This window comes from Geotrypetes seraphini, chromosome 9 (assembly GCF_902459505.1).
Source record: "Geotrypetes seraphini chromosome 9, aGeoSer1.1, whole genome shotgun sequence".
Taxonomy (NCBI): domain Eukaryota; kingdom Metazoa; phylum Chordata; class Amphibia; order Gymnophiona; family Dermophiidae; genus Geotrypetes; species Geotrypetes seraphini.
Genome location: NC_047092.1, coordinates 119995188 through 120234906, shown reverse-complemented (window position 1 = coordinate 120234906; position 239719 = coordinate 119995188). Strand labels below are relative to the sequence as shown.

Genomic DNA, 239719 nt, shown 5'->3' with positions numbered 1-239719 from the left:
TTGATTTGAAAGGGGGCAAAACACAAAAGGAAGAAGCAGAATTTTATAACATAGAAGTCAAGGGAATAGAATTATCCAGAATTAGATATAAATGCAAAGAATACAGAAAAGATACTGATTGAAATCCTCACATTTATCCTTTAGCAGCATTAGAGACCATAATCCCTAGGCAATATTACCCAACTTTCTAAAACCCAACACAGTAACACTTAAGTCACACAAATGCTCATGAGTCACAGAGATCTTTACTCATTAAAGCTAACAATGAACATTGTGTCAACAGAATGATCTGCTGAATTTTAATCACACATAATTTGTTTCTTTTAATGATTTTTTTTTAGTACGCTTGCAATAATGTCCCTGCATATCATGTTTCTGCACCATAAGAGAAAACCATATTAACGAAACAGAGTTAAAAAAATGATTGAACTTTTAAATGACTATAAATATTTTCCTTATGAAACTGGACTGCAAGATAAGAACGTTTACAATATGCAGAAAAAGAATGTGAGAAACTAGGTGTGATAACAGTTAGGCTAACTATTCTGACTGTTGCTGCAGTATTTACTGCCAACTACTACAGGTACTGCTTATCATTTCTATAGCACTATTAGATGTAAGCAGTGCTGTACACATTGTATGCAGGCACTTTCTCTGTCCCTAGTGAGCTCACAATCTAAGTTTTATACCCAGGACAATGGATAATTAACCCCCACCCTCCTTTTACAAAACTGTGATAATGATTTTTAGCACAGGCCGGCACGCTGAATGCTCTGCACTGCTTCTGCCTCTCATAGGAGCGTCGGGAGCAGTGCAAAGCATTTAGTACGCCGGCCTGCGTTAAAAACAGCTATTGTGGTTTTGTAAAAAATAAAATTAAAAAAAGGGTCACAAGGAGCAGTGGTGGAAATTAAGCCTGGTTCCCAAGATTTCAACCCACTGCACTAACCATTAGGCTACTTCTAATCTAATCTATTTGTGCATCGCACATACCTATACAGGCTCAAGGTGACTTACAAAGGGAAGTAAGAGAGAGGGAGAGAGGTAGGGAGGAGGTTGGAAGGGAAGGGAGAGGAGAGGCTAGGAGGAGAGAGTGGGAAATGGAAGAGAAAGAGGAACATCGGGAGACTAGGTGTTGAAGAGGTGAATTTTCATTTTTTTCCGGAATATGGTGTAGTTGGGTTCCATTCTGGTCATTTCAGTGAGGTCATTCCAGGTTTTTACTCCTAGAAAAGAGAGTATAGAGTGGAAGACACATTTGTACTGTAGATTTTTTGTGGAAGGGAGGTTTAGTAGTATCCTGCTGAGGGTTCTGCGAGAGGTGGACCATGCCATCGAAGAGATCTGGATGAGAGGAGCTGCTGAGTTTGCATAGAGGATGCGGTGGATGATGCATATTTTGAATGTCATTCGCGATGGGATGTGTAGCCTGTGTAGTTTGAAGAAGACTGAGACTTATTTTCTTAGATTGAAGATTAGTCTTACAGCTGTGTTTTGGATGAGTTGGATCTTGTGGATTAAGGTGGAGTTGATTCCTATATAGGTGGAGTTGTAGTAGTCCAGTTGAGGTAGTATCATCAGTTCTACAATCAGGGCAACGTGGTGTTGGTGAAAGTACAGTCTAATTAGTCTTAGATGTCCCAAGGTGAAGAGGGATTTCTTTCGGAGGTTGGAGATTTGAGGTTCCATGGTGAGTGTGGAGTCTAGAGTGCAACCTAGGATTCTGGAGGATTCATCTATGGTGAGGGTATTGCCCGATCGAAGGGTGATGTGAGTTGGTGCCGTTTGTTGGGTGGTGTGGAAGTATAGGACTTTGGATTTTGCTGTGTTTAGTTTTAGATTGTTGCCCAGTTTTGAATTTTATCAATATTGATTGAAACTTTGTTAGTGATGTCTGTTTGGTTGTTGGTTGTAGGAATGAGGAGGAAAATGTCATCTGCATAGGACATTATGCTTTCATCTTCAAATTTGATGTTTCCAAGCACCAACCGACAAATCATCATCAGTGAATATAAATCTCTACTATTAGTTTGAGAGTTTGCCTGATCATTATGGTTTTCTGTCTTTCCCTTTAATTGGTTATTTGGATCAAATCTCTTGCCTGTATGGCATTATTAATATAGATATCATGAAAGTATGCAATCTTACTCATTTAAGCAATTTCAGTATTCATTTTTCCCTTTGGCTCCTCAGAGTAGAGCACAGTAATCCTACATGCTTTTTTTTAGAAGTACTGCTCAAAACAGCATCGATCTTTTTTTATGTTCATATACCTTTTTCATGTTTATATAAATACTTTATCCTTTTTATTTATATTATGCTTAAAAACTTTCACATTTTTAACCCAAAAGTTAGGCACTTATTTTTTTTTATGTTGAAGTTCTGTCAGCTCGGGACTTGCTTACCTGTTTTGCCTCCACGGCTGTGTCAAGGCTGTCCCTTTACGGTATTATGCTCCACCATCATGCCCAATCTTGTCCAGAGAAAATAGCAGGCTTGATGGTGGAGCATAATACTGTAAAGGGACAGCCTTGACACAGCCATAGAGGCAAAACATGTCGACAAGTCCGGAGCCGACAGAGCTTCAACATAAAAAAAGATAAGTGCCTAACTTTTGGACTAAAAATTTGAAAGTTTTAAAGCATAATATAAATAAAAATGATAAAGTATTTATATAAACATTATGAAAACAATATATGAACATAAAAAAGGATCAATGACGTTTTGAGCAGTACTTCTAAAAAAGCATGGATTACTGCGCTCGACTCCGAGGATCCAGAGGGAAAAATGACTACTGAAATTGCTTAAACTAAGTAAGATTACATACTTTCATGATATCTTTGTTTGATTATTAATGCAATCAGAGAATATATTGCCAAACTAATAGACTTACTATAAGAAAAGATAACAATATTAATATACATAAATCTACCAACTTGACCTTCATTTTTGCATTTCCTAATTCTGAGAAAATGATAAATAGGACTAACGGATTGAAGAGAAAATAGTACATGAGTGTGTGGAAAGTCATAAAGAGTGGAAAGCAATGTGCAGGGGGCTCAGGTTTGAATATATTTGGAAGGCAGAAAGTACACTGGAATTTTTGTCTAGAGGTTACAGGTGATTTGATGTATTAACCAACAGCTAAGAACACTGGTTTGTTTCCCTGTCACAGGTACTGTATATAGCACTACTAGTTAGTCTCCATTTTTATCCCTTATCCCAGGATATCAAGGACTAAGTAAATATATTGTTAAGTCTCAGGTGGATTATGCAAACGGCTGGAAATTCTATAAGTAATGCACAAAAATTAAAAAAATTTGACGCTGAGTGCTATTCTATAAAGATTGCATAGCACATAGTTCCAATTCCTACACCTAACCTGGGGTACCAGACTTATGCCTGCTGAAACCTGGAGTAAATGCTGTTGCCCAAGTATTCTATAACTATATGCATAACATTTCAGAACACTGCTGACATGCCCATGCCCCTCCCATGGCCATATCCAGTTTTGGAATATACACTACGGGAGCTAAGCACCTTGTTTTATAAAAAGTGGTGTAGTAAGGGTGAACGTCACCTGGGGCAGTGGCACCCCTTCCCTGCCCCCTTCCCTTCCCTCTTCCTTGCTATGCATACGCCCCCTTCCCTTTCTCTGCACTGAAGTGACGTCAGAGAATGTCAAAAAGGTATGAGGGAAGGCAAGGGGTGCACATGGCATGGAGAGGAGCACAGAGCAAGGGAGTGGATGGACAGGTGAGTGAGCGAGTTGGGGGGGGAGGGTGGCACAGAGGAAGAGGGGTGCCGCCGCACCCTTAGGAAGACTGTGACTGGGGTGGACCGCACCCCCATTACTATGCCACTGTTTATAGAATAGTGCAGTGGTTCATAATCCTGTCCTAGGGACCTCCAGTTAGTTGGGTTTCAAGATATCCCTAAGGAATATGCATGAGGCAGATTTGCATGCCTGTCATCTCTATTATATACAAATCTGCCTCATCTTGAAAACCTGACTGGCTGGGGGGTCCCCCAGGACAGGTTTAAGAACTACTGGAATAGTGCAAAACCAGATTTGAATGTAAATTTTAATGAATGCCAATTGACATCAATTATTGACTGTTGGCACCCAATTACACAGGCCAACAACAACAAAAATTTTCTTTGTGGCTAGGGCTTTTTTTTAAACCTGTTCCTGGGGTTATTTGGGGCGTTGATTCAGAAAATTGCATTGAAAAAACCGCATCAGCTCTAGTTTCTTGGATATGGTTGAATTTATGGCTCTATTCCAATTGGTCACTCCACCAGGATGAAAGAAGAGTACAAGGCCATCTCTTTAGTCTTGGAAATGATATATTACTAAGAACATCAATGGGTGATTTGTGTGGATTTGAAGATGGTTAATTTTCTTCTTGGTCACCAAATGGCTACACAAAGTATCCTTGCTTTTTATGCTTTTGGGATAGTAGAGCCAAACATGAATATTGAGCAAAAAAAGATTGGCCTCCGAGGGAATATATGTGGTTTGAGCACAAAATGTGATCAATGAACTTTTGGTAGCACGAGATAGAATCAAACATATAAAGCTTTTGGTAGCACGAGATAGAATCAAACATATAGAAACATAGAAATAGACGGCAGATAAGGGCCACGGCCCATCCAGTCTGCCCACCCTAATGACCCTCCCCTACCTTTACCTTGTGAATAGATCCCACGTGTCGATCCCATTTGGCCTTAAAATCAGGCACGCAGCTGGCCTCAATCACCTGAAGTGGAAGACTATTCCAGCGATCAACTACCCTTTCAGTAAAAAAGAACTTCCTGGTGTCACCTCGCAGTTTCCCGCCCCTGATTTTCCACGGATGCCCTCTTTTTGCCGAGGGACCCTTGAAAAAGAAGACATCTTCCTCTGCCTCGATGCGACCCGTGAGATATTTGAACGTCTCGATCATGTCTCCCCTCTCTCTGCACTCCTCGAGCGAGTATAGCTGTAATTTTTCTAACCGTTCCTCATACGGGAGATCCTTGAGTCCCGAGACCATCCGGGTGGCCATTCTCTGGACCAACTCCATCCTCAGCACATCCTTGCGATAATGCGGCCTCCAGCATTGCACACAGTATTCCAGGTGGGGCCTCACCATGGATGTATACAATGGCATAATGACCTCTGGATTACGGCTGACGAAACCCCTGCGTATGCAACCCATGATTTGTCTTGCCTTGGATGAAGCTTTCTCCACTTGATTGGCAACCTTCATGTCCTCACTGACGATCACCCCTAAGTCTCACTCTGCTACCGTTCTTGTTAGGATCTCACCATTAAGGGTATAAGTCCTGCATGGATTTTGGCTACCCAGGTGCATAACTTTGCATTTTTTGGCATTGAAACTGAGTTGCCAGCTCCTAGACCAGCGCTCCAGTAGGAGTAGATCGTGCATCATGTTGTCGGGCATTGAGTTTTTGTCCGTTGTATTTTTGCCCACTACATTGCTTAGCTTGGTGTCATCGGCGAATAATGTTATTTTACCTCGGAGCCCTTCTGCCAAGTCACTTATGAAGATATTGAATAGGATCGGGCCCAAGACTGAGCCTTGGGGCACTCCACTGATCACCTCCGTCATTTCAGAGGGGGTGCCGTTCACTATTACCCTTTGAAGCCTACCTCCAAGCCAGTTCCCAACCCATTTTGTCAATGTCTCGCCCAATCCTATAGAACTCATCTTGCTTAGCAACCTGCGGTGTGGTACGCTATCGAATGCTTTGCTAAAGTCCAGGTATACGATGTCCAGGGACTCCCCAACATCTAGCTTCCTGATGAAATAGGCCTGATGAAATAATTTATAAAGGCTTTGAATAAAGATGGTTCATGCATTGAATACATAGCACATATATTACCTGGACTTACCATGGAAAAACTGAAGGCAGGAATTTTTGATGAACCACAGATCAGACAACTTATAAATGATCCACATTTCATAGCATCAATGAATGAAATCGAATCATGTGCCTGGTCTTCATTTGTTCTTGTTGTGAAAAACTTTCTTGGCAACAAGAAGGCATGCAACTACACACAATTAGTAGAGGATATGCTCTTTCATTTCAACAGGCTTGGCTGTAACATGAGTGTTAAAGTCCATTATCTGCATAGTCACTTAGATTGCTTTCCAGAGAACCTTGGTAACTTAAGTGAAGAGCAAGGTGAAAGATTTCACCAAGACATAAAAATAATGGATGCCAGATACCAAGGAAGATGGGATGCACACATGATGGCAGACTATAGTTGAAATCTTATGCGGAATTGTCCTGGTAGATCCCACTCTCAGAGGTCTTACAAAAGGAGCTTCTTATGTGTCGAAACTTGTATTTTTTGTATGAAATAAGTAGATTTTCATGTTGTACACTTAATTTTTAATATGTTTCCTTCATGCTTAAAATATATTAATTTAAACACTATATTAAAATACCAAGGTTTTTTAATGGGCGAGCAGAGTGAAGAGTGGTATATGGCATATGTTCTGTATCTCAAAAACTAGAGCAGATCGGAGGAAACTGGTGCCATTTTTGGAATCAGCAGGTCAAATATACCCAGAAACAGGTCTAACATTTGAGGCACCAAAATGAGTGTTGGCCAGTGTTATTGATAGTAAAGAGCTTGTCAGTCAATCAATTTATACACACATATTGGTAGGGCACCCAAAGTCGGATGCCTTATATAGAATCTGGAAGAGAGTGTAAATCTTAGAGGGGTATCGGCGATAAAATTAATTGATGGTAGCAGTAGATGGTAACACTACCAAGGTTGGAGAAAGGAACAAAGTCAAATGAAAGAGTTTCTTCCCTCTCTTCTGCAAGAACACAAGGAGAGGGAAAGGGCTACAAAATGTGCTTCTAAAATGAGGAGACTACAAGGGGCCGCCGAAAAGTTCTCAGTGCATCCAACAAAGTAGTGACAATCTCCATTGAGGGCTATATATTTAGTCCAGTGATTTTCTACTTTTTCTTTCTGTCAGAAAAATATGGAACATAAAAAAGTGGAACATTGCTGGAGACTGCTCCTACCTTGTTGGTTGGGCTGAGAACCTTTCAGCGACCCCTCATAGATAAGCATATAGGTCTCTGAGTAAAGTTTCCTTACAGGGGACCAGAGATTTGAGACCAAGTGTAACTCCTGGAATTGCCTGCCTGGGGAAATTGTGGAGATCTCCTGTTGAGTGGTTACATTGTAATGGGCCCTTTATATAGGACTGAATCAGGGAGTGGAAAATTAATTGTAACTTCTGCACACTTGGAAGTAAGAGATCGAGGTAGAAGTCCTAGCCTTCTTTCTGAAGTCATGAGTAATTTAGCTGAGCTAGGAGAAAGAGAAGAACCTGGGAGGGTTGAGCTTTGCTGTAAATTCCATGCTAAATTATGTGCCACTTTCATAAAAGTGACCAAAGACCAAGCTAATGTGACTAATTATGTTTGTAATTAGTTGCTATGAATTTGCATGGAAGCAACTGCCTTCTAGGCATTGTGAACTGTTCAAAGGGATTGGGACTTGTATACCACCCTTTTGTAGTTTTACAACCACATTCAAAGTGGTTTACTTACAGGTACTTCAAGCATTTTCCCTATCTGTCCCAGGGGGTTCACAATCTATCTAATATACCTGGAGCAATGGAGGATTAAGTGACTCAACTTGAAGTAAAGGATACTGTTTTTTTCTGGAAATCACACCATAGTTCTGCCACTTGATTATTGGACTTTGGAAAAACACAGAACCACTGCAAGACTCAACAGAGATTTCTGTCCCCTGAGAGAAGAGCTCCTGCATGAAAAAGTGAGTCTGTGTGGTCTGGATAGCTAGGAGGCTACAGATGTCATTGCTTTTTCATGATGAATGTTGAGCAAGTGGGTGTTCACCCATGAAAAATGAGCAGAGGCAGATAGGGAGAGACAACACTGTAAAATTCAAGTGTTTGCTCATGAATAAAGAGAAAAGGGAGGATCAAAAAAGAATGTGTCAGGACCAGAAAGTGATTGCACTGTTCCCTCCCACTAAAACTGAACATCCAGACCTACACCTACAAATCAGATTAACTAAATAAACTGTTCTATTATTACTCATATATCTTATTTGTGGCTTTAACTTCCTTACTGGCATGTTCATTTGGAAGCCTTGTCTCGATTCATCTCTTTGTAATTATGGGTAATGAGGCAGGTCTGAACCCAGTGCAGATATAAGTTAAAAAAATTTTAAAGGGTCACAAGAGAACAATCACTGGAAAAATTGTGGTAGGGAACAATTCAACTCTGACCTGCCTTCATATTATCAGAAGCCTTCAATTAATGCTGCTCTTTTTTTAATATCACAGATTTCACAGTATGAGCAACTACAAAACTAGCATATTAGTAAAATAACAGTGTTAAGGTACCTTAGTGACACTAAAATGGCCTTTTCTATCTAAAATACTTTTGCATTTTTGTACTTAATTGCAAATGTGAAATGCAACTGTTAATAAGAATCCCTATTGCCCAGTAAGACTTATTTCGTCTTTCCCTACCTAACCACATCACTTCAATATGAAATGCATAGTATAATACATATAATCCTGTATATCCTTACTACATTTATAAACCTTACTACATTTATACCTTACTACATTTATAAACCTTACTACATTTATAAACCATCCTGCGTGAAATGATATAATAATGCTTGACACATAAATATAAGAAAAAGTATTTGTTATATGAAAATAGCCTTGCCGAGGTAGAAGAGTTAATAGAATGGAAAGGGTAACTGAGAGGAGCACATACACCTAAATGATAGACAAGTTCTGATTGTATAGGGAGATAGTCAGCATGGCGCCTTTAGGACAGAGACAGGGTCTGATGTTCCAGCAATTTGAGTCCTCACTGTGACAACATACTAAGCACACCATGCACACTTTATACAGAAATGAATTAGAAAGTAAGCTCTGTACTTTGCTTAACTTTGTCATCTGTTATCCTAGTACAGTTTAGAATTAGATCAGGGCCAGGAAAATCCTAGAAATTTTTCATAAAAAATTTAGATACATATTAAAGTCCATTTGGTATAAAATTGTGAGAATTTTTCTTTGGGTTGGAATCCTCATTATCATCTATTCAGCTTCAGAAAAGGTAGACAATTTGCAACCCAATAGAAATATATACATGAATCAAAATTCTTTAAGATGCAGAAAACCAAAAGGTAAGACATATTGAATATCTTGTTTTGTTTTTTTGTTATTGGGGGGTTGTGGAGGGGGAAGGTTATACTTTCCTCCTGATGATTTGTACTGTATTTCAGCTGAATTAGAAACAGGCTCCTTTGAACTACTGTATTTATTTTAACTGACTTTCTAATATAAACCAAGGGCAGCCTCAGTAAGAAAAACAAAAAGCACAGCAAAACTAAAACAGACACAGTAATCCTAATTACTCATAATAACCACAGGGCCCCTCACTAACATTTAGGGCTCCTTTTACAAAGGTGCGCTACGGGTTTTACCACACGCACCGGATTAGTGTGCGCTAGCCAAAAATCTACCGCCTATTCAAAAAGAGGCGGTAGCGGCTAGCGCATGCAGCATTTTAGCGCATGCTATTCCGCACGTTAAGGCCCTAGTGCGCCTTTGTAAAAAGAGCCCTTAGTGCCGGATAATGGCATTGGCGAACTAATTGGCATCAACTAAAATTTAAGTACACATTTTTAGGCACAGGGATTTGTTTGTGATGTGAAAAGGGATGTGGCCATGGGAGGATCGGGGCATTCATAAGAACATAAGAATAGCCTTACTGAGTCAAATCAACGGTCCATCAAACCTAGTAGCCCGTTCTCACGGTGGTCAATCCAGGTCCCAGGTACCTGGTCAAAACCCAAGGAGTAGCAACATTCCATGTTACTGATCTAGGGCAAGCAGTGGCTTCCCCTATGTCTTTCAGAATAACAGACTATGGACTTTTCCTCCAGGAAATTGTCCAAACCTTTCTTTAAAACCAGCTACGATATTTGCTCTTACTACAACCTCTGGCAATGCGTTCCAGAGCTTCACTATTCTCTGAGTGAAAAAATATTTCCTCCTACTGGTTTTACAAGTATTTCCCTGTAACTTCATCGAGTGTCCCCTTAGTTTTTGTAATTTTTGATGGAGTGAAAAATTGATTTACTTGTACCTGTACTACTCCACTCAGGATTTTACAGTTTTATAGAATAAGGAAGATCTGTGCATAATTTAGGTGAGAAAATTTGCTATAGGTTTTAATTGGTGTAAATCCTTGTGCTTAATATTGGGCCAAACTATTCTATAAACGGCACCCAACTTCGAGCACCATTTATAGAAAAGTGCTTAGTGCAAAATTTTACCGATGCAGATTTTTTTGTGCCATATACAGAATCTAGCCCATAAATGTTAATAAAAGGAGCTCATAATGCTATTAGGGTTTATTTTGGATAAGTCTCCAATTGTACATATATTCTTTCCCAAATCACTTTGTCTAGCCATTCCAACAGTCCTAGGCTAGGGGACACAGACTGCAGCTACCTTCAGAGTGCAGTACCACAAAGCCAGAATCTGGTCTCTAGGTTTCATAGTTGATAAATGGTTAGGGTTTCCCTCCTTCATAGAACCATGAACAGCTGCTCTTTAGTTGTTGTGATGTCTGCAGCAACATGGTACTTACTACAAGCTAACTGACTTTTCTCATCAAACCAGATTCTTATAAGCAGGTAAATAATCCAACCAGTACAGCTGAAAGAGGGGATTCAAAGTAAAGGAGCAGTCATTCTAATAGAGCAGACTAGTGACCAGATTTTACTGGAGGTGCTGCAGATTCACCCAAACCAGAAATATGGACATTACTTTTGCTTCATATTACTTTTACTACTATTGTGCTTTTATGCTATTATTTTAAAGCTTCAACAAATTGTCCGTTAAGTTGGGTGATTTATCCTATAAAAGACCCTTGTGCATTGTGTTATGTGGGACAAACTTCATTCAAATTAAAATTGAGACTGATTGAACATCACAGTTGTATGACCACTGCAAAATTAATGGCTCCTTCGGTGGCACACTGTATAGAGTTACTTTGGACATACGAACATAAGAAGAGCTTTACTGGGTCAAACAAAAGGTCCATCAAGCCCAGTAGCCCGTTCCCATGGGTCACTAGTACGTTTGTACATATCCATATTCGTTATGTTCCATTTAATCTTTTGTACGTTTTCATACATTTATTTTTTGTTTCCATTGATATGTATTTGCTCTTTACATCCGTTTATGCATCAGCACATTTAGGGGTCCTTTTACAAAGGTGCGCTAAGCGTTTTAGCGCGTGCTAATATTTAGCTAACACGTGCATGTTGGTCTATGGATGCGTTAGTGGTTAGAATGCGTGTATATTTAGCGCACGCTAAAACGTCTAACGCACCTTTGTAAAATAGGGGGTTAGTCTTTGTTCATTACACTTATGTCTTTTTCAACAAATTTTTTTTAGCATCTTTATTATTAATAGCCTTCATAATTCATCTAAGCACACCAAGGGCTCCTTTTACTAAGCTGCGCTAGTGGTTTTAGCGCACGCTACACGCTAACACCTCCATTGAGCTGGCATTAGTTTTTTCGCATAGCACGGGGTTAGCGCATGCTAATCTGCAGCAGACGCTAAAGGCTACCACAGCTTAGTAAAAGAAGCCCCAAGTTTTTTGCTTAAGTTTCCCCACATTACACACAGTTAGAAATGGTCTGCTTAGAAACAGAACGACCCAAGCGATTAGGATCGAAAGAGATGAACAGCTGGGGAGCAGTACGATGAGGAGTGATACGCTTCAAGTAGAAGGCCAGCGCACGCTTACAATCAAGAGAATGCAGAGCCACCTCTCCAGAGTGAGAGTGGGGCTTCGGAAAAAACACAGGGAGAACAATAGATTGGTTGATGTGAAACTCAGAAACAACCTTAGGCAAGAACTTAGGATGGGTACGGAGCACCACCTTATCATGATGGAAGACAGTGAAAGGAGGGTCTGCTACCAAGACTTGAAGCTCACTGACCCAACGGGCTGAAGTGAGAGCAATAAGAAACACCACCTTCCAAGTAAGATACTTTAAGTGAGCCCGTGCTAGCGGCTCAAACGGGGGTTTCATTAAGCGAGCAAGGACCACTTTAAGATCCCAAACCACAGGAGGAGGTTTAAGGGGCGGATGAACGTGGAAGAGGCCTTTCTTGAATCGGGAAACCACAGGATGAACAGAGATAGGTTTCCCGTCAATCGGCTGATGAAAAGCAGCAATGGCACTAAGGTGGACTTGAACCGAGAAAGACTTGAGTCCAGCGCCAGACAAGTGTAACAGATAGTCAAGGACAGCAGATAAGGAGGCAGACAACGGCTCCTGCTGCCGAGTAGCACGCCAGGAAGAGAAACGGGTCCATTTCTGATGATAACATTGGCGAGTGGACTCCTTCCGAGACGCCTCCAGGACGTCCAGCACAGACTGCGAGAACTGGAACAAGGGCATTAAGTCGAGGAACCAAGCCGTTAAGTACAGAGACTGAAGGTTGGGATGAAGCAGAGAACCTCAACTCTGCGTAAGCAGAGAAGGAAAAACAGGCAGAAGAAGAAGCTCCCTGGAACTGAGTTGCAACAGAAGGGAGAACCATGGCTGTCGGGGCCACCAAGGAGCTATCAGGATCATGGTGGCACTCGTGGACTTGAGCCTGATGAGAGTCTTCAGAATCAGAGGGAATGGAGGGAACGTATACAGAAACAGGTTTGTCCAATCCAGCAGGAAAGCATCCGCCTCGAGTCTGAGTGGGGTGTAGACCCTGGAGCAGAAGCGGGGAAACTTGTGGGGGGACGCGAACAGATCGACGTCCAGAGTCCCCCAACAAGCAAATACCTGGTGCAGGGTCAAGGAATGGATGGACCATTCGTGAGGCTGCAGAAGACGACTCAACTTGTCTGCCAGACAATTGTGTTGGCCCTGAATGTAGACCGCTCGAAGGAATATGTTGCGGCGAATGGCCCAATCCCAGAGCCGCATCGCCTCCTGGCATAGGGACTGGGACCCCGTTCCCCCCTGTTTGTTGATTTAATTCATGGCGACCTGGTTGTCCGTGTGGACCAGCACCACTTGGTCGTGAAGTAGGTGACAAAAAGCCTTCAGGGCGAGGAAGATCGCTCGAAGCTCCAGCCGGTTGATGTGACAAAGGCGGTCGGCACTGGACCAAAGACTGTAAGTGCGAAGACCGTCCAGATGAGTGCCCCAAGCGTAGGCTGACGAGTCTGTAGTCAGGACCTTCTGCGGAGGAGCATGAAACAGAAAACCTCTTGAAAGATTGGAAGAGAGCATCCACCAATGGAGAAACTGCCTCAACAAAGGAGTCACGACAATGAGACGAGAGACAGGGTCCCGATCCTGGTTCCATTGGGACGCTAGAGTCAATTGAGGAATACGGAGGTGAAGTCTGGCAAAAGGAGTCACGTGAACCGTGAAGGCCATGTGATCTAGGAGGACCATCATGAGCCGAGCTGGGGCCGAAGACAGATAGGCTACCCTCCGGCATAAGCGAACAAGGGCCTCCTGTCGAGGTCGAGGCAAGAGGAGAGGAAGCGAGCTGTGCCCAGGACCGCTCCAATGAATTCCAAAGACTGGGATGGACAGAGCTGAGACTTGGGGAAGTTCACCTTGAAGCCGAGGCTCTGAAGGAGCATGATGGTGTGATTCGTTGCTCGCAAGACTTTGTGGCGAGAGGACGCTTTGATCAACCAGTCGTCGAGGTAGGGAAACACCTGCAGGCTGCGGAGACGCAGGGCCGCAGCTACAACCACTAGACATTTCGTGAAGACCCTTGGAGAGGCCGCCAGGCCGAAGGGAAGAACACGATACTGGAAATGGAGATCCCCCACCTGGAATCTCAGATACCGGCGAGAGGCCGGGTGTATCGGAATGTGCATGTACGCCTCCTTGAGGTCCAGTGAGCAAAGCCAGCACCCCTTCGTCCAAGAGGGGGTACAAAGTAGGAAGTGTGAGCATTCTGAACCGTTCCCTGACCAGAAACTTGTTCAGAGCGCGGAGGTCCAGGATTGGATGCAGATCCCCCGCCTTCTTGGGTACCAGAAAGTACCGGGAATAAAATACGGTGTTCCATTGGTCCGGGGGAACCTCCTTGACCGCCCGAAGGCGAAGAAGGGCCTGAGTTTCCTGCAAAAGGAGAGGCAGCTGAGATTGAGCAGAAGGAAACTCTCTTGGAGGCATGTCCGGGGGTACGTGACTGAAGTGAAGGGAGTACCCCTCCCGGATGATGATGATGGTGGTAAGACCTTCCCACTGGGCATAGAAATGATGGAGACGACCCCCGATGGGGAGGGGGGAAGGCTCCATGAGGAAGGGAGCCCGAAGGCTCGGACCAGAATTGTCAAAAAGACGGTCCAATCTTCGCCGAAGCTGGGCCTTAGGTTGACATTGCTGTTGTTGTTGAGGCCGCTTCGGGGGAGGCCGGGAGAACGCAGGAGTAGATTTCTGCAGATACCTCCGGAGAGGAATTTTGTATTGCCGAGCCGGAAGGCCTTCAGTTTAAGTTTCACCAGAGAGGCAAAGGACTGTTCGTGGTCCAAGAGGCGCTTGGTGGCCGCCTTGATAAATGCATCGAAGAGCTCATGACCTACACATGGGAGATTGGCAAGATGATCCTGTAGATTCGGATCCATATCCACACGACGGAGCCAAGCAAGGTGACACATGGCGACCGCAAAGGCCGTGACCCTCGAGGACAACTCGAAAGCGTTGTAGGCTGCCTGGAACATATAGAGGTGGAGCTGGGAGAGGGTCTCCTCGAGGAGGCGAAACTCCCGACGCCGAGATTCTGAAACATCCTCCTGGAACGAGTGGAGGGTGTCCACACAGAACCGGAGGTAGCACGTGAAGAGAAAGTTATAGTTGAGGACACAATTTGCCATCATTGAGTTTTGGTAAAGACGGCGACCAAACTTGTCTATCGTACGGCTCTCTCGGCCCGGAGGAAAGGCAGCGTAAACCTTAGAGGGGTTGGACTTCTTCAAGGAAGACTCAACCACCAAGGATTGATGAGAAAGCTGAGAACTCTCAAACCCCTTAACCGGAATCGTCCGGTAACGGGACTCCAACTTGGAGGGAATGGCCGTGACCGCATAGGGGGTCTCCAGGTTCCAGAGAAAGGTTTGCCGGAGAACCTGGTGCCAAGGTAAGTGTAACGCCTTGCAGGGCAGATGATCAACACCCATCTCCTCCAGATATTCCTGGGTATAATGGGACTCAGACTGAAGATCCATTTTCAAGGCCCTATCCATGTCAGAGATGAAACAAGTAAAAGAGGAGTGTCGAGAAGAAGACTCATCCTCCTGAGGAGACCCCGAGCGAGATCTGTGGGCAGCCGAGAAAGAGGGAGAAATTTCCCTCGGATAGTAAGCTGGGCCTCGGAGTCCCGCGAATGGGAGACTGAAGAGGCCCTACTAAAGTGTCTGGGGGATGTCGAGGAACGATCCCGTGCTAGGTGGGCTGGGGAAGACCCCGGGGTCCGAGGAAGTAACTGGAGACGCCTCGGGGAAGATTGGGTAAAGGGGAAGTCCTCCACCGGTTTCGAAGAAGGCCCCTAGAGGCTGGTAGCTGCCTCGATGGGGAACACAACCCCGAGTCCAAGTCGAGGACAAGCGTGTGTCTAGAAGGTTTCGCAGGTGGAGACCTGCCCCGAAGGGCTGGAGAAGCCCAGGACTTCTTAGGAAGGGCAAACCTCGACAAAGTAGCAGGGGAAAAATGACCCCCTGGTCTGGAACAACGAAAAGTTACAGGTGACTCGGGGGATGAAGAAAAACTTGAGGGAATCCGGTGAATCTTGCGGGCAGGGCCTCGAGAAACGAGGGGACTCTCAGGCTGGTCAGACCGAGACTGGGTCGAGACCGAGGTCAGAGGCGTCGAAGTCGGGAAAGCTGCGTGGTAAGAATAGCCTTAAGTATGTCCTCGAACATAGGCACCGAGACCAAAGGTAGTTGGGTCTTAGGTATAGGCGTGCGCTCCTTCGGGGGCGACCTCGATGAAAAGTATTCCCTACGTGAGGAGGCATGCTTAGAGTGATGTCTCGAAGATGCCGATGAGGCGGCACTGGCATGAGACTCAAAGGTAGGCTTCTTTGCCGGCACACCTGAGGAGGAAAGAAGAGACTTACCTGAGGCCGGAATAACAGGAGGGGTCGAGGCCGGAGCCTTCGAGGCCGAGGACTTCGAGGCAGAAGCGCCCAATGAGGGCGCCAAGGCCGAGCTCGAGGCCTGTCCCACAGGATCCATGGGGCCAAAGAGTTGGAGAATCTTGGCCACCCTCCGACGAAGAGCCCGCGGTTGCAAAGTCAAACAATGGGGGCACGACTCAGCGCGGTGCACTGCACCCAGGCACTCCACACATTAACGATGAGGGTCGGTGATGGAGATAACCTGGTTGCACTTAGTAGTTTTTAAACCCGGAACGAGGCCGGGACATAAGAAAAATATGGCCGCGGCCCCACGAGGCCAGGCGGCCAAAGTAAGATGGGAACCCGGTCAAAAAGGTACGAACCAAAAAACAAAGAAAAAGAAGAAAAAACACAGACGCGAGCACAGCGACTCAAAAGAAACTAACCAAACAAGCTGCTGTGCAAGAGGGACAACGATATCATGCGAAGCAAGGGAGCACTGATTCTGGCTCCGCGGAAAACAGAGAACTGAGGACACGCTGAGGAGACGCATGCCCTAGACCGGGTGGGAGGGGCATGCGCGCATGCGTGGGCCAATCACAAGCTTTATGGTCTTCAAGCAAGTCTGCTTGCGAAAACGTCCGCTAGGGGGCTCCGTCGGTGACGTCACCCACATGTTGAGAATATGCTGCCTGCTTCTCCTGGGATAAACTACAATTGCAGCAGTTTAAAGTAGTTACAATCTTATAATAAAACCCTAAGCGCGCATGCGCACTGTTACCTGCGTGATTCCGTTTTCTGTGAGCTGTAGGGCCCCGCCGGCAAGAGTGCACATGCGCGCTTCTACTCCCTCCCTCCCTCCCTCACTGTAAGTTCGCCGCCTCCCCCCCTGTGCACCCTTTCTTGGCGCACAAGAAACCCCCATTGACTCTCCCACTGCGAGAAGCACAAACCTCCTGGCTCCAGCAGCAGCCGCATCACATTAAAGACGCTGCTTCGTGGCCTTCCCATGCTATGATTTCCTCTGCCGGGGTCCCTGATTATTGTCATCAGAGACGCGGCAGAAAAAAATCAGAGCATGGGAAGGCCGCGAAGCAGCATCTTTAGTGTGATGCGGCCACTGCTGGAGCCGGGAGGTTTGACAGTCGTCTCGCGGTGAGAGGGTCAGTGGAGTCAGCTGCACGGTGGCGATAGTGGTGGTGGGGGGGAGAAGGTTCTGCACAGGGGGATAGCTGGCAGGCAGGTTGGCTTCGGAGGATGCGGGAGGAACAAAATATGGAAGGCAGTGAAGGGGAGCAGGGAAGAGGTGCTGCTGGACTGGGGGAGCAGGGAAGAGGGACCAAGGGAGCAGGGAAGAGGTGCTGCTGGATAGGGGGAGCAGGGAAGAGGTGCTGCTGGGCCAGGGGAGCAGGGAAGAGGTGCTGCTGGACCAGGGGAGCAGGGAAGAGGTGCTGCTGGACCAGGGGAGCAGGGAAGAAGGACAAGGGAGCAGGGAAGAGGGGCAGAGGGAGTACAGAAGAGGTGCTGTTGGACAGGGGGAGCAGGGAAGAGGTGCTGCTAGACCGGGAGAGCAGAGAAGAGGGACAGGGGGAGCACGGAAGAGGTGCTGCTGCACAGAGAAGTGGGTTGGAGGAGGGAAATGCTGCTGCTGCTGCACAGGAAAATGGAGGGGGAGGGTATGCTTCTGCTGCTACTGCACAAGGAAATGGAGTGGGGAGGGAAATGCTGCTGGTGAGAAAAGGGGCTGAAAGGGAAAAGATGGGAGAAGGGGGCTGGGGGGTAAAAATGAGTTTGGAGCTGGAGCTGGGGCTGAAAATAGGGGACATGTGAGGGAAGGAGGCTTTACTAGCACCTGTTAATGTAACGGGCTTAAACACTAGTTAAGGATAATACCTTAATTCATAGGAAACTTGAATAGATAAAAAATTATAATCGGCGGTTAAATCTTCGCTTCCTGAATTTTCCTCTTGCTCCAGGTGTTTCTCCTACTGATTTTCTTAAGAGATACTTAACTGAGAATTAAAAAATACCTCTAAACAATATTCCTCCAATTAATAAAATTTACTATTTGTCAAACAAAAAGGCTTTACAAAAGGAATCAGGAAAAAAGAATGGTCAAGAGCCTCAGATTGACTTTGAAAATGTCTTTACTACTTGAACAAATTTTAACAGCTAACACGGAGAGAGCTAATCTGTTGGTGTCTTGTTTTTGAACAGGACACAAATATGATCTTGAAATTATATTTCAAGAATTCTCAGAAATTATTTGGCGGTCAAAAAATATGGTTATATCCTGATGTTTCTAAAACTACTCACGAGCGAAGAAAGGATTTTCTTTTACTATGTCAAGAGACAATTAAGTTAGGAGCTACATTTCTTCTTCTGTATCCCTGCAAGTGCCTGGTCAGGTACTTGGGTGTTAAATATACATTTTACTCTCCAGAACACTTGAAGCAGTTTCTAGATATCAAAAGGAGACTTTTTAAAATAATAGTCGTTGTTTCACGCTAAGCCTTTTCCCCAAATGATTATGTATTGAATTTCCCCTTATTATATACGTTGACTACCCCTATTATTATTGTGGTCAAAGAAAGGAGATTAGATTTGGACATACTATAAGAATTTTCATTCTCTGTGTTTCACTCAGCAAGATGTATTCTTGTGAATTTTATTTCAAAGTTATAAATAAATAAATAAATAAATAAAAAAAAGAGAAGTCAGGAAAGCAAAGATGCAAATGGAAGAAAAAATACCTGATATGGTAAAACGGGGAGAGAAGGCATTTTTTAGATATATTAGTGATAGGAAGAAGTGCAAAAGTGGCATTGGGAGACTCAAAGGTGAAGCTGATAAAGAAAAAACAAAATTGCTTAACAAATATTTTTGTTCTGTGTTCATGGCTGAAGCACCAGGAGCGGGACCACAGAAGACAAACATGAATAGGGATGGAGGAATGGTAGACCCTGATCGATTTTCAGAGGGTTGTGTTCATGAGAAGCTAGCTAAAATAAAAGTAGACAAAACAATGGGGCCGGATTGTGCTGAAGGAACTTAGGGAAGTTCTGGTGGCTCAGCTGACTGACCTTTTCCATGCTTCTTTAGAGTCAGGAGTTGTACTGGAGGCCTGGAGAAGGGCGGATGTGGTCCCTCTCCACAAAAGTGGAAGTAAGGAAAAAGTAGGGAATTACAGGCTGGTAAGTCTGACTTATGTGGTAAGCAAATTAATGGAAACACTTTTAAAACAGAGAATGGTGAAGTTTCTGGAATCCTGTGGATTACAGCAGTGTTTTTCAACCTTTTTTGGGCAAAGGCACACTTGTTTCATGAAAAAAATCACGAGGCACACCACCATTAGAAAATGTTAAAAAATTTAACTCTGTGCCTATATTGACTATATATAAAGTAATTCACTTGAGTGCCACCGCCGCCATCGGGAACAGGCCGGCGCCAAGTTCTCCCTGCTTCTCTTCCCCACGGGGCCGACCAACTCTCGCCACCCGTCGTCAATTCTAACGTCGGAGAGGATGTTCTAGGCCAGCCAGGCAGCGATTGGCTGGCCCAGAACGTCCTCTCCGACGTCAGAATTGACGCGAGTGGCGAGAGTTGGCCGGCCCCACAGGGAAAAGCAGGGAGAACTTGGCGCCGGCCTGTTCCCGATGGCGGCGGTGGCACTCAAGTGGCTAAAGAGCCGCAGTTTGCCAGCCTAGGGACAACACTGGAGGGTGGCCAGCTGTGCACCCCCCTTGGGACGTAAACCCGGGGTGGGGCAGACCGCCCCCCCCCCACCCTGTTACCTCACCTGTACCTCACTCCCTCCCTATGACCAAAAATTCTCCTTTCTTCTATTCCCCGTGTACACAACCATCTCTTTCCCTCCCTTCCTCTCTCCAAAGTCCATGCCTTCTGTGTCCAAAAACGCATTCCCTCCCCCACCTCAGCATCTCTTTCCCTCCCTTCCTCTCTCCCAAGTCCATGCCTTCTGTGTCCAAAAACCCATTCCCTCCCCCACCTCAGCATCTCTTTCCCTCCCTTCCTCTCTCCCAAGTTCATGCCTTGTGTCCAAAACGCACTACCTCCCCCCTTTTGTGTTCCGTGTTTGCCTCCCAGCCCATCTTTGCAACTTTCTCAGCAAAACGAAGCTCAAGCCGCGAGGCTTGTCTTATGCTTCCTGCCTGCCCTGCCGCGCACAAATAGCCGAACGGAAGTATTCTCCGACGTCAGCGCTGACATCGGGGAACGCTTGCGATCGGCTATATGTTAGCTGCAGGGCAGGCAGGAACAGAAGAAGAGCCTCGCGGCTCAAGATGTATTGAACTCCGCGGGTCCCCCGTCCAGCTCTCTCCTATCCACGTGCGGCGGACCGCCCCTCTCCCTAGACTGTGGCCTAGGACTCTGGGGGAGCCCGGGCCCCCTGTTAGCTCCGGGCCCCTGAATGCAGGACTGGTGGTACTGCCCTGATGGCGGCCCTGACCGTACGGCACACCAGGCAACATCTCGCGGCACACTAATGTGCCGCGGAACAGCGGTTGAAAAACACTGGATTACAGGACTGGAAGCAACATGGATTCACTAAAGGTAGGTCTTGTCAGATAAATCTGATCAGTTTCTTTGACCGGGTGACCACATAATTGGATGGAGAGAGTGCACTAGATGTGGTGTATTTAGATTTCAAAGCCTTTGACAATGTTCCACATAGACGTCTAATAAATTAACTGAGTGCTCTCGGGATGGGTCCCAAAGTGACGGGCTGAGTCAAGAACTGGTTGAGTGGAAGGCGATAGAGGGTAGTGATCAATCGAGATCGCTCTGAGGAAAGGGATATTACTAGTGGTGTGCCTCAAGATTCTGTTCTTTTTAACATTTTTATAATCAATATTGCTGCAGGGCTGCAGGATTTGCCTTTTTGTAGATGATACCAAAATCTGCAATAGAGTAGACACCCAGGATGGTGTGAATAATAATTATAAAGTCCTGGTGAAGCTTGAAGAACATAAGAATTGCCATCTCCGGATCAGACCCTGGATCCATCAAGTCTGGTGATCAGCACACGCGGAGGCCCCGCCAGGTGTACCCTGGCATAGTTTTAGTCCCCATATCACTGTATGCTTCTCAAGGGAGATGTGCATCTAATTTACCCTTACCCGTATCACTCTATGCCACTCTTAAGGAGATGTGCATCTAGTTTACCCTTAAATCCTAGAATGGTGGATTCTGCAATTATTTCCTTTGGGAGAGCATTCCAGGTGTCCATCACTCGCTGCATGAAACAGAACTTCCTGATATTCGTCCTGGACCTGTTTCCTCTCAGCTTCAGTCTATGTCCTCTTGTCCGTGTCACATTGGACATTGTAAATAACTGCTTTCCCTGCTCCATTTTGTCGAATCCTTTCAGTATTTTGAAAGTCTCGATCAGATCCCCTCGCAGTCTCCTCTTCTCAAGGGAGAACAACCACAGTCTCCTAGGTCGTTCCTCGTAGTCCAGATTCTTCGTACCTTTCACTAGCTTCGTTGCTCGTCTCTGCACCCTCTCTAGCAGTTTTATATCCTTCTTTAGGTATGGAGACCAATGCTGGACGCAGTATTCCAGGTGCGGTCTGACTATGGCTCTGTAGAGCGGTATAACTTTCTCTGATCTACTCGTAATTCCCTTCTTTATCATGCCTAGCATTCTATTTGCTCTCTTCGCCGCCGCTGCCACACATTGCGTCGACGGTTTCAGGGTCCTATCTATCAGTACACCCAGGTCCTTTTCCTGTTCGGTCTTTCCCAGAGTTACACCTAACATACTATACTTGTGATTTTTATTTTTTCTGCCTAAATGCATTTTTCCACATTAAAATTCATCTGCCCTTTATCTGCCCACTTCTCCAATTGATTCAAGTCGCTCTGGATTTCCTCACTGTCCTTCTGCGATCTGATTGCCCGGCATAGCTTTGTGTCATCTGCAAACTTGATGATTTCACTGGATGTTCCTTCTTCCAGGTCATTTATGAAAATATTAAATAAGATGTGTCCAAGTACTAACCCCTGGGGTACACCGCTAGTCACTTTTTCCCATTCTGAGAACTTCCCATTTATGCCGACTCTGTTTTCTGTTCTTTAGTCATTTGCCTATCCATCTTAGTATATCTCCCTCTGTTCCATGGCCTTGTAATTTCCTGAGAAGTCTTACATGTGGAACCTTGTCGAACGCTTTCTGAAAGTCCAAGTATACATTATCCACCGGTTCTCCATTATCAATTTGTCTGTTCACTGTCTCAAAAAATTGAAGTAGGTTCTTCAAACATGATTTCCCTTTCCTGAAGCCATGTTGACTGGCTCTCATCAGGTCGTGTGTGTCTAGGTGCCGGACTATGCTATCTTTGATCAGTGCCTCAACCATCTTTCCAGGGACAGACGTGAGACTCACAGGTCTGTAGTTGCCTGGCACTCCTCTCGATCCTTTTTAAAATATCGGCGTGATGTTCGCTATCTTCCAGTTGTCCAGTATCTGTCCTGTTTTGATTGACAGGTTGGCAAGTTTTTGCAATAGCTCTCCGATTTCAAATTTCAGTTCTTTTAGGAATCTCGGATGAATTCCGTCCGGTCCAGGAGATTTATCACTTTTAAGTTTGTCGATCTGGTGGTAAATCTGGTCCAAGTCCACTTCTACTGTGGTGAGGCTGTCCTGTACGCAGGGCAGGATTAACCAATAGGCCCAGTAGGCACGTGCCTAGGGCCCGAAATGGTCAGGGGCGGCCCGATGAAGGAGGGCATCAACATTGTTTTTTCCAAATTGCGATGGGCCCCTCCAGCATTGATCGGCAGCATGGGCCTCCCCCCGATTGGCAATGCGGGCCCCCCCCCGATCAGCAATGTGGCCCCACCCCCATCAACGGAAAGTAAGACAAGCAAGCAACGCGGTTAAGAAAGGCAACGGGAACGGTAATTTTGCAAGCGGTGCTGCTTGCCCAAAGCTTCCCTAAAGTGCAGCTTCCTGTTTCCGCCTGGGCACATGGTGGGGTAGGGCGGGGCAGGAGGCCCAGTGTACTTGTGGATAAGGGGCCCTCGACGAATTAATCCTGCCCTCCCTGTACGACTTCCTTGAACACTTTCACTGTGTCGGGTATTATTGCGGTGTCTTCCTTTGTAAAGACAGACGCAAAGAAGGAATTCAGTCTATCTGCAATTTGTTTGTCATCCTTGATGCACCCTTTTCCTCCCAGGTCATCCAGCGGTCCCAACGCATCATGTGCGGGTTTTTTCCCTTTTACGTATCTAAAAAAGGGCATGAAAGTTTTGGCCTCTCATGCTATTTTCTCCTCGTAGACCTTTTTGTCAACCCTCACTGCCTTGTGACATTTTTTCTGATCCTCTCTATGTTTATTCTAAGCTTCGGATGTTTTCGTGCGTCTGAAATTTGGCAGCTAAAATTTAATGCTAAGAAATTCAAAGTCATGCATTTGGGCTGCAAAAACCCGAAGGAACAGTACAGTTTAGGGGGTAAAGAACTAAGTGCATGGCAGAAGAGCGGGACTTGGGTGTGATTGCATGTGATGATCTTAAAGTGGCCAAAAGGTTGAAAAGGTGACGGCAAAAGCTAGAAGGATTCTAAAGTGCATAGGAAGAGGTATGGCTAGTAGGAAAAAGGAGGTAAAGATGCCCCTGTATAAGACTCTGGTGAGACCTCATTCAGAATATTGTGTAGAATTCTGGATACCGCATCTTTTTGAAGATGGGTATGGGGACAGACTTAAAGATCTCAATATGTATACTTTAGAGGAAAGGCTGGAGAGGGAAGATTTGATAAAGACGTTTAAATACCTACATAGCATAAATGTGCATGAGTCGAATCTCTTTCAACTGAAAGGAAGCACTGGAATGAGAGGTCATAGGATGAAGTTAAGAGGTGGTAGGCTCCAGAGTAATCTAAGAAAATACTTTTTTTTTACAGAAAGGTTGGTAGATGCATAGAACAGTCTCCTGGAAGAGGTAGTGCAGAGACTGTGTCTGAATTGAAGAAGGTGTGGGATAGGCACTTGGGATTTCTCTGTGAGAGAAAGAGAAAATGGTTACTGCGGATGGGCAGAGTAGATGGGCCATTTGGCATTTATCTGCCATCATTGTTTCTATGTGCCTTAAATACAACTAACATGAGTCTTGTTTTACAAATATGTTAACAGTAGATACTGACATTGTAATGTAGTTTTAACCTTAGTTTCTTAAGATTTTGTTAAAATCCTAGTGCAGAGTCTATGAGAACATAAGAACATAAGAACTGCCATCTCCGGATCAGACCCATGGTCCATCGAGTCCGGCGATCCGCACACGCGGAGGCCCAGTCAGGTATACACCTGATGTAGTTTTAGTCACCCATATCCCTCTATGCCTCTCATAAGGAGATGTGCATCTAATTTGCCTTTGAATCCCAGCACAGTGGATTCCTTAATAACCTCCTTTGGGAGAGCATTCCAGGCGTCTACCACTCGCTGCGTAAAACAGAACTTCCTGACATTTGTCCTGGACTTGTCCCCCCTTAGCTTCAAACCATGTCCTCTTATCCGTGTCGCGTTGGACAATGTAAATAATTTATTTTCCTGCTCTATTTTATCGATGCCTTTCAGCATTTTGAACGTCTCGATCATGTCCCCTCGCAGCCTCCTCTTCTCAAGGGAGAACAGTCCCAGTTTCTTGAGTCATTCCTCATATTCCAAGTTCTCCATACCTCTTATTAACTTCGTTGCTCGTCTCTGCACCCTCTCCAACAGTTTTATATCCTTCTTTAGGTTGGGAGACCAATGTTGGACACAGTATTCCAAGTGTGGTCTGACCATTGCTCTATAAAGCGGCATTATGACTTTCTCCGATCTACTCGTGATTCCTTTCTTTATCATGCCTAACATTCTGTTTGCCATGAGTTGAGGACAGTCCTTCTCTCACTCACTGGCCAAGACTGATAATCTGTACAAAAATGGAATGTGAAAGAGTTAATTTCCTGTCACTTGATGCCATTGGGTAGTGGGGTGGTAATATTTGTTTAACTCCTTAGTTTCACTTCCTTGAGCAGAAGAGGCTACTTCATTGATCCCGTGGTACTGTCAAGTTTAGGCTGTAGGAGAATTTGGGCATCTTACAAACATCAGGTGTTTTAGGTCTATGGTCAGACTCCAAATGTGCTCATCATTTGGACTACAAGCTAACAGTCAGCTACACATTCTGCCTATGGTAATCTTGTGCTGGGGAAATTGGGTGATCTTAACACAGCTCCTCTATCTATTGTTGTGCATATTTTCACCTTAATATGGTCACCTAAACCATCAAAGGATGCCATCATAAGTTGTTGATTTGCCTGCCTATTAGCCCCCCCCATATGATGTAAGTACTGTATATATTTAAATTGTCCTTCTGTGACACTATCTTGTGAAACATGGTGAGTATAAAAAAAAAATACATAACAAAGCACAACTTGCTGTACTTTACAGGTGGTGGCTACTATACAGATCAGTACCCTATCTGTGAATTTTCAGCAGCTATTCTTATAGATTACACTGACACTATTCTCTTTTTTGCTGTCCTACAACCGCTCAGGCATAGAGAGACAGCAGCTTAAAAGAGATTATGTACTTACCCTGTGATATCCACAATAAATATGCATGAGATAGATTTGCATTTCAAGGAGGCAGTGCATGTAAATCCATTTCATACATATTCATTGTGGATATCCTTAAAATCTGACCTGCCTGTGGCTCTCGAGGACCGGAATTTCCTACCCCTGTTCTAGACAATAGGGTTATTTCCTCATATTTGCATGCTGCAGAAGGAATCCACTCTGGATTTTTCACTCTGCCTCTAGTGTACTTCACAGACCAGTTTAACGCCCTCTACAGTCAGTACCCAAGCACCGAGAGGCACCCACATATGTAAAGGAGAGGCACCTGTAACAGGCTAAACCACTGTTCTGCTCAAATATAACAGTATCATTAACTGCCAACCCAGGCTTCAAAGGAGCTCAGAAACTACTCCCCAACAAGTTGAACATATGTACAAATTCTTCTCAACCCCAAAGGGCTAACCGGCCTCAAGAATCAGATTGGAGAAGCATAAATAGGCTGAAAATTGTAAGCAGGCACAGCAAAGATAAGATGGGGAGTCTAGAATGTCTCACCTATCTATTGGAAGAGAGCTTACCAGGGTACATACATAATCTTTTTCCAGTGCAATAGGTGAGACATTCTAGACAATAGGGACATACTAAAGCAGTCCCCCACATAGTCAGGGTGGGCTTGTTGCTCTAGCCCTTAAGATTGAGAACCCGAAGGCCGATTCCTGTCTTGTAGCAACATCCACTCTGTGTACCACGGTCTTCAAGGCTAATCTAGAGCCACCCGATCCCCCGAATGACACGGCTGATCATGGGCCAAGGAGGAAAGACATGCAGAAGTGCTCCCGGAAGCAATAGTTGCACCAGAGCCCTGAGCCCCTTGCTTCCTGGCTTGGATCTTCGACTGAAGCACTTTACCTTCTTGTTTCTTGCTGAGGCCATGAGTTCGAAGAAGGGATGCCACCAGCACCTCACAATTGCTTGGAACGCCTCTGGGGACAGGCCACACTCACCCGGATCCAGAGTCTATCTGCTGAGGAAGTCTGTTTGAACATAGTCCACTCCTGCCACATGTGCTGCCATCAGCGCCAGGAGATGCCATTCTGCTCAAATGAAAGAAGGTACCCAAAAGGAATCGGTCAGCTACAGACTGAAGTCTGTGAATTCTCGAGCAGGCAGAGCTCCAAATTTGCTTCAAACGCAAAGGGGACCAAACTACATCGAATTTAAAACAAAAAAATGAGGAAAGCAGAATGCACACACAGCTGCAGTCATGCGTGCAGAAATAAAAGACTGTAAAGGGTGCTAAACTGGTCTGTGAAGTACATTTGAGGCAGAGTGAAAAATCCAGAGTGGATTCCTTCTGCAGTATGCGAGTAAGGGGAAATAACCCTATTGTCTAGAATGTCTTACCTATTGAACTGGAAACATTGTTATTATCTGTTCAGTGGTACAGTTCACTACTGTACTTGTATATTGGACACAACCACTTCTGTTGGTAGCAGTGCTAAATGCATGTGGATGATTTAAATGTCACATCTGGTGTTTAAACATGGGGCTGTATAAGTTTTAAAGATGCCTACATATACTAATGCAGGGCTGCCCAAGTCCGGTCCTCGAGATCTACTGGCAGGCCAGGTTTTCAGGATAGAGACAATGAAAATGCATGAGAGAGATTTGCATACCAAGAAGGCAGTGCAGGCAAATCTCCCTCATGCATATTCATTGTGGATATTCTGAAAACCTGGCCTGCCAGTAGATCTCAAGGACCGGACTTGGGCAACCTTGTACTAATGTATTAGCAAAATATATAATAAGCCCAGTTACACAGAATCTAGACCAAGTGTTCATTCAAAAATAACCAAAACAGAAGCCATTTAATTTAAAAAAAGACAAATTTTATTTACAATCAAGAACACCTCATTGGAACTATGTAAACACAGACAGAGGACCTACATCAGGAATCTCATGCGGCCACCGACACTGTCTCTGTTACCTGTCTTCAATGCTCAATATGAACTACAAGCACAGTGATATTATCTGCTGAACCACGACGCACTGCCTCATTGGCCAGTCGGTTACAGGCAGCTTCATAGCGGGCATCGGTTGAAAGTTTTACTTCTCCTGTCTGTACCTTTTCATCCTGCTCGGAGTACAAATACACAGAAATCAGTCCTTAACTTTCTCAATTAACATCTCAAGAATAATTCTTCAGTGATACCAAACCTTCACCTCAATGAGTCTGACCCAATTCTAGCTTCAAGACCTCTGCCTTTTCACATATACACTAATGTCCCAACCTCATAACACTCTCCTGTGACCATTTATTCCTTCTCCTTGCCTCCATGCCATCTCCCAAATAAGATTTTGTGCGATGTTCTAAGTGCAGTCTTCTCTCTTTCTTTGGCTCCATACTCTCAGAAGAACAGTACCATCTGAGAAGAGTTAGTTTAAGCAGCTTTCCGCCTGTTCTACATTCACATAATTAACTGTGTCATTACACAACTTTCCTCATCTCATATCCAGGAACTTATTCTCCTGTTCAATAGCATTTTTAATTATTTCTCTCTTTTCTTACCTCCACACAGGAAACAATAAAGGTTACTGCTTCTTCTGGGGTAAAAGCTTTAAAAAGGCCATCACATGCAAGCAGGATGAATCTGGAACAGAAATGCGAGAACAACAAAAAGAGATTAGGTTCTTACCTTGTTAATATCTTTTCCAGTAAATAGATGTGTCATTCTGGATGGACAAGTAATAAATACCCTGTGCTTGTGAGCCATGCAGATGGAATCCACGTCAACTTTTGAATCCCTCCTCCTTCACTACAGGGCTCTGCTGCCCCCTTCATTTTGTACCAAAGCAGGTGATAGCCCCATATAAAAACACATGTGAAGGAAGGGTACTGGGAAACTCCCTAAACTACAACTCTGTTTTGTTCTGAAACCATAAACCATAAACATGTTAAAACATTGTCATTGAACAATCAAGACAGTGAAACAATCATGCCAAACATAAATATTTATGGAGCTCAAGTATACCCCAATGTGCTATAACAATAGATTTTTCTTTATACCCTTAACATCTGACTGATATCCAAATTTCAGTTTGGACTCGAGCTTTCTTATTGAGACAGTTGGCGTGTGCAGGAGATAACCGACAGGGAAGGGCTCCAGAATGATACACCTATCTACTAGAAAAGATATTAGCAAGGTAAGAACCTAATCTCTTTCTAGTGCATGTGTCCCAAAAAACTAGGATGCTTGTAACACTCCCTTACCGCTACATCCACTCCGTAAAACTTGGAAAATGTATGCAGAGTGGACCAGGTGCTGCCCTACAAATCAACTCGGGAGAGACTGCCCATGCTTCCATCCATGAAGAAGCCAAGCTTCTAGTTGAAAATGCCTCTGCAGACTGGTGATTTTTTCCTAAAGGCAATAGATGCTGATGAAATGGCCCTATGGATCCATCTAGAAATTGTGGCCTTGGAAGCCGGTGCATCGTGTCTAGCCTGACTAGTGAGCACAAAATGGTCAGTTATTCTGAACTCATAGGTGACCTCAAGATATCTTAGAAACACTCTTCTTACATCCAACATTTTCAGAACCTGGTCCTTTTTTCTTAGAACCTGTGGACTGGAATGCCAGCAGACTTCTTGATATGGAAAGCTGAAACAACATTCGGCAAAAAGGATGGAACAGTGCGCAAATAAAATTTGGCCTCTGTGAATTTGAGGAAAGGCTCTCTGCAAGAAAGAGCCTAAAACTCTGATTCTTCTTGCTGAGGTAATGACTACAAGAAAAACCTTTTCAAATCCATCCAGGACACTTCCTTCAAAGGTTCGAATGGAGCCCGATTGAGGCCTTGCAAAACCACATTAAGTTTCCATGAAGGGAAGGAGAAATTAGGTTCTTACCTGCTAATTTTCTTTCTGTTAGCCTGTAGACTAGTATAGTCCTTACGAATCGGTTATATACCTCACTGCTACCAGCAGGTGGAGACTGAAAACAAACTTGTACATCAGGATAGACTCTCCCCTAACAATCCAGTCTGCCGAATAGACAAGCAGAACCTAGGAAAGACTTCAACTGAAAACAGTAAAACATACTCCGAACAGGAGTGTAAAAACAACAAACATCTGTAAACAATTGTTGGAACATGTGTAGAACTTAATCCTGGTATAGAAAACATCCCCACAGCTTGCCAGCTGCTGTTCTTAATTCTCCCCAGCCCTAGAAAAATACTAGAACCCGCAGAAAAAACAAAATCTGCATGCGAGCAAAAGAAAAACCCGCAATCACCGCCCAAAGAAAGATAGGGTGGGGGACTATACCAGTCTACAGGCTAACAGAAAGAAAATTAGCAGGTAAGAACCTAATTTCTCCTTCTGTATCACCTGGTAGACTGGTAAAGTCCTTACGAATGGGACATACCAAAGCAGTACCCATCAAGGGTGGGACAACCGAAGGGTCGACACCAGAAAACATTCACCAAATATTGCGTCCCAACATGCATGAACATCCACATGGTAGTGTCTGACAAAGAAAAGCTGAGAAGACCAAACTGCAGCCTTGCAAATATCCACTGGAGGCACTCGGGAAGACTCAGCCCAAGAAGCTGCCTGACCCCCAGTGGAATGAGCCTTGAGAAATTCTGGAACAGACTTTTTCTTCAGAAGATAAGCGGAAACAATAGTCTCCTAGATCCAACGCGCAATAGTGACCTTAGAAGCACCATCCCCCTTACGAGGACTTGCTAGAAGGACAAAGAGATGATCTGATTTCCTGATGTCCTGGGTCCTCTGCACAGAAGAGCGAAGGACCTGATCAACATCCAACTTGTGCAATTATCTCTGCTCGAAAGAGCCCTCCCAGCTACCCAACACTAGGAGGACCACTGCCTGTTTAACATGGAAAGGAGAAACTACCTTTGGCAGAAAAGAAGGAACAGGCTGCAAGACAACCCGCTCCCTAGAAAACTCCAAGAGAAAGCTTGCAGCTCAGAAACACGTCTAGCAGAAGTAATGGCCACCACGAAGACTGCCTTAAGAGTAAGGTCCTTCAAAGAACAGTCACCCAGATTCAGATCCCAATATGGAACAGAGGGTTGTACGGGAGGCTTGAACAATTTGGCCGCCCGCAAAAAGCGAATCAGGAACGGTAGTCAAACGCTGACCTTTCAACAACCCAGGAAAGGCTGACAAGGCTGCAAGCTGAACTTGGAGAGAAGACCAAGCTAGTCCCCTATCTAGGCCATCCTGCAAGAACTCTGATGGTAGGCAAGGAAGCGCGAAAAAAGACCACTCCACGCACCGCACACCACTCCTCAAATATGAGCCAAACCCTCACATAAACCCGAGAGGTAGAAAGCCTCCGGGATGCCAAGAGAGTTGAGATCATTTTATCTCAATAACCCTTCTTACTTAGGCGATCCCTTTCAAGAGCCAACTCATAAGATAGAAGGGACCCGGATTGAACATTGGAATGGGACCCTGAGTCAGAAGGTTGTCCAAGAGAGGCAGAGGAAGAGGATCCACCATCAGATGCCTCACCAGATCCACATACCACGGCTGCCTGGGCCAATCCGGAGCCATCAGAACCACAAGGCCTGGATGTCGAATTATGCGGAGAACTCTGCCCACTAATGGCCAAGGAGGGAACACATACAACAGCCCCATTGGCCATGGTTGAACCAGAGCATTCAGGCCCTCGGCCTGACCGTCTCTGCGACGACTGAAGAAGTGGGATGTTTTGGCAATGACACTTGTGGCCATCAGATCCATGAGGGGCTGACCCCAAGACTGCAGTATAAACTAAAAGACCACGGAGCTTAGACACTACTCTCCGGGATCTAGCACGTGACGACTTAGGAAGTCCGCTTGAACATTCTCCACTCCAGCTGTGTGGGAGGTTGATATTTCCTGAAGATGCGACTCTGCCCAGACCATGAGCAGCGAAGCCTTCTGTGCCACCAAATGCTCCTGGTGCCCCCCTGATGATTGACATAGGCCACCGCCGTGGCATTGTCCGAATGAACCCGGACTGACTTGCCCATCAGAAAGGACTGGAAGGCTAACAGCGCCAGATGGATGGATTTGGTCTCCAAGACACTGATTGTCCAAGAAGCCTCCTCTGTGGACCAGGTGCCCTAAGCTGAGTGACCGAGACACTGAGCTCCCCAACCGAGAAGACTGGCATCTGTGAGCAGCACCGTCCACTGCGGCTGTTCCATACTTGCCCCTTATACAAGATGGGAGGTCTGGAGCCACCAAAGAAAACTGCACTGAGCCAAGTGCGGTAGCAGAACAGGATGACCCAGACTGTGCCTCTGAGGCAACCACCTCTGAAGAGCATACTGAAGAGGATGCATGTGGGCCTGCGACCACCTCACTACATCGAGGGAAGCCACCATCGACACCAAGACTTGGAGAAAATCCTGTGCCCAAGGACACCGGGATGCCACAAGCAGGCGAATCGGAGACTGCAATTTGCTTATCCAGGCCTCCGGAAGGAAGACCTTTCCCAAGGAGGTGTCGAACAGCACTCCTAGATACTCCAGACACTGAGATGGAGACAACAAGCTCTTGGAAATGTTGACTACCCATCCCAGTGACTACAGAAACTCCATCACTCGAGCAGTGATCTGGGTGCTCTCCTAGAATAACTTTGCTCGAATCAACCAGTCGTCCAGGTAGGGATGAACTAGAATGCCATCTTTTCGAAAAGCCGCTGCGACGACCACCATCACCTTGGTGAACGTCTATGGAGGCGTGGCCAGACCAAAGGGAAGTGCACAGAACTGATAGTGTTGCCCCAAGATTGCAAAGCACAGGAAGCGATGATGGGAGGCCCGAATAGGACTGTGCAAATAGGCCTGTGTCAGATCTAGAGAGGCCAGAAACTCCCCCGGCTGAACCGCCAGAATCACAGACCGCAGAGTTTCCATGTGGAAGGAAGGCACGTGAAGAGCCCTGTTGAACACCCCTTCAAATCTACGATGGGTCAAAAGGTCCCTTCTTTCTTTGGCACCACAAAGTAAATTGAGTACCAACCTGTGCCCCACTCCTGCGGGGGAACTGGAACCACGGAGTGGAAATCTAACAATCTTTGAAGGGTCTGGTGAAAGGCCACCTGTGAGGGAGAAACGAGAAAACGATCTGGCAAGGAACGGGTAAACACCAGAACATAACTGACCTGAATCACCTCCAGAACCCACTGATCGGATGTGATGTCTGCCCATTTTGGATAAAAATCCCTCAGCCGAGCGCCCACTGGAACCAAGATGGGAACCAGCAAGGAGTCATTGGGCAGGAAGGGAAGCAGGGGACCAGGTCGGGGGCGCGGTTCTTGCACTCTGGTGGGCCCCACGAAAGGACTGCATGCGCTGGAAGAACCTGCCTCAGAAGAGCCCAGGAGACTGAAAAGAGGCAGCCCCTCGACCAGGGCGGAAGCGGCAGAAATCACACCCACGAGCAGCACCACCTCAAGCCAGCAGCCTAGGCCTATCCTCAGGCAAATGAGGTACTTTACAATCAGTAAGAGTCTGAACCAACTTGTCCAGGTCCTCACCAAACAAGAAAGATCCTTTAAAGGGAAACTTTGTCAACTTAGCTTTGGATGCTGAATCCGCTGACCAAGCGTGAAGCCAAAAGGTACGGCAAGTTGCCACTGCAAAAGCCAACAACTTGGCAGAAGCTCGCAAGAGGTCATACATGGCATCTGAAAGATAAGAAGCACCCAATTCAATCTTAGCCACCTCGTGCTTTAGCAATTCCCAATTCTCAGATTTACTGTCAAGCATATGCTCGGCCTAGCGAAAACACGCCTGAGCCACCAGCCCACCACACATCATCGCCTGGACTGCCAGAGCTGTCACATCAAAACTCTTTTTAAGGAGGGACTCCAACTTATGCTCCTCAGGGTCCTTCAAGACCGCATCGCCCTCAACAGGCACAGAATGCCTCTTAGAGATGGCCTAGACCACCGCATCCACCACAGGCAACTTAAGAGTGTCCCTATCCCATTCAGGAATGGGATACAGGCGGGCCATGGAGCGCGCAAAATGAAAGGGAGCTTCCAGCACCTGTCAATGTGTGAGCATAATGTCCCGAATATCCTGATGCATAGGAAAAGAGCAGGAAGCAGAGCAGTTCCCCTTAAGAAAGGGGTCCACCGTATGCGGGTGTCCGACACGATGTCCTCAAAGTGCAAAATCGAAGAGCCTTGAAGAATTAGCTCATAAAGCTCTTCCCGCTGAAAAATGCGCACCACAGACGCACCTTCAACAGCAGGGAGGTGCTCGAACCCCTCGCTGGTGGAATACGACCCCCGATGATCCTGGAAATCTCCCCAAGGGTCCAGGTCCTCATCAATAACATCTTGCTCCTCTGGGCAAAATCCTCATCCCAAGAAATCCTTGGGTGCTTGGAGAGAGTAGAGGAGGGCAAAACCGCAGCTGCCTGGGGCCGCAACGGGGAAGACATCAAGGGCAATCTCCCTCCCCAAGACCCCTGGAGATGACACAGAACCTCCAGCAGTCAGAACATAAGCTTTACAAAGTGCTAACATAAATTCAGGGGGAAAACCCCTGGTGGCCCCAAAGGACTCCCTGCCCCAGCAGGAGACCCTGCCATACCTTGCTCCTGTATTTTCAGAACAGGGGGAATGTCACCTGAGGTAACAGAAATGAAGGAGGATGCTCCCACTGAAATTGGACCAGAAACTATCAAAATCGGAGCTCCTACGGCCTGCTGCGTCTGAAAAGCCTGGGACTTTCCTGACACTCAGGCTGATGACCCAACTGATGCGAAAAGGGAATCCCCAGCCGCTCTGACACTAAGGGAATCCTTTTCACCCTGACCGTCGGCAGCTGGGGAACCTCTGCGGAGACGTTGGGGAAAGCCTAGGCTTCCCCGCGATCCGAAGCCGACTCACGAGGTACATGCAGCGGGGTGCCCTTGCCGCCGGCAACCGCTGCCGACAAGACAGCCCCACTGCTCCGGCCTGCACAATGCTTGCACAGGCTGGCCACGAGTACCTCGCGTCTGGAGTACAATGAGCATTTTTTCCCTTTAAAAATGCTCATATTGTGCTGAAAACCGCCCTAGCTGAAAGAAAAGTGCTGGTTAGATGAGAAAATACAGTAAAAGGCAGTTTTAAAGGGAAATGAGCCCTTTAGACCAACACACTTCAGGATTTTTTTTTTTTTTTTTCTTAAGCAGAACAGACTCCATGGCTCTCTGAGCTGGAAGTCTGACCAACCAGGGGACCAGGCTGCCAGCTGAGGCACCTCTACAAAAATTTAGGGAGGTGAAGGAAGGGACCTAGCATGAGACCCGTTGGGTTTAACACCACCGAGGTCGGATGGAACCCCAAACAGGACCTGTCTAAGCTCTGTCGGGCAGAAAAAGGGAACCCAGGAGCCCAAAACAGAATTCCAACAGTACTAAGAGGGAAGCCAAATTAGTCTTACCACCTGCTATGGAGACTAAGATAGACTGGATTGCTAGGGGGGAGTCTATCCTGATTTACAAGTTCGTTCTCAGTCTCCACCTGCTGGTAGCAGTGAGGTATATAACCCATTAGTAAGGACTATACCAGTCTACCAGGCGATACAGAATGGGTGTTTTACCAGGAGCCTGAGTCGTAGTGCCCCCTTTAGGAATCTGGCTATGTCTGGATGAGATGCCAATGAAGCCTTTCAGTCTCAAGCCCTGAAACAAAACAATCCAGCCACTTGGACGCCATTGTAAGCTCCTTGTCAAGGCCAGCCTGGAGAAAGGCTAACATCACTGAGATCGGAGCAGAGAAAGATTCCACATTCTCAATACATCAGTGCTGGAAAGTGCCTTAGCATAAGCAGAGACAGTCATAGGCTTCTTGGCTCTGAGAAGAGTAGCAATGACTACTTCTGAGTATCACTTGTGTGCTAATACCGCATGCTGAAGAGCCATGCCTTAAGAGCAAAGCAATCTGGATCTTCTATGACTACTGGATGTGATTGTATGTGATGATCTTAAGGTGGCCAAACAGGTTGAAAAGGTGACGGCGAAAGCTAGAAGGATGCTAGGTTACATAGGGAGGTATGGCCAGTAGGAAAAAGGAGGTATTGATGCCCCTGTATAAGACTTTGGTGAGACCTCATTTAGAATATTGTGTACAATTCTGGAGACCGCACCTTCACAAAGATATAAAAAGGATGGAGTCGGTCCAGAGGAAGGCTACTATAATGGTGTGTGGTCTTCGTGATAAGGTGTATGAAGACAGACTTAAAGATCTCAATCTGTATACTTTGGAGAAAAAGCGGGAGAGGGGAGATTTGATAAGAGTCATTTAAATACCTACATAATATATATGTGCATGAGTCGAGTCTCTTTCATTTGAAAGGAAACTGTAATGAAAGGGCATAGGATGACGTTAAGAGGTGATAGGCTCTGGAGTAATGTGAGGAAATACTTTTTTACAGAAAGGGTAGTAGATGTGTGGAACAGTCTCCCGGAAGAGTTGGTGGAAACAGAGAATGTGTCTGAATTCAAGAGGGCCTGGGATAGGCACGTGGGATCTCTCAGAGAGAAAGAGATAATGGTTACTGTGGATTGGCAGGCTAGATGGGCCATTTGGCCTTTATCTGCCATCATGTTTCTATGTTTGTATGGTCCCCTTTAATATCACACTTAACTCACTTGGTAGGAATGTGCACTTGGTTACCTGAGCAACCAAGGAATCTACCTTGGGCTAAGCAAACAATTGCTGACATTCCTGTGCCATCGAATATAGCCGAACTATTGTCTACTTTAAGAGACCCTTCAGGAGCATCCCAATGCGCCGTGACCAACACATTGATATCAGGATGCCAGAGAAACGAAGAAAACTGGGTTCTCACTCCACTCATTATAGAGCAGGGAGCAGAAGGGTCCTGCTGGGAGTCTAAGTTTAACTCCCACAGAGAGTCGGCAATAAGCTCTAACAGAGATTGAGAGCGAGACCAGAAGGCTTTGAGCATGCGCAAATGCTCAAAGCCAGTCCAGCCCAGCCAAGACCAGAAGAAGGAGGATCTCAGACGCACCGCCCAGCCGCGCCAGAAGAGGGAGGATCTTCGGGCACCGGCACTGGTGCCAAATCGGGTAAAGGGTGTCATTGACTGCTCGGGAGGGGGGGGGGTTGGAACAGCGTCGGATTCCTCAAGGGGGGGGGGAATGGAGCAGCGCCGGTAGCCTCAGGGGGGGGGAGGAGGAAGTGGAACCAATCAAAGCAGTTTCCCTTACTTCCTATGGGGAAACTTGCTTTGATATATGAGCAATTTGGTTTACGAGCATGCTTCTGGAACGAATTATGCTCGTAAACCAAGGTTCCACTGTATAAGCAATCCAAGATGGTCACCACAGCAGAGTTTTAGCACTAAAAAAGGCTCCACAATGCTTTAACTAAAAAAAAAAACACAGCTATTTTTAGGATTTTGGAGGTGGGGAAACCTAAAAAAAATGTTTTAAAGACCCCTTGATATTCCTCATAGGCTTTAACAGCCTTACTTGCTTTGACCAGTGCTGGAAATGTGCTGCAGCCTGCCTCAGCATCCAAAATAGCTGGATCTAGGAGAAGAAATCACTACCTCAAATGGACCACTCCTTCAGCCCTGAATCTTTGGGCTGCCAGTCTGACCAGTGGCTGAACCTCAAACCCACACAGACAAGAAAGGGGAGAGGTGATACATAGCTGGCACCCTGCAGGACCCCAACTTAGCCCCCTAAAGTTGCCTGACAGCCTGAACTCAAGCCCTTGCAACACAGTAGGCGAGCAATGCTACAAGAGGAATGGCCCCAATCTCCAAAATGTTTCTGCCAACAGATACCACAGAGGGATTGGCCTGTCAGCAGCAGACCTCTGTCTGCTTCTCATTCAAACAGGCAGAGCTGGACCCTTGACTAGGGGAGCTCTGAGAACCAAATCTGTCAAAATACCACAAAAAGACTGAAATAGAACAAATCAGAAAAACTCATTCCAGCTCACATGCAAGGAGGTAACTGAGCCCTCTAGTGAAGGAGGAGGGAGTCAAAAGCTGGAGTGGATTCCTTATGCATGGCTTACAAGCATGGGGATATTAGCCATCTATCCAGAATGACACATCTACTGCACTAGAATAAGTGTTTAAAGTCAATAAGTATTGTCCCTATATGGTCATGCATCTACCATAACCCTGTAGTATTTCCCTTTATAGAGATGTGTGAGAATTTAATCCTGCTCCATCTTGCCCAACTATTACTTAATTTCTGAAATTTCATGGACTCAATCTCACAATGGCATATCTACAGGTTTAAAAAGTAATTGATCAAAAGTTTTGAAAGGGACAAAATTCATGGGAAATAAATAACTGAATACAACTCGGACTGCTTCTATTTCTGTTTGTATAGTGTCTCTTTCTATGTTTAACCAAAATCATTGGGACCAAGCATATTTTGGCTTTTAGAACTTTTCAGATTTTGGAATGGTGTACGGTCAAATCAGAGAAAGAAAGACCATAAGACCATAAAACTGCCACCAGAATTTTTAATTTCAAAATAAAGCAAACATTAAATACTTAAAAATGTCAAACACAAACATGTTTCAAACTATGGGACTGGGACAATACCTTCAAACATAAATGAAGTGCCAAATTTCAGTTTTTGGAGCTTTTTGGAATTTTGGATAAAGGATCTTGTATCTGTACTAATTTTCAAAGATAAAAACAATGCTTCATGTGCCCAGCATCTGGTAAAAGTTTTACCTATCATTATGTGTTAGCTGGCAGCGTTTAATATCTGGTGTACAGATGACACCACAGCGCTTGTACTGTCCATCACCAAAGGATCTGGAAACCTCCAATACACCAAGGACTCTGCCATCTCTTAGGGTAAGAAAGAAAAACTGTCAGCAAGTTCTCAGTATTGCATCATAAATCAAACTATTGCAAACAATTTTCAAATTGCCTACATATTTGCAAAATCCGTCATATATTTTACATATGGACTTTGCACTAAATTTTGAAGTGGAATTACATATATACTTTCACTTTGAAAACTGCCTAAGGGAAGAGTATGCACATACATCTGCAATTTTTTTTCTGTATGAACTTTTTCCAAGTGAAATAATGTGTAAACTGTTAAAATTCCTTAGGAATTATGGGGCTCATAATCGAAAGAGAAATGCATCTAAAAACCGGCCTAAGTTGGCACTTGGACGAACATTTCTCAAATACGTCCAAGTGCCGATACTAAAAATAGGTTTTGAACGTATTTCTGAACGACCTAGGCCTTCATAGTGCCGCTGCATGACCAAAGCTAAATGGGGCGTTTCGGGAAGAGTGTCGAGGGCGGGAGTTGGGTGGGACGTGGGCCGGCTTAGACTTAGTCGTACTGCATGTATAAGCGAAAGTTATATAGCTCACGATTGACGGAACTTGGACGTTGTGACTTAGACCATGTAAAACATGGTCTAAATCACAAAAAAAACACCTAAACTGACCAGATAAGCACTGAAAACACATAATACAGACCCCCACACACTACCCCAGTGATCACCGACTCCCCCTCCCACCCCCATAAAAATATTAATCACATCTTTAAATTTCAGCCTCCAGACCATCATCACCTGGCCGCCTGGCATAGGAAAGCCTAGTCGTCCAGCACAGAGGCAGCTTAAGTCATTTTGGGGGTGGGTTAGGGACCCAAAGAGGAGGACCCATGCCCATAAGCCCCTGTAATCACTGAATTGATACTTAAACATGTGCATTCCCCTATACACCCCCAAACCCCCTTTTTACTGGCATAAGGGCTATTGGGGTAGTAGATAAGTGGGTCTAGGGGATTCTGGAGGTGGTTTGGGGGGCTCACCGTAACCTATAAGGGAGCTATAGTGAGGAGAAGACATGTCACCCTTTTTGTGAAGTTCACTGCAGTGCCCTGTAAGATACCCCACTATTTAGGTGGCATGTCTGGGTGTACAGTCTATCATTTTGCAGACCCCTCCCACGTCCAACAGGGCTTGTTCTAGGAGTTTTGGACTTGGACAGAAAGTTGGATGAAAATGTGGTATAAAGATGGACAATTTAGCGGCTTGGGCGATCAGATCGGCAGGACGTATAATTAGACGATTTTCGAAATGAAAAAAAAGTTGGACGTATTTTTCAAAAATGTGTCTTAAGCTGTTTTTTACTTTGGACGACTTGCGAGATGGACGTAAACAGACTTAGACTTCCCTTTCGATTATGCCCCTCTATGTGCATATTTCCAAACCCTGCCCTAACACCACTCCTTAAAACGCCTTCCCTCTATTGCAAGGTATATATAGATAAATTAAACATGCAGTAATATACACGTAGAGGGGCATAATAAAAAAAAAATGTCTAAGTCCCTTTTTGGTCTAAAGCTTTAAGCACCCAAAGTAGGCAGCAGGGAAATGTCCATTCTTGAAGAAAAAGTCCAAAACATGTGGGGGTTTTTTTTCCCCAAGAATGGCATACCTATACATTCAGGCATTTAATCACCCAGACCAAGACTATGTCTATCTTTAAGCCCTATTCTCAAAAAAAAAAAAAAAAATATCAATCACTCAAGTTCCAAATGCTCAAAACAAGACCTTTTAGGCGTGGGAGGGATCAGTCCTTTGCCTAAAAGCACCATTCTCTAACCAGTGTCTGTCATAAGGGCCGGTTAGAGAATCGTGGAACCGTCTCCCCCCTCCCCAGCAACGATCGCGACACGACAGATGCCCAATCTTTCCTTCGACACTCACTGTGAAACCCCCCCATATAATTGCAGAAGAGATGTCCAATCTCTCCTACTGACACCCGCCGCGCCCTCCCCCGAATGATCGCCAGGTAGGGGGGGGTCGGGGGTATGGGCAGGAGAGATTGGGCATCCATTGTAGTTCTACCACCTCTTCCACTTGTCTCTGTTCGTTTGTTGTTCAAGCTTGTCCTATTCCATATTTTCATAACTCCCTTGCTTCCCCTTAATTTTATTATGTACACCGTTTAGAAATTTTTACAAGCATTTATATCAAAAATTTTAAATAAACTTGATAAACTCTTGCTGACGAAGGTTGCGGGGCTTTGTGGCGAATCGGGAAGGAGGGATTGGGCATCTCTCTTGCCAGCGATACTTGTGTGTGTGTGTATGTGGAGAGGGGGGTCATGGTGGGTTTGGGCAGGAGGGACTGGGCATCCCTCCTGCCGCGATCGTTGCTGGGGGGGGGGGTGGGGGTGGGTGGGGAGGAACGGGTTGCTTGTGCCGTTGAACTCATCGTGGCAGGCACGATCAGCTCAGCCACCCGATCTGCAATTTATATCTGTTTTGACTTGATCTAAGTTAAAACATATAATTTCCATCCAGGCAACCTGTTAAACTTTTCGATTATGGCTGCTGGACGACTAAGTCTAGGTTGGCCCACATCCCGCCCTACTCACTCCTCCAAAAATGCCCCTTTTCGCTCTAGGTGCACAGAGGCAGTGAAAAGGCCTAAGCTGTTCGATTATGAGTACTTGGACGACCTGTCTTTTTGAACGTCCAAGTGCCTATTTAGGCGGGTTTTTAAACATATTTTCTTTTTGATTATGTACCTCATACTGTATTTTACCTGCAGTAAGGGGGAAGCATTTTTAGGGCTTGTTTTAGGACAGGCTTTTAAAAATTCATGAGTGTGCATATTTCCAAGTACACACTTCCTGCTACTAAGGCACTATTTTACCCATAGAAACCTTTTGCCCTAACAGACAAATTAGACAAATTTTGGATTCTATAGTTTTTAACAGAAACTAATACAAGTTTCATGTAGCTGGCATACATTCAAATCAAAGAACCAAAAGGTGTTTTAAGGCTTAATTTAAGAAGAATTTGTAGTTTATAGTAACTTCTTTCCTGAAATAACATGGAGCTGTTGCCAAGTTTCTACATACGATGAAATTTCTTCAACCTGAGGCATTTCTGTCAGTGCCACCAGGGCTTTAGCAACTCTTCAAGACATGCATTTTATTGTTCAATGTTAAGAGAGAAAGGTGAGAAAGAAAAGAAGCAAATTAGAATACTAAGAGATGAGCATGAGACTATAGCCCGCAATGAAGAGGCAACAGAAGATCTACAGATTGAGAAGAGAGATGAGAGGACATATTCTCTATTTAAAGATATGGAGATGAAAGAAAACAAGCAAGATAAACTACAAGGTAGCATATCAGAACTCTACTTTTGTGTTTTAAATTTTTAAAAGTTAACTAAAATGCACTATACATTTTTATGGTAAACCATCAGAGAAATTCTATATACCCAATATGTCTATTTTCAGTGTGGGTACATTTATTAAAAAATGTCTAAACATTTAGCAAATCTTGTAACATTCATAGGGAAAAAAAAGTATTTTTTTCCTCCATTTTTGTCTTGCTGTCTTTTCTGTGATTAGTAAGCTCATTAGCCATTGTCTTTGCCCTCTTTGCTCACCCTTCAAGCCCTGGGCACACATTCACATTCTTCTCACCTCCTATGGAAATTGCAAGCCAATTACCTGATGCTCTGGCGCCAGAGGATTGTGCTGCTGAAATGCCTTCACTATGCCAGATGAAAGGTTTTGAATACGAGCCAAACACATTTCTAAGGTTTTAAGGATTTAAAAAGTAATGCAAATGTCAGGTACAATGAGGATATCACTGCACTGAGAGTTTCTAACAGCCCATCTATTATCACTTACAAACCTTAGTGTATGGGTGCCCTACATAAATAACAGTATAATTGTTTATACAGGAATGTGGAACAATACTATCCCACGTGTCTGCCTGCATATATAGACAGAAGATTCACTGATGAGGAGTAATTTTATTAATCAAGATTATAGTTACAAGATGATGTTAATTTGTACCTATTAATGGTAATGTGATGTGGCTCTCCACTGTCTGAACTAGTCCCAGATGCATTAAATCCACCTCTGTTCCTATATAGGAGGAGCTTTGCTCCAGAAAAGCATTTATGGACGAGGACAAGCAGTCAACTATAAGATCTATGTTCCCTCCTTTTTATGAAGAGATATCATAACACCATTTGATAAACAAGTGTGCTTCAAACTGTCAGACCTCACAATGCTCAACATCTTGTGGAATTAGATAAGTCAAGATGGTGCTTGTACGTAAAATAGATGCGGCTAAAGGGATTATGAGAAACTGGTTTGGGGTGGGCTAACAGTTAAAACTGATCCTAGCATTTTACTCAAGTTTTCTCCAGCTAATTAACTCTTACTGTACTAATAAAACACACTAACCTAAAATACAATTGAAGCCATCTTTAGACAGTTCTCTCTTCTCACATTAATGTATGCAGTTTAACTGTATAATCCACATTCCAGAAAAACATCCCATCTCATTTCAATAGCTTCAAAATCTCATTCTCATTTCAGAGGCACAATTTCTAAAGCTGGGATGGAAATGCAAACCAAAAGTGAGATGGTAGCAGCAGTAGAAAAGATTGTATAATTTTTCTTTTCACAAAAGAGGGAGAAGGTTTATTCATTTTGCTTACCATCTCCTTCTGCAGTCTCTTTCAAATTCTATGATTATGAGATCTCAGAACAGTATCATCACTTTAAATACTTACAGGTACAAATATGAAAAGCAATTTCAATTTAAATAACTGTGTTTCACGTCACATTCACAGGTTACATATGATTATAACCTGAATAGATAGCAGATCTCTTTTATAACGATTTGATGCAGTTTTAGTCTGATGTAAGAAAATGTTTTCCTTCAGCAGTTTATGTTGATATCATATATTTATTTAGTTTTATTTTGAAACAACTGTAGTGATGGCAAAACAGTCCCGTGTTGGAGACATGATTCATTTTTTTCCTGTTTTAAGATCCTGCAGGATTTCTCTAAATTGCTCGTCTTACCATTATTTACTATTACATAAAAACATTTGACAAAACATGCCCAAAATATTCATGCCACCACTAGCATGTAATAAATTAGGACATAAATTCAAACATTCAACATTCAGAGCTATCTAGAATGCTTTCTCCTTGAGTTTAAGTGCAAGATTTGCAGTATTTATACAAAAGATAAGTGTTCATCAAATGAGGTCTTGGGTATGAAAATATTAAGGAAATGATCACCCAACAACAAAAAAATTCAAAGAATGCTATAGATCAGTGTTCTTCAACCCCCGGTCCGTAGAAATTTTCTGCCGGTCCACAGAGCCGGCACGTCCATTGGGCAGAAGACAGTGTCCTTGCCACCAGTCCAAGGTGCGATCAACGCGGCATCTTCGGGCCGGCTCCCTGAGTGCTGCAGTGCACAAAGCCGTGGGAAAAGGCTCCTATGTGTGTCCTGCACCTGAACAGGAAGCCTTCTCTCTGACGTCAGAGGGAAGGCTTCCAGATGAGGTGTGGGATGCGCGCGAGGAGCCTTTTCCCACGGCTTCGTGCACTGCAGCAGAGAGCCAGCCCGAAGATGCCGCGTTGATCGCACTGTGGACCAGCCCGAAGATAAAACCGGAAGGCAGGCCAGAAAGCAAGGCACAGCATGGAGGAAGAGATTCAACAACAGTAGGGGGAATGCTTTTATTTTTTTATTTAGTGATCGATTTACATCTGCTGTATGTTCAGGAAGAAATGCATTTGTTTCTTTTCCTCTGGTGTTGTACTTCTTGCAGAGTCTTGCATCTTAGGGTTTGTTTGTAAATATTAGTACTTTTAGTTTTTGGTCCTGCATTTGCATGGGGTTATCTGTTTTCTGGTAGGAATGAATGTTGAAAAGCATATAGTGTGCTTTGTGTATTTTAATTTTGTGGTTAACCATTATGTGTTGTTAATACGATTATATTATGTGTGTGTGTATATATGAAAAATGAATGGAAAAAATGGTGTTACAATTAGTACTATTATGGGGGCGGGGTCTGGAGCAGAGATGGACACAACTTAGCCCAGTGTTCTTCAACTGCCGGTCCGTGAACCGGTGCAAGTCCACAAAATAATTATTTTATTTCCGCCGGTCCATAGGTGTCAAAAGGTTGAAGAACACTGCTATAGATGACAGATTTAAGTGTGTTTTTGAGATCCTGCTATAAATATACTGGTCAATATTGATAATAATAATAATAACTTTATTCTTATATACCGCCAACAATCTTGCGACTTCTAGGCGGTTTACAGTGAGGTGAAACTGTACAGTCGGTGAATTACAGAGTATAACAGTGACCATCTGATATTAACAACATTAATAATAACAACAGTTTATATACTGCCGGACCGGGAAGTTCCGTGCTATTTACAATGAGTTAGAAAAGTTTCATTAATTGATTGGGACATTCATAGTTTAGAGATTAGAGGTTAACAGTTTGCAAGATCTGATATGGGTGGAATTACGAAGGGGGCTATTGTCCTTGTTCGTTACCTATGTAATTCAAGAACAGGTATGTTTTTAGGTGTCTCCTAAATTCGCTATAGTTGTTTGAGTGTGTGATTAGTTTTCCTAGGTCTTTGCCCCATAAGGCTGCTTGGTACGATAAAAGTTGTTGATGATGTCTCTTATATCTGCATCCTCTAGCCGGTGGGGAAACAAATTTCAGGTGTGTGCTTCTCTCATGTCTGTTAGTTGGGAATGAGAAGAGGTCTATTATATATTTAGGGGCTAGACCTGATAATACCTTAAAGCAGAGACATCCTAGCTTGAACTATTGAGTCCACAGCTCTTTTCTTTCCTATCTTAAATTTGGATTTCCTTTCTACTTTTTAATTGATTTTATTGTAAGCTGCCATGATCTGTTCCTAGCAGTGATTTACAATCAAATACTGAATTCAGTAAAATTCTCACTGCGATGTAACAATATGTTTGCACTCAGTGGCTTGTTTTTATCAGATTGTGATTTCTTAAAATAGGACTGTTTTCTTCTTTATAAGTTCTCCTCCCTTTATTTCTTGGGTTTTTTTTTTTGTCTCTTGAATATGTATCTTAAAATAAAAAAAACCCAAAAAATCCTGGCTTTAGAACAAGGCTATATCCAGATAACTGTGCTGAATATCAAGTTCATTGGCAGTTGCCAACATTAACCAGTGCCAGTCTCCAGATAGCTGGCTGAGGAAATATTGACAGCCTTTTACCCAGCCCAATTTGGCTAACAGAGCACCAGCGCTGAATATGAATGATGCTCAGATAACTTCTGGCTCCACCTAGCTCATACATCACCACCCCCGCACCCCCGGCAACTGCCCTGGTATACTGGGAAAGTGTCAAGGTGATCTGATATTCAACAGTACTTTCTGGCTAAGTGTTGCTGAATATTAATCCAGGATACAATCAGAAAGAGTTATCAAGTAGGAAAAGGTTCTACCTGGTTAACTCATGCTGCTGTTGACCCCATGGTTGACATGTAAAATTCCTGTGCAGAATATGGTCTTCATTTAAGAAAAGATGTCTGCTTCTTTTCTGTGTAATTTAGCTGAAAGAGGTTATCAAACAGCCTTAGTCAACTTCATTTAATAAACTTTTGGTATATGTTCACTGGTCCTCAGCGGGCCACCACACACTCAAATACATTCATAGTGAATGGCTTTACGCTCCCACTCGTCATAGGAACCAGCCCGATTTTATATTAAATTTGACTTGCATTAATAACGGTAATATATAAATTAATACTAAAAGTACTTAGCTTCTAGTAGTTAGCTGTGCAGGGAGAATAAATTCTAAGTATCAACATGTTTCGCCCGTTAAACTCATTGGGCTTCATCAAGATGTATGCTCCCTTTAAATGAACTTGTAGCCACCATTGCATAAATGGTGCCATTGTTTTCTATTTACCTGCTTTCCAAGTAGAATCACCATCCAAAACCATATTCACACTTCTAACGTCAAAATGAAAACAGGGGTAATGGTAGTTTTACTATGATTTACTCATCTTTATTTCAGATGGATTTAATAAAAACGAGTACCAAAAACTGTGATTCAGCAATAATGAGAAAGGAAATGCAAAATCAGTCCCAGCAGAAGACAGTCAAAAGTGGGGGTAGTTTAGTGGTTAGAGCACCAATCTGAAAATTAGGGAAACCTGGATCAAATCCCACTGCTTTTCCTTGTGATCCTGAGAAAGTTACTTAAGCCACCATTGCCTCTGGTACAATTTAGATTGTTAAGCCCTCTGAGATAGGGAAATACCTAGTGTACTTGAATGCAACTCACCTTGAGCTACTACTGAAAAAGGTGTGAGCTAAAATAAAAAAGCAGCTTTGAGACATTTTAACTATAAGGTACTGCTAGGAACAGATAGAGCAGTAAAGAAACTATGGTAGTTGGATTCCTTCTCATCATCTTTATCTTTGACTCAAAACACAACTTAACAGGCTAAACCTAGGCTGCATGAAATAGAAGATATTGCTAGTAAACAGCAGATAAGGAATGCAGTTTTTCTGAAGTCTGTTCTCTCTCTCCTCCCTATACAACCAGGCAAAGTAAAGAACAACATGTGATGTCGTCTGATAGCAGGCTAGTATTTCCAGAGAAAATGCTGATGCGACAGAACATGGCCCACCCAGATACCACACCCCACCAAACCCTGACTGCACAATTACTCATAGGAGATAAAGTATTCCTGGGTATACACACCACTAAGATCTTCAGTTCAGTAGTTCTGTGCTTAACTAGATAGGATGTGCCAAAAAGAATTTTCTTTTTTATCAAGAACAGTTAAATCTATGATCTAATAGGCCAAGTTGGCCATCATAACTGTTCAAGTTTGAGAATTTCCTGCTTGACTAATTCTAATGGATTTTTCCCCTCAGAACCTGATCCACAAGCAGGCCTAGGCTACAGTACTCACTAGCAGTAGGGTTTTTACTTGATTTGACTTCCTTAGGAGTGGCTCATTTTGGACTGAACTCTAAATTATACAGTAGTTATAAAGTTATAGTACACAGGGGCTGTCAACATAGAAGGTATTTCAGCATTTTACCTGCATTAACCAGTTGTTTGAAAATGAAGCTAAAATCAGCACATGATCTATAACACATATGCTTTTAACCACATTGAGAAGAGCAAGTTCTCAGGATATTGTAAGGTTAGGGAAGAACAAGTGCATATACAGACTGCTTTTTCAAATCTTTGACTATCATTTCCATCTATGAAAGATATAAAATACAAAGAAATCTCACTGCAAATCTTTTTAACTATGAAATTGCAAAAGTTTGGAACTCACTTCCTGAGGAGATCCGTGTTACTATGTATACTATGTTCTGCAAAAATCTAAAAACATGGCCTTTCAAAAATCTCTGAGGGACTTAATGCAATATAAATTTCACACTGATGGTCTACTTGCTGTAACTATAATATCATCTGCAACCTACTAAATATGAAAATGTTATTTGTAAATCACCATTTCAGAATTATCTGTAAACGATGTAATCTGATTCTGCCATATATTGTGTGTACATTTCTCCCTCCGTATTCGCGGTGATAGTGGATTAACAGACCCGTGAATACAGAGAAACCGTGAATAACTTTTTCATATGTTATCCACTGTTTTCTATTAAAAACCATCGTAAATATGGTGAAACCGCAAATAACATGGTGGGAGACCTGGCCTATTCCTGAAGGAGAGGCAAAACACGGTGAAGAAAGTGCTGGGAATCAGCGATTTTCTCTGTAAACGCTTGGAATCAGCGATTTCTCTATGCAAACTGATGTAATTGGGGGGAGGAGCCAGCAAACTAAAAACCGCAAATATGGAGGGAGAAGTGTATATATATTCTATGTAATGTTTATGCTATTTGTAACTTGCCTAGAACTTCACTCTGCAAGGATTTAGCAGGATGTAAGACTGCAATTAATATGTTTCAATCCAAAATATTATCTTCAAGTGAACTTGCATAGTTTGTATTGCTGCAAATTTTAAATCGGATGTGCATATTTTCATATTGAAAACTAGTGCAAAACCTGCAAATAAAAAGTACATTTAATCCGTCTTCCAAATTGGACAGTTTAAAAATGGTTCCCAGTGAGACTCGGCAACAAAAACAGCAATGGATAAAGAAAGCTTGAATTCTCAAGGGTCCCTAACACTTATAGTGAACCAGATGCAAAACTTTGATTTGGCAGATGATTTATCTTCCTCTTTAAGGAACTATTATCAGTTTGTGTAGGTAGTAGGCAACTTTTGAAACTACACATTTTGGGGCAAAATCTGTAGGTACTTTTTATTTACCTGAAGATTTTGCTTTAATTTTCTAAAGTTAAGAAACATAAGACCTGACCTATACAAATGGCAGAAGCAAATTTTACATGTATGAATTGCATTGGTGGGGGGGAGGGGGGAGGGGGCATTGGGAGGGACTATGTGAACTCCCTATCCTCCTTTGAATGTTTGATTGTTAAAACCACGTGGTGTTGGAAGTTGTTGGAATTTGTTAAAACTACTTGGTGTTGGAGGTTGTTAGAATTTGTTAAAACCACTTGGTGTTGGAGGTTATTGGAATGAAGTCCTCAGATGAGGTTATCATGCAATAATGCATGTCCCACTAATGGAGTGAATGTCCCAAAATGCAGCACCTTAAATCTTTTAAATATATATATATATAATTTTCTATTGTAAGCAGCCTCGTCAGACAAGCCACCACCAGCCATATGCGATTTGGAAAGGATGTATACAGTGGTACCTCGGTTTACGAGTGCACCGGTTGTGAGTGTTTTGCAAGACGAGCAAAACATTCGCAAACTTGGTGCCTTGTAAACCGAGCTTGCCTCGCTGTACGAGTGCCCCCCCCCCGCGAACCGGCACCTTCCCCCCCCGTGATCCGGCACCCCCCCGCCGCCATCGGGCCCCCCCCACCGCCATCGGGCACCCCCCGCCGCAACCTGAGATCCCCCAACCCACCCGAACCCTCTTCTTACTTCCAGTGTAGCCTCCGCATCGGCACCGGCACCAGCATGTCCTGTGCGTTGGTGCCGGTGCCCGAAAATCTGCTTCCTGTGCCGGGCCTTGAGCATGCGTGCATGCTCAAGGCCCGGCACAGGAAGCAAATTTTCAGGCACCGGCACCAACGCATAGGACATGCTGGTGCCGATGCCGATGCGGAAGCTACACTGGAAGTAAGAAGAGGGTTTGGGTGGGTTGGGGGATCTCAGATTGCGGCGGGGGGGTGCCCGATGGTGGCGGGGGGTGCCGGATCGCGGGGGGGGAGGGTGCTGGTTCGCGGGGAGGGGGCTTTGGGGGGAGCAATGCTGGTTCTCGTAGGGGGGGGGAGCAGCGCTGCTGGCCTCGGCGGGTGGGAACATATCAAAGCAAGTTTCCCTTACTTCCTATGGGGAAACTTGTTTTGATATACGAGTATTTTGGATTACGAGCATGCTCCTGGAACGGATTATGCTCGTAATCCAAGGTACCACTGTATATCACTAGTGGCATATATTCATCATCCGTGCTGCTTTTATTTTCATTTAACTTAACATATTTTTTTATTTTTCAAACATATTTTAAAATTTAATTCTTCTCTAAAAAAAACCTACCATCTTGATTAGTATAAACAATTAAATTCATATATGAAGCCAAATACACTTAGCTTGACGTCATATCTTTAGTTAATGCTTCAATACATAACTCTTCTCAATGCCGGGAAGGGACTGGCCACCATGTTTTGCCACTAGGCTTTTTCAAGAACAGCCCCCTGTAATTTCAAAACAAACAGACAATGTAAAAAGCTTTTTATATTCTAGCTTAGTACATGAGTATTTTATTCTAGAATACCCTACCTAATAAGGTTATGCTCCTACCGCTTCATAATAACTGTGTACCATCTCATACCATAATAACCGCGTACCATCTCGACTGCAATGTTTTAGTTCAAAGACTGAACTAAAACATTGCAGTCGGGATGGTGCATGGTTATTATGAAAAGGTAGGCACATAACCTTATTAGAATAAAATACTCATGCACTAAGCTAGAATATAAAAAGCTTTTTGCATTGTCTGTCTGTTTTGAAATTACAGGGGGCTGTTCTTGAAAAAGCCTAGTGGCAAAACATGGTGGCCAGTCCCTTCCCGGCATTAAGATTTAAGGTGCTGCATTTTGGGACATTTGCTACTACTGGTTGCAGCATAAAGTGAATAGTTGGCTGATTTTGAATACATTGCCACTAATGGAGTGAGCATATAATCCAACTGGCTTTCATTATTTGGTGCATCAACAGATTCCCAATAGAATTTTGAGCTCACTATGTTACTGACACATTATGGAACCTGTCGCTTTTTCCTCTATAATAATATCAAAATCCAACCTCTTCTCTCCAAGCATACTACCAAAACCCTTATCCATGCTCTCATCACCTCACTATTGCAACTTATTTCTCTCAGGTCTTCTGCTCAACCATCTCTCTCCCCTTCAATCTGTTTAAAATGTTGCTGCACGATTCATATTCTGCGAGAGCCATCACACTCACATTACCCCTCTCCTAAAGTCACTTTATTACTACTGAATGCTGATGTAGCTATATCACAATGACGTCCAACTTTCTTACCATAAGTGGACAAGAAGTGACACATTGGAATGGAGATTCAGGAGGGGGAGGGAAGAAGCAAGGTGTTCATAAAAATAGAAAGGTTTCTCCTCAATGGCCTAAAAGATTTTCAAGACAGGAGGTCACATGATTGGGCAGCAGTATGCACTAGAAAAAACTGCAGGAACTTGGTCACAGCTCTGGACAGCAGCATGGACTAGAAAACACTGATGAGGGGACGGGAGATAGTGGCTTGCAGGAATTCCCAAGCATGCTCAGAAATACATTCTTGGTTCTTCTTAACCCAAGAGAGCTGGTCTAATCTGGCACTATCAAATGACTTCACCCACTTGTGTGACTATCTACCTTGCTTGTCAATAGGAAAAATAAAAATTGCTCTCAGTATGTGCAATATGTCATTGCATACGATATAGTTATAAAATTCCTAACCAGAAAAGTAAACAATTATAAAATATTAACATTTCTGTAAATACATGGCACAAATCAGGATATTTATGTGGTTTCAACAAGGGTTTGGGATAGGTGTAACTGCAAATTATACCCTTCAAACAGCTTCAGGTACCATGCCCTGAAATCTCAGGGGTGAGAGTCTGGATTAGAACCATTATTAGATGCATACTTTATAGTTACAGGCTCAGGATAATTTCTGTCTTCCCTCTTGTACCACCACTTACCTTACATTTCCTCCAGCCTTTTGAATTCTCATTCGTTCTTCATACTGGGTTGGATTGTGCTCTCTACTCAACATCAAAGCTGTTGGTTTCTGACTCTCTTCATTGTAACGACACAAAACAGCCTAGAAAGAGAGAAGAAATCCTCATGAAAAATACCAACAGGTCTATCTCATACTGTAATGCTGCACACTACTCACTACAAAGTAGTACAGAAAACTATCTTCTAACAGGTGTGAAAACAGACTAGGGTTAACTTTTATTCCAAACAGTAAGTAATCAATATTAGTTCTTCAAATCGAAGAATTTTCTTAGGAAAAGTCCACAAATTCATCTGATACTGTAGCACTATCAAGTGTAACAGTCAGAAAATAACTATAAACACAACTATTACCGTATATACTTGAATATAAACTGAGATTTTTGAGCTTCCCTTGGGGGAGGGATTGTGGAAGGAGGGTCAGTAGCATGTTGATGGTAATTGGGAACACTTGTGCCATGGACATCATAGGGTGGGGGGGGGGAAGAGGGAGTAGGACACTAGCACTGGTCATTGAGTGTGTTGGGGGAGGGCAGAGGAAGGGACACCAGCATGCCAATGGTCATTCAGGGGGAACACACTAGTGCCAGTTATGAGGGTGTGGTGGAGAACAGAAGCACCAGTCATCTTGATGGGTGGATGGAACAGCAGAACAGTGATGGTGGTGGGGAAAGGTAGCACAGATGGTCATCAGGAAGGATGGGAGTGGAGAACACTAGTGCTGGTCATCGTAGGGTGAAGGACCGAAGTGCCAGTCTTGGGGGAAGTAAAAGACAGTGGTATCAGTCATTGAGAGAGAAGAGGGATGGACAGCAGTTAATGTGTTAAAACTTAGCTCACCACAATGACCCAAATGTCTTACCTTGGTTAATATTCAAGTCAACTTTCCTGCCCCCTCCTTTTTTTTTGGGGGGGGGGGGAGAAAGTTACCTTGGTTTATATTCGAGTTGGTTTATATTCAAGTATATACAGTAGTCTGAATAGCTTAACGTTGGAGAGCACTTAGAAGTCATAAGAACATATGAATAGCCTTACTGGGTCAGACCAGTGGTCCATCACGCCCAGTAGCCCGTTCTCATGATGGCCAATCCAGATCATTAGTACCTGGTTAAAACCCAAGGAGTAGCAATATTCCATGCTATCGATCCAGGCCAAGCAGTGGCTTCCCCCATGTCTTTCTCGATAACAGACTATGGATTTTTCCTCCAGGAACTTGTCCAAACCTTTTAGAACCAGCTACGCTATAGAAACATAGAAACATAGAAAAAGACGGCAGATAAGGGCCGCGGCCCATCTAGTCTGCCCACCCCAATGACCCTCCCCTATTTATCTCTGTGCAGAGATCCCACGTGACGATCCCATTTCTTCTTAAAATCAGGCACGCTGCTTGCCTCGATCACCTGAAGTGGAAGTCTATTCCAGCGATCAACCACTCTTTCGGTGAAAAAGTATTTCCTGGTGTCGCCGTGCAATTTCCCGCCCCTGATTTTCCATGGATGTCCTCTTGTCGCCATCGGACCTTTGAAAAAGAAGATATCTTCTTCTACCTCGATACGGCCCGTGAGGTATTTGAACGTCTCGATCATGTCTCCCCTCTCTCTGCGTTCCTCGAGTGAGTATAGCCGTAATTTATCCAGCCGTTCTTCGTACGGGAGATCCTTGAGTCCCGAGACCATCCGGGTGGCCATTCGCTGGACTGACTCAAGCCTCAGTACATCCTTGCGGTAATGGGGCCTCCAGAATTGTACGCAGTATTCCAGATGAGGCCTCACCATGGATCTATACAATGGCATAATGACTTCAGGCTTGCGGCTGACGAAACTCCTACGTATACATCCTATGATCTGCCTAGCCTTAGATGAAGCCCGCTCCACTTGATTGGCAGTCTTCATGTCTTCACTGATGATTACCCCCAAGTCCCGTTCTGCAACAGTCCTTGCTAGGATCTCGCCATTTAGGGTGTAAGTCTCGCATGGATTTTGACTGCCAAGGTGCATGACTTTGCATTTCTTGGCATTGAAGCTCAGTTGCCAGGTCCTAGACCATTGCTCCAATAGGAGTAGGTCATGTTTCATATTGTCCGTTGTGTTCTTGCTTGTTATGTTACACAGTTTGGCGTCATCGGCGAATAATGTTATTTTACCGCGAAGCCCCTCAGCCAAGTCTCTTATAAAGATATTGAAAAGGATCGGGCCCAAGACCGAGCCCTGCGGCACTCCGCTGATCACTGCCGTCGTTACAGAGGGGGTGCCGTTTACCACCACCCTCTGAAGCCTACCACCAAGCCAGTCCCCAACCCATTTAGTCAAAGTGTCACCTAATCCTATAGAACTCATTTTGCACAATAACCTGTGGTGAGGGACACTATCAAATGCTTTGCTGAAGTCCAAGTAAACAATGTCCAAGGACTCTCCAACATCGAGCTTCCCCGTCACCCAGTCAAAGAAGCTGATCAAGTTGGATTGGCAGGATTTCCCCTTGGTAAATCCATGCTGACGGGGATCCCGCAGATTCTCCTCATCCAGGATCATATCTAATTGGTGTTTGATTAGAGTTTCCATTAGTTTGCTCTTACCACATCCTCTGGCAATGCGTTCCAGAGCTTAACTATTCTCTGAGTGAAAAAAAATTTCCTCCTATTAGTGTTAAAAGTATTTTCCTGTAACTTCATTGAGTGTCCCCTAGACTTGGTAATTTTTGACCGAGTGAAAAATTGATCCTCTTGTACAAGTTCTACTCCACTCAGGATTTTGTAGACTTCAATCATATCTCCCCTCAGCCGTCTCTTTTCCAAGCTGAAGAGCCCTAACTGTTTTAGTCTTTCCTCATATGAGGGAAGTTCCATCCCCTTTACCATCTTGGTTGCTCTTCTTTGAACCTTTTCTAGCACCACTATATCTTTCTTGAGATAAGGAAACCAGAACTGAACGCAATACTCCAGATGAGGTCACACCATGGCAGCGGCATTATAACATTCATAGTCTTGTCAACCATCCCTTTTTTAATAATTCCTAGCATCCGGTTTGCTTTTTTGGCTGCCACCACACATTGGGCGAAAGGTTTCATCGTATTGTCTACGATGACACCCAGATCCTTTTCTTAGGTGTTAATCCCCAAGGTGGACCCTAGCATCCGATAACTGTGATTCAGGTTATTCTTCCCAATGTGCATCACTTTGCATTTGTCCACAATAAATTTCATCTGCCATTTGGACGCCCAATCTTCTAATTTCCTAATGTCCACCTGCAGTTTTTCACAAACCGCATGCATTTTAACAACTTTGAACAGTTTAGTGTTATCTGCAAATTTAATCACCTCACTCGTCATTCCAATTTCCAGATCATTTATAAATAAGTTACCGTATTTTCACGCATATAACGCACGCGTTATACGCGTTTTTACCTACCGCGCATACCCCTCGCGCGTTATATGCGTGAGCGCGGTATACAAAAGTTTTAAAACATAGTTCCCACCCCGCCCGACGCCCGATTCACCCCCCCAGCAGGACCGCTCGCACCCCCACCCCGAACGACCGCTCGCACGCGCTCCCACCCGCACCCGCATCCACGATCGGAGCAAGAGGGAGCCCAAGCCCTCTTGCCCGGTCGACTCCCCGACGTCCGATACATCCCCCCCCCCCCGGCAGGACCGCCGACTTCCCGACAATATCGGGCCAGAAGGGAGCCCAAACCCTCCTGGCCAGGGCGACCCCCTAACCCCACCCCGCACTACATTACGGGCAGGAGGGATCCCAGGCCCTCCTGCCCTCGACGCAAACCCCCCTCCCCCCAACGACCGCCCCCCCCAAGAACCTCCGACCGCCCCCCAGCCGACCCGCGATCCCCCTGGCGACCCCCACGACCCCCCCACCCCCCTTCCCCGTACCTTTGGTAGTTGGCCGGACAGACGGGAGCCAAACCCGCCTGTCCGGCAGGCAGCCAACGAAGGAATGAGGCCGGATTGGCCCATCCATCCTAAAGCTCCGCCTACTGGTGGGGCCTAAGGCGCGTGGGCCAATCAGAATAGGCCCTGGAGCCTTAGGTCCCACCTGGGGGCGCGGCCTGAGGCACATGGTCGGGTTGGGCCCATGTGCCTCAGGCCGTGCCCCCAGGTGGGACCTAAGGCTCCAGGGCCTATTCTGATTGGCCCACGCGCCTTAGGCCCCACCAGTAGGCGGAGCTTTAGGATGGATGGGCCAATCCGGCCTCATTCCTTCGTTGGCTGCCTGCCGGACAGGCGGGTTTGGCTCCCGTCTGTCCGGCCAACTACCAAAGGTACGGGGAAGGGGGATGGGGGGGTCGTGGGGGTCGCCAGGGGGGTCGCGGGTCGGCTGGGGGGACGGTCGGAGGTTCTTGGGGGGGCGGTCGTTGGGGGGGAGGGGGGTTTGCGTCGAGGGCAGGAGGGCCTGGGATCCCTCCTGCCCGTAATGTAGTGCGGGGTGGGGTTAGGGGGTCGCCGTGGCCAGGAGGGTTTGGCTCCCTTCTGGCCCAACTACCAAAGGTACGGGGAAGGGGGGTGGGGGGGTCGTGGGGGTCGCCAGGGGGGTCGCGGGTCGGCTGGGGGGGCGGTCGGAGGTTCTTGGGGGGGGGGGCGGTCGTTGGGGGGAGGGGGGTTTGCGTCGAGGGCAGGAGGGCCTGGGATCCCTCCTGCCCGTAATGTAGTGCGGGGTGGGGTTAGGGGGTCGCCGTGGCCAGGAGGATTTGGGCTCCCTCCTGGCCCGATATTGTTGGGGAGTCGGCAGTCCTTCGGGGGGAGGGATGTATCGGACGTCGGGGGGGGCATCAGGCTTTCAGGATGGGGACAGACCTTCAAGGGGGGACAGTGCACGGAAGTCAGGGGGGGTGAACGGAGAGTCGGGACAGCGCACGGAAAGTCAGGGCGGGCGAAAGGAGCGTCGGGCAGCATGCGCGGTATACCCGTGAGCGCGGTATACCAAAGTTTTTGTACATATCATCGTGATTTCTGCGCGCTATACCCGTGTGCGCGTTTTATACGGGTGCGCGTTATTTGCGTGAAAATACGGTAAATAGCACCGGTCCCATTACCCCTGCGGCACTCTATTGTTTACTCTCCTCCATTGAGAAAAATGACCATTTAATCCTATCTTCTGTTTTCTAGCCGATAACCAATTTCTAATCCACAATTGAAATTTGCCACCTATCCCATGACACTTTAATTTTCTTAGGAGCCTCTGATGAGGAACTTTATCAAAAACTTTCGGAAAATCTAGATACACTATATCAACCGGCTCACATGTATTCACATATTTATTCACACCTTCAAAGAAGTCAAGCAAATTGGTGAGGCAAGATCTCCCTCGGCTGAACCCATCCTGACTCCGTCTCATTAAATCATGTTTGTCTATGTGTTCCACAATTTTATTTTTTATAATCGTTTCTACCATTTTGCCCGGCACTGAAGTAAGGCTTACCGGTCTGTAATTTCCTGGATCTCCCTTGTAGCCCTTTATTAAAGCTTAGTGCATGCTTATGGACGCGAGCATACACTAAGGGTTCTTTTTACGAAGGTGCGCTAGTGTTTTTAGCGTGCGCTACAATGCTGCGCGCGCTAACCCCTCTCTACATGGAAAATACTAACACCAGCTCTATGGAGGCATTAGCATCTAGCATGGGTGGCATTGTAGCGCGCGCTTAGTGCACCTTCGTAAAAGGAGCCCTAAGTGTCATGTGCCCCATAGGTATAAAATAGGATAGACAGCATTTAGTATGCATTGTGTTTTATTAAAAGGACCCCTTAGCTAATAACTAAACTCATTTTTTTTGCATATGTGGACAATAATGAAACATAGCAGACCCCAATCAACAAATCACTGTATGGTGTAAAACAAAGTTAATCCTCAGAGTTACATAGTAACATAGTAAATGATGACAGATAAAGACCCAAGTGGTCCATCCAGTCTGCTCCATAAATTAATTTAGTTTAAATGGTCCTTTTTCTTAGATATTTCTGGGCCAGAAACCCAGAGCCAGAAGCCCAGTAGTGTGCTTATGCACCAAAAATCTAATTTATGTGCTGAAAATGAATCAAATTCTGCAAAATTTATTGCCATAGATTTTTACTTTAACTCATATATGCAATGTAACAACATATCATTTTGGGACCAAATGTTTCAAGCTGCTTACACTGTTCACAAAATAAAGATTTTAGGTGTAACCTCTTTACTTGTAGTTTTTCTTTATTGCTCTGCAGCCATCCCTTTTCTCCTCTTCCTGCTGAAGCTCCTTCTTTGAGAGTCATACTATGGCACTCTCCCTCCCATCATACCACCCTAAGAACCTGACCTGCTGCTGCCTTTTCTGGTCCTTCTTTCATCTCCCCCCATCAGGCACCTCTCCTCCAACTCCCCCAAACAGCCTCTGCCCATTTGTTTTTCTCCTCTCTCCTTTCCTCTCTGCCTCACATAAGGCTCTTTCCCTCCCATTATTGAGCCATTAAACTTTGGTGACAATCCCTACACAAATGCTGGACAATTATTCCCTTTTTTTCATAACTTGGTACACCAAGTGTACCCATAAACTACAGAATACTAACATAAGTGATTGTTACACATATGAAAGGAGAAATTAGGTTCTTACCTGCTAATTTACTTTCTTTTAGCCTTTCCAGACCGGAAAGCACAGTTACTTACCATAACAGATGTTATCCAGGGACAGCAGGCAGCTATTCTCACATGTGGGTGACGTCATCCACGGAGCCTGGATGTGGACAGACTTGCAAGCAGCGTTGCTTGAAAAAACGCAGAAGTTTCGAGTCTGCCGCTCCGCACATGCGCGAATGCCTTCCTGCCCAGCACAGGGTGCGTCTCCTCAGTTCAGATAGCTAGCAGAAAACCCAACCAGGGAGGTGGATGGGTTGTGAGAATAGCTGACTGCTGTCCCGAGATAACACCTGTTACGGTAAGTAACTGTGCTTTATCCCAGGACAAGCAGGCAGCCTATTCTCACATGTGGGTGACCTCCAAGCTAACCAGAATGGGATGGTGGGAGTGTTGGCAACTTAGGAGAATAAATTTTGTAATATTCTCTGGCCAAAATGGCCATCCCATCTGGAGAAAACATCCAGACAATAATGAGAGGTGAAAGTATGAACCGAGGACCAGGCAGCTTTGCAAATGTCCTCAATAGGAGTGGATCTGAGGAAAGCTATTGAAGCCGCCATGGCTCTGACTTTGTGGGCTGTGACTCGACTCTGTAGATGCAGTCCAGCCTGAGCATAGCAGAAAGAGATACAAGCAGCCATCCTGTTGGAGATGGTATGCTTCGAGAGTGGATGTCCCAACTTGTTTGGATCAAAGGAAACAAAAAGTTGAGGAGTAGATCTGTGTGGTTTGGTACGTTCCAAGTAGAAGGCCAAAGGACGTTTACAGTCCAGGGTATGAAGAGCTGATTCTCCAGGATGAGAATGAGGTCTTGGAAAAAACACTGGAAGTACGATGGATTGATTGAGATGAAATTCTGAAATCACTTTAGGTAAGAATTTAGGATGAGTACGGAGGACCACCTTATCATGATGGAAAACTATGAAAAGTGGATCAGCAACTAAAGCTTGTAGCTCACTGACTCTTCGAGCAGATGTGAGGGCAATGAGATATTTCAGATGAGCCGTATGCATTGGTTCACAAGGAGACTTCATCAATTGAGCAAGAACAACACTGAGATCCCAAAACACTGGAAGCGGTTTGAGAGGAGGTTTGACATTGAAAAGTTCTTTCATGAATCTGGAAACCACGGGATGAGCAGAAAGGGATTTCCCTTCGATAGGCTGATGGAACGCAGCATTTGCACTAAGATGGATGCGAATGGATGTAGACTTGAGGCCAGAGGTAGATAAGTGCAGAAGATAATCCAAGACGGAAGACAAGGAGGTATCCCAAAGCTCCTTGTCATGAAAGATGCACCACGTAGAAAATCTAGTCCATTTTTGGTGGTAGCATTGTCTAGTGGCAGGCTTTCTGGTAGCCTCTAAAACATCCTGAACAGGTTGAGAAAACTGAAGAAGAGTTATGTTGAGAGGTACCAAGATGTCAGGTGTACAGACTGCATTTTTGGGATGAAGAAGAGATCCTTGACTCTGTGTAATCAGGAGATGGAAAAACCGGTAGAAGTATGGCTCCCTGACCTGAAGTAGAAGTTAGAATCAAGGTTGCCTGGGCCACAGAGGAGCTATTAGTATCATGGGGGCATGATCGTTCTTGAGTTTGACAAGAGTCTTGAGAATGAGAGGGAATGGAGGGAACGCATAAAGGAAGAAGAGAAGCATCTGCCTTGAGGCGATGAGGAGAGTATATCCTGGAGCAGAATTGAGGCAGTTTGTGGTTGTGGGGAGAAGCAAAGAGATCTATTTTAGAAGTTCCCCACTGAGAAAAAATGTGATGAAGAGGCGAGGAATTGAGTGTCCATTCGTGAGGTTGCAGAAGACGATTCAATTTGTCCGCCAGACAGTTTTTCTCTCCTTGAATGAAGACTGCTTTCAAGAAGGTGTTGTGATGGATTGCCCAGTCCCATACTTTTGAGCTTCTTGACAAAGAGGGAGAGATCCTGTTCCTCCCCGCTTGTTGACGCAGTACATGGCGACCTGATTGTCTGTCCGAATAAGGACTACCTGATCGTGAAGAAGATGCTGAAAAGCTATGATAGCATTGAAGATCACTCTGAGTTCCAACAGATTGATATGATTGATATGTGGATATCTAAAAGTTTGTAAGGAAAGAGGAAGTTCTGATGTTGGGAGATTTCAACCTGCCGGATGCGGACTGGAATGTTCCTTATGCGGAATCGGAAAGAAGTAGGGAGATTGTGGATGCCTTTCAAGAGGCTCTGCTCAGACAAATGGTGACGGAACCCACAAGGGAAACACAAGGGATATTGGATCTGGTCCTCACAAATGGAGAGAGTATCTCTAATGTTCAAGTGGGTGCTCACCTGGCAAGTAGTGATCATCAAACGGTTTGGTTTGATATAACGGCTAAAGTGGAGAGCGGCCACACGATACTTAAAGTCCTAGATTTCAAACATACGGACTTTAATGCAATGGGAGAGTACCTGAAGAAAGAGCTGTTAGGATGGGAGGACATAAGAGAAGTGGAAAGACAGTGGTCTAAGCTGAAAGGAGCGATAAAAATGGCTACGGACCTTTATGTGAAGAAAATCAATAAAAACAAGAGAAAAAGGAAGCCGATATGGTTCTCCAAACTAGTGGCTGCGAAAATAAAGGCGAAAGAGTTGGCGTTCATGAAATATAAAAAAAATCCAAGAAGAGGAGAGCAGAAAGAACTATAGGGTGAAACTTGAAAGAAGCCAAGAGAGAGATACATTTGGCGAAAGCACAGGTGGAAGAATAAATGGCTAAAAATGTAAAAAAGGGAGACACAAATTTTTTCAGATATATTAGTGAAAGGAGGAAGATGAAAAATGGAATTGCTAGGCTAAAAGATGCTGGAAACCATGTGTGGAGAGTGATGAGAAAGCAAATGTGCTAAACAAATACTTCTCTTCTGTGTTCACAGAAGAAAATCCTGGAGAAGGACCGAGATTGTCTGGCAAAGTTACACGAGAAAATGGAGTAGATTCTGCGCCGTTCACGGAGGAGGGTGTTTATGAGCAACTTGAAAAACTGAAGGTGGACAAAGCGATGGGACCAGACAGGATCCATCCCAGGATACTAAGGGAGCTCAGAGAGGTTCTGGCGAGTCCTATTAAAGACTTGTTCAACAAATCTCTGGAGACGGGAGTGATTCCTGGGGATTGGAGGAGAGCGGATGTGGTCCCTATTGATAAAAGTGGTCAAGGGATGAAGCAGGAAACTACAGACCGGTGAGCCTCACTTCAATTGTTGGAAAAATAATGGAAGTGTTGCTGAAAGAAAGGATAGTGTACTTCCTTAAATCTAATGGGTTACAGGATCCGAGGCAACATGGCTTTACAAAAGGTAAATCGTGCCAAATGAACCTGATTGAATTTTTTGATTGGGTGACCAGAAAGCTGGATCGAGGACATATGCTAGATGTAATTTACTTGGATTTCAGCAAAGCCTTTGATACAGTTCCTCACAGGAGGCTGTTGAACAAACTTGAAGGGCTGAAGTTAGGACCCAAAGTGTTAACTGGGTCAGAAACTGGCTGTCGGACAGACGCCAGAGGGTGGTGGTTAATGGAAGTCGCTCAAAGGAAGGAAAGGTGAGTAGTGGAGTCCCTCAGGGTTTGGTGCTGGGGCCAATCTTGTTCAATATGTTTGTGAGTGACATCGCTGAAGGGTTAGAAGGAAAAGTGTGCCTTTTTGCAGATGATACCAAGATTTGTAACAGAGTAGACACCGAAGAGGGAGTGGAAAATATGAAAAAGGATCTGTAAAAGTTAGAGGAATGGTCTAATGCCTGGCAACTAAAATTCAATGTAAAGAAATGCAGAGTAATGCATTTGGGGATTAATAATAGGAAGGAACCATATATGCTGGGAGGAGAGAAGCTGATATGCACGGATGGGGAGAGGGACCTTGGGGTGATAGTGTCTGAAGATCTAAAGGCAAAAAAACAGTGTGACAAGGCAGTGGCTGCTGCCAGAAGGATGCTGGGCTGTATAAAGAGAGGCGTAGTCAGTAGAAGGAAGAAGGTGTTGATGCCCCTGTACAGGTCATTGGTAAGGCCTCACTTGGAGTATTGTGTTCAGTTTTGGAGATCGTATCTGGCGAAGGACGTAAAAAGACTTGAGGTGGTCCAGAGGAGGGCGACGAAAATGATAGGAGGCTTGCGCCAGAAGACATATGAGGAGAGACTGGAAGCCCTGAATATGTATTCCCTATAGGAAAGGAGAGACAAGGGAGATATGATTCAGACGTTCAAATACTTGAAGGGTATTAATGTAGAACAAAATATTTTCCAGAGAAAGGAAAATGGTAAAACCAGAGGACATAATTTGAGGTTGAGGGGTGATAGATTCAGGGGCTATGTTAGGAAATTCAACTTTACGGAGAGGGTAGTGGATGCCTGGAATGTGCTCCCGAGAGAGGTGGTAGAGAGTAAAACTCTGACTGAGTTCAAAGAAGCATGGGATGAACACAGAGGATTTAGAATCAGAAAATAATATTAAATATTGAACTAAGGCCAGTACTGGGCAGACTTGCACGGTCTGTGTCTGTATATGGCCGTTTGGTGGAGGATGGCCTGGGGAGGGCTTCAATGGCTGGGAGGGTGTAGATGGGCTGGAGTAAGTCTTAACAGAGATTTCGGCAGTTGGAACCCAAGCACAGTACCGGGTAAAGCTTTGGATTCTTGCCAAGAAATAGCTAAGAAGAAAAAATTTAAATTGAATCAGGTTGGGCAGATTGGATGGACCATTCGGGTCTTTATCTCCCGTCATCTACTACGTTACTATGACACTGACGATCCATGTTGGACCAGTGGCCTTGAGTTCGGAGACCGTCGAGATGAGCCCCCCAAGCTTAGGTCGAGGAATCTGTCGTGAGGACCTTCTGATGAGGGGGTGTCTGAAACAGTAAACCTCTAGAGAGATTGGAAGAGAGCATCCACCAGTGAAGAGACTGTCTCAACGAAGGAATGACTGTAATGTGTTGAAAGAGTGGGTAGCAAGACTGTGCCCACTGAGATGCCAGGGTCCACTGAGGAATTCTGAGGTGAAGTCTGGCAAAAGGAGTCACGTGAACGGTCGAAGCCATATGACCGAGTAAGACCATCATGTGTGTCGCTGAGAGTGAAGAAAGGGAAGAAATGTTGTGGCAAAACTGAAGAAGAGCATCCAGACGTTGCTGAGGAAGTGTCCAGAACAGCTCCGACGAACTGCAGGTTCTGAGAGGGCTGAAGGTGGGATTTGGGAAAGTTGATTTTGAATCCCAAGCATAGTCCGTTGGGTCGCTACAATAACCTCCTGAGATGTAGAATCTTTGATGAGCCAGTCATCCAGGTAGGGGAACACCTGGAGGCCATGGTTCCACAGAGCTGCTGCAACCACCACTAGGCACTTGGTGAACACTCTTGGAGTTGATGCCAGGCCGAAGGGTAGCACTCTGTACTGAAAATGCAGATTCCCCACCCGAAATCTGACGTACTGATGGGAGGCTGGATGAATGGGAATGTAAGTGTAAGCGTCCTTGAGATCTAGAGAACATAACCAATTGTTCTGATCTAGAAGGGGATATAAGGATGCCAGGGACAACATGCAAAACTTTTCTTTGACCCAAAATTTGTTGAGGGCCCTGAGATCCAATATAGGCCGTAGATCGCCCGTCTTCTTTGGAACGAGGAAGTAACGGGAGTAAAATCCCCTGCTCTGCTGTTCCAAGGGAACTTCCTTAATTGCACGGAGACGAAGCAGAGCTTGAGCTTCCTGAAGAAAAAGGGCGGTCTGGGATGGATTGGAAGGATACTCTCTTGGAGGAAGCTCTGGTGGAATCTGAGTGAAATAGAGAGAGTATCCTTCCCTGATTGACAGCACCCAGAGGTAAGATGTAATGGTCTTCCATCGATGGTAAAAATGATGGAGACGACCTCTTATGGTTGGGAAGAGGGGAGGACAGAAGCACAACGATGGAGGTTATGCTCTGTTTGAGACAGTCAAAAAGGCTGAGAAGCCTTTGGTGTAGCCCACAAACCTGTACTCCTGCCCATTATTCCTTTTGTAGAAATCCTGAACAGAATCTCTTTAAGCCCCAGAGAATAAGTCTGGATACAAAATGGGTTAACAGAGGTGTTTCACAGAGAGCTGAGCCACATGCTGTGCAGCCAATCAGAGTGAAAGCTCACCAAGCAGGAAGAGAGTGGGTGGAAGGTAAATTACCCTGATTGTGGTATGCTGAGAGGAGCAGCTCAGAACGCTGGAGAAACTAGGTTACAGAGAACAGAACAGAGGCTCCTTGAGGAGAAAAGTCCCTGCTCCTTCATACCAAAGAAATTCTGCTTCCAGGAAGAACCAAGCTGGGAAAGTGCAGGTTCTTAAGCCTAAGTTAGCAGGGAGGGAAAGACTGGGGGAGAGGAGATATCCTGAGGCAGTCCCGGGCAACTGTTTATCCCCACAGTCAGAAGGCAGTGAGAAACTGGTGGAAGCTGATTACTCAATGGAGTTGGACGCCAGTAAGCCTGATTTCAATGACTCACAGCTGGGCATGGTGTGAATGCCTGCTGAGGAGGACAGCATATATGAAGATATGAATGATTAATAATAATCAATTTATGTATCGCAGGGCAGTAAAGTTCTATGTGGTTTACAAAAAATTAAAAAGATTACAATTACGAGACAAAATTAGATAACCAAATAATTAGAAAAAATACTATAATGATCTAGGTAGTTCATTACAATATCCATACCAATTAGTTGCCTAAATGTTTCAGGAACAAATATGTCTTTAAATATCTCCTAAATTCCACATAGGAATCAGATAGCATAATCAAATGTTCCAGGTCCTTACCCCATAATGCTGCTTGATATGACAGAAGATATTCATGATGTTTTTTAAATTTGCAGCCCCTAACAGGCGGAAAACCAAAATTCAAATGCAAATTTCTCCTGTGTTTGTTGGTTGCAAACGAGAAGAGCTCAATTATATATTTGGGAGATAGACCAAACAGAGCCTTAAAGCAGAAGCAACCAAACTTGAACTTCACCCATGCTTCCATTGGCAACCAATGCAGTATCCGATAGGAGGGTGTTATATGATCATATTTCTTCAATTCAAAAATCAAACTGACCGCCACATTTTGAACCATGCGCAGTCCTACATATTCCTCTGAGATATTGCCAAATAGGCAATATTACAGTAATCAAGCTAAGTATAAGGGACTGTACCAGAATTCTAAATGATGAAACATTGAAATATGCCCTAATGGATCAAAAAATCCACCTGGTTCTTCCTAGTCAAACCCTGATCTAGTATTTTACCCAAAATCTTAATGGTAGATTGGACAGGATAACTGAATTTATTTATGATCAAGGATGTTGTAGTATCGTATGGGCATGGAGAAGCTACGAAAAACTTCATTTTTCCTGAGTTAAGCTTTAATTTGAATTCAGTCATCCACTGTTCCATTATACCTAATACTTCTGTTGCTATAGGGATAACTTCTGAAAGAGAGTTAGCAAATGGAATGATAATCGTAAAATCATCTGCATAACTAAACAGTTTTATCCCCAATTGAGACAATTGTGTACCCAGTGATAACATATAAACATTAAAAAGCAGTGGGGACATTAGCAAACCCTGTGGAACACCAGATGAATTGTTCCAAATGCCTGAGCGATCATCATTAAAGCGAACATGATAGGTGTGAAACATAAGAAAACCCCGGAACCATTCCAACACCTCTCCTCTGATACCAATAGCATCCAGGCACTGCAACAGCCTTCCATGGTCCACTAAATCAAATGCGGAACTCATGTCAAATTGCATGATCAAAGCACTAAGACCTTTACTAAACAAAGTACGTATGTTGTCCAAAATAGCTGCAATTACTGTCTCGGTGCTAAATAAAGATCTGAAACCTCACTTAGATTCATGCAAAAGAGAGAAGTGATCAAGATATTCCATTAATTGAGAAAGGACCAATCCTTCCATGATTTTTACAAAAAAATGGTCTATAATTGATGATCAATGCCAATGATTCTTTATAATTTTTAGGGATTGGAGTGATTATAATGTAACCTTTGTTTATATGGAATTTCCCATTCTTTATATTATACGTCAGATAGTCCAACAATTTCAGTTTAAAGTCTATTGGGGTAACTTTCATGATTTCCAGTGGACAAGAGACAAAGCACAGTTACTTACCGTAACAGGTGTTATCCAGGGACAGCAGGCAGATATTCTCACATGTGGGTGACGTCATCCACATGTGAGAACTTGAAGATTTCAAGTTTGCTAATGCTGCACCACGCATGTGTGTGTGCCTTCCTGATCCACTAGAGGGCGCATACCCTCCACATGGTCCTCAGTTCAGATAGCTAGCAAAGAAACCAACCTCGGGGAGGCGGGCGGGTTGTGAGAATATCTGCCTGCTGTCCCTGGATAACACCTGTTACGGTAAGTAACTGTGCTTTATCCCAGGACAAGCAGGCAGCATATTCTCACATGTGGGTGACCTCCAAGCTAACCAAAAAAGGGATGGAGGGAAGTTGGCAATTCAAGAAAACAGATTACTCAAAACCGACTGGCCCAACCGGCCATCGCTCCTGGACAGAGTATCCAGGCAGTAGTGGGAGGTGAAAGTATGAACCGAAGACCAAGGGGCAGCCTTGCAAATCTCCTCGATAGGCGTCGACCTGAGGAAAGCTACAGAAGCCGCCATCGCTCGGACATATGTTCCGCAACTTGACCATGCAGCGCGAGACCAGCCTGAGCGTAGCAAAAGGAAATACAATCAGCCAACCAGGGACAAGTTGCGCTTGGAAACTGGGCGTCCCAACCGATTAGGGTCGAGGGACAAAAACAATTGAGGAACCGTCTGAGGAGACTGAGCGCGTTGAAGATAAAAAGTCAACGCCCTCTTACAGTCAAGTGTGTAAAGCGCCACCTCGCCCGGAGGCGAGTGGGGCTACAGGAAAGAGACCAGAAGAACAATGAAAAGAGGGAGAGGAAAGTCCGAAACCACCTTGGGCAAGAACTGGGGTTGAGTACACAGGACCACCGTGCATGAAAAGACGGGTCCGCAACCAAAGCTTGCAGCTCACTGACTCGCGAGCAGACGTGAGAGCAACCAGGAATACCACCTGCCAGGTGAAAAAATTCAAAGAGCTCTAGCAATGGAATCAATAGAGGTATCACCAATTGAGTCAGGACCACACAAAGATCCCAAACCACCGGAGGGGCTTTGAGCGGAGGATGTACATTGAAGAGATCCTTCATAAAGCGGGAAACCGTCGGATGGACGGAGAGCAGCGTCCCATCAAGCGGCCGATGACCGGCAGCAAAAGCACAGAGGTGGGCTCGAATAGATGTCGATTCGAGACCAGACCGAGACAAGTGAAACAGATAAACCAGCACTGAAGGCAAGGAGACAGAGAGCGGATCCATGCGGTGCTCAGCACACCACGCAGCAAATCAGGACCATTTCTGGGAATAGCATTGCCGAGTGGAGATCTTTCGAGAGGCCTCGAAAACACCCCCACCGACTTGAAACAGAAGGAGGGAGGCACGTTGCGAGGAACTAAGCTGATAAGTGTAGAGACTGCAGAATGGAATGCAATAGAAACCTCAACTCTGAGACAGCAGAGAAGGGAGCAGAGGTAGGAACAGAGGCTCCCTGACATGCTGGAGGAGCCGGGAGAACCGCAGCTGCCAGGGCCACCGAGGAGCCATCAAGATCATGGTCGCGCAGACCGACAGGAGGAGTAACAAAGACCTGAGAATCAGAGTAAGGGAAGGGAACACATAGAGGAACCTGCCCATCCAATCGAGAAGGAAAGCATCCACCTCGATGCGAACCCTGGGAGAATATCCTCGAGCAAGATCGAGGCAACCAGTGAGTGAGGGGCAAAGCGAACAGAACTACCTGTGGGGTTCCCCACCAGGCAACCACATGCCGCAGAGTCTGAGAATGGAGCGACCATTCATGCGGCTAAAAAGGGTGACGCAACGTGTCCACCAGACAATGCTGCACGCCCCGGAAACACACCGCCCAAAGAAAGAAGTAGCGGGGTAACGCCCCCTGCCAAAGACGAAGGGCTCGCCTGCAAAGTAACAGGGAACCTTGTCCACCCTGGCTAGGTCACAGAATACATCGCCCCCGGGATGACGGGACTCACCAGGACCCCGCAATCCATCGACCAATAACGAAAATCCGTCCCGGCATTGGAAATGGCCCGGAGCTGCAGCAGATTGATGCGGCTGCGACGGTCCGCACCCGACCAAAGAATCCGAGTCCGAAGGCCGTAGTGTCGCGCCCCTAAGTCGATGCCGAGGAGTCCATCGGCAGAACCTTCTGATGCAGGGATACGAAGAGGTGGCCCACCAACAAAACCAGCGCACCACCCAAGCGCTGGGAAGCGGGATCCCTATCCTGCCATCACTGAAATGCTCGGGTGCAGTGGGGAACACGAAGAGGAAACCAGGCGAACATCGGGACATGAACCGTGGAGACCCAAGATCCCAAAGCATCAGCTCGGCCGAGGTCGAAAACCGCTGAGTCACCAGCTGACTCAGGCGCAGACAGGCGGCCTGCCGAGGCAGTGACAGAAAAGACCGGAGGCGGACCGAGGACAGAGGGGCCATCGTCCGGTATAAACAGACAAGGCCCTCTCCCTGAGGTCGAGACAAGAAGGAGCGCAGACAAACTGGGTCCAGGTCCGCCCAGACGGACTCCCGAGACTGGGGTGGACAGAGACTGAAACGCTCCCAGATTAGAAACTAGTGCAGGTCCCGAAGGGCCCGGACCAGACGTAGCCCGGAGGATGGGAAAGCCCAACCGACAGAGGCGAGGCTAAACTCCCAGTGCGGAGACACGGTGACACCCCTCCCGAAGGGAGGGGAGGAATCCCCAGAAGAGAGCAGCCCGGAGGCTATGCGAGAATAGTCAAAAAGACGGCCAGGAGTCGCCGAAGCCGGCTGGACCCCAACCCGGAGCTGCTGCAGCTATAGCGACTGCTGCGAAGGAGGCCGAGATAACCCAAGAAAGGTATCCGGAGGGCCCCTCCGGAGAAGGAATCCAAACCACCAAGGCAGAAGGGATTCCGCTGAAGGCGTCCCGATAGGCGAAGGACCGGTCGCGGTCTGAAAGGTGGTTAGTGGCTTCCGCAAGAGAGGCCTCAAGCAACGCAGTACTCACGCAAGAAAAGGTGGTGAGACGAACCTGGAGGGTCGGGTCCACAGCCCCACTCTGCCCCAAGCGAGATGACGCATGGCGGGAGCAATAGAGCGGGAGCAGGGAGAGAGTCTCCTCCAGGAAACCAAACTCCGCACCACAACCAAATAGGAGCCGGAGATGCCGAGGCACAGAGCCACAGACGAAGTCGAGGCACGAAGCCCCCGTCGAAACCGGGGCGCAAACCCGCAGTCGACGCCGAGGCCCAAAACCCCAGCTGATGCCGAGGCCTAAAGCCCATAACGACACTGCGGCACCAAGCCCCAGTCGACTCCGAGGCACAAGGCCACAGTCAACCCAAGGGCACAAAGCCCCAAGCGACGCCCAGTCACAAAGCTCCAGTCAATGGCGAGGCACGAAGCCTCGGTCGACGCCGAGGCACAGAGCTCCAGCCGACGATGAGGCCCCCCAGCCTCAGTCGACGTCGAAGCACAAGCATCAGGCGACGCGGAGCACCCGGCTCAGCCGACGTCGAAGGTACAAAGCATCCATCGATGCCGAGACACCAAGCCCCGGTTGACGTCGAGGCAGCAAACCTCAGACGCCGGCGAGGCACAAAGCCGCAGTCGACGTCAAGGCACAAAGCCTCAGACGATGTCGAGGCACAAGTCTCAGGCGACGTCGAGGCGCACCAGCCTCAGACGCCGGCGCATAAGCCTCCGACGCCGCCGAGGCACAAAGCCTCAGACGACGTCGAGGCACAAAGCCTCAGACGACTTCGAGGCACAAAGCCTCAGTCGACGCCGAGGCACCCAGCCTCAGTCGACGTCGAGGCACACAGCCTCAGTCGACGGTGAGGCACAAAGCCTCAGGCGACGTCGAGGCAGAAAGCCTCAGTCGACGTCAAGGCACAAAGCCTCAGACGACGTCGAGGCACAAAGCCTCAGACGACGTCGAGGCACCAAGCCTCCGTCGACGTCCAGGCACAAAGCCTCCGTCGACGTCCAGGCACAAAGCCTCAGACGACGTCGAGGCACAAAGCCTCAGTTGACGTCTAGGCAGAAGACTCAGTCGACGTCGAGGCACAAAGCCTCAGTCGACGTCGAGGCACAAAGCCTCCGTCGACGTCGAGGCACAAAGCCCCAGTCGACGTCGAGGCACAAAACCCCAGTCGACGTCTAGGCACAAAGCCTCAGCCGACGTCGAGGCACAAAGCCTCAGTCGACGTCGAGGCCCAAAGCCTCCGTCGACGTCGAGGCCCAAAGTCTCCGTCGACGTCGAGGCACAAAGCCCCAGTCGACGTCTAGGCACAAAGCCTCCGTCGACGTCGAGGCACAAAGCCTCCGTCGACGTCGAGGCACAAAGCCTCCGTCGACGTCGAGGCACAAAGCCTCCCTCGACGTCGAGGCACAAAGCCTCCCTCGACGTCGAGGCACAAAGCCTCCCTCGACGTCGAGGCACAAAACCTCAGTCGACGTCGAGGCACAAAGCCTCAGTCGACGTCGAGGCACAAAGCCTCAGTCGACGTCGAGGCACAAAGCCTCCGTCGACGTACGCAGCCTCAGTCGACGTCGAGGCACGAAGCCCCAGTCGACGTCGAGGCACACCGAAGTCGAGGTTCAGAAGTCGGCACCGTACCAATGAAACTGGTAAGAAAGGTGCAGCAGTAAGCTCCATAAGGGCAACCTCGTGAAGAGTATTCCCATGAAAGGAGGCACGCATCGGAGGTCTCGTAGAGGCGGGCACGATCGCACTCGATGCCTGGAATGCCTGAGACTCAGCCGGTGGCGTTACCAAGGTAACGCACCTAGAAGAAAGAAAGAAAGAAAAACTTACCGGGAATCGAAGCTGCACAGTCCGATTCCAACGAAGGAAAGAGGGTCCCGCCCATTCTGCTCACACGAGGTGAGCCCAGAGAGAGGCCAGGGAAGAAGAAAATACAGCTGCAGGCAAATGAGGCCTAGCCGCATGGCTGAGGCCCAAGAAGGGCCTGCCGGAGAAAAAACACAATAAAAAGTCCTTTTTTTTTTTTTTTTGAAACAAAGAAATACACGATCAATTAACAAACGCACAGCGACTCCCTAACAAAATAAAGAAGCCGCGGTGCCAGAAAGGCACTTAGAAGAACGCAGAGAAGAGAGACAAGGTCTTTCTGGCTCAGCGGAAAACTAAGAACTGAGGACCATGTGGAGGGTATGCGCCCTCTAGTGGATCAGGAAGGCACACACACATGCGTGGTGCAGCATTAGCAAACTTGAAATCTTCAATCAAGTTTGCTTGAAAAGCTGTCCGCGTCGGGGCTCCGTGGATGACGTCACCCACATGTGAGAATATGCTGCCTGCTTGTCCTGGGATAAAATACAGTATGATTTGACATATTTGTTGTACAATTTAATATAAGTATCTCATTCTAAATCATGAAAGGAGCTCCAAAACAGGTCCACATAAATTACAGTTGGTTCTAGGTTATAGAGTGTGCTGTGAATATGAGTTAACAAAGTTCCCTGAGAAACCAAGGGATTTGGTGGTGGTTTGATGCTTAAAAGGAAAGCAGAACCACAGAAAAGGAAAGGGGAGTGTAAATCTGGGGAGCCTGCCTTTATCTGGTTTGGCCACTGTGAGAACAGGCTACTGGGCTTGTTGGACCATTGGTCTGACCCAGTAAGGCTATTCTCATGTTCTCATATCACATGTTACTCATTGCACTTGATAAGGGGATTCAGGAGGGGGTGGTGGGGTTAAGACCCAACTAATCAATTGGGAGGTATGTCCCCTGCACCCTGACCAGGTATTAAAGCAGGTCAAAAGTGCCATAGCCTGGAGAGGCTCAAGTGCTATTAGGACTGTGCTTATAGGACTGAGCAGTGAACAGTTTACGTAGGAAACACAGTGCTACAGTATATTAAACTAAGAAATGACCAGTTTAAACGACTATTTGAAGTGGTTCTAGTGCTGGGTGGCCTTACGGCCAGCCCAAAAGCCTGAGTGTGGAGTCCAGCCCAGAGTAGAAGTGCTGCCAGGACTGAGATAATTGGGCCAGGCTCACTATAGGCAGCTGCCTCATTCTGATTAATTTTGTGCTAAAGAGTTTATTTTTAGTTCTTGGGGCATGTGGCCCAAGTAGAGACAGTGCAAAAACTGTTTGAGCAATATCGCCTGGAATGTAAGACTGTGAAGCTCTTTTTCCTTTTACAATTTATGGTATTAAGAGGGTTACTAAACTTAACTGATAAGTCCACTACCACTGGCACTCCAGAAAGACGCAGGATCCAGCACCATTGGTGGAAGACAGGGAATGCCTAGTGGCCTCTTACAGCCCCGCCACAACACCCATGAAGTCTGTAAACAATACATACATTTGTTCATTGGCTGTGCGTCCCTGATGTCAGAGGTTGGCGGTGGTCATAATAATGTGACACGACCATGTATTACCATATTTTTCGCTCCATAAGACGCACTTTTTCCACCTCCAAAAAGGGAATAGAAAAGTAAGTGCGTTTTATGAAGCAAATATACCAACCCCCCCCCCCTCCGGCGGTACCTTTACACTGTGCTGGTCAGTGCTGTGCTGGTCTATCACTCAAGATTTTACCATTACAGCCCATTAAGTTAAACTGATCAGGCAGTATCACAGAATGCCATCAAATCTTTGTCTGTTATAGATTCTGGCAGTTCATTCATATGTTGTTCCTGCAATTTCTGTTCTTTTGGTCTTTCAAATTCCATCCCAGTCCCCGCCCCCCACAGTACCTTTACATTGTGCTGGTTGGTGGACGGCTGCTTGCTGATTATGTCGGGGCCAGTAACACACAAGCGCGGTAATGCATGGGCCCACATACCTTCCTAATTGTGTTGTTCGCTGATGCTTCGCTGGACTGCTGCCTGCTGATTGCCGGTATGTCGGGGCCAGCGACGCACAAGCGCACTGCTGCATGGGCGCGCCACTTCCTGAATGACTGCCGGCAGTCCCATGAGAACTGTCGGCAGCTATTCAGGAAGTGGCGCGCCCCCACGCAGCAGCACGCTTGTGTGCCGCTGGCTCCGACATACCGGCAATTAGCATGCAGCAGTCCAGCAAAGCACCAGCAAACACCACAATTAAGAAGGTACGCAGGCCCAGGCATTACTGTGCTTGTGTTTCACTGACCCCGACGTAATCAGCAGGCAGCCGTCCACCAACCAGCACAATGTAAAGGTACTGTGGAAGGCGGGGACTGGGATGGAATTTGAAAGACCAAAAGAACAGAAATTGCAGGAACAACATGTGAAAGAACTGCCAGAATCTATAACAGACAAAGATTTGAAGGCATTCTGTGATACTGCCTGATCAGTTTAACTTAGTGGGCTGTAATGGTAAAATCTTGAGTGATAGAGCAGATTACCCGGGCCCTGCACCAGCAGAGGAGGGAATGAGCCCGCACAGTTATTGTGTGGGCTCTGAATAAACGCCATTAAAAGTCAAATTTAGGAGAATCTATACAACACAAGAACTCATGGAAATTCATGGCCACAAATTGCTACTTTGAAGAATTCTCAACACAAATAACATAAATTTTTATTTATATACCGCAAAAGCCTTTCGGTTCTATGCAGTTTACAAAAGGTGCTGGGGGGTTGGGACAGAATTTAAAGGTACTGGGGGGTATGTAAAAATTATGAGTGATTGGGGGGGAGAGGGCTGGGACGAAATTTAAAGGTGCCGGGTATATATTAGTATAGAATTTGATTCAGAATGTTTTTTTTCTTGTTTTCCTCCTCTAAATCTGGGGTGTGTTTTATGGTGAGGTACATCTTATGGAGCGAAAAATACGGTACTTTCCAAGTGAGATGTTTGAGTAATAAAAACATATCAAGTTTATAAAAAAATTTGTTAAACAATTTGTTAAACCACCATATCAAAAGGAGGCTTCATTAGAGTAGAAAGTATAACATTTAGATCCCAAGCAACTAAAGAAGTTTGGTTTGGTATAGAAAAGGCCTTTCATAAATCTAGAATCCAGAAGATAATGGCTTTTTATCCAGAAGTGTATGGAAAGCACTTATAGCACTGAGATGAACTTTGACTGAAGTAGTTTTGAGCCCACAGTTAAAGAAGTGCAGAAGATAGTCTAGAACTGATGGTAGAAGACAAGTGGTCGGATGCAGTGAGTTGAGATTAAAACAGATTGAGAAATGAGTCCATTTGAAATGATAGCAGAACTGAGTAGAGTTTCCTAGTTGCCTCTTTGATGGCTGACACTGATGCAGATAGTGGAAACTAGAGAATGACACGGTGACGGTTTACCCGCGGCCACCGCATTTAAGCCGCGGGTCACCGCCGAAAACGGGGAAGAAAACTAGCAGTCGCTGCGGTGACGGGGACAAGGCCATTCACCGACCGCGGAAACGGTGAACAGGTTTGTCCCCGCAGGCCAATGTACCCCCTTCTAGGAACCGCTATTTACCTGTGTTTCACCGTGCTCCTCATTTGTCAGATCAACCCTTCCTGCCAATCGCAGCAGAAGGGTACCCAACCCCTCCTGCCGGTCCTCCCAATGGCCTCCCCTAAGATCGCCGGCAGGAGGGTACCCAACCCCTCCTGCTGGACCCCCCCCCCCAACGAACCCTCCCACCCCGGAACCCCCTTAGTCTTACTTTCCAAGTTGGACCGGACAGCTCCTCGCTCGTCTGGCCAGCAGGCCTGCCTCCGTCCAAATGAGGCGGGCCCGCCCCTCCCCTCCCCTGCCTAACCCACAGGATCCTAGGGCCTGATTGGCCCAAGCACCTAAGGCCCCTCCTATAGCGGGAGTGGCTTTAGGTGCCTAGACCAATCAGGCCCTAGGATCCTGTGGGTTGGGCAGGGTAGGGGCGGGCCCGCCTCATTTGGACGGAGGCAAGCCTGCTGGCCATACGTGTGAGGAGCCGTCCGGTCCAACTTGGAAAGTAAGACTAAGGGGGTTCCGGGGTGGGAGGGTTCGTTGGGGGGGGGGGTCCAGCAGGAGGGGTTGGGTACCCTCCTGCCGGCGATCTTAGGGGAGGCCATTGGGAGGACCGGCAGGAGGGGTTGGGTACCCTTCTGCTGCGATTGTCGGGAGGGCCGTTGGGGGGGTCTACAGGAGGGGTTGGGTGCCCTCCTGCCGTGATCGCTGGGGGGAGGGGAGACTTGCAGCCGTAGCCGCGGTCACTATGCTAATCACGGCAGGGAGATCTTTGCCGCGATTAGGTACAGCGGCCGCGTCTAATTACCATATAGACTAACATTGTAAGCATTTAAAGTACATGTCGTGTTTGTTTTTGCATTGCTAGCCCCAGGGGTGGTGGAAGATTAGTGATTGAAAAACTGTATGAAAAATAACTATTTTAAATTTAGTGATCAAAATGTGTCAGTTTTGAGAATTTATATTAATTAATTTTTTCTCTGCGTGTTTTGTTTTTGTATAGTTATTAACTAATATTTAACTAAGTTTTAAAGTTTTAAAGAATGTTTCCTTTATACGTAAATAAAGAAAAGTGAATGGGATTGCAGTGGCGGTGACGGGGCGGTGAATGGGGTGGCAGTGGCGGTGACGGGGCGGTGAAGAGGATGGTGAGACGGGGACGGGGCGGTGACGGGGATGGTGAGACGGGGACGGGGCGGTGACGGGGATGGTGAGACGGGGACGGGGCGGTGACGGGGACCAATTTTTTCACCGTGTCATTCTCTAGTGGAAACGTATCTAGTGGTACACAGAGAGGCACCATGCTGCGAGAGTTAATGAACTTAGATTGGGATGGAGAAGAGAGCCCTTGTTCTGTGGGAGCAATGTGGGGAAGACTTGAAGTGTGATGGGGTTCCCGTACACTGAATTCTAGGAGGAGAGGGAACCATGGTTGTTGAGACCACAGAGGTGCTAAGAGAATCATGGTGGCCTTTTCTTGCTAAAGTCTGAGTAGTTTTGGAAGGAAAGCATAAAGAAATCTGTCCCTCCAGTTGAGAAGGCAAGCAGCCCATTTCAGATGATTGGGTGTTTAGAGTCTAGAGAAGAGGACTGGAAGTTTGTGATTGTGAGGAGAAGCAAAGAGATCCACTTCTGAGGGTCCCCCAATTCACAAAGATCTGACACAAAATGGCGGTGTTGAGTGACCATTCGTGCAGTTGAAAGAGTCTGCTCAACTTTTTGCCTTTAAGTGTAATGAAGTTTGTTTTTCTTTCCCCAATTTATATTCATTGTAAACCACTTAGATTTTAACATTGGTTTTATATTTGCAGTATATTAAATAAATTGAATCCTGCGGTTCCGAATGGAAACAGTGAGGTCAGTGATAGCATCAGTCGCTCCAGGGAAATTTCTAGTCTCTCTAAATTTGACAGAGGCCTATCTACACATTCCCATATTTCCAGAGCACAAAAATTATCTGAGGTTCCATGTATTGGAACAGCATTTCCAATTCGTGGCTTTGCCATTTGGACTGGCTACGGCACCTTGGACCTTCATCAAGGTGATGGTGTTAGTTGCAGCACACCTCTGCAGACTCCATGTTCAGGTACATCCATAGCTGTTGGAGCAAGAGTCTGACTCCAGAACAGGCTCTATGGCTTTGCTATCCAGCAATCTCTGAACTGTTGTCCTGACCTTTGATGCCTTTTCTGGTTTCTCCGCTAGGAGTCCAGAAAGAGATCCGGAAGGGGATTAGTTTATAGCCCTTCCGAAGAATGTTCAGCACCCAGCAATCTGTGGTGATTTCCAACCATTCCCCTAAAAATGTTGAAAACCTCTCCCCAATGCATGGAGGCTTGGCCGCCAGCCTGGCGTCATAATGATTTCTTAGGGGCGGAGGTAGAGCAGGCTCCCGATGATTGTGGGTGCCTAGTTCTTCCAAATCTATGTCTAGTATTCTGAAATAGTCTTTGGTCAGAAGATCCTCCAGAATACTGGCAATATCGCCTGGAGGTATGAGAGGTACTGTGCCCCTATTGGATTTGTAGGTACTTGGAGGGCCTCAGAAAAAAATAGTTAATGTCTAATTAAAGAAATAACAACTTTGCATAAGGTAAAACTCTTTATAGTTTATAAATCTTTTCTTTAACAGTTAAAGGAAAGATTTATAAACTATAAAGAGTTTTACCTTATGCAAAATTGTCATTAACTATTTTTTCTGTGGCCCCCAAGTACCCTATTTTTTCTGTAGCCCTCACATTTAAAGTTTAATATCTTTCCTTTCTCAAAACTGACACATTTCAATCACTATTTTGAAAATAAAATCATTTTCCCTACCTTTGTTGGCTGGTGACTTTATTTTTCTGTGCTTTTAACTGTTTCCAGGGTCTTCTTGTCCTTTGATTGTTTTTCTCTCCGTCTTCACTTTCTGCCTTGTCTTTGGCATTAACTTAATATTCAATTTTTCTGCTTTCTTTTCAAAATCTACGTTTCCATGTCTTACCTTCCCTTCTATCTTTCTCTTCTTCCGTCCCTATTTCTGTGGTCCCTATTTCACCCTGCTCCCTTCTTTCTTTCTCTCTCTCTCCATGCCCCCTTTCTTTCTATATGTCTGTCTTTCTCTCTCTTTCCGTGCCCTTTCTTTCTTTCTCCATGCCCGCCCTTTCTTTCTGTCTTTCTCTCTCCATGCCCCTTTCTGTCTGTCTCCCTGCCCCCCCTTTCTTTCTTTCTCCCTGCCCTCCCCCAAACCACCACCATTGGGGAACAGGCCGCCACCACCGCAATCGGGGAACAGGCCAGCGCCGAGGTCTTAGCTCTCCCTGCTTAATTTTCCCAGCACGGGGCCGACCAATTTTCACCACCCGACGTCAATTCTAACGTCGGAGAGGAAGTTCCGGGCCAGCCAGGCAGCGATTGGCTGACCCGGAACTTCCTCCCCGACGTCAGAATTGACGTCGGGTGGCGAGAATTGGGTCGGCTCCGAGCTGGGGAAGATAAGCAGGGAGAGCTAAGACCTCGGTGCTGGCCTGTTCCCCGATTGCGGTGGCTTGAGGGAGGGCAGTGAGAAGGGAAGGGAAGCAGATTGAGGACCCCTGCTTTAGGCGAGCTGCAGTCACGGTCTGTACACGATTGTTTTCTTCACAATCAGAAAACTTGTGAAGTGGAGAGGACAGATCGCGGGCCGCAAAATAGTCCCTAGGAGGGCCGCATGCGGCCAGCAGGCCACGTGTTTGAGACCACTGCTCTACCTCAACAAGCCTGGAAACAGGACTGCCTGTTTCTTCTGACTGCCTCTCAGCCCAACGTCCCAGCCCGAGACCTCGTACCTCTGGAGCCTACATGGGCAGTTGGTCCCAATCCTGGATGACGTGCATGCGTGACATCATCACGTTGACATCCACACATGCACAGAAGCCTTCCAGATGGGCCCTGAGACGCCAGTAGGGGGTGCCAGCAGGGAAGAGGGCAGGAGAGAGACACTGGTGGTGGCTGATTGCCTACAGTGTTTCTCAACTACTTTAAGCTAAGTACCCCCAACCACAGACCTTCCAAGCCCCAACCTAAACCCAACCGAGCTCTGCCCCAGATCCTACCCCCTTTACTAATTGTAATGCAATTTTTTCCTTTCATTTTTCATATACACACAGCAGATATAAATTGTCAAAAATGACACATTTCAATCACTATATTGAAAATAAAATCATTTTCCCTACTTTTGTTGTCTGGTGACTTTATTTTTCTGTGCTTTTAACTATGTTTCCAGGGCCTTCTTATCCATTGTTTTTCTCTCCTTCACTTTCTGCCCTGAATCCATCTTTGACATTAACATTCAATTTTTTCTGCTTTCTTCTCAAAATCTACTTTTCCATGTCTTACCTTCCCTTTCTATCTCTCTCTTCTTCCCTCCCCATTTCCATGGTCTGACATCTCTCTCCTTCCCCCCTAGTAGTCTGACATCTCTCTCCTTCCTTTAACCCCTTCCCAATCTGGCATTCTCCTTCCTTTCCCCCTTCCCAGTCTAGCATCTCTCTCCTCTCCTTTTCATAATCTGGCCCCTCTCTCTATTATTATTTCTATAGCGCTACCAGACTCCCCTCCTTCCCCTCCATTCCTTGGTCTGGTATATCTCCCTTCCTTTAGTCATCTCTCCTCTCCTCCCCTTCCCCCCAGTATAACACTTCTCTCTCCCTTCCTCCTTACCACCCCCTGCAGTCCATCTCCCTTCCAACATTTCTTTCTCTCTTCTTCCTGCATGCTTCTCCTCCGGTCTTCCTTCTCTCCCCTCAACAACATGTTTCTTTCTCTCTCTCCTTGCACAGGTACCTCCTCTCCCTCTGGTCTGGCATTTGTCTCCTTAGTTTCCTTTCCCTCCCCCATGTTCTGGCATCTCTTTCCTCTCCTTCCAATTCCCCCTCCCCTCCATTATCTGGCATCTCCTCTCCTTCCTTTCTCTTCCTCCGTCCTTCCTTCTTTTCCCCTGGTCTGGCATCTGTCTCCTTCTCTCCCCCCCCCATGCCCTGGCATCTCACTCCCCTTCCATGGTCTGGTATCTCCTTTCCTGCTTTCCTTTCCCTCCCTCCCATTACCTTGGCATCTCTTGATCCTATCCTCTCCCTTGTTTTCGTTCTTCCTCCTTTTGTGCAAGAGATTTCACAAGAGGAGGCAGAGCCAAAATTAATGAAGAGACCTCTGAAGATCCTAAAAGAATCGGTATCAGCTTGCCAAAGATCGCACAACAGTGGGCACGAGCTGCCAGCAAGATGAATGAAGTTGAGCAAATAAAACGGAACAACTCTTGCCCCGACGCCGGCGACTTTAGATGCCAGAAGATAAGCGCGGGAGTCTGCGCCATTGGAACGAGGAACAAGCGGGAAGCGATCACTTTCTGGCCACCTACGGCCACTACTACCGAGAAAGAAGGGTCGGGCAGCAAGCAGAAATGTCCGCCGCCACCGATGGAGGAAGAAGGGGCTGTGCAGGAGCAGAGGGTTGGAAAGGCAGCAGAGGTGGTGGCGCTGTCTCCACAGCTGGTTGGCCAATGCGCGGACGTGGACCTGGGCAGCCTGCTGCGACAAGGGGCTGCGCAGGTGCACAGCGTTGGAAAGGTGGCGGAGGTGGTGGCGCCATCACTGTGGCTGATGCGGCCAGCGTGCGGACGTGGACCGTGGCAGTTTGCTGCGACCCGTGAACCTGTATGGCCGGTGGGCGCACGGCATGCACGTGCCACACACCATCACCCAGTTCCCTCATGCGCCAGATGTACCAGGACATGTAATGGCGCAAGGAGGAGGGTAGGGAGCGTGCCCCATCCTCCACAGTCGTCGAGTTGCAAGATGGGCGTCCTGCGCATGTGGTACGTCGGGGTGTCTGATGGCTGATGGTCAGAAACTAAACATTCGCCGGAGGGAGGCACAGAAGAGAGAGACCTATAACCTGGCGCGGGCCGCAGTGAGAGCCGTATCGGCCCGCATGCGGCCCACATGTTGTGCAGGGCTGCTATAAGTGATCTTGTGAAATGGGATTGACTACCCGAACGTTCAGGAATAGAGCGGGGTTGTACAAGAAGTAGAGATTTCTGAGGGACTCTATAATCCAACATCTCAGGTTAAGAAAACTGACCATTCTAAATAATACTTTGAGACTGATCTTCTGGGAATGAGGTAGCTACTTGACCATCTTCATTTCCAGGGCCCTGATAATCAGAACTCCAGTGCTAAAGTGAAAAGCACTCACCCCATAGTGCAGGAATGGCGCAAAAACTTAGCTCCTGAATGCTCAGTGCTAAACAGCATGCAAATCATCTGCTGTGAGACCAAAAGAGGGAGAAATGTGCCTAGCACATGCCCACAAAAGTTTAATGGTAATCAGTGGTGTGCGGTCAAAGCTTTCAGTGAATCCCCAGCTGTACAGCTCTGCTTTTTTGTTGTTGTTGTTGTTTACTATTTGCTTGATGCAGTTTGATTTGTTGAGCAGAAAGCCTGCTAAATCAGTGAAACTGCATCAAGCATAAAGTAAACAAAAAAAAATCCTCTAAAAGCAAACAGAGCTTAAGGGCTAGGGATTCAACCAACTCCCTGAAGGCCCTGATAGTACTAATCTGAATTTGACTTGGCAGTTTCTGCCTGCTCAACCAATCAAATTCAGAGCAGGGCCTTCAGGCGGTTGAGTGAATCCCTTGAACAATCTGGCCACATGCCACTGATGGCAATGGAACTTTTGTGCATATGCCCAGTTCAACCCAGAACTGAAGCACATGATCATCGCTATTCTTGTGTCTTTAAATAAAGCTTTTTAAATTTTCTCTCTATTGAAAGGCTTAATTTTAAGTAATGAAAACAGGGGTCAGTGTGTGCTTTCACTTTCAGGTTTCTTGGACTCACACAATTTGTTTATCAGCACTAGTGCTCATAGGAGGATAGCATGGGCTTCCTTCTGCTTCTGAAACAAATTAAAACCCAGCAGATTTTAAACAGAAAATCATAAGAAATCCTCTCTTCAAACCCCACCACCAGCTCCGAACTGGCAGCAGATTTCCAGAGTAGGGTTTGTTTGAACATTGGGAGGGCAAATGACCTCATTTACAACTGTTTTGACTACATTTAAATACAATTTGTGTCCATCTTTGGCACACACATTGTTTTCTATGCTAAAACTCTCTGAATATTCTGCAGATTAACATCGGAACTAGGCCAGCACTAATTGGCTCTAATGGCAGTATTGGGGCCCTGATTTGGCTTCTTCAGCCAGTATGAGAGCTCTCTCCATTCCCAGGTGTTCTTTCTCCAAGAGGATAAACATAATATTAAAAATTCAGAGCTCATGGATCTTTCCTAATCCCAAGATGGTGCTTACCCGGCTGTCTCCAAGGTTAGCAATGTAAAGTGTGTTGTCTACCACCAGAACACAGGTGGCTGTGGAGCCATCTTTCCATGCAGGTTTCCTGCAAGCACCAAAAACAGTTATAAAGGCAACTAGTTTGAAAGATGAGTAGTTAAAAGAACAACCTAACTTTCTTACAGAATAAAGTCAGAATCTAATGACCACCTTATTTATCTAGTCTAGCCATTTATACATGCCTACCCTGCTGCTACAGATCCCTTTTATTTTGACAAGCAATTTCCTCTTGCTTTTTGGGCTTTCAGTTCAAACCTGGAACAGGGCTGGGATCTAGTGCTGTGAGTTCTAGCCTAATAGGTACAATAGCAGGCTGGGTTTAAATTGCACTGCCACTCCTTGTGACCTTCAGCAAGATACTTAACCATCCAGTGCCTCAGCTACAAACTTATACTATAAGCCCACTAGGGACAGGAAAATACTATACCTTAATGTAACGCATTTTAAACTACTATTAAAAAAGGTGTGAGCTCAATCCAAATCTCTTACTTCAGTCCAGTCACTGTTGCAACAGTCCTAGGCTGAAGGCCATAAACAGGTATATCTATCAGATTTTTACAATCATGTATCCTAAACTCAGCCACGAGATGTTGTCATTGCAAAAAATATAACTCTCCCCCCAAGTGAGTAGTGGTAAATCCTGCCTCTGCAACATCTGTGACCCCAGTCCTGGCCCCAACCAACCTAAATCTCTCTACATGGCTTATGGAGTGCTTATCATTGAACCACTGGGTTAGACCCACTTACTGCATACTCTGCTTGATTTCTTGTCTCTTTCCTCTGTCAATAAAGTTCATTTATATCTTTCCCAGCCACACTTGAATTTTCTCTGTTTTTATTCCTATTATCCCTGCAGGAAGTATGGTTTCTATGTATTCAGAGATCTCTCACACAAAAGTGGCTCTGTATGGGGTACATTTCCCACTACTCTAACTGCAGCAACTGATCAGTTGGCCTCTTGTACTAGTAAAAAATGACCAGAAAGAGATCTGTTCCATGCTAGAATAGGGATTTCTATGAGCTTAAGTGCTTGGCTGGACATTTAAAGGATAATGCAGATTATTGTACAAAAGAATAGCCGATTCTGGAGCTGTAACCATTATTTTCTGTGATGAGACGGCTTCATTTATTGGATTTGTGTAATAAGAATGTTGCCTCTCTGCCCCTCCCAGAAAAAGCATTTGAGACTCTTTTGGAGAGGATGGCAGTGCATTATCCTCAGAGAAGAGAGATGACTTGTCTTAATGAGGAAATAAAACTTGCCCGTTTTTTTTTGTTTTTGTTTAAGTGCATTATCCTCAGCAGAGGTTTTGCCAGCTGAAGGTGACCAGATATCTATCACATAATTCCTGGAGCTCTTTTCTCTATTAGGTTCCACCCAAGTAGAGGACTATTGAAAGATGGATTCATGGACAACAACCTATTATATATATCTATGCCACTCACTGAATAATCCCTGCTGCAGGGAGAAGATTAACTGTAAAAATTAATTAATGCTTCTTTAAAATGAGAAATAGTTTCTTGATTCTTGAAAATAGGAATTGCAATAGAGGTTGACAGAATATATGATATTGATTTGAATAACATTACGGCAACAAAACAGAAGTCACGTCATTAACATATAGACTTAAGGTCAATATCTCACAGACCTCAGCGGTGCAGCTTGTATGATTAATAAACTTTCCATATACAGCATATCCACACCAAAATCATCATAGGTCTCATAAACTTTTTTATGCTTTAAATATACATTTCAATAAATTTATAGTAGAAAATACTAATCTTAGTCTACGCGGATGGGGGGGGGGGGGGTTCTGACACAGAACTATGTTTCACCTAAAAAGGCTGTATCAAGGAAATCCTCCTTTGCGGTCACCTTTCAAAATCATAGAGCAGAAGGGCAGTAAGAGGGGAGTATTTGATACCAAACATTAGCTGAATAAAGCCATTATGGTCAGTAGTAAAAACAAATCTCATTATAACATGGATTTCATAGCAACCCACTCTCATAAGAACATAAGAATAGCCATACTAGGTCAGATCAACAGTCCATTATCCTGTTTCCAACAGTGGCCAATACAGGTCACAAGTTCCTGGCAGAAACCCAAATAGTAGCAACATTCCATGCTACCAATTCCAGGGTAAGCAGTGGCTTCCCCCATGTTTATCTCAATTTCTTTGATATACATAAATTAAGGTGACATTTGTTCTTACCTACTAATTTCCTTGTCTTAAATCTAGCTAAATTATTGCAAACAAGGGGGTTATGCTTCCCAACCAGCAGACTGAGGCATCATCACCTTTATAAGGTGTGCAATTCGAGAACTTGCCAGTATACTACTGACAAAGCATATCTGTCTGCAGTATTATATAACTCATTACACCAAGATTATAGTTCTACCGCATAACTAAAGAGCATCGTATTTTTCGCTCCATAAGACGCACCTGACCATAAGACGCACCCTAAATTTAGAGGAGGAAAACAAGAAAAAAACCCATTCTAAACCAAATTCTCCCTGCCAGGCACTGTACCCAACCTCACACTCATTGCCAGGCTCTGCACCCTATCCCCCCCCTCTGATGTTCTAGTGGTAGGCTGGGACAGGGCACAGGGTGGGCAGGAACAAGGCACAGATGTCAAGGTAGATGACTTTTTAAAATATCCAATGTCACCTCAGTAACAACTACAGAAAAATAGACAAATATAGGGCAAAATATAGAAAGCAGATACTCTAAACTGACACATTTTGATCACTAAATTGAAAATAAAATCATTTTTCCTACCTTTGTTTGGTGATTTCTTTCTTTCCTCAGGCCCACCAATTGTCCCTTCTTTCTTCCCTCCTATGTTCCCCTCACTGCCTTTGTCATCTTCCTCCCACCCTAAACTCAGGCCCAATTGTTCCTTCCTCCCTCCCTTCTATGTTCCCCTCACTGCCTTTGTCATTTATTTATTTATTTCAATTTATATCCCGTTCACCCAGTAGCTCAGAACGGCCTACAAGCAAACATTCACAGTGGTGTATATTTGACAATACAAAGATTATACAGTAGTTCAAGTACGGGGATTATAGAGCAATTTAGGTATGGGTTAAGAATGGACTATACAGCAATTTAAGTACAGGTTAAGAGAGGACTATACAGTAATTTAAGTAGAGGTTCAGGATGGAGGGGGAAGAGGAGAAGGACAGGGGAATTTAAGGGGTAGATCGCAGTTGTCATTTTAGTTGAAGAGGAGGGTCTTTACTGCTTTCCAGAAGGTCAATGAGTTCTGTGATCTGATTTGCGGGGGGGAGTTGGTTCCAGAGTTGGGGGATCGTTTGCGGGCAGTTTCTGACAGGAGAGACCTTCCTGGGGGGATGCATAGGCGTCTCTCCATTTCCGAGCGGAGGGGGCGGGTGGGAGTGTACAGGGTTAGCTTGGATTCTATGTAGGCTGGAGTGGTGGCGTAAATTCTTTTATGTGCTATTACCAGGGCCTTGAATGTGCGTTGGTTAATCGGAAGCCAGTGCTCTTCGCGGAGGACTGGGGAGATGGGCTCGTGGTAGTTGAGGCTGTGCAGGAGGCGGTGCATTTTGTACCCGCTGAAGGGGCTTGAGATCTTTTTTGGCTACTCCATTAAATAGGGAGTTGTAGTAATCCATCCTGGAGAGGACATAGGTGTAGAGGAGTTGGACCAGGTCAGGTGTGGAGATGTAGGGTTTGATTCTTCTCAGTTGGTGGAGATAGAAGGAGGTGGAGACTACTTGCAAGATGTGGGCGGACAGGGACAGGTGGCCGTCTAGTGTTACTCCTAGGCTATGTACCTGATCTGCTGCTGTTAGTAAGGTGGAGTCCCATGATATGTTGGGCATGTGTATTTGGTGCTTTTTTTCCTGATTCATAAAAGTTCTTTCTTGGAGACGTTCAGTTGTAGTTTGTTGTTAGTCATCCAGGTTTTCATTTTGGAGAGACGGTGTTGGAGGTTGGCAATTCGGGATGATCAGTTTTCGCCTAGTGGGAGGAGCAGCTAGATGCCATCAGCGTAGGAGTGGATTTTAATGTTGTATTTCTGGGCTATATCAATGACAGGTCTGATGTAGAAGTTAAATAGGAGGGGGGATAGAAGGGCACCTTGGGGAACGCTGTATTTGATAGGCTTGGGGTTAGATTTGTGTGGCCCTAGTAGTACTGTTTGGGTTCTTTGGTGAAGGAAGGAGGTGAACCACTGGAGGGCAGAGTCCTTGATTCCAAGGTCATAGAGTCTGGATAGGAGGAGGTGGTGGTCAACAGTGTCAAAGGCAGCGCTAGGACTAGTAGGGCATCATCGCCTTTGTCGAGTATCGACCAGTTGTCATCAATGATATCCAGAAGTACCGACTCTGTGCTGTGGCTTATTCGAAAGCCAGATTGTGCAGGGGACAGGCCAGCTTGTTCTCCCCCCCAACTCAGGCCCAACAATTGTCCCTTCCCCCCTCCCTCCTTTGTTCCCCTTACTGCCTTTATCATCTCCCCCCCCCAACTCAGGCCCAACAATTGTCCCTTCCTCCCTCCCTCCTATGTTCCCCTCACTGTCTTCGAGCCTGTCCTCTTCTGCCCCCCCCAAGCCTGCCCATCCGCCTGCTGGTTTTAATTGCCTCCTGCTGCTGCCGCTGTGAGAACACATCCACAAAGCAGCAGGGAGGGGGGGACTCCCGTCTAAAGCACTGAGAGCACGGCACCAAGAGCGAGGCGCTTCACTCCTTACTGCGGCTTTTCACCCTCTACGAAGAAATAAATTGCTGGGAAGAGCCAGGCGGATGCAGCGATTGCACGCCGCCAGCCCAGAAGCCTTACCCCCGACATCAATTCTGAGTAGAGAAGGTCCGAGCCAGCCATTGGCCAGCCCGGACCTTCAGTCCGACATCAGAATTGACGTCAGAGGTAACACTTCTGGGCCGGTGGTGTGCAATCGCTGCACCCGCTTTGCCTTTCCCTTTCTCTATTTATAGTGGCCAGGAGCAGCGGCAGGAGCAGAGAGCATCCTTTCCTCTACTTGCAGGAGCCACAGTAGCAGCAGCGGTGGCAGCGGGAGAGCGCCAATCTAAATAAGGTAATGGGTGGTGAGGGGGGGGTTGGGTATTCGCTCCATAGGATGCACCCTTTTTTCCACCCACTTTTTTTGGGGAAAAAAGTGTGTCTTATGGAGCAAAAAATACGGTAACTTGAGACAGAACAACTGAGAACACAGCTGAAAGAAAGGAAACAAAGCACAGAACCAACACTAACAAACATGACACTTAGGTATGGTATTCTTATGGGAGAGGACCCTGAACCCCAAGAACTTCTGGACTATGTCAATCGAGACTCAGAAGACTAATCTAAGAGGTTTTAAGGACTGCAATTTTGTCACTGTCCATTGCAATCTTACCACTCATAGCTGCCTGTAGTCCTAAGTGAAAAAAACAGTCAAGGGTAGTCCCAAGAATCAGGGGAAACTCCAGAAGTTTCCCCCTAAACACTCACTGCATACAAGCTTCAAGGGAAAGTAATCTACTGGCCAGAGTGGGGCAAAGCTTACTCCTTGTTTTCCACCTGTTACCTATGGTAAGATTGGTCATGCAGCTTCTTCCCACCCTTCTTCTCAGCATATACATACCCTAACAGAAATGCAGAATAAGATTAGAATTTAATGATACGGGGACAAATTTTTCCCTGTCCCTGTAGGAACTCAATTTCCCTGTCCCGTCCCCGTGAGTTTTGGCACTGTCCCTGTTCCATTTCTGTAAATTCTGCCTTAACATCACAAGCCTTGAACACTTATGATTTTAAAGTGTTTGAGGCATGTGCAGATGAGGATGGAACTTGCAGGAATGGGGCAAGGACAAGAAAAGAACTTGAGGGGGACAGGACGAGCAAATGAGTTCCTGCGGGGATGGGAAAAAATTTGTCCCCATGTCAATCTCTAATTAGTATTATCCTAGAAGGGAAAACCCATACTGATATCCCACGAGGGGAGGAGATTCCTGAGCCCTGAGAGAAAAAAATCATATAGGAAAGAAAGCCAGAGAAAACGGGGAGTTGCAAAGAGCAAGTACCAATCCTCAGGCTTGTAAGGCAGTATAGTGGAACCTTGATTTACAAGTATAATTCATTCCAGAAGCATGCTTGTATATCAAAGCGAGTTTCCCCATAGGAAGGGAAATTCGCTTGATTAGTTCTGCCCCCCCCCCCGAGGCCACTCGCGCTGCTCCACCTCACCCCACCACATCCCCAAAAGATCCCCCCACCCCTGAGGCCACTGGCAAGCTTCCATCCAAGAACCGGCATCGCCCCCCCCCCCACGCGAACCGGTATCGCCCGCCTACCCACCCAAACACAAGCCCTTACCCGATCTGGCACCGGCACACATCACCAACTCACAGGACTTGCCGGTGCCTGAAGATCCTGCCTCTTGCCTGGGCTGGGCTTTGAGCATCGGGAGGCCATGAGCATGCGCAGATGCTCAAGGCCCAGCCCAGGCAAGAGGCAGGATCTTCAGGCACCGACAAAGGCACGTCCTGTGAGTTGGTGCTGCGTGCCGGTGCCAGATCGGGGTAAGGCTTGTGTCTGGGGGGGGGGGCGGGTGATGCCAGTTTTCGGAGGGGGGCGTTTGCAGGCGGCTGGGGAGGCGAAGCCGGTTCTCGGAGGGGGGCGCTCGCAAATCGAGTCAACGCTCGGTTTGTAAGGCACAATTTGCTCAAGTGTTTTCTTGCAAACATCGCAAACCAAGGTTTGACTGTATTTCCATGTAACTTCACTGAGTGTTCCTTAGTCTTTGCACTTTTTGAAAGAGTAAATTTTTTTTTTAATCTGTTCTACATCATTCATGATTTTGTAGATCTCAATCATATCACACTTTCCTCAGCCAACTCTTTTCTAAGCTGAACAGCCCTAACTTCTTTAGCCTTTCCTCATACGAGAGGAGTTCAATCCCCTTTATGATTTTGGTCACTCTTTTTTAACCTCTTCTAATGCTGCAATTTTTTTTTTGTTTGAGATACGGTAACCAGAACTGCACTATAGAACAATAAAGGCATTACAATAAACTCTCAGTTATCTGACACCCACAGGAATTGGTAGATGCCAGATAACCATCCATTTTCCCTCTCCTGCCCTCCCCCCTGCTGGAACTGGAACTGATGAAACCCCCCCCCAACCGGGTCTGCCCTCTCTCCCTCCCTCTGCACTGGTCTGGCCTCACTCACTCCTTCATTTACCCGCAGTCCTGACCTGCCAACCCCCATTACTCCCTCCCTCCCTTATCTGAAGCAGCAGCGGCAGCCAATCAGCAGAGGTAGTGCTGTAAATAGGCCAGCCCCAGCAGAGCCAGTAAGGAAGTCGCTCAGCGCCGAGCAGTGCCAAATTGCGCTGCTGCTCGTGCTGCTGAGATGGACTAAGTGGATCTGTACAGCCGGTTAGCAGCGGGACTGGAGTTCAGAAAGCTTGCTCTTGCCCGCTGCACCTCCACCAAAGATCGACAGAGGACCCGCTGCACCTCCACCATATCGGCAGAGGTAGGAAGATAGGGCAAGGAGGAGATGGGAGCAGAGCCTGGCCGCGGCGGCCTTAAAAAATTCTGGAAGGGGGCATTGACCGAATATAAACCGGGACCCCCATTTTTGGGCCCCAAAATCCCGGTTTATATTCGAATATATACGGTAATTTTGTGTCATCTGCAAATTTAATCACGTCACTTGTCACTCCAATTTGCAGATCTGTGGCACTCCATTATTCACCTTCTTCTATTGAGAAAAATGGCTATTTAACCTTATCTTTTTTCTGTCCATTAACCAATTCCTAATCCATACAGAACATTGCCTCCTATCACATGATTTTTTTAATTTTCTCAGGAGTCTCTCATAAGGAACTTTGTCAAAAGCTTTCTGAATATCTAGACAACACTACATCAACCAGCTCACCTTTATCTACCTTTATTTACTCCTTCAAAGAAATGAATCAAATTGGTGAGGTAAGATTTCTCTTGGCTGAACCCATGCTGACACTGTCCTATTAAACTATCGGCCTCTTTTACAAAGCCGCGCTAGAAGCTACGTTGCGCTAACAGCCCCAAAGCCCATAAAGATTTTAAAGGGCTTCGGGGCTATTGCCACGTGGCAGCCGCTAGTGCGGCTTTGTAAAAGAGGCCGTATGTTGTCTATGTGTTCTGTATTTTTATTCTTTATAATAGTTTCTACAGTTTTGCTCAGCACTGAAGTCAGGTTTACCAGTCTAATTTCCATATCTTAATGAAAAATATTACAAGAGTATCTAGATCAGTAGATTTGCAGAAACATCATTAGTTTTTGCTGCGACTGTATGCATCTTCTCATCAAGCTATTTTAGCAAATATTTCAGAATCAGCAGTGTCCTAAATGCCAGTTTATACCAACATACTCTCTCTTTCTAGTCCTGTGAGAGAATTCAGGATATTTGGAATTATATCTTTAAGAGCGGATATTTAATGGTTTTCAAATTCTGTGACATTGGGAACCAGGAAGGGCACAAATTCTCAATTACAGAAAGTGTTTCTATTAGCCAGAAAATGCATACCGAAGCGTTGGCACAAAACCAAAAAAGCAGATCAGTCCAGAATGAAGGCGGCTGATTTATTAATATCATGCTCCTTTCAGTTTTTTATTTGATTAGTATGAAAAAACCGTGAGATTTTAAAAATCAGTTTAATATTCTTTTTATGAATTTTAAACACAAGCTTTTGAGTGGCCATAGTCAATGAAATCTTCATTGATCCAACTGATATGATATTTTCGTGTTTGACCTCAAACTACAAGAGCTTGTTTGGTGTAACCACTGATCTTTGTAAAGATATTTAGGGGAGGATTCTCAAAAGTTACCGTGTCCTTAAAATGGTCACTAATCCAGTTCCAGCCAGTTTAGCGTGCCAGTAATTTTACCGGCTGATTATCAGAACAGCCTTTTCCAAGCTTCCTAGCAGTCTTTGACTCTGCCAAATAAAATGTAGTATAATGAGGTCAATAATATTAAAATGGTAGTAAAAGGAGTATTCGGGGCGATTCTCTATCCTCGTTGTGCCACATTTGTGGCCAAAATTTTCCTACAGAGTCTGATCTGTCATAGCCTTACTTTCAGGTCAGTGCCTGAGCACTTACTGCTCAGGCACTGACAGGAAAATAAGGCTTGACAGCTCAGACCCCCTCCCCTACTCCGCAAATGAAAAAAACCAAAACTTGAATTGAAGGACAGCAGATGCCCACTTCGTGCTGCCTCTACCACTGCTATTGGATCCACCAGTCCTCTCTCTGCCACCAAAACTCCCGGCAGAAGGGATGCCTACTCCTTTCTGCTGCCACAGACCCCAACACCCACCTCCACAACACTCCCTCCCACCATCAGTTCCCTGACACCCTCCCTCCTTGTAGCTTTTATATATGGCTGGCCAGAGGGATGCCTACTCCCTCCAGCCAGCAGGCCCACCTTTTCAAACTTGTGGGCCTTCCCCTTCCAAGGATGCACTGGGGAGAGGGCCTAAGGTGCTAATTGGTCCAGGTGCTTAAGGCATCCTATGGAAAGGGCCTTCGGCAATTCAGCCAATCAGGTACTTAGGTCCCTTCCTGGAGTGTGCCGGGGAGGGGCCTATGACTCTGATTGGCCCACACACCGGGAGTGTCGGGGGCAGCTATTGGAGCCCAATGGCAGTGGCAGAGACAGGAAGGAGTGAGTATCCCTCCTGCCGATTTGATGTAACACAGTTGCGTTGAGAGACAATTCGTGAGGTTGTAGAAATCTGCTCAGCTTGTTTGCTGGAGTGTTTTGTTTTCCTGCTAAGTAATCGGCTCTGAGGAATATGTTGTGGATAATTGCCCAGGACCAGATCTGCATTGCTTCTGGACAAAGGGGGTGAGATTCTGTCCCTCCTTGCTTGTTCACGTAATACATGGCACTTGGTTGTCTGTTAGGATAAATACTACTTGTTTGAGAAGACGATCTTGAAAGTTATGGAGAGCATAGCGGATTGCTCTCAGCTCAAGGAGATTGATGTGGAGAGACTTCTCTTGAAGATTCCAGCTGCCTTGGGTGTGGAGGCCATCGAGGTGGGTTCCCCAGGCGAATATAGAAGCATTTGTTGTTAATATGTTCTGATGAAGTAGAGTGTGGATGAGAAGGCCTCTTGAGAAATTGGTTGGTTGTAACCACCATTAAAGGAATTAATGAAGTGATGAGGTCACTTGTAGTGTCTTGGATAATGAGTGTGAGGCTTGAGACCATTGAGTCATCAAGGCCCATTGAGGTTCTCTGAGATACAGACGGGCAAATGGAGTTACATGAACCGTTGATGTCAAGTGACCCATTTTATGTGCTGTAATGTTTTGGAGAGTGGATACCTTGTGGCAAATTTGAACCAGAATGTTGAGTCTCTGTTGTGGTAGAAATGCACAAGCTTGTGTTATGTTAAGAAGGGCTCCAATAAACTCTAGAATTTGAGTTGGTTGGAGATGAGATTTCTGATAACTGATTGCAAGTCCTACTCCTAGCGGAATTCTGTGCAACTGCTCAGAATTTGTGCAGAATTCTTTCTCTTTTGCAACGTCAGTCATATGGCCCTTAGCTCCAGTCTATAGACCAGTTTATAGACCATTTCCTATGACTCAGTGTGCATCGCCCTTGAAGTGGACAACTGCTGCAATGGCCTCCCCAGCCATACAGGCTGGCATCTGTTGTCAGAATCTCCCACAAGTCCAGCAGAAGGGGTATGCACCCTTTGAGAGGGACTATGGTTGAAGCCACTAGCACATGCTGGTCCATGCCTCCTTTGTCCAAGGCAGTGGCATCTGGAGCAAATCCTTTTGCGGAGACAAATTCAAAAGAGAGTCCTGCAGTGGCCGCATGTTCGACTTCGCTAAGGGTACCACCTTTATGGCTGCTCTCATGGATCCTAGGACTTGCAGATAATGTCAGGCCTTATGTTTCAAGCAAGTAAACCGCAGACCTGCTTTGGTAATTACATTAGTGGAGCCAGGTTGACCTACGACGCTTTTCGGAAATAAATTAACTGTACTATTTGATAGATTTATTTCCTAAATAGAAACTACAAAATGTAATAATTCTTTAATAATTGTAATAATTCTACTCTGATTATCCTTAAGAAATATATTGTACTTTTGCTATTTGTATTTTGTACTTCGTTGATTGTCCAGCTCTCTTCAATGTAGGGGGTCCAGAGAAGAGCGACTAAACTGATAAAAGGTATGGAAAACTTTTCATACGCTGACAGGTTGAAAATGCTGGGGTTGTTCTCCCTGGAAAAGCGGAGACTTAGAGGAGACATGATAGAAACCTTCAAAATCCTGAAGGGCATAGAGAAGGTAGACAGGGACAGATTCTTCAGACTGTGGGGAACCACAGGTACTAGGGGTCACTCAGAGAAACTGAAAGGGGACAAGTTTAAAACAAATGCTAGGAAGTTCTTTTTTACCCAGAGGGTGGTGGACACATGGAACGCGCTTCCGGAGGTTGTGATAGGCCAGAGCACAGTACAGGGGTTCAAGGAAGGTTTAGATAGGTTCCTAAAGGTTAAGGGGATTGAGGGGTACAGATAGAAGTAGAGGTAGGTTATAGAAATGGTCAGGAACCACTTCACAGGTCATAGACCTAATGGGCTGCTGTGGGAGCGGACCGCTGGGCGCGATGGATCTCTGGTCTGACCCAGTGGAGGCAACTTCTTATGTTCTTATGTTCTTAAACTGCCGAGAAGTCGTCAGATTGTGGAGGTATAGAAGAATAAAGTTATTATTATTATGTCTAGGATGTCTGCTATTTTCTTGCAAATTTTCTGTTTGTGTACCTCTGGAAGATAGACATAGCCCTCTAATGTATTAAAAAGAACTTCCAAATACTCAAGAGATTAGGCTGGTTACCAGGCAGCTCTTTTGAAAATTCACGATCCAACCCTGGTTCTGTAAGACTTGAATCACTGCATTCTCTCCCTCTGCTTGGGAAGGGGCTCTGATTAGCCAGTGATATAGGTAAGAGTCTGTAGAAAAAGCCTGGTCCCTACTCAAGGGCAAGGTGCAAGAGGCACAGAACCTGTACATCCCCAGATTCAGGAAGGGGTGCAAAAAAAACGAACAAAAAACCCAGCGTGGATAACAACTGCAGTGAAAAAGGCGATAAGTGACAAGAAAGCATCATTCAAAAAATGGAAAAAGGACCAAACAAAGGACAACCAAAAGGAGCACAAAGAACACCAAAGGGAGTGTCACCATGTGGTTAGGAAAGCTAAAAGAGAATATGAGGAGAGACTGGTGGGGGAAGCAACAAACTTCAAATCGTTCTTCAGATATGTGAAGGGGAAGCGACCGGAAAGGGAAGAAGTGGGGCCATTGGATGATGGAGACAAAAAAGGAGTGGTAAAGGAGGAAAAAGAGATAGCTGACAGGTTAAATAAGTTCTTCACGTCAGTCTTCACGAGGGAGGACACATCCAATATTCTGGAACCGGAGGACATCGTAAATGGGGATCGGGATGAAAAGCTGGTCCAACTAGAGGTAAGCCAAGAGGATGTCCTCAGGCAGATAGACAGACTAAAGAGCGACAAATCGCCAGGTCCGGACGGCATTCACCCAAGGGTACTCAAGGAACTAAGGAACGAAATAGCAGAGTCACTTCGCCAAATATGTAACCTATCCTTAAAAACTGGAGAGATCCCGGAGGATTGGAAAATTGCAAATGTCACGCCCATCTTCAAGAAGGGTTCAAGGGGGGACCCGGGAAACTACAGGCCGGTGAGCTTGACCTCGGTCCCGGGAAAGATGATGGAAGCACTGATTAAGGACAGTATCTGTGAACACATAGAAAACAATGGACAGCTAAAGTCGAGTCAGCATGGCTTCTGCAAGGGCTTCTGCTTCACAAACTTATTGTACTTCTTTGAGGGGGTAAACAGCCAGGTGGATAAAGGGGAATCCATTGACATCATTTACCTTGACTTTCAAAAAGCCTTCGACAAGGTACCGCACGAAAGACTGCTTAAAAAGCTGTGGAAACACGGGGTGCGAGGGGAGGTCCACCGATGGATCAAAAACTGGCTGGCGGACAGGAAACAGAGGGTTGGAGTAAAGGGCCATTGCTCAGACTGGCAATGGGTCATGAGCGGAGTTCCACAGGGGTCGGTGCTGGGACCGCTCCTGTTCAATATATTTATTAATGACCTGGAGGCGGGAACAAATTGTGAAGTTATTAAATTTGCGGATGACACCAAACTCTACCGCAGGGTTGAAACCATGGAAGACTGCGAAGATCTGCAAAGGGACCTAACGACAGTAGAAGAATGGGCCATAAAGTGGCAAATGAACTTTAACGTAGGGAAATGCAAGGTCATGCATGTAGGGAAAAAGAACCCGATGTTCAGCTACAAAATGGAGGGATCACTGCTAGGGGTAAGTAACCTTGAAAGAGACCTGGGAGTGATGGTAGACACATCTTTGAAGGCGTCGGCACAATGCGCCACAGCCTCAAGAAAAGCAAACAAAATGTTGGGTATCATTAAGAAAGGTATCACGACCAGGACGAAGGAGGTCATCCTGCCACTGTATCGTGCAATGGTGCGACCGCATCTGGAGTACTGTGTCCAGTACTGGTCGCCGTACCTCAAGAAGGACATGGCGGTACTTGAGGGAGTCCAGAGAAGAGCAACTAAACTGATAAGTGGTATGGAAAACCTCTCATATACTGACAGACTGAAAAAGCTGGGGCTGTTCTCCCTGGAAAAGCGGAGACTTAGAGGAGACATGATAGAAACCTTCAAGATCCTGAAGGGTATAGAAAAGGTAGACAGGGACAGATTTTTCAGATTATGGGGAACCACAAGTACAAGGGGGCACTCGGAGAAATTAAAAGGGGACAGGTTTAGAACAAATGCCAGAAAGTTCTTTTTCACCCAGAGGGTGGTGGATACATGGAACGCGCTTCCGGAGGCTGTGATAGGCCGGAGCACGTTACAAGGCTTCAAGGAAGGTTTGGATAGGTTCCTAGAGGATAAAGGAATTGAGGGGTACAGACAGGAGTAGCGGTAGGTTATAGGGATAGTCTGAGACCACTGCTCAGGCAATGGGCCTGATGGGCCGCCGCAGGAGCGGACCGCTGGGCGAGATGGACCTCTGGTCTTGCCTCAGCGGAGGCAACGTCTTATGTTCTTATAAGAACATAAGAATAGCCCTACTGGGTCAGACCAATGGTCCATCAAGCCCAGTGGCCAATCCAGGTCCCTAGTACCTAGCCAAAACTCAAGGAGTAGTAACATTCCATGCTACTGATTCACGGTAAGTAGTAGTTTCTCCCATATCTTTCTCAATAAACGACTATGGACTTTTCCTCCAGGAAATTGTCCAAACCTTTCTTAAAATCAGCTACAATATCCGCTTTAACCACAACTTCTGACATTGCATTCCAGAGCTTAATTATTCTCGGAATGAAAAAAAACTTTCCTCCTATTGGTTTTAAAAGTATTTCCCTATAACTTCATTGAGTGTCCCCTAGTCTTTGTAATTTTTGACGGAGTGAAAAATTGATCCACATGTACCCATTCTACTCCACTCATTATTTTGTAGATTTCAATCATACCTCCCCTCAGCCGTCTCTATTCCAAGCTAAAGAGCACTAACCTTTACAGTCTTTCCACATACGAGGAACTTTATCAAAAACTTTCTGAAAATCTAGATACACTACATCAACTGGCTCACCTTTATCCACATGTTTATTCACACCTTCAAAGAAGTCAAGCAAGTTGGTGAGGCAAGATCTCCCTCGGCTGAATCCATGCTGATTAATTTGCGGTGGTGCATCGCTGCCACTACATCAATTTGGTAAAAGTGCAAGGTGCTGTTTCCAGTCCAAAGGGAAGCATTGAGAACTGATAATGCCTCTGCAGCACATGGTATTGTAAAAACTTTCTGTACTCTGGAGAAATGGGACTGTGCAAATCAAGAATTCCCCTGGCATTACAGTCGCTATGGCTATCCAGATGGTTTCTAAGTGGAATCATAGGATTTTCAGGGCCACATTTATGGCCTTAAGGTCCAGATAGGTCTCCATTTGTCCAAGCCTTTCTTGGGCATGACAAATTATATGTAGTATCTGCCTGAGCCCCATTCTTTGGGTGGTACTGACTCTATGGCTTGAATGTCAAACAGTCTCTGTACTGCAGAACAGTGTTTCTCAATTTCTTCAAGCCAAGTACTCCCTAGATCAAAAATTTTCAACCAAGTACCCCTAAACTTTGAGCAGGTGAGATTTTGAAGACACAGGGGGATTGCAAAGATTGCAACGTGATTGCAATGGGACATAATCAATCTCGAGGAATGGGAATCAACATGGCAGATGAAGTTCAACGTGGATAAGTGTAAAGTGATGCATGTAGGTTACAAAAATCTCATGCACGAATACAAGATGTCTGGGGTGGTACTTGGAGAGACCTCCCAGGAAAGAGACTTGGGAGTTATAATCGACAAGTCGATGAAGCTGTCCACGCAATGTGCGTTGGCGGCAAAAAGGGCGAACAGAATGCTAGGAATGATAAAGAAGTGGATCACGAATAGATCGGAGAAGGTTATCATGCCGCTGTACCAGGCCATGGTGCGCCCTCACCTGGAGTACTGCATCCAGCACTGGGCGCCGTACATGAAGAAGAACTCGGTACTACTCGAAAGGGTCCACAGAAGAGCGACTAAGATGGTTAAGGGGCTGGAGGAGTTGCAGTACAGTGAAAGATTAGAGAAACTGGGCCTTTTCTCCCTCGAACAGAGGAGATTGAGAGGGGACATGATCGAAACATTCAAGGTACTGAAGGGAAGAAACTTAGTAGGTTGTTCAGCCTCTCCAAGGTAGGGAGAACGAGAGGGCACTCTCTAAAATTGAAAGGGGATAGATTCTGTATGAACGTAAGGACGTTCTTCTTCACTCAAGAGAGTGGTAGAAAACTGGAACGCTCTTCCGGAATCTGTCGTAAGGGAAAACACCCACCAGGGATTCAAGACAAAGTTAGACAAGTTCCTGCTGAACCAGAACGTACGCAGGTAGGGCTAGTCTCAGTTAGGGCGCTGGTCTTTGACCAAGGGTCGCCGCGTGAGCAGACTGCTGGGCACGATGGACCACTGGTCTGACCCAACAGCGGCAATTCTTATGTTCTTAAATAGAAACTAACTAGGTAACATACTTAATAAATACAGGTCACTGAAACTAGCATACAGACTAGGGCATACTTGGCATGAGCTGTTATATTTCATTCTCATATAAACTGGCCCCTTGACAGGTGGTGTCATTCTTACAAACTGAGTGAAAATGAAGAATGATGTAATTCTCTATCCTCTTTTCTTAGAGAGGAAAAAAATTTAATTAAATTTAAAAGGGCTTTGAAATCTTCTCTTTTCAAAGATGCTTTTCATATCTAGTCTTCTTTCTGACATCTGTTATTACCTCTGAAATACTATTCCTTTTGAAGAAATTGATTAAAATCTTCTATCTTCTCGTTTTACCCTTTCCATGCTCACTTTCCTATAATTTTGTAGTTCTACCCTTTTCCTTCTGTATTTGTGAGTCTGTCCCCACCCATGTCATTTGATTTATATAAATATATATACACACACACACACACATACTAGTGTTTAAGCCCGTTACATTAATGAGTGCTAGAGTAGATGTCTGTCTGTCTGATTTTTTCTCTCTCTCTCTCCTTGGACACTGCCTGTCTGTCTGTCATTTTTTCTGTCTGTGTATCTCCCTATGTCCTTAGTGCCCCTTCCTATGTCCTTAGTGTCCCTAGTGCCTCCTTTCCATGTCCTTAGAACCCCTTCCTACGTCCTTAGTGCACCCAGTACCTCCTTCCTGTGCCCATAATGCCCCCATTGCCTCCTTCCCATGTCCTCAGTGCCCCCAGTGCCTCCGTACTGTCCTTAGTGCCCCCTTGCCTCCGTACTGCGTCCTTAGTGCCCCCAGTTCCTCCTTCCTATGTCCTTAGTGTCCCCAGTGCCTCCTTCCCGTGTCCTTAGAGCCCCCAGTGCCTGTCCTGCTTGGTGCCCTCAGTGCATCCTATGTCCTTAGTGCCCTCAGTGCCCCTTTCTATGTCCTTAGTGCTCCCAGTGCCTCCTTCCTATGTCCCCATCACTATCTTCCAGACTTTATCCCACCTCCACATGCCAGCCTGCCTGCCTGCCTCCCATCCCCCTGAGCAGCATGTTTTAATTTAACCCCCCCCCCGATGCCAGCCTGCCTCCCATCCCCCTGAGCAGAATGTTTCCATTTAAACCCTCCCCACCCTCCGAAGCCAGCCTGCTTGCCTCCTTCCAATCTCCCTGAGTAGCATGTTTCCATTTAACCCCCACCCCGGCGCCGCCCCTACCCAGCACACCCAAAACTCCTGTTGACCTTCCCAACTGAACCTCCCACCGTGAGACGAACACAAACCTCCCAGCTCCAGCAGCGTTTGAGGCACAGTAAACATGCTGCTTCGCGGTCTTCTACTGCCCTAATTTCCTCTGCCACATCTCTGATGATGTCATCAGGGACACGGCAGAGAAAATCAGGCCAGTAGAAGGATGCGAAGCAGGGTGATTACTGTGCCTCAGATGCTGCTGGAGCCGGCAGGTTTGTGTTTGTCTCGCGGTGGGAGGTTTGGCTGGGAGGGTCAACGGGGGTTTCGGGTGTACCGGGTAGGATCGGCTCAGGGGGATTGGAAGGAGACAGGCAGACTGGCTTCAGCGGGTGGTGTGTGTGGGGGGTTAAATGGAAACATGCTGCTAAGCGCACATGCGTACTCTTACCTGCCACAGACATACAGATCAGGGATCAGAGAACACGCAGGTAAGAATGCGCATGCGCGCTTAGCGTTTTATTATAGTAGATATATAACCCCCCTCTTATCATCCCCTCCCTAACCCCAGATCCTACTTTTCCCTCTCTTGGAAACCTTCCCTGATCTAACGTTGTAACCCTCATCCATAACTCTTTTTGTAATCCGCTTTGAACCGAAAGGTAATGGCGGAATAGAAATCTGTAATGTAATATATATATATATATATATATATATATATATATATATAAAAGTTTTGTTTTTAAATTACATTCTTTTTTATGTACAATGCTTAGAATTTGTGATAGGCGTTTTTATCAAAATTTTTAATAAACTTGAAACTAGACAGGGCCTATTTATAAAAACAGGAAACCTCAATAAAAGTTGACATTAGTGACCAATATAGTTTCATCTTTTCTCTGGGAGAATGAAATATGAAATCTGACTGGTCTCTGTGGGAAAGTTCTCACACATACATCCCACCTGCCCTCAGCCACTCTGCCCTTCTCTCTCTGAGAGTTTGTAGATTTTGATGTCTCAGGAGAATCTATGGGATCCCCGTCAACATGGATTTACTAAGGGGAGATCCTGCCAATCCAACCTGATCAGCTTCTTTGACTGGGTGACGAGGAAGCTGGATGTTGGGGAGTCCCTGGACATCGTATACCTGGACTTCAGTAAAGCATTCGATAGCATACCACACCGCAGGTTGCTGAGCAAGATGAGTTCTATAGGATTGGGCGACACATTGACGAAATGGGTTGGGAACTGGCTTGGAGGTAGGCTTCAGAGGGTAGTGTGAACGGCACCCCCTCCGAAATGACGGAGGTAATCAGTGGCGTGCCGCAGGGCTCGGTCCTGGGCTCGATCCTATTCAACATCTTTATAAGAGACTTGACAGAAGGGCTGCGAGGTAAAATAACATTATTCGCCGATGACAACAAACTAAGCAATGTAGTGGGCAAAAGCACAACAGACATAAATTCAATGTCCGACAACATGATGCACGACCTACTCCTACTGGAGCGCTGGTCTAGGTCCTGGCAACTCAGCTTCAATGCCAAAAAATGCAAAGTCATGCACCTGGGCAGCCAAAATCCATGCAAGACTTACACCCTTAATGGCGAGATCCTAACAAGAACTGAAGTAGAACGAGACTTAGGGGTGATCGTCAGTGAGAACATGAAGACTGCCAATCAAGTGGAGCAAGCTTCATCCAAGGCAAGGCAAATCATAGGTTGCATACGCAGGAGTTTCGTCAGCCGTAAGCCTGAAGTCATTATGCTATTGTATAGATCCATGGTGAGGCCCCATCTGGAATACTGTGTGCAATTCTGGAGGCCACATTACAGTAAGGATGTGCTGAGACTGGAGTCGGTCCAGAGAATGGCCACCTGGATTGTCTCGGGACTCAAGGATCTCCCGTAAGAGGAACAGCTGGATAAGTTGCAGCTAGAGAGAGGGGTGACATGATCGAGACATTCAAGTATCTCACGGCCACATCGCGGTGGAAGAAGATATCTTCTTTTTCAAGGGTCCCGCGGCAACAAGGGGGCATCCATGGAAAATCAGGGGCGGGAAACTGCAAGGGGACACCAGGAAATTCTTTTTCACTGAAAGGGTGGTTGATCGCTGGAATAGTCTTCCACTTCAGGTTATTGAGGCCAGCAGCGTGCCTGATTTTAAGGCCAAATGGGATAGACGTGTGGGATCTATTCACAGAGAAAGGTAGGAGAGGGTCATTGGGGTGGGCAGACTAGATGGGCCGTGGCCCTTATCTGCCGTCTATTTCTATGTTCTTCTTGCACCTCAACACATATCAGTTACTGCAAAAATTCTAAAGTCCTGTATGATGTTTACTTTCATACTTCAATCATGTCCATTTCCCCTCTTCTCCACTCTACCCTCCAAAGTCCATTTCTCCCTCTCTCCCTCTTCTCCATCCCCTATCTCCATTTCTCCTTTTCACCACTCCCATCCCTCCTGCAACAATTTTCCTTCCTTCCTCCCCAACCCCACTCACAGCTAACATGCATTGCTCTCTCTCACAACTAATATGCATTGGTCTCTCTTGCTTCAACGGGGTAGTGGAAGTGATTCATACACAATGCCTGCAGCTAACCCTCAAGCCTCTCCTCTGTCATGTCCCGACTAGGCAGAAACAGGAAGTTCTGACAGAGGGCAGGATAGAGGAAAGGCTTCTGGGTTAGTAGCAGGCAGCATGTATGAATCGCTGCCACTAACCTGTGGAAGCAAGAGAGAGAATAGTCAGGAGATGAGCTGCTCTGCCTACTCCCCAATGCAGGAGGAAAAATTAAATGCAAAGATGATGGCGATGTCAGTGGTAGCTCTAACAGGGGATTGAGGAGGAAAAAGGGCGGTAGACCTACATGGCACTGTATATCCCCACCCCCCACCAGTGGTTCACACATCCCAATGTTTCTCATGGTCAGTGAGCTTTTGTGTAGCGTTTTGAACAGAGTCACCAAAAAGCTCCTCTCCTAAGCAGGGAATGTTAGCTAATCTGTCCTGAAGATTGATATCAATATCTGACTCTTAGTCATGCGAGACATCTCATGGCCACAGACATAGCAGAGACTCTGGAAGATAATTCAAATGCATCATAAGCAGATCTTGCCATATACCTTCTAGCTAAGGTAAGAGTGCGAAATATATGATGAAATTCTTGCACATGTTGAGAAGGAATGTATCTATCAAAAGAAGGCAATTTCGGAACTAGATGCTTGATATACCAGGAGATATAGAAATTGTAATTTAGTACTCTGTTTGCCAACATGGAATTTTGATACAGATGACATCCAAATTTGTCCATAGTGTGCCTTTCACGCCCTGGTGGCACTGAGGCATAGAATCTTGATGGAGTAGATTTTTTCAAAGTGGACTCCACCACTAATGACTTGTGCTGAAGCTGTGGTTAGTCAAAACCCGGTGAATAAATTATTTTATACAGGGAGTCCAATTTTCTGGGAGCCACTGTAATGGTGAGGGGCATCTCCCAATTTTTGTGAAGAGTCTCTTTGAGAATACCATGTAACGGTAGTTTGAGAAGTTCTTTAGGAGGCTCATCATAATCTAAAGCCTCCAAGTATTCAGCACTGTATGCAGAATCAGCTTCTAGCTTGACTGGTAGCTCTTTTCCCAACTGCCTAATAAATATAGTGAAAGAAAGTATTTCAGTAGGAGATTTAGCCCCCGGTGGAGACTTCTGTGGAGACTTTTCTGAGGGGAGTGTCATAAGCCTCCGCTGTAGACTTAGACAAGTCCTCAGCTGAATCAGACTGTAAGTCAGAGTCATAAAAGGGCTTTGAAGGAGTGCATTGAGAAGATCAATGCTTATGTCGAGTCCAGTGCCAATCCAATGACTATGATAAGGTATGATGTGAAGCTCTTTTTCTCTTTGAAGAACATGAGAGCAATGTTTTATTTTCGAAGCACGTGAGGAGGAATGATGCTTACTAGACTTCGAGTATTGAGAGGAGGAGGTACAACGATGTCTCAATGAACTGGATCGATGCCTCAATGGAGAACTGGACCTGTGATAAAATGAACGTTGTCTAGGCATGGAGCATCGGTGCTGTTCCGGAAAGGCAGCTGCGGTACCCCTGGACCTGATGGTGTTATGCAGAGGCTGGGTCAGTACCAAGGGAGTTGATACTGGAATAAGCAATTTGAATGCATCACCCAACTCCGCTTGGAAAAGCGCATTGAGCTTTTCACGAAAAGAAAACACCAGTACCTCTGGCTTATCTGTCAGTATTATTGTTGCCGCGGCTTGCCTCAGAGAGGGTGATCTCGATGAGGATGCACACCTCGATATTGAGGCAAACCTTAAAAGCGGTCATCGCTTCTTGATCGGCATCAAGGGACTCGATGCAAGATTGACCTGCGACACCGGTTGGGAAGCTGGTGGCTTCGTAGCTGGCTTACTGGACAGAGCGAGGTCTCCTGACGCCGCTGTTGATGTCAAAGTCTTCGATGTTGAAGGTTGCGATGACTTCTTGGTGTCCATGCTTGTCCCGAACAACTTCTCCTGTTGAAGTTTCCAGCTCTTGATGGAACATTTCTGAAAAGTAGTACACCAAGTACAGGATTCCACCCAGTATACCGGCCCAAGGCACTGCAAGCACCAACTGTGTGGGTCAGTGACAGAAACTGGCCTTTTGACACCTGCAGCACTTTTTGAAGCCCGTTAACAGCCTGGACATGGACAGAAAGACCGCGTCAGCCAAGTCAAACTCAATGGCTGAGAGAATAAGCAAAGTCCACAAAGGCAAAAAGCCATGAGGAAAAAAGAAAAGAAAAAAAGACTCTTTTCTTCCTTTTTACTAATGAAGAAATATTAAAATGAAAAAATGCGTGAGCAGGAAGGCAACAGGAAAAAAATCTGAACAGCGTTCAGAAACATGACTTAGCTCAACGGAAAACTAAGAACTGAGGTACCGCAAGCTTACGTCAGGAGGGAAGGCACTCGTGCATGCGCGATGCAGTTAGTTCATGAACTTTCTCAAGTTCTTAAAGTGGCGATGCACTTTTAAAGCTGTCTGTACTGGGGCTCCGTGGATAACATCATCCACATGTGAGAATATGCTGCCTGCTTGTCCTGGGATAATATAGACTTATGTTCAGAGCAATGCTGGCAATTCCAGGGCTGCTCCACTTCTTATACAGGTGATGATGTCACTGAAATGCCAGTTTTTAAAATGATATCTCTCAACTAAATTAACAATCTAGCCAGGTCTCAGAAATAAATTTAATTTTGAAGATCAAACTTCTGTGAATTGCTTTCTTCATGGATAATATGGGGGCTTTTTCCCGCCACATTCAAACTTTCCTGCCAAAATTCAAATTCGTGACCAATGGACTTTCCTGCCTGAATCACTTCAAGCCCCAGCCAATGGAAGAATAGGCTCTTATCTTTGTTAATCTTCTTTCTATCCAAACCCGTGAACCGGGTCTTGCAGAAGGTTGATATTCACAGCTTTCAGCATCTCCCACACTGCTAGTGGGGTATAGTGCCCTCTTCAGTTTTGTCCCAAAGCAATTGATCAATCAACTCAGGAATAAAACACAAAGAAGACAGGGTACGGAGAACTTCCCCATTGACATTATACAGTTCTATTCTGCTTTGCAGCTTACAAAAGAACAAACAATTGGTAATAAACATGAAAACATGCAAAACATTGCAGCAATAATAACCAACCTGCTGTGTGCAACAAGCACTAACTCAATGGAATCAGAGGCTGAATAATGCACTTACATATACAGGACAATATTATGTGGCCCTCTGGCTAGCAAGAGAAGAATTTCAGGCCTAGAAGTGAGAAATATCCAAGGCAGAAAAGCAGGCGTAACTGAGGAAAACAGAGGGTGGGTCATACGGACTCCTGAGAAGATTAAGAAAGGTAAGAACCTAATATCTTCCATGCTGTTACATCTCCTCAGGAGTCCATACCTTAGGTGGTGTAGCAAAACAATGGTAACATCTAGGGTGAGACAGAAGAGCCTACCCACAACATCAAGGCCCCAAAAGCAATGTCCTCTTCAGCCACTACATGCACTCTGTAAAACCTCGTAAAGGTATGAAGGGAAGACCAAGTAGATGCCATACAAATTTCAGCTGAAGGGACGGACCCATGAAGAGACTCAGCCCAGCTGGAGAGACTCGGTCCATAAAGCTCCGACACTCTTGGTTGATGTGTCTTGAGAGAAACTGACAGTTGCTTTCCATAGACGAAGCATGTCGAGATGGCCATACAAATCCTTCTGGTAACAGAGGCCTTGGATGACAGCTTACCATGCCTGGACTGACTAGTGAGTACAGATGGTCAGAATATCGAAAATCATTGGTCCTTTCTAAGTAGTGAAGTAAAACTCTTTGCACATCCAGTTTTTGTAATATCCTAGCCTGCTTATTTGATCCAGTGGGTTGAATAGCAGGCGATGAAATCAGACATGGAATCAGACATGAAATCAGACATGGAAATCAGAAACTACTTTTGGAAGAAAGGAAGGAACAGCATGGAGGGATACACCTGCTTTTGTGATCCTAAGAAAAGGCTCCCTAAAAGATAGCAGCATGCTTTTCCAAAATATGTCTTGTGGACTACCAGGAACTCTATTTTGACTATAAGATCCAATAAGGATGAATCCTTCAATGGTTCATACAGAGCCTTATTAAGGACCTTCAAAACTGCGTTGAGGTGTCACGTCAGAAAGGGATGATGCAGTGGGGGTCTTAAACAGAGCGCACCTCTTAGAAATCTGGTTACGTCCAAATGAACTGTAAGCAAAAAAAAGTTGTGCACCCAAAAACATGAGAGACCTGCCACTTGAACCTTGTGGGAAGCCACCACAAGCTCTTTTTCTAGATCGGCCTGCAAATAGGCAAGGACCACTGAAATGTGAGCGTGAAGCAGCTCCACCTGGTCTCTTTCACACCACTGTTGAAGCCTTCCAAGCCTTGGCATAGGTCGCCATAATAGAGGGCTATTTAGCCCACAAGAGAGTGGCAATGACTACATCTGAATAGTCTCTTTGAACTAAAGCCTTGCATCCAAGAGCCATGCTTTAAGACCAAAGCGCTGAGGATTCTTCATGGAAATTGGTCTCTGAGTAAGAAGACCACAATGAAGAGGGAGCCTGAGGCACCTGTCCCGCTGAAGATGGTTGAGGTCTGCATACCACAGATGGCGAGGCCAGTCCGGGGGCCACTAAAATCATGAGACCTGGATGAGTCACGATCCTGCGAATGACTTGGCCCACCATGGGCTAAGGTTGGAAGACATAAAGGAGATTCTTGCTTGGCTAGGGCTAAACTGACACATCCAACACTAAACTTCCTAGGCTCTGCTCTGACTGAAGAAGCATGTGATTTTTCAGTTCTTGGCAGAAGCCATCAAGTCCATCACTGTCTGCCCCAATGACACACAATAAGCTGGAATGCCTCTTGAGAGAGGGACCAATCCCCTGGGTCTAGGATCTGTCAGCTGAAAAAGTCTGCTTGAACATTTTATACTCCGGCCATGTGAGCAGCAGAGAGAGCCTGACTGTGCACTTCCACCACCGGAAGAGCATCTGCGCTTCCAGATGCAAGGGAGCACTTCTGGTATCCTCTATCATGTTCACATATGCTACCGCTGTTGCATTGTCAGAAAACACTCTTACCGCTCTTCCCTTCAAGGGCATTTTCCAGAGTTCACAACCCTAGCCGAATGGCTCAAAGCTCTAGACCACAGTTCTTCAACCGCTGGTCCGCAGAAAATTCCTGCCGGTCCGCACAGGACCGGCAAGATTAACTTCTTCAATTTCCTGCCGGTCCGCACAGGACCGGCAAGATCGAGGAGCGCAGGGCCTGAGATATAATGGGGAGCCTCCGACTGTGCTTTCTTCCCTCCCAGCAGCTCTCCTTACAAGTGCAGCGATTCAGGAAGGAAGCCTTGGAGCTTTTGCTGAGTCGGGCCGCCTCTGATGATGCAACTTCCGCTTTCCTCAGAGGCGGTGCGACCCAACAAAGGACCCGAGGCTGCCTTTCTGAATCGCAGCGCTGGCAAGTAAGGAGAGTTGCTGGGAGGGAAGAAAGCTGCTGGCATGGTGAAAAAAAAAAATGGGACAGCTGCTACTGGACCTAGAGAGGGAGAAGGAGAGATGCTGCTGGGAGGGGAGGAGGGAAAGGAAAAGGAAGAGAGTTACTGCTGGACAGGGGAGGAGGGAATGGAGAAGAAAAAAGGAAGGAAACAGCTTGCAGGGAGATTAGAGGAGGGGAAGGGGAGAGATAGCAATGAGATGGGAAGGGGGGTCAGCAGAGAAATTGAGAGGGACAAAGATGCTAGATCTGGTGTAGGAGAGATAAAAATGAAGAGAGCTGTGAAGCTGGAGTGAATCGTGTAAAAAGGAGAGAGGGGCATAGGCTGGATGGAAAGGGGAGAGGGGCATAGAAAGAAGACAAATACCATATGGAAGGGGGAGAGGTCAGACAGTAGATGGAAGGGGCAGATGCTGGATTGAAGAGACAAGAGAGGGCAGACGCTGGAAGGAAGAGAGTGAAAAGAAGATGAAAGCAGAAACCAGAGACAACAAAAGGTAGAAACAAATAATTTTATTTCTATTTTGTGATTAGAATATATCAGATTTGAAATATATATCCTGCTAGAGACATAACTGGGGACTGCAGTATTCTGTTAGCATGATATTTCTATGAACTTGGCTTGTTCAGTTTTCTTGATAGTAGAGGGGATATATGTGAAGGGGAGGGGAGACAGGGGTTTTGTTGGTCCTTGCTCTGTATATTTGTATTTATAAAATCACAATTGTGAGGGGTCACGTGATGCAGCCTACCTAGGAGGACGTTTGTGCAGAGAGCTCCTGCCCCGTCCCCTCTCAAATCGGCATTTTTACCTGCTTTCCGGCTTTCCTCTGAGGCTTCTTCGGGTGGCTTGCAGAGCATAAGCTGCCGCTCCCCTCTGGGTGCATCGGATCTATTTGCACACCGGGCATGCCTATAAAATCGGCACGGGGGATCCGGGAAAAATCATTGTCTACCCCCTCCAAGATGGCGGCGGACCAGGCCACTTTCACAATTCCGGCCGGAGATTGGATAACTGACATAACACAGTCAGTTTCAGCTGCTCTGGCGGATCGATTGAATAAAATCCAATCGGCGGTAGAGGAAATGAACGAAAAACTCGACTCCCATACCCGGCGCCTGAACGAAGTGGAACAGCGCGTGTCCGACCAGGAAGACACGTGCGTGAGCATGGCGGCGCAGGTGTCAGCACTACAACGGCAAACCCAAGAGCTGGCTGCACAACTAGACGACCAGGAAAACCGCAGCAGAAGGAACAACTTGAGGTTGGTCGGGATCCCAGAATCTGTCCCTGAGGCTGCACTGTATGAAATCTTCAGCAAATGGCTGCCTTCTGCCCTGGGAATGGAAGGGCTGCCCCACAATTTGCTTGTGAACGGGCTCACCGCGTTGGAGCGCGGGTTGCTGGGGCCGGGAGACCGCGAGTGGCTATTGCCCGCTACACCAATTGGTGCGAGAAAGATTTGCTGCTCCGAGCGTTTCGGAAGGTAGGGGCCCTGGAATATGAGGGATCCAAAGTGCTAGCCTTCAATGACTACTCTATCCGGGTGGCAGCTCTGAGGAAGGCCATGTCGCCCTGCTGCACTGATCTACACAACAGGGGGATCAAATTTGCTTTGGTGTTTCCAGCCCGCCTGCGAGTCTGGCATGAAGGTCAGACCCTGTTTGACTTTACTGCATTTTGGTGTTTGGGGGACACAGTTGGGGGGGGGGGGGTCGGGGAGGGGGGTCTCCGGGTAGGCTGGGGATCTGTTTCTGGGAGTGCATGTTGGGGGGATGGGCATGCTGAAGAGGGAGGGGGGTGGTGGGAGGGGGGTAGTGTTGGGGGAAGTGAATAGGGTATGTATGTGGGGGTGGGTATGTGCTTGGCTGGTGTGTGTGTGTTGGGGAGGGGGGAGAGTAGTGGATTGCTGGATTCTATGGGAACTTTCACCAATGGGGGCAGGGCCCAGCTGGGGGGTCTGGTCTCTTTTTTCATTTTCTATGTCTACCTTGCGGCACTATCGGTGGCTCTGTATGCTGCATAGTTATGGTTAATTTGACAGTGATGACTCTTAATGTTGATGGTATCCACTCTCCTATTAAATGAAAGAAAATCCTTACGTGGCTTTGGCAGCGTCGGGTGGATATTGCTTTCCTTCAAGAAACGCACCTTTCGAGTGCTGAGCATGAGAAGCTGCGCAGGGAATGGGTCGGGGATGTGAGGTATTCAGCCTATAATGGCCGTCAGAGAGGGGTGGCTGTCCTGGTTCATAAAAACTTGCTGTTACACATTCACAAGACAATTCAGGATAAAAATGGCAGATATATAGTGGTCGCTGGGGACCTTTGGGGTTTTCAGTTTCTTTTTTGCAATCTGTACGCCCCGAATGTTTATGACCATAGTTTTTACTCTGGGCTGCTGGGTATCCTGGCACAATTCCCTTCTTACCAACTAATTGTGGGAGGTGATTTTAATGTAACAGCTGATCCTAGGGTTGATTGTTCTCCTGCCAGGCCAAGGCCTCGAAATCACGAGCAGCGAGGTGTGAATTTCTTATGTACTCAGTTGGCGGTGGTGGATACTTGGAGAGTCCTCCACCCTTTTGATCAGGAATTTGCGTTTTACTCTCATCCCCATTCTCTGTATTCTAGACTTGATCATGTCCTGGTATCACAAACCCTCTTTTACCGCGTGGACAGAGCTTCTATTGAGGATACAGTCTTGTCGGACCATTCCGCGGTCTTGGTGGCCATAGAGGTCACGGAACGTAGGGGCGATAAATCTTGGAGATTCCCAGCTTCTCTTTACAGCGACCAGAAGTTTCGAGACTATCTGAGAGACAGGTGGGTGGACTATGACTTGTATAATAATACCTCGGATATAGATCCGGTGGTGTTTTGGGAGGCCTCGAAGGCTGTGCTCAGGGGTCATATTATCCAATATGTGGCGATGCGGCGGAAACAACAGGGGGAGAAACTTCTTGCACTGACGGGGCAATTGGCTGAGCTCCACAAGCGTCACCGTGCGACACTACAGGGACTGGACGGCCGGCAGATCCGTTCTTTGCGCTCTCAAATTAATGAGATTCTGGATGCTAGGGCTCGACAGGATATTTATTATCAAAAATTTCACCTTTATCGATGAGGCGGAAAGGCGGGCAAACTCTTGGCGAATTTGGTCCGGCCTCACCGGAAGAAGCAACTTATCCGTGTGGTTAAGAATTCGAAGGGAGAGACCTTCACTCAAGACTCTCAAATCCGAGCGCAGTTCGTTGACTTTTATAGTGCACTGTATGCGAGGAGGGACTTCACGATAGAAGAACGGGATCGCTTCTTCAGGGATTTGCCCATTCTGCGGTTGTCCGAGGCTCAGACGGAGCAACTGAACGCTCCCATCTCGCTGGAGGAAATCCGGCTGGGGATTAAAAAATTAAAACTTGCTAAATCGCCTGGTCCCGATGGTTTTGGTCCGGAATATTACAAACTTTTGCCTGATTTGCTTGAACAGCCTTTGGGTACTTATTTCAACTTCCTTCCCACTACATCGGCGGGCGTTCCACATAATCTTGCCCATATTTCTCTGCTCCCGAAACCGGGAAAGGATCCTTCGCAGGTTGGCTCATATAGGCCCATTTCCTTATTGAATCAAGATGTTAAGCTGTTGGCGTCTATCATGGCGACTCGGCTCAATGTGTTTCTCCCTCAGCTCGTTGAGGATGATCAGGTGGGATTTGTTCCTCAGCGTTATGCATCGATGAATCTTTTGAAGGCATTGACGGCGATCCATGAGCATAGGGGGAGAGGGGGGTACATCCGCGATTGTCGGGCTCGATATGGAAAAAGCTTTTGATAGCATTTCCTGGCAGTACCTTTTTTGGGTGTTGCAGGAGTATGGCGTAGGTGGGACTTATACTTGCCTGGATTCGAGGGCTCTATACGGAACCGCGGGCTCGGCTTCTAATTAATGGCAGCCTCTCACAGTCCTTTCCACTCTGCCGGGCCACTCGCCAGGGCTGTCCCCTTTCTCCCCTACTGTTTGTCTTAGCTATAGAACCGCTAGCTATTAAGATTCGTACCAGCCATGCCCTGCGGGGCATCCGCACAGGTAGGTCGGAGTGTCGTATTACCTTATTTGCGGACGACATATTGCTATTCCTGGACCAGGCCCCCATTCATTTGCCGGTGGCGTTGCAGTTGTTATCGGCGTTTGGTGTTCTTTCCGGCCTCCGGGTGAACTGCATGAAATCGGAATTGTTACCTCTATCGGGGCTTGGATGGGAACCTTGGAACTCTGGCTTACAGATCCCTCCGGTGACTGCTCCTATGAGATATTTGGGTATCTACCTGCACCCAGACCCTGGGGTGATGTACCAGAGTAATATTTTGGCTGTACTTGATAAGATTCAGGTTCTATGTCACACGTGGCGGGAACTTCCGCTATCCCTCTTGGGGAGAGCGGCGCTCATCAAAATGATCTTACTGCCTAAGCTACTGTATCCTCTCCAAACGGTGCCCTTTTGGATTCTACAGCGTGATGTCCGAAGGCTTCGCTCTCTTTTCTGTATTTCTTTGGCGTGGACGGACTGCACGTATTGCATATGCTAAGTTGAACCTTTTTAAACTAGAGGGAGGGCTCGGACTTCCAGATATCCGTGCCTATAACGTGGCGGCTTTAATGTGCTTTATTCATGAGGGAGTGACGGGATCGGCCAGATTTTCTCCGCAGGGGTGGCTGGAGGGTTAGAGCGCACCTTACACTTTCTTGAACCTTCTGCATTCCCCGGGGGGATTGCGGGCTGACCTGGCTTCTAAAATTTGGTTCTTGCGCCCTCTTCGACAGGCTTGGCGGTGGTGGCGTCAGGCGCAGACGAGATCTTCCCGGGCTTCACCGTTTCTGCAACTGCAGGGTAATCCGGACTTTTTACCGGGGGTCAGGGGTTCCCCATTTGCCGATTGGGCGGCTCGGGGGGCCCTGACGCTTGCACATCTGATGGATGCGGATACGGGGGTATTTGATTCTTTTGCCCAACTTCAGGATAGGTGGAATGTACCCAAAACTCACTTCTTTGCTTACTTACAGGCTCGCCATTACTTTCAAAGTCTTTGCTCGCATTATGGCGCGACGTGGTCTTGTGGACCCCTTGATGGGTACTTATTACGTATCCTGTCTGCCCTGAGTTCTCTCGCGCTCTGGTATCGGGTGGTACGCTCGTCTGCGTCTCAGGGGCATTTGACTTTGTTATGCGATGCTTGGAATAGGGACTTGGCCTCCAACTACACCCCTGATTCTTTCTTGATGCTGTTTCGCACCCTTCATGTTTTCGTGAAATCTGCGGCCTTGCAGGAGACCCAATTCAAAATCCTTCATAGAGCTTACATTACTACAGCCAGGGGTGCTCAGATGGGTCTATGGGAGGAACCTACATGTCTTAAGTGCAGAAGGGCCCCAGGGACATTCCTCCATTCTTTTCTGGAATGCCCTGAGCTTTCTTTATGGAACTCTTCCTTTGCGCAGCTTCGGGTGGTCCTCCAACGCACTATCGATTGGGATTATAAGACTTTGTTGCTCGGTGATCAGACCCTGTTGGAAGAACAGGGCCTTACGGTTCCTCAGAGGCGCTTTATCTACCTGACGTTGCTGACCGTTAAACGTTTGATCTTGCAATATTGGACTCAGACAGGGACTATACCCCTGGACTGTTGGATACATCAAATGCATGAGTTAGCCCGCTTTGAGCTTGGTTATTACAAGCACTCTAACAACCCTGAGGTACTGGCCTACCTGGCCTTTTGGCGGGTTTATTTACAGCTGCCGTAGTTTCCAGCATGGGGGGTTCAGTGGGGGGGTCTGGCTGATGGGGGTATGGCAGTAGAGTATGTTTGTGTGTGAGATTGGTATGCCTGTGCAGGTGTTTAGTTAGATCTTGGTTTGGGAATTATTCTTGAGGGGTTTGCTTGCTTGTTATGTGTATGAAAACACAAAATTTTGGTGGGGTTGACCTGAGGGCCATAACATCTCTGCTTTGGACTATGCGCTGCAGTTTTTACTGGTTGCGCTCTGCGCTTCTATTTTGCTTATTGTATTGTATTTTCAATGATCATTGTTTTATTTTCCTTTTTCTTTGTATTCTTGGTCTCTCTTGTTGACTCATCAATAAACATATTTTCAAAAAAAAAAAAAAATCACAATTGTTCAGAATATTGTTTCTTTTTATACTTTAATAAAATACGTTCAATATAAAATCATAATTGCGGCTTGTGCAGATGGGATCAGATGGTTTGCGGGGACCGAGCTCACGGAAATGGAGCGTAAACGGGGTTTTTAAATTTTAGTCCTATTAGTTTGCCGGTCCACAAAATAATTCTTTTATTTCTGCTGGTCCACGGGTGTAAAAAGGTTGAAGAACACTGCTCTAGACAGCTTACAGACCATCCCTTTTTATGGCCCTGGATGGAGTGGTCATCACAATGGGCTCCCCAGCCAAAAAGGCTGACATCGATCGTGAGAGTCACCCATTTCAAAATTTGGAGAGGCATGCTCCTGAACAAGAAGCTCGTCTAAAGCCATCAACGTAAGCTGTTCCATGCTGTCCCTGCCCATGGGCACTGCATCTGAAGAGAATGCCTCCGAGGGGACCACCGAGACAGGAAAGTCTCCTGTAAGGATTACATATGTGCCAGGCAGTGGGGGTCAGAAGTAATGAGAGATCCAAGATTTGTTTCTGAAGCTTCTGTTTACATGGCTCAAGAAGAAAAATATGCCCTGGGCCATGTCAAATTTAATTCCTAGATATTCCAAAGTCTGAGTTGGTTCCAGACGGCTCTTCTTGAAATTGACTATCCAGCTCAACTTCTGCAGGAGAGCCACAACCTTCCGTATCATCTGCTCACACTCCTGCTTGGATGGATCTCTGATAAGTCAATCGTCCAGATAGGGGTGTACTTGGACCCCCATTTTGCAGAGATGAGCTGCCACCACAACCATTACTTTGGTGAAATTGCAGGGAGCTGTCACCAAGCAGAATGGAAGGGCTGCAAACTGAAAATGCTCCTGGAGAACATGAAATCTCAGATATTTCCTGTGTCCTGGAAAGATGGGAATATGCAGATATGCCTCTGTCAAATCTAGAGGCTAGGAATTCTCCTGGACCCCCCATTGAAATGACTGAACAGATATTTCCATGTGGAAATGTGGAATCTTCAGAAATGCATTAATGGCCTTGAGATCCAAGATGGGCCTCCAATCCTCTGTGTCCTTCTTGGACAAAATGAAGTATAAGGAGTATCTGCCCAAGTCCAATTTGTTGTCAGGGACCGGCTCAATGATGTGAAAATTTAAGAGCTGTTGAAGTATGACTCAGACCTTAGCCTCTTTTTCCAGCCTCCTGGCTGAAGAATCTAGAAATAAATCTGGAGGGGGGGGGGGGGACGGGACAAAAGAATTCTATCTTGTGATCCTCTCATATATGTCCAGCACCTATTGGGCCGAGGAATTATTTTTCCCACTCCCTCAGAAACAAACAACTGCCACACCAATGTGTGGAGGTGTGGCTCCAAGTTTAGCGTCATTGGGACTTTTTAAAGGAAGGGTTGACACGAGACCCAAAGGTCTTCTGGCATCTGGGATTGCTATAGCACTGTCTGTATCCTTGGCAAGATCTCTGGATGGAAGAGTTTGAGTTATTTTGGTGAGACTGGTGGGAGGAACAAAAATTACTTTGACTCTCCCCAGTGGGGTGGCGAATTCTGCTGTCTGGTAGCAACTTAGGGAGGTGATCTACTACACTGGCCATGAGCTCATCTAGGTCCTTGCCAAAAAGCATCTGTCCTTTGAAGAGCAGCCTGCTCAAGGTTGCTTTAGAAGCTAAGTCGTTGGTCCACTGCCTGATCCAGAGCATCATGCGAGCAGAAACTGCATGCACAGAGACTTTGCCTAGGACCCTGATGAGGTAATATAAGGCATCCACCACATAATCCACTCCTTCCAGCACCAGCTGGGGGCAGACATTCTCCTCCACCAAGGGCACCCATTGCAGTCTCGTGTGACAGGCCCATGCAGCAAACGATGCCACCGCTGCTGTTTTGATGTCCAAAGAAAGCAATTCAAACTGTTTCTTCAAGACAATGTCCACCCTGCAATCCTGCACATCTTTTAGCATCACTCCTCCTTCACTAGGGAGGGTCATGCGCTTTGTGACTAGACCCACTACAGAGTCCACCTTTAAATGATCAAACAGCTGCTGAAACTCTGGGGCCAAGGGAAAGCCTAGATATAGCTTCAGGTTTCTGAGGTCTTCCACTGCTCTGTGACTAGAGCAGTGATATCTGGATATGCTGGAAAAATGGAGGTCCGAGTACTGAAGTGGCTCATAACTGTATACGGAGAAGTAGAAGATTGTACCGTGTTTCCCTGAAAATAAGACCTACCTCGAAAAAAATCCCTAGCATCATTTTCAGGGTAGGTATTAATATAAGCTCTACCCCAAAAATTAGCCCTAGTCCCGGGATTCACTGGCAACACTCTAACCCCCCCCACCCCCCGGCCGTACCCACCGTGCAGCTGAACCCCTGCTGCCCATCCATCCTTCCCTCCCCGCCGACTACGAGTGAGCCCTAACTTCATCCAAAGCAGCGTCAGGCCAGCAGCACTCTAAACAGGCTGCTTCGGCCTTGTCCATCGGGGATCTCACTCTGCCGCATTACTGATGATGTCATCAGTAAAGCGGCAGATTGAATTCCCCAATGGACAAGGCCGAAGCAGCCTGTTTAGAGTGTTGCCGGCCCGACGCTGCTTTAAAGTTAGGGCTCACTCGTGGTTGGCGGGGAGGGAAGGATGGATGGTCAGCAGGGGTTCGGCTGCGCAGTGGGAGCGTGGGAGAGGTGCTCAAGGGTTCTGCTGCACAAGGGATGGGAGGGAGGGAGGGAAGGATAGAAGCTGGGCAAGGGTATGCTGCACGAGGGATGGGAAGGAGGGAAGGATATAAGCTGGATAAATTTCTGCTGCACAGGGGGATGGGAGGGAGAGAGGGAGGGGAGAAAAGATGCTGCACATTTTGGGGAGAGAAAGGAAAGAGGAAGAATTGGGGTGAAGGAGAGGAAGGGAGAGATGATCATGTGCATACCCCGAAAAATAAGACCTAGTGTGTTTTTTGGGCCCAAAATTAATACAAGACACTGTCTTATTTTCGGGGAAACATAGTACCTGTACTTCAAATTTCAATTCCTTGACCGCATCCACTATAAAATGGTTGACTAAAACAGACTTAAAACAGCTGGCATATGGAGGGGCCATCACCCTGATTGAGGGCCACAGAGGCATCTTACTTGACGAAACTAAAAACAGAACCGGAGTCATCCAGGGCTGAGCCAGTGCCCTGAGAAAAAAAGAGGAATGAAATCTGACTTCCAACTCAGCCAGTCTGGGTCCGAGTGGTCACTGGCACTGGGAACCAAATTTCTTGTCCCTGGAAGTGAAGACACTCCCTGAAAACGTTGCTGCGCATTCACTGTCTGTGCAGCACGGCTGGGTCCATTAAAAACGCTCTCTATATGAGATTGACAAATTCCAGGGAGAACCCTTGCACAGGGGCAATAACGGACCCCTGATGGACCTCTGGCGTGGCTTTCATGGGTTCCATGCACCAGTGCTTCGTGCCATTGCCAGTTTCAGTTTCAGAGATTTTCTCCCCATATCCCAGGCCCAGGACAATTCCCCAGTCCTGGAAGACACAGATGGGCTCTTGCCCCCTCCTCATGTGCACCACAGCACATGGTACATGGATGTTCTTCCACCGACAATCCAGCACAAATGACACATGAATTCATGTTAGCACATCCTGAGGAGTCCATCCCTGTCAATTTTTACACAAATTGAGGGGTTTTGAGGCAGATAAGGCTTCAGAAAAAAAGAAAAATTAAGCAAAGTATAACAGAAACACCTCTGCAAAATACTCCATGGGAGGTGCTAAAAGCTGTGACAATCACACTTCTGCAAGATCTGGTTCACAGGTTTGGATTGAACACCTAAAGTAAGGATTTCTGAGGAGATGTAACAGAATCAGACCGAAGACCCACTATATATAAGGACAAACTGTAGATCGCACAGCACACCCTGAAGAAAGCAACAGCATGACATAACATAACATACAATTTCTATACCGCATAACCGGTAAGTTCTATGCAGTTAACAAAAGATTAAAAAAGAAAACATACCAAATAAGTCAGAAATTGATTAATTGATAAAAAAATGTCTTCAAATGTTTCCTGAAGTGGCATTTCAACACCGAACTTAACAACAGGGGTTTCAATTCCCTATCCCAAAGGGCCGCTGATGGTTTTTTTATAGTGACAATCCTTTACTGATGGAAAGTTAAAAAGACCGTGGGAGCTTCATGAACATTTGGACTGGACAATAGAAAATGAATCAATTAGATAGTTAGATGTCAGACCAAACAGAACTTTAGAGCAGAGACAGCCAAATTTAAATTTAACTCAGGCCTCAACGGGCAGCCAGTGAAGTTCCCAGTAGAAGGGGCCACGTAGTCGAACTTCCTCAAACCATAAATCAAGCGGACCACAGCATTCTAGACTATTCGCAGCCTAGATAAATTCTTGTGTGTACCTGCCAAATACACTATGTTGCAATAGTCCAGTTGGCTCAACATTAAAGATTGGACCAATAATTTAAATGAAGCAACATCAAAGTATGATCTTATACTACATAGCTTCCATAATGTGTAGAAAACTATCCACACTAGTACATCTATTTGGTTTTGCATAGTTAAATTCTGATCTAAGATGGCACCCAAGATTTTAATGCTGGATTGTATTGTATATGTGACATTATTTAATAACAATTACACTTCCTCCTCCATATTCGCGGTGGTTAGGGGCAGAGCCGGCCCGTGAATATTAAAAAAACGCAAATAATATTTGGGCCAGTTCTGCCCCTAAACCCGCTTCCTCTGACTATTTTAAGCCCTGTAAGCCTTACCTGGTGGTCTAGCGGGTTTTCGGGCAGGAACAATCTGTCCACGCTCCTGTCCCATGCAGATCGCTCACAGGAAATGGCTGCCTTGAGCTCCCTTCACCTCTCGAGACTACAATGGGAGCTCAAGGCAGCCATTTCCTGTGAGCGATCTGCATGGGCAGGAGCGTGGGAAGATCGCTCCTGCCTGAAAACCCGCTAGACCACCAGGTAAGGCTTAAGGGGGAGGGGGGGGGCTCACAGGGCTTAAAATAGCCCGAAAAATGAAAATGATTTTTTTTGGCAGAAAATCGCGAATAATCAAAACCGTAGATACAGAAACCGCGAATATGGAGGGGGAAGTGTATACCAGTGGAGTGCAGGAGTGGTTAGAGCAGCTGCCTCAGCACCCTGAGGTTGTCCATTCAATTCCTACTGCAGCGTCTTATGATTCTGGGCAAGTCACTTAACAACTCATTACTCTAGGTACAAAATAAGTACCTGTCTAAAAATATGTAAATTGTTCTGATTGTAACCTCACAGAAACAGCAGCATATCAAATCCCATCCTCTATTTTCACTTTTAGTAATTTATAACCAACATTCAGATAAACACTGCTGTGCAATTTGGTCATTATGTCTATTATGAATAAATGGATGAGAGATTATAAACTAAAGCTCAACTCAGAGAAAAAGATTTTCCTTGCTTCCCCTTTAAACCAGGTGGTTGACAGAGAGCTAATACTTGATGGGATCACTTACCCCACTGAATCAGAAATCAAAATCTTGGGAGTATACTTAGACAAACTTATCGTTAGATTGGGAAGAATACAGAATGTAGCAGTACGTTTGATCTTCGATTTGAAGAAATCGGATCATATTTCATCCTACTATAGAGTGCTCCATTGGCTCCCATTCAAAGACCATGTGCTGTTCAAATTGGGGACATTTTGTTATAAAGTCTTATATGGTCAGGCGCCTGAATACCTATCAGAACTATTTACCTTGTTCAAAGTAAATTGCTCACCTCTCTATTTGTTTTTCCTCCAATTCGAGGCTGTACTCATAAAAAGTTCCAACAGCGCTTACTTGTTTACCAGGCGGCAAGCTGGGATAGGGAACTACTGTACATTCTTTATTCATAAGGTCTTGTTCTTACATTCATTTCAGAAAATTACTAAAATCAATATTATTTACAAGATATCTAGAAAATCAAAGAAGGTTAATGTCTAATCTGTAGATCACTGGGATTGTCCAGTATTTTTACTTTTTGTGAACTGTATCGATCCAAGAGGTTTTGCGTTCTAGAAATATAATATAAATATTAGTTTTACTGTATACACTGTATGGACTAGCAAGAACAAAACTTGAAAATAATTACTTAGGTCATCATGAAAATATAATTTAATTGTTTAAATTAAAGTCACCAATAATGGAACAACTCAGTGGCTAGGTGGCAATGCTGTGTAAGGAATGCCACAGACTTGAGTCTCGCATGTGTTGGGGCAAGTTGTGAACGTGAGAACATTGTGAGCAACCTTGCAGGAGAGAGGAGAAACCCAAGGATTCAGCCTTTGAGGAGCAAGATCTTGGTACTTCTAGTGCAGATTGTCATTATTATTATTTTTTTCCATAGCTATCTCTTTTACCTCAGCCATTTTAAATATTACACCTTCTATTTTTCCTTTTCCACACAAAAAGACAATGTATCAGTTTAAACCAAGTTCTTTTTCTGATTGTCAGAATGTTAGGGCTCCTTTTACAAAGGCGCACTAGGGCCTTAAAGCGCGGAATAGCGTGCGCTAAATTGACGCACGTGCTAGCTGCTACCGCCTCCTTTTGAGCAAGCAGTAGATTTTCGGCTAATGCGCGCTATAGCGCGTGCTAATCCGGTGCGTGCACTAAAACCGCTAGCGCACCTTCGTAAAAGAAGCCCTTAGTATGTTCATTTGAAAACATTTGATTTGCTGTAGTATACTATAATAAATGTACAGTAATTTTAAAAGGAGTGTCCTGAACTACTGTCTGTTATAACCATGTATAAGAAAATTGCAATGAGCCAAACACAGCCCATTTCTGCTTCTCTATCCCCATAGAGAAAAAAAAATTATTTAACTCTGCTTCTTTTCCCACGGAATGTCAGGAGGACAGTCACTTACTGGCTAGAGGCATGCTTCAAAAAAACCTCATCTGTCTGTTTAAAGGCATCAACAAGGCACCGCTTCACCAACTTCTCTATGTTGCTTACCTCTCCTGAAAAAGAAGAATATGTGGATAAAATGAGTGCAAATGTTCTTAGACAGCCTACACACTTACCCACCCTATTAAAACATACTTGCACATATAAACTTTCTGGCCGATATTCAGTCAGAGACATCTAAAGGGTGTCAGGGGCTAATTTGGCCAATGTTGACCACCAGGGCTTATGCGGGTCCTGGCTGAGTTAGGTAGGTTCAAACAAATAAACAAAAATAAAGGAGAACTCCTTATGTATAGAAAAGAAGACTTTCAACCAGAGAGGTGCTCAGAACCTTGAATAAAGGTGATGAAAAACACTAACTGGGGAAAACCCCTATAAGTGTTTCAATGCTCTATCATTGCATCTCCATTGGAAGAAAGAAATCCGCAAAAACTTAACTGGTGTCAAAAATATATATATATAATAGAAGTAAAGCGTGTTTGTAGTAATGTGCTGAAACTTAGCTTGCATGGGTAGTTAGGAAGCAGGCTCACTCCAGCAAGCTCTAATGCGTTTCGCCATTGGCTTCCTCAGAGAGCCTTCAAAAGCTGGAACAGAGTGAAACTTCTTCCTTCCTCGTCACCCAAAAAGAAGTTTCACTCTGTTCCAGCTTTTGAAGGCTCTCTGAGGAAGCCAATGGCGAAACGCGTTAGAGCCTGCTGGAGTGAGCCTGCTTCCTAACCATCCATGCAAGCTAAGTTTCAGCACATTACTACAAACACGCTTTGCTTATATTATATATATATATTTTTGACACCAGTTAAGTTTTTGCGGATTTCTTTCTTCCAATGGAGAAGATGCAATGATAGAGCATTGAAACACTTATAGGAGTTTTCCCCAGTTAGTGTTTTTCATCACCTTTATTCAAGGTTCTGAGCACCTCTCTGGTTGAAAGTCTTCTTTTATATACATAAGGAGTTCTCCTTTATTTTTGTTTATTTGTTTGGTTCTATCCTTTGGGAGATGTACACTGCTAAACTCCTTAATTCATTGTACGTAAAGCTTCTCTTTATTGTATTTACATTTTCTTTTATTGTATTCACAATCTCTTTTACTGTAAACCGCCTAGAAGTCGCAAGATAGCTGGCGGTATATAAAAATAAAGTTATTATTATTATTATTATTATTATTACTTGCTATACTATTGACCCAGTATATTTGATTGGGGTGAGTTAGGTAGGTGCCAGCTTAATATTGGCTGCATAACCCTTTTTTCCTCTTTAAAAAATACCCCCCCCCTCAATTGTCCTCCCTACCTCTCAGCAAAGCCTCCTCCTTCTCTCTCCCCCAACCTGCTACCATGAAGATATCCTTCCCCCCCTCCACCACTATATAGGTAGTCCCCACTAGCCTACCTCATGTCCCTGGTGCTTTTTGGGGGGCCATTGGAAGCAGGAACGATGGCCACATGCTCCTGCCCCTTGCGGCTTCCCTAAGAAAATGGCTGCTGGAACCTATCGCCTTAGCCATTTTCTTAAGGATGCTGCAAGGGGCAGGAGCGAGTGGCCTTTGTTCCTGCCCCCAATGACCCCAACGGACACCAGATAGGCCCGGAGTGGGGGGGAGCTATCTAGATGACAAGGGTTTGAGGGGTGTTCTGGGGGGGAGGAGGAGGACATCTTCATGATAGCAGATTGAGGGAAGGGGGGGGGGGGAGAGATAAAACAAGTTATGTGGCTGCTGGCCAATATTCAGCATGCACTTGCATAACTAAGTGGACAGGATTAGGATAGCTTCTGAGCCACTCTAAATTAGCACATTTAGCTATGCATGTGCCAGCAATCAATGTTGCTGGCAACTGCATTTCTCCCTCCCAGCTCAGCCCCCTTCACTGTCTCTGACCCACTCTTTTTTTTAATAGGTGGTCAGAGGCAATATTCAGCAGCATTGCCCAGTTTAGTGCTGATGAATATCTGAGGGTAGGCTTCCACAGATGATTTAAGTGAGCCAGTTTGTTTTTATACATGTATAATTGTAAGCTATCCACGATTAACGGCATGCATATTTGTATACAAACCATACAGAGGCCAATGTTATAACAGGCCGTTTAAACATGAAGGTCAAATAGATTCCTACTTTATAAAAGATAGTGGGGACTCTGTGTTCTCTACTGTATAAGCTGTGTGATTTGAAGGGCTTACTCCCCTCTCCTAAGCAGCCAATTGAACTGAATTGCTTGATTCTCCCTCCTTTTCTGGGCACTGTGCTTAAATGATCACATGACAAGGTGATTTAAAAAGAAACACATCACTGCCCTAAATCATTCTTTTGCTCTCTGCTGGAGATATCAACCCTAACCCTGGTCCTCCCAACCAACTCCCACCCTATTCATATGGATCACACCTCAGTCTGCTTCTTCTCTACATAGGCAAAGCTGTACCCTTGACTAGAGAAGCTCTTAGCACCGAAATGAAGCAAAAAGACCAAAAATAAAAATAAAATAAATGAAAAGCCAGAAAAACATCAACAAAAATAAAAGAAATAAGCAGAGCAGATCAGAATGGATGATTAGGTTCTTACCTTTCGTAATTCTCATTCTGTTAATCCACGGAAGAGTCTGTACAAGAGGCATTCAATCTGTACTCATGATCCGGGTCTTGCAGAAAGCCACACATAGCACAGGAACACAGAGCCCCCTACAGTTGAGTCCAAAAGCAATCAAACATCACTGAAACAAAGCATTCAACAGAAGAGGGCACAAGGAATCTCCCTGCAAACATAACACTATTATTTTCTGCTCTGCAACATATAAGTGATCAATTAATAAACAAGAACATGAAAAACATGCTTGATCATGGCAGCAATAAGAACCAACTTGCTGTGTGCAACGGATACGAACCTGAAATTAGCCAGCGGCTAAGTTATGTACTCATTTATGCTTAATGATTCCCTGCAGGGCCCATCTGCTTGTTGGAAGATACTTAGGCCTGAAAGGAAAACATCTGAGGTAGAAAATGCAGACGATACAAAAAGAATCTGGGTAAACAGAGGGCAGGCTGTACAGACTCCTCCATGGATTAACAGAATGAAGATTACCAAAGGTAAGAACCTAATCATCCATTCTGTTACAGGTGACGTACCAAAGCAATGGCAACATCTAGGATAGGACAGAAGAGCCTGCCCGCAAAACCAGGGTCCCAATGGCAGCATCTGATCGAGCTGCCAAATCCACTCTGTAAAAACTCATGAAGGTATAAAGCAGGGGTAGGGAACTCCGGTCCTCGAAAGCCGTATTCCAGTCGGGTTTTCAGGATTTCCCCAATGAATATGCATTGAAAGCAGTGCATGCAAATAGATTTCATGTATATTCATTGGGGAAATCCTGAAAACCTGACTGGAATACGGCTCTCGAGGACCGGAGTTCCCTACCCCTGGTATAAAGGGAAGACCAAGTAGCCGCTCTATAAATCTGAGCCAGAATAACCATTCAAGATTCCTCCCACCCAAGCTGCAATACTTCTGGTCGAGTGAGCTTTGAGAGAAACTGGTGGCTGCTTACTACAGGCAATGTAAGTTGACGAAATGGCCATGTAGATTCATCTGGCAATACAGGCTTTGAACGATGGCCTACCATGCCTGGATTGACTAGTCAGAACAAACAGATGGTCAGAAAGATGGAATTAATTGGTTCTTTCTTAGTAATGAAGTAAGACTCTTTGCACATCTAGTCTCTGTAATATCTTATCCTTCTGCTTCAACCCCGTGAGAAGAAAAGCAGGTATACAAACTTTTTGGTTGACAGGGAAACCCGAAACCACTTTCGGAAGAACAGAAGGGACTGTAAGGAGGGATATCCCTGCCTTCTTGATCTGGAGAAAGGGCTCTCTACAAGAAATATGTCTTGCTGAGACAATCGCCACAAGGAACACAGTCTTGACCATAAGGTCCAGAAGGGATGCATCCTTAAGCGGCTCAAAAGGGGCTTCAGCCTGCCCCTTCAACACAATAGTAAGATTCCATGTAGGAAAAGGCTGTCATAGGGGTGGCTGCAAGCAAAGCGCCTCCCTGAGAAATCTGGTCACATCTGGATGAGCTTTAAGCGAACTGGAACCACTGTGCGCTCTAAAACATGAAAGGGCTGCTACTAGTACCTTGAGAGAAGCCACTTCCAGGCCTTTCTCCAGACCAGCTTGAAGGAAGGCTAAGACCACTGGAATGGGAGCACACCACTGCTGGAAAGCCTTCCAAGCTTTGGCATAAGCCGCCATAGTAGAAAGCTTTTTGGACCTCAAAAGAGTAGCAATTACTATGTCAGAGTAGCCCCTCTGAATAACGGCCTTGTGCTCAAGATCAAAGCGCTGGGGGTTCTCCACAGGAATCGGTCCTTGACTGAGAAGGTCGCAATGAAGAGAGAGCTTGAGGCTCTTGTCCCGCTGAAAAGAGATGAGATCTGCATACCATGGGGCCACTAGGATCACTAGGCCTGGCTGAGTCATGATTCTGAGGATGACTCGACCTACCATGGGCCAAGGTGGAAAGAAGTAAAGGTGCTCCTGAGCTGGCCAGGGCTGAATTAATGTGTCTAGTCTAAGCTTCCTGGTTCTGAGGTGGTACACAGAAGGCTGGCTCCACAGGTCCACCATTTGCCCTGTGAAGCTGCAGTTGGCTCCATAGGAAAAGCCCCCTTTCCCAGGCAGAAAACCTCTGAACAAGGGGTCTCAGGGCACCAAAGTCACAAAATAAGAAAAAAATAAGCATTTGGGGGATTAATAATAGGAAGGAGACATATATGCTGGGAGGTGAGAGGCCGATATGCACGGATGGGGAGAGGGACCTTGAGGTGATAGTGTCCGAAGATCTAAAGGCGAAAAAACAGTGTGACAAGGAGGTGGCTGCTGCCAGAAGGATGCTAGACTGTATAAAGAGCTAGGTGTAACCAGTAGAATGAAGGTGTTGATGCCCCTGTACAGGTTGTTGATGAAACCCCACTTGGAGTATTGTGTTCAGTTTTGGAGACCGTATCTGGTGAAGGACACAAAAAGGCTTGAAGCGGTCCAGAGGAGGGCAACAAAAATGATAGCAGGTTTGTGCCAAAAGATGTATGAGGAGAGACTGGAAGCCCTGAACATGTATACCTTAGAGGAAAGGAGGAATAGGGGAGATATGATTCAGACGTTCAAATACTTGAAAGGTATTAACGTAGAACACAAATCTTTTCCAGAGAAAGGAAAATGGTAAAACCAGAGGACATAATTTGAGGTTGAAGGGTGGTAGACTCAAGAGCAATGTAAGGAAATTCTTCTTTACGGAGAGGGTGGTGGATGCCTGTAAAGTGCTCCCGAGAGAGGTGGTGGAGATGAAAACGGTGATGGAGTTCAAAAAAGCGTGGGATGAATAGAGGAACTAGAATCAGAAAATAATAGTAAATATTGAAGAACTAAGGCCAGTACTGGGCAGACTTGCACAGTCTGTGTCTGTATTAGAGAATGACACGGTGAAAAAATTGGTCCCCGTCACCGCCCCGTCCCCGTCTCACCATCCCCGTCACCGCCCCGTCCCCGTCTCACCATCCCCGTCACCGCCCCGTCCCCGTCTCACCATCCTCTTCACCGCCCCGTCACCGCCACTGCCACCCCATTCACCGCCCCGTCACCGCCACTGCAATCCCATTCACTTTTCTTTATTTACGTATAAAGGAAACATTCTTTAAAACTTTAAAACTTAGTTAAATATTAGTTAATAACTATACAAAAACAAAACACGCAGAGAAAAAATTAATTAATATAAATTCTCAAAACTGACACATTTTGATCACTAAATTTAAAATAGTTATTTTTCATACAGTTTTTCAATCACTAATCTTCCACCACCCCTGGGGCTAGCAATGCAAAAACAAACACGACATGTACTTTAAATGCTTACAAAGTCCCACCTCTTTACTAGAGATCTTACTGAGCTCCTTCAAACCCCCAAGCTCCCATCCCATACACCTCATTTGGGCCAAAAGGGTTTCCGAAAGTACTTTAGCCCAAAGAATGTAGGGCCTCCCTTTAGGTACAATTATTCCAAGGAACCCCAATGGCCAAAATTAGAACCCATGAAGGGACACAGAGCGTGATCTCTCTCTCACTCCTTCCATTCAGCATGATCCCCTCTCTCACCCCTCTTCCATTCAGCATTATCCCTCTTTCTCCATACAATACACCTAAAGCGCCACTCAACCTCTTCCCCTTATCGCACCATCTCCCTCCCTTCCCCTCACCTTCGTGGACGCTTTCCAATTTCCCCATAGAATGTGTGTCATTGAAACCTGTCTCAATTTTCTGTAACACGTGTATACTGATCCTGTAAGCTCGTTATTGTTCTTGTAACATGTGAGTTGTTGATCCTGAAAACTTCTGTGTACTTATCCTTGTAACCCGTTCTAGGCTCCTGGGGAGGATGGGCTAGAAAATTAAATAAATAAATAATTTCCTTGATCCCCCCCCCCAACGAACCCTCCCACCCCGGAACCCCCTTAGTCTTACTTTCCAAGTTGGACCGGACGGCTCCTCACACGTATGGCCAGCAGGCTTGCCTCCGTCCAAATGAGGCGGGCCCGCCCCTACCCTGCCCAACCCACAGGATCCTAGGGCCTGATTGGTCTAGGCACCTAAAGCCACTCCCGCTATAGGAGGGGCCTTAGGTGCTTGGGCCAATCAGGCCCTAGGATCCTGTGGGTTAGGCAGGGGAGGGGAGGGGCGGGCCCGCCTCATTTGGACGGAGGCAGGCCTGCTGGCCAGACGAGCGAGGAGCTGTCCGGTCCAACTTTGAAAGTAAGACTAAGGGGGTTCCGGGGTGGGAGGGTTCGTTGGGGGGGGGGTCCAGCAGGAGGGGTTGGGTACCCTCCTGCCGGCGATCTTAGGGGAGGCCATTGGGAGGACCGGCAGGAGGGGTTGGGTACCCTTCTGCTGCGATTGTCGGGAGGGCCGTTGGGGGGGTCTACAGGAGGGGTTGGGTGCCCTCCTGCCGTGATCGCTGCCTAACCCACAGGATCCTAGGGCCTGATTGGCCCAAGCACCTAAGGCCCCTCCTATAGCGGGAGTGGCTTTAGGTGCCTAGACCAATCAGGCCCTAGGATCCTGTGGGTTGGGCAGGGTAGGGGCGGGCCCGCCTCATTTGGACGGAGGCAGGCCTGCTGGCCAGACGAGCGAGGAGCTGTCTGGTCCAACTTTGAAAGTAAGACTAAGGGGGTTCCGGGATGGGAGGGTTCGTTGGGGGGGGGGGGTCCAGCAGGAGGGGTTGGGTACCCTCCTGCCGGCGATCTTAGGGGAGGCCATTGGGAGGACCGGCAGGAGGGGTTGGGTACCCTTCTGCTGCGATTGTCGGGAGGGGTTGATCTGACAAATGAGGAGCACGGTGAAACACAGGTAAATAGCGGTTCCTAGAAGGGGGTACATTGGCCCGCGGGGACAAACCTGTTCACCGTTTCCGCGGTCGGTGAATGGCCTTGTCCCCGTCACCGCAGCGACTGCTAGTTTTCTTCCCCGTTTTCGGCGGTGACCCGCGGCTTAAATGCGGTGGCCGCGGGTAAACCGTCACCGTGTCATTCTCTAGTCTGTATATAGCCATTTGGTCGAGCGTGGGTTGGGGAGGGCTTCAATGGCTGGGATGATGTAGATGGACTGGAGTGAGCTTTGACGGAGACTTCAGTAGTTGGAACCCTACGTTACTATGTTACAAAGCAGATCAGAAACACTTCTGCAGGGGGCTTTGTGTTCCTCTATGTGGGAGGAGCTGAAACAATGCGTGTGGATATGAACACTTATTGTACAGACTCCAAAGTGGATATAACAGAAAAGACTCCTTCGGGCTCGCATTCAAAAGAAAAAAACTGAAGGGGCAGCAGTGTACTCTGGTGATGCAGGAAGGATTCAAAAGCCAGAATGGATTCCTTCTGCATGGCTAGCGGGCACTGGGCTATTATCCACCATCTAGAATGACACATCTATTGCACTACAAATAGGCACTGGCAAAGGTGGGGAGTTGGTGGCCTGGCATCTCCATTAGAGAGGGGGAGCTATCCTCTTGATACTAGGGCTTCTCAAGTATTGGAATGTCCGATGCCCTAGTGCTTCCAGCATTATGTATTGGACTGATTGTGTTTCTTGTGCTTCCCCCGATGCTTGGCATCATGGTCCTTCGGTTCCAACAAGGATGATGTTGAACTCATATGTATCTTGGTGTTGGATCAAATGCTTGCAGGTCCTGAGGCCAACTAACATCATCCGATGTAAAGTGAGATGGAGAGCTTCCGATGCTAATGAACTCCCAGTGTTTTCTGATGTCTGGGCAGCCACTGATGTTGATGCTGCTGATCCAAAGTTGATGGACCAATCTTTGAGAAGCCAAACAGCTTCTCCTGTTGAACCTGCTGCGCTCTCTGTGTTCTCAACTGCATTTGCAATTGGAGCAAACAAGAGTTAGAATCAAGGTCAGGTCCAAGGCACTTGGTGCACCAAGAATGCGGGTCTGTTACTGAGATCACCCAATTACATTGAGCGCACCTCTTGAAGTCAATGGAGGGGAGTCTTATTCGACACTGAAGTATAGAGGCCAAATTAAACTCTTCAATTTTAGAAGCAAAAGGAGGCATGCTAAAATTGAGGGCAAGACTTCAGCCTATGTATTATGACCAGCACTACATAAAAAGAAAGGAAACTTTAAATGCCACAAAAAATTAAGGAAATTGATAACAAAAACATAGGACTCCTTTTACTAAGGTGTGCTAGCAGTTTTAGCGCGGGCTACAATGCCCCGCACGCTAGACGCTAACGCCTCCATAGAGCTTGCATATTTTACGTTTAGCGCAGGGTTTACGTGCGCTAATCTTCAACGTGTGCTAAAAACGCTAGCGCATCTTAATAAAAGGAGCCCACAGTAACATAGTAGATGATGGCAGATAAAGACCCGAATGGTCCATCTAGTCTGCCCAACCTGATTCAATCTAAAAATTTGTTTTTTTGTTTTTTTTTTCTTATTCTTCTTAGCTATTTCTGGGCAAGAATCTAAAGCTCTGCCCGATACTGTTCTTAGGTTCCAACTACTGAAGTCTCCGTCAAAACTTACTCCAGTCCATCTACACCCTCCCAGCCATTGAAGCCCTCCTCAGCCCATCCTCCACCAAACAGCCATATACAGACACAGACCGTGCAAGTCTGCACAGTACTGGCCTTAGTTCTTCAATATTTACTATTATTTTCTGATTCTAGATCCTCTGTGTTGATCCCATGCTTTTTTGAACTCCATCACCGTTTTCATCTACACCACCTCTCTCGGGAGCGCATTCCAGGCATCCAGCACCCTCTCCGTAAACAAGAATTTCTTTACATTGCTCTTGAATCTACCACCCCTCAACCTCAAAATTTGCAACGTGAAATAATCAGGCTTGAGGAATGGGCATCGATATAGCAGATGAGGTTCAACGTGGATAAGTGTAAAGTGATGCATGTTGGTAACAAAAATCTCATGCACGAATACAGGATGTCCGGGGTGGTACTTGGAGAGACCTCCCAGGAAAGAGACTTGGGAGTTCTGATCGACAAGTCGATGAAGCCGTCCGCACAACATGTGGTGGCGGCAAAAAGGGCAAACAGAATGCTAGGAATAATAAAGAAGGGGATATGAAAAGATCGGAGAAGGTTATCATGTCGCTGTACCGGGCCATGGTGTACCCTCACCTGGAGTACTGCGTCCAGCACTGGTCACCGTACATGAAGAAGGACATGGTACTACTCGAAAGGGTCCAGAGAAGAGTGACTAAAATGGTTAAGGGGCTGAAGGAGTTGCCATACAGCAAGAGATTAGAGAAACTGGGCCTCTTCTCTCTCGAAAAGAGGAGATTGAGAGGGGACATGATCGAAACATTCAAGATACTGAAGGGAATAGACTTAGTGGATAAAGACAGGTTGTTCACCCTCTCCAAGGTACGAAGAACGAGAGGGCACTCTCTAAAATTGAAAGGGGATAGATTCTGTACGAACGTAAGGAAGTTCTTCTTCACCTAGAGAGTGGTAGAAAACTGGAACGCTCTCCCGGAGTCTGTCATAGGGGAAAACACCCTCCAGGGATTCAAGACAAAGTTGGAGAAGTTCCTGCTCAACTGGAAAGTACGCAGGTGAGGCTGGGCTCATTTAGAGCACTGGTCTTTGATCTAGGGACTGGTCTAGGGACTGGTCTTTGACATTTCAGTATTTAAACATCTGAATCATATCTCCCCTGTCCCTCCTTTCATCTACGGTATACATATTCAGGAAGGCACAGACATGCATGCAAAAAAATTTCAAGGTGTGAGAATACCAAGATGTGTCTTCACAGATAAACTAAGATTGAGGGATCTGTGCTCATGCGTCTGGCGGGCACCCAAGCATATGTGGTATGGTGCTATTAGAAGCTTATCCCAGGACAAGCAGGCAGGTATTCTCACTAGTGGGTGATGTCATCCGACAGAGCCACGATACGGACGTCTCACAAGCATACTTGCTTGCAGAAACTCAGAAGTTTCGAGATGCCCGCACCGCGCATGCGCCAGTGCCTTCCCGCCCGATGGTCTGGGCGTGTCTCCTCAGTTCTTTTCTTTCCGCGGAGCTGAGAAGTTCTACTTCAATTCTGCGCCAATTGAACCCGTTTTTTGCCTTTTTTCTTGCCGCGGTTTTGAGTTTATTTTCTCTTTATCGTGTGCTTGTTTTGTTTTATTTCTTATTTAAAAAAAAAAAAAAAAAAAATTTTTCTTCCGGTGCGTCAACCAGGTCGGCCGCATGGCTCAGGCCCCGCTCCTTCGATCTCGCGGCGGAGCTTTTTCGGCCTATGTCCCGGCCAATTACCGGTTTTAAAAAGTGTAGCAAGTGCCAGCGCGCGATTTCGCTGACGGACCTGCATCGACGCTGCCTGCAGTGTCTTGGTCCAGAACATTTCCCAAAATCGTGCCAGCCTTGTTCCACTCTCACAGCACGTGCGTTCAAGCGTTGCTGTTTTTTGTGGGAGTCGATGTTTAAGATGGAAGCTGCCCAGGAAATTTCAGCTTCGACTTCGGCCAGCGCTTCCTCTGTTCCGGCGAAGCCTCCCGCCACTTCTGCGGCATCGAGTCTCCTGAAACCAGCTTCTTTTGTCCCGGCTTCGACTCCGCCTGCTGCACCGGTGCCTTCCTCCTTCTCCTCGGATCAGGTACCTCCTCCTCCCATTCCACCCGTGGTTCTCAAAGTGCCGAAGGCTTCCAAGCAAAAGCACTCATCCACAAAGGAGCGCGAAGACCGTGCAGGGGGCCCCACTTTAGGTGCGGCAACCTCCTTGTCGGCTTCGCTGCGGTCCCTGTTGGAGGCTCAGTTTGTCGAGCTCATGACCACCATGGGACCCAAGTTAATTGCAACGATCCAGGGTGACCAGCCGGTTCCGCCTCCGGGGGGCGGACTGCCCCCTCCTCGCCGTTCGCTCTCGCTGCTCGGCGAGGAGGAGCGGCACTTGGCGGCCGGTCCCTCGAGGCGGGCCTCTTTTAGTGACATGCCCCCTTTAGAGCCCATTACGCCTCCTGATGAAGAGGTGTGGAATCCCTCTTCGGGTAATCGAAGCCCTGGGCATAGCAAACAACAGGAGGAGTTCTTCCGCACTCCTTATCAGGCCTGGACTGCGTCTCGAGAGGCATCGAATCTTCCACCTCTACGCTCTACGACCTCGAGTCCCATCTACTCGTTGGAGGCTTCCGGGGACCATTCTAAACATCGCAGATCTAGATCCCCTTCCAGGCACCGAGAGGGGCATCGATCCAGGCATTCTTCGAGGCACTCCTCTCGATACTCTACGATCTCATCGCAGAAGAAGCTGCCTCGTATGGGGTATTCCTCGTCGGATGTGTCTCCTCCTCCAGGACCGGAGTTAGAGGATCCCTGTGTCTCATATTCACCATGTTGATCACAGGTCTCTGTGGATCCCGAGGCCTCGACTTTCTCCAGTCCGTCTCGCAGGCCTGTGCTGGCGGACCAGCTGTCCTTTTCATCTTTCCTCCGGCAAATGGCGGATGACCTGGACATTACTCTGGATTCCGGTTCTCAGTACTCCAAGGAGTACCTCGACACCATGCATTTACCTCATCCTCCTGCCGAGTCTCTGCGTCTGTCTCTGCACAAGCTCCTCGACCAGACGTTCATGAGGTGTTTTGAAACGTCGTACTCTATTCCTGCTGTTCCTGGCAAATTGGAAGCTCGGTACCGCACGGTGCATCACAAGGGATTCGAGGGCCCTCAACTCTCTCATCAGTCCCTACTGGTCGAATCCTCCCTCAAGAGGTCTCATCCGTCCCAGGTGTATGCCTCGGTACCTCCGGGCCGCGAGGGCAGGACCATGGATAAGTTTGGTCGGCGCATTTATCAGAACTCTATGATGGCATCCAGAGTTCTCAATTATACTTTTAATTTTGCCACTTATTTGGAGTTCTTCCTGCCTGTTCTTCGGAAGTTTATACCATACATCGAGTCGCAGGCTCGCTTCGAATTTGAGGAAGTGGTGGTCTCGCTGTCCCAGCTTCGCCTCCAGTTGATGCAATCGTCCTACGATGCCTTCGAGCTTTCGGCCTGAGCTGCCGCCTGTTCTGTGGCTATGCGTCGATTGGCATGGCTTTGGACCATTGACATGGACCCGAATCTCCAGGACAGACTTGCCAACGTTCCTTGTGCAGGGGTGGATTTGTTTGACAAGTCCATCGAGACCGTGACGAAGAAACTGTCTGACCATGAAAAATCTTTTCAGTCCATTCTTCAGCCCAAGCCTAAGACTCAACAGTCTCGACCTTCTAGACCGCCCTTGATCTATCAACGGCGTTATACTCCGAGGCAGGCTCCGGCTGCGAGACAACCAGCGAAGAGACAGCCTCCTCAGAAGGCTCAACAAAAACCTCAGCCTTTTTGACTCTCTCTTAGAGAGCATAACCAACCTCGTTCTGCCTCCTCCTGTTTTTTCCCATTGGGGGTCGCCTACATCATTTCTATCATCGATGGGAGGCTATCACCACCGACCTCTGGGTCCTTACTATCGTCAGGGAAGGGTACTCTATTCAATTCCTTCGGGTCCCTCCGGACCATCCTCCAAGAGAGTATCCTTCCAACTTGACACAGACCGCCCTTCTTCTTCAGGAAGCTCAGGCTTTGCTCCGGCTCCAGGCTGTCGAGCCGGTCCCTGTGGACCAACACAACCGGGGGTTTTACTCCCGGTACTTCCTTGTTCCGAAGAAGACGGGCGACCTGCGGCCTATTCTGGACCTCAGGGTCCTCAACAAGTTTCTGGTCAAGGAGAGATTTCGCATGCTGACCCTTGTTTCTCTCTACCCCCTCCTCGAGCAGAAAGACTGGTTATGCTCTCTGGATCTCAAAGAGGCCTACACTCACATTCCCATTCATCCGGCCTCTCGCCAGTTCCTCAGATTTCGGGTGGGACATCTACATCTGCAGTATCGAGTGCTTCCATTCGGCCTGTCCTTGTCTCCCAGAGTCTTCACGAAGTGTCTGGTGGTAGTGGCTGCTGCACTCCGGAACCAAGGTCTTCAGGTATTTCCCTACCTCGATGACTGGCTCATCAAGGCCCCCTCGGCTCCGGGGTTCATCTCGGCGACCCTGTCCATGATTCGGTTCCTGCAGAGTTTGGGCTTCGAGATTAACTTTCCCAAATCTCAACTACAGCCTACCCAGTCTCTCCCCTTCATCGGGGTGGTTCTGGACACCATTCAGCTCAGAGCATTCCTTCCTCCTCAGCGCCTGGATGCTCTTCTTCACCTCTGCCAGTCAGTGTCTTCTCGCCAGTCCATCTCAGCGAGACACATGATGGTTCTCCTGGGCCACATGGCCTCTACAGTTCATGTGACTCCTTTTGCCAGACTTCACCTCAGAATTCCTCAGTGGACCCTGGCTTCTCAATGGACACAAGTGTCAGACCCTTTGACTCGTCACATCATTGTTACTCCTGCTCTTCAGCAGTCTCTACTTTGGTGGATGACCTCTTCGAATCTCTCCAGAGGTTTGCTGTTTCACACTCCTCCCCACCAAAAGGTTCTCACAACAGATTCCTCGACCTATGCATGGGGGGCTCATCTGGATGGGCTTCGCACTCAGGGATTCTGGACCAGTGCGGACCGCCTCCATCAAATCAATCTGCTGGAGCTCAGAGCCATCTTCAATGCTCTTCAGGCTTTTCAACATCTGCTTCACTACATGGTGGTCCTCATTCGCACAGACAATCAGGTCGCCATGCATTATGTCAACAAGCAGGGGGGCACGGGCTCGGCCTCCCTCTGCCAGGAAGCTCTCAGAGTCTGGGATTGGGCGATTCGCCACAACGCCTTCCTCAAAGCTGTCTACATTCAGGGGAAGGACAATGGCTTGGCGGACAACTTAAGTCGTCTCCTCCAGCCTCACGAATGGACCCTCCATTCCAAACCCCTTCATCATAAGAACATAAGAAAAGCCTTCACCGGATCAGACCGAGGTCCATCCAGTCCGGTGATCCGCACACGCGGCGGCCCCTTTAGGTACTGCCGAATGGAGACCCAGATATACCATAGCCCTCAATATGATTTGCAAGAAGGTGTGCATCCAACTTGCGCTTGAATCCCAGAACAGTAATCTCTGTCACAACATCCTCCGGGAGAGCATTCCAAATTCCCACCACGCGCTGTGTAAAAAAGTACTTCCTGATATCTGTCCTGAACCTGCTGCACTCAGTTTCAGTCTATGACCTCTTGCCCGTGTCACATCTGAAAGAGTTAGTAATGCTGCTTCTTGGTCTATTATATCCAATCCTTTTATTATTTTAAAAGTCTCTATTAAATCCCCTCTCAGTCTTCTCTGCTCGAGGGTAAATAGTCCCAATTTCCTAAGGCGTTCTTTGTAGCTCAAATTCTCCAATCCCTTGACAAGTTTCGTGGCTCGCCTCTGTACCCTCTCCAGCAGAATTATATCTTTCTTGAGGTATGGAGACCAGTGTTGTACACAGTATTCCAACTGCGGTCTGACTATTGCTCTATAAAGTGGCATTATTACTTCTTCCGATCTACTCGTGATCCCCTTCTTAATCATACCCAACATCCTATTAGCTTTCTTCGCCGCTGCCGCACATTGAGCCGAAGGCTTTAGGGTTCTGTCAATCAATACCCCCAAATCCCTTTCTTGTTCGCAATTTGTTAATGTCGCCCCCAACATCTTATACTCGTGTTCATTGTTTTTTTTCCCTAGATGCATCACCTTGCATTTGTTTATGTTAAAATTCATCTGCCACTTTGTTGCCCACGCTTCTAGCTTGTTCAAATCCTCCTGGAGTTCCTCGCAGTCCCTTTGAGAGTCAACCGCGCGAGATAGTTTTGTATCGTCTGCAAACTTTATTATATTGCAAGTTGTTTCATCTTCTAGATCGTTTATAAAAATATTGAACAAGATAGGCCCAAGAACCGAGCCCTGGGGCACGCCGCTAGTCACCCTCTCCCATTCCGAGAATTTCCCGTTTATGTTAACCCTCTGCATTCTGTTCTCCAACCACTTGTCGATCCATCTGTGCACTTCACCTCCCATTCCATGGCTTAGTAGTTTCTTCATAAGCCTTGCATGTGGAACCTTGTCAAACGCTTTCTGGAAGTCTAAGTAAACTATGTCCACTGAATTTCCATTATCCACTTGTTTGTTTACTTTCTCAAAGAATTGTAGTAAATTTGTCAAACATGACTTCCCTTTCCTAAAGCCGTGTTGACTAGCCCTTATTAGGTTGTGATTCTCCAAATGTTGTACAATATTGTCTTTAATTAGTGTTTCAATTATCTTCCCAGGAACCGAAGTGAGGCTCACAGGTCTATAGTTTCCCGGATCACCTCTTGAACCTTTTTTGAAAATTGGGATAACATTTGCTATCCTCCAGTCTTCTGGTATTTGGCCGGTTCTAAATGACATATTAGCTACAGATTGTAGCAATTCACCAATTTCGACCTTGAGTTCCTTTAATACTCTCGGGTGAATTCCATCTTCTCTCTGTGGGGGACGCCTCAGATAGACCTCTTTGCGGCTCCCCACAACTTCAAACTGCCTCAATTCTGCTCCAGGATCTACACTCCGCATCGTCTCGAGGCAGATGCCTTTCTGCTGGATTGGTGGAATCGTTTTCTGTATGTGTTTCCTCCATTTCCACTCATTCAAAAGACTCTGGTCAAATTGAAAGCCGACCATGCCACCATGATTCTGATAGCTCCTCGGTGGCCCAGACAACCTTGGTTCTCCCTTCTACTTCAACTCAGCAGCAGGGAGCCGTTCCTTCTTCCAGTGTTTCCTTCGCTGCTTACTCAGCATCAGGGACCTCTACTTCATCCCAACCTGCAGTCTCTCCACCTGACAGCTTGGTGCCTCTCAACGTAACTCCTCACCAGTTTTCCCAGGTGGTGAGGGATGTATTGGAGGCTTCCCGGAAGCCTGCTACTCGACAATGCTCCTCCCAAAAATGGACTAGATGTTCTTCCTGGTGTTTTTCTAATTGTAAGGAGACTCAGCGAGCCTCCCTGTCTTCTGTATTGGACTATCTTCTACACCTGTCTCAGTCTGGACTCAAGTCTACATCCATACGAGTCCACCTGAGTGCTATTGCGGCTTTCCATCAGCCTCTACAAGCGAAACCTCTCTCTGCTCATCCTGTGGTTTCCAGATTTATGAAAGGACTTTTCCATGTCAATCCTCCTCTCAAACCTCCTCCAGTGGTTTGGGATCTCAATGTTGTCCTTTCTCAACTTATGAAACCTCCTTTTGAGCCTCTCAACAAGGCCCCGCTGAAGTTTCTCACTTGGAAAGTGGTTTTTCTTGTTGCCCTCACTTTTGCCCGCAGAGTCAGTGAGCTTCAGGCCTTAGTGGCGGATCCGCCTTTCACAGTATTCCATCATGACAAGGTGGTCCTCCGCACTCATCCGAAATTCCTGCCTAAAGTGGTCTCTGAATTTCATCTCAACCAATCCATAGTTCTTCCTGTGTTTTTTCCAAAGCCTCATTCTCATCCTGGAGAATCAGCTCTTCACACTCTGGACTGTAAACATGCTTTGGCTTTCTACCTGGATCACACCAAACCGCACAGAACTGCTCCTCAACTTTTTGTCTCCTTTGATCCAAACAAGTTGGGACGACCTGTATCGAAGCGTACCATCTCCAACTGGATGGCGGCTTGCATCTCTTTTTGCTATGCCCAGGCTGGATTACCACTTCCCTGTAAGGTCACAGCCCATAAGGTCAGAGCAATGGCGGCCTCTGTAGCCTTCCTCAGATCGACACCGATTGAGGAGATTTGTAAGGCTGCCACTTGGTCCTCGTTTCATACATTCACCTCTCATTATTGTCTGGATACTTTCTCCAGACGGGATGGACAGTTTGGCCAAACAGTGTTACAAAATTTATTCTCCTAAGTTGCCAACTCTCCCACCATCCCATTGAGGTTAGCTTGGAGGTCACCCACTAGTGAGAATACCTGCCTGCTTGTCCTGGAATAAAGCAATGTTACTTACCGTAACAGTTGTTATCCAGGGACAGCAGGCAGCTATTCTCACGTCCCACCCACCTCCCCTAGGTTGGCTTCTCTGCTAGCTACCTGAACTGAGGAGACACGCCCGGACCATCGGGCGGGAAGGCACTGGCGCATGCGCAGTGCAGGCATCTCGAAACTTCTGAGTTTCTGCAAGCAAGTATGCTTGTGAGACGTCCGTATCGGAGCTCTGTCGGATGACATCACCCACTAGTGAGAATAGCTGCCTGCTGTCCCTGGATAACAACTGTTACGGTAAGTAACATTGCTTTCTGCATATATTTATGCTAGCAAGCTATATGCTGGGCTCGGTCAGAAGACATTACCCAGCTGTGAGAATATTCGGCCTGCTGTCCTTAGAAAAACCATGTTCTGCACATAGAATATGATTTACATTTGAGAAATGACACATAAAATTACATGGGGGGAATATGCGCATACAGGTGAACATAATATGCACGATTGTAGGTGTTATTTGGAACAGCACATGAAAGGAACTGTGTGTAGCTGTGAGGTATACTGTATGTGTATCTGCACATATTTATGAAAACTATTTTTATTAAGTGCAATTTACTGCTACTACTCATTTCTATAGCAGTGGTAGACATACACAGCACTGTACTTCAAAACACATAAGAGACAGTCCCTGATCAAAAGAGCTTATAATCTAGTCAAGACAGATGAACTGGTAATTTTTCAAACTGATAAAATTTCAAAGTAAACTGCAAAACATTTCTTGAAAGAATTCCTCCCCTCCCTACCCTGCTCCTTATTTCTCCCCACCCCTACCGTTATAGTATTCTGGAAACCTTAGAGAAAGGAGCACTGTGGTTGGAAGCATTAGTCTGTTAGCTGACCAAATTATTAAGAAAAAAACTTCTCAGTCTAGGTGCCATATCTGCCATAACTTTTGTGTACTACACAAATACCACAAGGCAAGGCAACCACAAAGGATGGGAGTGAGTAGACTTAGCACCTTCCCACCATGGCCATCACTGGACCACCAGGGGTGGAAGGTAGGCCAGGGGTGGGGGAGGACCTATCTAGAGTAAGGGAGGGCTATCTACAGTGAGGAGGTGGTGAGGTTCTGACTAGAGAATGACACGGTGAAAAAATTGGTCCCCGTCACCGCCCCGTCCCCGTCTCACCATCCCCGTCACCGCCCCGTCCCCGTCTCACCATCCCCGTCACCGCCCCGTCCCCGTCTCACCATCCTCTTCACCGCCCCGTCACCGCCACTGCCACCCCATTCACCGCCCCGTCACCGCCACTGCAATCCCATTCACTTTTCTTTATTTACGTATAAAGGAAACATTCTTTAAAACTTTAAAACTTAGTTAAATATTAGTTAATAACTATACAAAAACAAAACACGCAGAGAAAAAATTAATTAATATAAATTCTCAAAACTGACACATTTTGATCACTAAATTTAAAATAGTTATTTTTCATACAGTTTTTCAATCATTAATCTTCCACCACCCCTGGGGCTAGCAATGCAAAAACAAACACGACATGTACTTTAAATGCTTACAAAGTCCCACCTCTTTACTAGAGATCTTACTGAGCTCCTTCAAACCCCCAAGCTCCCATCCCATACACCTCATTTGGGCCAAAAGGGTTTCCGAAAGTACTTTAGCCCAAAGAATGTAGGGCCTCCCTTTAGGTACAATTATTCCAAGGAACCCCAATGGCCAAAATTAGAACCCATGAAGGGACACAGAGCGTGATCTCTCTCTCACTCCTTCCATTCAGCATGATCCCCTCTCTCACCCCTCTTCCATTCAGCATTATCCCTCTTTCTCCATACAATACACCTAAAGCGCCACTCAACCTCTTCCCCTTATCGCACCATCTCCCTCCCTTCCCCTCACCTTCGTGGACGCTTTCCAATTTCCCCATAGAATGTGTGTCATTGAAACCTGTCTCAATTTTCTGTAACACGTGTATACTGATCCTGTAAGCTCGTTATTGTTCTTGTAACATGTGAGTTGTTGATCCTGAAAACTTCTGTGTACTTATCCTTGTAACCCGTTCTAGGCTCCTGGGGAGGATGGGCTAGAAAATTAAATAAATAAATAATTTCCTTGATCCCCCCCCCCCCCCAACGAACCCTCCCACCCCGGAACCCCCTTAGTCTTACTTTCCAAGTTGGACCGGACGGCTCCTCACACGTATGGCCAGCAGGCTTGCCTCCGTCCAAATGAGGCGGGCCCGCCCCTACCCTGCCCAACCCACAGGATCCTAGGGCCTGATTGGTCTAGGCACCTAAAGCCACTCCCGCTATAGGAGGGGCCTTAGGTGCTTGGGCCAATCAGGCCCTAGGATCCTGTGGGTTAGGCAGGGGAGGGGAGGGGCGGGCCCGCCTCATTTGGACGGAGGCAGGCCTGCTGGCCAGACGAGCGAGGAGCTGTCCGGTCCAACTTTGAAAGTAAGACTAAGGGGGTTCCGGGGTGGGAGGGTTCGTTGGGGGGGGGGGTCCAGCAGGAGGGGTTGGGTACCCTCCTGCCGGCGATCTTAGGGGAGGCCATTGGGAGGACCGGCAGGAGGGGTTGGGTACCCTTCTGCTGCGATTGTCGGGAGGGCCGTTGGGGGGTCTACAGGAGGGGTTGGGTGCCCTCCTGCCGTGATCGCTGCCTAACCCACAGGATCCTAGGGCCTGATTGGCCCAAGCACCTAAGGCCCCTCCTATAGCGGGAGTGGCTTTAGGTGCCTAGACCAATCAGGCCCTAGGATCCTGTGGGTTGGGCAGGGTAGGGGCGGGCCCGCCTCATTTGGACAGAGGCAGGCCTGCTGGCCAGACGAGCGAGGAGCTGTCTGGTCCAACTTTGAAAGTAAGACTAAGGGGGTTCCGGGATGGGAGGGTTCGTTGGGGGGGGGGGGTCCAGCAGGAGGGGTTGGGTACCCTCCTGCCGGCGATCTTAGGGGAGGCCATTGGGAGGACCGGCAGGAGGGGTTGGGTACCCTTCTGCTGCGATTGTCGGGAGGGGTTGATCTGACAAATGAGGAGCACGGTGAAACACAGGTAAATAGCGGTTCCTAGAAGGGGGTACATTGGCCCGCGGGGACAAACCTGTTCACCGTTTCCGCGGTCGGTGAATGGCCTTGTCCCCGTCACCGCAGCGACTGCTAGTTTTCTTCCCCGTTTTCGGCGGTGACCCGCGGCTTAAATGCGGTGGCCGCGGGTAAACCGTCACCGTGTCATTCTCTAGTTCTGACTATTGTAGGCTGGTGGAGGGGAGTGAAGGGGATGGGAGGGGAAAAATAGAAACATGACGGCAGATAAAGGCCAAACGGCCCATCTAGTCTGCCCATCCACAGTAACCATTATCTCTTTCTAACCCTATTCCAGGCCCTTTTGAATTCAGACACAGTCTCTATGCTTCTAGGAGACTGTTCCATGCATCTATCACCCAGGGAAGCTAGGGGCTGTTCCATGGGGTTAGAGGGGGTCCAGAGTTCCACACTACTTTTCCATGCAGTGTTCTCCCCAGAAATTTTTTACAGCCAGGTGGCATGTAAAAGTAGCCATCCTTCATCAGGGATTACACATACTTTTCATCACTGAAACTTGGCTTTCCGATGGCGATGAAGCATACCTCTCTTATTGTTGTCCTCCTAACTATGATTATCTCTTTAATCACCGCCAAAATCGTAAAGGCGGCGGTCTAGCTGTCATATTTCAAACTAATCTCATCAATCTCAGTGATCACTCCAATGGAAACACCATTATTGAATATCTTCACCTTAAACTTAATTCAAACACTAACCTTAATTTCTTATTACTATATGTTCCTCCACCAGTAGGGTAAAATAAAATAACTTTACTTCAAGATCTAATCTTTGATTTTTGTTCGACTACATTGTTCCCTCTGGTCTTAGGTGACTTCAACATCCATTTTGATAACCCTTCTGATATCAATAATCAGGACATATTAAACATTCTTCAACCTTTAAACTTGCATCCAATTATAGCAGGCCCTACCCATTCAGCCAATCACACTCTAGACATGATGTTTTCGCCTAAATCTCATCACTTCGAATGCTCTGTTCCATTAGCCACTCCAGTACCTTGGTCTGATCATTATTTCATATCTGTTACTCTTCACTTTTCTAAATTAGTAATACACAAAACTCAATCAGAATCTAAACTAATCTCATATCGTGATTTTTCTAGCTTAGAAAATACTGACATTTTATCTTTCTTTGATTTACCCTCTATTAATGCTATGTCTAACTCAATTGAAGATCAACTGTCACTCTGGAATTCCTCTTTACAACTACTCTTAGACAGCAAAGCGCCAATAACTTCTAAAACTATATCGTCACGTAAAATTTCTAATCCATGGTATACGACTGAACTCCACCTTATAAAAAAAACAGCTTCGCACTCTTGAAAGAAAATGGCGCCATACTAAATCCCCAATAAATCTTCGAAATTTTAAAGAAAAGGCAGTTATCTATAAAACCAAAATCAATCAGGCAAAAAATAAATTTTATCCAGAAAAAATTTATAAAGCAAGAAACTCTGCCACTTTATACAACATTTTAAAATTTATTACATCACATAATATAAGAAACATTACACCCCAGACAACTTCCTTGAATGCACAAGACTTAGCCGATGCATTTAATCAGAAAATCAAAAACATCCGAAATACATTTCTCTCTAACACAGTTAACACTTCTACAAGCATACATCATAGTGAGCTCATTCCAACAGCTAAATGCTCAAATTTCAAACTTCCCTCTCTTAACGATATCGAAGCACTTTTTCCTCAAATCAATTTAAAAAGTTCGGGATCTGAAATCTTTCCTCCATTTTATATAAAAAAAATTTTCCATCACCTTGGACCCTTCATTCACTCAATTGTCTTAAAAATCTGCTTACCGCGTCAGTTCCTACTCCCTGGAAAACTGCCATTATCACTCCATTACTTAAAGACCATAAAACCAGTAAAAACGACCCTACAAACTACTGTCCAATTGCAAATATCCCCTTCTTAGCTAAAATAACTGAAAAACTTATATTTAACCAGGTATCCGATTTTATTGAATCAACTAATGTCCTGCACCCCAACCAAACAGGTTTTCGTAAATGTCATAACACTGAATATTCAATGACTGGTTTAACGAATAACATCCATTATTTTCTGGACCATCACAAATCTGTTGCTCTCTTTTCATTGGATATCTCTGCTGCATTTGACACAATTGACCATGATCTTCTTCTTAATCGACTTGAGTCGATAGGCATCTGCGACCAAGTACTCAACTGGTATACTTCATATCTCACCAATCGCATTTCCCTAGTTAAGTTTAACAATGAATACTCTAATTCTTACTCCACGTCTTTTGGGATTCCTCAAGGATCTATCTTATCGCCTCTCTTGTTTAACATTTTTCTCTCCCCACTATTGAGTCTCTGCCAGTCAGTTGGTTTTACTTCTTTTTCCTATGCAGACATTCAATTAATTCACACTTTTGACCCTGAAAATCATGATGACATTAAGTCTATAAATAAAAAACTTGAATTAGTTCAAAACTGGCTCAACGCAAACAAATTAGCGTTAAACATAAATAAAACAAAAGCCATGATTTTTACTTGGAAAAATGATATAGCACTGAAGATGCCATTCGTCCTTAATAATAACACAATAGAAATTGTCCCCAACTTAAAAATTCTAGGGGTTATAATCGACGATAAATTATTATTTCATGAACATAGCAACAATATAGTCAAAACTTGCTTTTACAAACTGCGTTTAATTCGATCAATCGCCAAATTTCTTGAGCCCAAATCACGTAACATTCTGATTCATTCGCTAGTTATAGCTAAAATGGATTACTGTAATTCCTTACTACTCAACATTTCTCAAAAAGAAAAGCGACGTCTTCAAATTATCCAGAATACTGCTATTAAATTGATCTTTAACGCTAGTAACTATGATCATGTTACACCACTATTTATTGACGCTCACTGGCTTCCCATCAGTCATCGCATTCTGTTTAAGGTCATGCTGCTTATATTTAAAACCTTAGCTTACAACGAACCCCAGTTTATAGCAAGAATGCTAATTCCTCATAACCCCACACGTTCACTCAGATCATCTTCTCAAAATCTACTAGCTATTCCTTCCCTGAAAACAATAGGTACAAGAAGATCTGACATGTTTTCTGTAATTGGCCCTCAATGGTGGAATTCTCTGCCACAACACATTAAAAATGAAAAAGATCTCCTCTCTTTTAAAAAATCCTTAAAAACGCACCTTTTTAAAGATGCTTTTAACACCTAATATTTTTAGACTTTCATAACTTTTAATTTTTTAATTACCCTGTTTCCTTCTGTTTTTCCCATATTTGTTTTTCTCGATATAACAGATGTAACTTTTACCCTCCTTCCCCTCCAACTAAAGTTTGTCTTGTCTTAAATTTTATGTTAATGAATTTGTATTTTTATAATCTTATTCTCTTTTATAATTGTGTACATCGCTTTGTAAATCAATTCAGATTCATCAAATATTCATCAAATATTAATAAACCTTGAACCTTGGTGTACCTAGTATATATGACAGCCAGTGCTGATCATTTTTTAACAACCCAATCCTCTATATAAAAGTTATTTTTAATAATAATAATCCATGAGTCACACAACAAGGGTGCACCTAGTCCAAAAGAAATTGCCTTATTTCCATTTCCTATTTATAAACTTTTATCAATACAGTTACAATACCACTTGATTCTACATAAAGCAAAAATAAAAATTTCTTTCTACCTTTTGTCGTTTCTGCTTTAATTATCTTCTCTTCGCTCTCATCTTTCTATACAGCGTTTGTCCTCTCTCCCTTTCATGCAACATCTGCCCTCTCTCTTTGCCCCTTCCACCCAGCCTCTGCCCTCTCTACCCCTTCCATCTACTGTCCACCCTCTCTCTGCCCCTTCCATCCACTGTCCACCCTCTCTGCCCTTTACATCCATTGTCCGCCCTCTCTCTCTTCCATACGGAATCTTCCCTCTTTTTATGTCACTTCAATAAACTGTATATCCTGTGCTCTTTCCTTTGTACATGATTCATTTCAGCTTCACCTCCTCTCCATTTTTCTATCTCCACCCCCTCCCCTATGCTTTGGCATCTGTCTCTCTTCTCCTTTCCTTCCTTCCTTCCCACTCCACCCCATAGTCTGGCATCTCTATCTCCTTTCCTTCCCTCCCCCCCATGCCCTGACATCTATCTCCTATCTTTCCCTCTCCCTCCTTGCTCTGGCACCTCCTCTCCTAACTTTCCCTCTGGTCTGGCATTTGTCTCCTTAGTTTACCTTCCCTCCCCCTATGCCCTGGCATCTATCTCCTCCCCCCCTCCATTATCTAGCATCTCCTATACTTCCTTTCCCCTGGTTTGGCATCTGTCTCCTCCCCTCCATGCCCTGACATCTACCCCCTCCCCCTCTATGGTCTTGTATCTCCTTTTTGTCTCCTCCCTCCCATGGTCTTGGCATCTCTCTTTCCTCTCCTCGCACTTTCTGGTCTTCCTTCTCCCTCCTTCCCTCTCTCGCCCCAATTGGGTGCAGCAGTATTTCTCTTACCCCTTACCCCTTCCACTCTCCTCCTCCACTTCTCTCCCCTCAGTCCAGCTGCAGCTTTCCCTCTTTAAGCCCAGCGGCACTCTCATTTGTTCCCAATCCAGCAGCAGCTCCAACAGCACCTCCCCTCCTTTCTACTTCCGTTCCCCCCCCCCTCCGACTAGCTGCAGCACCTCTCCTTTTCACTACCAGGTCCAGCAGCACCTCTCTGACCAGATGGGCTCCTCTCCCTTTCCTCTGACTAGAAGCAGTACCTTACCCACTCACCTCCCAGGTCTAGCATCACCACTCCCTCCCCTCCTCTGACTACCAGCGGCACCTCTTTTCCTCGCCTCCTATCAGCACACCTCACCCTCCCCCATGACTAGCAGCAACACTCCTCCCTCTTATCTCCCAGGTCCATCGGCACCACTCCCCCCTCCTGATTACCGTATTTTCACTCATATACTGCGCACCCATGTATAGTGCGCGGGAAACTGTAATTTATGTAAAGAAATTTTTATATAGCGCACACACCCATATACCGCGCATGCCGCCCCGACTCTCCCGTCGTCGCCCGACTCTCCTCTGGCCGCCCTGACTCTCCTTTCGCCCGCCCCGACTCTCCTCTCGCCGCCCCGACTCTCCTTTCGCCCGCCGTGACTCTCCTCTCCCCCTTGAAGTCCTGTCCCCCCTTAAAGTCCTGTCCCCACCCTGAAAGCCTGATGCCCCTCCCCGATGTCTGATTCACCCCCCCGCAGGACTGCTCGCACCCCCACCCCGAAGGACCGCTCGCACTCGCACCCGCACCCCCACCCCGAAGGACCGCTCGCAGCCCCACAGCCTCCCCCCCATCATGGAGAAGCTGCCTACCGTTGTCCTGCCGCTTCCTCTGCCGGCGGCCCCGCTCCTTCTCTGAGCCCTGCGCTGCTTCCACTTCCGGCGGTCCCACCCTTTCTCTGACGTCATGAATATGCATGAGAGAGATTTGCATATGATGGAAGTGATAGGCATGCAAATTTGCTTCATGCATATTCATTAGGGCTAGCCTGAAAACCCAATTGGCCTGGTGTTCCTCCAGGACAGGGTTGGGAACCACTGCTATAGAGAACAGAAAATGACAGTGGCAGCAGGAACATAGGAAGCATGTCGTTGCTGTGTTTCTCCTGTGTACACACATATCACGTGTTGGGAACTTCTGTATTAAGGGACTGAAAATAAACATACAAATACCTACGTACTCTCTAGGCTAAACTACTGTAACTCCCTATTCAATGGAATCACTGCAAGAGACCTAAAATGCTTTCAAAAAGTCCAGAATTCAGCAATTCGGCTCCTATACAACCTCGACCAGTCAAAAAGTGCTGCATCTTCAAAGACCCACAAGAGATTCCACCAAAAAAACCCTGACTACATAGCATCCAAGCTGTGCCCATATACCCCTAACCACCCCCTCCACTCCAAAGCAGAACAAAGACTCAGCATTCCCGCAGGGAGATCCCTCCGGATGAGCACGGTACGTAAACACTCCTACAGCCATTTCCTTCCTCAGCTATGGAACCAGCTACCCACACAGATAAGATCACTAGACTCACTAATGTCTTTCCGTAGAGTAATAAAGACCTTCCTCTTCCAACAATAGGGCCTCAACTGAACAGCTTCCTCAATTTACTCTCCAATTACTCTTTGCTATAACTAGGCTGGACTCTTGAATAGTTCTGTAATTGTCTAAATGTAACCTAATTGTTGTCATGACTATTCTGTTCTTAAATTGATTGTGAATGTCAAATTGTAATCCGTTTTGAGCTTCTGGGAAAACATGATAAAAATCAAAATAAATAAATAGCTCCTCATCGTTGGTTTTTAACTTTTTCCCTGCCTGGGAAAGCAAGGGGTGCTACTTTTAGATTTACTTCATAAGAAGGTAAATATAAGAAATCCGGGGCGGGTGAGAAACTTTTGGCCACTCAAGACATGTAAACCAGGAAGCAGGGTGAAGAAGAAATATATCATAGACAGAGGGTGGAGGTGCGTGCCAAAGTAAAAATACCGAGGAAAGGCGATCAGGGAACACCTACCTCCAAATCACATTTGCACCTTGGCACTACACTGAAAACATTTAATTTCCTTTATAGAAGTAGCCTTGAGTTGATAAAGTTACGTTTTCACATTCTTTTACCTTGAAAAATGTTTCCCCAAAGCAATTTTCTACCTCCCCAGACCCGCCTTCCTGATCGGGAATGGGAGCCGCCCATTGCATATAGTAGTGCTGCTCCACCCACAAAATACAAATTGCAGGCTAGTATTACGTGGAGAGTTTGAAAATTGCCTGTTTTGGTTTGTTGTTTTTTTACTTTCTTTATTAATTTTTAAATTCAATACACAAGCAAAAAAAAGTCAGGCTGAGGTGGGAGTTGAACACTCAACTTCCGGCGGCTCTTCAGGCTGTACCGAGTCAGCCGGGGAATCCCCAAGCTGGTGAGAGGGGTTATTAAAAATGTTTGAGAAGCTGCAGCAGGATTCACGACCGAGATGACAGTCGGGCACTCACTTAAATTAGCCAGGTGGAGTGCCAGGCTAAAAGGCGCTAGGGAGAACACTGCCTTGCTTATGTGGATCCCAGACAATATTCAACTGGGGCCCGTATAACTGTCTTTTTTTTTTTTTTGCATTTAAAACTTTACAATATCATAAAGATATCAAAAGAAAAAAGGTTATCATACAAATTTTCAATAAAACACATCAACAAAAAAGACAATCCTTTACAAGCCCACTGAAGAGGAGACATATTGCTATATATCAACAAATTTTTTAAAGAAAAACAAGGGAATAGATTGAGTTTCAACGAACCCAAATCATTCCCAACTAAATTAGGACATTGGACATTCCTACCTTTATTCTCAAAGATTAATGAAAATTAGAAAAAGAAAAGAAAACTCACTTCTGTTCACGAGCTACCAAAAATTGTTGCAATTGAATGGGATCCCAGAAAACAAACTCAGTGTTCTGTATTTTGACTAAACATTTACAAGGAAATTTCAAATAGAATGAAGCCTCAAGTGCCAATACTCTAGATTTTAATTTCAGAAATTCTTTTCTTCTAAGCTCTTGAGACATCAGGAAACATACTAACCAAATCCCCACAGAACTTGGTCAGTCTGTTTTTAAAGTAAAGTTTCATCAACAACGCTTTATCTGTTTCACTAATACATGTTAGAAGCATTGTAGATCGAGTCTGGATAACATCTTGGGAATCTTCCAAAAATTCTGTTAAGTTAACATCATCTGTTACCAGATGATCTACTTCCTGTATTGTTTCCTTTTTTTGGGGGGGGGGAATATAAAGCACAGTTACTTACTGTAACAGGTGCTATCCAGGGACAGCAGGCAGATATTCTTGACTGATGGGTGACTGCACCGACGGAGCCCCGGTACGGACACTTTTAGAGTGATTGCACTCTAAGAACTTGGAAAGTTCTAGAGGCCGCACCGCGTATGCGCGAGTGCCTTCCCGCCCGACACAGGCGCGCGGTCCCCAGTTAAGATAAGCCAGCTAAGAAGCCAACCCGGGGAGGTGGGTGGGACGCAAGAATATCTGCCTGCTGTCCCTGGATAACACCTGTTACGGTAAGTAACTGTGCTTTATCCCAGGACAAGCAGGCAGCATATTCTTGACTGATGGGTGACCTCCAAGCTAACAAAAAGAGGGATGGAGGGAAGGTTGGCCATTATGAAAACAAATTTTGCAAAACAGATTGGCCGAAGTGACCATCCCGTCTGGAAAATGTATCCAGACAATAATGTGATGTAAAAGTGTGAACTGAGGACCAAGTGGCAGCCTTGCAGATTTCCTCAATAGGCGTAGAACGGAGGAAAGCTACAGATGCTGCCATAGCTCTAACTCTATGGGCCGTGACGGAACCTCCCAGTGTCAGTCCGGACTGAGCAGAGCAGAAAGAAATGCACGCTGCTAACCAATTCGACAGCGTACGCTTAGAAACAGGATGACCCAATTTATTAGGATCAAAGGACAAAAAAAGTTGTGGCGATGATCTGTGGGGCTTAGTACGATCCAAATAGTAAGCTAAAGCTCGCTTACAATCCAAAGTATGCAAAGCCTGTTCCCCAGAATGAGAATGAGGTTTCGGAAAGAAGACAGGCAGAACAATGGATTGGTTGAGATGGAATTCAGAGACAACCTTAGGGAGAAACTTTGGATGTGTACACAGAACCACCTTGTCATGATGAAAGACCGTAAAAGGTGGATCTCACAACTAGTGCATGTAGCTCACTGACCCTCCTGGCAGAGGTAAGAGCGATAAGGAAAAGTACCTTCCAAGTGAGAAACTTGAAAGTGGCTGTCGCCAAAGGTTCAAACGGGGGCTTCATCAAAGCGGAGAGAACCACATTCAGATCCCAGATAACAGGAGGTGCTTTAAGGGGTGGTTTAACATTGAAAAGACCTCGCATGAATCTGGAGACCAGGGGATGAGCTGTAAGGAGTTTCCCATGGACTGGCTCATGAAACGCAGCAATAGCACTGAGATGGACTCTGATGGAGGTAGATTTGAGGCCAGAGTCAGACAGAGAAAGCAGATAATCCAACAAGGTCTCCACTGGAAGAGACGTAGGATCATGATGATGAAGAAGACACCAAGAAGAAAACCTTGTCCACTTCTGATGATAACACTGCAGAGTGGCGGGTTTCCTGGAAGCATCCAGAATAGACCGAACGGGCTGAGAGAGAAGAGAGTTGTTTGAAGTCAGCCCGAGAGATACCAAGCTGTCAGGTGTAGAGACTGAAGGTTGGGATGCAGGAGGGTCTCCTGATGTTGCGAAAGCAGAGAAGGAAACAGAGGAAGTAGCAAAGGTTCTCTGGAACTGAGTTGAAGAAGAAGGGAGAACCAATGTTGTCTGGGCCATCGAGGAGCAATCAGAATCATGGTGGCTCGTTCCTTCTTGAGTTTGAACAAGGTCCGCAGCATGAGTGGCAGAGGAGGAAAAGCATACAGGAACCGATTGGACCAATCCAGAAGGAATGCATCCGCTGCCAAACGGTGAGGAGTATAGATTCTGGAGCAGAATTGGGGCAGTTGGTGATTGTGAGGAGCTGCAAAGAGGTCCACTTGAGGAGTGCCCCATTGATCGAAGATGGACTGTAGGGTTGAAGGATCGAGAGTCCATTCGTGAGGTTGGAGAATTCTGCTGAGCTTGTCCGCTAATGAATTCTGCTCTCCTTGGATGTAGATTGCCTTCAGGAATAGGCTGCGAGCTGTGGCCCAAGTCCAGATTTTCTGGGATTCCTGACACAAAAGGCGAGAGCCTGTTCCACCCTGTTTGTTGATGTAGTACATCGCAACCTGATTGTCTGTGCATAGCAGGAGGACTTGAGGAAAGAGAAGGTGCTCTGAGTTCCAGGAAATTGATGTGATGCTTCTTTTCCTGGGCTGTCCAAAGGCCTTGAGTTTGGAATTCGTTCAAATGAGCTCCCCAGGCATAAGGGGATGCGTCGGTGGTGATGACTAGTTGATGAGGCGGTAGATGGAGCAGAAGACCTCTGGAGAGATTTGAGGATATCAACCACCATTGTAGAGACTGACGAAGAGATGATGTCACAGATATGTGCCGTGAGCAAGGATCCGTCGCTTGGGACCACTGGGTAGCAAGGGTCCATTGAGGAGTGTGCAGGTGAAGACGTGCTAAAGGTGTTACATGAACTGTGGAAGCCATGTGGCCTAAGAGTATCATCATTTGTTTGGCAGATATGGAACTCTGAAGAAGTACCTGCTGACAGAGAAATTGGATAGTCTGAAGACGGTTGGCCGGTAGAAATGCTCTCATGAGGACTGTGTCTAGCACTGCTCCAATGAATTGAAGTCTCTAAGTGGGAATGAGATGAGATTTGGGAAGATTGATCTCGAACCCCAGAAGTTGTAGAAACAGGATGGTTTGGTTGGTGGCCAGGAGCACTGTCTGAGCTGAATCGGCCTTGATTAACCAATCGTCCAAGTAAGGAAAGACTTGAAGGTGGTGAGAGCGTAGAAAGGCAGCTACCACAATCAGACATTTGGTGAACACTCTTGGAGAGGATGCAAGACCAAAGGGTAGTTAGTACCTTGTATTGGTAATGACAGCGGTTGATCATGAAGCGGAGGTACTGTCTGGAAGTCAGATTGACCGGTATGTGAGTGTATGCCTCTTTGAGATCGAGGGAGCATAGCCATTCGTTTTGATTGAGAAGAGGGTAAAGCGTGGCTAAAGACAGCATCTTGAATTTCTCTTTGACCAAGCATTTGTTGAGATCGCGAAGATCTAGAATCGGTCTGAGGTCTCCTGTCTTTTTGGGGACCAGAAAGTAACGGGAGTAGAATCCCTGCCCCTTTTGATCTGGAGGAACTTCCTCTATAGCGTTCAGAAGGAGGAGGGATTGAACCTCCTGAAGAAGAAGGGAAGATTGAGGAGAGTTCAAAGCAGACTCTTTTGGTAGACTTGGGTAGGTTCTGAAAGTTGAGAGAGTAGCCGTGGTGGATGATGTTGAGGACCCATTGGTCCGAAGTGATAACTTCCCACCGGCTGAGGAAAAAACCTCCTATAGGTTGAGGTTGCAGGGAAGATGGTTGGACGCTGGCTATGCCCTGGAGAAGTAAGTCAAAAGGGCTGCGTGGATTTCTGTTGAGGAGGCGGCTTGGCAGGCTGTTGCTGTTGTGGTCTAGGTGTCTGCCGTTGCTGCTGCCGCTGCCTTCTAGGTTGTTGTGCAGCTGACTGCAGAGGACGAGCCACATAACGGCGTTGGTAGGCCGATTGTTGTCTGAAAGGCCATGCCGGTGGAGGTTTCTTTTTCGTCTTGAGGAGAGTATCCCAACGTGTTTCATGGGCGGAGAGCTTTTGGGTAGTTGAGTCCATAGACTCTCCAAACAGCTCATCCCCTAAGCACGATGCATTAGCTAACCGGTCTTGATGGTTGACATCAAGCTCGGATACCCTCAGCCAGGCAAGGCGGCACATGGCCACAGACATAGCTGTTGCTCGAGAGGTAAGTTCAAAAGTATCGTAAATAGATCTTACCATAAACTTTCTCAACTGGAAAAGTGAAGAGGAACATTGGCGAAAAGCCAGTCGTTTTCGCTCAGGAAGGTACTGCTCAAAGGAAGCCATGGAGGTAAGGAGATGCTTTAAATAGAATGAAAAATGAAAAGCATAGTTGCCAGATCTATTGGCGAGCATTGCATTCTGGTAAAGACGCTTACCAAATTTATCCATGGCTTTACCTTCTCTGCCAGGAGGGACAGAAGCATAAACACTAGCTCCTGAAGATTTTTTAAGTGTAGATTCCACAAGAAGGGACTCATGTGGAAGCTGGGGTTTGTCGAACCCTGGGATAGGGATGACTTTATATAGAGAGTCCAATTTGCGGGGAGCTCCCGGGATAGTAAGAGGAGTCTCTAGATTTTTGTAAAATGTTTCCCTCAGTATGTCATGAAGAGGGAATTTCAAAAATTCCTTTGGAGGCTGGTCAAAGTCAAGGGCATCAAGAAAGGCTTTAGACTTTTTAGACTCAGCCTCCAAAGGAATGGAAAGAGACTCACACATGTCTTTTAAAAAGGAAGTAAAAGACAAAGAGTCATGCTTGGAGGATGGGTCAGGAACAACAGGATCATCCTCATCCGAAGAACATTCACCCTCTGATAGAAAAGGTTCTTCGGAATCACCCCACAGATCAGGGTCCCTAATATTGGAATTACGGTCCCGAGACTCAGGGGTGGATGGTTCCAAGTGACGGGATTTGCGCAGTGACTTACCCGACCTCATCGATGTGGTACCGGGAGAAGTCACCGGACGCATCGATGCCGAAGTTTGTACCGACTGGTGGTGGGATGTCGGCTCCGGTGCGAGGAGTGGCATCGACACCGATGAGGCCAAGTACCGAAACAGTGGATGCAGACAATATAGGCTGTTCCACTGCCGGTACCGGTGGCTCAGTACGGACCGGCACCGGGAGATTCGGAGCCAAGATAGCTGGAAGGAGTTGTTGTAATTGCTCCTTAAGCTGTACTTGGAGGATGGCCGCTATGCGATCATCTAATGAAGGCACCGGTACCGCCTTTTTCTTTTGCGGTACCTGCGGTGCCGCTCTACACCCCGGAGATGAGGAGCCCGATGTCGAGGGACTCACCTCAATAGGGGCGGAGCGCTTCCGCTGGCGCCTCACGGTCGGCAGGACTGGACTCGCTGCAATCGAGACCGGAGGACGCTCCAGCGGGGAAGGCTTCTTAGCCGGCTTACCTGGGTGTTGCGACGCCGGCGCGGTGTCACGCGGTGTCGATGAGGTAGGTGCCGGCTGTACCGGAGCCGACACCGGTGTCGATGTCGCGGGATCGGACATCTCGGTACCGAAAAGTAATCGTTGTTGAATTTCACGATTTTTTAAAGTACGTTTTTTCAACGTGGCACAGCGGGTGCAGGTGGACGCCTGATGCTCCGGACCCAGGCACTGTAGGCACCAGTTGTGTGGGTCCGTAAGGGAGATAGGCCGTGCACACCGCTGGCACTTCTTGAACCCTGGCTGAGGGGGCATGAAAGGAAAAACGGCTTCCGCCAAATCGAAGGCCGAGGCCTTGATGGTGGCAGAAGACCCCGCCGGGGAAAAACCAAAACTGAAGAAAAAATACAATTTTTTTTTTTAACAAAAATAAAAGAAAAGAAAAGAGGCAATAGAGCCAAAGGGGTTTTCGCGAGCAGGAAGGCGTGGAGAAAAATTTTCAACGGCCGTTGAAAAACGCGTCTTCTTAGCTCCGCGGAAACTAAGAAACTGGGGACCGCGCGCCTGTGTCGGGCGGGAAGGCACTCGCGCATGCGCGGTGCGGCCTCTAGAACTTTCCAAGTTCTTAGAGTGCAATCACTCTAAAAGTGTCCGTACCAGGGCTCCGTCGGTGCCGTCACCCATCAGTCAAGAATATGCTGCCTGCTTGTCCTGGGATAATAACAATTATTAATTGGAAAACTATCTACGTTGGGTAATCCCAGTATCTCTTTAAAATATTTTCTTAGTAATATCTCTGGCGATAACAAATGAGTAACTGGAAAATTAACCAAACGAAGATTCTTTCCCCGTTGTAAATTTTCTAACATTTCTATTTTTGAGTGCAGTAATGTAGAATCTTTTATAGCAGATAGTGAAACAGCTTGCAATGCACTACTCTGAGTTTCAATCACACCTAATCTAGTTTCCAAGCAATTTAAATTGGTATCCACATTCTCAAACTTTTGAACCACAGAGTGAGAAAAATCAGATGTTTGTTTCATTGACACTCTGAGAAACCCCTCAACCCTAGTTATTCCTAACCACAAGTCTTTTAAAGTAATATCCTGTTTTTCCACAGTTAGTGGTTGCTCATCCTCCACAGTAGTAAACTCAAGTGGTTTAGGTATATCATTATAATTCAGTTTACTTATTGAAGTGGATGGTACCACAGAAACTGTGGAAGTAGTGGGGGATATATTCCCACTAACACGGGATATAGGATGAAGGGGGGGTGTTCTTATTAAGGGACTCATCGATGCTCCGGATATGGGAGAAGTCAAATCAGAAACATTTTGTAGTGGAGAGTCTAAGGAGAAAGTCAGGTGTCTATCCATTGGTCCTGTAACAACAGGTGTCAAATTTTTTGATTTAACTTTCCTTTTCCCCATATTGAAAAACTTATACGACCTGTCCTGTTGCTCAGTTCCTCGAGTACTCCCCGGTGGTCCAAGGGGCTCCCAAGGGCTCCCAACCTGCCCCTTAGGGCACGCCCCTTCAGCCACACCCTGCGGCCGCGCAGGCAATTTATAGGAAAAATAAGGCACCTGAGAACAGACCCGATGACATCAGGGGTCCGTCCACAAGGCTGCCTGTCCGAAATTAGTCGGCAAACGCCGCTGCTGGAGAGGGCTGGTCGGGGTTACAATAACTCCTCAGCGTCCTGGCAAGTATCAGCAAAGTCAGCTCCTGTTCTCTCCGCGGCAGCGCAAGCAATTTATAGGAAACAATAAGGCACTTGAGGACAGACCCGATGATGTCAGGGGTCCGTCCACAAGGCTGCCTGTCCGAAATTAGTCGGGAAACGCCGCTGCTGGAAAGGGCTGGTCGGGGCTACAATAACTCCTCAGCGTCCTGGCAAATATCAACAAAGTCAGCTCCCGTTCTCTCTGCGGCAGCGCAGGCAATTTATAGGAAAAATAAGGCACCTGAGGACAGACCCGATGACATCAGGGGTCCGTCCACAAGGCTGCCTGTCCGAAATTAGTCGGGAAACGCCGCTGCTGGAGAGGGCTGGTTGGGGCTACAATAACTCCTCAGCATCCTGGCAAGTATCAACAAAGTCAGCTCCCGTTCTCTCCGCAGCAGCGCAGGCAATTTATAGGAAAAATAAGGCACCTGAGGACAGACCCGATGACGTCAGGGGTCCGTCCACAAGGCTGCCTGTCCGAAATTAGTCGGGAAACGCCGCTGCTGGAGAGGGCTGGTCGGGGCTACAATAACTCCTCAGCATCCTGGCAAGTATCAACAAAGTCAGCTCCCGTTCTCTCCGCGGCAGCGCAGGCAATTTATAGGAAACAATAAGGGACCTGAGGACAGACCCGATGACGTCAGGGGTCCGTCCACAAGGCTGCCTGTCCGAAATTAGTCGGGAAACGCCGCTGCTGGAGAGGGCTGGTTGGGGCTACAATAACTCCTCAGCGTTCTGGCAAGTATCAGCAAAGCCAGCTCCCGTTCTCTCCGCGGCAGCGCAGGCAATTTATAGGAAACAATAAGGCACCTGAGGACAGACCCGATGACGTCAGGGGTCTGTCCACAAGGCTGCCTGTCCGAAATTAGTCGGGAAACGCCGCTGCTGGAGAAGGCTGGTCGGGGCTACAATAACTCTTCAGCGTCCTGGCAAGTATCAGCAAAGTCAGCTCCCCCGTATAACTGTCTTATGCTGGCACCAGCTGAATATCATCTAGGAACTGCGTGAGCTCTGGCTCCTAGCATTGGGAAACTTAGCCCTGGATATTCAGTACTTGGGCCCACACAGGCCTAGTACTGAATATCCTGAGCTAGTTTAGTCAGCCATTGGCTGAATGTCAGATGGAGTATATGTATGTTGTCTTTATAAAATAGACATCACTCATGCAGATTTCTACTGTATAATCTATGTGCCCCGTTACACAGTTATCTCGTACAATTTACTTCAAGGAAAAGGTTATACGTGACAAGGAAATACACACCCTTCAATATGAACAGATATATTGGGGTGGAAAATTTTAGGAAAACTTGGCCATGAGCTTACATTTTTAGAAACTAAAGTAAAAAAAAATAATAATAATAATAATTAAAAAAAACTATATATATATATATATATATAGTTTAGAGACTTCTGATTTTTATTTAAATTTTCTATTCCCAGCTTCCCCCTCCCCTATCTCTCTATCATCTGCGGCTTCTTCTCTTCAGCTTCCAGCCCATAGTGGCTCTTCTGCCTCTCCTACCTATGGCAGCAGCTCTTTGCTGACCTGAACCCAACTTCTCTCCCTTTTTCCAAAATCAGTTATAGCAGCAACTTTCTTGCCTGCCATCTAAAGTTCCTCTCTTGGGTGTACATGCCAAATTTTAACTACCTGCAACTTGGCACCTGGAGTTTTTCTAGCCTTGTATATATTACATGAGTGTATGAACAGCAGTCTGATAAGGAAGATGTTCATATGGGCAAAGAAGTATACGTAAAGGAACTTTGACCTTTAGGTAGTTTCTTGATTATGTTTTGATGCAAATTCTGGGCTGCAAATCTTGAAGCACGACATCCTCCATGTCCATCAAACACAGCAAAATATGAAAGGCGGGTTCTAGAAAGGGAAAAACACAGGGTTACAGAGCAATACAAGTTAAAAGTATATCAGGATACTGTCCTTTGCTTTCTACCAGAAGCTGGCCCCAGCCTGCCCTGCCTCACTGTTATCAGAGACTAGCACTGCAGACTACGAGGGCTCCCTTTTTCCTCCAAGTCCTAAAAGTATGCATGAGATGAGTATTCCAACACAGGTGTCAATAGAAAAAAAACCTATGATGAACCATTGTCCAAAAGTCACAAGAGATGTGCGCATTCATTACATATGGATGAATGGATCATACACCAAGTTGGCTACCAACTCATGGCAACATGCACAGTGAGGAATCCACCCTGTGATGTTTCATGGCAGAGGACAGGAGTGGTTTGCCATTGCCGTCTACCGCAAAGTATATGTCTCCACTATGTCGCTGCTGCCCAACATAGGGCCCCTCAGCCTACAGCACCAGGTATTCCCAGGTGGTCTCTCAACCAGGTATTATTCAGGCCCGACCCTGCTTAGCTTTTGATAGTAAGAGTGGGCCTACAGGTTAGCCAGGCCTTAGGATTCATTACATATAAAGTCATTCAAAACATCTATAACTGATATACAGTATGAGTATATACCAAAGAGAAAAACAGCCGTTCCTAGGTAAATTTCTCCAGTTTTTCTCTTTGCCAAAAACCAATATGTGGAGAATGAAGACGAAAAGGCAGAATTACTGAATGAATATTTCTATTCAATATTCATGAAACACAGCTTTGAACGTGCACAGATAGATTTCAAATATACATAAGGAAATGAACAGATAACATATCGATCACGGAAGATATTGTTTATGAGCAACTTGCAAAACTGAAAAGTGAATAAGGTCATGGGGGCCAGATGATAACACCCGTCAAGATACTAAGGAGTCCTGGTGGGTTTGCTGAAGGATGTTCAAAAGATCTTGGGAGAGAAGAATCCACAAGAATGAAAAAAAAGTGTGGTTAACAGAGAGAAGGATGGAAACTACAGGCTCAAATATTTTACATTGGTGTGGGAAAAATAATGAAATTTTATAGAGTAATGGTGATATATCTACAATCCAGTGGATTGCAAGACCAGAGACAACACACTTTTACTACAAGACAAATTATACTGTTCCCTAAGGAAGGCTCATAAATAAATTGAGCAGCCTGGGGGTGGGTTCCAAGTGGTTAATTGGATTAGAAATTAATTGACTAACAGAAGACAAGAGGCCAATAGTAAATGGGATTCATTTGGAGGAAAGATGAGTAACGGAGACCCTCACGAATCAGTTCAGGGCATTAAAAACGGTTGTTAAGACTGTGTATGTCACCATGAGCTGAATTTTTTGCTGATTTCTAAACAGCATTCAATGTACAAATGGCTGCCCATGCAAATGAGTTTTGCAGAAGGCATCTGTAATTCCATCCAATCGCTTGCTTAGAAACCAGCACTCACTCATGTGCAGAGCCAGTTTGGGAAGCCCTAACAGCTGAGCAGCAGGGGGGCCCCAAAGCAGCCTCCTCCCACTCAGCTGTTGGGGCTTTTTCTTTAATGACGTAGATGTTATAAGTGTGTTACACATGCACAATATCAGTCCCCTACCTTGTACTTCAGTAAAAATCGGCAGGAGGGATGCCCCACCTTAACCCCAAAAATCAACCACTCCCCTGTCTTCACTTTACAAAAAATTGGCAGGAAGAATCCAACTCCCTCCTGCTACCAGATGCCTCCTCACCCCCTCCGTAACTCTACATTAAGATGACAGCAGGAGGGATGCTTAGTCCCTCCTGCTCGCAGACCTGCCACTCCAAAATGGCATGCCTTCCCCTTCCTGGTGCATCCTGGGATGCATGGGGAGGGGCCTAAGGTCCTGATTGGCTCAGATGTCTAAGGTACCTGCTTAGGAAGGGGAGAGGTTAAGCATGATGCTATCGCCTCTCCTGGCTGTGCCAAGTGACATGTGGCACAAGGTTGCCCGGGGGAGATGCTAAATTTGGACAATCCTGGCAAGGATTTGAAATAGAAGAGCTCAAGGACTCCATTCCAAAAGTTTTGAGGAAAAAATTAAAGTTTTAGAAGAGCAAGGAGCTTTTGAAAAAAAGATTGCTAAAATCCAAGATGGCTGCTGCTAAGCAATTCATGCCAAAATCGCAATATTTTTCACAGTAAGAAAAATACAAAAATAGTGATTTTAGGATTTTTCAGGTGGGGACATAGATAAACTCTTAAAGCACTGAAATTCAGATCCCTCCCAGATTCACCTCACAAGCTATGACAGCCTTACTTACCGTGACCTGTGCTGGAATTGTGCTGTAGCCTGCCTCAGCTCTCTTACAGTAGCTGGAATCAGAGAATTACTGCCTTATGCTGGGAATGCCTCTTTGATGCTGATCTTTGGGCTGCCTGCCAGACACGGCATCTGACCGCAACCCCTCCCCCTGCAGACCGATTGACGCACTAAAGGAAGGGTGGAGGTGAGACATGCAGCCGGCACCCTGCAAGACACCGCTGAGCCTCCTAAGGGCACCTAACAGCCTTCACTCGAACCCCTGCTAAACAGTGGGTGAGATAAAAGTGGGGACGGCCTGAGCTCCAAAGAAACAAATGCAGGATGGCTAACAAGTACCACCTGAGATTGGCCTCTCAGCCGCAGACTAGAGTCTGCTTCTTTTCTTTGCAGGCAGAGCTGACGAAAACGCTCTGTGCACAAAGGAAACCCCAAAACAGGTTGAAAAACACCAAAGAAAATAAGAAAAAGGGGAGAGCAAAACAGAAACACTCCTTCAAGCTTGCATGCACAAAGGGAAATCTACAGGTGGCAGCAGAGCTCCCAGTGAAGTAGAGGAGGGTCACAGAAAAAATCAGGAGTGGATTCATTCAGTAGATGGCTTGCGGCCATTGAGAGATAACCCACTTGTCAAGAATGAATCACCTATTACACTGGAAATTTAATCATCTCACCAGTTACTCCCATCTCTAGATCATTGATAAATATGTTAAAAAGCAGCAGTCCCAATACAGACTCTTAGGGAACCCCATTATTTATTCCCCAAATACCTCTCTTTTATATTCTTTTTATGTATATATTACTTTGTTTGGAAGAAATGGCAATGAAAGCCCTTCTCCTCAACCTCTTCTCTGATGTATTATTAATTATTTAAAAGGGGAAGGAGCCTAAGATCCTCGTGCATTGCGAAGTATTTTAACTGAACAACCGCACTAGAAAGGGAAAATACCTCACTGGCTCCACTCCCCCTCATGTCTAATACAATCCTTTCAATGCTGACTCACACTTCAGTATGTTGTACTCTTCAAAACTTTTCATTTCAAAAGCATAAGGGTAATGCAAAGAACTTAGCTTAGGCAGGGTTTCAATTAAGTTGAACTGCAGGCATATTAATTCCTTTGCTGTCTTTGCCGGTCCACTTTTGCCGACAGAAGCTAGCTGGCGTTTCGCTGTGTGGCTGCGTCAGGGCAATGGACTTCTCGGCGTTATTTCTCACACTCATACAGGCAAAGACGAGGTTGAGGAGAAGGGCTTTCATCGCCATTTCTTCCATGCAAAGTAATACATACATAAAAAGAGTATAAAAGAGAGGTATTTTTGGAAGAAATAGATTTTCTCTCTTATTTCCTGTATATAAATAATTTTTGATAGAACCCCACTATTTACCCTTCTCCATTGAGAATATTGACCATTTAAACCTACTCTGTTTTCTATCTTTCAACTAGTTCTTAATCCATAATAAAACATTGCCTTCTATCCCACGACTTTCTAATTTTCTCAGAAATCTTTCATGCGGTACTTTGTCTTTTGAAAATCCAAATACACACTATCAACCGACTCACCTTAATTCACGCTTTTGTTTACTCCTTCAAAGAAATGTAGAAGATTGGTGAGGCAAGATTTCCTTTGACTAAATCCATGTTGGCTTTCTCTCAGTAATCCATGTTCAGGTATATGTTATGTCATTTTAGTTTTTATAAGTCTCTACTAGTGCTGCCCGATTCAGGAAAAAAATTTCAATTCGATTCAGCCTATTGAATCAATTTTGATTTGATTTTCCTGGCCAATTGGGTGTTTTATTCAAACATCCTGATTGGTTTATTTTATAGCCTCTTCATCCACCCCACCCCACCCCCTTTGTCCTCTCTTATCCCACCCCCTTTGCCCTCTCTTACCCACACTAGCGCTGTGGTGTAAACAAAATAAACAAACAAAAAAGACTTTTCTTCTCTCTGTTAAATCCTAGCTCACCATGTGGTTCGAAAAGCCAAAAGAGAGTATGAAGAGAGGCTAGCCAGGGAAGCACGAAATTTCAAACCGTTCTTTATTTTTTTTTTTTAAATTCTTTATTCATTTTCATATTTTACATCAAGTGCATGAAATATTGAATTACAACTAATGAATACACAATATCACTTTTATATCTACTACATAAAATTTCAAGCATATTTTTATCCCCTCCCCCACCCCCTACCCTTCAAGTACTTTCCAATCACCTTATACATATTATATACCATATTATAACATGTTATGTAAAATTATTTTCATTACCCACCCCTCCATATGTGCCATAAAGAAGACAACGAAAAAAGAAAAGAAGAAGAGAAATCCTACTATTCATTCACTACAATATTTTGTCAATGGCCCCCATATTTTTATAAATTTAGTATATGTCCCTCTTTGTATTGCAATTGCTCTTTCCATTTTGAATATATGACAAATTGTATTCCACCAAAATGTATAATTAAGGTTACTATAATTCTTCCAGTTATTGGTTATATGCTGAATGGCAACCCCTGTCATGACTAATTAAAAAGCTTGTTATTTTCTGGTGAAATTTGACTTTTTTTCCTCATCATCATTCCAAATAACATGGTATCATATGATAGTGCTACATGGTTTTCCATCAATTTATTAATTTGTGGCCAAATTGCATTCCAAAAACTTTTAATGTGGGGACAATGATACAGTAAATGATCCAATGTCCCAGGTTCCAGATTACAGTGCCAGCATTTATTGGACTTAGAACTATCTAATTTTTGCAAACGTGTAGGGGTCCAAATCACTCTATGTAACAAAAATAACCAAGTTTGTCTCATAGATGCTGACACTGTACATCTCATTCTCCAAGACCAAATTAGTGGCCATTGAGATGCAGTAATTTGGTGCTTAATCTCAATGCTCCAAATGTCTCTTAGACCATTTTTTGGTTTTTTATTCAAATATCCAGATATTAATTTATACCACAATGCGGCTTGATGCCCTAGGAAGTCTGCTTGGAAGCATAAGAACTCTAAACTATATTGATTATTCAATGTTTTCCATTCAGGGAACCCAACCTGAATGGCCTGCTTCAATTGCAACCATTTAAAACTTTGTGTTTTACTAAGACCAAATCTATGTTGCAATTGTGAAAATTCCAGCAGTTTACCTTCTGAAATAACATCATTTAGAGACCAAAGGATTTGAGCTCCGCCAATTTTAATCTTGGAGTTTATCCATAAAGACTGATTAGTTGACTTGTTTATTGGGATAGGTGTTAATTTACTAATAAACCTCAAGTTTTCCAAGTATCCATTAATATCTTATTTTCCCTGTATCTTCTAGGCATGTTGATACTTGGAAGATGAACTAAATTTAGGGGAAACATAAGGCGCCATTCCAAATATAACCAATCCGGTGCATTATCTATAAGTTCTGGGAGTATCCAATACATATCCTGACGTAAAATATAGGCTCGATGGCAATGGCGTACCTAGGGGGGGGCGGGGGGGGGCGGGCCGCCCCGGGTACCAGCCCTGAGGGGGTGTTCCCGGCCTTGCCGCTCAGTCCCCCCCCACGCCCGAAGGACCGCTCGCCCCACTGACCTTCCAGCACACCTATGAAGCAGCCCGCAGCAGGATCGCGACGTCAGCAATCCCTCAGCTGCTTGGGCGCTGCTTCCTGCGCCGCGGTCCCGTCCCTCCTCTGACGTCAGAGGAGGGGGCGGGACCGCGGCGCAGGAAGCAGCGCCCAAGCAGCTGAGGGATTGCTGACGTCGCGATCCTGCTGCGGGCTGCTTCATAGGTGTGCTGGAAGGTCAGTGGGGCGAGCGGTCCTTCGGGCGTGGGGGGGGCAGTAGCTTAAGGTAGCCCGGCGCAGGAAGCAGCTCCTAAGCAGCGCAAAGATAGCGGACGTCGCGATCCTGCTGCGGCTGCTTCATAGGTAGTGCGGGGAGGCCAGGGGGGCGAATGGTCCTTCGGGGTGGGTCGGGGCATCAGACCTTCAGGGTGGGGCGGGCGGGCGGGCAGGCAGACTTTCAAGGGGGAGGGGGGTGACAGGCAGGCAGGCAGGCCTTCAAGGGGGGGTGCAGGTCTTCGGGGGGGGGGTGCAGACCTTCAAGGGGGTGCAGGCCTTCAAGGGGGGGACAGGCCTACAAGGGGGGGGGACAGGCCTACAAGGGGGGGGGGACAGGCCTTCAAGGGGGGACAGGCCTTCAGGGGGGGTGCATGCCTTCAGGGGGGGTGCCGACCTTCAAGGGGGTGCAGGCCTTTGGGGGGGTGCCAACCTTCAAGGGGGGGTGCAGGCCTTCAAGGGGGGGGACATGCCTTCAAGGGGGGACAAGCAGGCAGGCCTTCAAGGGGGGGACAGGCCTACAAGGAGGTGGGACAGGCCTTCAAGGGGGTGCAGGCCTTTGGGGGGGTGCCAACCTTCAAGGGGGGGGACAGGCCTTCAAGGGGGGACAAGCAGGCAGGCCTTCAAGGGGGGGACAGGCCTACAAGGGGGTGGGACAGGCAGACCTTTAAGGGGGGACAGGCCTACAAGGGGGTGGGACAGGCAGACCTTTAAGGGGGGATAGGCCTTCAAGGGGGGACAAGCAGGCAGGCCTTCAAGGGGGGGTCAGGCCTTCAAGGGGGGGGGACAGGCCTTCGGGGGTGCAGGCCTTCGGGGTGGGTGCAGGCCTTCGGGGTGGGTGCAGGCATTCGGGGTGGGTGCAGGCCTTCGGGATGGGTGCAGGCCTTCAGGGGGGGACAGACCTTCGGGTGGGGGGTACAATCCTTCGGGGAGGGTGCAGGCCTTCAGGGGTGGGGTTTAGGCGTTCAGAGGGGGACAGACCTTCGGGTGGGAGGTAAAGTCCTTCGGGGGGTGCAGGTCTTCAGGGGTGGGGTGTAGCCCTTCTGAGGGGGGACAGACCTTCGGGGGAGGGGGGTCCTGGTGTAAAAGTACACAGAGGGAGAGAGGGAAGGGGGGGTTCAAAGATACGTGCATATGCCAGACTTTGGGGGTTAGAAATAATGGGTCTAAAAACAGAGGAGTGGGAGAGAGATGGTGCATAATGGGATTTAGGGAGGGAAGGAACAGAAAGGGAGAGAACTTGGAAACAGGGGATGGTGTGGAGGGGGGATAGAGATACTGGATAGGAGGATAGTTGGGAACAGAAAGGGAGAGATGGTGGATCCTGGGGTGGTGGGGAGTTGAGAAAAAGTGAATCTGTGGATGGAGACAAAAAAAAGGAAAGATGCCAGATCTCCGGGAGAGGGAAGGGAAACGGAAGGGGAGAACAGAGATGGCAGACGGATGGTTAGCACGGAGAAAGGAGACCCTGGCAAGCAAGACAACAAGAGCCTGGGACCAACAAGATTTGAATATTGATCAGAGAACAAAAGGTAGAAAAAATAATTTTATTTTCTGTTTTGTGATTACAATATAAGAACATAAGAACATAAGAACATAAGAAGTTGCCTCCGCTGAGGCAGACCATAGGTCCATCCTGCTCAGCGGTCCGCACCCGCGGCGGCCCATCAGGCCCATTGCCTGAGCAATGGTCTATTCCTATCTATACCCCCCAATCCCTTTTTCTTCTAGGAATCTATCCAAACCTTCTTTGAAACCATTTAATGTTTTCTTGTCTACAACAGCCTCTGGAAGCGCGTTCCATGTATCCACCACCCTCTGAGTGAAAAAGAACTTCCTAGCGTTTGTTCTAAACCTGTCCCCTTTCAATTTCTCCGAGTGCCCCCTTGTACTTGTGGCGCCCCTTAATTTGAAAAATCTGCCCCTGTCTATTTTTTCTATGCCCTTCAGGATCTTGAAGGTTTCTATCATGTCTCCTCTAAGTCTTCGCTTCTCCAGGGAGAAAAGTCCCAACTGCTTCAATCTGTCGGTATATGGGAGATTTTCCATTCCCTTTATCAGTTTGGTTGCTCTTCTTTGTACTCCCTCAAGTACCGCCATGTCTTTCTTGAGGTACGGCGACCAGTACTGGACACAGTACTCCAGATGCGGCCGTACCATTGCACGATACAGCGGCATGATGACTTCCTTTGTCCTGGTCGTAATACCCTTCTTAATGATACCCAGCATTCTGTTTGCTTTCCTAGAGGCTGTGGCGCATTGCGCCGATGCCTTCAGTGTTGCGTCTACCATCACTCCCAGGTCTCTCTCCAGGTTACTAACCCCTAGTGGTGTTCCCCCCATTTTGTATGTGAACATCGGGTTCTTTTTCCCCACGTGCATGACCTTGCATTTCCCCACGTTGAAGCTCATCTGCCACTTTTCGGCCCACTTTTCCAGCTGCGTTAGATCCTTTTGGAGATCCTCGCAGTCTTCCTTGGTTTGAGCCCTGCTGTATAGTTTGGTGTCATCTGCAAATTTAATGACTTCACACTTAGTTCCCGCCTCTAGATCATTTATGTAGATATTGAACAAGAGCGGTCCCAGCACCGACCCTTGCGGAACTCCGCTCGTGACCCCTTTCCAGTCTGAGTAGTGGCCCTTTACGCCAACCCTCTGCTTCCTGTTTGCCAGCCAGTTTTTGATCCATCGGTGGACCTCCCCTTGTACCCCGTGGTTCCATATCTTTTTAAGCAGTCTTTCGTGTGGCACCTTGTCGAAGGCTTTTTGGAAGTCAAGGTAAATGATGTCTATAGATTCCCCTTTATCCACCTGGCTGTTCACTCCCTCAAAGAAGTACAATAAGTTTGTGAGGCATGACCTACCCTTACAGAAGCCATGTTGACTCGGTTTTAGCTGGCCATTTTTTTCGATGTGTTCACAGATGCTGTCTTTAATCAGTGCCTCCATCATCTTTCCCGGGACTGAGGTCAGGCTCACCGGCCTGTAGTTTCCCGGGTCCCCCCTTGCGCCCTTCTTGAAGATGGGCGTGACATTTGCTATTTTCCAATCCTCCGGGATCTCTCCGGTTTTTAAGGATAGGTTGCATATCTGTCGAAGTGGCTCCGCTATTACGTCTTTTAGTTCCTTGAGTACCCTTGGGTGAATGCCATCTGGACCCGGCGATTTGTCGCTCTTTAGTCTGTCAATCTGCTTGAGTACATCTTCTTGGCTTACCTCTAAATCGACCAGCTTATCGTCTTGTTCTCCTATTACGATCTCCTCGGGTTCTGGTATGGTGGTTATATTCTCCATCGTGAAGACTGATGTGAAGAACTCATTTAACCTGTCAGCTATCTCTTTCTCTTCTTTTACAACTCCCTTTCTGTCTCCATCGTCCAATGGTCCCACTTCTTCTCTCGCCGGTTGCTTCCCCTTGACGTATCTGAAGAACGACTTGAAGTTTGTTGCTTCCTTTGCCAGTCTCTCTTCGTATTCTCTTTTTGCTTTTCTAATCACTCGGTGACACTCTTTCTGGTGTTCTTTGTGCCCTTTTTGGTTCTCCTCTGTTTGGTCTTTTTTCCATTTTCTGAACGATGCTTTCTTGTCGCTTATCGCCTTCTTCACTGCACTTGTTATCCACATTGGGTTTTTTGTTCTATTTTTTTTGCACCCTTTTCTAAACTTGGGGATGCATATGCTTTGTGCTTCGTGCACAGTCTCCTTGAATAAGGTCCAGGCTTTTTCTACGGATTCCTTCTTCCCTATGTTGCCTTTGAGCTTCTTTCCCACCATTTTTCTCATGGCATCATAATTTCCTTTTTTGAAGTTGAGTGCCGTCGTTGTGGTTCTTTTCCCCTTTGATGATCCAATTTCAAGCCTGCACTGGATCATGTTGTGATCGCTGTTACCTAGTGGGGGTAATACCGCCACCTCCTTTGCTGTCCCCCCTAGTCCGTTGAAGATTAGGTCAAGAGTGGCATCGCCCCTTGTCGGCTCCATGACCAGCTGCTCCATGAAACAGTCCCTCGTGACTTCTATGAATTTTGTCTCTTTTGCGCAGTTTGAGTGCCCAATACTCCAGTCTATCCCAGGATGGTTGAAGTCCCCCATCACCACCACATTTCCGCTTCTGCATACCTGCTTCAGTTCAGCCTCCATCTCCTGGTCGATTTCTTCCGGTTGTCCAGGTGGGCGGTAGTACAGACCCAGTTTAATGTCTGCTCCTGCTCCTCCCTGTAGCTTAACCCATAGTGATTCCAGGCCATCCGCCCGTACTGTTGTTTCCGTCCTGGCTGATGGTATGGAGTCTTTTATGTACAGCGCTATTCCTCCACCCTTTTTATGTGTCCTGTCTTTCCTGTATAGTTTGTACCCTAGATTTGAAAAGTGTACATGAGACAGCTTGAAATGGGAACTTTTCTATTTTTGTGAATGGCAAGGCTGAGTTCAGTTAAAATATATGCTTTATAAGAAAATATAATAATGTGTTTTATAAAGTTTATAAGCATTGCTGGCATACTCGGTGAGGTGTTCCTAGTGTTGGTGGTGGTGGTAGCATGTCAGTGTGTTGAGAGGAAGAGGTAGTCTGGGAAATTCTGCTGAGCAAACTCTGGGCCCATTTCCACCCCCAGTTAGTCCACTCCACTCAACTGGTTCACACACTGAGTGGGTCTTTGGGTGTTATTTCTGGGTAGTTGTTTTAGAATCTCTTCCAGTGGTTTGTCAGTATCTCCTTCTGGTCCAAGGAAGGAAACTTTGTCAACCTTAGCATTGACCTTCAGAATATGTTTGTAACAGCGCTGCTTGTGTGGCATTAGGCTATGTAGTGATCGAAAGAAAAAAACAGACCTTTGCACATTTTTGCACTATATGGTGGGTGTATGAGGAGATTCATTTCCTGCACAGTTAAGTCCATGTGAAGTTACCTTGTGCTGTATTTGACATCTAGCAAGGTCTCTGTTTGGAAGGAAAGATCTAAGCTTAAAAATGAAGTGGCCAGAAGTTATGTTAAAAGTAGATAGCGTAGCTGGTTTTAAGAAAGGTTTGGACAAATTCCTGGAGGAAAAGTCCATTGTCTGTTATTAAGACATGGGGGAAGCGTCTGCTTGCCCTGGATTGGTGCACTCAGCAGCAACAAATACTAGTTTTGGCTGGCTCTTTCCCCGCATTTCTCCTCTCTTCCCCACGATTTAATATCCAGTTCAGGCAGTAAGTAAATGCATCGGCAGGGGGGGTCTGGTAAGTCTTGGGGGCTGGGGATGGAAGGTGAGAATCAGTTCTGTAGGCTATCAGAAATTTGCTTAATTATCTACTCACACAGAAAAGCAGTAAAGTCAATAGGTTCTCTGAGTGGGAACAACCTGTTTGATCTTGCACTCTTGTGATTGACCAATTGTTTATCACTGTTTAATTTATCACATTGATTAATTTGAGCACACCTGAGGTGTCCTATGATGGTGTGCACTGCAGGCAGAGGAGCCTTATTGTGTAAAGCACTGGAGAATTCTCTCCTCTCGCTTACCTCTCACGCTGAGGACACCCTGCTTCAGTATAATCATTTATATGATTTATCTTATAAACATTATTACGTGGTCTTTTCCTCAAGTGCTGAGACATCAGGTTGTTCCCACTTGGAGAACCTATTGACTTTTACTGCTTTTCTGTGTGGCTTTAACATTTTTGCTATTCAGTATACCTAAACTATTATTCAGTAGAAAAAATATGGTTTGTTCAATCAAATCCTGTGTGGACATTGGACTTCTATGAGTGAATGTTCTGCTTGATTGAACAAACTAAATTTTTTCTACTGAATAATAGTCTAGGTACAATGAAAGTAAATAGCAAAAATGTTTGAGTAGATAATTAAGGAAATCTTTTTCATATTGCTTGCTTATGGACTGGGAAAAAAGACTGTTCAAGCAAATGTCTCCAGAACTGCTTTAATGGAAAAATGTGATTTTTTTTTTTTAAGTACTTTGTGAAATTTATTGTTGTTGTGAAATTTATTGTTATACTTTGTTTAAACTTAAAAAGCGGTGTCATTAACAGTGAATCTAATCGAAAAATCGATTCAACAGGGTGAATCGAATCGAATGAAATATTTTTCTCTGAATCGGGCAGCACTATTGGCTACCATGAGAATGGGCTACTGGGCATGATGGACCATTGGTGTGACCCAGTTAGGCTATTCTTATGTTATGTTCTCATCTGTAGGGGCCTTTGTTTTCACTTCTTATTTTAATGTATTTTTTTCCTGGGAACTTATCAGTGTTTTTTTATAATGGGAACAAAAATGGAAGAGAATTAATGTGTGTGGAATGGGGGGGTAACTAATTTCTTCAGCTAAATAATTCAATCCACTTCAAACAGACATAGGAGAACTCACACACCATTCACACACCCTCCAACCAAAAACGTCAAAAGAAAAAAACTGTTCGACAACCTCCTAGCCATTCGAGCTGCAACACTTGACCCCCAACTCTACAACCTATTGACCTCGACCACAAACTACAAAACCTTAAAAAAAGAAATAAAAACCCTTCTATTCAAAAAACACATAAAACCAAACTAACATAATCAGAACTGTCCCAAGCATCACCTGCAACTACTCCATATGTACTTCTGATGTCATGACAATTCCGACATAATTTATGTTATGTTATGTTTGGAATAATGGTTACATAAATGAGGTTCAATAAAAGAAAATTTTCACTGCCTGTTTCTATTCTGACCATTTATTCCATTTCATGGTTATTGCAAAAAAAAAAAAAAAAAAAAAAAATTTTCCATGAGGGGGGGGGGGGGGGTGTCAAAAAATGATGGGCCCCGGGTGCCACATACCCTAGGTACGCCACTGCTTGATGGTACCTATAAAAATTTGGAAAATTTACCCCTCCCTCCTTAATTGATTTTTGCAAAGTTACTAAAGCTATTCTAGGTATTTTACTAAGCCAAAGAAATTTCGTTAAAATGCTATTAAGCTTTTTATAAAAGGATCCCTGAAAATAAATAGGTATCATACTCATTTGGTAGCAAACTACAGGCAACATCATCATTTTAATAGTTTGAACTCTCCCCTAGAGAATGACACGGTGAAAAAATTGGTCCCCGTCACCGCCCCGTCCCCGTCTCACCATCCCCGTCACCGCCCCGTCCCCGTCTCACCATCCCCGTCACCGCCCCGTCCCCGTCTCACCATCCTCTTCACCGCCCCGTCACCGCCACTGCCACCCCATTCACCGCCCCGTCACCGCCACTGCAATCCCATTCACTTTTCTTTATTTACGTATAAAGGAAACATTCTTTAAAACTTTAAAACTTAGTTAAATATTAGTTAATAACTATACAAAAACAAAACACGCAGAGAAAAAATTAATTAATATAAATTCCCTGACTTCCCTGCACTGTCCCCCCTTGAAGGTCTGTCCCCATCCTGAAAGCCTGATGCCCCCCCCCCGACGTCCGATACATCCCTCCCCCCGAAGGACCGCCGACTCCCCAACAATATCGGGCCAGGAGGGAGCCCAAATCCTCCTGGCCACGGCGACCCCCTAGCCCCACCTCGCACTACATTACGGGCAGGAGGGATCCCAGGCCCTCCTGCCCTCGACGCAAACCCCCCTCCCCCCAACGACCGCCCCCCCCAGCTTCAAAATGATGCCTGAAGTTACCTTGGGGGTTCTGAGCACTATTAATTTTAATTTATTACAGCACTCCAGAAATATTTTTCTAATTGTTTTAACTTGGAAAAGCGAACCAGGATTGTCTTAATGAAAGGCTTATGTTTGCACTGCAGCCCTCCTGCCCTCGACGCAAACCCCCCTCCCCCCAACGACCGCCCCCCCCAGCCGACCCGCGACCCCCCTGGCGACCCCCACGACCCCCCCACCCCCCTTCCCCGTACCTTTGGTAGTTGGCCGGACAGACGGGAGCCAAAACCGCCTGTCCGGCAGGCAGCCAACGAAGGAATGAGGCCGGATTGGCCCATCCATCCTATAGCTCCGCCTACTGGTGGGGCCTAAGGCGCGTGGGCCAATCAGAATAGGCCCTGGAGCCTTAGGTCCCACCTGGGGGCGCGGCCTGAGGCACATGGTCGGGTTGGGCCCATGTGCCTCAGGCCGCGCCCCCAGGTGGGACCTAAGGCTCCAGGGCCTATTCGATTGGCCCACGCGCCTTAGGCCCCACCAGTAGGCGGAGCTTTAGGATGGATGGGCCAATCCGGCCTCATTCCTTCGTTGGCTGCCTGCCGGACAGGCGGGTTTGGCTCCCGTCTGTCCGGCCAACTACCAAAGGTACAGGGAAGGGGGGTGGGGGGGTCGTGGGGTTCGCCAGGGGGGTCGCGGGTCGGCTGGGGGGGCGGTCGGAGGTTCTTGGGGGGGGCGGTCGTTGGGGGGGAAGGGGGGTTTGCGTCGAGGGCAGGAGGGCCTGGGATCCCTCCTGCCCGTAATGTAGTGCGGGGTGGGGTTAGGGGGTCGCCGTGGCCAGGAGGGTTTGGGCTCCCTTCTGGCCCGATATTGTCGGGAAGTCGGCGGTCCTTCGGGGTGGGGGTGCGAGTGGTCCTGCCGGGGGGGGGGATGTATCGGACGTCGGGGAGTCGGCCGGGCAAGAGGGCTTGGGCTCCCTCTTGCTCCGATCGCGGGTGCGGGTGGGAGCGCGTGCGAGCGGTCGTTCGGGGTGGGGGTGCGAGCGGTCCTGCTGGGGGGGTGAATCGGGCGTCGGGCGGTAAATAGCGGTTCCTAGAAGGGGGTACATTGGCCCGCGGGGACAAACCTGTTCACCGTTTCCGCGGTCGGTGAATGGCCTTGTCCCCGTCACCGCAGCGACTGCTAGTTTTCTTCCCCGTTTTCGGCGGTGACCCGCGGCTTAAATGCGGTGGCCGCGGGTAAACCGTCACCGTGTCATTCTCTACTCTCCCCCACCAAGAGAGATGTAAAGGATTCCATTGCTCACACAACTCCGTAACTCTTTTTAATACAAATTTTTCATTTTCTTTTACTGTATCTTCAATTGTATTTTTAACTTGAATGCCAAGATATTTAAATCCTTCTTCCTTCCATATGAACGGAAAAGCGTCAAATAATCCTTTTACACAATGAACATTTAAAGGTATAATTTCAGACTTACTCCAGTTAATTTTATATCCTGAAAATTTACCAAACATATCAATTAATTCCAATAGACAAGATAAGGTAGACTCTGGATTTCTCAAATAAAGCAAAATATCATCCGCATATGCCGAAATTTTATATTCCATATCAGAATATGGAATACCCTGTATCCCCCTTGCTTGCTGTATTGCTAACAATAAGGGTTCTAATACAACATCAAATAACAAAGGAGATAAAGGACAACCTTATCTAACTCCCCTCTGCAATTTAAAACCTTCAGATAACATATTGTTAATATTTAATCTTGCAATCGGGAAGCTATACAATGTTTTTACCATTTGTATAAATCCAGAACCTATACCAAACCATTTCAAAGCCTGATACATAAAATTCCATTCTACCCTATCAAACGCTTTTTCTGCATCCAATGAAACTGTAAAAGCCGGTTCATCCATTTGTTTTGATAAATTTAACATATGAAACAATAATCTAGAGTTATTAGAAGAGTGCCTTTTAGCAACAAAACCAGTCTGATGCGTGTCTATAATATGTGGGAGAGCTTTGGCTAATCTCAAAGCCAAAATTTTCGCCAAAAGTTTATAATCCACATTTATTAAAGATATAGGCCTGTAGTTCGAAATCAAAGTAGGATCTTTATTTGGCTTAGGCAAAACAATTACTACTGATTCAGCCATAGTACCTTTAATATCACCTTTTACAAGTTGTGTCTGATATAAATTTAATAAATATGGGGAAAGGACATTTTGAAATGTTTTATAAAATTCTACTGTATAACCATCACCACCTGGAGCGGATCCAACTCTAAGAGATCTCAATGCTGTTTCTAATTCTTTTAATGATATAGGTTCATCTAAACTCCGTTTTATATGATCAGGAACCTTAGGTCCATTAATTAAATCTAAAAAATTTTTACCATCTTTTTGCCTCTCCAAATAAGGCTCGGAAGAATACAGGTCCTTATAAAATTTTAGAAATTGTTTTAAAATTATATCCGTTTGATTTGTTATTAAACCATTATCATCTTTTATCCCATTAATGTTAGTTCTTCTTTTTTTTGCTTTAAGATAATTCGCCAATAATCTTCCCGCCTTGTTAGAATTTCCATAATACATTGTCTGTTTGGAAAACAAATCTCTTCTTATCATTTTTGAAGCTAATTCATTATATTTACATTTTGCTTTCAAAAGAGCTTGCAATACCTCATGTTCCCATTTACTTACCAATTTAGTTTCTAGTACTTTAATTTCTTTTTCTAACTCTATATACTGCATTTTAATCTGTTTCCTAACAAAAGCCGAATAAGATATAATATGACCTCTCATAGTCGCTTTAAATGCGTCCCATACATTTTCAATAGATGTATCCTCCACTAAATTAATTTGAAAGAAATCACTAATTTGTGTTTTAAAATTTTCCAAAAATTTGTCATCCACAAGCAATGCATTATCAAATCTCCAAAGAGGTCTTCTATTCTCTAATTGATCTAAATGTAATTCTATCCATACTCCCGCATGATCTGAAATAATAATGGGATCAATGGAAGCCTTAATCACTTGTTGCACCTTATGTGATGAAATAAAAATATAATCTATTCTTGAAAATGATTTATGAACCTGTGAACAAAATGAAAATTCCTGATCATTAAAATGAAGAATACGCCATATATCCTTCAAATCACATGATTGAACCAAATTATCTAAAGATTTTATATTTTTACCTGGTTTTTTATCCATTAATGGATCCATTACAGCATTAAAATCTCCAGCCACCACTAAATTAGAAGCAGCCAGTGGTAACAACATACTCTGCAACTTTTTAAAAAATTCTGATTGATTCGAATTAGGGGCATATATATTGAACAACATCAGGGTATTATTTCCCATACTCATATCAACATGTAACCATCTTCCATGTGGATCCGAATTTACTACCTTAAAATTAGCCATACACTTTTTATTTATAAGAACTGCTACCCCTGCTTTTTTACCTGCTGCTAGAGCAAAAAAACATTTCTTCACCCACCCACCCACTAGTTTCTGTGATTCCTTTATATTCAGATGAGTCTCCTGCAAACAATAAACATCCGCATTTTGCTTTTTTAAAAATGATAATACCTTTTTCTTTTTGATTACATGATTCAGGCCATTGACATTAATTGAAAATATCTTAAAAGACATAATATATTTTAAACTTCTCATCATAATCCTCTTCTTCCCTTCTTTCATAATTAAGATCTAAAGAGCTTCTCCCAATGGCACACATTTTTACCCCTAAAGTACCCAATCCCTTATTAATCTTTTCCTTAATCATTCTATTAATATCTTTAATGCCCATCTTCTTCCCCCCCCCTCCCCCCCAATATAATGACTGCTTAAGGACACACATTGGAACAGCAATCCCAACTTTCCCCCTTCCCCCAGGCAACCAATATTTATTAATAACCCCTTTATCATTTATTAAGACAAACTCACTAACCCTCCACAATGTATCTAATTATATCTTTCTTCTAATCATAAAACCTTTTTTTTTTTACCATTTTAAAATAATTAATTTCTCTATCTGTTATTTAACCTTTTAGTCACATAACCATATTTAATTCCTAACATTCCATTAATACATCTTTATATTCTCACCAATCTTTAAATTCATTTCCCCAATATTTTACTTCATTCAACAAAATTCTATCATAAACATACATTTAATAAATTAGTATCATTTTTCCTATAACCCATACTATCCAATCCATCAACCCCTATCATCCTTTTAATACCTAAAAGCAAATATCCATATCTTCATATACTTCTTTAAAAATTGTTTTCAATTTTATAAGTTTTTATCTTCTATTTATATATAAACATTTTTATTTCATTCTGAAAAATAAAATTTTCACTTTATTAAAATTTTTTTTTTTAAATATTTCCTCTTTTCCAAATTAAATCCAATCCTTTTAAAACTATATTACAAAATCAATCTTTACATTTAATCTTTTAGTCATCTCCTTCAGTTACCAATAAATTCTTATTATGTATCTTTCTTTTATATTATTCATTTTCCTTTCCTTTACTTGCATCTAAATGTCATATAACTTTTCTGTCTATAATTAGTCCATTCTACATTCTTCTTCTTGTTGTCCTTTCATTCATTACTTTTCATTTACTGACTTATTAAATTAACTGAACTTTCATATTTATTTCTTAGCTACATCCATCCTCTCTTAAGACTCTTGACTGCCAATTGTTATTTTTTTAATGTCCTTTTAGTCTATCCATTCTGCTTTCTTCTTTTTCACATCTATTTATTGTCTTGTCCATTCTTCACTTTTCCCCTTTTGTTAATTGGTCAAGTCCTTTATTCCTTCCTGTTCACTCTTTACTCCAGCCATCCATCTTTCAGTCTCTTAAAGTTCAGTCTCATGACTTTCCAGTCCATCCTTCTTGCTTTTTTCTTCTTTACATTCTTTTATTGTCCTTTTCCCTTGTCCATTTTTATTTCCTGTTCTTTGTTTCATATTCCTCTTTCTTCAACAAACAAAAGTCCCATAGTTCTTTATATTAAACTTTTTGCTCAATATCCACCAAACCAGTCTTAATATTTATCCCTTCATTTCAACACCCATTGTGCTAAAATGACATAGGTTCTGATTTTGAAAGAAAGGTCTTTAGCTTTTCCGGGTCTACAAAATACAAAGATTTATCCCCAAAATATACCCTCATTTTTGCTGGGTAATATAACCCATATTTATATCCTTTTTCCTTTAATTGAGGTCTCAGATCAAGGAATTTCTTCCTAATGTTAGCTGTATTTTTAGCAAAATCTGGTAAAAACCATATTTTGGACCCTTTATAATTTAAATTTGTATCTTTCTTGGCAGCATTTAAAATTTCTATTGCTTGCTGGTATCTTAACATCTTGAATATCAGTGGCCTTGGTCTCCCTTGGTTCTCCACACGCTTTGTTGGAATCCTGTGTGCACGTTCTATTTCTAAAGGCTGTTTGAAATCCAACTGCAGTATTTTAGGTATTAAATTTTCTAAAAACTGTATGGCATTTCCTCCTTCCAAATTTTCTTGTATTCCAAAAAGTTTTACATTTTTCCTTCTACCACGGTTTTCATAATCTTCCAGCTGATTTTTCAATTGAGTAATTTCCAAACTGTCATTTTTACATCTTCTTTCTGCACATTCCAAAACCTCCATTTTAGCTTCCAGATCCGTTGTTCTTTTATTTGACACTTCCATCTGCCTATGTATATTCAATATGTCTTCCTTCATTTCTGCCATGCTGTTAACGTTTTCTTTCAACATTTGTTTTATTTGTCTTAATTCCCCCATAACTTCGGCTTTACTTAGCTCTTCCGACTCATCCCCCGGAAGCGGAACCTTACACGGAGTAATTTGATCCAACTTTTGCCTCTTCGACTCTCCTCCGGTCTCATTTTTACTCTGCCTCGTACTCGCCATTCTCCCGCACTTCTCTCCACACTTTTTCGCCGAAATACAAGCCACAATGATAAACTTTTTTATTCAGCCGTTGCCCAGGTAAGAGGAGCGCCGCGATCACACGTCCATTTTGTGTGCGCGTTAAGCCACGCCCCCTTCAAACGTTCTTTAGATATATTAAAGGGAAGCAGCCGCCTAGGGAGGAGGTGGGACCGCTGGATGATGGAGACAGGAAGGGAGTGGTGAAGGAGGAGAAAGAAATGGCAGAAAGGCTTAACATGTTCTTTTTGTCTGTATTTACAAATGAAGATACATCCAACATACCAGAACCTGAGCAAGTCTTTAATGGAAGTCAAACAGAAAAATTAACATCCATGGAAGTGAGCCTTGAAGATGTGCACAGGTAGACTGAAAAACTAAAAACTGACAAATCCCTGGGTCCGGATGGAATACATCCAAGGGTTCTGAAGGAATTAAAGGAGAAGATAGCGGAACTACTGCAGCAAATTTGCAACTTATCCTTGAAAACAGGCGTGATCCCGGAGGATTGGAAGATAGCCAACATTACACCCATCTTTAAAAAGGGATCAAGAGGTGACCCGGGAAACTACAGACCGGTGAGCCTGACCTCCGTTCCGGGGAAAATGGCAGAAGCACTGATAAAAGAAAACATCGATGAACATTTTGAAAGAAACAAACTTCTGATAACCAGCCAACATGGTTTCTGCAAGGGAAGATCGTGCCTAACAAACTTATTGCACTTCTTCGAAGGGATTAACAAACAGATGAACAAAGGAGACCCCATAGACATCATATATCTAGATTTCCAAAAAGCCTTTGACAAGGTGCCCCATGAACGTCTACTCCAGAAACTGAAGAACCATGGGGTGGAAGGAGACTTACATAGATGGATCAGAAACTGGTTGGAGGCTAGGAAACAGAGGGTAGGAGTGAAGGGCCACTACTCGGACTGGAGGAGGGTCACGAGTGGTGTCTCACAGGGCTTTGTGCTCAGACCGCTGCTATTTAATATATTCATAAATGATCTAGAAACAGGGACGAAGTGGGAAGCAGAAACTTGAAGTACAGCTATACGATGGGAGGGATATTATTGAATGAGAGTACCCAAGAAAGGGACTTGGGGGTAATGGTGGACATGACAATGAAGACGACGGTACAGTGCACAGCGGTTGCTAAGAGAGCAAATAGAATGCTAGGTATAATCAAGAAGGGTATTACAACCAGAACGAAAGAAGTTATCCTGCCGTTGTATCCGGCGATAGTGCACCCGCATCTGGAGTACTGCGTCCAATAATGGTCGCCGTACCTTAAGAAGGATATGGCATTACTTGAGAGGGTTCAGAGGAGAGCAACACGTCTGATAAAAAGTATGGAAAACCTTTCATACGCTGAGAGACTGGAGAAGCTGGGTCTCTTTTCCCTGGAGAAGAGGAGATTTAGAGGGGATATGATAGACTTACAAGATCATGAAGGGCATAGAGAGAGTGGAGAGGGACAGATTCTTCAAACTCTCGAAAAATAAAAGAACAAGAGGGCATTCGGAAAAGTTGAAAGGGGACAGATTCAAAATGAATGCTAGGAAGTTTTTCTTTACCAAACATGTGGTGGACACCTGGAATGTGCTTCCAGAGGACGTAATAGGGCAGCGTACGGTACTGGGGTTTAAGAAAGGATTGGACAATTTCCTGCTGGAAAAGGGGATAGAGGGGTATAGATAGAGGATTACTGCACAGGTCCTGGACCTGTTGTGCCGCCGTGTGAGCAGACTGCTGGGCACGATGGACCTCAGGTCTGACCCAGCGGAGGCACTGCTTATGTTCTTATGTTATGTTTGCGGTCTAACATCAGCTCTGGCAGGATACACATTTCAAATCTGACATATTGTAATCACAAAAATTATTTTTTCTACCTTTTGCTGTCTGGTCATTATTCAAATCATGTTGGTCCCAGGCTCTGGGACAAAAGTCTTTTGATAACTTGCTTGCCAGGGTCTCCTGTCCATTTGTCGTTTTCTTCTTTCTCCGTGCTAACCATCTAATTTCTGATAACATTTCAGCATCTGTCCATTCATCCTGGTCAGGTAGAAGGTAGTATATTCCTATCACTATCCTTTTCCCCTTCACACATGGAATTTCTACCCATAGGAATTCCAAAGTGTTTTCTGCTCCTGAATAATTTTCAGTCCATTTGATTCAAAGCCCTCCTTAACATATAATGCTATTCCTCAACCAATTCGAGCCACCTTATCACCGCAATATAATTTGACAGTATGACAGTGTCCCATTATATCTATCTTTTCATTTAGTGCGCTCATATTCTAACTCTCCCTTCTTGTTTCTTAGGCTTCTGGCATTTGCATATAGACATTTCAAACAATGTCTGTAATTTTTACAATTTGTTCAGCCATTGGCATGGATAAATTACACTCTTTAAAATCAGATTGCTCTGTATTTAAGGAAACCTGATCTGCTGTGGCCTATATTGCAACCTCGCTATTGGAATGCTCTGTCTTCCCAATAGCGAGAAATCTACACCCTAGAGTACTTCGAGAATTGTGCGATGTCCTGGCAGAGCCGTTGGCCGTGCTCTTCAATCTTTCCCTAAGCAAGGGAAAAGTACCCCTAGACTGGAAAAACTGCCAACATTATCCCGCTCCACAAAAAGGGAGGTAAGTCAGAGGCTGAAAATTATAGACCGGTGAGTCTCACATCAATAGTGAGTAAACTCATGGAAAAATTGATTAAAAACAGATTAGACACGTTTCTGGATGATGAAAGATTAAGAGATCCCCACCAGCATGGCTTTACAAAGGGAAGGTCTTGTCAATCCAATCTGATAAGCTTCTTTGATTGGGTAACAAAAAAACTGGATGAGGGTAAGTCCCTGGACATAGTATATTTGGACTTTAGTAAGGCTTTTGATAGTGTTCCACACCGTAGGTTATTAAACAAGATGAACTCGTTAGGACTAGGAAAAACACTGACAGCATGGGTACAAGACTGGCTTAGCGGCAGGCTTCAAAGAGTAGTGGTAAACGGTATCCCCTCAAAAACGTCGAGAGTGACCAGTGGAGTGCCACAGGGCTCGGTCTTGGGCCCGATGCTATTTAATATCTTTGTAGGGGATCTGACTCAGGGACTTCAAGGCAAAATTACACTATTTGCCGATGACGCTAAACTATGCAACGTTGTGGGCAGGGCATCAGAACCTGGCAGCGCAACCAGGCCCACAACTATGGAGCAAGACCTGCTTGTATTGGAAAAATGGTCCAGTACTTGGCAACTAAACTTTAATGCCAAGAAATGTAAAGTAATGCACCTTGGGAGCAGAAATCCATGTAAAACATACACCTTGAACGGTGAAAACTTAACAAGAACTACTGCAGAAAGGGACTTGGGAGTTCTCATCCGGGAAGATATGAAAGCTGCTAATCAGGTGGAGAAAGCTTCAGCAAAGGCCAGACAAATGCTGAGTTGCATCAGAAGGAGTTTTATCAGCCGTAAGCCGGAAGTCATACTACCGTTATACAGATCCATGGTGAGACCTCACCTGGAGTACTGTGTCCAATTTTGGAGGCCACTTTATCAAAAGGATGTGAAGAGAATGAAGTCGAGCACGCTACTGGCCTCGACCACCTGGCGTGGAAGATCATTCCATCGATCAATCATCGTCGGTGAAGAAGTATTTCCTGGTGTCACCATGAAATCTTCCTCCCTTAAGTTTTAGTGGGTGCCCTCTTGTCGCCGTGGGACCTTTTAGAAAAAAGGGTCCCACCTCCACTTTGATGTGACCCATGATGTATTTAAATGCTTCTATCATGTCCCCCCCTTTCTCTGCGCTCCTTGAGAGAATATAAGCGCAGTCTGATCAGGCGTTCTTCATATGGGATGTCTTTAAATCCTGAGACCATCCTAGTGGCCATTCTCTGTATCGACTCCAAGAGTCGATGGGACAAACAGGTGGGAGTACTACAGAGTTATGCTCAAACGATAGATACTCCAGGGAAGAAGGGTTCTTGAGTAGGCAGACTAGCTGGGAGGGAGGGTTCTTGAGTGGGCAGACTTGTTGGGTCGTTGGCCCTTTTCTGCTGTCATACTCATACTCTATGTTTCTATCTTTTAAAGATATCTTGTTCCGAACTATGCTCATTTGAGCGACTGTCAGCCTTCTCCAAGTTTCTAGTTTAAAAGTTGCTCTATTTCCTGGAATGGGTTTTATTTCTTGCATGTCCAAGAGACGCTGCAGGACCTTCGACTCTTTCTCCAGCCAACGGGTCCAGAAACAAATCTGGTAGCAGGCAAAAGATATATATATTGTGCCCCTCTGAAATGATGTCCAGCACCTATTAATCTGAGGATATGAGAAGCAAATCTTACCTGACAGCCCTTCAGCAATATCGCTTATAAAAATGTTAAAAAGAACATGCCCAAGTACAGAACCTTGAGGCATACCACTGGTAACATCACTTTCCTCAGAGTGATCTCCATTGACCACTACCCTCTGTCATCTTCCACGCAACCAGTTTATGACCCAGTCTGTCACTTTGGGACCTATCCCGAGGGTACTCAGTTTATTTATTAGACATCTGTGTGGAACACTGTCAAAGGTTTGCTAAAATCTAAATACACCACATCTAGTGCCCCCCCATCTATCCAATTCTCTGATCACCCAGTCAAAGAAATTGATCAGATTTGTCTGAGAAGACCTACCTGTAGTGAATCCATGTTGCCTCCAGTCCTATTATCCACTGGATACCAGAAACTTCACCATGCTCTGTTTTAAAAGCATTTCCTTTTTTTTTATTTTTTAGTTCAATAATTTTTATTAAGTATTTTAAAGGATACAAGAATCATTTAAAGTACATAGAAACAAAATAAAGCTTTCTGTATATAGAGTATACAAATCTATGTTTAACTGTAGAGGAGCAAAGGCTCCAATTATTGAAGATGCTTGTAAGGGATATATAAGATAAAGATGAGAGAGAGCAGTAAAGGAAAAAGGAAAGAAAAATGAAAGAGAGAAGAGAAGAGAAGAAAAGGATAACAGGAGTGTCTAAGAAGATGAGCGCACATAGGAATCTAAGAATGACCATGGAGATTTGTTATATTTCAAGTTCATGCAGGTTCGGAATGTAACTCTCTTCTCATATGCATAGGATTCAAATCTATGATACATACTCAGAGAGTTCCACCAAAAAGTATAATTTAGTAGCGAAGGTGATTTCCAATTTTTTAGAATGTGCATGAGAGCAGTCACCAACATGGTATCAATGAGTTTAGATGGACAATTTGATTGTGTGAAACATGGGTGTTGAGAGCGAAGGATTACAATGTCCATAGAGATTTCTTCTGAGCAGTTAGTAATAGATTGTATGGTGTTCCAGACGTAGGTCCAAAAAGAACGGACTAGAGTACAATGAAATAACATATGATCAAGAGTTCCTTCCTCTTTCAAACAGTTCCAGCAAACAGAGTCTTGCTTTAAGTTAGCTTTCCACATGCGAAGTGGGGTCCATATTGCCTGCCACATAAGAAAGTACATTGATTGTGATACTCTAGAAGATAAAAGCGGGCGATTTGTTGATGACCAGAAAAGCTCCCAATCAATGTCAGAAAGCGGAGTGGTAAGTATAGCATCCCAGTGCTTCATAGAGTGAGGTGAAAAAGTGAAGGAGTGATCTCTTAAAATACTATAGAAGGATGATATCGCCTTGCCTTTTAATAGAGACAAAGAAGACCAGTGGTAAATAGTATTTTTGGAAGTCATATAGTCAAATCGTATATGCATAGAAGACAACACTCCAGTGAGAGAACGCCATTGTGAATAAGCAGAAGGAGGCAGCGAGTATGTAAAGCACAGTATATCGAATGGAATTAACGAGTTGAGGGTAGACAATTGATGGACAAACCATATACCTGCCCGCTGCCACCTTTTCCATGATAGAGATTTGTCGTGATTTTGAATTTTGGGATTGTTCCAAAGGGACATGAGTGGACTAACATTAATTGAGATTTCAGTCAATGTATCTATAAGATAAAGAGCATGCTGCGTTGCACCCAATAAAGAGTACCTCTTCAAGTGCCTTGGTATTGACACCGTTAGTAAGCAGGAGATGTGTAAAGGCGTACATAAAAAACATTCCATTTGAAACCAGGCAGGAAGATCTTGAGTGGGAAGATCTTGAGTGGAGGAGTTAGTGAGCCAGTAAGCTCCATATTTGGCTAATGAAGCAATATAATAGTGATAGAAATCAGGAAAGTTAAGACCACCATTGATCTTAGAGGCTTTCAGTTTGGCGAGAGCAATTCGAGGTTTTTTCTTGTTCCAAATGAATTCAGATATTTTCATATTTAGCCAATGAAATAATGATTTCCAGCATAACAGAGGGAGCATAGAAAGGATATAATTAATTTGAGGGGCCAGAGTCATTTTGATGGATGCTATTCTACCCCACCAGGATAAAAAAAAAAAAAAAGCATTTCCATTAATTTGCTTACCACAGAAGTCAGACTTACTGGCCTGTAATTCTCTACTTTTTCCTTACTTCCACTTTTGTGTAAAGGGACCACATCCACCCTACTCCTCCAGTACCACTTCCGACTTTAATGAAGCATTGAAAAGGTCAGTCAGCGGAGCCACCAGAACTTCCCCAAGTTCCTTCAGCAGCCTTGGGTGAACACCTTCTGAAACCATTGTTTTGTCTACCTTTAATTTGGCAAGCTCCTCACGAGCACAATCCTCTGAAAATCGATCAGGATCTATCACTACTCCATCCCTATTCGCGTTTGTTAAGCAATTCAGCCTCTTCTTCATCAGTTTCTACATATTTCTCCCCTTACTTTTGAGTCTCACAATGCCACATTTGCACTTCTTGCTATAACAGATATATCTAAAAAAAATGACTTGACTCCCTGTTTTACTGTATCAGCTATTTTTTCTTCCATTTGTATCTTTGCTTTCCTGACTACTCAACCAGCCTTTCTTAACTTTTCCAGATATTTTTGCCTGTCTTCCTCTTTCTGTGATCTTTTGTAATTTATGAAAGCTAACTTCTTATTCCATACCTTCTCAGCTACTACTTTTGAGAACCAAAGCAGCCTTCTTTTCCTTTTACTTACTTGCCTCACAAAAAGGTCTGTCTCCTTTACAATAACTCTTTTCAGTTTTGCCCACATTTCTACTCCTCACAGATGTTCCCATCCAGACAAGAATTCCTTGATGTAATCCCCCATCCAAAGTTCATTTTTTTAAAGTCTAGAACCTTTACTTTTGAATGAGCCCTCTCTATACCCGTCTCAATATTAAACTGTACCATGCAGTGATCACTGGCTGCCAGATGATCACCCACTATAACATCAGAAACACTTTCTCTGTTTGTAAGCACTAAGTCCAGTATAACCCCATCCCACGTAGGTCCCATTACCAACTGCTGGAACAGTTCTCTTTGTAGAGAATCCAGGATAACATAAGAACATAAGAACTGCCATCTCCGGATCAGACCTTTGGTCCATCAAGTCCGGCGATCCGCACACGCGGAGGCCCTGCCAGGTGTACACCTGGCGTAATTTATAGTCCACCATATCTTTATATGCCTCTCTTAAGGAGATATGCATCTAGTTTGCTCTTGAAGCCTAGGACGGTCGATTCCGCAATAATCTCCTCTGGGAGGGCATTCCAGGTGTCAACCACTCTCTGAGTGAAGCAGAACTTCCTGACATTAGTCCTGAACCTGTCCCCCCTTAGCTTCATTACATGTCCTCTAGTCCGTGTCAAATTGGACAATGTAAATAATCTTCTCTGCTCTATTTTGTCGATTCCTTTCAGTAATTTGAAGGTCTCGATCATATCCCCACGCAGTCTCCTTTTCTCAAGGGAGAACAATCCTAGTGTTATAAGTCTGTCCTCGTATTCCAGTTTCTCCATACCCTTCACCAGTTTTGTTGCTCGTCTCTGCACCCTCTCCAGCAGTTTTATATCCTTCTTTAGGTAGGGAGACCAATGTTGGACGCAGTATTCCAAGTGTGGTCTGACCATTGCCCTATAAAGCGGCATTATAACTTTCTCCGATCTACTCGAGATTCCTTTCTTTATCATGCCCAACATTCTATTTGCCTTCTTTGCCGCTGCCGCGCATTGTGCCGACGGCTTCAGGGTCCTATCTATCAGTACACCCAGGTCCTTTTCTTGTTCACTCTTCCCCAGAGTTGCACCTGACATTGTATACTCGTATTCCTTATTCTTATTGCCTAAATGCATTACCTTGCATTTCTCCACATTGAACTTCATCTGCCATTTCTCCGCCCATGTTTCTAACCGACACAAGTCGCTCTGGAGTTTCTCTCTATCCTCCTGCGATCTGATCGCCCGGCATAGTTTTGTATCGTCTGCAAACTTGATGATCTCACTGGATGTTCCTTCCTCCAGGTCATTGATATAAATATTAAAAAGGATCGGCCCAAGTACCGAGCCCTGGGGTACACCACTAGTCACTTTCTCCCAGTCGGAGAACTTGACTAGTGGTGTACCCCAGGGCTCGGTACTTGGGCCGATCCTTTTTAATATTTATATCAATGACCTGGAGGAAGGAACATCCAGTGAGATCATCAAGTTTGCAGACGATACAAAACTATGCCGGGCGATCAGATCGCAGGAGGATAGAGAGAAACTCCAGAGCGACTTGTGTCGGTTAGAAACATGGGCGGAGAAATGGCAGATGAAGTTCAATGTGGAGAAATGCAAGGTAATGCATGTAGGATCTCCCTACTTCTAGAAGACCCCACAATAGGGATACCCTGATCAACATTTGGCATGTTAAAATCACCTATTAGTAAAACTTCCCCTTTTTTAGATATATTCTGAATGTCTACTTTTAAATCTCTGCCCACTTCTTCTATCTGTGAAGGAGGCCTGTATATTTACCATTCCTTCTTTCCAAATTGATCCACAGTGCCTCTTCCTTGCCCTGCAGATCCTGCAATAGTGTGGCTTTAATATGATCTTTAACATATAACGCTAACCCTTTGCTTCCTACCCTGTCTTTCCTGAACAGATTATAACCTGGTATAACTACATCCCAGCCATGGTTCTCTATGAACCACGTCTCCGTGATCGCCACTATATCCAACTCATCTTCTTCCATCACAGCTTCTATATCCAGAATCTTGTTTCCTATACTTCAAACAGCAGTATTCTGCTTTCCAGACATTGCCCCCTTTTCACATCCATGTAGAGGCATTCAGTGATTTATTTACTTGAGGGCTTATACTCACCCGGGGGCATTGATCACCCTGCCCCATCACTACTAGTTTAAATCTCTCTTCAGTAAATTAGCCAACCTGCCACCGAAGACACTTCTTCTCTTCTTTGATAGATGGATACCATCCCTGCTCATCAGCCCTTGGAAAATCATCCCATGGTCCAGGAAGTCAAAACACTCTCAATGAGACCATCCACATAGCCATGCATTCATCTCCAGGATGTGTGCTTCTCTTACTTGGCCCTTACCCTCAACAGGGAGGATAGATGAGAATACCACATATGCACCTGACTCCAGAAGCAAAAGTCCTTCATCACCCCAGAAGACAATTGCCATGACCTTGCCTGCTGATTTTTTTGTCTTGAACTTTTTTGGGGTGCCTCCATTTTGGACTCAATCTGTGATACTCCCAAGTCTCATCTCCAGTTAACAAATGATGAAGAAAATTTACTTGGAATTCAGGGAGCATCTCCAAGTTCTCCCGACAGCAGTGGAGCCTCGTGGCCTTCTGACATGGCATCAGAATTCTTAGAACCCATCTTGCACTAACCTTGGACATGCCCAACTTTTCATGAATTATTTTCCAAACTGTACCTATGAGATGCCCATTTCTTCAGCTATTCAGGAAACCTCGTATCACTGACAAAATTAAATCTTCAACTTTCTTGCACATTTCTGTGGGAGTTGCTTCCACAAGTTGTCCCATGTAAGGGTCATCTTCAATGGACTCTTTATCCCACTTAAACTGCTTGCTCCAAAATTTTACTTTGTAGGCTTATGGGACAGACACCATAAACTGCAGTCATGCGTTCATGGATCTCCTTTGGCTTTTTCCCTTCTTTTGTGAGAAATTTTATCACTGAAACAGTTTCTTACTTGATTTGCACAAGGACTGTCCTGACATCCTGTCTCTTGGAATGTTAGACTCAAACTGAGCTGCAACTGTGTATGAATAACCTTGAGACATGTCACATGCACAGACTTGTTTCAACATGCTTTCTACTTTCTATCATACTCAGGTAGAACACTCCTCATATTGCCTTTCTTATGCTGGGTTTTCAAAGCCATGGGCCAGCAAGGTAAATGCTCCGACACTCATAGGAATTCTATGAGTGTCAGAGCATTTACCTCGCTGGACCATGGTAGAAATTGCTACTGCGGCTTTGTAAAAGGAGCCCTTAATTAGGCTTTCAGCTATAAAAATCCCCATATTTTGTAGTTGCATTGAGAGAAATTTTACAGTACTAAATAAACTGGCCTTATGTAGAAGTGAAGAAAATTAAATAATATTTTTAAAAATTTAGAATTAAACCTGCCAAATTTTTCAGGTAAAATATCTACCATTTCATTAAATAAAATCATTTCTGTATGTCTCATTTGCCCAAAATAGAGTTTATGTAGTGCTAACTAATCATTACAGATACAAGTATAAAGTTTAATAAAATTCAATCTCCGAGGGAGGCCTGTGATGCAATTATTAATCTGATAACAGTGTACTGAATTATACATCTTTTTGACTACAAATATAACAGACATATTTATACTCTTAAAAGGAGTAAGTGCAATTGCTTCTTAGACTGAGTTGTAACTCACACTGTAGCAGGTAAAGGCTGACACTCCTCTGTAATGTCATTCAATATTGTGTGAGAATCCTGCATGTCCTCTCGCTCACCTTGTCGTTCTGTTACATAACTTTTAAGCTGGAAAATTCCTTCAGCTCCTAGCAGTAACAAAAAGAAAAAACCCAGTAAGTTTACAAACTGCCTACTACAGTGTGAAGACATCTTAAAACATGGAAAACAGAGGCAATACAATCATTTATTTACTGCTTTCCAGTCATTATACAGAGTCAGATTTTAATTTCAGCCAAAAAAATTAATTTTAATAAAAAAGAATTCATGTATTTTTTTGTTTTGTACAATTCTGAAATAGGACATTTTCACCAAGGATTTCTTGCAACTTGTGAAGGAAAACAAAAATAATTCAGATAAATAATCCTCTGCATAATGAAAAGCAAAACTTCTGCCCAATTTTTAAAATTTAGCATTTTGAGCAGGAATATTGAATAGAGAGCTGCCTGTGAATGTAGATCAGGGAATCCCATGGAACTTGTGGAATTCCTGTGGGGATGGATGAAATTGCTGCAAAACTTTGACAGGATTTGAAGAGGTTGCTGCAGGATTCCCATGGAAGTGTAGTGAAAATCTCTGTCAATACCATTTCTACAGCGATCATCCTTTTAAGGACAGTTGTTTTAACTAGGTTCTCTGAGTTGATGTACTACAGCATTCTGAACCCCTGACGAAGGAGTGTTTTCCGAAACACAGACTGTGTTGAGTCCCATGTTCTCGCACAAGAGGACCATTTGTTCGGAATGCTACATTGAATTTTCTTCAATAAAGACAAGACCCTTTATACCCTGTACATCATTTCTGCAATATTTTCCTTTGTTTTGGTCATTTGACATTTATACTGCAGATTTGCTGGATTGTTCTTTTTGTTGTGTTTTATGCCCAAAGAGGCAGCCAGAACATTGGTTGAATAGTGAATACCACTCAAAAAAACACAGGAGGCAGCTGTTGGGGTCAGGAGGAAATGGTGAGCTACGAGTGAGTAGATAATAGAATTGACTCCTGTGGGTATGGGTAGGGATCAGTGTTGTGCGGTCAGGGGCCTTCAGGGGATTCACCCCGCCCCTTCAATGACAATGAAGATGAAAGCGAGGTAATTCAAATCTTGATAAAGCAAAACTCCACCTCACTCTATGAGAAAAGGGAAAAATTTTTCTTTCTTTAACACTTGCTGGGATCCATCATCTTCCAATCTTTCCAGAAGTAAGACAAACCAGCATCAATTGATAATTCAATCATTTATTCTGAATGCAGAATTACTGAGCATATCCCGACGGGACCCGTTTCGCCCTAACCGGGTTTTCTCAAGGGTTCACAGTAGGCGCTCTTTTTTCAGCGTCCTCACATTTCAGGAACTCAATCTGCTCTGGATCTACCTTATAAACATAAAACTATATTCCCTTCAGTTAGTGAAACAAATGAATTAAACTTACATCTGCAATTAACTCCATGCGCAAAAGGCTAGCAAACATGGAAACATTTTGAACTTGACGGCGTCTTGATGTCATAGACCCGCCTACAACTTGAGCTGTCCAATCCCAGTGCTCCCTGACTCAAACTGGGCTGGCCATGTTAATTGACTCAGCCCCACCTTCTCCATCCAGGAACCAAAGCAACCACAAGCATTCTTAGTCCCAAACAGTATTTTAAATATTCTTATATGTATGTTGATATGGTACATACTGTAAAGCAAGGATACATGATCAAATTTTAAACTCGACAGCGTCTACCATTGCAGACCCGCCTATAATTTAAGCAACCCAATCAAAACACTCCCTTACACTGCCCAATCAGAACAATCCTTTAAACTCAACAGCGTCTGCCATTGCAGACCCACCTATAACTTCAGCTACCCAATCAAAGCACTCCCTTACACTGCCCAGTCAGAACACTCCCTTACTCCAACTAGGCTGCCCTGTGGTTAAAAATGCCCTGCCTACACTGTTCACAAATACCAGACAGTGTTTTAAATACAATACTGTTTTTTTTGTTTCAGAAGTGCTGTTGTTCAAAGAATGGAATTCAAAAAGAGTTTAATCACAGGAAAAGGTGCCAATCTATCCTAGAATTTAGACCCCGGGTTTCTTCCGTACCAAGATGGAAGATCCATTCCTGTTCCCATTGTAACAACTTCCTAGTTCAGGGGTGTCCAACCTGCGGCCCGAGGGCCGCATGCGGCCCAGTGAAGTATTCTGTGCAGCCCTGGTTGAGGGCGATGCAGTGTTTTCCTTTGCTGCCCCTGGGTATTTACCTTCTTGCCGGCTCCTTCCTCTGTCTTGCTGCAACGTTTGCATGTTTGTGTGGCTTCAGAAACATTTTTTTCGGCCAATGTGGCCCAGCGAAGCCAAAAGGTTAGACACCCCTGTACCTAGTTCTATCTCCTACAGTTTCAGGAATGTGATCTATAACACTGCATTTCAAAGCAGAGAAGAAATGATTTTCCTGGGATTGGACAGCTCAAGTTGTAGGCAAATTATCTGGATAATTCTTTGAATGAATGAGAACATGGGAAAAGTATATAGAAGCAAAAACAAAAAAAAATCCAACATATCTGCAGAAAAAGGTGAACACCAAAAACAAGAAAAAGACTGCAGAATGGAATGTACAAGGTACAGGAATCTTTATTAAAAAGCATACAAAATTGTAATCCTAAAAAAATGGCTCTCATATACATGGAATACGGACCCAAGACGGTCCGTATTTCGGAGAAACACTCCTTCCTCAGGGGTCTTGGATCTCCAATGTATCACATGTGGAGAGTAATGTGGAAAACAACGTTATATTAAAATCATCAAAATTTTTGTATCGGAAGCAAGAAATTCTCCTTCTGAGCAGACGCAAAGGGTGAGTACAGCTACCAAAAGTCATATAGAAGCCCTATGGTCCAGGGAATGATGAAGATATTGTGAGAGGCTCTACAAGGATTTGGCCATACAGATCAAAATGTGATGCAAATGCATCAGAGGGAAGGCTTCGAGTCAGCTTCCAGTAGCGTGGAGGAGGGAAGGAACACTGCCAATGAGAGGTATTGGAGGGAATGCACATATTAATTTGTTTCTCCAGTCTAGCAGAAAGGCATCCAACTCTAGACAACTAGAAGTGTAATTTTGCTGTTGTGGGGGAAAGCAAAGAGATCCATGTCCGGGGTCCCCTAACTAGATAAGATCTGTCTTAAGATAGAAGTGTTGAGAGACCACTCATGAGGTTGAAGGAGTCTGCTTAGTTTATCTAACAGGAAAGCAGAATGTGCTGGCACACAAACTGCTCTAAGAAGTATTCCATGAGCAATTAAGAACATAAGAACGGCCATACTGGGACAGAAAAAAGGTCCATCAAATCCAGTATCTTGTTTCCAACAGTGGTCAACCTAGGTCCCAAGAACCTAGCTAGATCCCAAGTAGTACAACAGATTTTATGCTGCTTATCCTAGGAATAAGCAGTGTATTTCCCCAATCCATCTCAGTAATATCCTATGGACTTCCCTTTTAGGAAATTATCTGAACTTTTTTTAAACCCTGCTAAGCTGATTTCACCATATTTTCTGACAACAAATTCCAGAGTTTAATTACACGTTGTGTGAAGAAATATTTTCTCCGGTTTATTTTAAATTTACTATTTAGTAGCTTCATTGCATGCCCACTAGTCTTCGTATTTTTGAAGAGAGTAAACAAGCGATTCACATCTACCCTTTCCACTCATAAGAACATAAGCAATGCCTCTGCTGGGTCAGACCAGAGGTCAATCACGCCCAGCAGTGCGCTCACGCGGCGACCCATCAGGTCCAGGACCTGCATAGTAATCCTCTATCTGAACCGTTCAATCCCCTTCAATCCCCTCTTCCTTCAGGAAATCATCCAATCCTCTATCTATACCCTTCAATCCCCTTTTCCTTCAGGAAATCATCTAATCCCTTCTTGAAACCTAGTAGCGTACTCTGTCGTATCACACCCTCTGGAAGCGCATTCCAGGTGTCCACCACCCTTTGGGTGAAGAAGAACTTCCTAGCATTGGTTCTGAATCTGTCCCCTCTTAATTTTTCCGAATGCCCTCTCGTTCTTGTAGTTTTCGAAAGTTTGAAAAATCTGTCCCTCTCTACTTTCTCCATGCCCTTCATGATCTTGTAAGTCTCCATCATATCCCCTCTAAGCCTCCGCTTCTCCAGGGAAAAGAGCCCCAGCTTCTCTAATCTTTCAGCATATGATAGATTTTCCATACCCTGTATCGGTTGCGTCGCTCTCCTCTGAATCCTCTCGAGTATCGCCATATCCTTCTTAAGGTATGGCAATATTGGACGCAGTACTCCAGATGTGGGCGCACATCGTCCGATATAACAGCAGGTTAACTTCTTCCATTCTGGTTGTAATACCTTTCTTGATTATACCTAGCATTCTATTCGCCTTCTTTGAGGCCGCTGCACACTGTGCCCACGGCTTCATTGCTTTGTCCACCAATACCCCTAAGTCCTTCTCTAGGCTACTTTCACCCAGTACCAGCCCCCCCCCCCCATCGTATAGCTGTACTTTGGGTTTCTGTTTCCTACATGCAAGACTTTACATTTCTCTACATTAAACTTCATCTGCCATTTATTTGCCCACTCTCCCAGTTTGTTCAGGTCCCTTTGTAAATCACAGTCCTCTTTATTCCTAACCCCATTAAAAAGTTTTGTGTCATCTGCGAATTTAATAACTTTGAACTTCAGCCCTGTTTCTAGGTCATTTATGAATACATTGAACAGCAGCGGTCCGAGTACCAACCCCTGCAGAACACCACTCGTGACCCTTCTCCAGTCCAAGTAGTGGCCCTTCACTCCTACCCTTTGCTTCCTACCCGCCAAACAATTTTTGATCCATCTATGTACATCCCCTTCCACCCCATGGTTCTTTAGTTTCCTAAGCAGGCGTTCATGGGGTACCTTGTCAAAGGCTTTTTGGAAATCCAAGTATACGATGTCTATTGGGGCCCCTTCGCCAATTTGCTTGTTTATTCCTTCAAAGAAGTGCAATAAGTTAGTTAGGCACGATCTTCCCTTGCAGAAGCCATGTTTGCTTGTTTTCATCAGTTTATTCCTTCCTAGATGCTCATCGATGCTGTTTTTTATCAGCGCTTCCGCCATCTTCGCCGGAACCGCAGTCAGACTTACCGGTCTGTAGTTCCCCGGGTCGCCTCTCGATCCTTTTTTAAAGATGGGTGTAACATTTGCTATCTTCCAATCCTCCGGGATCACCCCTATTTTCAGGGATAGATTACAAACCTGCTGTAGTAACTCCGCTATTTCCTCTTTTAGCTCTTTCAATACTCCAGGCTGGATTCTCTCCGGACCCGGAGATTTGTCAGTTTTTAAGCTATCTGCTTGAGCACGTCTTCGAGGCTTACCTCCATGGATGTTAACTTTTCTCTTGATCTCCTTTAAAGATTTTTTCAGGTTCCGGCACACTGGATGTGTCCTCTCTTGTAAAAACTGACGAAAAGAACATGTTTAGCCTATCCGCCACTTCCTTTTCCTGCTTCACCGCTCCCTTCCTATCTCCCTCATCCAGCAGTCCCACCTCCTCCCTTGCCGGCTGCTTCCCTTTAACATATCTGAAGATCGGTTTGAAATTACACGCTTCCTTGGCTAGCCTCTCTTCATATTTTCTTTTTGCTCTTCTAACCATGCGGTAACATTCTTTTTGATGTTTCCTGTGCTCTTTCCAGTTTTCCCCGGTTTTGTCCTTTTTCAACAGCCGGAATGATTTTTTGATCTCCTATTGCTTTCTTCACTTCTTCAGTTATCCACGCCGGGTCTTTGTTCGGTCCTTTTTGCATCCCTTTCTAAATCTGGGGATATACAGATTTTGCGCTGCACTCACCATGTCCTTAAATAAAGACCAGGCTTGCTCCACAGTCTGTGATTTCTTTGAGCTGTTCCTTAGTTTCTTTCTTACCATTGCTCTCATCGCTTCATAGTTTCCTTTCTTGAAGTTAAAAGTTGTGAGAGGAAGTGACGTCATCGCCACGGATGGGAGCTTGAACTGAGAGCTCCGTTCGGGCCGGCGAAATAACTATCATTTCAGTGTGTTAACGGCGCAAATTTTTCGTCCCCGGGGGCTGGTGAGGTGTGTGAAGCCACTGTGAACACTATGGCAACGCGAAAAAAGTTGCCTGGCGACAAACCCGGCCAGCGCACGATGGAACAGGCGCTGAGCCGGGCTGCACGTGGCAGCATGGGCCCTGAGCCGTGCAGCGGGGAGGCGGCGAAATTGAGCGGGACCCTAGCGGCCGTGGCTGACATGATCGTGGACCCGGTGCAGGAGAGTACATCGATGGACCCGTTTACTAAAGCGGATATGCAGAGATGGATTGCAGAGGTAAAATATGAAATCTCTGCGGTGGCGGTGCAGGTTCGGGAGGCGGTGCAGGAGTTGCGCACTGACCTGGTGGAGGTGGGCACGAGGGTCGAGGTGGTGGAGATGCGCATGGATAGCTGTGAGGACAGTGTAACCGGAATGCAGAGATCACTGGAGACGGTGTCTGCGGATTACCAACTTCTTCTGGATAAGGTCGAGGACCTGGAGAACCGCACCCGGCGTAATAATCTGAGGGTGCGGGGCCTACAAGACCTGCCTGAGTTTAAGGATGTTCGTGCTACTACAATCAAGCTGATTAGGTGGCTCCTGCAAGATGACACCCTGGAGCCAGGACTGGAGCAGGCTCATCGCGCGCTGGGACCCCGGACACTGGATCAACCAAAAGATATAGTGTTGTGTCTTCAGAGCTTTGTCCTTAAAGAGAGGATCTTCCGCAGAGCCCGGGAGATAGGCACGGTCACCTGGGAGGGTCACCGGCTGGAGTTTTATCAGGACCTAGCTGCTGGCATGCTCCAGAAACGGCGGGCGTTCAGAGAAGTGACCAAGGCTTTGCAGCGCAGCAATTTGCGCTATCGTTGGACTTATCCTTTTGGAGTTGTTATTACCATCAACGGAGTCCACACCAGAGTTTCCACTGTTCGAGAGGCTCGTGGGCTGTTGCAACAAGCGGGGATTGAGATCCCTGAGGAGGCTGTTCCAGTGGGAGGTGTGGTGCCTGGCCAGGGTGGGCGCCCTGCCTCCTCCCGCTGGCAAAGAGTGGAAAATGGATCCCGGAGCGGGAGGGGCGGCCGAGGGGGTGGACCCCCTCTTCGGGCCACCGCTTCTTCCTTGAGTGCTCCCCCCTGAGAGCTGACTGACTGTACTTGTTCTTTTCCTGTTTCTACTGCCAGTTTTATGTCTCAGCGGGGGGTCTTTGGACTCTCCCCCCCCCGAGGGAATGGACTGTTGAGTCTTGCCCCTTGGGAGAGTGTTTTATAGGGGGTATATCCTACCTGGTTCGGGATGAGGCGGGTGGAGGAAGTTGAGGGTTTTGGGTTCGTGTTATATGGGGGGTATTGCAATGTGGGGGAGGGGAGAGTGTGCATTATAGCATGGGGGTTTGGGGGATTGGTGGGATGGGAGTGGGGGATTTTTGTATACACCGTTTTTGATAGTTGATGTTTGAGGTGGGATGTGTGTAAGGGGCCATGGAGATGGTTCACTTCTTTGTATGTTGGTGGGAGATCTGAGGACTCTCACTGTGGGGGAGGGATGGGGGGGAGAGGGGGGGTAGTGGGGACATATCTGTTGGGGTTGGGTTTGCATTGTCATTATTTTATTTGGAATATGGGGGTGTTTAAATTGGTTTCTTATAACATTAGGGGTCTCAATTCCCCCAACAAGAGAAGGGCCTTCTACAGGGAATTGCTCCGTTTGAGGGCTGATGTCTGCTTTGTCCAGGAAACACATTTACTGCAGTCCCATGAATCCTTGGTTGGGGATCACAGGTTCCCGCAGGCCTTTTGGGCTTCCCGGGTGGGCACTTCTAAGAGGGGTGGGGTGGGAATTCTTATTCGTAAGGGGATCCGCTGTGAGGTGCGTAGGGTGGTGAGGGATCCTCAGGGCAGATACATCATGTTGGAGGCTATGATTGAGGGGGTCTTGTACTCCCTGGTAAATGTTTATGCCCCTAATGAGGGTCAGGGGACCTTCTTCCGTGAGTTGGTCCCTCGGATCCTCAAGTTTAAGGGGGGGGCACTGGTTTTTGGTGGGGATTTCAATCTTACAGTGACCCCTCATTTGGATAACTCAGGGAGGGCGGATCATTATGGGAGAAGGGATCGTAAACTGTTGCGTGAGGCATTGGCCAATCTGAATGTGGTGGATTGCTGGAGGTGGCTCCATCCTTCGGTTAAGGACTATACCTACTTTTCGGGAATACATTCCTCATATTCCAGAATTGATTATGTTTTTGTGGAGCGGGGACTACTCCGGAGGGTGGAGTCCGCGGGGATTGAGTTCCTCACGTGGTCGGACCATGCCCCGGTGTGGTTGCGATTCCAGGGGGTGGGTGGAGGCTCGGGACGGAAATTTTGGTGTTTCAATGATAGTCTTCTAGATGACCCAGAGGTGGGAACACAGATTGAAGGGTGGATACAAGAATATCTAGATGTAAATGTGGAGTGTGGAGCTTCGTTGGAAGCGGTTTGGGAGGGGTTAAAGGCTATCCTTAGGGGCAGGTTAATAGCCCTGTCGTTGGCCCGGCAGCGTAAACGGCGGGAGGATGCGGCGGGCCTGTTGATTGTAATTGGTAGGTTGGAGAGTTTGCATAAGCGTTCCCCTTGGAATGTGGAATTGCGGGAGCGCTTGTTTCAGGCCCGTAGGGATCTCCAGGCTTTAGACTTGGACAGATTGCACCATAACTTACAGCTCCTCCAACAGAGATATTTTGAGTTTTCTAATAAAGCTAGTCAACTGGTTGCACATCGTCTTAAGGTGCGACAGATGCGCAACCAGATCTTTTCGCTCCGGGCGGCCTCTGGGGAAGTGTTACAGACTGAGGATGCTATCCGTGCACGTTTTGTGGGATATTATTCTCAACTCTATACCCCGGAAGCTTCAGGGCCCTCACAGGACCAGGTCGCTTATTTAACTTCAGCAGAGTTGCCCCGGATTGCACAGGCTGATGTGGCGAGGTTGGACCGCCCTCTTACATTGATTGAGGCTCGTAGTGCGCTGCGCTCTATGAAGCTTGGTAAGTCACCTGGGTTGGACGGTTTTACCGTTCGGTACTACAAACGTTTTCAAGATCTGCTGCTGCCCCCTTTGTTGCGTTTTCTTAACTCTTTACAAGGGAATAGTGCCCTCCCCTACTTCATGCGCTTGGCGGGCGTGACAGTGCTGGCTAAGGAGGGGAAGGATCCCCTCCAATGTGCTTCCTACAGGCCGATATCCCTGTTGGGGGTTGATACTAAGATCTTCACGCGAATTTTGGCGGACCGATTGATGAGTTGGATCCCTCGGCTGATCCATCCAGATCAGTCGGGATTTGTGGTAGGCAGACAGGTGGGTGATAATACTCGTAGGGTCTATAACTTGTATGACCGGGCCAGGGGGGGGGGGTGTGAGAGAAAAGGTGTTTTTGTCTATCGATGCTAAGAAGGCGTTCGATAGGGTAGCTTGGCCTTTTTTATTTCAGGTCCTGGAGTCTGTGGGTCTGGGTCCACGAATGCGGGACTGGATTCGGGTCCTATATAGTGGACCTCTGAGTTGCATCAAGGTGAATGGTGGTTATTCGGAGACTTTCTCTCTGGCAAGGGGAACACGTCAGGGGTGTCCCCTTTCCCCGCTCCTTTTCGCTTTGACGGTGGAACCCCTGGCGCAGCGTGTGCGGATGAATCCGGATATTAAGGGGGTCACGGTGCCGGGAGGGGATTTTAAGTTGGCTTTGTTTGCGGATGATATTTTGTTTACGGTGGAAGACCCTGCAACTTCCTTGCCGGCTATATTGCGGGAGTTGGATATTTATGGTGAGGTGTCGGGATTTTGGGTCAATGTTGGTAAATCGGAGCTCCTCAACATTAACTTGCCTGCTGACCGGGTTTCCTATCTCCGAGATCGGTATCCGTTTCGGGGGTTCAACGTTCTCTGCGATATCTCGGGGTTTATTTTGGACCGCCGGGAGTGGAGTTATATGACCTCAACTTTCCTCCGCTCTTTCGTCGCATTTGCCAAGATTTGCTTAATTGGAAAGATCTGTATTTCTCTTGGTTGGGCCGGGTGGCCTTTGTGAAGATGATGATTCTGCCTCGTTTGTTGTTCTTATTCCAGGTATTGCCTCTTTGGGTGGGCAGAAAAACATTAGAGGGGGTTCAAAGGCATATCTTTAATTTTATTTGGGCTGGTCGACGGCCAAGGGTGAGTAGGAAGGTCTTATGTATGGGGAGAGGAGACGGGGGGTTGGGGGTCCCGGATGTGGTGAAATATTATCAGGCTGCTCAGCTGTGCGCCCTTTTAGAATGGCAGACGCAGACGCTGAAACCGTGGGTGGAAATTGAGCAAAGGTTAAGTGAGGGGGTACCTTTGTTACATCGGCCGTGGGTGCCTGGTAGGGCGCGACTGGTAGGGGGGGTATCCTCGGTAGTGACTTCCTTGAGGGTATGGAATCAGACCAGAGCTTGTTTATTGGGGAGTAGGCGACATTCCTGGTATACTCCGTTGAGACACAACCCTGACTTTCCACCGGGAAGGGATGGGGGAGTGTTTGCAGACTGGGAGTCACGGGGCTTAGTTTGTGTGGGACAGTTGTGGGACCCGGTTTTGGGCGGTGTTAGACCCTTTACGGAACTCAGGGGCAAGTATGGGTTTGGGATAAGGGATTTGTTCCCCTACTTGCAGGTTCTCCATTATATCAGGGCCTCGGGTCTTCTGGGAGACTTGAGGGGTGGTAAGATGCCCTTTGAGCTGCTATTGGGTCCAGTGCTTCGGAAGGGAGCTCTCTCTGCAGTATATAGGTGCCTTAATTGTCGGGGGGCTCCCCTTCTCTACATGAGGGCTTGGGAAGATGATTGTGGTTCAGCTATTTCCTGGGACACTTGGGGTGACATATGGTCAGAGATCTCCTCGGCAGGTATAGCTGCTTTGCTAATCGAGAATGGTTACAAGGTCCTCTTTCGGTGGTACTATACCCCTCAGGTTGTAGCTCGTTGGCAGGGAGGTGCGAGTGACCTATGTTGGAGGGGCTGTGGGGAAGTGGGTACATACTTTCATATGTGGTGGCAGTGTGGGCAGGTGTGTGGATTCTGGACTGAGGTTTTTGTTCGGGTGTCCCGGATCTTAGACATCCAGATACCGGCTGATTGGCGACACGCCTTGTTGTTTTGGCATCAATTGGATTTGGCTTGGGGTGACTCTTTATTTTGTAAGTTGGCATTCATTGCTGCTAGATTGGCCATTGCCTCTCTGTGGAATCAGGCGCTCCCTCCCACGTGGGCCCTGGTGGAGCAACGCTTACTTAATTGGCAGAACCTTTATCACTTAACAGCTTTGCGTCATGGTAAATTACATGGCTATGCTCATATTTGGCGTAGTTTTCGGGCTTCTGTGGGGGTTTGTGGTAGGGGTGGCTAGGGGCTCTGGGTTTGTTTTGGAGTAGGACTGGATGGGCGATACTTGGGGGGATCCCATAACCATATTCCTTTTCACGTTTTGGTTTCTGTTTGGAATAGATTGTTTCTCAACCTTATTGAGAGATGTTGGTATTGTGCTCTGTCCCTAGGGGGGGTGGGTGGGGGGGTATGGGCTGTGATTTGGTGGGTATTTTTGATTGCTCTTATTAGTCTGTGGGAATTGCACATGTTTCTGTTGTTATTTTCGAGCGAGGTATTTTGCTCTATATATCTTTGTTCCTGCGTTTCCTGTGAAATTGTACTGTTTGGAGTGTATTTCAATAAAAGCCTTTCATTGAAAAAAAAAAAAGTTGTCGCTGTGGTTCTCTCTCCCTTCGATATCCCTACTTCGACTTTGAACTGGATCATACTGCGATCACTGTTTCCTAATGGTCCCACTACTTCCACTTCCTTTGCTGGTCCTCTTTGGCAATTTAGGATCAGGTCTAGAGTGGCACTCCACTCAGTATTTTATAGACCTCTATCATATCATCCCTGAGCTATCTCTTAAGAACATAAGAATTTGCCTCCGTTGGGTCAGACCAAGGGTCCATCGAGCCCAGCGGTCCGGTCCCATGGCGGCCCATCAGGTCCATGACCTGTAGAGTGATCTTTTGTCTAACCCGTTGATTCCTACTCCCTTATATTCTGAAAAACCCCTTTTTTCCCCTTTTATCTATGCCCTTTTTTGCTCCTGTGTCCTCCTTTATCTGTAGCCTTCAATCCCCTTATCCTTCAGGAATTTATCTAGTTCCTCTTTGAAACCCCTTAATGTAGTCTGTCCTATTACATCTTCCGGAAGTGCATTCCAGGTATCCACCACCCTCTGAGTGAAGAATAACTTTCTAGCATTGGTTCTAAACCTGTCCCCTTTCAATTTCTCCGAGTGCCCTCTTGTTTTTTGTTGTTCCTAGTACGCTGAAGAACCTGTCTCTCTCCACCCTCTCTATGCCTTTCATAATCTTGTAAGTCTCTATCATGTCACCTCTGAGTCTCCACTTTTCCAGGGGGAAGAGCCCTAGTTTCTGTAACCTTTCAGCGTATGAAAGGTTCTCCATACCCTTAATCATTCGTGTTGCTCTCCTCTGGACCCTCTCAAGTATCGCCATATCCTTCTTAAGGTACGGTGACCAATATTGGACACAGTACTCCAGGTGCAGGCACACCATCGCCCGATACAGTGGCAGGATGACTTCCTTCGTTTTTGTTGTAATACCCTTCTTGATAATACCCAACATTCCGTTTGCTTTCTTTGAGGCCACCGCGTATTGCACCGTTGGTTTCATTATTGTATCCACCAATACTCCCAAGTCTTTTTCAAGGTTACTTTCCCCCAGTACCAACCCCCCCATTTTGTAGCTGAACATCGGGTTCTTTTTCTCTATATGCATGACCTTGCATTTCTCTATATTGAAGTTCATCTGCCATTTATTCGCCCACTCCTCCAATGTTGTCAGGTCTCTTTGCAGTTCTTCACATTCCCCTATAGTTTTAACCCTGCTACAGAGTTTAGTGTCATCTGCAAACTTTATAACTTCACAGTTTGTCCCTGCTTCCAGGTCATTTATAAATACATTGAACAGCAGTGGCCCGAGTACAAACCCCTGTGGGACACAGCTTGTTACCCTTCTCCAGCCCAAGTAGTGGCCCTTCACTGCAACCCTCTGCTTTCTGTCTGCCAACCAGTGTTTGATCAATCTATGTACTTCCCCTTCCACCCCATGGTTCCACAGTTTCCTAAGTAGCCTTCTCCAAGCTGAAGAGCGCTAGCCGCTTTAGCCTTGCCTCATAGGGAAGTTATCCCATCCCATTTACCATTTTCGTCATCCTTTTCTGTACTTTTTCTAATTCTGCTATTTTTGAGATACGGCAACCAGAAATGCACACAGTATTCAAGGTGAGGACATACCATAGAGTGATACAAAAGCATTATAACATTTCTATCTTTGTTTTCCATTCCTTTCCTGATAATTCTAACATTCTATTTGATTTCTTAGCCTCTACCGCACATTGAGCCGAGGGTTTCAACATATCCTCAACGATGACATCTAGATCCTTTTCCTGACCAGTGACTCCCAACATTGATCCCTACATCATGAAGCCATAGTTCAGGTTCCTCTTTCCACAAGAATCACTTTGCACATGCTCACATTAAATGTCATCTGCCATTTTGACAACCAGTCTCCCAGTCTCAAAAGGCCCTTTTGCAAATTTTCACAATCCTCTTGTGATTTAACAACTTTGTGTCATCAGCAAATTTAATTACCTCACTAGTTATTCCCATCTCTAGATTACTGATAAATATGTTAAAAAGCAGCAGTCCCAGCACAGATTCCTGAGGAACCTCACTATTTACCCTTCTCCATTAAGAATATTGACCATTTAAACCTACTCTCTTTTTCCTGTTTTCAAGCCAGTTCTTAATCCATAACAGGACATTACGCACCGCGAACTCCAAAAATACAGCTTCTCAGCTCTGCAGAAAATGAAGAACTGCAGATTGCATTAACCAATATTGGGCGGAAGGTACCAGCATACGTGACAGCACACTTGGTATCTGTCCATACCAGGTTCCATGTAAGAATATTATATCTGCTTGTCCTCAGAGAATGAGAGAAAGGGTCACAAATCCTTTTTAAACAAAACAAAATTGTACACAGTATGTTAAAAATTAGGTGAAAATTAGTAAAAAGTAAATAATAGTTTTTCTATGACAAAGGATTTTATTTATTGTGTATGGGGGAAGAGGGCAAATGAGTTAAAATAAGTTTAAACCAAAAATAAGGACCTTAGCTATTGAACTCTTTCTGATTACTACTTTTACTGTTTGCATAAAAAGGTATACCAATCTGACTCAGCAGAAAAAAATCCCCCAAAAGGCACAGAAATAAACAGCTGGGTAGCTGTTCTCCACTTTGCAGTGGCCCAGTGTAAGAAAAGAATTGCTCTGGTCCAATGAGAATTTCAGTTCTTACAATCCAATCTGGACTATTTTTGATCCTTCATTATCATAACAGAATAAATAGAAAATCGAGGACATTCATTTTCAAACTGTCTGAAAACCTTTACAAACTTTCTTTTCCACAAGCTCTCTGCTTCCGTTCTCTTGTTCTGGTTGCATTTTCCTCTTTTCTCCTTTCCCATCAGTCCTTGTTGATGGTGATGCTAAGGTAGCATCTGGTATATCTGAGAAGAAATCCGTAGCATCTTTGAGAGTAGCTGCAACACAGAAGGAAAACAAACTGTAGTACATTATGATGATTTCAAATGCTTTATCCACAAAAGACTAGCAGCACCATGAAACTGTCAGATATGAAAAGAAGAAAATATGTATACAGATATGGAATTTTACACATAAACACAAAATGTAAACATATGCTTTTCTTCTAAGAGGCTGTACTTTAGTGAATCAACCTCTATGGGAATGATCATATTTTAATGCATATAGGCCCTCTTTTACTAAGCTATGGTAAAGATATCTACCGCAGCCTGGGGCACTAAATGTTCTTATGCTGCTCCAATGCTCATAAGAATTCTATGAGCTTCAGAGCATTTAGTGCTCTGGGCCATGGTAGAAATCTCTACCACGGCTTAAGGGGGGGATGGGGGAGAAAATTACTCCTCATAGAATTCTGCACAAAAAAATTCAAAATTCTGAGCAAAAAATCTGCAAATTCTGCAAGTTTATTTGACAAACCTTTAAGTTGTGTGGTAGCTGTGTTACTCTACTCTTCAAAGTATTATGAAGAAATAAAACAAACAATGGAAAAATTAATACCTTTTTATTGGACTAACTTACCCCTCCTTTACTAACGCGTAGTGTGGATTTTAGCACTGGCAACGGTGGTAACTGCTCTGATGCTCATAGTAATTCAATGAGCGTCGAAGCAGTTGCTGGTGCTAAACCCCACGCTATGCATTAGTAAAGGAGGGGTTAATGTAGTTTATGACTAGCTTTCAAAGGTAATCCCTTCTTTCTCAGATCAGAAATAAGCAAATGTACAATTCAGAATTTTCATTAAATTATACTAGAGAAAACAAAGAGCCTTCAAGGTTTTTTTGCTCAGTGACTTTCTTCTAGCAGCACATCTTTGTAAAAGCCCACCTTAGTGAAGTTTGGTTGGTTTGTTTTCATAGTACAGTACTTCACTTTGCCTTTATGTGGTTGTAAAACATTTCTGAAAGCTGACATATTTCAGTAAAACACCCCTCCACCTTTTACAGAACCATGTTAGAGGTTTTTAGCGCAGGCCAGCACGCTGAATGCTCAGCTCTATGAGTGACAGGAGCAGTGTAAAGCATTCAGCACGCCGGTCTGCGCTAAAAACCACTATCAAGGTTTTGTAAAAGGCGGGGGGGGGGGGAGTAAATTCTGAATAAAAACCTTTTTCTATCTTTTTGTTGTCTGAGCAGTTTATTTTTCTATTCACTTAGATCCCAGAGTCCCTTTTTCTGCTTTTCTTTGGTTTGTTTTTTCATAATTGTCTTTCCAGGATTGACTATTCATTTTATATTTTGTCCCTGTTCTTTCCTGTGTATATCCCTCCAGTCTCTATCCTGAGCTTCTCCCCTCTGTGTCCCTGTCCATTACCAAGCACCCATCATCCCTCTGTCAAAATCACCCCTTTTCTAGCAATGTCCCTGTGTCTAGTAGTCCTTCTATGCCCCTGTCTCAATGCTCTCTACCCAACAAGTTTCAAGTTTATTCAGATGTCTGAGTGGTTTACATACAAATAAGTAGAAATAAATTAAAACACAAATGCAGGGAATACCAAAAAGACAATTGACAGGATGCATAAGGAAAGAGGGGGAGAAATACATTATTTTACTAGAAAAGAATACAAAGGTAAAACATAAAAAGAGAGGGAATGTATTTAAAATTGTCCAATCTTTGTTTAAGTTTGAGTTAAAATAGACCCATTTTTATATGATAAAAAAGAAAGTATAGAATGGCAAAAGAAACCATTTATTTTCATATGTTGTATGCATCTTTGAACAGAAAATTTTTGAGGTAGATTTTGAGGTGGATTCTTGACAAATATAAGAAGGCATGGCTTTCCATAGTGTAGGAGCTGTTGTTCAGTGTCCCTGTCTCTGCGCTCAGTCCCCATCTAGGATCTCTTCTCTGTTTCTGTGCCTCTAGCTGTGCAGGATTTTCCACCCCTGAGCTAGTCTTTCTCTCCTACCCCCCTCAAGTCTACATCTCTCACTCATCCCTCTCACTCTCTCTAGCCCCAACACCCAGCCAGCATCTCATGCTGTCTTCCCCTAGCCCCGAGCCAGCATCTCTCTCCCCAGCATCTCTCTCACCCTATCCCCCAGCCAGCTTCTTTCTTACTCCTGTACCTCCCAAGCCAGCATCTCGGTGTCATGTCAAAAGCGCACGCCCAGACAATTGAGCGCAGCGCGGAGGTGCGCACCGCTCAAAATTAATGTTTTTAGGGCTAATTTACTTGTCTGAGTAGAGGGTACCACTAATCCAGTAGAAATAGTGGGGTAATATTCCCGCTACCACCAGATAATGGATGAAGGGGGGTGTCCTTTTGGGGAGGCTTAATGATGCTCCTGATGTGGGAGACTTCATATCAAGTAAAGGTTGTGATGGAATTTCTGTAGGGAATGTCAAATGTCTGTCCATAGGACCAGAAACAGCAGGTGTTGAGCTCTTGGGCTTAATTTTTCTTTTACCCATAATAACAGATTAAAGTTATACGACCTGAGCTCCGGTCATCCACAGTGCCTGCCCGAATTCCACCTCCGGGCCCTGCCGCTGCTGCGGGTAACACGGGGCAGCGACTAAGATCTCCTCCAACGTCCCAGCACAAGGTAAGCAGCTCCCAGTCACTCAGCGGCAACAGACTTGAATTTAAAGTAAATCCCAGCAGGGAACGACGAACCCGATGACATCAAGGGTCCGTCTTCCACAGTGCCTGCCCGAATTCCACCTCCGGGCCCTTCTGCTGCTGCGGGTAACACGGGGCAGCGACTAAGATCTCCTCCAACGTCCCAGCACAAGGTAAGCAGCTCCCAGCAATGCATCTTAAGGATGGGATGGACAGGTGGTTTTTATTTTTGACATCAGATCTTAATGCTCTTGATGGGGCATAGGGAATAAGCATTCTCTCCAGGAATAGGGGAAATTTACAGATTGACATTTTATGAGTCAATAAGCATATTTTAAAAGTAATTCTATGGTTTATTGGTAGCCAGCGAGCTTGGTTTAGAAGGGGTGTAACGTGATCAAATTTTCTGGATTTGGTGATGATTTTTATTGTGGTGTTTTGAATGATTTGTAACTGTCTTAGTTCCTTAAGTGAAGCCCCCTTATAGAGGGGAATTGCAATAGTCTATTTTTGATATTACTAAGGAGTGTATTAAAGTGTTTAAAAAGGATATACTGAGAAAGTTCGCCAGAGATCTGATCAGTCCGAGTCTGCGAAAACAGATTTTCACTACTATACTTATTTGTTCATGATAGGTGAGTTTTTTAATCTAAGATTATACCTAGGATTTTAATCTTATCAACTTCATGAAGGAGAACGTCTTCGATACTGATTGGTGGTGGGGGCCTAAGGTCACTTTTCAAGTTTCAAGTTTTAATACCATTTGATGAATCGCTTATACAAATTTTCTAAGCGATGAACAATTTAAAAAGCCACTAGTTAGTGGTCTCACATACAATTGGTTAAAAAAAAAACAAAAAAAACACAACATACAAATTAGATAAATCGACTAACATTTTTGCAGTCAGTTTAAAGACAAACATGATTGAAGGGGGAAAGGAAAGAACATGGTTTTGGTTTTGCAAACATTTAAGGACAACATGTTCTTATTCAGCCATTGACAAACTTTAGTTAGTAAAGCCTATCTCTTCATCAGAGCCAGAATTTAACGGATGCAAGAGTTGGAAGTCGTTGGCGTATGCAAAGGTTGTGAATCCGATAGATTGACTTAGTGTAAGAAGTGGAGCAGTAAAAATGTTGAATAATAAAGGAGACAGAATTGAGCCTTGTGGAATACCATAGTTATTTGTATTTTGAGTTAGAGGTTTAGTTATTGAAACTGACCTTATAAGATCTGCCAGGGAGATATGATTGGAACCATTGCAGTACTGAGTCGCTGACTCCAATGGACTCGAGTCGATTAAGCAATAGGGAATGATCGATAGTGTCAAAAGCGGATGAGAGGTCCATGGAGATAAGAAGAACAGATTGGTGATGATCCAAAAAGTAAAGAAATGAAGATGTTAAACCAGTGTTCTGTAGAGTGGTGTCTACGAAAGCCAGTTTGATTAGGATGAAGTGCTTTGTTTTTTTCTACAAACTCTGTTAATTGATTAAATACCAATTTTTCTGTTAGTTTTGCCATGAAGGGGATGTTAGCGATGGGCCGATAATTCAAACAATCTTTGTGGTCTACCTTGTGATCTTTAATGAGGTGGAGTATAATGGATTCTTTCCATGGTTTCGGTAGAGACCCATTGATTACACTACAGTATCTGTGATGAGTTTATATAAAAGTGGTCCAAAAGAGCTAATAAAACATTTCAATATAAAATGCAGTATTGGGTCAGTGTTCGAACCATTCATGTTAACCGTTTGTAGAAGGTGCTGTATATCAGTTATTGAGGGAAGAAAATTGTGAACATTTGGGAGTGGGCAGGTGCAGCTTCATTCTGTTGGCTCAAAGACAGGTGTCAATTTATATTGGATATGTTTCTGGATCCTATCAATTTTGTCATTAAAGAAATTGGCCAGATCTTGGGATGTTGGTGAAATGTCCGAGTGGGGTGTCTTCTTTGGCTTAAATTCGGTAAGTGATTTAAGGATCGAGAAAAGCATTGTAGAGTTTTTGGCTTTAGAAATATGCTTCTTAGAGTAATTCTTTTTGGCTATATTGATTTCTCTTTTATAGTAATTTGTAAATTGAGTTGATGTACTAAAGTAAAAAAGAGTGATTGCAGGATTGTAAGAACATCACGGTTAATTGGGGGAGAACATAGAGGAGCAAGACGTCTAGTTGAGGTTTGGAACATAATTTAAACTGAAGATATTCTATTGGGTATCTTGCTTTAATAAGGGAGGCCATGTACATTATTGCTAAACCGCCTCCCTTTTTTCCCTTTCTATGACTGTAATAGTAAGAGAATCCTGGTGGACAAGCATAGTTAAGGTAGGCTTCGGCACCATCTAACAACCATGTTTCTTTTATACATAGGAGATCAAGAGTGTTGCACGAAATAGAATCTTTAATGATATGATGTTTGTTCTTTATGGATCTTGCGTTAATCAGACCCATATTTAAGTATTTCGTACTAGAACTACTTTCAGTAAGAATAACTTCCTTTAACTGTGTAGTAATGTGTTGAGGGGAAAAAGAGGAGACGTACCTGTGGCGGAGATTTGGATGGTTTCCCTAAATAACCATGATTTACGCATTGTGTAGTGCCATCATAGGTAGCAATTAGGAGTAAATAAGAAGGATTAAAAGGATTGTTGAGATGGAAGCAAATTTGAAGAAAAAGTAAGCTGGAAATGTTCGCTTTGGCATGCGCCAAAAGGAATGCTGTTAAATAATAAATATACCAGGGTTTGAGTGGGTGTGGTCCTGTGCGGCGGCATTTCATGGTGAAGCTAAAAGATCTGAAGACAAATTACAGATAAGTAAGCATCTCACTCCTGCCTCCCCCCAGCCAACATCTCTCACTCCTGCCTCCCTCCCCAGCCAGCATCTCTCACTCCTGCCTCCCCCCAGCTAGCATCTCTCACTCCTGTCCCCACCTCCAGCTAGCATCTTTCCCTCCTGTCCTTCCCCCTCCAGCCAGCATCTCTCCCTCCTGTCCTGCCCCCAGCCAGCATCTCTCTCTCTTCTCCTCTCTCCAGCTACCATCTCTCCCTCCTCTCCTCCCCCCAGCCAGCATCTCTCACTTCTGCCTCCCCCCCAGAAAGCATCTCTCCCTCCTATCCTCCCCCCTCCAGCCAGCATCTCTCCCTCCTGTCCTCCCCCCAGCCAGCATCTCTCCCTTCTGCCCTCCCCCCAGCCAGCATCACTTCCTCCTGTCCTCCCTCCCAGCCAGCATCTCTCCCTCCTGTTCTCGCCCCAGCCAGCATCTCTCACTCCTGCCTCCCCCCAGCCAGCCCTGTCCTCCCATTGTCCACTACCTCAACTACACCGATTCCAGTCAATGCCAACCTGCCGCCAGCTCTGCAGGCTTTCTTCTACCGCAGACCTGCTGAAGAAAGAGGAAGTTACATCATTGAGGGCAGGACCGCAGCAGAGGGAAATTTGCAGAGGCCACCTGAAGGTTTTGCAACCCGAATCGCTGCTGGCAAAGAGGAAGGGCAGAGAGGAAATGCCAACCCAATATCAAAATTCTGTGCAGACCTCGGCTGATTATATGCCCCCAGGGAATTCTGCATTGCACAGTAGAACAGAATTCTGCCACGAGTTATACTTATTTTTCAAACCACACCTATTCATGTGCGCTATGGGGTAGATTCAACAAAGGAATCTAAAAGTTAGGTACAAAAAAGTTAAATACTAACTAAGCAAGAATGGGAAGATTATGTTTTTGCCTCGATAATCTTCTTTCTAGTAGAAAGGCATACGAGTCTTGAGCTAGTGGGTTATTCATCTCTAGTCACGAGTTGTGTATAAGGCATCATCTACATTTTTTTTCTCTCTCAGCTTCAACTCCTGCCTCACTGGACTGTGCTGTATTTCCTCAGTTCGCACCAAAACAATTGGCCCTCACAGTAAGAGGAAAAATAAGGTGGCGGAACACGGGGAACTTCCCAACCAACTACTTCTGTTCTGCTTTGCAATCATTAAAATGCAACAAATTAATGCAAATATTTGAACATAAACTAAACAAGGTGGAAACAACCAAGCCATCTACTTGAGTGCAATCAGAACTAAAATTTATGTAGCTCTCAGAGTCTCTCATTTGCCTCTTCACAATAGAGAGGTATTTTATCATTCTTTGGACCAGTCCAGCAGAAGAAAACCAACCCTCTGGAAATACATACATCTGAGACAGTAAGCAAGCTAATTCAAATCTGACAGGGCGTGGTTTTGTAAAGGGGGGAGGGGGTAAGTGTTCCCAGCGACATTAACAGTATAATAGCTGATACTCTCTAGAAAACTCCAGTATACATCTTGCCAAAGTAGCAGGTGGTTCCTTAAATCCCATCTAAGTCCAAGCAACCACTGCAATTGTAATTAGTTTTTATAACCAGAAACTTCTGAAGTTTTTCTGTTCTTTTTGAAAAGAGAGAGAGAGAGATCCTCATCTATTGAAGTCTTCTGGAGGGAAGTAAAGCTTAAGATGGTCCCCCCTCCCCTTAGCATTCAGGCAGCATCACCCTGACTATTGAGATGTACCAAGCAAAACTAGGCAGAAAAAAAACAAGGTCCCCTGAATCACAGCTTTGCCAAAGTCCGAACAGGCTCAGGCTAACATATTCAGTTTGTAATGCTTCACAAAGGAATGTACAACAATAAACCACCTGGCAGATATTCTCAGAGGAACTATTTGGGCAGTTGCTTGTGGCCGAGTCATGTGCTCTTAGCCCAGAAAGCACTCTTTTGTTCCTGTAAATATAGGTAGCCTCTATGTTCACATTTATCTAACAAGCAATGAAGGCCTTGAACATCACCTGGCCTTGACAGGGGCCATAGAACAAAATAAACAGATGATCAATCCATAAAGCATTTGTCTCCTTTATCCTGGCTCTCAAATTTGAACCCTGGCCCACAAAGAAAGGCAAGCAGATCTTCTGGTTCGGGAAATCACCATAGAGAAAAAAAAAAAAAAAGGAGGAGGACTGAAGAAGAACAGATATGGGTTCTGACATCACAGGGCCTGAGGCTTCAACACTCTCCTGGCTGAAGAAATCACCAACAAAAAGACCATCTTCAAAGTGAGATCCTTGATTGAAACCAACATTAGAGACTCAAAAAGAGCTCCCAAGAGGATATTCTGTGCTAGATTCAAAATCCAAGGAAAGCCTCTGAATATTACCCCAGTAACAAAAAAAAACAACAAAAAAAAGGCTGATAGAGGTACTTTAAAGGAGTTCAGCTCTAGCTCCTGATCGAATCTTTACTAAAGAAACCTTCAGGGTATGAGCCTCCATGGAGAGAGGGAATACCATTTGCACCAATCCTAAATAATCCAGAGAAGTGGATGACTTGTGGAAAGTGGAAATAACCACAGAAAACTCTTTCCTAGCTAAGCACCACTTCTCAAGGGCTAAACTGTAAGTCAGTAGGGATCCAGATCCTTCATTTCCATCATGCCCTATTGAGCAGACTGCAATACCTGGAAAGGAAAAGTGGAACTTCCTCTAGAACAGGAATGTCCAATAGGTCGATCACGATCGAACGGTAGATCGCCAGGGCAAAGGGAGTCGATCAGACTCACTTTGCCTTGGCGATCTACTGGGCCGATCAGCCTTCCTCTCACCGATGTCAATTCTGCCATCGGAGAGGAATTTCGGGCCAGCCAATCGCTGCCTGGCTGGGCGGAACTTCCTCTCCAACGGCAGAATTGACGTTGGGGAGAGGAATGCTGGTCGGCCCACAGGGAAGCAGAGAGCGATTGGTGCGGTGGCGGCTTTGGGGCCTGTTACCCGATGGCAGCGGCGGCGGTGGCTTGGGGGCCTGTTCCCCGATGGTAGTAGCAGTGGCTTGGTGGAGGGAGGGAAAAAGAAAGAAAGGGGGCAAGCAGGGAGACAGAAGGAAAGAAGGGAAACAGAAAAAAAAGGGAGCATGAAGAGAGAAAAAAAAGAAAGGGAGGCAGGGAGAAAGAAAGGGCAGGGAGATAGGAAGAAAAAGTTGGGGGAGGGAAAGAGGTCTGGAGGAGAGGAAGCATAAAGGCTGAAAGAAGGAAAGAAATATTGGATGCACAATCAGAAGAAGAAAGTGCAACCAGAGACTCATGAAATCACTAAACAAGATAGGAAAAATGATTTTATTTTCAATTTAGTGATCAAAATGTGTCTGAATTTATATCTGCTGTCTATATTTTGCACTATGGCCCCCCCCTTTTACTAAACCACAATAGCGTTTTTTAGCGTAGGGAGCCTATGAGTGTTGAGAGAAGTGCGGGGCATTCAGCGTAGCTCCCTGCACTAAAAACTGCTATTGTGGTTTAGTAAAAAGGGAGGGGGGTATATTTGTCTATTTTTGTATGGTTGTTACTGAGGTGACAGTGCATATAGAGTCATTTGCCTTGACCTCTTTGAAAAAAACCCGGAATAGGAATGATAATTAACATTTTCTCAGCGTACAGTGTGCTTTGTGTTTTTTTTTTTATTTTATTGTTGGTAGATCATTTTGACTTGGTCATTTTAAAAGTAGCTCGCAAGCCCAAAAAGTGTGGGCTCCCCTGCTCTAGAAAGAAACCAGATTCATGTACCATGGTCTTTAGGGCCAATCTGGAGCCATCATAAATACCAGGAAGGGAAGAGATGCTATTCTGTTAAGTGCCAAGCCAATCAGAGGCCACAGCAAAAAGACATAAAAGAGGCCCCTCTTTGGATCATTCTGGACCAGGGCAACTACACCCATTGAATCTGCTTCTTTTCTGCAGCTGAAAAAGGACTCCACTTTGACATTCTTGCTGAAGGTCATGAGATTAAAGACTGGCTGCCCCCACTGGTCCAGAAGGAGCTGGAAGACTGTCTGCTCCAGCTCCACTCCCTGGACCCTGCAAAGATCGTCTGAGAAAATCCACCTGAATATTGCCTTTGCTGGCAACGCCAGAAGGTTCGCTTCCACTCAGTAGCAAAGGGCTGCTGCTTCCAGGACTATTGCCTCACTCCTGGTGCATCCCTGCTTGTTGATATAAGCAAACTGTGTCACACTATCTGCCATGATGGCACAATGATCTCCCCTAAGGAGCAGGAGAAGCTCAGCCAGAGCCAATCGAACCACCCATGTAGATACTCTATCACAACCTAGATCTATTCAGTTCTTGCCTTTTCTAACTGATATTGGAGTGTTCCAACATGTTTCTTTCCCCATCCACTCAGTAGGAATTGTTCTCTTGCCCTGCTGCAGGGAAGAGCTGAGCTGATTTCTTTTGCCTTTTAACTCTTATATGTTGAAAGAAAGTTATGGAGTAATAACTTCAATGAAATACTTTTACCTGGAGAAGAATACTGAAGCAAGTATTGTTCAGACCAGGAGAGCAAGTGCTTGAATTTGGACTTTAAAAGAATAATTTTGTACAGAAAGTTTGCTTGCATTTTGAAACTGCAACAATTGGCTATGTTCACTGGATGTCTGCTTCTGTTTGGAAAGTCTAATACCTGCTTATTAACAGACCAACAATAAAGTCAGATTTTTGTTTGAAAGTACAGTACTGCCCCGATATTTGTGGGGGTTCCGTTCCAGGAACCCCCGCGAATCTTGAAAAATCGCAAATACGTTTTTTCATGGGGGAGACTGGAGAGGGCTGTGGGAGAGGCAGGAGAGAGCAGTCGGAGCACCGGCGAGTGAAGGAAATCACTCGTTGTATGCTCCGACCACCTCTTCCTGCACTAAAGTCGGGCCTTACCAATCAGGAGCTGTTTTGACACGCAGCTCCTGATTTGTAAGGCTCAACTTTAGTGCAGAAGAGGCGGTCGGAGCATACAGCAAGTGATTTCCTTCACTCGCCGACACTCCAGCTGCTCTCTCCTGCCTTTCCAGCTGTCCTCTCCTGGTCGGCAGTTCGCGGTTGGAAAATACCACGAATGACCTGGACTGCGAACCGCCGACCACGAATGACCAGGGGAACACTGTATTCGAATCAGGTTATGCTAACAATCTTTGCAGTTACTCTCTTCATTGCATTCACTGCCGATGTCCAGACCATTTCTGCTTACTACTATTCAACTGTTGCCTTTTCTAACTGACATTGGAGTGTTCCAACATGTTTCTTTCCCCATCCACTCAGTAGGACACGCAATAAGAACATAAGAAGTTGCCTCCACTGGGTCAGACCAGAGGTCCATTGCGCCCAGCGGTCCGCACCCGCGGCGGCCCCTGACTTTCCTATAACCTATCTCTACTTTCTATCTGTACCCCTCAATCCCCTTATCCTGCAGGAATTTATCTAAACCTTCCTTGAACCCCAGTAGCGTGCTCTGCCCTATCACCACCTCCGGGAGCGCGTACCATGTGTCCACCACCCTCTGAGTAAAGAAGAACTTCCTAGCATTTGTTCTAAACCTGTCCCCTTTCAATTTCTCCGAGTGCCCCCTTGTACTTGTGGTTCCCCATAGTTTAAAGAATCTGTCCCTGTCTACCTTCTCTATACCTTTCAGGATTTTGAAGGTTTCTATCATGTCTCCTCTAAGTCTCCGCTTTTCCAGGGAGAATAGCCCCAGCCCAAAAAGTCTTACCGCTGCTGGCTCCCCAGCCTCAGGTTATTATGCCAACAACCTTTGCAGTTACTCTCTTCATTGCATTCACTACCGATGTTCAGAGGAATGTTCCAACATGTTTCTTTCCCCATCCATTCAGTAGGACACACACTGAATCAGGTTATTATGCTAACAAACTTTGCAGTTACTCTCTTCATTGCATTCACTACCGATGTTCAGACCATTTCTGCTTCCTATTTCAGCTACAACCCAAGAATGACTACAAAGGGGTGCTAAAAAGTTCTCAACCCAACCAAGAAGGGAGTGATGAGAAGCCATGAAATTTACAAAGTTATTCCACATATTCACCCCCAAATTCAACATACTTGGCACATCATATCCAGTGTTCTCCCTAGGGTCTTTTAGCCGGGTGGTCCGCCCGGGTAATTTAGATGACCGCCCGGCTATCATCCGCTGTGAATTCTGATGCTGCCGCCGGTGCTGCTCAACACACACACACAAAAAAAAAACGGCTTGGAGATTTCACACCTTAGCCCATAGCGAACTTATGCTCTGGGGTTCTAACGTGTGCATGCCAGCTTCCCTTCTCTTCCCTCCGAAACCGGAAGTTATGTCTGATGGGGGGGGGGGGGGGGGGGTGGAGGGGAAGAGAAGAGAAGGGAAGCCGGCACGCACATGTTAGAGCCCCGAAGCATGCGTTCACTATGGGCTAAGGCGGGAGACAGGCCAGTGAAGCTTACAATTTGCTCTTCTTGCTGCCGGGTCCTGCCTACTTTCTGTTTCCACGAAGGCAGGACCCGGCAGTATTTCCCCAATAGGTCGATCGCGATCTTGGGCCAATCAGCCTTCCTCTCCCCGATGGCAGAATTGACGTCGGGGAGAGGAATGCTGGTCGGCCCGAAGAAGGGTGAGCTTGGCCGGCGGAGGCAGCGGCTTTGGGGCCTGTTATCTGATGGCGGCGGCTTGGGGGCCTGTTCCCCAATGGCAGCGGCATTGGCTTAGGGGAGGGCAGGAAGAAAGAAAGAAAGAGAGCAGGCAGGGAGACAGAAGGAAAGAAGAGAAACAGAAAAAAGAAAGGGGGCATGAAGAGAGAAAGAAAGAAAGGGAGGCAGGGAGAAACAAAGGGTAGGGAGAGAGGAAGAAAAAGTTGGGGGAGGAAATGAGGTCTGGTGGAGAGGAAGCATACAGGCTGAAAGAAGGGAAGAAAGATTGAATGCACAGTCAGAAGAAGAAAATGCAACCAGAGACTCATGAAATCACCAGACAACAAGGTAGGAAAAATGATTTTATTTTAAATTTAGTGATCAAAATGTGTCTGAATTTATATCTGCAGTCTATATTTTACACTATGGTCCCCTTTTACTAAACCGCAAGAGGTTTTTAGCGCAGGGAGCCTATGAGCGTCGAGAGCAGCGCTGGGCATTCAGCGCAGCTCCCTGCGCTAAAAACTGCTATCGTGGTTTAGTAAAAAGGGAGGGGAGTATGGTTGTTACTGAGGTGACAGTGCATAGAGTCATTTGCTTTGACCTCTTTGAAAAAAACCCAGAATAGGAATGATAATTAACATTTCTATGCATATAGTGTGCTTTGTGTTTTTAAAATTTTTTTATTGTTGGTAGATCATTTTGACTTGGTCATTTTAAAAGTAGCTTGCAAGCCCAAAAAGTGTGGGCACCCCTGCTCTAGAACATCGCTCCTTAGTTTTATCAAGTGGTGCAGTGAGGGGCCAGCACTTTACATCTTATCTCCTCATGTACAGCACGGTTCTTTATTCTAAGCAGCTCTGGCACTAACAGTACTACGGGTGCCTTATGCTACTTTCACTACCACTTGCAGTCAGGTTTGGCTTTTATCATGGTTTTGGTTTATTTAGTTTTTCACCAGTATTTTCATTTATTTATTAAAGCAGCCTTTTTTAATAGCCTGATGCTCCTCACCTATCAGTGTGCATCCAATCTACTGCCGACACTTTTTTGGCGTCTCTTTCAATGGATTAAATATCATAGCCCCACTGTCGCGTGTTCACATTTATTCTGAGTACGAGTTTATCTCATCAGTGCAGAGACCTTTTCGGTAAGTCCATTTTACTCTCTCTTTTTAACTTTCCCGAGTGCTGTGGTTTTATTCTTTGGTTTTAATAGAAGCTCATTTGAACAATAATTTAGATCTTTCCCAGGTCTTTTCATCTACCCGGTCGGCTTGTCTTTGAGCTACTATCGGCTTATGTTTTCAAGATACACTGTATTATCAGCTGTTCATTTCCTATATGTTTACTTTTGCCCTGTTTAGGTCTACATAGTCTAGGCCAGGGGTGCCCACACTTTTTGGGCTTGCGAGCTACTTTTTAAATGACCAAGTCAAAATGATCTACCAACAATAAAATAAAATAAAAAACACAAAGCACACTGTACGCATAGAAAATGTTAATCATCATTCCTATTCCAGGGTTTTTCAAAGAGGTCAAGCAGATGACTCTATGCACTGTCACCTCAGTAACAACCATACAAAAATAGACAAATATACCCCCCTCCCTTTTTACTAAATCATGATAGCAGTTTTTAGCGCAGGGAGCTGCGCTGAATGCCCAGCGCTGCTCTCGACACTCATAGGCTCCCTGCGCTAAAAACCTCTATTGCGGTTTAGTAAAAGGGGACCTTAGTGTAAAATATAGACAGCAGATATAAATTCAGACACATTTTGATCACTAAATTTAAAATAAAATCATTTTCCTTACCTTGTCTGGTGATTTCATGAGTCTCTGGTTGCACTTTCTTCTTCTGACTGTGCATACAATCTTTCTTCCCTTCTTTTAGCCTGTATGCTTCCTTTCCTCCAGACGTCATTCCTTCCCCCAACTTTTCCTTCCTCTTCCCTGCCCTTTCTTTCTCTCTGCCTCCCTTTCATTTTTTTCTGTTTCTCTTCTTTCCTTCTGTCTCCCTGCCTGCCCTTTTTCTTTCTTTCTCCCTGCCCTCCCCCAAGCCACTGCCACTGCCATTACCATTGGGGACCAGGACCCAAACGCCACCAATAACAGGCCCCAAGCTCTCCCTGCTTCGGCCAACCAGCATTCCTCTCCCCGACGTCAATTCTGCCGTCGGGAAGAGAAAGGCTGATCAGCCCAAGATCGTGATCAACCTATTGGGGGAAATGCTGCCGGGTCCTGCCTTCGCGGAAACAGAAAGTAGGCAGGACCCGGCAGGAAGAAAAACAAATGCTTCACTAACCTGTCTCCCGCATTAGCCAGTAGCGAACGCTTGCTTCAGGGCTCTCAACATGTGCGTGCCAGATTCCCTTCTCCCCCCCACCCCCCCCGGACATAACTTCCGGTTTCGGAGGGAAGAGAAGAGAAGCACGTTAGAGCCCGGAGCATAAGTTCGCTACGGGCTGAAATCTCCAAGCCGGTTTTTTGGGGTTTTTTTTAAATGTTCAGCAGCGGCAGATGACAGCTGGGCGGACCACCCAGCTAAAAGGCCCTAGGGAGAACACTGGAGAGGAAGGCTGATCGGCCCGTAGATCAGGACGGCAACACGAGTCTATCACAGAGCCCGGGATGGGTTCCGCGATCGACTCGCATTGCCTTCCTGAGCTACTGGTCGATCGCGATCGACGCATTGGGCACCCCTGGTCTAGGCATACTGTTTCTAACCAGCCATCATTTTAAGTATGTATATGCCCTATTTTAGGGGGGGGGGGTTAAGTTCTTTTAGCATGTTATTTCATTAATTCTGAGTTCGGTGTTACAATACATTGTTCTTGGTTTTTAGTTTACACATTATTTATTCTTTTCTAGGACATGTTCGCATCGCAATTTTACTCAAAAGTATAAATAGGTATCCATATTTCCATTCAAGTTTCATCACGGTGCTCTGGTTTTGGCTCCACTATTTGTCACTTCCGTCCACAAGATCTGGCTATCCATTACCATCTCATATTTTAAAGAATCACTCGTTATAATTAGCGGTGATCCACCCGTCTCTTCATAATGGACAGGTCCGATTTTAGCATTTGGATCTTAGTACTATGGGTTTGCAGTGTTCTCCCCAGGGCCTTACAGCCGGGCGCTGCGCCCGGCTGATTTAGATGACCACCCAGCTAATCCTGCTGCCACCGCCGATGCTCCTTCCCAGGCTGACTCGCGGCTGAAAATTTTGTTTGACGCCTGCCTTTTTTTTTTTTTGCCAGCATGCTTTTACTTGCTTCGGGCCTTCCTCGTTGCCGGGACCTGCCTACTTTCTGTTTCCGCGAAGGCAGGACCCGGCAGCGAGGAAGGCCCGAAGCAAGTAAAAGCAGCAAGTTGTAAGCTTCCCTCCGGGGCTCTATCATGTGCGTGCTGGCTTCCCTTCTCTCCCCCCCCCCGGGACGCTATTTCCGGTTTCGGAGGGAAGAGAAGGGAAGCCGGCACGCACACGATAGAGCCCCGGAGGGAAGCTTACAACTTGCTTTTACTTGCTTCGGGCCTTCCTCGCTGCTGGGTCCTGCCTTCGCGGAAACAGAAAGTAGGCAGGACCCGGCAACGAGGAAGGCCCGAAGCAGGTAAAAGCAGCAAGTTGTAAGCTGGAGGGAAGTTTACAACTTGCCTAGTGACTCTGCCGACGGGTGTGTGAGCTGGGAGGGATGGGAAGAGAAATGCTGCTGCTGCACCGAATGGGGGAGGGGAGGGGGAATAGAAATGTTCTGTTGCTGCACCCATTTTTTTTGGGAGGGGAAAGGGAAGAGAAATGTTGCTGCTGCTGTACCTGATTTTTGGAGGGGGAGGGGTAATAGAAAAGCTGGTGCACCCAATTGGGGGGAAGAGAAAAGCTGCTGCTGCACCCAATTGGGGAGAGAGAGGGGAGAAGTAAGACCAGGGAAGGGAGAGGGGAGGTATGAGATGCCATGGGAGGGAAAGAAGCTACCAGACCATGGTGAGGGGAGAGATGTCAGCACATATGGGGGGAGGGGAGGAGGGAGATGCCAGGGCATGGGGGAGAGAAGTGAAAGAGAGATGCCAGATCATGGGGTGGAGTGGGAAGGAAGGAAAGAAAGGAGAAGAGAGAGATGCGAGAGCATAGGGGAGGGGGTGAAGCTGAAATGAATCATGTACAAAGGAGGGAAAGGGCACAGAGTATACAGTTTATTGAAGGGACATAGAAAGAGGCAAGATGCCATATGGAACAGAGAGAGGGTGGACACTGGATGCAAGGGGCAGAGAGAGGGTGGACAGTGGATGCAAGGGGCAGAGAGAGGGTGGACAGTAGATGGAAGGGGTATAGAGAGAGAGAGGGCAGAGGCTGGGTGGAAGGGACAAAGAGAGGACAGATGTTGCTTGGAAGGGAGCGAGGACAAACGCTGAATAGAAAGAAGAGAGTGAAGAGAAGATGATTAAAGCAGAAATGACAAAAGGTAGAAAAAAAATTGTTTTGTTGCTTTACGTAGAATCAAGTAGTATTGTAACTGTATTGATTAAAGTTTATAAATAGGAAATGGAAATAAGGCAGTTTTTTAGGGACTAAACCCCTTTCCTCAGGTCAGGACAGGATACCATAACAGCAGGGGTGCCCAAATGATCGATCGTGATCGACCAGTAGATCGCAAAGGCAATGTGAGTCGATCGCGTTGCCTTTCCATTCTTTTTCTTCCTGCCTCCCTGCCAGGCCAGGCACGTACAAGCACTGGACTCACAAGACTTCACCTCCGACGTTAATTCTGATGTTGGAGAGGAAGTTCTGGGCCAGCCAATCACTGCCTGGCTGGCCTGAAACTTCCTCTCCGACGTTAGAATTGACGTCAGAGGTGAAGTCTTGCGAGTCCAGCGCTTGTATGTGTCTGGCCTGGCTCGGGGAGCCAGCAGAGAGAAATCGGCATGGTGGCTTAGGGGGTAGGGAAAGAATCGGGGAAGTGGAGAAATCAGTGCGATGGCTTGGGGGGGCAGGGGGAGAGAGAAAGAAAGCAGGCAGGGGGAGAGAGAGAGAAAGAAAGGCAGAAATAAAGAGGGGGACAGGGGGAGAGAGAAAGAAAGAGAGACAGAAAGAAAAGAAATATTGGATTTACAGTCAGAAAAAGGAAATGCAACCAGAGACTCATGAAATCATCAGACAAAAAGGTAGGAAAAATGATTTTATTTTCAATTTAGTGGTTTTGAGAATTTATATCTGCTGTCTATATTTTGCACTAAGGCCCCCTTTTACTAAACCACAATAGTGGTTTTTATCGCAGGGAGCCTATGAGCATCGAGAGCAGCGCAGGGCATTCAACGTATTTCCCTGTGCTAAAAATCGCTATTGCGATTTAGCAAAAAGGGAGAGGTAAATTTGTCTGTTTTTGTATAGTTGTTCCTAAGGTGACATTGCATAAAGTCATCTGCCTTGACCTCTTTGAAAACTCGCAGAATATAAATAATAATTAACATTTTCTCTGTGTACAGTATGTTTTGTATTTTTTTAAATTTTATTGTTGGTAGATCATTTTGACTTGGTCATTTTAAAAGGAAGTCATATTGAGCATTGGAAAATAATAATAATAATAATAATTAACTAATAAAAATAGTACACATTTAGGGCTCCTTTTACTAAGCTGCGATAGTGGTTTTAGCGTACGCTTAGCACGCGCGCTAGACGCTAATGCCAGCATTGAGCTGGCGTTAGTTTTCCCGCATAGTGCGGGGGTTTGCGTGCTCTAAAAACACTAGCGCGCCTTAGTAAAAGAGGGGGTTAATTTTCCCCACCACCAAATTTCCCCATCCCACCCCACCCGGCTACTTTTTCATGCCACCCGGCTGGAAAACATTTCTGGGGAGAACACTGGGTTTGGTCTTTTCTGGTTTCCTTTCTATAGTCTGCTTTTTGTCTGGAGTCTTTTGAGTTTAGAATTACATTTTATGACATATTTTTGTGGTTATAATTGTATGACATGTCTAAATCGGTCAAGTTATCCATTCTTTTTATTATTTTTTGTCCCCTCATACAGTGACAGACCGCCCCGGGTGCCAGCCCTAGGGGGTACACAGCCGGCTGGATCAAGAACCTTCCGAGCTGCTCTAAATGGCACCTGCACCTCAGCGTGGCTGCCGTACTTATTCCAAAGCAGAGTCAGCAACCGCACTGAAGTGCAGGAAGGTCCCACGATGACTGCATTTGCCTCCTCTGCCTCCGGAAGACGTAAGTGACGTCAGAAGGGGTGGACCGGCAGCTGCAGTCATTGCGGAACGTTGCTGCAACTCCCTGCGTCTGCCGGCCCACCTCCTCCAACGTCACTTACATCAGTGTTCTTCAACCTTTTTACACCTATGGACCGGCAGAAATAAAATAATTATTTCGTGGACGGGCAAACTAATAAGACTGAAATTTTTAAAAACTCCATTGCTGCCCCGCCCCGCGAGCTGGGTTCCCTTAACCATCTGATCCCATCCGCACAAGTCTCAAATAGTTATGATTTTATAATGAACACATTTTATTAAAGTATAAAAAGAAACAATATTCTGTACAATTGTCATTTTATAAATATAAATAATACAGGGCAAGGATCAACAAAACCCCCGTCTCCCCTCCCCTTCACATATATCCTCTCTACTATCAAGAAAACTGAATAAGCCAAATTATTACAGAATGCTACACAAATATCATGCTAACAGAATACCGCAGTCACATATGGCAGGAATGGTGTTAGGGGGAGTGCAACTAGGGCAACTGTCTCCTGGTCAGAGAGAGCCCTAAGCCAGCTAGAAGCTAAAGACGCACTGCCTGAGCTTTGCACTCCCCAGTTGTCTAACATCAGCTCTAGCAGGATACATATTTTAAATCTGATATATTCTAATCACAAGTTAGAAATAAAATTATTTTTTTCTACCTTTTGTCATCTCTGGTTTCTGCTTTCATCATCTTTTCACTCTCTTCCATTCTGCGTCTGCCTCTGTCTCTTCAATCCAGCATCTGCCCCTTCCATCCACTGTCTGTCCTCTCCCCCTCCCATATGGTATCTACGTTCTTTCTATGCCCCTCTCTCCTACACCAGATCTAGCATCTTTGTCCCTCTTTCCTTATTTCTCATCTGACCCCCCTTCCCAGCATCAATCTCTCTCTACTTTGTCATTCCTCTGTCTCTCCCCTTTCCCTCATCTGATCTATCCATTCCATCCTGACTCCTTCCCCTCCTCTAATCTCCCTGCCAGCTGTTTCCTTCCAATGTTCCTCCTCCCCTGTCCAGCAGTACCTTCTCCCTTTCTTCCTCCCTTTATCCAACAGTAACTCTCTTCCCTTCCCTTTCTCCCCTGTCAGCAGTATCCCCTTTCCCTTCCTTGTCCAGGAATACCCCTTCTCCCTTTCCTCCTTCCCTTATCCAACAGTAACTCTCATCCCTTCCCTTTCCCTTCTCCTCCCTTCTCCAGGAGTACCCCTTCTCCCTTCCCTCTCCAGCAAATGTTTCCTCTATGTATGCTAGCGGCAGCTCTGTGTGCTTTTAACTTCAACACACAGCTGCCCCTAAGCAGTATTTTAGCTGCGGTTTCATGAGGCAGCCTCGGGGCCTTTGGTAGGCCGGCCTGCTTCAATGATGCGATGTGGGCCGGCTTACCAAGGGCCCTGAGACTGCCTCATGAAACCGTGCTAAAATACTGCTTAGGGCAGTGGTCTCAAACTCATGGCCCGGGGGCCACATGCGGCCTGCCAGGTACTATTTTGAGGCCCTCGGTATGTTTATCTTAATCGCAAAAGTAAAAAAAGTTTCTTGATCATATGTCTCTGTAGCTATAAATTACAATATTATTAAGACTTAGCCAAAAGAAAAGATTTATAAGCTATAAAGAGTTTTACCTCATGCAAAATTGTCATTTCTTTAATAAGACATTAACTATTTTTTCTGAGGCCCTCCAAGTACCTACAAATCTAAAATGTGGCCCTGCAAAGGATCACTGGCTTAGGGGCAGCTATGTGCCGCCGCTGCTTGTCTGGGGGTGCGGAGATAAATGCTGGAGCAGGAGACATACGCGGCAGGAGTCAGTGGTGGAAGGCAGGAGTGCCGGAATAGCGATGGCAACAGGAAGTTGCATGTCAGCTGACGCCGGCACCTTTTGCTGCGGCGGGGACCCGAATCCTTCACGGACCGGCAAGATTTTTTTGCGGACCGCGGTTGAAGAACTGTGACTTACATCTTCCAGAGGCAGAGGCAACAGAAGCAGTTATCATGGGACCGTGCTGGTTTGGAGGGAGAGAGGAGCATAGAAGGGTGGTGTAGGGAAAAAAAGGGGGTCAGGGTGGTATGGAAGGGTGGTGGAGGGAGAGAAAGGGGGCAGATGCTGATGGAAGTGAGGGGAAGGGAGAGGAGAGAGTGAAATGCCAGACCATGGGGGTGTGGGAGAGGGAAGGGAAGAAGAGGAGAGAGATGCCAGACTATTGGAGGAGAGAAGGGAAGAAGATGGATGCCAGAATAATAAGGGTGAAGGGAGATATGGAAGTGGAATACAAGGAGAGAAGATGCCATATAGAAGGGGCAGAGAGAGGGTAGACAGTGGATGAAAGGAAGAGATGACAAGACTATGAGGAAAGCAGAAACCAGAGAAGACAATGTAGAAAAAAATTATATTTATTTATTTTTTTGCTTTAGGGAAGATGCATTGCTGTTTCTGTGGTGTTGCATTGTATGCAGAGTCCAGCTTTTTGGTGGTTCAATTTAACCTTTGTCTAAGTTTTTCTATTTTATCCCCTCTTTTACAAAACTGTAGAGCGTTTTTTTAGCACCAGCCATGGTGGTAATTGCTCAGAATTCTATAAGAGTCTGACCTGTTACCACCATGGCTAAAAACCACATTACAGTTTTGTAAAAGGGAGAGGGGTTAGTTTGTGATTACATATTCCATACTAGGCGAAGGTGTTTTCTGTGTTCTGTGTGTTCGAAAGACATGGTTTTCAGTTAGGATTGACTGTGTAGGATTGATCTGTACTAGTCTGGCTTGTTTAGTTTTACAATGGGTGTATTGATGTACTGCTCACAGCAGTATGTAAGATGCTGCCTTTTCCTAGGTACACTCTTGTGTGATGTGTGGATTGTTACATGTTTTTCATACAGATGGGGGGGGTGTCAAAAAATGATGGGCCTCGGATGTCACATATGCTAGGTACACCACTGCCTTCATAGTTTATATCTAATCCACAAGCCTGCTTTTAGGACCTACAGGGTATGTATCCCTCTGATTCATGACAATTTCACTTCTCATGTTATCTTATCCATTCTTTTTATTATACAACTGCCCAGATAAGCATCATTCTTTGACGTGATTGGACCTTGAAAACTAACGGCAACAGTGTTCTCCCCAGAAATTTTTTCCAGCCATGAAAAACATTTGCTGCATTTAGTGTGCCACAAAAAACATTTGCTCCGTTTAGTGTGCCGGAGTTAAAAAAGTTTGAGAGACGCTGCTCTATACCATTTGAAAGAGGGCAAATATCTAATTATTCACTTCTAGAATTGGATACTTCTTAAATTTAATAAAAAAATTATGGAACAAGTGTCAAACCTTAAGAAAGGCAGTCATATTAAGCATTGGAAAATAACTAATAATAATTAATACAAATAGTACACATTTAGGGCTCCTTTTACTAAGCTGCGATAGCAGTTTTACTGCGTGCTTAGCTCGCGCAGAATTGGCACACGTGCTAGACGCTAACGCCAGCATTGAGCTGGCTTTAGTTCTAGCCGTTTAGCGCGGCAATTCTGCACGCGCTAAAAACGCTATTGCAGCTTAGTAAAAGGAACCCTTAATTTTCCCCTCCATCAAATTTCTACGTCCCGCCCCACCTGGCTACTTTTTCATGCCACCCGGCTGGAAAAAATTTCTGGGGAGAACACTGCATATCTAAATATTCTGTAACCCTTCCAAAAAATACTGATGTCTGCTCACAAGAGGGCCAATACACAAAACATTAGTGCAGCTTTAACTCAATTCTACCACAAGTTTTACTGGCCAAACAAAGCTGAAGGGGAGAGTGTGGCGCAATGGTTAAAGCTACAGCCTCAGCACCCTGGAGTTGTGGGTTCAAACCCATGCTGCTCCTTGTGACCCTGGGCAAGTCACTTAATCTCCCCATTGCCCCAGGTACATTAGATAGATTGTGAGCCTGCCGGGACAGACAGGGAAAAATGCTTGAGTACCTGAATAAACTCATGTAAACCGTTCTGAGCTCTCCTGGGAGAACGGTATAGAAAATTGAATGAATAAATAAATAAATAAATAAAAGTGGGTTCTGGGCAGGTATTAACTCATGTGGAAATCACTACTGCAAACCACATTTAAATATATGTTAACATGATCAATATGTATCCTGCAGCAATGCTTTGAAAAAAAAAATCTCACATATTTTGTGCATGGAAAACGTTTTGCCAGGTCCAAGGAATCACAGAAGGAATGGCTGAGAGAAGCAGGTGTCTACCGTGCTTCTCTGAATATAAGACAGTGTCATATTAATTTTGGGCCCAAAAAATGCACTAGGGTTTATTTTGGGGGAAGGTCTTATTTTTTTCATGTACATGATCATCTTTCCCTTCCTCTCCTTCACCCCAATTCATTTCTTTCCTTTTTCTCCCCCACATGTGCAGCAATTTTCCTTCTCTCTCACCCATCCCCTTGTGCCTTCCCTCTTCAGCATCTTTCTATCCCTCTCTCCCATCCCCCTGTGTAGAACCCTTGCACTGTGCACAGCATCTTTCTATCCCTCCCTCCCATCCCTCATACAGCAGAACCCTTGCACAGCTTTTATCCCTCCCTTCCATGCAGAACTCTTGTGCAACCCCCTGCCGCGCAGCTGAACCCTCGCTGACCCTCCCATCCTTCCAACTTTCCCTCCTATCCAAACCCCGCAGACCGCAAGACCTACATACCTCTCTCCAAAGAGCAGCACCGGCAGCACTCTATACAAGCTGTTTCACAGCCTTCTCCCACCGGGGCCTTCCATGTGCCGTATTATTAATGACATCATCAGTGATGCGGCAGAGGGAATGCCCGGCGGGAGACAGCCACGAAGCAGCTTGTTTAGAGTGCTGCCAACACTGCTCTTTGTAGGTCTCTCGGTCAGAGGGTCGGTGGGGTTTGGATGGGAGGGAGAGATGGAAAGATGGGAGGGTCAGTGGGGGTTCGGCTGCACGGCGGGGACAGGGGGAAGCCTGCTGCCAGTAAATCCAGGGACATTTGGGTTAGGCTTCCGGGGACTAGGGCTTATATTTGGGGTAGGGCTTATATTAAGACCTACCCCAAAAATCATGCTAGGGCTTATTTTCAGGGAAACATGGTATTTATTTATTTACAGTCATGTGAAAAAATTAGAACACCCCATGAAATATTCAGTTCTTTTTTAAGAAATGTTCACGTATTGATGTCAAATCTTTTTTTTATTTATCTCTGGAAAAGAAAGTGATGTAATTGCAGCTACACAACAAAAGTTTTCCTTGATTTACTCATGAGACAAAAGATATCCACAAAAATGTGTCAATTGGTTCAAATGGAGGCTTCATTAATTGAGTAAGGACAACACTGAGGTCCCAAACCACAGGAGGCGGTTTGAAAGGAGGTTTAACATTGAAAAGTCCATTCATGAATCTGGAAACCACTGGATGAGCAGAGGGGTTTCCCTTCAATAGGTTGATAGAAAGCCACAATTGAACTTAGATGGACTCGGATCGAGGTAGACTTGAGGCCAGAATTGGATAAGTGCAAAAGGTAGTCCAAAACAGATGATAAGGAGGAATGCTGAAGCTCCTTATGATGAGAAAAACACCAGGTAAAAAATCTAGTCCACTTTTGGTGATAGCATTGTCTAGTGGTAGACTTCCTAGAAGCTTCTAAGACATCTCGTACAGATTGAGAAAACTGAAGAGGAGATATGTTGAGAGGTACCAAGCTGTCAAGTGTAGAGACTACAGGTTGGGATGAAGCAGAGATCCTTGACTCTGTGTAAGCAGAGAAGGAAAAACTGGTAGAAGGTATGGCTCCCTGCTGCTGAGTTGAAGGAGAAGGGAGTACCAAGGTTGTCTCGGCCACCGAGGAGCAATTAGAATCATGGTGGCACGATTGTTCTTCAACTTGACCAGAGTCTTGAGGATGAGAGGGAATGGAGGAAACGCATAGAGGAAAAGGTGCATCCATTCCAGAAGAAACGCATCTGCCTCGAGGCGATGAGGGGAGTAAATCCTGGAGCAGAACTGAGGCAGTTTGTGGTTGTGGGGAGCTGCAATGAGATCTATCTGAGGCGTTCCCCACTGTGAAAAAATGTGATGAAAAGGCGAGGAATGGAGTGTCCATTCGTGAGGTTGCAGAACACGACTCAAGTTGTCTGCTAAGCAATTTTCGGCCCCTTGAATGTAGACAGCTTTGAGGAAGGTGTTGTGGCAGATTGCCCAGTCCCAAACCTTCAGAGCTTCCTGACAAAGGGAGGCAGATCCCGTCCCTCACTGTTTGTTGATATAATACATGGCGACTTGGTTGTCTGTTCGAATGGACTACTTGGTCGTGAAGCAGATGCTGAAAAGCGTGGAGAGCTTTGAGGATCGCTCCGAGTTCCAACAGATTGATATGACACTGACGATCCGTACGAGTCCAGAGGCCTTGAGTACGGAGACCATTGAGATGAGCACCCCAAGCATAGGTTGAAGAGTCTGTCGTGAGGACCTTCTGATGGGGGGGTGTTTGAAAAATCTGGAAAGATTGGAAGAGAGCATCCACTAATGGAGAGACGGTTTCAATGAAGGAGTGACTGATATGTGTCGAGAAAGAGGGTCGCAAACTTGCGTCCACTGAGTTGCCAGGGTCCACTGAGGAATTCTGAGGTGAAGTCTGGCAAAAGGAATCACGTGTACTGTGGAGGCAATGTGACCCAGAAGTACCATCATGTGTCTCACTGAGATGGAGGAGCGGGAAGACACTGTATGACAGAGGTGACGAAGAGCTTCCAATCATTGTTGCAGAAGAAATGCTCTGAGTTGGATAGTGTCCAGAACAGCTCCAATGAATTGTAGAGTCTGTGAAGGCTGAAGTTGAGATTTGGGAAAGTTGATTTCGAATCCCAAACTCTGAAGGAACCAGGTAGTCCGTTGGGTCGCTAGAATAACCCCTTGAGATGTTGAATCTTTGATGAGCCAGTCGTCGAGGTAGGGAAATACCTGAAGACCATGGTTCCGTAGAGCTGCTGCCACCACTACCAGGCACTTGGTGAATACTCTAGGACAGGGGTGCCCAATAGGTCGATCGCGATCGACGGGTAGCTCGCCAAGGCAAAATGTGTCGATCACCCAGGACTCACTTTGCCTTGGCGATCTATCGGGCCGATCAGTCTTTCTCTCCCCGACGTCAATTCTGCCATCGGAGAGGAAGTTCGGGCCAGCCAATCGCTGCCTGGCCGGGTGGAACTTCCTCTCCGACGGCAGAATTGACATCGGGGAGAGGAATGCTGGTCAGCCCGAAGCAGGGAGAGCATGGGGCGGTGGCGTCGTCGGCTTTGGGGCCTGTTATCCATTGGTGGCGGTTTGGGTCCTGTTCCCCGATGGCAGCGGCAGTGGCAGTGGCTTGGGGAAGGGCAGGGAGAAAGAAAGAAAGGGGGCAGGCAGGGAGACAGAAGGAAAGAAGAGAAACAGAAAAAAAGAAAGAGGGCATGAAGAGAGAAAGAAAGAAAGGTCAGGGAGAGAGAAAGAAAAAGTTGGGGGAGGGAATGAGATGTGGAGGAGAGGAAGCATACAGGCTGAAAGAAAGATTGGATGCACAGTCAGAAGAAGAAAGTGCAACCAGAGACTCATGAAATCACCAGACAAGGTAGGAAAAATTATTTTATTTTAAATTTAGTGATCAAAATGTGTCTGAATTTATATCTGCTGTCTATATTTTACAATAAGGATCCCCTTTTACTAAACCGCAATAGTGGTTTTTAGCGCAGGGAGCCTATGAGCGTCGAGAGCAGCGCTGGGCATTCAGCGCAGCTCCCTGCGCTAAAAACTGCTATTGTCTATTTTTGTATGGTTGTTACTGAGGTGACAGTGCATAGAGTCATCTGCTTTGACCTCTTTGAAAAAACCCCGGAATAGGAATGATAATTAACAATTCTATGCGTACAGTGTGCGTTGTGTTTTTTTTAAATTTTATTGTTGGTAGATCATTTTGACTTGATCATTTTAAAAGTAGTTCGCGAGTCAAAAAAGTGTGGGCACCCCTGTTCTAGGAGATGAAGCCAGGCCAAAGGGCAGCATTCTGTATTGATAATGCAGATTCCCCACCTGAAATCTGAGATATTGACGGGAGGCTGGATGTATGGGAACATGAGTGTAGGCCTCCTTGAGATCCAGAGAGCATAACCAGTCGTTCTGCTCGAGAAGGGCATAAAGAGATGCCAGGGACAACATTCGAAACTTTTCTCTGAATAGAAATTGATTGAGAGCCCTGAGATCCAGAATGGGTCGCAGATCGCCCGTCTTCTTTGGAACAAGGAAGTAACGGGAGTAAAACCCCTTGTTCTGCTGTTCCAAAAGAACTGGCTCGATAGCATGGAGGTGAAGCAGAGCTTGAGCTTCCTGAAGAAGAAGGGGGGTCTGGGATGGACTGGAAGGATACTCTCTTGGAGGAAGGTCCGGAGGAACCTGATTGAAATGAAGAAAGTATCCTTCCCTGAGGATGGTAAGTACCCAGAGGTCTGATGTAATTGTCGTCCATCGGTGGTATAAAAGATGGAGACGACCTCCTATAGGGGAAAAAGAAAGCAGAGGCAGAACAATGGAGGTTATGCTCTGTACCTAAGCAGTCAAAAGGTTGAGTAGCCTTAGGTGCAGCAGAAGGTTGAGGTTTATGCTACTGTTTTTGAGGTTGCTGCTTCTTAAGAGGAGGACGAGTATAAGGAGCCTGCCTTGGAGCAAACCGCCACTGATAAATAGGAGGAGGGCGTGCGGGTTTAGCAGGAGTTGACTTTGGTTTAGGTCTGATAATAGAAGCAAAGGACTTTTCATGGTCAGACAATTTCTTGGTGGCTGCCTTGATAGATTCGTCAAAGAGGTAATTGCCCTCACAAGGAATATTAGCTAGGCGGTCCTGAAGGTTAGGGTCCATGTCAATGGTACGCAGCCAGGCAAGACAATGCATAGCCACAGAAAAAGCCGCTGCTCGAGCAGATAACTCGAAGGCATCATAAGATGACTGGAGAAGATGTAAACGACGTTGAGATAAAGAAGCAATAATTTCTTGAAACTCAAAGTGCTTTTGAGTATCCAAATAACTCAAGAACTGTGGAAGTAGAGAAATAAGGAACTCAAAATAAGTAATAAAATGAAAATTATAATTGAGGACTTTAGAAGACATCATGGCATTTTGATAGATGCGACGTCCACATTTGTCCATAGTTTTCCCTTCTCTTCCAGGGGGTACGGTAACATAGACCTTGGAAGGATGGGATCTCTTCAAAGAGGACTCAACAAGCAGGGATTGATGAGATAACTGAGAGTTGTCAAATCCTTTGCGGTGTACAGTTTTATAGCGAGAGTCCAATTTTCCTGGAACAGCTGGTAAGGAAAAAGGAGTCTCCATGCACCAACCAAAAATCTGATTTAAAAGCTTATGAAGAGGAACCTTAAGTGACTCAGCCGGAGGTTGAGGAAGATGCATGACTTTGAGATACTCTTTGGAGTATTTGGAGCCAGTATCTAATTTAAGATCCAAGTCCACAGACATCTGACAGAGAAAAGATGAGAATGAGAGTTGATCCGCCAGGGCTTTGCCTCGAGAAGGACTCGAGGACGTCGAGGCAGCCTGGGTCGAAGATGAAGCTTCGGCATGTAAAAAGGCAACAGATGAATATGGTGACTTGGACGAGGCAATCGAATGTGGGAGACCTTGAACGAGGAGTATGTGGAGTAGAACGAGGCTTAGTGGAAGAACCATGTCTGGAAGTATGGCTCGATGAAGGTCTCGAGCGATGATGAGAACTATTCCTGGAAGCAGATCTCAAAGAGCGATGAGACCTCGTCGAAGAATGGAGAGAGGTAGAGGAACCTTGATGCACTCTCAAAGACTCTGCTCCTTGTATAGAGTGTGAGGGATCATGTCGAGGCACATGCAAAGATTCTGCTCCTTGCTGAACGTGCTTAGATGCCAGCCCAGACACTCGCAGAGACTCTGCTCCCTGCAAAGAGTGTGGAGGATCAGACTGAGGCAAGGAAAGCGGCTCGACCTCGCAGGAGTCTGCTACATACCCAGGCTGGATAAGAGGGAGAAGCTTCGGTCTCATGTTAGTAAGGAACTGAATGATGTGCTTCTCTAACAAGGTCTGGAAAGAAGCCGGCAAAAATGGATCCGCGTCTGAAACCAGTCCACTTGCCTTGGCTAGAGGTTCCTTCAGGGTAGTGTGATTGTGCTTTGACTTGGTAGTCTTAGGCATTTTAATGACTACTGCTGGAACAGTCTGCTGAGCTATCTGACCTGAGGAAACAGGGGAAGATACAGCAGATGTCGATGAAGAAAGAGCCGCTGCAAAAGACGAAGGTCTGATGACGCTCAAGGTGGAAGCAATAGAAGCTGGAGGACCATCGGCCGAAGCCGAAGTCGCCTTCAAAGTCGAGGCCAAGGTCACTTTGGAAGTCGAGGTCATCTTTGAAGTCGAGGGTTCAGAAGAATCCATTTCGAAAAGCTTGTCCACCAGGATACAACAACGCTTAAAAGCACGAGGCTGAAGCGTTTGGCAAGGCAGGCACGATCTAGGATGATGCTTAGGCCCAAGGCACTGGAGGCAGCGACGGTGTGGGTCTGTAAGAGAGATCACGCACTGACACTTGCTACACTTCTTGAAGCCCGTAGCAGGCCGGGACATAGAAGTGAAAACAGCCGCCACAAGATCGAAGTCGTCGGGCTGCGGCTGGTCCCAAAAAACGGACAAAAGAAGAAAAATTTTTTATTATTTTTTTTTTTTGAAAATCAAAATAAAGAAAGAAAAAACAGCGATTTGTGAAGAAAATAAACACAAACCGTGGTTAAGAGAAGGCACAAGTAACGGAAGTAACGCAGAGAGTCGAAGACGGACTTCTCTGCTCCACGGAAAACTAAGAACTGAGGAGTCGCGCCCTGCGCTGGGCGGGAAGGCACTCACACATGCGCAGTGTGGGTGACTCGAAACTTCGAGTTTCTTCAAGCAAGTCTGCTTGTGGGGCATCTGCATCCGGGCTCCATCGGTGACATCATCCATATGTGAGAATACCTGCCTGCTTGTCCTGGGATAATAAAGGTCTTGGGCGGGAGGCGGGTTTTTCGGCTATTTTTTTTTCTGTAACTGCTATTTTGGGCGGGTAACGGGGTTTGGTTTTTTTTCATTAGTTCTGCTGCAGCACAATGGGCCAATCACAAATGACTTTAGAAACTCTGAGGTCATTTGTGATTGGTCCATTGTGCCCCAGTTGAATCAATGAAAATTCACAAATCTCGAGACCAGTCCGGCAGGAACAGCCAAGCCTCACTCTGGTATTGCCACCTGCTTCTTTCAGCAGGTTTCAGAGTTTCAGTCCTGAGAACACAGTATACTGGTATGTGTTTTAAAGCTATTAAAACCAGAGGATTTGTCATTTTATAGGCTCTATGTTTTCATGCAGACATTTGTGTGCAGTGGGGAATACAGGGATGAGATGCTGACTGGGGGGGTGTACAGCTTGCTGGGGTGTGCAGGGATGAGAGAGATGCTGGCTGGGGGTGGAGGTACAGGGATGAGATGCTGACTGGGGGTATACAGCTGGCTGGGGGGGTACAGGGATGAGAGAGATGCTGACAGGGGGTACATGGATAAGAGAGATGCTGACTGGGAGGGGGATACAGGCATGAGAGAGAGGGATAAGTGAGAGATGCAGATGATGGGGTAAAGGAGAGATGCTGGCTCAGGAGTGGAAGATCCAATACACCAAGAAGAACATAACATAGAGAAGAGATTCTAGATGGGGACTGAGTGTAAATAGAGGGACACTGAAGTAACGCTGGGCACAGAGAGGGACAGACATGGAGAAGAATGCTGGATGGGGAGAGAGAATTGAGACAGGGGCATAAAAGGACAGCTAGACACAGGGATATAGAAACATGATGGCAGATAAAGGCCAAATGGCCCATCTAGTCTGCCCATCATAGTAACCATCATCTCTTTGTCTCTCCGAGAGATCCCACATGTCTATCTCAGGCCTTTTGAATTCAGAAACAGTCTCTGTCTCTACCACCTCTTCTGGGAGACTGTTCCATGCAACTACCACCCTCTCTGTAAAAAAATATTTCCTTAGATTACTCTGGAGCCTATCACCCCATAACTTCATCCTATGCCCTCTCATTGCAGTTTCATTTCAAATTAAAAAGACTCGATTGATGCGCATTTACATTATGTAGGTATTTAAATGTCTCTAACAAATCTCCCGTCTCCCGCCTTTCCTCCAAAGTAACATAGAAACATAGAAATAGACGGCAGATAAGGGCCACGGCCCATCTAGTCTGCCCACCCTAATGACCCTCCTCTACCTTTGCTTAGTGAATAGAACCCACATGTCGATCCCATTTGGCCTTAAAATCAGGCACGCTGCTGGCCTCAATCACCTGCAGTGGAAGACTATTCCAACGATCAACCACCCTTTCAGTGAAAAAGAATTTCCTGGTGTCACCTCGTAGTTTCCCGCCTCTGATTTTCCACGGATGTCCTCTTGTTGCCGTGGGTCCCTTGAAAAAAAAAAGATTTCTTCTTCCGCTTCGATGCGGCCCGTGAGATACCTGAACGTCTCGATCATGTCCCCCCTCTCTCTGTGCTCCTCGAGCGAGTATAGCTGCAGTTTGTCTAACCGTTCTTCGTACGGGAGATCTTTGAGTCCCGAGACCATCCGGGTGGCCATTCTCTGAACCGACTCCAATCTCAGCACATCTTTGCGATAATATGGTCTCCAGAATTGCACACAGTATTCCAGGTGGGGCCTCACCATGGATCTATACAATGGCATAATGACTTCCGGCTTCTGGCTGACGAAACTCCTGCGTATGCAACCTAGGATCTGTCTTGCCTTGGATGAGGCCTGCTCTACCTGACTGGCAGCCTTCATGTCCTCACTGACGATCACCCCCAAGTCTCGTTCTGCTACCGTTCTTGTTAGGATCTCACCATTAAGGGTATAAGTCTTGTATGGATTATACAGATTGAGATTTTGAAAAGGGATGATTCTGACAGAGGGATGATGGAAGCAGGGGAATGGAGAGGAACACAGAGGAGAGAAGCTCAGGACAGAGATAGGGGAGGTGACAGATGCTGGACAGTTGGGGACAAAATGTAAAAATAGGTGATCATGGGAAGACAGTTAAAAAAAAAGAAAGAATGGAAAGCAAAGAAAAGCAGAAAAGTGAATCTGAGACCTAAGTGAATGGACTGGGCATCCTTCCTGCCAGGGAATGTCGGGGGGAGAGGTGGTGGCAGGAGGAATAGGACACTCTTGCCACAGACATTCGGGGTGGGGAGAGAGGCTTTGGGGGTTCTGGCAGGAGGTTCTGGCTTCCCTCCTGCTAGTCGTTTTCACGGGAGAGGGTTCCCTGCTGCTGCCGCTAAACTGATCGCGGCAGGGTGATTCCCTTGCTACAATAAGCTTAGCGGCAACCCGATTCTCTAACTGGTGCCTGTGACATGGACACCGCATAGACAGGCTTAGGCATCTGTCTGTGAGGACAGACACGATTCTATATAGGATGCCCGTGTGTGATTCTCTAAAGCTGCTTAGGCGGCTTCTGAGACCGGGTGTCCTATACAGAATCTGGCACATTATGTCCAGAAATTTGAAAAGCTTTTAATTTTGGGAAGGACTTTTACGTTAAGTGCTTGTTTTTATTGTGTTTTTCCTGAATGTTTTGTATTTGAGTTTTGGACTTTTGTACACCATTATGGACTGTTTGGGATATGTGCAGTGTATAAATAAACAGTTTGTATTTGTATGACATTTGTTTGCTAAATTAGAGGCATTTCCAGCGGCAATTGTTTGGGCTACTCCGACAAGTTAAGCTACTTTTTGCCATGAGTTGGGCTGGAAATTTTTTTGACATCTGGCAATCCTGAGCTGCTTCTCTCCTCAAATCAGAAACAGACGAGTCTATTCTGTTGCAGGTCTTAGCATCCTCTGCGAATAAAAAACGTTTCCTATTAACCCTTCCACCCTATTTTTCAGAAAAAGTAAACAGAACCGATATGAGTCTCCTGTTCAGTCGCCTTTCCCCCTTGCAATCTGTGCAAAACTCTGCTGCACAACTCATCTTCCAACCTCGCTACGCTCATGTCACCCCTCTCCTTAAGTCATTTCACTGGCTCCCTATCTGCCATTGCATTTTGTTCAAGATCTTATTGCTGACCTACAAGTGTGTTCATTCTGCTGCCCCTCAATATCTCTCCTCGCTTCTCTCTCCTTATACACCTCCCAGAGAACTCCATTTCTCAGATAAGTCACTCTTAATGTTACCCTTCTCCTCCACTGCCAATTCCAGACTTCATTCCTTTCATCTAGCTAAACTAAACTAAACAGGTTTGTATACCGCATCATCTCAAGATTCGCAGAGCTCGACAAGGTTAACAAGAATTAGGGTGGAAAGGAACTCCAGTGGAGGGAAAGATGAAGAGGAAATTTAAGGACTAGAGTAAACAGAGAGGGAGGAAGAGTTACATTTTTGAGAATAACCAGGTTTTCAGATGTTTACGGAAGAGATGGAGGGAGCTCAGATTCCTAAGTGGGGAGGTAAGGTTGTTCCAGAGCTCAGTGATTCTAAAAGGGAGGAAGGAACCTAGTTTTCCTACAAGGGAAAACTTTTAGAGAGGGAAAGGAAAGTTTCAGTTTTTGGGTGGATCTGGTGGAATTGGGGCGAGAGGAGTTCCAAGAAAGAGGAATAAAGGGGGGGAGGATGCCGTTTAGGATCTTGAAAGTAAGGCAGACACATTTGAAGTGGACTCTGGAGATTATCGGAAGCCAGTGGAACTTGGACAAAAGCGGTGAGACATGGTCGAATTTGCTTTTTGCGAAGATAAGCTTAGCAGTGGCATTCTGAATCCGCTGGAGTCTTTGAAGGTTTTTCTTTGTTAGGCTTAGGTAGATAGAGTTGCAATAGTCCAGTCTGGAAAGGATGGTGGATTGAACAAGGACGGCAAAGTGTTTTTGATGGAAACAGGTTCTCACTTTCCTCAGCATGTGAAGGCTGAAGAAACATTTTTTTATTAGGGAGTTGAGGTGATCACTGAAGGAAAGTGTAGAGTCAATGATGACTCCCAGAATTTTACTTGAGTATTCAAGATGCAGAGTGGGGCCAGAGGACAGAGGGATGGAGGTGGGCAGTTGGTCCAATTCTGGGCCGAGCCAGAGAAGTTTTGTTTTGGATTCGTTCAGTTTCATCTGCACAGTGTGGGCCCAGGATTGAAGGTTCAAAATACATGAAGATATGTTCGCAGAGAGGTTGGTGAGGTTCCGGTCGGTCTCAAGGAGGACAAAGATGTCATCTGCGTAAGTGTAAAGTGTTTCAAGGGGGGAGAGATGGAGGAGTTTGAGGGAGGACATATAAATGTTGAAAAGGATAGGAGAGAGAGGTGAGCCTTGTGGGACTCCACAGATCGAGTTCCCAGGGGAGGAAGAAATGCCCTTCATGTTGACTGTGTAGGAGCGGGAGCATAAGAACTTTGAGAACCAGTTAAGGACTGTGGAGTTAATGCCTATCTCAGTGAGTTGGTAAAGTAGGATATCATGATGGACAACATCAAAAACTGCAGAGAGGTCGAATTGAAGAAGGATGGCAAACTTTTTGCGAGAATGGAGATGTTGAACTTTTGAGATTAAAGAGGTCAGAAGGGATTCGGTGCTGAAGTTGGGACGGAAGCCATATTAGTAGGGTAGCAGAATGGTGAATTTTTCAAGGTAGGAAGATAGTTGATTGGATATGATAGATTCTAGCATCTTGGTAAGGAGAGGAATGCTTGTTATTGGACGGTAGCTGGATGGTGTGGAGGGGTCTAGATCAGGTTTTTTCAGTAGTGGGGTTAAGGAGATATGGCTCATTTCTGGGGAGAATAGGCCCGAATGGAGGGTGGAGTTTATGAGAATGGTAAGAGATGGGATGGCCTGAGGGGAAGTATTCTCGTAAATTTATTATTATTATTATTAGGATTTTATATACCGCCTATCAAGGTTATCTAAGCGGTTTACAATCAGGTACTCAAGCATTTTCCCTATCTGTCCCGGTGGGCTCACAATCTATCTAACATACCTGGGGCTATGGAGGATTAAGTGACTTGCCCAGGGTCACAAGGAGCAGCGCAGGGTTTGAACCCACAACCCCAGGGTGCTGAGGCTGTAGCTCCAACCACACGCCACACACAATCCAAGGTAGGCGGGGAATGGATCTAAGGTACAATTGCAGGATTTCAGTTTGAGGCAGAGATTATGGACCAGGGATTCAGAGACAAGTTCAAAGGAAGACCAGGATCTGTCAGCTGGGATAGGGTAGGAGTCTGTAAGGATAGAGTTGGGGTCGATTGGAATCAGAGATTTGTAGGAGACTGCAGGAGGGAAGGAGCGCCTCAAGGTGGAGACCTTATCGCTGAAGAATTTTGCCAGAGACTCGGCTGAGGGGGAGGAGGGGAGGATGGAGGCATTTTTGGAGGTTAAGGAACGTCAGATGTTAAATAATGTGCTACTCTGGTTGTTGGATTTGGAGATTTTGTCACCGTATAAATTTTTCCATTGCTTTTTTTAGAACAGTATTGTAGAATTTAATATCGACCCTCCAGGAGTTTCTGTCTGTAGGGGATTTAGATTTTTTTTCATTTTCGTTCCAGAGCTCGGCATTTCTGTTTCAGTTCTCTGTGGTAAGGGAGGTATCAAGGGGCCTTGCTGGAATAGGAGATGGTTTTAGTGGAGAGAGGAGCGAGGGAATGGAAGGTGGGCTCAGAGAGGGCGACCCAGTTTTGCCAGTTTGTTTCTGGTTCTGCAGGTTTAGGGATGAGGGAGAATTTGTCAAGAAAATTGGTACAGAACAGATCTAGCTACCCATATACCTGGAATAAACTACCCGACTGTCAGTCAAGCCCCTTCCATTGTTTAAAAGCAGACTGAAAACCCACCTTTTTGATATAGCTTTCAATCCTTAACCCTACTCCTCTGCCCTCCAACCCAGCCAGCTGATTAACCGTTCCCCTTAACTGTATCCATGACATCCTGGTTGTCTATCTTTCCTGTTTGTAAGCTCTTTCAAGCAGGGACTGTTTTCTTACTCTTTGTGAGTCTGCAGCGTCTGGTCACTTAATTAACAAACAACGAAACAAAATATGATTCCATAAAATTTTCATCATTTAAAAACATATTGTATCGGATCACGCAGCCCATAAGATTCAATGCAGAAACTTCACTAGTCCCCCTTCAGGGAATACCAATCACCCACAGCACAATTTTTATTACCAATTTTCTGTCGGTAAGAAACGGGGTGGGGGAACCCAAAACAAAAACGCGGCCATGTTTTAGACAAAAACAATCGAGTTTCCAAGCAGCATCTTCAATCCCAACAAGCAATCAGCATACTAACGGGAGAACAGTAGGATGCCCTCCGCTGGTGCCCACAGAAACAAACACCACCCGCACTAGTTGGGGGCGGGAAACAAAGGGAGCACAAGTCAATTTTCCACAGCGCAACTTTCTACAAGGCCTGCACGCGCCTGTTTTTAGCTCTTCCATCACTGATCGCGCACTGCTCTCTACATACTGGTCCTTACCGCTGGACTGCGAGGGCTCCGGAAGGTCTTCGAACAGGTCCATGCTCCTTGTCCAAGCTAATGCACCCCAGAACTACTCAACAGTAAACTAAAAAATCAGAAACAAGAGGACAAAAAATTCCACAAAAATCAAAATAATAATATATTTCCCAAAGAGACCTGTTCCTCCTTGTTGATACTGTCAATCAAACTAAGGTTGAGCTAATCCTGTTATTTCGACCTATCAATGAGTTACAAGTCACAGGGGTGGGATCAACGTTAAGGTTAAAAGTTTGTTATGACGTTTAAAAGGCGGGACTATTGCCGTGTAAGTAGTGTTTTGAAGTGTTATGTTGTCGCTTGATGTGCCGTTCAACCCGTCGCGGAACAAAGCGTCAGCTACTGGGTATCCAATGTTGCTGAAGGTTCAGTGCAACCAGTCAGTGATGAGGAAAAGGGCCTTATCTTGGGAACGAAGCTTAAAGGA

General features: G+C 45.5%; 1 protein-coding gene across 6 annotated transcripts; it reads right to left on the bottom strand.

Moving 5' to 3' along the window:
- Positions 1 to 27656: 27656 nt before the first annotated feature.
- Positions 27657 to 239463, bottom strand: ILKAP (ILK associated serine/threonine phosphatase). 6 transcript variants are annotated; one of them, XM_033957892.1, is made up of 11 exons: positions 213901 to 213911; positions 205574 to 205575; positions 203231 to 203372; positions 188622 to 188748; positions 157981 to 158087; positions 121085 to 121178; positions 82513 to 82600; positions 51967 to 52088; positions 38543 to 38662; positions 28359 to 28440; positions 27657 to 27923 (listed from the first exon to the last, which is right to left on the bottom strand). In XM_033957892.1, exons 3-11 carry the CDS (start codon positions 203295 to 203297, stop codon positions 27783 to 27785), a joined length of 948 nt encoding a protein of 315 aa, XP_033813783.1. In that variant the 5' UTR covers positions 203298 to 203372; positions 205574 to 205575; positions 213901 to 213911; the 3' UTR covers positions 27657 to 27782. The 6 variants fall into 6 exon arrangements, 5 of the variants coding, with proteins under 5 accessions (XP_033813783.1, XP_033813781.1, XP_033813782.1 ...); XR_004540596.1 differs by lacking the exons at positions 205574 to 205575; positions 213901 to 213911 and adding exons at positions 42310 to 42395; positions 239254 to 239463 and having other exon boundaries at positions 27869 to 27923; positions 203217 to 203372; XM_033957890.1 differs by lacking the exons at positions 205574 to 205575; positions 213901 to 213911 and adding an exon at positions 239254 to 239458 and having other exon boundaries at positions 203217 to 203372.
- Between the last annotated feature and the right edge of the window lie 256 nt (positions 239464 to 239719).

Coding starts and splice junctions, on each gene's coding strand:
- ILKAP (XM_033957890.1), bottom strand. CDS start 239,296: ATGGACCTGTTCGAAGACCTTCCGGAGCCCTCGCAGTCCAGCG. Junction 121,179..157,980: donor AATCAAGAAACTACCTAAAG/GTCAAAGTTCCT, acceptor CTTCTTTTTCAG/GAGAGGTAAGCAACATAGAG. Junction 27,924..28,358: donor TTATTGTTTCCTGTGTGGAG/GTAAGAAAAGAG, acceptor TACTCCGAGCAG/GATGAAAAGGTACAGACAGG.